Here is a 288,358-nt window from a genome sequence, read left to right as displayed (position 1 = left end):
TACAAAATTAATTTCTAACACTTTTGAAGTCTCCATGAAGTGAAAAATGACTAAGTCCAAAAACTTCACTGGTGCATCAAAGTGGTCAAAAAAGGTCAACATTGGGTTAAAATTAACAAAACATAGTGCTGCAGTGGTCCAATAGCAGGCTAAAGACATAATGAATGACACAGAATGAACAGTTTTACTAAACACTTTGAAAATTCGATTTTCAATTTCAGGGGGACAAGGTCATGGAAGTCATGGAACTCCGAGCTGGGTAAAAGTTCAACTTAAGGGCCCTCCCCATGGAGGTCAAACATTTTATTACATCAAAATCTTTTAAAAACTATATAGGTGTAATTGCAGTGTCCTGAATGCTATGTAACTGCATTTGCACTGTTCTGTGTGCCTCCAAAATGAATTTCTAACACTTTTGAAGTCTCTATGAAGTGAAAAATGACGAAGTACAAAGACATCATTGGTGCATGAAAGTGTTTAAAAACGGTCACAAATGCATAAAAATGAAAAAAACAAAGTGCTACACTGGCCCAATAGCAAGCTAAACACACAATGAATGACCCAGAATGAATATATTTACAAATTACTTGGAAAATGCTATTTTAAATTTCAGGGGGACGAGGTCACAGAAGTCATGGAACTCCGAGCGGGGTAAAAGTTCAAACTTTCCACCCCTCATGGAGGTCAAAATTTTTAATTCATCAAAATCATTTAAAAACTATATAGGTGTGATTGGAGTGTCCTGATTGCTATATAGGTGCATTTGCACTGTCCTGTGTGCCTCCAAAGTGACTTTCTAACACTTTTGAAGTCTCCATGAAGCAAAAAGTGACTAAGTCCAAAGACCATTTGGAGCATCAAAGTGTTCAAAAACGGTCAAAAATGCATAAAAACGAAAAAAAACAAGTGCTACAGTGGCCCAATAGCATGCTAAACACACAATGAATGACACAGAATGAATAGTTGTACACATTACTTTGAAAATGCAATTTTAAATTTCAGGGGGACAAGGTCACGAAAGTCATGGAACTCCGAGCGGGGTAAAAGTTCAACCTTTCCCCCCTTAAGGAGGTCAAAATTTTAATACATCAAAATCATTTAAAAACTATATAGGTGTGATTGCAGTGTCTTGGATACATCCCACATGAATTTTAAACACATTAGGAGCATCTCTGATCAAAATAACCATAAAAATCCCAAAGCTGCATCAGTGCTTCAAAGTGCTCCAAAACGGTCAAAAATGGACGAAAATGAAAAATATATTCCATATCTGAGTTTTTATAACATTCCTTAGATAATGTATATCTTGAATTAGTTTTAAATCCTTTTATTAAAAAGTTTCTTTTCTATGCTGCACTGGTGCAACGCCTCAAGTCTGAGAAGCTGCACCAGTGCAGCCGAAGCAGCACTGGTGCAGCCGAAGCAGCACTGGTGCAACAAGAGTCAAGCTGGTAGCCTGACCTTTGACCAATCCGAGAAAAAAAAAGGTGTTTTTTTCCCTGGGCCCCTCCCCCAAACGAAAACACATTGACCTGAAGCCTAAGTGTATTCTGAGTCATAAAAAGTTTATTAGATGAAAAAATATTGTACAGGCACTTTTTTGCACAAAAAAAACACTTTTTGGCACTTTTTTGAGAGAAATAAAATAGTTCGCAGATTTTTTTTAAATCGACCGAATTAAAAAAAAATGCTCTTGTTGGATGGCTTTGGACATAAGGCCGCATAAACAAAAGGAATTTTTCAAATATCTGTTTTTCTCACTTTTTTATTGCTGTTTGAAATTTCTGACTTGACTTTTTGCATCATTGGTGATGCATGTGTTTAACATTGAGCTTGGGAAAATTGAAAAAAAAATAGACTTTGGGGATTGTTTACTAGGGCAAGTGATAAATCAAATTAAGACTCATATTAAACTGAACCTCAAGCTGAAAAAAAAAACAAAATAGCATTTACGATCACTTTTTTATAAGCGACTTTAACAATTGTTTTTTAGCTATATTAAAAACAAGGTAACGCCGTAAATTTTAGAAAAGAGATTTTTTTCAAAGTAAAACATAGGTGTGACCTGCCTTCACATTAGGCTTCATAAACAAAAGAAAAAACATCTCTATGTGTTATATTCACTTTTTAATAACACATTTTCGTTTTAGGCACAAGCAAAAAGCAGCATTGGTGATGCAGGTGTTTTTCAATGGGGTTTTTTAAAGTCTACCAAAATACGGTTTACCAATACATTTTCATTATTTTCTCTTTGGTATCTCATTATGCACATGTTAATAAACAGGTTCATGCATTATTAGCTAAATAGCATAAAAACACACTGAATTATTAACAATAATCTTTGAGATTCGGGTGACCAGATGGCCGGAAATCGAAAATCGCCTCGTATGGATTCAACTTCCATTTCGTGCACTTTCTATGTGGGCCACATGCATAAGAATTGGTACAATAATGCATACGAATCTTAGCTAGAATCTGCAATTGAAATTAAGTCTTTAACTTATATGCTTCAAGAATTATAGGGCACATTCTGCTATGTATAATATCCTATCCATTTCAATGGGACGACCAGATGGCCGCAAATTGAAAATCGCGTCGTATGGATTCATATTGCGTTGTATGTACCTTACGTGTAAGCCACATGCATTTAAAATGACACAATGTAGTAGGGTATGCTTTAGAATGTGTTGCAGTTGGAAATCAAGCTCTATCTAGTATGGATCATGACTGATGACACAATATACGTGACTCATTTTGCAAAAAATTGAGGCAAATTTTATAAAACATGTGTTTAATCACTGAATGATTCTCACCACTTCTAAGCATGGCACAAGCATGACAATGACCACAGGGCAGTGGCATGATGGTAACTGTATGCTGCACTCAGAATTATGGATCCAGATTGTATGGTTTTAGAATTATGGGCCACAACGTAAGGCATATTTTTTCACACATGTGACGTTATTGAAAAACATCATACATTCAACTTCACATTTTGTAGCCAAAAGCATAAAGTGTTCTTCAACACACATGAAAGTGAAAAATAAAAACTTTTCCTGAAGATTACACTTGATTTGTACCTTGTCCCTATAAGCCAAAAATATGAGAGTTACCACTATAAAGTGTAGATGTCTTAGCTACATACTGTGATTGAAATTAGGTCAGTACCTCATATGGTTCAAGATTTATAGTGCACCACATACTATGTAATATATCCTATCCATTTCAATGGGTGACCAGATGGCCGCAAATTAAAAATCGCCTCGTATGGATTCAAATTGCTTTGTATGCACCTTGTGTGTGAGCCACATGCATATAAAATGGCACACTGTAGTAGGCTATGTTATAGAATGTGTTGCAGTTGGAAATCAAGCTCTATCTAATATGGATCTTGACTGATGACATAACATACGTGACACATTTTGCAAAAGCTGGAGGAATTTTTTTTTAAATATGTGTTTAATCGCTGAAAGATTCACACCACTTTGAAGCTTTCCACATGCATGAACATGAACACAGGACAGTGGCATCATGTTAGCTTAATGCTGCACTTCCAATTATGGATCCAAATTGTATGGTTTTAGAAGTATGGGACAAAATGTAAGGCATACTTTTTCGTACATGCGACGGTATTGAAAAACGTCATACATTCAACCTCAAATTTTGACAACTTTACAATACGCCACACACATAATAATTCACATGGGTAAGATGCACATCACTAGGAACAAAGTGCTGTTTAAATTATGTCTCTATAATGTACAGACTATGAATTATAGCCAAAAGTATAAAGTGTTCTACAACACACATGAAAGTGAAAAATAAAAACTTACCTGAAGGTTACACTTGATTTGTACCTTGTCCCTATAAGCCACAACCATGAGAGTTACCACTATGAATTGTAAATGTCTTAGCTACATACTGCAATTGAAATTAAGTCAGTACATCATATGCTTCAAGAAATAGAGTGCACTACATCCTCTGTAGTATATCCTATCCATTTCAAAGGGTGACCAGATGGCCGCAAATTAAAAATTGCCTCGTATGGATTCAAATTGCTTTGTATGACTGTTTTCAGGTCCCTGTAGCCACCAGGACCCCATAATATATCTCAGATGATATAACAAGAGTGGCTAGGGCTCATTTCCAGCCTCCAGGTACATGTCTGACTCCTATTTGTGACATTTCGAGGTGTTTGGGATCAAACTCATTTTTCCCAATATAGGGCATAGAGCTCAGAGTCACATCACATTGAGCTCAGAGTCACATCAAATTTCTAGTTCTGGACCTAAGGACCCCTTAGTATACCTCAGATGACATACCAGGAGTGTCTAAGACCCATTTCTGGCCTCCAGGGATGACTTTTTGAAGTTTTGGGATTTAAGGGGGCATAGTCACTTCTTACATCCAGGCTACGTTGCTCAAAATCGGGTACGATGTCAGGTTCTTCCCTTGGCTGGAAGCTGAAAAAAAAACTTCAGATAATAGCAAAGGTAGATAGATCAAATGAAAGCATCAGATCTGAGCTTTCTAACAAGTATATTTAGGTCATGGGTACTCACAAAGTGACTGTGATATCCATTCTGAGCTATTTGGAAAATTAGCAAATCTTGTCAAAAAAACTTTTTTTGACGATTTTTGCTAATTTTCGGTATCAACCCTCATGACTGTTTTCGGGTCCCTGTAGCCACCAGGACCCCATAATATATCTCAGATGATATAACAAGAGTGGCTAGGACTCATTTCCAGCCTCCAGGTACATGTCTGACTCCTATTTGTGACATTTCGAGGTGTTTGGGGTCAAACTCATTTTTTCCATTATAGGCCATATAGCTCAGAGTCACATCACATTGAGCTCAGAGTCACATCAAATTTCTAGTTCTGGACCTAAGGACCCCTTAGTATACCTCAGATGACATACCAGGAGTGTCTAAGACCCATTTCTGGCCTCCAGGGATGACTTTTTGAAGTTTTGGGGTTTAAGGGGGCAAAGTCACTTCTTCCATCCAGCCTAAGGTGCTCAAAATCGGGTACAATGTCAGGTTTTTCCCATGGCTGGAAGCTGAAAAAAAAACTTCAGATAATAGCAAAGGTAGATAGATCAAATGAAAGCATCAGATCTGAGCTTTCTAACAAGTATATTTAGGTCCTGGGTACTCACAAAGTGACTGTGATATCCATTCTGAGCTATTTGGAAAATTAGCAAATCTTGTCAAAAAAACTTTTATTGACGATTTTTGCTAATTTTCGGTATCAACCCTCATGACTGTTTTCAGGTCCCTGTAGCCACCAGGACCCCATAATATATCTCAGATTATATAACAAGAGTGGCTAGGGCTCATTTCCAGCCTCCAGGTACATGTCTGACTCCTATTTGTGACATTTTGAGGTGTTTGGTGTCAAATTCTTTTTTTTCCATTATAGCTCCTAGATATCAGAGTCACATCAGATTTCTAGTTCTGGACCCAAGAAGACCATAGTATACCTCAGATGACATACCAAGAGTGTCTAAGACCCATTTCTGGCCTCCAGGGGTGACTTTTTGAAGTTTTTGGGTTTAAGGGGGCCAAGTGACTTTTTCCACCCAGCCCAATGTTCTCAAAATCGGGTACGATATCAGGTGTTTCCCTTGGCTGGTAGCGGAAAAAAAACTTTATATAATATCAAAGTTATATATATCACATGAAAGCATCAGAGCTGACCTTTCTAACAAGTGTATTTGTATCTTGCGCACTCAAACAGTGTCTCTGATATCCATTCTGAGCTATTTGGAAAATTAGCAAATCTTGTCAAAAAAAATTTTTGGACGATTTTTGCTAATTTTCAGTATCAACCCACCTGACTGTTTTTGGGTCCCTGTGGCCACCAGGACCCTATATTATATCTCAGGTGATATAGCAAGAGTGTCTAGGGCTCATTTCCAGCCTCCAGGTACATGTCTGAGTCCTATTTCAGACATTTTGAGGTGTTTGGTGTCAAATACATTTTTTCCATTATAGGCCTTAGATATCAGAGTCACATCACATTTCTAGTTCTGGACCCAAGAACACCATAGTATACCTCAGATGACATACCAAGAGTGTCTAAGACCCATTTCTGGCCTCCAGGGGTGACTTTTTGAAGTTTTTGGGTTTAAGGGGGCAAAGTCACTTTTTCCACACGAGGTCGTGGAACTCGGAGCTGGGTAAAAGTTTAGCTTGAGTGCCCTCCCCATGGAGGTCAAAAATGTTATTGCATCAAAATCATTTAAAAACTATATAGGTGTAATTGTAGTGCCCTGAATTCTATATGGCTGCATTTGCACCGTTCTAGGTATTTACAAAATGAATTTCTAACACTTTTGAAGTCTCCATGAAGTGAAAAATGACCAAGTCCAAAAACTTCACTGGTGCATCAAAGTGGTCAAAAAAGGTCAACATTGGGTTAAAATTAACAAAACATAGTGCTGCAGTGGTCCAATAGCAGGCTAAAGACATAATGAATGACACAGAATGAACAGTTTTACTAAACACTTTGAAAATTCGATTTTCAATTTCAGGGGGACAAGGTCATGGAAGTCATGGAACTCCGAGCTGTGTAAAAGTTCAGCTTAAGGGCCCTCCCCATGGAGGTCAAAAATTTTATTACATCAAAATCTTTTAAAAACTATATAGGTGTAATTGCAGTGTCCTGAATGCTATGTAACTGCATTTGCACTGTTCTGCGTGCCTCCAAAATGAATTTCTAACACTTTTGAAGTCTCCATGAAGTGAAAAATGACGAAGTACAAAGACATCATTGGTGCATGAAAGTGTTTAAAAACGGTCACAAATGCATAAAAATGAAAAAAACAAAGTGCTACACTGGCCCAATAGCAAGCTAAACACACAATGAATGACCCAGAATGAATATATTTACAAATTACTTGGAAAATGCTATTTTAAATTTCAGGGGGACGAGGTCACAGAAGTCATGGAACTCCGAGCGGGGTAAAAGTTCAAACTTTCCACCCCTCATGGAGGTCAAAATTTTTAATTCATCAAAATCATTTAAAAACTATATAGGTGTGATTGGAGTGTCCTGATTGCTATATAGGTGCATTTGCACTGTCCTGTGTGCCTCCAAAGTGACTTTCTAACACTTTTGAAGTCTCCATGAAGCAAAAAGTGACTAAGTCCAAAGACCATTTGGAGCATCAAAGTGTTCAAAAACGGTCAAAAATGCACAAAAACGAAAAAAACAAGTGCTACAGTGGCCCAATAGCATGCTAAACACACAATGAATGACACAGAATGAATAGTTGTACACATTACTTTGAAAATGCAATTTTAAATTTCAGGGGGACAAGGTCACGAAAGTCATGGAACTCCGAGGGGGGTAAAAGTTCAACCTTTCCCCCCTTATGGAGGTCAAAATGTTAATACATCAAAATCATTTAAAAACTATATAGGTGTGATTGCAGTGTCTTGGATACATCCCACATGAATTTTAAACACATTAGGAGCATCTCTGATCAAAATAACCATACAAATCCGAAAGCTGCATCAGTGCTTCAAAGTGCTCCAAAACGGTCAAAAATGGACGAAAATGAAAAATATTCTCCATATCTGAGTTTTTATAACATTCCTTAGATAATGTATATCTTGAATTAGTTTTAAATCCTTTTATTAAAAAGTTTCTTTTCTATGCTGCACTGGTGCAACGCCTCAAGTCTGAGAAGCTGCACCAGTGCAGCCGTTTATTAGATGAAAAAATATTGTACGGGCACTTTTTTGCACAAAAAGTCACTTTTTGGCACTTTTTTGAGAGAAATAAAATAGTTCGCAGATTTTTTTTAAATCGACCGAATTAAAAAAAAAATGGTCTTGTTGGATGGCTTTGGACATTAGGCCGCATAAACAAAAGGAATTTTTCAAATATCTGTTTTTCTCACTTTTTTATTGCTGTTTGAAATTTCTGACTTGACTTTTTGCATCATTGGTGATGCATGTGTTTAACATTGAGCTTGGGAAAATTGAAAAAAAATAGACTTTGGGGATTGTTTACTAGGGCAAGTGATACATCAAATTAAGACTCATATTAAACTGAACCTCAAGCTGAAAAAAAAACAAAATAGCATTTACGATCACTTTTTTATAAGCGACGTTAACAATTGTTTGTTTTAGCTATATTAAAAAACAAGGTAACGCCGTAAATTTTAGAAAAGAGATTTTTTCAAAGTAAAACATAGGTGTGACCTGCCTTCACATTAGGCTTCATAAACAAAAGAAAAAACATCTCTATGTGTTATATTCACTTTTTAATAACACATTTTCGTTTTAGGCACAAGCAAAAAGCAGCATTGGTGATGCATGTGTTTTTCAATGGGGTTTTTTAAAGTCTACCAAAATACGGTTTACCAATACATTTTCATTATTTTCTCTTTGGTATCTCATTATGCACATGTTAATAAACAGGTTCATGCATTATTAGCTAAATAGCATAAAAACACACTGAATTATTAACAATAATCTTTGAGATTTGGGTGACCAGATGGCCGGAAATCGAAAATCGCCTCGTATGGATTCAACTTCCATTTCGTGCACTTTCTATGTGGGCCACATGCATAAGAATTGGTACAATAATGCATACGTATCTTAGCTAGAATCTGCAATTGAAATTAAGTCTTTAACTTATATGCTTCAAGAATTATAGGGCACATTCTGCTATGTATAATATCCTATCCATTTCAATGGGACGACCAGATGGCCGCAAATTGAAAATCGCGTCGTATGGATTCATATTGCGTTGTATGTACCTTACGTGTAAGCCACATGCATTTAAAATGACACAATGTAGTAGGGTATGCTATAGAATGTGTTGCAGTTGGAAATCAAGCTCTATCTAGTATGGATCATGACTGATGACACAATATACGTGACTCATTTTGCAAAAAATGGAGGCAAATTTTATAAAACATGCGTTTAATCACTGAATGATTCTCACCACTTCTAAGCATGGCACAGGCATGACAATGACCACAGGGCAGTGGCATGATGGTAACTGTATGCTGCACTCAGAATTATGGATCCAGATTGTATGGTTTTAGAATTATGGGCCACAACGTAAGGCATATTTTTTCACACATGTGACGTTATTGAAAAACATCATACATTCAACTTCACATTTTGTAGCCAAAAGCATAAAGTGTTCTTCAACACACATGAAAGTGAAAAATAAAAACTTTTCCTGAAGATTACACTTGATTTGTACCTTGTCCCTATAAGCCACAAATATGAGAGTTACCACTATAAAGTTTAGATGTCTTAGCTACATACTGTGATTGAAATTAGGTCAGTACCTCATATGGTTCAAGATTTATAGTGCACCACATACTATGTAATATATCCTATCCATTTCAATGGGTGACCAGATGGCCGCAAATTAAAAATCGCCTCGTATGGATTCAAATTGCTTTGTATGCACCTTGTGTGTGAGCCACATGCATATAAAATGGCACACTGTAGTAGGCTATGTTATAGAATGTGTTGCAGTTGGAAATCAAGCTCTATCTAATATGGATCTTGACTGATGACATAACATACGTGACACATTTTGCAAAAGCTGGAGGAATTTTTTTAAAAATATGTGTTTAATCGCTGAAAGATTCACACCACTTTGAAGCTTTCCACATGCATGAAAATGAACACAGGACAGTGGCATCATGTTAGCTTAATGCTGCACTTCCAATTATGGATCCAGATTGTATAGTTTTAGAAGTATGGGACAAAATGTAAGGCATACTTTTTCGTACATGCGACGGTATTGAAAAACGTCATACATTCAACCTCAAATTTTGACAACTTTACAAAAATTCCACACACATAATAATTCACATGGGTAAGATGCACATCACTAGGAACAAAGTGCTGTTTAAATTATGTCTCTATAATGTACAGACTATGAATTATAGCCAAAAGTATAAAGTGTTCTACAACACACATGAAAGTGAAAAATAAAAACTTACCTGAAGGTTACACTTGATTTGTACCTTGTCCCTATAAGCCACAACCATGAGAGTTACCACTATGAATTGTAAATGTCTTAGCTACATACTGCAATTGAAATTAAGTCAGTACATCATATGCTTCAAGAAATAGAGTGCACTACATCCTCTGTAGTATATCCTATCCATTTCTAAGGGTGACCAGATGGCCGCAAATTAAAAATTGCCTCGTATGGATTCAAATTGCTTTGTATGACTGTTTTCAGGTCCCTGTAGCCACCAGGACCCCATAATATATCTCAGATGATATAACAAGAGTGGCTAGGGCTCATTTCCAGCCTCCAGGTACATGTCTGACTCCTTTTTGTGACATTTCGAGGTGTTTGGGATCAAACTCATTTTTTCCATTATAGGCCATATAGCTCAGAGTCACATCACATTGAGCTCAGAGTCACATCAAATTTCTAGTTCTGGACCTAAGGACCCCTTAGTATACCTCAGATGACATACCAGGAGTGTCTAAGACCCATTTCTGGCCTCCAGGGATGACTTTTTGAAGTTTTGGGGTTTAAGGGGGCAAAGTCACTTCTTCCATCCAGCCTAAGGTGCTCAAAATCGGGTACAATGTCAGGTTTTTCCCATGGCTGGAAGCTGAAAAAAAAACTTCAGATAATAGCAAAGGTAGATAGATGAAATGAAAGCATCAGATCTGAGCTTTCTAACAAGTATATTTAGGTCCTGGGTACTCACAAAGTGACTGTGATATCCATTCTGAGCTATTTGGAAAATTAGCAAATCTTGTCAAAAAAACTTTTTTTGACGATTTTTGCTAATTTTCGGTATCAACCCTCATGACTGTTTTCGGGTCCCTGTAGCCACCAGGACCCCATAATATATCTCAGATGATATAACAAGAGTGGCTAGGGCTCATTTCCAGCCTCCAGGTACATGTCTGACTCCTTTTTGTGACATTTCGAGGTGTTTGGGATCAAACTCATTTTTTCCATTATAGGCCATATAGCTCAGAGTCACATCACATTGAGCTCAGAGTCACATCAAATTTCTAGTTCTGGACCTAAGGACCCCTTAGTATACCTCAGATGACATACCAGGAGTGTCTAAGACCCATTTCTGGCCTCCAGGGATGACTTTTTGAAGTTTTGGGGTTTAAGGGGGCAAAGTCACTTCTTCCATCCAGCCTAAGGTGCTCAAAATCGGGTACAATGTCAGGTTTTTCCCATGGCTGGAAGCTGAAAAAAAAACTTCAGATAATAGCAAAGGTAGATAGATGAAATGAAAGCATCAGATCTGAGCTTTCTAACAAGTATATTTAGGTCCTGGGTACTCACAAAGTGACTGTGATATCCATTCTGAGCTATTTGGAAAATTAGCAAATCTTGTCAAAAAAACTTTTTTTGACGATTTTTGCTAATTTTCGGTATCAACCCTCATGACTGTTTTCAGGTCCCTGTAGCCACCAGGACCCCATAATATATCTCAGATTATATAACAAGAGTGGCTAGGGCCCATTTCCAGCCTCCACGTACATGTCTGACTCCTATTTGTGACATTTTGAGGTGTTTGGTGTCAAATTCATTTTTTTCCATTATAGCTCCTAGATATCAGAGTCACATCAGATTTCTAGTTCTGGACCCAAGAAGACCATAGTATACCTCAGATGACATACCAAGAGTGTCTAAGACCCATTTCTGGCCTCCAGGGGTGACTTTTTGAAGTTTTTGGGTTTAAGGGGGCAAAGTGACTTTTTCCACCCAGCCCAATGTTCTCAAAATCGGGTACGATATCAGGTGTTTCCCTTGGCTGGTAGCGGAAAAAAAACTGCATATAATATCAAAGTTATATATATCACATGAAAGCATCAGAGCTGACCTTTCTAACAAGTGTATTCATATCTTGCACACTCAAACAGTGTCTCTGATATCCATTCTGAGCTATTTGGAAAATTAGCAAATCTTGTCAAAAAAAAATTTTGGACGATTTTTGCTAATTTTCAGTATCAACCCACCTTACTGTTTTTGGGTCCCTGTGGCCACCAGGACCCTATATTGTATCTCAGGTGATATAGCAAGAGTGTCTAGGGCTCATTTCCAGCCTCCAGGTACATGTCTGAGTACTATTTCAGACATTTTGAGGTGTTTGGTGTCAAATTCATTTTTTCCATTATAGGCCCTAGATATCAGAGTCACATCACATTTCTAGTTCTGGACCCAAGAACACCATAGTATACCTCAGATGACATACCAAGAGTGTCTAAGACCCATTTCTGGCCTCCAGGGGTGACTTTTTGAAGTTTTTGGGTTTAAGGGGGCAAAGTCACTTTTTCCACCCGAGGTCGTGGAACTCGGAGCTGGGTAAAAGTTTAGCTTGAGTGCCCTCCCCATGGAGGTCAAAAATGTTATTGCATCAAAATCATTTAAAAACTATATAGGTGTAATTGTAGTGCCCTGAATGCTATATGGCTGCATTTGCACCGTTCTAGGTATTTACAAAATGAATTTCTAACACTTTTGAAGTCTCCATGAAGTGAAAAATGACTAAGTCCAAAAACTTCACTGGTGCATCAAAGTGGTCAAAAAAGGTCAACATTGGGTTAAAATTAACAAAACATAGTGCTGCAGTGGTCCAATAGCAGGCTAAAGACATAATGAATGACATAGAATGAACAGTTTTAGTAAACACTTTGAAAATTCGATTTTCAATTTCAGGGGGACAAGGTCATGGAAGTCATGGAACTCCGAGCTGGGTAAAAGTTCAGCTTAAGGGCCCTCCCCATGGAGGTCAAAAATTTTATTACATCAAAATCTTTTAAAAACTATATAGGTGTAATTGCAGTGTCCTGAATGCTATGTAACTGCATTTGCACTGTTCTGTGTGCCTCCAAAATGAATTTCTAACACTTTTGAAGTCTCCATGAAGTGAAAAATGACGAAGTACAAAGACATCATTGGTGCATGAAAGTGTTTAAAAACGGTCAAAAATGCATAAAATTGAAAAAAACAAAGTGCTACACTGGCCCAATAGCAAGCTAAACACACAGTGAATGACCCAGAATGAATATATTTACAAATTACTTGGAAAATGCTATTTTAAATTTCAGGGGGACGAGGTCACAGAAGTCATGGAACTCCGAGCGGGGTAAAAGTTCAAACTTTCCACCCCTCATGGAGGTCAAAATTTTTAATTCATCAAAATCATTTAAAAACTATATAGGTGTGATTGGAGTGTCCTGATTGCTATATAGGTGCATTTGCACTGTCCTGTGTGCCTCCAAAGTGACTTTCTAACACTTTTGAAGTCTCCATGAAGCAAAAAGTGACTAAGTCCAAAGACCATTTGGAGCATCAAAGTGTTCAAAAACGGTCAAAAATGCATAAAAACGAAAAAAAAACAAGTGCTACAGTGGCCCAATAGCATGCTGAACACACAATGAATGACACAGAATGAATAGTTGTACACATTACTTTGAAAATGCAATTTTAAATTTCAGGCGGACAAGGTCACGAAAGTCATGGAACTCCGAGCGGGGTAAAAGTTCAACCTTTCCCCCCTTATGGAGGTCAAAATTGTAATACATCAAAATCATTTAAAAACTATATAGGTGTGATGGCAGTGTCTTGGATACATCCCACATGAATTTTAAACACATTAGGAGCATCTCTGATCAAAATAACCATAAAAATCCCAAAGATGCATCAGTGCTTCAAAGTGCTCCAAAACGGTCAAAAATGGACGAAAATGAAAAATATTCTCCATATCTGAGTTTTTATAACATTCCTTAGATAATGTATATCTTGAATTAGTTTTAAATCCTTTTATTAAAAAGTTTCTTTTCTATGCTGCACTGGTGCACCGCCTCAAGTCTGAGAAGCTGCACCAGTGCAGCCGACGCAGCACTGGTGCAGCCGAAGCAGCACTGGTGACCAATCCGAGAAAAAAAATGTGTTTTTTTCCCTGGGCCCCTCCCCCAAACGAAAACACATTGACCTGAAGCCTAAGTGTATTCTGAGTCATAAAAAGTTTATTAGATGAAAAAATATTGTACGGGCACTTTTTTGCACAAAAAGTCACTTTTTGGCACTTTTTTGAGAGAAATAAAATAGTTCGCAGATTTTTTTTAAATCGACGAATAAAAAAAAAATGCTCTTGTTGGATGGCTTTGGACATAAGGCCGCATAAACAAAAGGAATTTTTCAAATATCTGTTTTTCTCACTTTTTTATTGCTGTTTGAAATTTCTGACTTGACTTTTTGCATCATTGGTGATGCATGTGTTTAACATTGAGCTTTGGAAAAATGAAAAAAAATAGACTTTGGGGATTGTTTACTAGGGCAAGTGATACATCAAATTAAGACTCATATTAAACTGAACCTCAAGCTGAAAAAAAAAACAAAATAGCATTTACGATCACTTTTTATAAGCGACTTTAACAATTGGTTTTTTAGCTATATTAAAAAACAAGGTAACGCCGTAAATTTTAGAAAAGAGATTTTTTCAAAGTAAAACATAGGTGTGACCTGCCTTCACATTAGGCTTCATAAACAAAAGAAAAAACATCTCTATGTGTTATATTCACTTTTTAATAACACATTTTCGTTTTAGGCACAAGCAAAAAGCAGCATTGGTGATGCATGTGTTTTTCAATGGGGTTTTTTAAAGTCTACCAAAATACGGTTTACCAATACATTTTCATTATTTTCTCTTTGGTATCTCATTATGCACATGTTAATAAACAGGTTCATGCATTATTAGCTAAATAGCATAAAAACACACTGAATTATTAACAATAATCTTTGAGATTTGGGTGACCAGATGGCCGGAAATCGAAAATCGCCTCGTATGGATTCAACTTCCATTTCGTGCACTTTCTATGTGGGCCACATGCATAAGAATTGGTACAATAATGCATACGAATCTTAGCTAGAATCTGCAATTGAAATTAAGTCTTTAACTTATATGCTTCAAGAATTATAGGGCACATTCTGCTATGTATAATATCCTATCCATTTCAATGGGTGACCAGATGGCCGCAAATTAAAAATCGCCTCGTATGGATTCAAATTGCTTTGTATGCACCTTGTGTGTGAGCCACATGCATATAAAATGGCACACTGTAGTAGGCTATGTTATAGAATGTGTTGCAGTTGGAAATCAAGCTCTATCTAATATGGATCTTGACTGATGACATAACATACGTGACACATTTTGCAAAAGCTGGAGGAATTTTTTTTTTAAATATGTGTTTAATCGCTGAAAGATTCACACCACTTTGAAGCTTTCCACATGCATGTAAATGAACACAGGACAGTGGCATCATGTTAGCTTAATGCTGCACTTCCAATTATGGATCCAGATTGTATGGTTTTAGAAGTATGGGACAAAATGTAAGGCATACTTTTTCGTACATGCGACGGTATTGAAAAACGTCATACATTCAACCTCAAATTTTGACAACTTTACAATACGCCACACACATAATAATTCACATGGGTAAGATGCACATCACTAGGAACAAAGTGCTGTTTAAATTATGTCTCTATAATGTACAGACTATGAATTATAGCCAAAACTATAAAGTGTTCTACAACACACATGAAAGTGAAAAATAAAAACTTACCTGAAGGTTACACTTGATTTGTACCTTGTCCCTATAAGCCACAACCATGAGAGTTACCACTATGAATTGTAAATGTCTTAGCTACATACTGCAATTGAAATTAAGTCAGTACATCATATGCTTCAAGAAATAGAGTGCACTACATCCTCTGTAGTATATCCTATCCATTTCAAAGGGTGACCAGATGGCCGCAAATTAAAAATTGCCTCGTATGGATTCAAATTGCTTTTTATGACTGTTTTCAGGTCCCTGTAGCCACCAGGACCCCATAATATATCTCAGATGATATAACAAGAGTGGCTAGGGCTCATTTCCAGCCTCCAGGTACATGTCTGACTCCTATTTGTGACATTTCGAGGTGTTTGGGATCAAACTCATTTTTCCCAATATAGGCCATAGAGCTCAGAGTCACATCACTTTGAGCTCAGAGTCACATCAAATTTCTAGTTCTGGACCTAAGGACCCCTTAGTATACCTCAGATGACATACCAGGAGTGTCTAAGACCCATTTCTGGCCTCCAGGGATGACTTTTTGAAGTTTTGGGGTTTAAGGGGGCATAGTCACTTCTTCCATCCAGGCTACGTTGCTCAAAATCGGGTACGATGTCAGGTTCTTCCCTTGGCTGGAAGCTGAAAAAAAAACTTCAGATAATAGCAAAGGTAGATAGATCAAATGAAAGCATCAGATCTGAGCTTTCTAACAAGTATATTTAGGTCATGGGTACTTACAAAGTGACTGTGATATCCATTCTGAGCTATTTGGAAAATTAGCAAATCTTGTCAAAAAAACTTTTTTTGACGATTTTTGCTAATTTTCGGTATCAACCATCATGACTGTTTTCGGGTCCCTGTAGCCACCAGGACCCCATAATATATCTCAGATGATATAACAAGAGTGGCTAGGGCTCATTTCCAGCCTCCAGGTACATGTCTGACTCCTATTTGTGACATTTCGAGGTGTTTGGGGTCAAACTCATTTTTTCCATTATAGGCCATATAGCTCAGAGTCACATCACATTGAGCTCAGAGTCACATCAAATTTCTAGTTCTGGACCTAAGGACCCCTTAGTATACCTCAGATGACATACCAGGAGTGTCTAAGACCCATTTCTGGCCTCCAAGGATGACTTTTTGAAGTTTTGGGGTTTAAGGGGGCAAAGTCACTTCTTCCATCCAGCCTAAGGTGCTCAAAATCGGGTACAATGTCAGGTTTTTCCCATGGCTGGAAGCTGGAAAAAAAACTTCAGATAATAGCAAAGGTAGATAGATCAAATGAAAGCATCAGATCTGAGCTTTCTAACAAGTATATTTAGGTCCTGGGTACTCACAAAGTGACTGTGATATCCATTCTGAGCTATTTGGAAAATTAGCAAATCTTGTCAAAAAAACTTTTTTTGACGATTTTTGCTAATTTTCGGTATCAACCCTCATGACTGTTTTCAGGTCCCTGTTGCCACCAGGACCCCATAATATATCACAGATTATATAACAAGAGTGGCTAGGGCTCATTTCCAGCCTCCAGGTACATGTCTGACTCCTATTTGTGACATTTTGAGGTGTTTGGTGTCAAATTCATTTTTTCCATTATAGCTCCTAGATATCAGAGTCACATCAGATTTCTAGTTCTGGACCCAAGAAGACCATAGTATACCTCAGATGACATACCAAGAGTGTCTAAGACCCATTTCTGGCCTCCAGGGGTGACTTTTTGAAGTTTTTGGGTTTAAGGGGGCAAAGTGACTTTTTCCACCCAGCCCAATGTTCTCAAAATCGGGTACGATATCAGGTGTTTCCCTTGGCTGGTAGCGGAAAAAAAACTTTATATAATATCAAAGTTATATATATCACATGAAAGCATCAGAGCTGACCTTTCTAACAAGTGTATTCATATCTTGCGCACTCAAACAGTGTCTCTGATATCCATTCTGAGCTATTTGGAAAATTAGCACATCTTGTCAAAAAAAAATTTTGGACGATTTTTGCTAATTTTCAGTATCAACCCACCTGACTGTTTTTGGGTCCCTGTGGCCACCAGGACCATATATTATATCTCAGGTGATATAGCAAGAGTGTCTAGGGCTCATTTCCAGCCTCCAGGTACATGTCTGAGTCCTATTTCAGACATTTTGAGGTGTTTGGTGTCAAATTCATTTTTTCCATTATAGTCCCTAGATATCAGAGTCACATCACATTTCTAGTTCTGGACCCAAGAACACCATAGTATACCTCAGATGACATACCAAGAGTGTCTAAGACCCATTTCTGGCCTCCAGGGGTGACTTTTTGAAGTTTTTGGGTTTAAGGGGGCAAAGTCACTTTTTCCACCCGACCATAAAAATCCCAAAGCTGCATCAGTGCTTCAAAGTGCTCCAAAACGGTCAAAAATGGACGAAAATGAAAAATATTCTCCATATCTGAGTTTTTATAACATTCCTTAGATAATGTATATCTTGAATTAGTTTTAAATCCTTTTATTAAAAAGTTTCTTTTCTATGCTGCACTGGTGCAACGCCTCAAGTCTGAGTAGCTGCACCAGTGCAGCCGAAGCAGCACTGGTGCAACAAGAGTCAAGCTGGTAGCCTGAACTTTGACCAATCCGAGAAAAAAAAAGGTGTTTTTTTCCCTGGGCCCCTCCCCCAAACGAAAACACATTGACCTGAAGCCTAAGTGTATTCTGAGTCATAAAAAGTTTATTAGATGAAAAAATATTGTACGGGCACTTTTTTGCACAAAAAGTCACTTTTTGGCACTTTTTTGAGAGAAATAAAATAGTTCGCAGATTTTTTTTAAATCGACCGAATTAAAAAAAAAATGCTCTTGTTGGATGGCTTTGGACATAAGGCCGCATAAACAAAAGGAATTTTTCAAATATCTGTTTTTCTCACTTTTTTGTTGCTGTTTGAAATTTCTGACTTGACTTTTTGCATCATTGGTGATGCATGTGTTTAACATTGAGCTTGGGAAAATTGAAAAAAAATAGACTTTGGGGATTGTTTACTAGGGCAAGTGATACATCAAATTAAGACTCATATTAAACTGAACCTCAAGCTGAAAAAAAAAAAAAAATAGCATTTACGATCACTTTTTTATAAGCGACTTTAACAATTGTTTTTTTAGCTATATTAAAAAACAAGGTAACGCCGTAAATTTTAGAAAAGAGATTTTTTCAAAGTAAAACATAGGTGTGACCTGCCTTCACATTAGGCTTCATAAACAAAAGAAAAAACATCTCTCTATGTGTTATATTCACTTTTTAATAACACATTTTCGTTTTAGGCACAAGCAAAAAGCAGCATTGGTGATGCATGTGTTTTTCAATGGGGTTTTTTAAAGTCTACCAAAATACGGTTTACCAATACATTTTCATTATTTTCTCTTTGGTATCTCATTATGCACATGTTAATAAACAGGTTCATGCATTATTAGCTAAATAGCATAAAAACACACTGAATTATTAACAATAATCTTTGAGATTTGGGTGACCAGATGGCCGGAAATCGAAAATCGCCTCGTATGGATTCAACTTCCATTTCGTGCACTTTCTATGTGGGCCACATGCATAAGAATTGGTACAATAATGCATACGAATCTTAGCTAGAATCTGCAATTGAAATTAAGTCTTTAACTTATATGCTTCAAGAATTATAGGGCACATTCTGCTATGTATAATATCCTATCCTAATCCTGTAATATCAAATGAAAGGACACCAAGTATATATTATAAAAATATATGTGTTTATTACTAAAAACAATCCCCAGTATTCTTTATGAATAAAGGGGCACAAGCGTTAAATCAAAAGCACCGTTTAAACCTACAAAGTTGCACAAATATGGATGAGGGCGAGGGGCCACTCAGACCATATACTAAACAAGTGGTATAAGAGATACCAATCGAACAGTGGTTAGGCCTAGGGCCTAGGGAATCGCTGGGAGCAGTCAGGACAAGCAGTGCTGAAGTCGGGAAAAGCCCGCGGGATTCGGGTGCAGTGCAGAAAGCGCACGCATGCACCAATGTTAACCAATGGTGCGTAAAAGTTGTAAAGTTAAAGTTTAAGGACACTTCCGCTGAACCTAGAGGAACAAAACTTAAGACACAGACCCTAGAGATGTGTACCAGTGTGGGAACACCGGCAGAGCAAAGTTACCTCACCCACAGGAAGCGGGTGCACAGGGTCGAAGTTGAGTCGGGTTTCATCACGCAGGCTCTTGGTGCTTGAAGCTGAAAGGGCTGCAGGCGGGGTGAAAGAGAAGTGTCCGGTGGAGTCCAAGGGTGGACTCAAGTTGAAAAGTACCTGAAAGCAGAGGGGACAGAGTCTGGGTCACTCAGCAGTGACCAGGGTGGAACCAGGACGGAACCAGGCAATGTCGGGCGCAATCAGGTGGTCGTCGAGGAGCTTCTCTCCGCTGTCACGTGGGCTCTGGGGCATCTGCGATGTCCAGGAGCGGGTCAAGATCTGTCCCACAAGGGCTCTCACCGTCGGCGCAGTCGGCTTCAAGTTTGGAGCAAACAACACTTGGCAAGAGCAATCCACGCGGAACCGGGAGATTGCTTCTCACTCGAACCAGGAGGGTCAGAGTGGGGGCTCCTTTTCAGGGGAGCTGGTGCAGATCTGGAGCAACCAGATTCGCAGGTCGAATTTCAAAGTTCGTCGGCACAGGGGCCACTAGCTGGATGGCAAGTGACCGGGCCAACGCGTTGAGCCAAAAGAAGCAGAAGGGCCCCACGCAGCACTCGTCGAGTGTGGAGGGCTGAACTTCGGTGCAAGTGTGGCTCAGGGTTGGGGCTTCTCAAACCCCGGTGCACAGCTTCGAGGGTCACTCATGGGCTGCACGGTCAGCGTCTCGTGGTCTTTCCAAGATGGCGTGCCCCACGCTTCCGGTCGCCTCCATGGGTCTCAGCTCTGCAGGGACTGTGGATCGGGCTGTTGGAGGGCAGGCAAGCTTGATCTCGTCAATCTCTGTCGCTCGAGTTCCGGCGGGAACTGCGACAAAGCAGACGTCGATGGCTGGATGGTGCCTGTTTGCACAGGGTGGTCACTCCTTGACCACAAGGGAGATTCTTCGGGCTTCTACGTCGAGTAGGATGTCGAAGGGTCCAGAGTTTCGTTTCTTATGTTTCATCAGGATAATCTGTAGTGTCTTGGCACTGCTCCCACTCTTATTCGAATCTGGGGGGCTGGATTACCTGCTAGGTCCCCTCCTATGGGTGGGACCCAGGAAGGGGGTGGATACACCCCTTTCCTTTGATCCAGGCCGCCCTGGCACGAGGGCTGGAGTGCCCCAGAACCGGTTTGGCCGGATTATGCAAGGGGCAGCCTTGTGCGCCCCAAGCAGTGTCTGGTTTCTTTCAAACCTCCCTGCTACAATCCACTATCTCCTGTCTGAGGGGGTGTAACACCTCCCTGCGACAGGAAACCCTTTGTCCAGGCCCCATTTGGCTGAGTTTCTGTCAGCTGCAGGGGGTTAGACTCTTGTCTGTGGCAGAGGCATCCATTTTGTGGATCTAAGGTCCTTTTAGAAATTAACCGCATTTAAGTAAAGTAACATGTCTTACCCCTCTAGAGGGGTGGAATGCTATCCCCGTCGCCAGAACTGGCGAGGGGATAGTATTCCAAATCGTATGACACCTTACACGACATGTTTTGATAAAGCCAAACCAAAGTTGCTATATAACCGCGAGGATTCTAAGGCACTTAAGAGTATATGGTATGGCGTTATCCTGAAACAGCTTAGGGAGTTGTTCCCGGCAGCTGCAGACAGGCTCAACTCATGCTAGAGCTCCATCTCACATTAAACCACGCACTCTGCCTCCAGGATTGATGAGGCCTTCCATAGGAGTGGCTCACAGGTTGATATGTGTCCAGATATAGGTTTAGATATAGGTATACTATATCTAAGTAAGGGGTGGTTACACCACCTTACCCCAGCTGAGTGATCAGCCAGTTGTGTCAATTTAAGAACCAGCCAGGGGTGGCAAAAGATATGCTGCAGCCCCTGGTAGGCCTTGGTGGCTCCTATGCCCTGGGCACCTATAGTGCATTATACAGGGGCTGACAAGGAGTCCATTTCCAATTGTGGTATGTACCTAGGGTACATGGAATCCATTTTACAGAGAGAGCAGATGGCCTGGGGCCCTGATTAGCAGGGAACCAGGTCAACTAAGTCAAAAAACCAGCTAAACAGAGGCAAAAAAATCTGGGGTAACCATAGTCAGGTAGCCACCTTCCTACATAACCCCCCCCCCCCCCCAAACGAAAGGAGATAAGGCTATCCTTGGCCAGGTAAGCCTATATTGCCTGAGTGGCCATATAAGGAAGTACCTGCACTAGCATGGGTACCCCCTGTCTCATGGTCCACTAAGCCGTCCCTCACCCTGGGGGTATTAGAGGGTCTCCACCATAGGGAATCACTACCTTGGGTGTGTTTATGCAAAGTTAAAGGCTGGTTTGGATATGGAGTATTGAAGTGAGGCTCCACTAATTTAGGGCTCAGCTTCCTCCAATTATCTTCCACCATGTGTGCCTTTCTTTCTTTAACTGAGTTGCACTGTGCTCTCAGGGTCAACCTCTGGCTACCTAAAGCTGGAGGCTGGGTCCCTCTGTTTGGCTTGCTGGAGGGACAGTTCAGGTTTGGGCCCTTTGGGTCCCAGGTTTGGCTGTGCCCAACAGAATCCATCTGTGGGAGGTCCCTAACTGTATTTAAGGGGGCTCCCTCAGGAGTTTTTAAAGTTTTCACCTCACTAGGGCACTAGTTTTGGTGCCCCTAATCTGTTGATGGGGTGCTTTATTTGACAGGGGGCCCTCTGGGTCTCACTGTCCTTCTTGTCCTCTGCAGCCCTGGGCTGACTAAGGCAAGGTAGAGAGGGGCAGGTTACCTGCTCCAGACTGCGTCCCACCTGAGAAGGGTCCACTGACATCAGAGGCTCTGTCAGGCTAGGCCTAACCACCTCTGGGGCAGTTCCTTCATCAGGGGTAAGATCAGTTCCCTGAGGAGGCTGATCCTTTCCTAAAGTCTGGTGAGGGTGAGATTTCTCGTCCTCCTCTGTGCTCTCAGTTTGTGTGGAGTTATCCATCATCTCAGGCTTCACAACACACATATCAGTTTGAGTTTGGGCTGTGGCCATCATAGCCCCACCAACCTTTTCAGGAGGAGACTCAGTTTGGGTTTCTGCTGTTATCATAACAGCTTTGCTATTCTGTTCAGGAAGAGCTTTCGCTAAAGATGGGGCAGAGAGTTTCTCAGCCCTACCAACCTTTTCAGGAAGGACATCTTGAATTGGGGCTGTAGCCATTACAGCCCCACTAACCTTTCCATTGGAATTCACCATTCTAGAATGGGTTTCCTGTTCAACCTCAGCCCAGGCTGCGATTTCTAAATCATTACCCAGTAGACAGTCCACAGGCAAGTTTGATAACACTGCCACTCTCTTTGGGCCAGTGACACCTCCCCAGCTGAGACTTACTACTGCCATGGGATGATTTGTTTGGATGCCATCAATGTTTATTACCTGGTATGTGGCACCAGGTAAAAGTTGCTTAGAGGGGACTATGCCATCAGCCACCATGGTGATGCTAGCCCCTGTGTCTCTAAAAGCTTCAACTCTCAAACCATTGATGATGGGTTCTTGTCTATATTTGCTCAAAGTATTTGGGCAATCAGAGAAGTTGGCAAACCCCATGCCAGTCTCATAAACAAGATTATTTGGGGATGGGGACCTGGATAGGCCAGGGTCCTCCTGGGCTCCAAAAGTAAACCCACCCAGATTCCTGGGTGTGCTCCCACTTCCTGGGGGATTACTGCTGACAGTAACAGGAGGTGCTGGAGCTGGCTTTGGAGGTATATTCTCTTTATTGCCATTCTTGGGACAACAGTTGTCTGTTTTGTAATGCCCAACCTGCTTACAGACATGGCAATAGGGCTTTTTCTCTGTTGAAGAAGTGTCTGGGGACCCACCCCCATTCTTGGAGTAGTTTTGGGGCCCTGGGGAAGTCTTTTCTTTATTTTTATCCCCACCCTTATCTTGAGGCTTGGTAGACTCCTTCTTCTGGTTACTGTCCTGATTCTTAGGCCTAATCCTGGTTCTGACCCACTTGTCTGCCTTCTTTCCCAATTCTTGGGGAGAGGTCAGATCAGAGTCCACCAGGTGCTGGTGTAAGAGCTGGTTCTGACAATTACTTAGGATCTGCTCCCTCATAATCAAATTATACAATCCTGTAAAGTCATGTACTTTGCTGCCATGTAGCCAACCCTCCAGAGCCTTAGTTGCACAATCAACAAAATCAGTCCAGTCCTGAGTCTGTGTCTTCTGGGTGTCTCTGAACTTCAACCTGTACTGTTCAGTGGTTAAGCCAAACCCATCTATTAGGACACTCTTCAGGACTTTGTAATTGTTTGCATCCTCATGTCTGACAGTGAGGAGCTTATCTCTCCCTTTCTCTGAAAAGGAGTACCATAAGATTGCTGCCCACTGTTTCTCAGGAACCTGCTGTACCATGCAGGCTCTCTCAAGAGCAGTTATCCACTTGTGGATGTCATCCCCTTCCTTGTAGGGGGGCACAATCTTTGTCAGGTTTCTACTATCATAGGACCTGGGTTTTTCTTTAGGAATATTGCTGCCACCAGTGGCATCTAAGCCACACAATTTTTGCTCTCTTGCCAAGGCAAGTCTAGCTTGAGCCAAGGCTACCTCCTCCCTCTCTATTTGGAGTTTGACAGCCCTCATTCTGGCCCTATGCTCTAGCTTTTGAGAAGCAGTCATGCCTCTCTGAGATTCTCTGGAGGCACTAGAAATATGAGAGTCCCCTGAGGGAGATCTCACTCTTCTGTTGCCTGGGAGAATGACATGGTGGGATCTGGGGAGGTGCTGGCCCTCTCCATTCCCCAGTAGGTCTAAGTTGGCCTGGTTAAGCCTGGCAACTTGGACCTGGCTACCCCTCTGATCCTGATCTTCTGGGTCCTCTACATCTGAGTCCTCCTCCTCCTCTTCTTCCTCCTCTTCTCCTTCCTCTTGAGGGGTATCAGTTACAGGGGGGTTCACTCCATCTCCTGATTCTAAGGGAGCTTCATTTCCCTTCTCTAAGTCATCCTGCTCTAGAAAAGCTATCAGGATAGGACAGGTGGGACTTCTGCCCCTTTTTAACCCTCTTGATATGCACAAGGCAATCAAGTCCTTTCCGGTTAACTTGTCATAGCTGGAAGTTGCCTTGGTAAGGTCAACTGTCACAGGAGCAGACCCTGAGGCTTTTCCTGTGTCAGACATGACTGCTAGTGAGGTGTAAGTGGTGCACTTACCTACACTAAGTGTTTTCCTACTGTACCTTGCTAGTGAGTTGTAGTCAGGGTGTGCTAATCCCTTTAATCTACAACTACTAAGTTCAGTAGAACTTAATATGCTAAGCTTTTGATTTATATGTACCTAGAGGTACTTGATGTGATCTTTCAATTTGATAAAAAGATTGCAATGGTAAAACAACAGCAAGCTCAAATCCGCACCGCTGCTCACCAATGTGAGAAGTTGGCCTGATAAGTGATGTTTCCAATTCTGGAACCACCTATTATCAGACCAAAACAATCCCTTATGGTGTCAGGTTGTAAGTCAACCTTGTTAGACAAGCTATCCTAGGGGTAGCATGGACTAAGCAGCCTAAAGGCTTAACTTAAGAGGTCGTGTTAAGCGAGCTGTTTTACCACATACAATCCTGTAATATCAAATGAAAGGACATAGCAAACATGGCTACAGTTGCATGTCTGCAAGTATCATTAAAAATCCCAGCAACGTCAAGGCCTGAAGTTAACTTGTCTTTAACACCTGCAAAAGAGATCCAGTGTGCGGTGATGTACATGTAATCTGTAGCATCGCAACTGCTCCACATGTCTGTTGTCAGGTGGATACAATGGACAACACTCTGTTGTAAGGCTTTCCCAATCAATTCCAGCACGTCGTGGTGTAGTGCTGGAACAGCAACTCTGGCAAAATAGTAGCGACTGGGAATGTTCCATTTTGGGCAGAGGGTTGCCACTAATTCCCGAAATCCCACAGCCTCAACAAATGAAAATGGGAGAGGGTCCAGTGGCAACATTTTTGCAAGTTTCGCAATGTACAAACGTGCTATTGGGTGGTTCCGCTCGTACTTTCCCTCCTGACTAAACATGCTAGTAATGGTACGCTGCTTAGTATTTCTTTCAGTTATGCTAGACGGACCACCTTGCATCGCAGACTTTGCACTCCTTGGTGTCTCCGGCTGACTCTGGTGCCACTGAGAAGTTGCTGATGCGGAGGATGTGGACTTTACCACTCCAGTGCTGGCGACAGGGCTCATTAATCCATCTAGCAACATTGTAAAACCGTCAGTGAGTACACACCAACTACTCTTGACTCAACCAGGAATACAACCATACTTATTAAACACTGCAGGAGCCTATGATAGATTGTTATTGACCTGCCTACGCCTTGGCAGCTTTCACACTAGGGTTGCCTTCCCAAAAACGAATGACTGATCCCGCACCCTATGTTTATGCTCGTGTGATAACATCTCTGCTCAGTCAACAATTCATGTTATGTTTTTTTCTAAGTTTTATTCTATGCCCAGGAACAAATGGATTTCACCAATTTTAATGAGTTATGGCTTGAGACAATGCCGCCCGCCCTTCTAAAGCTGCAATATTTGAATGACCGATCTGTGACTGATCACATTGTTAAATCCTTGAAAGGGATGGTTAGACAACGGCTGACAATGGATGGTCCCACTCCTTCTTAAAATATCATTGGAATTTTTATTTTGTATATATTCATGAAATGCATGTTTTTTTATTATATATTGTGCTTTTATGGTTTAACATCTTCTTAAATCGAATAAAGCGTATTCCGATCTGATCTGATCTCACCTCCTTTGGAGGTAGAAGGTGGGAAGGGTGACAGATCGCCTCAGATGGAAAGAGGTCACCACCTTGGGAAGGAGAGGCGATGTAGTTCTGAGGAATAATTCCTCCAGAAAGAAGCATGTGAAGGGCGTCCGCACGCTCAGTGCTAGTAACTCACTGATGTGCCGCAACGAAGTGATGCTATAAAGACAACAAAGGTATGCCCAAACTGCTAGAGCAGGAACCTGGGGGAACAGCAGATAACAAGTAGCAATGCTTCGCTGTAGACTGATTTCTGAAAAATACCAACTCGATGACTGTGTGGATGTCGCCGCTCTCCATGAGCGGTCCATTAACCAGAAATGTACAGTTTTAACATTTGCTGACATGACTTCGACAATTTGGAAAATACATTTGAAAAACAACGATAGAACAATCACACTTGATTCAATCTATTCACGGAATTTAGCAAAGGAAGTCAGCTATAATAGTGAAATAAAGTGCTCAAGATGTGAACAGCTGCTCATGTGAATGAAGAAGTGAGGGGTGCATTTTTGAGCTCTCCCTGTGTGAGCACTAGGTCTGCGAGCTACTTGGGATCAGTCATACTCACTGCTGCATTTTAAACCTGTTGTTCTTCGTATTTTAAAGCTTTTTACATTTTGTGCTGACAAATCTATTTGGGGGCATTTTATTCTTTTACTTTAACGGGAATTGTAGTTGAGGCACTCTAACACCCCTCCTCACGCTATCAAGCTCTCATTTTCGCCTCGCCTAGCCGCTTTGGTTGACTGTAGGCGGGGCGGGCGCCATCTTGGGTGTGGGCTGGGGCTGCGCTCTAGTCGCGCTGGCCTCCCGCCCTCCCAGACTACTTAGCTTGCTGTGTTCAGACGCTCGCTGCCTTTTTGAGCTCTCCCTGTGTGAGCACTAGGGCTGCAAGCTACTTGGGATCAGTCATACTCACGGCTGCATTTTAAACCTGTTGTTCTTCGTATTTTAAAGCTTTTTACATTTTGTGCTGAAAAATCTATTTGGGGGCATTTTATTCTTTTACTTTAACGGGAATTGTAGTTGAGGCACTCTAACACCCCTCCTCACGCTATCAAGCTCTCTTTTTCGCCTCGCCTAGCCGCTTTGGTTGACTGTAGGCGGCGGCGGGCGCCATCTTGGGTGTGGGCTGGGGCTGCGCTCTAGTCGCGCTGGCCTCCCACCCTCCTCACGGCCAATAAATGAGCACTATGACCAGACGGCGCAGCGGGCTGGCGCAGCGGGCGCGCGCCGAAGCCGCGCCAAAGCCAAGCCCGTCTGCGCCCGTCAGCGGCCGGATACGGCCCAGGGCCACGACCCCTGGTCCTTGACTGCGCTATTCTCCCCCGCAATTAAAAGAGCTGAACTTAGGTAAGCCACATCATGACTGCATTAATGTGTGTCCTACCGTGGCGATGGGCGCTTGTCCCCCCCCGTGTCCGGGGTGTTACTATCAACTCCCACGTTCTTACTGCGAATCCCTGATGAATAGACAACTCTCAGAGTTCGTCGAGGCTCACCAACTCCTCGATGAAACGCAGTTTGGGTTCAGGAAAGGGCATGGAACTGAGACTGCCTTGATAAAGGCTTCTTATGAGATCAGGGCGATTATGGACCAGGGAGGGGCGGCTGTCCTGATCCTTTTGGATCTATCAGAAGCCTTTGACACGGTCGACCATACCATTCTGGTCGACCGTGTCACAGCTCTGGGGATAAACGGTCTGGCCAGGGATCTTATTTCATCTTTCCTGGAAAACCGTACCCAGACAGTTAGGTTGGGAGATTTCTACTCCCCTATCACTGCACTCCCTTGTGGAGTCCCACAGGGCTCCTCGCTAAGTCCCATGCTGTTTAACATTTACGTAGCGGACTTGGCGAGGGTAATAAAGGCCCATGGGGTACGGCTCACATTCTACGCAGATGATACCCAGCTGGTTCTGGCTATCCACAGAGATGGCCCTACTGTGGCAGCCAACTTCCAAAGAGACATGCTTGAGGTCAGCACCTGGATGGCCTCGAATTGTCTAAGGCTTAACTCGGACAAGACCGAGATCATGACCTTTGGCAGGCTCTCCCCTGAATGGTCGTCTATCTGGTGGCCTGAAAAGCTGGGCCCTCCACCTGTCCCAGTGGAAAAGGCCAGAAATCTGGGAGTGATGTTGACAGTAAGCTGTCCTTTGACCTCCACACTAATAAGGTTGTCTCTTCAGCTTTCTTTATTTTGAAAAAAATTAAGAAAATACTGCCTTACCTCCCTACCTCAGCTGGGAAAACTCTGGTCTCCACCTTAGTTTTCTCAAAAATAGACTATGGGAACGCTCTATTGTAACACACTCAGAAGCGTGTCCTAACGAAGTTGCAGTCTATCCAGAATGCGGCTGCAAGGATTCTCCTAAATATCCCTCGCCGCAAGCCCACCACCCCTGCCATCCGCCACCTCCATTGGCTGAGAATCGAGAGCCGCATCAAATTCAAGGCCCTCTGCATTGCCTACAAGGCAGTACATGGCATAGGACCCAGGTTCCTTACTGAAGCTTTCCAGCTCTATACTCCCAAGAGGCAATTAAGATCGGCTAACACCTGTCTCCTCTCTGTACCGCGTACAAGAACTGCCACTTGGGGAGACAGGCGCTTTCTGGTGGCCACTCCAAAACTTTGGAATCTTTTGCCACTGGCCATTAAGACCGCCCCGAACCTGATGAGCTTTCGCAGGCTCTTAAAAACATGGTTGTTCAACCAGTAAGATGATGGTTGATTCTAGTAGCTCCACAGCGCCGAGACACCCCAGGGTATTTGTTGCGCGATAAAAATCTCGAAAATAAATAAATAAATAAATAAATCTAGACAAAGTGAAGACGTATGACTTGACTCCTCGAGTGACTTCCAGGCACTATAGACACTCCATTTCGTTCTAAGGTTTGTAAACTGTCTTAGTTCATAATAAGTCTACAGTGAAGCATTGTTGTTTGTTTTATATCATCAAAATAATAGCAATAAAAAATGGTGTACAGGATCAGTGACCAGACCTGGTATTTGTGGAAGGGCTCAGAAATGTGAAAACAAGTCCATTGACGCATAAGAAAGGGAATAGGTGCAAAGATATGTGCCAGTCCCTTAAAAAATCTGACTATGATTGGAGATTGCATGAGGCATGCTGGACAGGGCAGCAATGAATCCTTCGTCTACTGCACAACTCTGCAAGACCACCAACAGAGCACAATGGAAACCTTCTGAAAGGAGAGCCTTCGAAGGGTCCATGTTATGATTAACAGGTCAGACGAGTTTTACTTTCCAGAATAGACTGACTAGGTGGAGGGGCAACAAGCTGATAAAATTACATCGACCACCTCCATTGGCAGCTGGAAGGAGCTCTGATGCCCCTTTCAATCTGCAGACATGAAGGTGGAGGCTCTGCAGGGGCAGGTGCGGGTCCCGCCCCTCTCAGTCTCCTGACATGAAGGTGGAGGCTCTGGAGAGTGAGGTGCGTATCCTGCCCCTCTTGATCTCCAGCCTTTCCAATCTGCCTCTCAGAGTGGACCTTGAGAAAGAAGGTCCACTCTCAGAGGCAGATGTAGAGGGTGGCACAAAGAGAGGCGCAGATGGTCCACGTACCACAGCCTTTCGACCAGTCATGGGTGGTAAGAATGTTCCTGACAACTGGAGGAAGTAAGGATATAGGAAGAAAGGTGTAGTGAAGTGGAAAACTCTACCTCAACCGAAATGTGTACCCCAACATTTCCCATAGTGTAAACTGGAGGGCACAGAATTGTGAACAATGGGCGTTATCACAAGTTGCAAATCGGTCAACCTGAGGGGGATCCACAGGGCTAACACGTTCTTCACCAGAATCCAAAAGGAGATGCTGCTCATGGTTGGCAAGATGAAGCCAACTCAGGCTGAGATCTGACCAGATGGTTGGCACCTAGCCAGGTCCCGTGCTGGTGCAAGTAGAACCCAGAGACTGGCACGTTTGTGCCGGAAGAACTTCACTTATTTTTTTTATATTTCTTTTTATTAAAAATAAACAAAGAAAACAGCAAGGTATCAATAAATTACACAAAGCATGTAGACTGTACAAGGGCGGACCATCAGTACATAAGCAACAGCATAAAAAAGGATATGGTTGGGGGGAGGGTGGGAGGCAGAAGGAAAAGGAGGCATCAAATATAATATTCAGTCAAGATTAGGGGGAAAGCGGGGGATCAAGTACAACTGCTTCAGGTGGCACACATATATCTCCTCTATAGCGATTCCAGCGGGCCCAGATTTTATGCCACTTTCGGGGACGACCCCGAGCCACATATACAGTCTTTTCCCGGAACATACACCAATCCATGTCATCCATCCAACCCTCAATAGTAGGAGGCCGCTGGGATCCCCACAATTGTGCAATATTGCGTTTAGCAATCATTACTCCCAAGGTCACCCACTGGGTTTGGGCTACATTATGATCAGTGGGCTCCCAAACATTCAACAGGCAACGCCTGGCTTCAGGCAAAAGTGCCACACCCGTAACCTCCTGAAGCACCTTGTGGATCCTGCTCCAATAGTCGGCGACTTTCCCACACTCCCAGAGTATGTGCAGAAACGTGGCCATCTGGCCACAACCCCACCTACACAGACCCTCCTCCGAGACACCCATCTGAATCAAACGGGGGCCCGAGACATATACTCTATGTAGTATTTTGAGTTGGACCAGTCGGAGGCAAGCTGGAATCGCGACCTCCTTTGGGGAGGAGATCGCGGACTTCCACTCTTCGTCATCAAGTTCAAGGCCGTCACGGGTCCACTGATCTCGCAGTTGCAACAGAAGGTCTGCTCTATGGTTAATCAGTTTTTTATACACTAGGGAGATGGTACTATCTGGTATATAACCATCCAGAACACGGTCCTCCAGCGGGGCAGACTCAGGTATCTCCACCCCCCTAGGGAAGACCGAATTGAGCGCATGACGGATCTGAGCGTAACAGAAGTACTCCGTTCCTCCCAGCCTGAACTCGGCCTGCAGGGCCACAAAGGACTTAACTTGCCCCTTAACCCAGAGATCACCCACCCTGGAGATATCAATAAGGTCCCACCTGTCAAATCCCTTCATGTTCCAAAGTTTACCAAGCCGATCCGATCCAAAAAGCAGGGTCGCTAAGGTCAAACGATCTTTCCACCCCAACGCGCTGGTGGCATCCTGCCCAACCCGCACAGCTGTCCGCGTCGGCCCCGTCAGAGACCTCACTACCGATTTAGAGTATAATGCCCTATAGTAATTACAAAAACTGAGGGCACTGACAACCGCAAATTTCTTCTCAGAAGAGAACTCGAATGGATATACCGTCTACAGTCACTTAAACCACATGGACTCAATGATCGTTTTGAATACAGTTGTTATTTATAATGATATCGTAATACAGTATATCCTATGACATTGCTCTTTACACTCATCACCCCATTCTGTTACATTTTTTCTGCACCTCAGCCTAACTTCACTTTCCTTGACCCGTCTTAAGATGGCCACCGCTTTCCACACTTATTCTTGGGAAATCTCATGTAAGTCCTCTCTCTATCTTCACTTCCTCTTATCGACCGTTCACACACGGCACCGATCAGTTCCACTAGGAACGCCAGCACACGTTGATCGTATTGAGCGCAAGCGTGCGCCCGTACCCAGAAGTAAGTTTCTCTTTAACGGAGCAGGTCCTCATTCCGGGACCGCGTTACTTAAGACTTAGTTAACATTAGTCACTTAAACCCCGTCACTTCCTACCCACTCGGTTTCACTCTCTATCACACCACCACACTACCCTTGACCTTTATTTACTTTTTACTCACCCACCCTATTCACCTCGCGGTCCACTGTCACACCCCATATTTATTATGAGTCACGTTACTTATCACCACTGTTTTTAGGCACGTAATTTATCACTTGTTTTTTTCGCTCACTCTGACGCAGGCTCGTCTCTTCTTTTCAGCTCTCCTTGACAAAGGGCTTTCTGCCCGAAATGCATCAGAGTTCTAATGTAATCACCTACGTGCTGATTGAATCTTGAACTTTATTGATATTATGTTAATATCACTAAGAAACTTCTCATGACAAGCATCTAAGAATAAAAGCATTATTCTAATAACTTTGGAATCAATTCATTGACCCACCCCGGAGTGCCTCGTTCAGGGATGTCCACGCATGTCCTTGCGTACACTACTCGTTTCATATATCTATAGGCGTCTGACGGAAACGCCTCCTGTGAGAGCACCCATCCTTTGTTCAAAAAAACTATAAGATCTTCCTCATTCAACCCGTCTGTGCACCCCTCACTTTCCTGTTATAGTCAGCTATAGTAATTACCTCCAGGGAGCAACCACCTATCCATAGCAAAAACTGGATTTGGCCCTGGGCAATACATACCGTAGTTGATGGCCCCCAACTGCGAAGCCCAATAGTACCTTTTAATATCGGGAAGAGCAATACCCCCGTCGCACCAGGGGAGCGTCAATTTGGCGAGTGCAATCCGGGGCCTACCATCCCACAGCAATTTCCTCTGTAGACCCTCAACTATACGGAAGTAGCTACCAGGAACCAAATCAAGGGTATTCTGCAGGGCGTACAAAAAACAGGGAAGGGACATCATCTTAAAAAGGGCCGCACGTCCGAGTAACGAAAGCAGAAGTTTCTGCCAATTCGCCACGTCCCGCCTCAACTGCGCCAAAGGGGGAAGGAGATCTTTCAAGGGGTCAATTGAAATAAAAATACCAAGATATTTAAACCCCTGCTGTGCGATCTGGACAGGACAGCTACGCGGCAAAACCAGAGCATCACCACTGAGTACATAAAGAGAGGATTTCGCCCAGTTAATAATCAGACCAGAATTCTTACCAAAGGAAATCAAAACATCGCATAATACTATCAGGGACTTTCTGGGGGAGGTCAAGTACAACCGGATGTCATCCGCATACAAGGAGATACGATCTTCGTGTTCCGGGGACCAATAAATACCCTTCATGGAGGGTTCCCAATGGATCCACGCAGCTAGGGGTTCAAGCGCCAGCGCAAACAGGAGGGGAGAGAGCGGCAACCCTGACGGGTACCTCGCCCAAGACTAAACGTTGCGGAAATGCGACCATTTACCACTATTTGGGCGAGGGGATCCGCGTAAAGAAGCCGCACCAGGCCAATGAACTCCGAGCAGAAACCAAATTTAGTTAGCACCGCCCATAAATACGGCCATTCCACAGTATCAAACGCCATAGTGGCGTCTAAAGACGCCAGAATGGCCGGCTCAGACAGCGTCGCCTCCCTAGCGATAACACCATGCAGCCGCCGAAGATTCAATGCCGTATTCCTGTGTGGGATAAAACCGGATTGATCCGGATGAACTAGATCACCGATGACCGCGACTAGTCTATTAGCTAACAATTTAGCCAAAATTTGGGCTCTGCATTTAACAATGAAATCGGCCGGTACGAAACACATTTATTCCTTGGCTTCCCTTCTTTATGTATAACAACTATGGTAGCCAAACGCTGATCCCGGGGGAGAGACCCACTGTCGCGGGATTCCATGAACATATCCCTTAAATACGGAGCAATCCTGTCGGGCCGAAGCTTATATAACTCAATTGGTAAACCATTGGGACCCATTGCTTTACCCAAATGCAAGGAACGCATAGCTAACGCTATTTCATCCGCCGTGATCGCCGAGTCCATTAGATCCCTATCTTCCTCAGAAAGACTTGGAAGGGCTATATCTCGAAGCAGTAAACGAGAATCCTCTTCCGGTCTATCGGACACAGAGGAGTACACTGTGTGAAAATGATTGGCAAACAAGCCACTATCTCCTGTGGGTCTGTAACCAGGGTAAGAAACGCGTTACTTGATCCCAAGCTCCACAATCACATGGCACTCAAAAGTTCTCTTCATACAATGTAAAAAATATATTCTTCACATATTATTCATGTTTATGTCTTCTTTAATTTTCATTGTCTTGTTAATTATTTCATCATTAACGTTTCAGTGATTCACATGTTGATTTCACAATTTTTTATATATGCCCAATGCATTTCAAGCAAAAAATGCCCTTCCTCAGGGGACTTCGTTCTGAAAAGGTATAATAATATGTCGGTACATTTTCATGTTGACGTACAAACAAGTATTCACTGATCAATTCAAATCAAACTTAGAACAAATCATTACACTATTTCATCATTTTACACCTTATAACCCTTTTTGTGAAACATGTTGCCTGGTCTAATTCCAAATTTCATGCATGTTAAACCTATGTGTGCTCACTTACATGTATTCTGTCACTGACCTTCGCTTGAGGTTTTTCAATTCTTGCTCATAGCTGTAATCAATAAACAGGGTACTATTTTACTCAAAGTGTCCAAATTCTATTATTCATACCCATGATAGCCATCTCGCTTTCTAATCTTACCGAGTAACTTGTACACGAACGCCTGTAGCGGTTCATCCTCTCTTCCGACTGTTTGTGTATTTTAGCGTGCGTCGCTCTAGCCTAGTTGTACTCTATTGTTCACCCAGTCCGGTCACGTGGTATGTGTTTGAGTAAATGAGCTTGAAAACGGACTCTTATCTAGTACCTGTATGCCTCAATGTGATCGCTTGTAAATGGACACTTGGGGTGGATAAAAGAGCCATGAGGTGGAATCAAAAGTGAAATAAAGTAGCAGAGAGTGTCTGGGGGTGGATTAAAGAGCCATGAGGTGGAATCAAGAGTGAGATAAAGGAGCCGAGAGTGTCTGGGGTGGATTAAAGAGTTCATGAGGTGGAATCAAGAGTGAGATAAAGGAGCCAAGAGTGTCTGGGGGTGCATTAAAGAGTTCATGAGGTGGAATCAAGAGTGGGATAAAGGAGCCAAGAGTGTCTGGCGTGGATTAAAGAGCCATGAGGTAGAATCAAGGGTGAGATAAAGGAGCCGAGAGTGTCTGGGGATGGATTAAAGAGCCACGAGGTGGAATCAAGAGTGAGATAAAGGAGCCAAGAGTGTCTGGGGATGGATTAAAGAGCCACGAGGTGGAATCAAGAGTGAGATAAAGGAGCCGGGAGTGTCTGGGGTGGATTAAAGAGCCATGAGGTAGAATAAAGGGTGAGATAAAGGAGCCAAGATTGTCTGGGGTGGATTAAAGAGCCGTGAGGTGGAATCAAGAGTGAGATAAAGGAGCCAAGAGTGTCTGGGGTGAATTAAAGAGCCATGAGGTGGAATCAAGAGTGAGATAAAGGAGCCGAGAGTGTCTGGGGTGGATTAAAGAGCCATGAGCTAAAATCAAGAGAGAGATAAAGGAGCCAAGAGTGTCTGGGGGTGCATTAAAGAGTCATGAGGTGGAATCAAGAGTGATATAAAGGAGCCGGCAGTGTCTGGGGTGGATTAAAGAGCCATGAGGTGGAATCAAGAGTGAGATAAATGAGCCGAGAGTGTCTGGGGTGGATTAAAGAGCCATGAGGTGGAATCAAGAGTGAGATAAAGGAGCAGAGAGTGGCTGGGGTGGATTAAAGAGCCATGAAACAAGAGTGAGATAATGGAGCGACCCTTGACCCTGATCCAGGCAGGTCACTCCCCATGCGGCACAGATCTACCTGTCTGTGCCCATGTCCCTGCTCCCTGATCTCGCTGCTGCCGCGAATTCGAGGCCCTCCTTCACCCGCAGGCTCCCGCCCGCGCCTCATCCCTGGTGGCCTAGTGATGAGCCGTAAGTATCTGTGTGCTCGCTCTGTTCCTTTTTGCCTGTTATTTGTCTGCTGTTGTATTACTTTTTTGCGGTATCTGTTACCCACTGTTGTATTACTTTTTAGTATTCCACTGCTGTATTATTTTGTGCCCACTGTTGTGTTCCTTTTCTTTGCATTCTGTGCTTCCGCCCGTTTTTCGCTCTGTAGCCCTCCAGCACTCCAGCCTTCTTCTCACTTTTATATCACTCTTGATTCGGGTAGGGGGACTGTGAGAGCGTCTCCCCGAACCGCTGGCGCACTGGCAATCAGAAAGTGACATTGCAGCAAATGATTTTTAATCTTGTTTGATAGCTGATAATTGTGTTTTTAAATGTATGCACTCTACTAACGCTGCATTTTAAAATCCTATCTGTTCTGTTAACATTAAAAAGCGCTACTCGCTATTGGGGCAAAAACGATAAAAACTGTTTTGCATAACCTGGGCTCGATATCGCGTCCTGCCCGCCCCGGTCCGACTCGGCAACCAGTGCCGTTGAGCGGAGGGCGGGTCAGGCAGAGCCAGGTCACTTCCGCATTTGCCTGAGCGGTCAGCGCTCTAGTTGATGTAACCTGAGGGTATTTAGCCCTCTCGTCACTAAAAGCGCGCAGCGGTCGCGCGCAGCGAAGCGCCTGAGACGCGCCAGAGAGAAGCCCGTCTGCGCCCGTCCGCGACAGGACGTGGCTAGGGGCTATGGCAGTCCTACCTGTTGATATTCCGGGTACCAGGCTGGTATATTTCTCTCACACCCTACATTTTTTACGCCCTAAACTGCCTTCACTTAACTGTGGTCCATCTTCTTACTGTTGCCCTGAAGGGCCTTTTTCGTGTAGGTCTTGCCATACACAATTTCTGACACATAGCGTTTCATACCAACAATGCTCTGATAATATCACGACTACTCAGACCCTTGGGGGTAGTAATTTATTATGCAATGTTAGATCTTTAGTTAAGCACTCAACTGAGGTTTGGGACCTTATTTCCACCTACAAGCCAGATATGTGTTTCTTAACTGAAACTTGGCTTAAGCCTCACACTACCCCCGCTATTACCCTTGGTATACCGGTGGGCTATAAAATTGTCAGACAGGACAGACCTAATAAAATTGGTGGAGGGGTAGCAATCGTCTTTAAAGATGATATCTCTGTTTCAGTTTTGGATCAATGTTGCACCCCTGACTTTGAGATGATGACATTTAGGATTGATTCATCCACTAAATGTAGTAGGAAAGGAGCCTTGGTTTACCGCCCGCCTGGCCCTTTGAAAAACACGTCCAAATTGTTAGTGGAAGCGATTGCACCACATATAAGCCCGGATAAAGAGTTTTTACTACTTGGGGATTTTAATATTCATAGTGAGGAAGAAAATAATACTGAGGTACAATCCTTTATGACCGATATCTCTCTTCTGGGATTGAAACAATATAATAGTGGACCTACACATCAAGCGGGACATACTTTGGACATGATTATAACCAACTTTATTGGTATTGAATGTAATGAACAAAAACAATATCCTTGGACAGATCATTTTATGCTTGAGTTTTTCATGCCAATAAATGTTCCGCGATCCTCTGTACATGCCCATCTTCCATCTAAACGAAGGCAGTGGCATAAAATCACCAACATCACTTTTGGGGAAAAATATCTTCCACCCTTAGTCGTATGTACAGACGACATTAATACTGCTCTTTCAAAGTGGGATTCAGTAATTGGTGATGTAGTAGAACAACTTGCCCCGATAAAGACCTTCAAAACAAATCCTACTAAGAAACATGAAGTTTGGTATTCGGAGGATTTGCGTAGTCTTAAGCGGACAGCTAGGAAACTTGAAAAAACATGGAGAACTTCGCACTTGGAAGGAGATAAAGTTAAGTATAAGATGGCTCTTAACACCTATCATAAAGCCATACGATCTGCACGCAAGCATTATATCACTGTTCAGTTAGAGGCAGCTGGTAACGATTCGAAGACCTTGTACCAGATTGTCAATACATTTCTGAAACCAGCTGCGTGCGAGAGCGTAGACATGGCCTCACAACATCTTTGTGACACTATCTCGAGTTTCTTCTCGGACAAAATTGATGCTATTTACAGGAGAATAGAGATGACAAACACTGATAATAGTAATCAAGATCCTTCTGCTTTGGTGCATATGCCATCTACTAAAGCTACCAAATCTCACTCCTTTAATGAATTTCCAGAAATCTCACTGAGTGAGGTCCATAGACTACTTATGGATATTAAAAGCGGAAGTCCGGCAGACCGGCTTCCAGCCAGACTCATGGGTCCATTAGGGAGCACACTGGCCCCTGACGTTCAGAGGCTAGTAAACCTCTCATTAACATCTGGAGTCGTTCCACAATGTTGGAAAAAAGCTCTTGTTAGACCGATCAGGAAGAATTCATCTATTCCTTGGACCAATCTGTCTAACCTTAGACCTATTTCCCTTTTACCATTCTTGGGGAAAATCACCGAAAAGCATTCTAACAAACATCTATCCACCTATTTGGAACAATCTGGCTGCCTCGATCCATCCCAGTCAGGCTTTAGGCCAAAATACAGTACTGAAACGGCCTTGCTGTCGATAACAGACGATCTTCGACTGTACCAGGACAAAGGCTATTCCGTAATCCTGGTGCTGCTAGATTTATCGGCAGCGTTCGATACTATTTCCCATAACATACTTATCGAACGCCTGTCTGAGAGTGGAATCGGTGGTACTGCACTGGAATGGATCAGAAGCTTTCTCTCCAACCGCACCCAATCTGTCACCATGGGTGACTTTAGGTCGGAGGAGGTTAACATCACCAAGGGGGTTCCACAGGGCTCATGTTTGAGCCCAACTTTGTTCAACATCTATGTGGCCCCCTTGGCAGATGTAACCAGAGCTTATGGATTCCACCCAGTGTCATATGCTGATGACACGCAGCTGATCTTCCCTTTTAAACATCTTACATTGGAGATAATACAATCTTTCTCCAATGGAATGAAGGCTGTTGCAAGGTGGATGGCCTCCAATTTCCTTCAATGCAACGTTGGAAAAACGGAGGTGATGCTTTTCGGCGATGTAAAGGTCCAATGGTCTCCTGACTGGTGGCCTCTCGATCTGGGCCCAGTTCCTGAGCCCAAAACAGTGATCAAGAATCTAGGAGTCAGATTAGAACCTGAGTTGACTATGAAACATCATGTCACCATTACGGTAGGAACATGCTTTCACGTAATTGGTCTCCTTCGGAGGATTTTTCCTTTCCTCCCTGATTCTTATAGGAGAACCTTGGTTCAGGCTCTGATTATCAGCCGTCTTGATTACTGCAATGGTCTCCTGGCAGGAGCTAATGAAGAGGTTCTTAACCGCCTACAGGTGGTACAAAATACAGCAGCGAGGCTGGTGCTTAATGCACCTCCTAGGTCTCCCTCCAGACCTTTACTGCATAAACTACACTGGTTGCCTATACGGCAGCGAGTGAAGTTTAAGACCTGCTGTATTATTCACAAAGGCCTTAATGAATTGGGACCAGAGTATTTAGCTACAAAATTTGTTCCATACGTTCCCACTCGTACCCTTAGGTCTGGCGAACAACATTTGCTAAACATTCCTAAAATTATTAAATCCAGGCAAGGAGGTAGGGCTTTGTCTGTGGTAGGCCCCAGTCTCTGGAACTCCCTCCCGCTTTCTCTAAAACAGTGTAGGAATCACCTCGAGTTCAGAAAATGCCTAAAAACTTTTTTGTTTAGTTCATGTTAAATAATTATCCGCTGGTCCATATGAGCTTTAGTTATAAATCATATTCCCTGTGGTTCCTTCTAAGTCTTGATTCCAGGTGTCATAAGCGCGGAGATACTCCTTTGGGAGTCTATTCATAGCGCTATACAAACACGCAAATAAATAAAAAATAAAATTCTCCCCTTCCAGGCGCCATCCGCAGACACCACCAACTCATCCGAACTGCCAAAAGGACTTCCTTCAAGGAACGCATTGACAGCAATGCACACAACAGCAAAGAGCTCTTCAACATCATGAAGGAACTCTCCAACCCCAGCTCCAACTCCAATGACATCCTGCCATCGCAAGACCTCTGCGACTCCCTAGCCACCTTCTTCCACCGCAAGATCGCAGACATTCACAACAGCTTCAACAACCAGAACACCACGGCACCCGACGACACCTCAGACCCCACGACCACCACACACAGCGACCCCCTGCTTGCCTGGACTAACATCAATGACGACAACACCATCAAATTCATGAGCACTATCCACTCCGGCTCACCATCAGACCCCTGCCCGCACCACATCTTCAACAAAGCAAGCTGCACCATCGCACCCTATCTCCGCAAGATCATCAACAACTCCTTTGAGACCGCCACCTTCCCGGAGAGGTGGAAGCACCCAGAGATCAACGCCCTACTCAAGAAACCCAAGGCGAACCCGAAGGACCTCAAGTACTTCCAGCCCATCTCCCCACTCCCGTTCCCAGCGAAAGTCATCGAGAAGATTGTCAACAGGCAACCGACTCTCTTCCTCAAGGAGAACAACATCCTGGACCTGTCCCAGTCCGGGTTGCGCAGCAACCACAGCACCGAAACTGCCCTCATCGCCACCACCGATGACATTGGGACCCTGCTGGACAATGGAGAAACTGCGGCCCTCATCCTCCTGGACCTTTTGGCCCCCTTTGACACTGTCTGCCACCACACCCTATGCACACACCTCCCCAACACAGGGATCCACGACAAAGCCCTGGACTGGACCACCTCCTTCCTCACTGGCAGAACCCAGAGTTCCGCCTCCCTCCGTTCTGATCTACAGCCACCAAGATCATCTGCGGCGTATCCCAAGGATCATCCTTCAGCCCGACACTCACTCTTCAACGTGTACATGGCACCGCTCACCCACATAGCACGATCGCACGAACGCAACATCATATCATATGCCAACGACACCCAGCTGATCCTCTCCCTCACCAAGGCCCCCACCACCGCCAAAACCAACCTCCATGAAGGAATGAAGGCCGTCACCGAACGGATGAAGAACAGCCGCCTGAAACTGAAATCGGACAGGATGGCTGCACCCCGTCTGCCTGGGACGACTCCTGATGGCCTGCCGCACTGGGAGCTGCACCGACTCCCACCAACCACGCACGCAATCTGGAGTCCATCCTGGACTCATCGCTGTCAATGACCCAGCAAGTCAATGCAGTATCCTCCTCCTGCTTCAACACCCTCTGCATGCTCTGCAAGATCTACAGAAGGATCCCCACCGGAACCAGAATTACAGTCACCCAGGCCCTCGTCACCAGCAGGCAGGACTACGGCAACACCCTCTACGCAGGAACCTCGGCCAAACTCCAGAAACGACTACTACGCATACAGATTGCCTCTGCACGCCTCATCCTCGACATCCTCTGCCACAGCAACATCACATCTCACCTGAGAAACCTGCACTCGCTCCCCGTCAACAAGAGGATCACCTTCAAGCTCCTCACTCACGCTCACAAAGCACTCCACAACACCGGCCCAGCATACCTCAATGAATCACTCACCATCTACACCCCGGACCACCAGCTTCGCTCCGTTGACCTCGCCCTCGCCACTGTCCCTGTGTGGGTGAAATACACCATCCGTCCTCAGACCCCATCCACTGAGTAAGAGGCCCCTGTGTGGGTGAAATACACCCTTCGTCCTCAGACCCCATCCCCTGAGTAAGAGGCCCCTGAGTGGGTGTAGGAGAGTAGGGTCTGCTATCCTATGGTCACCCCAAATTTTTGCTTTTTGCTTCACTGGTTTTCGACTACTGAGGCTGTGGGCCTGCTGATCAGACCCCCAGCCTGCTGTTCTCTCACTAAATTAATGACACATGTGCTATAGGCACATACCAATTGGAAATGGACTCCTGGTCAGCCCCTGTAGAATGCACTATAGGTGCACAGGGCACAGGAGCCACTAAGGCCTACCAGGGGCTGCAGCATATCTTTTGCCACCCCTGGCTGGTTCTTAAATTGACACAACTGGCTGATCACTCAGCTGGGGTAAGGTGGTGTACACACCCCTTGCTTAGATATAGTATACCTATGTCTAAACCTATATCTGGACACATGTAAACCTGTGAGCCACTCCTATAGTCAGGCCTCACCAATCCTGGAGGCTGGGTGCATGGTTTTATGTGAGATGGAGCTCTAGCATGAGCTGAGCCTGTCTGCAGCCGTCGGGAACAAATCCCTAAGCTGTTTCAGGATAATGCCATACCATATACTATTAAGTGCCTTATAATCCTCGCGGTTATTTAGCAACTTTGGTTTGGCTTTATCAAAACATGTCGTGTAAGGTGTCATACGCTTTGGAATACCATCCCCTCGCCAGTTCTGGCGACGGGGATGGCATTCCACCCCTCTAGAGGGGTAAGACATGTTACTTCACTTTAATGCGGTTGATTTCTCCAAAGGCCTTAAGATCCACAAAATGGATGCCTCTGCCACAGACAAATGTCTGGACCCCTGGAGCTGACCGAAACCCAGTCAAGGGGGTCCTGGACAAAGGGTTTCCTGTCACAGGAGGGTGTCACCGCCCTCCAGACAGGAGATAGTGTATTGTAGCAGGGAGGTTTGAAAGAAACCAGACACTGCCTGGGGCGCACAAGGCTGCCCCTTGCATAATCCGGCCAAACCGGTTCTGGGGCACTCCAGCCCTCATGCCAGGGCGGCCTGGATCAAAGGAAGGGGGTGTATCCACCCACTTCCTGGGTCCCACCCATAGGAGGGGACCTAGCAGGTAATCACGCCCCCCAGATTCGAATAAGAGTGGGAGCAGTGCCAATGCACATCAGATTTCCTGGAAGAAACATTTGAAACGATATTCTGGACCCTTCGCCCTCCATCTCAACGTGGAAGCCCGAAGAATCTCCCTTGTGGTCAAGGAGTGACCACCCTGCAGCAGCAGGCACCATCCAGCCCTCGACGTCTACTTAGTTGCAGTTCCCGCCGGAACTCGAGCGACTGAGATCGACGAGATTAAGCCTGCCCAGCTTCTAACAGCCCGATCCACAGTCCCTGCAAAGCTGAGACCCGTGGAGGCGACCGGAAGCGTGGGGCACGCCATCTTGAAGTGACCACGAGACGCTGACCGTGCAGCCCACGAGTGACCCTCGAAGCTGTACACCGGGGTTTGAGAAGCCCCCACCCTGAGCTACTCCTGAGCCGAAGTTCAGCCCTCCACACTCGACGAGTGCTGCGTGGGGCCCTTTGGCACGATTTGGCTCAACGCGTTGGCCCGGTCACTTGCCAGCTGGCTTGTGGTCCCTGTGCCGACGAACTACCTAAGAAGACTTGTGATTCTGGTTGCTCCAGATCCACACCAGCTCCCCTGAAAAGGAGCCCCGACTCTGACCTTCCTGGTCCGAGTGAGAAGCAATCTTCCGATCCTGCGTGGATTGCTCTTACCAAGGCTTGTTTGCTCCAAACTTGAAGCCGACTGCACCGACGGTGAGAGCCTGCGTGGGACAGATCGTGACCTGCTCCTGGACGTCGCAGATGCCCCAGAGCCCACGTGACAGCGGAGAGAAGCTCCTCGACGACCACCTGATTGCGCCCGACATTGCCTGGTTCCGTCCTGGTTCCACCCTGGTCACTGCTGAGTGACCCAGACTCTGTCCCCTCTGCTTTCAGGTACTCTACAACTTGAGTCCACCCTTGGACTCCACCGGACACTTCGTCTTCACCCTGCCTGCAGCCCTTTCAGCTTCAAGCACCAAGAGCCTGCGTGTCAAAACCCGACGCCACTTCGACCCTGTGCACCCCCTTCCTGTGGGTGAGGTAACTTTGCTCCGCCGGTGTTCCCACACTGGTGCACACCTCTAGGGTCTGTGTGTTAAGTTTTGTTCCTCTAGGTTCAGCGGAAGTGTCCTTAAACTTTAACTCTTTGACTTTTACGCACCATTGGTTAACATTGGTGCATGCGTGCGCTTTCCGCACATCTCCCGAATCCCGAGGGCCATTCCCGACTTCAGCATTGCTTGTCCTGACTGCTCCCAGCGATTCCCTAGGCCCTAGGCCTAACCACTGCTCGAGTGGCCTTTCTTATACCACTTGTTTAGTATATGGTTTGAGTGGCCACCCGCCCTCATCCATAATTGTGCAACTTGTATGTTTAAACAGTGCTTTTGATTTAACGCTTGTGCCCCTTTATTCATAAAGAATACTGGGGATTGTTTTTAGTAATAAACACATATATTTTTATAATATATACTTGTGTGGTGTCCTTTCATTTGGTATTACAGGATTGTATGTGGTAAAACAGCTCGCTTAACACGACCTCTTAAGTTAAGCCTTTAGGCTGCTTAGTCCATGCTACCCCTAGGATAGCTTGTCTAATAAGGTTGACTTACAACCAGACACCATAAGGGGATTGTTTGGTCAGGTAGTAGGTGGTTCCAGAATTGGAAACATCCCCTACCAGGCCAACTTCTCACATTGGTGAGCAGCGGTGCGGATTTGAGCTTGCTGTTGTTTTACCATTGCAATCTTTATATCAAATTGAAAGATCACATCAAGTACCTCTAGGTACATATAAAATCAAAAGCTTAGCATATTAAGTTCTACTGAACTTAGTAGTTGTAGGTTGAAGGGAGTAGCACACCCCTGACTACAACTCACTAGCAAGGTCCAGTAGGAAAACACTTAGTGTAGGTAAGTGCGCCACTTACACCTCACTAGTAACCATGTCTGACACAGGAAAGGCCTCAGGGTCTAGTCCTGTGACAGTTGACCCTACCCAGGCAACTTTTGGATATGACAAACTAACCCGCAGAGACTTGATTGCCTTGTGCAAAGCAAGAGGGTTAAAAAGGGGCAGAAGCCCCACCTGCCTAATCCTGGTAGAAATCCTAGAACAGGATGACTTAGAGAAGGCAAAAGCAGCTTCCCTAGAAACAGGAACTGGAGGGAACCCCCCTGCAGTTGATCCCCTTGAAGAAGAGGATGATGATGACTTGGATGAGGACTCAGATGCTGAGGACTTAGGAGTACAGTATCAGGGTAGCCAGGTTCCAGTTGGTAGGCTTAGCCAGGCCAACTTGGACCTACTGGGGAATGGAGAGGGCCAGCACCTCCCCAGAACCCAACATATGATTCCCCCAGGCAACAGAAGAGTGAGATCTCCCTCAGGGGACTCTCATCTTTCTAGTGCCTCCAGGGAATCACAGAGAGGCATGAATGCTTCTCAAAAGTTAGAGCATAGGGCCAGAATGAGGGCTGTCAAACTCCAGATAGAGAGGGAGGAGGTAGCCTTGGCTCAAGCTAGACTTGCCTTGGCAAGAGAGCAGAAATTAAGTGGCTTAGATGTCACTGGTGGCAGCAATTTTCCAAGAGAAAAAGACAGGGCCTATGATAATAGAAACCTGACCAAAATTGTGCCCCCCTTTAAAGAAGGGGATGACATCCACAAATGGATGACTGCTCTTGAGAGAGCCTGCATGGTACAGCAGGTTCCTGAGAATCAGTGGGCTGCAATTTTGTGGTACTCCTTTTCTGAGAAAGGGAGGGACAGGCTCCTCACAGTTAGACCTGAGGATGCCAAAAACTACTCTGTTTTGAAGAGTGCTCTCATTGAAGGGTATGGCCTAACCACTGAGCAATACAGGTTGTTGTTCAGAGACACCCAGAAAGCACAGACTCAAGACTGGACTGATTTTGTGGAGTGTGCCACTAAGGCTTTGGAGGGTTGGTTACAGGGAAGTAAAGTTTCAGACTATACAGGATTGTACAATCTTATGATGAGAGAACAGATCCTTAATAACTGTACAAACCAGCTGTTGCATCAATACCTTATTGACTCTGATCTGACCTCTCCCCAAGAATTGGGAAAGAAGGCAGACAAATGGGTCAGAACAAGGATTAAGCAGAAACCCCAGAACCAAGGTGGTGACCAGAAGAAAACAGACCAGAAGGGTGGCAATCAGAATCAGAAAGATAAAGAAAAAGACCAGAAGTCTTCAGGCCCCCAAACTAATAGTAAGGAGGGTGGTTCCCAAACTGGTAACAAGAAGAAGAAGAACAAAGGTCCAAAGACACCTTGGTGCAATACCTGCAAATCAGTTTCACACTGGGGCAGTGAGTGCACCAAGGCAAATCCAGTTCCCACCACTACAGCTCCTAAAGCAACTGCAACCCCAAGTACAGTAAGCAGTGGTGGAACACAGTCCAAGGGTGTAGCTGGGTTGACCCTGGGTATTGAAGTAGGATCTGGCCTAGTCAGAGTCCCTACACAGGCAGTTCTCCTGTATGATGTGGACATTGAGTTGCCCACTGCAGTAAGCCCCACTAACCTGGGCAAATACAGGCAGACTCCCTTAATAAATGAGAAACTTGCTCAAGCTTACAGGGACACATGTGCTAGTGTCACCATGGTGACCCCTGGCTTTGTGGACCCTGGACAGATTGTACTAGGAGAGAGCTACCTAGTAACCAATGCAAGCAACTCCACTACCTCCCATAGTGTGGCAGTTGTGAACTTCTCCTGGGGAGGGGTTGATGGCCTAAAGAAAGTTGTGGTGAGTGCAGACCTACCAGTAGACTGTCTGTTAGGCAATGACCTTGAAAGCTCAGCATGGTCAGAAGTGGAGTACAGGACTCATGCAGAAATGCTAGGGATTTCAGAGCATGTCCTTGCCATGACAAGGGCTCAGGCTAAGAAGTGCCTTCCTGAACCAGTGGTGGATCTTGAGACAATAGACCAGCCACAGCCCAAGAGAAGGAGCAAGAGAGGAAAGGCCTCGCCTTCCACCTTGCCCCAGGTTGAGGATCAGGTTTCAGAGGAAACTGATTCTGCAGTCCAAGAGGAGACTGTCTCTGAGGAGCTTGAACCTGACCAGGTTGAGTTTCTGGGGACAGGGGGACCCTCAAGGGCAGACCTGAGGCAGGCTCAATTAGATTGCCCTTCCCTTGAACCCCTCAGACAGCAGGCTGCTGCTGAGGCTGCTGGGGATGCCCAAGGTACCCATACTGTGTATTGGGATGAGGGACTCCTTTACTCAGAGGCTAGAGCCCCCAAGCCTGGCATGACCAGGAGGTTGGTGATACCTCTGCAGTTTAGGGGATTCCTCCTTACCTTGGCCCATGATATTCCCCTTGCAGGACACTTAGGCCAGAACAAGACGTGGGACAGGCTTGTTCCACACTTTCACTGGCCTCACATGTCAGAGGATGTCAAGGAGTTTTGTCGCTCCTGTGTCACTTGCCAAGCCAGTGGTAAGTCAGGTGGCACAACAAAGGCCCCCCTAATACCACTACCTGTGGTGGGGGTCCCCTTTGAGAGAGTTGGAATTGATATTGTGGGTCCAATGGACCCCCAAACAGCATCTGGGAACAGATTCATACTGGTGGTAGTGGATCATGCCACCAGGTACCCAGAGGCTATTCCCCTAAGGACCACCACAGCACCTGTGGTGGCAAAAGCCCTCATTGCAGTTTTCTCAAGAGTGGGCTTTCCTAAGGAGGTACTATCAGATAGAGGGACAAATTTCATGTCCAGCTATCTAAAAGCAATGTGGAAGGAATGTGGAGTAAACTATAAGTTTACCACCCCATATCATCCACAATGCAATGGGCTTGTGGAGAGATTTAACAAGACCCTTAAAGGCATGATAAAAGGATTACCAGAGAAGCTCAGGCGGAAATGGGACATTCTTTTACCCTGCCTGCTCTTTGCTTACAGAGAGGTCCCACAGAAGGGGGTTGGCTACAGCCCTTTTGAACTTTTGTTTGGCCACCCTGTGAGAGGTCCATTGTGTTTGGTGAAGGAAGGATGGGAGTTACCTCTCAAAAAGCCCAAACTAGACATAGTGGACTATGTACTTGGTCTCCGCTCCAGGATGGCTGAGTACATGGAAAGAGCATCCAAAAACCTGGAGGCCAGCCAAGAATTGCAGAAAGCTTGGCATGACCAAAAGGCTGTGCTGGTAGAGTTCCAACCAGGACAGAAGGTATGGGTACTGGAGCCAGTGGCTCCAGCAGCACTCCAAGACAAGTGGAGTGGACCCTATCCTATTATTGAGAAGAAAGGGGAAGTCACCTACTTGGTAGACTTTGGAACCCCCAGGAGCCCTCACAGGGTAATCCATGTGAATCGCTTGAAAGCATTTGTAGACAGGGAGGACATGAGCTTGCTCATGGCCACAGATGGGGAACAGGAGGAAGAGAGTGACCCTCTCCCAGACCTGCTTTCTCAGAACCCTGATGATGGTTCAGTTGATGGAGTAGCCTTGGCAGGCAGCCTCACTGACCAGCAACAGAGGGACTGCAGACAAGTTTTGCAGGCTCACAGGCAAATGTTTTCACTCACACCCAGCCAAACTGACTGGTGTACCCATGTTGTGGACACTGGTGACAGTCTGCCTGTCAAGAATAAGATCTACAGGCAACCTGATCATGTCAGGGATTGCATCAGGGCTGAGGTGCAAAAGATGTTGGAGCTTGGAGTGATTGAGCCATCAGAGAGCCCATGGGCCAGCCCAGTAGTCCTGGTGCCAAAACCTCATACCCAAGATGGTAAGAGAGAAATGAGGTTTTGCGTGGATTACAGGGGTCTCAATGCTGTCACTAGGACAGATGCTCACCCCATTCCAAGAGCAGATGAGCTCATTGACAGATTGGCTTCTACCAAGTTTCTGAGCACATTTGATCTGACAGCTGGCTACTGGCAAATCAGACTAGCTGAGGAGTCAAAAGCCAAAACAGCATTCTCTACCCCTAGTGGACATTATCAGTTTGTGGTAATGCCCTTTGGGTTGAAGAATGCACCTGCCACTTTCCAAAGGTTGGTGAACCAAGTCCTTACTGGGTTGGATGACTTTTGTGCAGCTTATCTGGATGATATTGCTGTCTTTAGCTCCACCTGGGAGGATCACCTGATCCACCTGAAGAAATTTTTGGAGGCCCTGCAAAAGGCAGGCCTAACTATCAAGGCCACAAAGTGCCAGATAGGGCAGAGTAAGGTTGTATACCTGGGCCACCTAGTAGGTGGAGGCCAGGTTCAGCCACTGGAAAGCAAAATCCAGGCCATACAGGACTGGGCTCCTCCAGTTACCCAGACACAAGTCAGAGCCTTCTTGGGCCTGACTGGGTATTACAGAAAGTTTGTGAAAAACTATGGGTCTATAGTGACACCATTAAATGACTTGACATCCAAGAAGATGCCAAAAAAGGTTCAGTGGACAGTTAGCTGTCAGAAGGCATTTGAAGACCTGAAGAAGGCCATGTGCTCTGCACCTATCCTAAAGAGTCCTGACTACTCCAAACAGTTCATTGTTCAGACAGATGCTTCTGAGTTGGGGGTGGGAGCTGTACTCTCACAACTTAATCAAGATGGTCAAGACCAGCCAATTGCTTTCATTAGCAGGAGGCTAACCCCAAGAGAAAAACGTTGGTCAGCCATTGAGAGGGAGGCCTTTGCTGTGGTTTGGGCATTAAAGAAGTTGAGGTCCTACTTGTTTGGAACTCACTTCCTGGTGCAAACAGACCATAAGCCCCTCTTATGGCTTAATCAGATGAAGGGTGAAAATCCCAAACTGCTCAGGTGGTCCATTTCCCTACAGGGGATGGACTTTACAGTGGAGCACCGCCCAGGGACTGACCATGGTAATGCAGATGGTCTCTCCAGGTACTTCCACTTAGAACATGAAGACTTATCTGGTCAAGGTTAGTTTAATGTCCCTGCGTTTGGGGGGGGGTTGTGTAGGAGAGTAGGGTCTGCTATCCTATGGTCACCCCAAATTTTTGCTTTTTGCTTCAATGGTTTTCGACTACTGAGGCTGTGGGCCTGCTGATCAGACCCCCAGCCTGCTGTTCTCTCACTAAATTAATGACACATGTGCTATAGGCACATACCAATTGGAAATGGACTCCTGGTCAGCCCCTGTAGAATGCACTATAGGTGCACAGGGCACAGGAGCCACTAAGGCCTACCAGGGGCTGCAGCATATCTTTTGCCACCCCTGGCTGGTTCTTAAATTGACACAACTGGCTGATCACTCAGCTGGGGTAAGGTGGTGTACACACCCCTTGCTTAGATATAGTATACCTATGTCTAAACCTATATCTGGACACATGTAAACCTGTGAGCCACTCCTATAGTCAGGCCTCACCAATCCTGGAGGCTGGGTGCATGGTTTTATGTGAGATGGAGCTCTAGCATGAGCTGAGCCTGTCTGCAGCCGTCGGGAACAAATCCCTAAGCTGTTTCAGAATAATGCCATACCATATACTATTAAGTGCCTTATAATCCTCGCGGTTATTTAGCAACTTTGGTTTGGCTTTATCAAAACATGTCATGTAAGGTGTCATACGCTTTGGAATACCATCCCCTCGCCAGTTCTGGCGACGGGGATGGCATTCCACCCCTCTAGAGGGGTAAGACATGTTACTTCACTTTAATGCGGTTGATTTCTCCAAAGGCCTTAAGATCCACAAAATGGATGCCTCTGCCACAGACAAATGTCTGGACCCCTGGAGCTGACCGAAACCCAGTCAAGGGGGTCCTGGACAAAGGGTTTCCTGTCACAGGAGGGTGTCACCGCCCTCCAGACAGGAGATAGTGTATTGTAGCAGGGAGGTTTGAAAGAAACCAGACACTGCCTGGGGCGCACAAGGCTGCACCTTGCATAATCCGGCCAAACCGGTTCTGGGGCACTCCAGCCCTCGTGCCAGGGCGGCCTGGATCAAAGGAAGGGGGTGTATCCACCCACTTCCTGGGTCCCACCCATAGGAGGGGACCTAGCAGGTAATCACGCCCCCCAGATTCGAATAAGAGTGGGAGCAGTGCCAATGCACATCAGATTTCCTGGAAGAAACATTTGAAACGATATTCTGGACCCTTCGCCCTCCATCTCAACGTGGAAGCCCGAAGAATCTCCCTTGTGGTCAAGGAGTGACCACCCTGCAGCAGCAGGCACCATCCAGCCCTCGACATCTACTTAGTTGCAGTTCCCGCCGGAACTCGAGCGACTGAGATCGACGAGATCAAGCCTGCCCAGCTTCTAACAGCCCGATCCACAGTCCCTGCAAAGCTGAGACCCGTGGACGCGACCGGAAGCGTGGGGCACGCCATCTTGAAGTGACCACGAGACGCTGACCGTGCAGCCCACGAGTGACCCTCGAAGCTGTACACCGGGGTTTGAGAAGCCCCCACCCTGAGCTACTCCTGAGCCGAAGTTCAGCCCTCCACACTCGACGAGTGCTGCGTGGGGCCCTTTGGCACGATTTGGCTCAATGCGTTGGCCCGGTCACTTGCCAGCTGGCTTGTGGTCCCTGTGCCGACGAACTACCTAAGAAGACTTGTGATTCTGGTTGCTCCAGATCCACACCAGCTCCCCTGAAAAGGAGCCCCGACTCTGACCTTCCTGGTCCGAGTGAGAAGCAATCTTCCGATCCTGCGTGGATTGCTCTTACCAAGGCTTGTTTGCTCCAAACTTGAAGCCGACTGCACCGACGGTGAGAGCCTGCGTGGGACAGATTGTGACCTGCTCCTGGACGTCGCAGATGCCCCAGAGCCCACGTGACAGCGGAGAGAAGCTCCTCGACGACCACCTGATTGCGCCCGACATTGCCTGGTTCCGTCCTGGTTCCACCCTGGTCACTGCTGAGTGACCCAGACTCTGTCCCCTCTGCTTTCAGGTACTCTACAACTTGAGTCCACCCTTGGACTCCACCGGACACTTCGTCTTCACCCTGCCTGCAGCCCTTTCAGCTTCAAGCACCAAGAGCCTGCGTGTCAAAACCCGACGCCACTTCGACCCTGTGCACCCCCTTCCTGTGGGTGAGGTAACTTTGCTCCGCCGGTGTTCCCACAGTGGTGCACACCTCTAGGGTCTGTGTGTTAAGTTTTGTTCCTCTAGGTTCAGCGGAAGTGTCCTTAAACTTTAACTCTTTGACTTTTACGCACCATTGGTTAACATTGGTGCATGCGTGCGCTTTCCGCACATCTCCCGAATCCCGAGGGCCATTCCCGACTTCAGCATTGCTTGTCCTGACTGCTCCCAGCGATTCCCTAGGCCCTAGGCCTAACCACTGCTCGAGTGGCCTTTCTTATACCACTTGTTTAGTATATGGTTTGAGTGGCCACCCGCCCTCATCCATAATTGTGCAACTTGTATGTTTAAACAGTGCTTTTGATTTAACGCTTGTGCCCCTTTATTCATAAAGAATACTGGGGATTGTTTTTAGTAATAAACACATATATTTTTATAATATATACTTGTGTGGTGTCCTTTCATTTGGTATTACAGGATTGTATGTGGTAAAACAGCTCGCTTAACACGACCTCTTAAGTTAAGCCTTTAGGCTGCTTAGTCCATGCTACCCCTAGGATAGCTTGTCTAATAAGGTTGACTTACAACCAGACACCATAAGGGGATTGTTTGGTCAGGTAGTAGGTGGTTCCAGAATTGGAAACATCCCCTACCAGGCCAACTTCTCACAGTGGGCGAAAGACCCCCTCTGTCAGACCCCATCCACTGAGTGAGAGACCCCTGTGTGGTGAAATACCCCCTCCATCCTCAGACCCCATCCACTGAGTGAAAGACCCCTGTGTGGGGGAAATACCCCATCCATCAGACCCCGTCCACTGTGTGAAAGACCCCTGTGTGGGTGAAATACCCCCTCTGTCCTCAGACCCCATTCACTGAGTGAGAGACCCCTGTGTGGGTGAAATACCCCCTCCGTCCACAAACCCCAACCACAGCATGAGAGACACCTGTGTGGGGGAAATACCCCATCCATCAGACCCCGTCCACTGAGTGAGAGACCCCTGTGTGGGTGAAATACCCCCTCCATCCTCAGACCCCATCCACTGAGTCAGAGACCCCTGTGCGGGTTAAATACCCACTCTGTCATCAGACCCCATCCCCTAAGTGAGAGACCCCTGTGTGGCTGAAATACCCCCCCCTCATCAGACCCCATCCACTGAGTGAGAGACCCCTGTGTGGGTGAAATACCCCCTCTGTCCTCAGACCCTATCCACTGAGTCAGAGACCCCTGTGCGGGTTAAATACCCACTCTGTCATCAGACCCCATCCCCTGAGTGAGAGACCCCTGTGTGGGTGAAATACCCCCTCCATCAGACCCCATCCACTGAGTGAGAGACCCCTGTGCGCGTCACACCTGATGGTTCTGTGTTATTACTTTTTTGTGACTACAACCTGCTTCTTTCCTTGTTTTGTGTGTGAACCCTTGAAGGGGTGGTGGACAGGAAAGCAGCAGAGAAAGGCAAACTCTGATGTGAAGCAAAGCAACGGGAGAGTGTTGATTGTCACTCCTCCAGTTCTCCTGGTAAAACAGGCCTGGAATGGTCAAGAGCCAGTTTGAATTCTAGAGGGTCGGTTTTCCCAAAAGCAGGTTTCTGGTAAGAATGGACCCGTGGAACTACACTAGATAACATCCAGGAAAAATAGGATATAAAATGGTCGGACCAGGGCACGGGGCAGGGATCCCCTATGGAAAGGGGGAAATTGGAGCAGATTGGATCTAATAGATGGCCAGCCTGATGAGTCGGAAGGCGGACGTGCTGGGTAAGTTGAGCCATTTGGAAAATGTCCAGTAGGTCAGCCGCCTCCCCAGTATCAGGAGAACCCAAATGAATATTAAAGTCCCCCAGAATCATATAATGCGAAAACCTTACCGCCCTAGAGACAATTGCATCCCCACAGCTCAAGAGAAATGGGCCCGCGGGACCAGGTGGCCTAGAGATCAAAGAGGCCCCCAGAGTAAAGTGTGCTGAGAAGCGGACGCTAAAGTCAAGCACCTCACAGCCTGCCCAAGCTGAAGGATCCCCCTGACGGAGTTCCCAAATATCTTTATAAACGATGGCCACACCGCCACCTCTACCCCCCTGGCGGTCGGCTCTCAGAATCTTATAGCCTGATGGAATGGCAAAGGAAACAATAGGGTCGGAGGAAGAATCAAGCCATGTCTCTGTGTGGAACAGCATGTCTAAAGAATTATCCTCCAAAAGATCATGAACATCTGCGTGGTGTTTCCTAAGGGACCGGGCACTGATCATAGCTGCCCTAATGTGAACATCCTTTACCCGCTGAGCCGAAGGGAGGCCCTCGGTAGCTGGGGGGGCAGGCTCGCCCTTCAAATGGATGCCGCAATCTGAACAGGGGGCAAATGGAAACATCGCCACATCCCAGGTCTGGGAGTGGCAGCGAGCCAAGCAATCCAGTGCTCTAAGAGACGCTCCACAATAGCTTCTCCTTGACTCATTACCTGGGGACTTCGGGCAGCATGGCTGGCGCTGGCCGCATCCGGGACGCTGACAGGCGCAGACTGGCTTGCCTTGGGCGCGCCCGCTTCGCGCCCGTTCAACGCGCATTTAAATGAGCCCGGGCGCCAGAGAGCCGGAACGCCAACTACCACAAAATGGCGTCTCTCGGCGGCACCACGGGACGAGCAGGAAGTAAATAGAAGCCCTCGCCCTGAGAGCAGCAGCAATAGGGAAGTGTGCAAAATGAGTCAAAGACTCGAATATTTAATGTGCAAGTATGCGGGCCGGTTCAAAAATTACAGTTTTGAAAACAAAGTGGTAGGATGAACAGGCACACGATCAGAATACGCAGCCAGACGTAAAAATGCAGGGAGAACACCTCAAGAAAGGGAACTATATCTTCAATTTGTAGCATTCCTTAAAAAGTAAACATGTATTTAATTGCAAATTGTCCTTCATTTATGTGTGGTACGACGTTCCCGTTGTGCGCTCTCTTTCATAATGTAACTAGCGTGTGTGGCAGAGCTTTTCTTTTTTTCACAAGACATGCGAATACATTGTAGGTGTCTTATTCCATTGTTGTAAAGACAGAGGCCTCATTTGTCACAATTGTCTAAGCTATTCAGCTAAGTTGTTCCAATGTAGCGTTGTTTTTAGACTGAATTAATCTATTTAGTAAACGGGTTCTTTTGGTTTCTTCTAGCGAACTTAATTCAGCACAGCTCACGTGCTCAATATCTATGTTGTAGCTCTCCGTGACTGCAACTTCTGAAAAACAAATGTGTGCAGGGCCCTTCTGTTCATCTGGGCAGTGTGCGGGCCCTGCATTCACATCATAATGTTATGCAATTATTTCATAACCTGTTGCAGAGGCCTGCTTGGGAATTGTTTAGCAGTGATACGAGTGTATTTAATACCGAACCTCTCTTGTTTTGCTCATACTCCGGTTCTTAGCTACATGACTGCGTTTTTGTCTAAACGACTGCATTTTATTTTCCATGGGCTGTTTCTTTAGTACATTGTGGCGTCTTGAGGTCACCTAAAAGCGATCATGGGAGTTCTGTACTTTGTTTTCATGTTACACCTGACCTAGTCCTGTCATCCGTACTGGAGTGTGCACGTGCCTTGCTCTCCACATGCGGCCTAAGCAGAATATTGCTTGTAAGACCTGAACTCTTCTGTTTTTATAAATGACAAAACAAAAACCTTTTTTGAAAAGCAGTATGAAGATGGAAAAGAGAGAAATGGTCCCTTAAAAAAAAAATGCTTGGACGAGTTCCAGTTCACCTTTAATGGTTCTAAAAATGATTTCTTAATTACCATGATTGATCATCTGTGTGCAATTTATATCCCAAGAAATTTTAAAACACATGCCTTCTGCTAGCAGGCCCCTTCCAGTAACATTCATCTTAGAAAGGGGCTGTAGGTTAGTAAGTTTGCAATTCAGGGGCTATGCAGAAGCTTCAACGTCTTTCCAAAGCTTATTACTGTTTTAAAGGGCGTATTTCTGATATTTAGCTTTTTTAATGGATTTACGTGTTTGGTTTTATTTCAGGGGGAAAATGTCTCTGTCACTGAGAGCTGCAGTTATGTTATGTTATGTTAATTTCGATTTATATAGCGCCAAATCACCGACAGGTCTCTTAGCGCTTGCTTTGGGAACCCGTCCTGGCTTTCCCTGCGAGATCACCCATACTGGGCATCCCCAAGGTGAAGACCAGGCATCCCGCCGCGGGGGGGGCGTAGTGGAGATTAAGCAAGCTATTGCCCAGTGCTGCAGAGTGTGAACCCATGATTCGAGTAGGCACCGAGGCGAGAATTATCAAGTCCGTGGACATTTGGGCTCAAGACCCTGCCGCGTCGGGAATTGAACCCTGGTCCCGGGTCGGACCTCTGCATCAGGGTCTGCCGCCTCTAACCAGTGAGCCACACTGCTGTCTCCGGTTAGTGCCCTTCCTTCCATTTCTGGTTCTTTGCTGTAGTTGTAAGACCTTGTTAGAGTTTATTGTTGCTCAAATGAGGTAATTTCTAATATTTATCTGTTTCCCGAATCTTCATTACTTGATTTTGCCTTCCACAAGACAGTGTCACTCATAGTCATTGAAATGTCACTCATAATTTCACTGAAATGCTGAAAATGTCACTCATAACAACCTGAAACCTTGGCAGCTATGGATTGAGGATTCACAGCGCTGTCAAATATAAAGAATCACCCCCAGGAACAGGAATGTTAGAAGACGCTGCCCAGTGTCATTGCAGCAGCTGTGTCTACATTTCACACATTGATTGAAATACAAGTCCTCATTTAAATTCACTCCTGAATGTCATGTCTGTTCCTTTGCAGAAGTTTAAAAAAGGACTCTTGAACCGACCTACGGAACCGACGCCTGTGGACGCCGTTCTTTCGGAAGCTCAAGAGAGGTCGCTGACGCCCTGCATTTCTTAAAGGTAGTTGACCTGCAACGCCGCGGTCAGCCAGAACTATTTGGATTTGGTTGTTCCCAACGCCGCGATAGCCCCGGGCGGAGCTATAGACTTCAAGGAACTGTTTTTCATGGTTATTTTGATATTGAAGATTTCTAAGTACTGTAATGTGGATTTGTATCGTTTTTGGTCTATATTGGATATTTTTCTAAACTGGTGTGGTGTCCTTTTGTAGTACTTACACTTTATTACTGTTGGTTATGTGTAAATGCTTTACACACTGCCTCATATATATATAGAATACGTCTAACTGCTCGTGCCAAGCTACCAAGGGGGTGAGTAGGGTTTATTTTAGGAGTGTAACTCCCTTATCCTGACTAGGAAGAAGGGTCCCTACTTGGACAAAGGTGCAAGCACTTGCCAACTAGAGACCCCATTTCTAACAGTGATCCTTTCATTAAACTAATCTACATAGTTGTCGATGCTACCAGGAGGGTCAGGCACAGTATGCTCTAAGCAGGGGATCAATTTAAGAGGGTTCAATTTAGACCATGGGTGATAAGCAATGCTGTACGGCTCATTGGCTTATGTTTTGTTCTCTCTCCTTGATTGACAACAATATTGCTTTGTAGTCCATCTACGTCAGTTCTAAAGTAGAAAGAGTGTTGACGAAAGCTTGTAGTACGAGATAAGAATATTGCCTGCTCAGTGAGTTGGTCCTTTTGCAAGTTACAACAAATCAAAGGCTGAATAAATAGCAACTTTATTAGTTCCTTGTCAGACTCCCTGTCCACATGGAGATTAAAATCTTAAAGCAAGATAAAAGTGTTAGTTTCTTGACTAGAGAGATCGACTCCAGTATTGATGAAATAACGTTCTTCACAGGGCCAGGGAGCCTGTACCATTTTATTGGATTCATTTATATTAAATGACATTTTGAATGAGAAATATTGAGAATATATTCTGTAAATAAAAATGCCTCAATAGTGAATGAGGAGACTAAACATTTATTTTTGTAAATAATCATATGGGTCCTTTGGCTAATTTGAAACAATAACCAGGAAGAATGTAAGATCAGGGTCCGAGCCCGCTTTAAGCCGGTTTCTGCTATTCATGCAGAATCAAAATGCGTCGTCCAGGCTCCTCCCCTCAGGCACAGGTTTAACCATCAGACATTGATTAGAATTGATGTTATATTGAGATTCTGACAGGTATGATATACAGGATGATATGATATATATATATATATATATATATATTACCTACTGGCGGTCGCCAGTAGGTATATATAGTTAGGATTTTTTCTCTATGGGTTTTTTGAAAATTCTATGTCTAATAACTTTGGCGTTTGTGGACGGAATTGGCTGAAATTGTCAGGAAAATGGCACATTTTGTTTCTGAGCAGCCCCTGAAAATTTTGGGGGGGTTCGTCAAGGGGGGGCCGAGAAAAAAGGGGGGTCCCAAAACGTGTTTTTAACATTGAGTTTTCCATAGGGCGGTTGGCCTCACTTTTAGCCCGAACGGCTGAATGGATTTGCACGAAACTTGGCAAAATTGTAGGGACTGGTAGCCCGATGTGCCTTTTGTAGGTCTCAATATATGTGCTCCAGTGGATTTTGAGAAATTAACGTTTAAAAAAATATATATATCTGTAACAGCGGACCGGGCAGCGGTCTGGTTCGCGGACTTTTCGCGCAACGGAGCTTTGTGAAGCGAAGCTGATTGGTTCTCCGGCGTCTGTCAACATTCCAAACAGTCCGTAGCGGCCGCCATCTTGTCTCTCGGTAGGATCGAGAGACAAGAGGAGGTCAAAACAAAGGGGGAAATAACTATAAGGGGGCATAGTAGATCCTCGCTGACCCCCTAGGTTTGATGTGGAGGTTTTAAAAGGGCCCCGCGGGGCAAAAAAAAATAATAATAATAATAATCGAACGGCTGAATGGATTTGCACGAAACTTGGCAAAATATTAGGGACTGGTAGCCCGATGTGCCTTTGCTAGGTCTCAATATATGTGCTCCAGTGGATTTTGAGAAATTAACGTTCAAAAAAAGATATATATCTGTAACAGCGCTCCGCTTCGCGTAACGGAGGTTTGCGAAGCTGATTGGTCATTCTGTCACTGGGCTATAGTTGGGCTACATCTGGCTGATATTTGGGCTACATTTGTTTTTTTGTGTGTCTGGCGGCCATCTTTGGGCTACATTGGGCTACATTGGGCTTCATTGGGCTACATTCGGCTAATTAGCAAATAGCTCATCGCAAACTAGGAATGGTAAAGAATCGCTATTTATTCCTATTTAGGAAATGCAAAAAACTTTGATGATACATATGGCGGTTCATCTCTAACAAGATAAGAAGCATAGGGATACATTTATGATGACTGGCGCATCACCAGGGATGTGTTAGTCATTCTGTGCCGCTGTTCCGTCACCTATGGTGTGCTGCATTTACAATGCGGCGCATCATGGGGCAAAAACAGCACAGATGCGTGATGTATCTGTGCCGTAAAGGTGGCGCATTGCTGGAGTTGTATCGCAAGTGTGATGAAGCTCCAGCAAGGGTCGGGGGTGCCCCTGTCGCAGGGTTTCTGTTCTCACACAGAACTGTGGACAGAGGATTGGAACCTCGGCGAATGCATTGCTGGAGTTGTATCGCAAGTGTGATGAAGCTCCAGCAAGGGTCGGGGGTGCCCCTGTCGCAGGGTTTCTGTTCTCACACAGAACTGTGGACAGAGGATTGGAACCTCGGCGAATTAGGGTGTCCCAAAACTCACGTTAGTAATCAAAAACTCCTTAGCAAGCTAGGTACAGTGTCACATTGGATATAACAAACTCTCAATGTTTAGACAATCCAGAATATGAACTTATAGTACCTCAGGATACGTGGAACTCATGAACAGTCGGTCGTTATAGATTTCTTAGAAACCAGAACATGGAGTTAAGAAGAACAGATGTGTATTTGAAATGTTTATTTACTAATGCCGTCTTCTCAGGCGTAGTACCTTAGATAATAAAAGTACACATATTATCAGTAGCAAAATTACCAGCATAGTTACTAGTACATAAAAAGCGAATGGTGACAGTATGTTAACATGCTGTAAATGAATAAGAGTTAGCAACACTTATAAGCAGCCGCGGGCCGTGGAGGGAGTTACGGTGGGGCAGGGAGGCGGGGAGGGGGAGGGGCAAGGTAGAGAGGGCTCCACCCTGCTTCTCCCCCTCCCCGCCTCCCTGCCCCATCGTAACTCCCTCCACGGCCCGCGGCTGCTTATATCTCACCCTCCCTAATACACATATTATATTATTTGCTAAGAAGGTCTCTTTGTGTTGGTTTAGGGCGTGCCCATACTTTAGTGTCTTAGATTTGAAGGAATCACATCAGCATACACCAGCTCTCTCTTCATGTGAACCGCATCAACTGTTGTGTATGTGTGTTCGGCAAAGCAATATAAAACCCGCCTCATGCCCAGAATTGGCAGAAGTTGCACTTATGTTATGAGTATGAAGTCGTGGAGATCAGACCTCATAACAATTCTGTATCGTGTTGTTCTTGAAACTTTAGCACTCGCTGTACAGATATAGTTTAACAAGTAAAGGAGATAGTAGACCAATAACATATTATTCTCATGTAAACCACGATGAACTACTAGGTGGAAAGCTAAAGCAACAACTAAGTGTCGTGTGCAGAAGTTGCAAAAAAGGAAAAATGGCGTTTAAACCGGTAATGAGCCCATGCTAACTTAACACGGTGTAAAGATATCCAGGACCTAGATGACACCTCCTCATGATCCGGAAACAAACTGAATAAGATAATAGAAGTGCCATCTCATGAGAGCAGATTGCAAGTTTATATGTGGACGGTCCGCAAGGTAAAGCATTAAAAACTAGGAAAATTTAATGCTAAAGAAAAATAAAACAGCCAAGTACTTTATCGAGTCTTAAGCCAACAGGCAAGGTAAATAATAAAACCTTGACAAATAAGTCAATGAATTGTCAATGAAATGCTAGTACTCAGCATATCAAACATGAAAAAGGTCTATGACATAACTGTGTATGCAAAATAAGCTGCAACAGCCTCCAATAGGAAGTCACCGTCTTCATCCGAAAACAGTTCAGCCATCCAATTTAAAAGCGGAAAAGAACATACGTGCTCTCCCAGCACCGGATCCTCTATCACCATCAGAGGACAGCTCGGTGGGTTTTCAAGAAAGCTCTGTTCCAAGAAAGACTGTGCTGCCGCCAGTAAATTCCAGGGACCAAGTAGTCCATGCATCAATGCCACAGCCATAATCCTTTCGCCAGGACAAACCAACTCGTGAGTAATGATAGGAGTCATCAGCTGATTAAAGTCGACGTCAGGAGAAACCGGTCCGCAGAGACACAAATCAATGGCCCAATCGAAATCACAGGTCAGGCAGTGAAATACAGGCTGGACACAGGTGAAGTAGGAGAATCGAAAAGATAATCCATATGCCGTGTTTAATATCGCCAACGGCATTGTGCCATAATATTCTAGCATGCGATTTCGGAACAGTATCAGCAGCTGCAGGGTGGGAGGTTGCATAGGAGGGACATCCATATTTAAAAATGTAAAAAAGCACAAGAGCGTCCGCTGGTAATGCAAGTAAAAATGCCAATCCACGAACCAGAGTGCAGAAAATAGAATGAAAGGAAGCAGGGATGACTCCAAAGATTTTCTCAAATGAAGTCACGAGACCACTGGTAACAACTTTAAAAAAGTGCGCCAGGGACTTTGTGGAGGATGCGTTAAAGATAGTCGGAAACATGTTGCTGAAATTGAAAGGCAAATGTTAATTGAAAAAGGTTTTGCACCTCTGTATGGGTGTTCGCTATGTGAAGTACGAAAGTTTCACGGGCCGAACTCAAGGCCACCTCTCTCTGAGACAAAAGAGCTCTTATTCTTGCCATGCCGTTGAAACGTGTCTCAAGGTTGGTATTTGTGGCCAGATTGAAAACTCCCTATGTTCATGTGTGGGAGGAAATAGAACATTTCTGCAGCAAATAACCCGTTCACTTACTGTTACGATAAAAGGAATACTTTTAATTAACTCAGAACAATCTTCATTATTGAGCATCAAATAACTACCATTTTCCAACAACTTGAACGTGGGGATGATAGCAGGAACTGGCGTGCCTTGCAACACGCAATCCATATTTGGTCGGTGTTTGTTGCATGAACCGTGTAACTGTATGTGCCTACACATTAGTGAATGATCTGGCGTCTCAGTGCATTCCTCTCCATTCAGATAAACTTCTTGATCATCTTTGAAACATCTGTATGTGTATGGAAGCGACCAGACCTCATGAAGAAAAGCACTACTACTTTTTGGCACTTTTTTGAGAGAAATAAAATAGTTCGCAGATTTTTTTTAAATCGACCGAATTAAAAAAAAATGCTCTTGTTGGATGGCTTTGGACATAAGGCCGCATAAACAAAAGGAATTTTTCAAATATCTGTTTTTCTCACTTTTTTATTGCTGTTTGAAATTTCTGACTTGACTTTTTGCATCATTGGTGATGCATGTGTTTAACATTGAGCTTGGGAAAATTGAAAAAAAAATAGACTTTGGGGATTGTTTACTAGGGCAAGTGATACATCAAATTAAGACTCATATTAAACTGAACCTCAAGCTGAAAAAAAAAACAAAATAGCATTTACGATCACTTTTTTATAAGCGACTTTAACAATTGTTTTTTTAGCTATATTAAAAAACAAGGTAACGCCGTAAATTTTAGAAAAGAGATTTTTTCAAAGTAAAACATAGGTGTGACCTGCCTTCACATTAGGCTTCATAAACAAAAGAAAAAACATCTCTATGTGTTATATTCACTTTTTAATAACACATTTTCGTTTTAGGCACAAGCAAAAAGCAGCATTGGTGATGCATGTGTTTTTCAATGGGGTTTTTTAAAGTCTACCAAAATACGGTTTACCAATACATTTTCATTATTTTCTCTTTGGTATCTCATTATGCACATGTTAATAAACAGGTTCATGCATTATTAGCTAAATAGCATAAAAACACACTGAATTATTAACAATAATCTTTGAGATTCGGGTGACCAGATGGCCGGAAATCGAAAATCGCCTCGTATGGATTCAACTTCCATTTCGTGCACTTTCTATGTGGGCCACATGCATAAGAATTGGTACAATAATGCATACGAATCTTAGCTAGAATCTGCAATTGAAATTAAGTCTTTAACTTATATGCTTCAAGAATTATAGGGCACATTCTGCTATGTATAATATCCTATCCATTTCAATGGGACGACCAGATGGCCGCAAATTGAAAATCGCGTCGTATGGAAAGAAAATTTAGCTTGAAACAACCTGGAAAGAAAGGAATGGGAAACGAAATCAGTAAGCCACTGATGAACACAAACTTTTAATTAACATAACAAGCAAGGAACAATAACGCTAGAAACAAGAACGGTAAACTGTAGAAAATGAAAGTCAACAGAACATTCCTCCCACCCCCCCCCCCACATTCTGGAACCTTCCAAAGTAGGGCAGGGTTACGGCTACGCCCAACTGGCGGCAACCCATATAAGGCGGGCCCTGCTGCCAACACTTGGTCAGGAAATCTTAACATATGGGGGAGCCGGAGGAGAGGCAGGGGCCAGCGGAGTCCAGCCGCAGCAGCCCTGGGTAGTTGCAGGTAGTCCCGCCACATGTCCACCCGGTCCGACCACCCATGGCCAGGGACCGACGGGGGGCCAACTGAGGCCGGCTGCAGCCGATAACCTAAGGAAGCCCGGTCCAGAGAAGAACGAGACACCTCTTCCTTTTCCCCTCCGTGACAGCCGCAGCAGCTCTGGGCGGCGGGATGTCCTGTCCATACCTCTGCAGAAATTTGTCCAAGTTGGGCTGGGAGGGAGAGGCGACGCGGACGAGCCTCTCCCACCTCCACGGATAGGAGGTCTCCCAGCCCCCGGCCCAACGCCGAACTCCCCCAGCCAGGCGGTGGTGCCATATTTTCGTAGCACCGAACATACCATGGTGGTGCCCCAGTACTTGCGCAGCACCGAACGTGCAACGGTGCCCATATTTTCGGAGCACCGAATATGCAATGACTGCACCGATACTTGCGCAGCACCGAACGTGCGCCGCAGGTGGCCATACCTCCGTAGCACTGGGCATGGGCCTTGTGGAGCACAGGGTGTGGAGAGACCATCGTGCATGCCCATGAAAGAGAACGGCCTAGAGTGCACCGGGAGAAGGAGACGGCGCGAACGAGTCTCCCTTGCCCCCCCCAGGCGGGGGCATCACAGCCGCACCCCAGCCGAATGTCCCGCTTCCACAACACAGAGTTCCACTCCCTATTTTGTCCTCAGAAAGGTCTCTTCCACTCTTGCAGACTCGATGAGAGGGGACTGCTGCAGGGCCTCAAAATGGTGTCTGGGTCCGCTGGAAGGCGGGTCTCGGCCGCTAGAGTAACTTTGAACAGCAATGTAACTCGGTCGCATGCCCACCGGGACACGAGCCCCCACCTCCGACAACATCTCCACAGCCTTGAAGAGTCTGCAAAGGTACCCGGCGGAGCCCTCGGCCCCTGCAGGCTTCCGGTAAGGGACAACTGCCTTGATCGCCAACAAAATAAACATGACATTGCCACTCCTTCTGTTAGCATGAATTCTTGAACTGCCGAAAAGGACTCTGGTCCAACTGCCGGTTGTAGGAAACTTTTTCCTGATGCTACTTCCGGACTGACCCGGCCCCGCCCAAAATGGCGCCGGTATCAATAGGAACTTACGAACACCTCGTGGTGTTTCTTTTTGCTAAATAAAAAAAAACTTGATGTTCTGAGACATGTATATGATCCTTTGTACACTTGACAAGAAGAAAGGAGAGCTCACTCGACGAACATGTAAAAAGGATCCCGTTAAAAATGATGATTACAAATGTACAATGTATTATATTTTTTATATATATATTGCTGATGTATAACCTCGCTTATGACGCACGCACACGGTATGCATATAGGAAATCTGATTGCAACTAGTCTGACTATGCTTCTAAATTATGAAATAAATGCCCCCGAACCCCCCCAGCCAGTTGATAGACGTTTTAGTTTGCTACAAATGAATTGATAAAACTTTCTAATGTTTTTTATTGCTGCAAAACAACACCCCCCACTGTACGCACTTTAGCCATTGCCGTGTCCGGCCAAATACGACTGCACCCTCATAAATCCACGTACTATGATTTTGCAAAAATAAAGGTTTTCGAAATTATGAACGGGTATTGCATGCTTTATTTGAAATATGGGATCGGCGGGAGAGTTCTTTTCTGTGCACCCTACCCTGCTCTCTCTTTAAGGTTATTAGAAGATGGTTGCCCAGCCCCGGAGGAAGGATCGGATCTACGACACGATACTCTGCCTTCAAGGTACGCGACTGACTCATGAACTCTCGCGTGGAGAAAAGACCTCGACTTCTGAGGATGGGTAAAACGAAACGGTATAAATAATGGAATGTAAAAGAAGGGTAAAATAAAACGATGTAAATGTTATAAAGTACGACGCTCAAAGGTATTAGGGAACAGAGCTGACCAAAGAACTGAAGAACCTTAGAACGTCACAGCATTGAAGGAGATTTAAGGATCCCGATAGTGAGATACATCTACTAACTAGATACCTCGCACTAGGTACCTCTGGTTTCCTTTTTACGTTTCCCTGCACACGACCTATAAGGACACACTGCCCCCCCCCCGACTCCAGAAACCATACCCCAGGGATTCTACCCCGAGGAGGAAAGACGAGTATGAGGTAAGTAAAGGACTCTCGAATCCATGTATTTGATATGCGCGAATGTTGTCCCCCTCCCTTCCCCTCTTTTCCCTCCCTCTACAGGTTACATCAGGGGCCGCAACCGAGGTATGGCGAAGATCTGAAGCCTTGCCCCGTCTGATACGCGAAGCGGACCAACGCTGCAAGGTGGCGCCTAAGCACGCCCACAAACTACTCACGTAGCAAACGAGCCCATAAATTTAGTATGATCTGATGAAAAATTATCACCCTTAACCCATGCTGCACGAATGAACCCATGTCACGTATGATTCGAAACTATGAGAGAATGTGTGTGTGTGACTGAAGCGTTGACTCAACTGGTCGAAGGACCAAGAATGCAAGAAAGTGCGACACAGTGGTACCCGTTTTCCTTTTTCTCAAAGCATGTCCCCTCTACCCTGTCTAATGCTCGTCCACCTCAAACTGCATGCTTTCAAGATTCTAACGCAGACCCGTAAATGTCCTTTGCTGTGTAATGCACTAAATAGCCTTTCTTAAATACACTGCCACTCTCCATGTCGCACGTGTACTATTTAGCCTGCTGTTGCTCTCTCTCTCTCTCTCTCTCTCTCTCTCTCTCTCTCTCTCTCTCTCTCTCTCTCTCTCTCCTTCACACTCCCACTCTTCCGAGCGATTAGCTCCGAAATTGGCAGACTGCCACCCCTAGCGCACCACCCAATTGGCTCCAAATACCGCCAGTTTTTGCACAAAACTTGTCTTTAATAAAATCACCATGAGACCGTGTCACTACCTCTCCTTTCTGCTAAATTGACGAAACCGAGAATTGGCCATAAGGGAAAGGACAGGTAAGACGACTGAGGTTCCCTAATCTGACCCGTAATGAGGGAACTACATGTCAGCGGCTCCTATTATGAGATAAAATGCCTCAGATGACGCGACCTTCCCCGTTCCGAATTGTCGCAATACCCAAACCGTAAAGGTAATCGAAACCTCCCCATCTTCCCAGGACGCACCCAGTATTGCGTTCAGTTGCCCCCGATAAGAGTTTTTAACTATCCTTCACCCCCCGATCGTAAGAGATGGGTCGACTTGCGACTAACGCAGGCCAGCTGTGGTCCCTAGAAATGATTTTTTCGATAGGCAAATTTCAGAGTTTGGAATTCGAGAAATGCCACTGAACGCTCATCAACTGAACTGTGGCCTTCTGCCGATAGTACCCTTATAACCCAAAGTAAGATGATGCCCCCCCATCACAGTTTTCTATGTCCCTAGTTATTTTCCCATGAGACCCCTGTCTTTTCTAATTTAGTAATCAGGCCGCGAGAGGCTGCATAGGAACCAGAATGATGTTTTACAAAGTTAAAGATTAGACTGAAGCGAAGAAAACCATTACAATGAACCTTGTCGAAAGCGAAAATGTTTAGTTAAAAGGCAGGATGCATTGATAAAATGAAAGATGTTTAGCCTATGTTCGTCCCTCAGCGAGATACCTATTAGTACCATGTTGATAGCTCACAACACCCTTTTGTAAATATAAACCCCTAGAGAACGGTATAGCTTTGTCAGGCTTGTATTACGAAGGTGGGTCTCCATCAGATGAACTGTCGTGACTATAGTAAACAGTTGTGAAGGAAAGTCATAGTAAATCCAGCAGGCCCACCATCGATCATTTATATGTCAGTTGTGAACCCTAATATAACGGACGTTTCTATTGTCATTTACCTGGAGCTGGGAGAGAAATAGACTTGTGTGATTACCTTCCTCTGCCCATTCTCTAAAGACTGTCTTTTCAAACTCCTTCAAGGGTACAGCTGTCGGAGGAAAGAAGGACCGGATGTGGGAGCACGTGGCCTGACTACAGACTATGGAACGTCTGCGGCATGGGCCAAGGCGAGACCGCGACAGAACGGAGCTGCAGGACGAGGCACTATTTCCGACAAAACAAGAGGAGAGGGCTGACCTGATGCCCCTGTCCAATGTTCAAATGTGTGTCGAAAGGTCCCCGCTCCCTAAACTCGGTCATAAGCCCGCCTACCTGAAATCTCTCGTTCCCCTAGTTTGTTCCCGACCTGGCCATTGCTCCACCCCCCTTTTTCTCCGACCTACCCTATGGACTATTTGTACACTCTTCTTCCACCTGAACTTTTTGACTATCGACTCCGAAAGACACAGGGCGAAAAAGACCTTTTCGACCAGAAACGCGAGGAAAAGGTCGTGCCCTGCAACACGGGACCTAGAATAGAGCTGGACCCTTAGCTCCACCGCCGGTGCTCCACAGCGCCAACAAAGGACTGAGAACTCAGTAACTTCGAACATTGACACCCTCAATCATCGTTTCTGCTACGTCTCGTTTCTCTCCCAGCCACCATTGTATTGATTATGCTCCAACCAAATATATACGGAGCCTGTATATAATAACCTGTATGCAATGTACTGACTGCTCGCTACAGAATCATTTTTTGTATTACCTTACTATGACTTTCCTGCTAACAAGTTTATCAAAGTTTATCAATAGGCCCGCCTCCTAAAACTAGAGATCTTAAATGTAGTGTTTACGACTCCTTCACCTGGGGTCCTACTGCTTTTTCTTATGCCCACCATAATAGACTTGAATAGGAAATAGATCAGCAAGATGTCTTAAATATGTTAAAGGGAGGACTGTGGAAAATTAGTACGGTTTGGTAAACATTATCTGCGCCATCTTGCCTTTTCCCCTGATGCCACACTTTTGTCGTGCGCGCCCGCCATTTTTTTAGGTGCCTCGATCAGGACCATCCCTTTTGCACGCCACTGGCCCCCAACATAGCCCTTCGCCCTCGCCAAGCCTGCACGCTGACCAACCCCCCCTCGCTCGCACATGCTTTGAGTCATAAACCCCTCTTCAGCGCAGTTCTGCCTCAAAGCCCCATCCTGTTCCCAGCGCGACCCCTCCCTTCATTCTTTTCATAGTCCCCGGCCCTTTGATACAAAAAAAACCCCTTTTCCTGTGCCCGTTTGTCTTCCTTGTTCCCAGGCCGACACCTAGCTCTGCCGATACTATTCCTTGCCCCTCCCCGTACAGTTGAAAGCTTCCCTCATCAAAGGACCCCCGAGTTGATCAGAGCCCCCACCCCACGAGATCCGATCGAACCCCCCACACTCCATGAATCGGCGGAATATCCAGCTGCGCGATAACCATCACCTGTTGTGACCGGGGTGGGGACTTCTACTGTAAATGTGTGTGGGAACGGGCCCGAAGGGGAGATTCCGGGAATGTCTTTCCGTACATCAAAGCATTGCCATGAATATGTAAACTGTAATAAAGCCACAAAAACCTGTATATAAGGGGCCAGGCCTCAGAAATAAGTTAGAGCACCTCATGACGATACCTGCTGTCTGATTTGTCGTGTTCTCCTCCGGAGAGAATAAACCTTGTTTCCTGCCTTCCAGTCTCCAGCGCCTGCCTCTTCATTGATTAATGTTTCGTGGGTTAAAGAGGCGATACCGCCGGGCAAATACCGATTGTCCCCGACCCTAGTTTCTACACTAGCACCATTGGTTTTGCAAATGCTTGCTTGATCTTGTTATTAGCTACTGTTGGTAAGAACTCCTGCAGCAAGCTAGAGCCTCGAAGGGCGGCATGAATCGAGGGATTTGTTATTTGTAGACGTGCAATGAAGTCTGTGCTGGCCAGCCTGTGGCATGTTTATGCAGACTCGAGGTGGCGCTTTTCCTATAGTCCCCACTTTGTTTCTGGAACTCAGAGTTTGTTGCTTCGGCCTGCATGGGGGGGCTCTCAGGGGGCACTGTGGATGGTAATCCCCACCCCAGGTGACCCCTAAATGTACATCATTCAAGGTGATCAGTAAAAGGCGATGTTGATGAGATGATGTCTGAAGGGTGTGATCGTAACCTTGGCTTCCCCACTTGACCACGATTGCATGAACCTGTGACACGAATGTCTCGTCCTGCACCTCTCGCTCTCTACCTGGCGAGCACCGGCAGCAGACTGAACCTCAACATCAAGAGTATCTGTTTGGGACCAGCCATGCCTAGAAGTGTCTCCCTTGCCTTATATTGTACTAGTCTCACTATTCACCATCTGGTGAAGTGAGACCACGAGAGCTGTCTCGTCTGCTACAATAATAACCTTTATGAAGTGCTACGCCGGCGTCTAGGCGCTGTTCATCGGGTGAGGTGCATGCTATGTGGAGGCCACGATCATGAAAGGCTTCTGCTGTGTCTTAAGAGGTTGGCGAGATGCTGCTTGCTTGCGCTGCCGCAGTCCACAGGTGACCGGTCACTTCGACATGTACAGTGGAGTTGTAGTCCGTGTGTGCTGTGCGGTGCATCCTGCTTTTTCCTTCCACACCGGCTGTTTTTGAGTGGAGTTGGAGTTGTAGTCCGTGTTTGCTGTGCGGTGCATCCTGCTTTTTCCTTCCACACCGGCTGTTTTTGAGTGGAGTGGGAGTTGTAGTCCATGTGTGCTGTGCGGTGCATCCTGCTTTTTCCTTTCACACTGGCTGTTTTTGAAAGGAGTGGGAGTTGTAGGCCGTGCGTGCTGTACGGTGCATCCTGCTTTTTCCTTCCCCACCGGCTGTTTTTGAGTGGAGTGGGAGTTGTAGGCCGTGTGTGCTGTGCGGTGCATCCTGCTTTTTCCTTCCCCACTGGCTGTTTTGAGTGGAGTGGGAGTTGTAGGCCGTGTGTGCTGTGCAGTGCATCCTGCTTTTTCCTTCCACACCGGCTCTTTTTGAGTGGATTGGGAGTTGTAGTCTGTGTGTATTGTACGGTGCATCCTGCTTTGTCCTTCCACACCCGCTGCTTTTCAGTGGAGTGGGAGTTGTAGTCCGTGTGTGCTGTGCAGTGCATCCTGCTTTTTCCTTCCACACCGGCTGTTTTTGAGTGGAGTGGGAGTTGTAGTCCGTGTGTGCTGTGCAGTGCATCCTGCTTTTTCCTTCCACACCGGCTGCTTTTGAGTAGAGGGGGAGTTGTAGTCCGTGTGTACTGTGCAGTGCATCCTGCTTTTTCCTTCCACACCGGCTGCTTTTGAGTGGAGTGGGAGTTGTAGTCCGTGTGTGCTGTGCGGTGCATCCTGCTTTTTCCTTCACACCGGCTGCTTTTGAGTGGAGTGGGAGTTGTAGTCCGTGTGTGCTGTGCATCCTGCTTTTTCCTTCACACCGGCTGCTTTTGAGTGGAGTGGGAGTTGTAGTCCGTGTGTGCTGTGCGGTGCATCCTGCTTTTTCCTTCCACACCGGCTGTTTTTGAGTGGAGTGGGTGTTGAAGGCCTTGTAGCTACCTGCTGGTGTCCCTTCTATCCACCTGGCCCACCCCCTCCCATGCATACTGTTTGCACTACGCGCCTGCACCACTGAAATCCTTGCACTGCCCCTACCTGCCCGCCACTGCCAGGGCGTTGAGCTCTGGTGTCTGTTGAATGGCAGAAAGGCAAATTCCTCTTCTTGCCATTACATCTTCGCTGGATGGGGCTTGGAATAAAGCAGATCCTTCTCTGCACCCCTCTTCCAAGTCAGTCATCTATTAAACTTTACTCCTCCCAGAGCAGGGTCTGCTATCCACCCCTGCTAGGGGAGCTCCTGTTGCTCCGGGGTGGACCTTACAAAGCATGTTAACAAATTGCTGTATTTTGTGCATGCCTTCGGGTCCCTCACCTCTGTCCTGAGTAGACTCGGCCTTGGATGCTGTATCCTGTCCTTGCCGTTGGGTGGACAGAGTAGAGAATTTTACCGTCTGTAGCCTGTCCCTGTAGAGGGTGCTTCACCGTCACGCCGGTGTGGCCCCGGTACAGCTTTACTAGCTGTCTGTAGTTAGTGTATGACATGGGTTAGTGGAGTTGTTGTTTTTTCTTTACTCCTGGGTGGAGTAAACCGGAGCAATGAAATTCTGACATTCCCATTTCACTTATAATTGGTGATCATAACTAACTCACTCTCAATAACTCACTCGCTAACTCTCTCACTCTCACTAACTAAATCTCACTCACTCTCACTAACTCAATAACTCTCTCTCACTAACTAACTCACTCGCTAACTCTCTCACTCTCACTAACTCTCTCACTAATTTCATCACTCTTACTAACTCTCTCAATCTCTCACTAACTATCTCCCACTAATTAACTCACTAAATCTATCACTCTCACTAACAAAGTAAGTAACCTTCACTCTCCTGTTATTTATACCCACCCCTTTGTGGAAAAGTAAATTTTGCCATGTTGTATGTGCCTACGTGTTCCCTATGTTATGTTATATGTGCATGATCGATATGCATGTATTCCCCTATGATCGATTAAAGACGCAATTATAGTTGTGTCCATCTCTAGTATGCCATTTTCCAGTTTTCGTGAATACAACGAATATCGGGCCTATGTAAAGCTACGTTGCCACGTTTTACAGTGTGCACGTTAATTCATTGAATTATCCCCGTTTCTAGGCCTCAAAAGGGCCCGGACTTAGATTCAGCGCCTGTTTTCTGAACCCTCTCCAAGGAGCGATACAGCCCCCACCTGTATCCCTGACTCTTAGCTTACTTTCATGCCTCGCAGTGCCCGGCTCGGCCTGGCTCTGCCTCCCAGTCTGCCAAGAATATGTTATGTTTCTAGTTATCAGTCCAGCCCTCCTTCTCTGCATTCCTAAGCTACTGAATCGCATCAATAGTTTCCGTCATGGTCTAGCCTTTATGTCTCCATGTAAGAGAAATACTGTATTAATATTTATAGAATATTCCCCGCACACGCACTACATGTAGAATTATGCATGCACCAGTCTTAATGTCTGTTAGCCTTTACTCTGATAACTTTTGGATTCTATCAACATGTACTCTAAACACCAGATACTAGATATGCCTGGGTACATGTCGCTCTGACACTCCAGACTTTAGTCTCCTCTTCTAGCGCAGAAGTCATAGCCCCCCAGTTCTCCCTGGTAACACGTCATTGTCAGTTTGCGCGCACCACTAGGTTAGAGGTCCCAGCTGCTCAGGTAGCCCCCTCCATGTTTCCGCCCCGTTTATGACATATTCTGTTACGTTTACATCACATGTCTGTGTATACGCCCTGTACACGCCTTCTTGTTACCTCATTTTGCCCTTATCTTTCGCGACTGCTACAAACTCCGCCTACTGCTACGCCTACTGTATTGAATGCAATGTATTTTGTTTAACTATATATACTAATGTTCTGTTATTAAAAGTTATGCGCATCATTCCCAGATCCTGCCCCCGGCAGCTGTCGGGCCCTGCCATCCCATTCCCATGCAGGCTGTCCTGTTCCTGTCCTTTTATGCCTGATTAAAGCCTGTACACTCTAGCTACCTCGAATCTTGACTCTTATTTATTGAGCTATCTGTTTGTATGAGTATCCCGAAAAATAGAACCGGTAATTAATTATTTATTTACCACATAATGGCGCCCGAATAGGGACTTGCCCTTTCCCCACGCGCCGGAGAAGCCACGCAGGCCCCCTGATCCTCTGCAGCCGTGACGGAACCATACCGTGCACGTGCAGATATTTCTGCTTCAAGTATCCCTCAGGCCCACGGAGGAGACGGAGGTTGCGGTCCAGCGTCCAGACGAGGTGGTGGAGGAACGCGGCGAGTCCCGACCAGAGCCCAAGCCGAGAGTCCAAGGTCCGAGGTATCCGGAGGCCCACCTGTAACTAAAGTCCGAGGTTCGTCCGTCCGTCGTCGTAGCAGTCCAGTCCAGTCCGAGGCCTTCCGTTCTTGCTGCCCGGTGAGTACCATTGCTGGGGTAGTATCTAGACAGGGTCAATTGATTTGTCTCTGGTCCGTGGGTTTGGGTACACAGATCCAACACGAAGTGTCCACTTAGGTGGATGCGGGTCCTGACATGTCTCTTTATGGGACCGGTAAGTTTCGTACTGTTTTAGCAGTGCATCTAGTCATTCTAGTAAGTTTCTGTTCCAGTAAGTTCTGTTTTTGAGAAATTCATGTATTCTGTTTTCAGTATTTCAGGTAATATTCTGTCCAAAATGTTATTTCATGTGTTTTCAATGTCGTGGTATGAATGATTCGTTTTTCAGTTATTATTGTGTTTATCGTGTATTGTATTGTGTCCAGACTCCAGCCTAGTTATGCCTCTGTTCTCAAAGTTACGTCAGTTAAAAACTAGAAAAGGTCTGCTCGAGGAAGCAGTTCCTGTCCCGCCTAGGGACAGTCCAGGTCATTTTATGTATCAAAAGCATGGCATAAGTGCCATATTATATCTAGATTTATGGGTGGAGTACACCAAGGAATTAGAGGAAAAGTATAGATGGCCCGTATCAGGTACGTGGGATGCCGAGTGCATCATGCGAGTAGAAGAAGCATTATGGAAAAAGAAAGCCAGACAGTCCCAGAGAGACGCCATCGAGTTATGGCGCAAAGAATCTCATAAAAGAACAGAAAAATAAATCATAAAGTCTGAATTAAGTAGAGAATCCTCAGAAAGAGCCCAAGAAAGGGAATTAATTGAAGTAGGTGAACGAGTTAAAGCCGAACAGTCAGACAGACAGAGAAATGCCCTCATTAAGGGTATGTATCCTCTTCTTGCCGAGGGTTTGCCAAAAGCAACCCCGGAAGCACCATGTAATTTTCCGCCGCCATTAGTTCCGATTAAGCTACGTCACAAACCGACCGCAGCTGATATTTTTCTCTCGTCCTATTTGGACGACACAGTCCCAGAATATGCGAATCCTGCTCCGCCAGCTCCGGTAAATAATGTAATTCCTGTTCCTCCAGCCACCGGGGCACCTGTTACAGCACCTGTTACGGTACCCCCGGTCCAGTCCATAGTACAAGTTCCCGCTACATCGGTCACTCTGCCAGCACGAAGAGTATCAGTCGACGATTCCAGTTTAGGGGCCGCGGGAGGAGGTCCTCCGGGTACCCCGCCGCCACACAAACGTATAACGTTAGTCGAGTTACATGAACGTGCGTTACAGCGTACGCCCAAACATCAGTCCGTTGCAGATATCAGGCGAGCTCTCACCGAATGCCGTTATGATCCAGTCCCAGGCGATGATAATATGGTTATATATTCATTGCGCGCAAGACGGGTGACCGAGTATTTGGACACCCTACCGAATATGAAAGAAGATCTAGACAGAATATATCGTTTCATCCGTACAGGAGAAGATCCAGAAAGTATTGGCGAAATCATGTCTCTAAGGAAAGCTGAGACTCAGCTCATGCTATTAAAGTTTCTAATCAATTGTTTAATAAGGGAACAAGATTATCCAGACAAAGATCCAATCGAAATGAAAGTCCTGACAAAGTGGAGTGATCATATAGCCGAGGGAAGACACAAGACACTCAGTAGTATAGACAGTATGTACAAGAAAATTCGTAAGGAAATAATAAGGTTACACGAGAAACGCAAAACAGCACAAGTAAGCGAGAAAGAAGATAACTCTGATACTGAAGAAGTAGAAGACGAGAATACCGCCAGAATAGCGTATGTAGGTAAATCTAGATTTCCAGACCGACATTCACGCCTAGAACACAAGAAAGTCTTTCATCTTCCAGCACCAGAACAATATTCTCTAGAACAAGTATTTCAAGCTACCGATCACATTCTGAAATCACGAATCGGTTATAGTGAACTTAGTACCATGCATGAACAAGAACTAGCCCGATCAGCAGTCCGATGGATTACTGATTCTACCACTTTTCCAGACGAAATAGTGGCACAAATGTTTCTGAAACTGCCCCCAGCCGAGCAACGACTGGTGGGTATGTATATGATCCAGCACCTCATTACACTATATGAAGGACAACATTCTGATCCAGATCCGTTACATGATATTCTGAACGAGTTACTCCAGTATAAATGGAAAGGTTTAGGTACCGATTTAAGTAGTGTCATTCTAGAACAGCGCCACAAATATAGAACGTTTCTGAACCCGCATTTTGTTCACGTCTCACCTCCAGAAAGTAAACCATTTTACATAGATAGACAGCATCCGTTACGAGAAGTACACCCAGTTAGGACACCGGGTGGTGAAATGCAACGAGTATTTGTTTACACCCCTATCACATAGATGGAACTCTTAGAGATGAAGAAATTAATTCCCTGTCACGACAAAGATCCAGCAGGGTTCCATCGAGAATTAAAAGACATGCTCCGTATGGGAGAATACACGTATCCAGATATCATTAAAATGTTAAAGGTCCTGTTGCCCGCAGGGGTATATGAAAAACTCAAGGAAAAGGAATGGGAGGTGGGAGAGAAAAAGATTAATTGGACAGCTCTAGAAGCTGAAGATAAAATACGAGTACCAGGTACCGGTCTTGGGGACAAATGTAAAGAATTGCCCGAGTTATTGATACAAGTTTTGCCAAGGTTATTAGCCACGAAAAAGGAAGATTGGGATGCAATCTCAGCATGTAAACAGAAACAGGATGAAGATACTAGTGATTTTTATTCTAGATTTGAAAAATGTTTTATTATTAACAGTGGTTTGAAGACAGGTAGCGAGTCATACCCTCATCTTTTTGTTACTAAACTAGTCGAGAATTCAAGCCCACAAGTTAAAAATCGAGTTTTGAAAGTCGAAAGTACCTGGCAAGCTAGTACCCCGTCACAAATGTTACAGATGCTCCAGTATCACCAGAATAGAATCAGGGAAGAGCAAGAACACGAAAGGAGACGTATGAAAGACACGAAAATGAAAGTACTAGTTGCACAATCTGTTCCACAAGACAGTCAGAAGAGGGGTCCGAATCAAGCCAGTCATCCTGCAGCTCCCGTTAAAGGGACATGCAATTATTGTAAACAACCAGGTCATTTTATAAACGAGTGTGCAGTTCTGAGACACAACATAGCAACTGGTAAGACTAAAGAAAGACCACGTCCGCCTAGACAAGAACAAGTTTCACAGACTTCCCAGACACCACAGAATGCACAACAGACAGTTCCAGCACAGCAGCCTATTGCTGCAACACAGCATGTTACACAGCAGATGTACCAGTATGCCCAGACAGAGTATCCAGAGTATCAACCGTATTCATGAAACAGCCTAGAGAGGGAGGTAGGCTTGCCTCTCATCGAGATACCTGTAGATCAAGAGGGTCCCTATGTACATAGTCAAGTATTGGGGAAAGACAGAAAGTTTTTGATTGATACAGGGGCAAGTAGGACTACTATCAGTCATGACGAGGTTCCAGGGGCTCCGCTCTCAGGCTCTAGAAATGTTTCCCTTGGATTTTCAGGAAAGCCTATTGTTAACGAGATTTCAAAGCCAGTTACTCTAGAAGTTGGTCCATTGTCCCGAACTACTGATTTGTTACTTACGAAGTCATGTCCAGAAAATTTGTTAGGCATTAAAACATTAAAAGAATTAGGTGCAGTTATTTGCTGCTCTCCAGAAGGAATACGATTGTTTTTAAGAGACTTTAAAGGTCATTATGTATTACGTGATTTTGATCCAAGATTGTCCAATGTTCCACAGCATTTATGGGCGCAAGGTCCAACTGTGGTAAATAAATAAATAATACCCTATTTTTGACTAGGCATATATCATAACAGATAGCTCAATAAAATAAGAGTCAAGATTCGAGGTAGTAGGAGTTGTTGCAGGTTTATTACAGCATAAGGACAGGAACAGGACGACAGGGCCCGGCAGCTGCCGGGGCTGGGTCTGGGATGAGCGCGCAAACTTTTAATAACAATACATGAACTTATATACATAACGCAAACACATAGCATTACATTGCAGTAGGCGTAACAGTGGGTGGAGCAGAAGGCGTGACGCGTAGCAGTCGCGAAAGATAAGAGTAAAAGTAGGTGTAACTGGGCGTATACATAGACATGTGGTGCAGACGTAACAGAATATGTCATGAATGGGGCGGAAACATTGGAGGGGGCTACCTAAGGAGCCGGGACCTCTAATCTGGTGGTGCGCGCAAACTGACAATGACGTATTACTAGGAGAAGCTGGGGGCTATGAACTCTGGGCTAGGAGCAGAGACTAAAGTCTGGAGGGTCGGAGCGACATGTACCTAAACCCTATCTAGTATCTGATGTTTAGGGAACATGTTGATATAAACTAGAAGTCAAGAGGGGAAAGGCTAACTCGATTCTGAGACTGAACCATGCATTATTCTACATGTAGTGCGTGATGAGGAATATTAAATGACCGTTAAATGCAGTATTTCTCTTAACATGGAGACGAGAAGGCTAGACAATGACGGAAACTTATTGATGCAGTTCAGTAGCTTAGGAATGCAAAGAAGGAGGACTGAACTGATAACTGGAACTATAACATACTTTTGGCAGACTCAGAGGCAGAGCCAAGCTGCACCGGGCACTGCGAGGCAGGAAGTAAGTGAAAGGTCGAGGATACAGGTGGGGGCTGTATCGCTCCTCAGCGAGGCTTCAGGAGACAGGAGCTGAATCTGATGTCCAGGCCCTTTTGAGGCCTAGAAACGGGGACTTTATAATGGAATAACGTGCACACTGAGAAACGTGGCAACGTAGCTTTACATAGGCCTGATATTCGTATTATTCACGAGGACTGGAAACTGGCATACTAGAGATGGACACAACTGTAATTGCGTCATTAATCAGACATGGGGAGTACATATGCATATTTAGTCATGCACACATAACATACGATGGATGAGGCGTAGGGACACAGAACATGACAAAACTTACTTTTCCACATTCCCTCCTTGTCACTACGTTTCCATCAGGAAACATCAATATTCATGATACCATCTATCATTTCATACAGTACCATTTGCTCGTCTCGAATTGTCTTGGAACGGGATTTAGAACGGGGCTTGGGACTGGGAATACAAGAGGTAGCACAAATGCCGCAAATCGCAGGGCCACATTGTATACAGAGGCAGCAGCTGAATATGATCGCTACTGCAATACCTAGAAAGGACAGGACTTTCCATCCCCATGCGGAAATTATATTCCATAACCAACCGGACCATGTCCAGGTGCCTGGATCTTGGTGTAACAGATGGGCAATTTTATGGAGTCTGGTTATAGCTGAATAAACAGACGGCGCGTTATTAGGAATGAAAATGCAGCAACTAGATCCGATGGCTCTACAGGCCCCGCCCCTATCGGCCAGTATGACGTCAAGGACGAGACGATTCTGTAAAACGACAATTCTCATAAAGGATTGCTCTTCGGTTAAGTTACCTAGAGCGGAGGCAGTCTCATCTACTACAGCTTCAAGGGTTCTTGTTAATCTACGAATTAGCTTACTATTTACAACTGTACCTAAATAAGGGAACACACCTTTATCTATATCAATGAATTGTTCTGCGGCAGTTTCAGTATAATCGACAATCGGGAGATTTCTCTTGTGTCTAGGATGTACTAGACGTGTGTTTCTGTGATAATCAGATGGAGCTAGGAAAACAGGTGGCAGTAGGAAGGCAATGTAACAGGTTCCCTCCCAATCGAGGGGCAGACGAACATATGCAGTTTGACCACAAACAAAATAAGAATGACGTGAAGCTTTGAAAATAGATTTCCCACTGTCACTATACTTGACAATAGTAGTACAATCACTATGTCCTACGTGTACGGAACCCTTATTTCGGACACATAATTCGCCTTTGACTGGTAGTACTGAAATAGCAGGTAAGTCTGGAGTAGTATCAGACTGAACATTCAGGACCATAAAATTCGACGAATAATTACCTAAATTATATACTTCATTTTCTAGATCTAAACCTGTTCTGTGGGGAAGACCTTGCTTGTCTGGGAAACATGTACTGTTAAGAAAAGACATATCTGGTGAGGATGACGTTAACGTGGACCATGCTCCACACGAACCATTATGTGAAAACGGATAAGGAAAAAGTGGCAGAACTCCCTTCGGGGTCTGGAAAGGGGGGAGTCGACCACACACCCAACAATTAGTGGCATTGCTGGTCTGGTGTGAGTAATGTAACATGCGGATAAATGAATTGTTACGCATAGCGAGGCGGTATGAATATTCGTGAGGAGGCAGATCACTAAACGTGTGCTCTACTGTAACATTAGCAGACTTATTTACATGAAGAACTGGAAAATACAGGAAAAATGCGTAACTAGTGCAGGAAATCATTATGCTGATGAATAATATGAAACTTAGAAAAATGATACATCGGTTTGAGTTTTGACTGACTCTCTCACTATGGGGGTCTATTTTATACATGTCAGAAACAGTCTAACCGTTTCACCTAGGGGAGGACTTATACAATCAAACTGACTGACTTATTTTACTAAACCGTAGTTTTTGCTTATACTCCTGCTGCGGAGTTTTCTCTACCAAGGGAGGGGTTGTATCAATGTCATTTGCGGGACAGTCCTTAGGAACAATGTTTTGGCAGTCCTTAAAATCCTGGGAAATGTTCTTGAAAACGGGTTTCAGTCCTTTAAAAAGTTTAACGTGAGAAAGGTGTATCCATCCTTTTCGGCCTTCCAACTTCACGGCTGTACGGGTGGTGAGGAGGACCTGTCGGGGCTCCTTCCAACGTGGCTCCAGCGGACTTGATCTGTCAAAATTTCGGACCATCACCATAGAACCTGGAACGATCTCGTGCGGTGCCACCTCGGTATTGTCTGGAAATGCGGCCGCAACCTGTGAACGACATGAGTTGAGGGCAGACATCAAGGAAGCTAGGTAATCTGTCAGCATATTACATGAAACATCAGTAATACTTCGGGGTCTAGGAGTACCCCACATGTTAGGGGGGCGGCCGAATACGACCTCATACGGGGACAGACCTGATCTGGAATGTGCGACCATGCGCATATAGAATAAAGCGACTGGCAGAGCTACTAACCAGTCCACACCTTTTTCCTTACAGACTTTTGCAATACGAATTTTCAGAGTCTGATTATGTCTCTCGACTAGACCGGCTGCTTCAGGATGGCGTACACAATGGAACTTCCACTGGTACCCTAACAACAGGGAAACGTGCTTCATGAGTTCAGATGAGAATGGCTGACCGTTATCAGAATATACGACTCTAGGGAGTCCATATCGAGGGAAGAATTCACGAACCAACTGCTTGGCAGTGGTCGCGGCTGTGTAATCTGGGACTAGATATGCTTCTGTCCACCTGGACAAAGCGCATACAACTACAAGGACATACTTAAAACCTCGACATCGCTCCATCTGAATATAATCCATCTGGAGGACTTCAAAAGGGTGGTCAGGAGGCTGGAAACCACCTTGTTCCACCGGGACACTTTTACCTGGATTAAACTGACAACATATCATACAGGTACGGACTTTCTGCTTGGCTGCAGCTCGTAAATGCTTGTTGAACCAAATGTTCTGGATACTGTCTAACATAGCTTTTTCTCCTAAATGTGCTGGACTATGTGCGGTATTAATAATGACTTGAACCATAGAGTCGGGGAGAAACCATGTGGCTCTACCCTTTGTTAACCATCCTTGATCTGTCTGGACCCCTCCTTGTTCAGACCATTTCTTGATTTCTTCGGGAGTAGCATGTAACTGGATATCTATGACATCTTGAGTAGGGTCCTTAACTGTCATACATGTAATCGGATCTGGAGTATGTGTCATGTTAACTGGAATGTCTAGAGTCTGTGCTGTAAGCTTGGCTGTGCGATCTGCTAGATCGTTACCTTGGGAAATAATGTCAGTAACTTTCGTATGTGCTTTGCATTTCATGATGGCTATGGATGCCGGTAAATGTATTGCATCTAACAGAGCTTGAATGAGGAGACCATGCTGAATCTTGGTTCCATGAGAGGTCATGAAACCTCTCTCCTGCCAGAGCACTCCGAAGTCGTGTACAACTCCAAATGCGTAACGTGAATCTGTGTAAACATTAACTTTCAGGTTCTTGGCGTGTATACAGGCTTGTGTCAGAGCAACTAGCTCTGCTGCTTGAGCGGACAGGGTATCAATACGGTGTGTTTCAATAACTTCGGTGTCAGTAGTCACTGCATACGCGGCGACTAGTTCTCCTGTACTAGTTCTCATACATGAACCGTCCACATAAAGTGTCAGGTCAGGATCTGGTAACGGAATGTCTGTCAGGTCTTGTCTTGGCTTTGTCGTAATGTTAACTATTTCCACACAGTCGTGTGTGGCAGAATTTGAACTAACTGATGGTAATAGTGTAGCAGGATTCAGGACGTTGCAGCGTCTAATTTCTATGTGTGGCTGGAACAGTGTCAATTCATAACCTGTTAAACGTGCAATTGTCAAGTGCTGAGTTTGTGTTCGGTTTAAAAGAACTTCTACTGAATGTGGGACTTGTACTGTCAGGGAGTGTCCTAAAACTATGGAATCACTTTGTCTGATAGCTAGTGCTGTGGCTGCAACTGACTTGAGGCACGCAGGCAACGCCTGGGCGACTGGATCTAGTGTGCTCGAAAAATAAGCACAGGGCTTGTATTGTCCTGCTTGATCTTGTGTGAGAACAGATAATGCTGTACCTTCACGTTCAGTAACGAAAAGTGTAAAAGGCTTACTGTAGTTCGGTGTAGCTAGAACTGGAGCTTGACATAAAGCTTTCTTTAACTCGTTGAAACTAAGTGTATGTTCAGACGTCCAAGGGAGAACAGTCGATACGGCTGCCTCCTGTGTCGTTAACTGTATCAGTGGCTTGGCTAGAAATGCATACTGGGGAATCCATTGTCTACAATAAGAAGTAAGGCCGATAAAGGCACGTACCTCCTTCTGGGTTCTGGGCTGGGGAAGACTCGCTATTAACTGGATACGGTCTGGTGTCAACTGCCTACCCCTCTTGGACAGCAAGTGTCCTAAGTATACCACTTGCTGGACACAGAATTGAAGCTTCGAAGGGGACACCTTGTGCCCCATCTCGGCTAGAAAATACAAAACTGTAAGTGATGCTCGCTCGCAAGCACGTTCAGAACGGGCTGTGATCAGTAGATCATCGACATACTGGAGCAGGGCAGTGTCAGTTGGCATGTGAATGTTGTCTAGTTGTCTCTTAAGTGCTTGACTGTAAATACTAGGGCTTTCTGTGAAACCTTGAGGAGCGCGTGTGAACATATAGCTCCTTCCATTTAAACAAAATCCGAAAAGAAACTGGCTGTCTGGATGAATTGGAACACTAAAAAATGCATTCTTGAGGTCTATGACAGTGAAGAACATGGCTTCGGAATCAATGGCTGTTAACAGGGAAGAGATGTCTGGGACAACTGGGTACTGCGGAATAATACATTTATTAAGTTCTCGTAAATCAATCACTAATCGATATACTGGGGGTGCATTAGGATCAGTACGTTTCATGACTGGAATGATCGGAGAATTACATACATTGGAGTCAGTTTCTACAACTACTCCTTGAGCGATGAGCTCGTCAATAATTTTGGATAAGGCTGCTACAGCCTCGGGTGGCAATCTGTACTGTCTGATTCGTGGTAACACTACACCTGGTTTGAGAGTCACACGATAGGGTGTGATTTGCATATAACCTACATCAGTTGGACCTTGCGCCCATAAATGCTGCGGGACTTGAGACAATCTTGAATCAAAATCTCGTAATACATAGTGACCCTTAAAGTCACGTAGGAACAGACGTATTCCCTCTGGGGAGCAGCATATGACTGCACCTAACTCTTTCAGTGTCTTAATGCCTAATAGGTTTTCTGGACATGATTTAGTAAGTAACAGATCAGTAGTACGGGACAATGGACCTACTTCTAAAGTAACTGGCTTGGAAATCTCGTTAACTATTGGCTTTCCTGAAAATCCAAGGGAAACATTTCTTGAGCCTGAGAGCGGAGCCCCTGGAACTTCGGCATGACTAATTGTGGTCCTACTTGCCCCTGTATCGATCAAAAACTTTCTGTCTTTCCCTAATACTTGACTGTGAACATAGGGACCTTCTTGATCTACAGGTATCTCGATGAGAGGCAAGCCTACCTCCCTCTCTAGGCTGTTTCATGAATATGGCTGGTACTCTGGATACTCAGACTGTGCATACTGGTACATCTGCGATGTAACGTGCTGTGTTGCAGCGATAGGCTGCGGTACTGTAACTGTCTGTTGTGCATTCTGTGGCTGAGAAGTCTGTGAAATTTGTTCTTGTCTAGGCGGACGTGGTCTTTCTTTTGTCTTACCAGTAGCTATGTTATGTTTCAGAACTGCACACTCATTTATAAAATGACCTGGCTGTTTACAATAATTGCAATTCCCTTTAACGGGTGCTGCAGGATGACTGGCTTGATTCGGACCCCTCTTCTGACTGTCTTGAGGAACAGATTGTGCAACTAGCACTTTCATTTTCGTGTCTTTCATACGTTTTCTCTCGTGTTCTTGCTCTTCCCTGATTCTATTCTGGTGGTACTGGAGCATCTGGAGCATCTGGGACGGAGTATTAGCTTGCCAGGTGCTTTCGACTTTCAAAACTCGGTTTTTAATTGGTGGACTTGAATTCTCGACTAATTTAGTAACAAAAAGGTGAGGGTATGACTCACTACTTGTCTTGAGACCACTGTTGATACTGAAACATTTTTCAAATCTAGAATAAAAATCACTAATATCTTCATCTTGTTTCTGTTTACAGGCTGAGATTGCATCCCAGTCTTCCTTTCTCGTTGTCAATAATCTGGGTAAAACTTGAATTAATAATTCTGGTAATTCTTTACATTTATCTCCAAGACCGGTACCTGGTACTCGTGCCTTGTCTTCAGCTTCTAGAGCTGTCCAATCGATCTTTTTCTCTCCCACCTCCCATTCTTTTTCCTTTAGCTTTTCATACACCCCTGCGGGCAACAGGACCTTTAACATTTTAATGATATCTGGGTAAGTATATTCTCCCATACGGAGCATGTCTTTTAATTCTCTATGGAACCCTGCTGGATCTTTGTCATGACAGGGAATTAATTTCTTCATTTCAAGGAGTTCCATCTTTGTGATTGGAGTGTATACAAACACTCGTTGCATTTCGCCACCCGTTCCTTTGACTGGGTGGACTTCTCGTAACGGATTCTGTCTGTCTATGTAGAATGGTTTACTTGCTGGAGGTGAGACATGAACAAAATGCGGGTTCAAGAATGTTCTATATTTGTGACGTTGTTCTAGAATGACACTAATTAAATCGGTACCTAGACCTCTCCATTTGTACTGGAGTAACTCGTTCAGGATATCATGTAACGGACCTGGATCAGAGTGTTGACCCTCATACAGAGTAATGAGGTGCTGAATCATATACATACCCACCAGTCGCTGCTCGGCTGGGGGCATTTTTAGAAACATTTGTGCCACTATTTCGTCTGGAAAAGTGGTAGAATCAGTAATCCATCGGACTGCTGATCGGACTAGTTCTTGTTCGTGCATAGTACTTAATTCACTGTAACCGATTCGTGATTTCAGAATGTGATCGGTAGCTTGAAATACTTGTTCTAGGGAACCTTGTTCTGGTGCTGGATGATGGAAAGTAGACTTGGGTTCTAGACGTAAATGGCGATCTGGAAATCTAGGTTTTCCTACATACGCTATTCTGGCAGTATTCTCGTCGTCTTCCTCTTCAGGATCAGAGGTACTTTCTTTCTCGCTTACTTGTGCTGCTTTACGCTGTTCGTGTATCTTTATTATCTCTCTACGGATTTTCTTGTACATACTTTCCATGGCACTAATGGTATTGTGATTTCCTTCGGCTATATTATCACTCCACTTTGTCAGGATTTTCATTTCGGCTGGATCTTTAGACGGGTAATCTTGTTCTCTTATTAGACAATTAATTAAGAACTTTAATATCATACGCTGAATCTCGGCTTTCCTTTGAGACATGGCATCACTAATACTTTCTGGATCATCCCCTGTACGGATGAAACGGTATATTCTGTCTAGATCTTCTTTCATATTCGGCAGGGTGACTAGATACTCGGTCACCCTCCTTACGCGTACTGAGTATAAAACCATATTAAACTCGCCTGGAACTGGGTCATAGGCACATTCGCCAAGGGTTTGCCTGATTTCTGTAACAGACTTATTACTTTTAGGAGTACGCTGTGATGCTTGAGCATGTAATTCGAGTGCTGATAAACGCTTGTATGGCGGCGGGGTTTGAGGAAGACCTCCTCCTGCGGCCCCTAAACTGGAATCATCAACTGATGCTTTCCGACCTGGCAGGGTCGGTAATTGTAACGTGGGCTGGACTTGTATGGCGGGCTGACCCGGGGGAGCTGTTAAGGGCACCCCGGTATCTGGGGGAGCAGGAATTACCTGATTTACAGGGACTGGCGGAGCGTGAACAGGATTTGCATATTCGGGGACTGTGTCGTCCAGATAGGACGAAATAAAAATATCAGCTGCGGTCGGTTTGTGACGTAGATTGGTCGGAACTAATGGTGGCGGGAAATTACTGGATGCCTCTGGGGTCGCTTTTGGCAAGCCTTCGGCAAGAAGAGGATACATACCCTTAATGAGGGCATGCCTCTGTCTATCTGACTGTTCGGCTTTGACTCGTTCACCTATCTCGATTAATTCTCTTTCTTGGGCTCGTTCTTGGGATTCTCTACTTAACTCTGACTTTCTGATTTCTTTTTCGGTTCTTTTATGAGCTTCTTTGCGCCATAACTCGATGGCGTCTTTCTGTGACTGTCTGGCTTTCTTTTTCCATAATGCTTCTTCTACTCGCATGATGCATTCGGGATCCCATGTACCCGATACGGGCCATCTATACTTTTCTTCTAACTGTTTGGTATAATCTACCCATAAATCTAGATATAATATGGCGCTTATGCCATGTTTCTGATACATAAAATGACCTGGACTGTCCCTAGGCGGAACAGGAACTGCTTCTTCTAACAAACCCTTTCTAGTTTTTAACTGACGTAATCTCGAAAAGAGAGACATTGTAAACTTGAATCGGAACACAATACAATACACGAAAAACAATAACAATTGGGAAAACAATTCAGGCATACCACGACATTGGAAATACATTGAACAACATCAGAACATAACAGTTCGGACAGAATATTACCTGGAATACTAAGAACAGAAACAGAACAGAATTTCTCGAGAACGGAACAGACTAGAGTTACTGGATGCACTGCTGAAACAGTACGGAACATACCGGTCCCATAAAAGGACGCATCAAGACCCGTATCCACCTAGGTGAACACTTCGTTAGTGGGCTTGGGTACCACCAACCCACGGACCAGGAGTCAATTTAGACTGACCCTGTCTAGATACTACCCCAGTAATGGTACTCACCGGGCAGCAAGAACGGGAGGCCTCGGACTGGACCGGACGGACGACGAACTTCGGACTTCAGTTACGGGTGGGCCTCCGGATACCTCGGACCTTGGACTCTTGGCTTGGGCTCTGGTCGGGACTCGCCGCGTTCCTCCACCGTCTCGTTTGGATGCTGGACCGCCTCCTCCGTTTCCTCCGTGGGCCTGAGGGATACTTGAAGCAGAAATATCTGCACGTGGCCGGTATGGTTCCGTCACGGCTGCAGAGGGTCAGGGGGTCGGCGTGGCTTCACCGACGCGTGGGGAAAGGGCAAGTCCCTATTCGGGCGCCATTATGTGGTAAATAAATAAATAATACCCTATTTTTGACTAGGCATATATCATAACAGATAGCTCAATAAAATAAGAGTCAAGATTCGAGGTAGTAGGAGTTGTTGCAGGTTTATTACAGCATAAGGACAGGAACAGGACGACAGGGCCCGGCAGCTGCCGGGGCTGGGTCTGGGATGAGCGCGCTAACTTTTAATAACAATACATGAACTTATATACATAACGCAAACACATAGCATTACATTGCAGTAGGCGTAACAGTGGGTGGAGCAGAAGGCGTGACGCGTAGCAGTCGCGAAAGATAAGAGTAAAAGTAGGTGTAACTGGGCGTATACATAGACATGTGGTGCAGACGTAACAGAATATGTCATGAATGGGGCGGAAACATTGGAGGGGGCTACCTAAGGAGCCGGGACCTCTAATCTGGTGGTGCGCGCAAACTGACAATGACGTATTACTAGGAGAAGCTGGGGGCTATGAACTCTGGGCTAGGAGCAGAGACTAAAGTCTGGAGGGTCGGAGCGACATGTACCTAAACCCTATCTAGTATCTGATGTTTAGGGAACATGTTGATATAAACTAGAAGTCAAGAGGGGAAAGGCTAACTCGATTCTGAGACTGGACCATGCATTATTCTACATGTAGTGCGTGATGAGGAATATTAAATGACCGTTAAATGCAGTATTTCTCTTAACATGGAGACGAGAAGGCTAGACAATGACGGAAACTTATTGATGCAGTTCAGTAGCTTAGGAATGCAAAGAAGGAGGACTGAACTGATAACTGGAACTATAACATACTTTTGGCAGACTCAGAGGCAGAGCCAAGCTGCACCGGGCACTGCGAGGCAGGAAGTAAGTGAAAGGTCGAGGATACAGGTGGGGGCTGTATCGCTCCTCAGCGAGGCTTCAGGAGACAGGAGCTGAATCTGATGTCCAGGCCCTTTTGAGGCCTAGAAACGGGGACTTTATAATGGAATAACGTGCACACTGAGAAACGTGGCAACGTAGCTTTACATAGGCCTGATATTCGTATTATTCACGAGGACTGGAAACTGGCATACTAGAGATGGACACAACTGTAATTGCGTCATTAATCAGACATGGGGAGTACATATGCATATTTAGTCATGCACACATAACATACGATGGATGAGGCGTAGGGACACAGAACATGACAAAACTTACTTTTCCACACAACTGATGTAGGTTTTATGCGAATCACACCCCATCGTGTGACCCTCAAGCAAGGTATAGTCTTGCCACGGATCAGACAGTACAGATTGCCACCTGAGGCTGTAGCAGCCTTATCCAAAATTATTGACGAGCTCATTGCTCAAGGAGTAGTCGTAGAAACTGACTCCAATGTATGTAATTATCCTATCATTCCAGTCATGAAACGTACTGATCCAAATGCACCTCCAGTATATCGATTAGTGATTGACCTTCGAGAACTTAATAAATGTATCATACCCCAGTATCCAGTAGTCCCAGATATTTCATCTCTATTGACAGCTATTGATTCTGAAGCTACATTTTTTACTGTTATAGACCTCAAGAATGCATTTTTCAGTGTCCCGATTCATCCAGACAGCCAGTACCTTTTCGGTTTTTGTTTAAATGGAAGGAGCTATAAATTCACACGAGCTCCTCAAGGTTTCACAGAAAGCCCTAGTATTTACAGTCAAGCACTTAAAAGACAACTAGACAATATTCACATGCCAACTGACACTGCCCTGCTCCAGTATGTAGATGATCTACTGATCACAGCCCGTTCTGAACGTGACTGCGAGCGAGCGTCACTTACAGTTCTGTATTTCCTAGCCGAGATGGGGCACAAGGTGTCCCCTTCGAAGCTTCAATTCTGTGTCCAGCAAGTGATCTACTTAGGCCACTTACTGTCCACTTTTCAGCTTGAGGTTCAGTTTAATATGAGTCTTAATTTGATGTATCACTTGCCCTAGTAAACAATCCCCAAAGTCTATTTTTTTTTCAATTTTCCCAAGCTCAATGTTAAACACATGCATCACCAATGATGCAAAAAGTCAAGTCAGAAATTTCAAACAGCAATAAAAAAGTGAGAAAAACAGATATTTGAAAAATTCCTTTTGTTTATGCGGCCTTATGTCCAAAGCCATCCAACAAGAGCATATTTTTTTAATTCGGTCGATTTAAAAAAAATCTGCGAACTATTTTATTTCTCTCAAAAAAGTGCCAAAAAGTGACTTTTTGTGCAAAAAAGTGCCCGTACAATATTTTTTCATCTAATAAACTTTTTATGACTCAGAATACACTTAGGCTTCAGGTCAATGTGTTTTCGTTTGGGGGAGGGGCCCAGGGAAAAAAACACCTTTTTTTTTCTCGGATTGGTCAAAGGTCAGGCTACCAGCTTGACTCTTGTTGCACCAGTGCTGCTTCGGCTGCACCAGTGCTGCTTCGGCTGCACTGGTGCAGCTTCTCAGACTTGAGGCGTTGCACCAGTGCAGCATAGAAAAGAAACTTTTTAATAAAAGGATTTAAAACTAATTCAAGATATACATTATCTAAGGAATGTTATAAAAACTCAGATATGGAGAATATTTTTCATTTTCGTCCATTTTTGACCGTTTTGGAGCACTTTGAAGCACTGATGCAGCTTTGGGATTTTTATGGTTATTTTGATCAGAGATGCTCCTAATGTGTTTAAAATTCATGTGGGATGTATCCAAGACACTGCCATCACACCTATATAGTTTTTAAATGATTTTGATGTATTAAAATTTTGACCTCCATAAGGGGGGAAAGGTTGAACTTTTACCCCGCTCGGAGTTCCATGACTTTCGTGACCTTGTCCCCCTGAAATTTAAAATTGCATTTTCAAAGTAATGTGTACAACTATTCATTCTGTGTCATTCATTATGTGTTTAGCATGCTATTGGGCCACTGTAGCACTTGTTTTTTTTCGTTTTTATGCATTTTTGACCGTTTTTGAACACTTTGATGCTCCAAATGGTCTTTGGACTTAGTCACTTTTTGCTTCATGGAGATTTCAAAAGTGTTAGAAAGTCACTTTGGAGGCACACAGGACAGTGCAAATGCACCTATATAGCAATCAGGACACTCCAATCACACCTATATAGTTTTTAAATGATTTTGATGAATTAAAAATTTTGACCTCCATGAGGGGTGGAAAGTTTGAACTTTTACCCCGCTCGGAGTTCCATGACTTCTGTGACCTCGTCCCCCTGAAATTTAAAATAGCATTTTCCAAGTAATTTGTAAATATATTCATTCTGGGTCATTCATTGTGTGTTTAGCTTGCTATTGGGCCAGTGTAGCACTTTGTTTTTTTCATTTTTATGCATTTGTGACCGTTTTTAAACACTTTCATGCACCAATGATGTCTTTGTACTTCGTCATTTTTCACTTCATGGGGACTTCAAAAGTGTTAGAAATTCATTTTGGAGGCACACAGAACAGTGCAAATGCAGTTACATAGCATTCAGGACACTGCAATTACACCTATATAGTTTTTAAAAGATTTTGATGTAATAACATTTTTGACCTCCATGGGGAGGGCCCTTAAGCTGAACTTTTACCCAGCTCGGAGTTCCATGACCTTGTCCCCCTGAAATTGAAAATCGAATTTTCAAAGTGTTTAGTAAAACTGTTCATTCTGTGTCATTCATTATGTCTTTAGCCTGCTATTGGACCACTGCAGCACTATGTTTTGTTAATTTTAACCCAATGTTGACCTTTTTTGACCACGTTGATGCACCAGTGAAGTTTTTGGACTTAGTCATTTTTCACTTCATGGAGACTTCAAAAGTGTTAGAAATTCATTTTGTAAATACCTAGAACGGTGCAAATGCAGCCATATAGCATTCAGGGCACTACAATTACACCTATGTAGTTTTTAAATGATTTTGATGCAATAACATTTTTGACCTCCATGGGGAGGGCACTCAAGCTGAACTTTTACCCAGCTCCGAGTTCCACGACCTCGGGTGGAAAAAGTGACTTTGCCCCCTTAAACCCAAAAACTTCAAAAAGTCACCCCTGGAGGCCAGAAATGGGTCTTAGACACTCTTGGTATGTCATCTGAGGTATACTATGGTGTTCTTGGGTCCAGAACTAGAAATGTGATGTGACTCTGATATCTAGGGCCTATAATGGAAAAAATGAATTTGACACCAAACACCTCAAAATGTCTGAAATAGGACTCAGACATGTACCTGGAGGCTGGAAATGAGCCCTAGACACTCTTGCTATATCACCTGAGATATAATATAGGGTCCTGGTGGCCACAGGGACCCAAAAACAGTCAGGTGGGTTGATACTGAAAATTAGCAAAAATCGTCCCCAATTTTTTTTTTACAAGATTTGCTAATTTTCCAAATAGCTCAGAATGGATATCAGAGACACTGTTTGAGTGCGCAAGATATGAATACACTTGTTAGAAAGGTCAGCTCTGATGCTTTCATGTGATATATATAACTTTGATATTATATAAAGTTTTTTTTCCGCTACCAACCAAGGGAAACACCTGATATCGTACCCGATTTTGAGAACATTGGGCTGGGTGGAAAAAGTCACTTTGCCCCCTTAAACCCAAAAACTTCAAAAAGTCACCCCTGGAGGCCAGAAATGGGTCTTAGACACTCTTGGTATGTCATCTGAGGTATACTATGGTCTTCTTGGGTCCAGAACTAGAAATCTGATGTGACTCTGATATCTAGGAGCTATAATGGAAAAAAATGAATTTGACACCAAACACCTCAAAATGTCACAAATAGGAGTCAGACATGTACCTGGAGGCTGGAAATGAGCCCTAGCCACTCTTGTTATATAATCTGAGATATATTATGGGGTCCTGGTGGCTACAGGGACCTGAAAACAGTCATGAGGGTTGATACCGAAAATTAGCAAAAATCGTCAAAAAAAGTTTTTTTGACAAGATTTGCTAATTTTCCAAATAGCTCAGAATGGACATCACAGTCACTTTGTGAGTACCCAGGACCTAAATATACTTGTTAGAAAGCTCAGATCTGATGCTTTCATTTGATCTATCTACCTTTGCTATTATCTGAAGTTTTTTTTTCAGCTTCCAGCCATGGGAAAAACCTGACATTGTACCCGATTTTGAGCACCTTAGGCTGGATGGAAGAAGTGACTTTGCCCCCTTAAACCCCAAAACTTCAAAAAGTCATCCCTGGAGGCCAGAAATGGGTCTTAGACACTCCTGGTATGTCATCTGAGGTATACTAAGGGGTCCTTAGGTCCAGAACTAGAAATTTGATGTGACTCTGAGCTCAATGTGATGTGACTCTGAGCTATATGGCCTATAATGGAAAAAATGAGTTTGACCCCAAACACCTCGAAATGTCACAAATAGGAGTCAGACATGTACCTGGAGGCTGGAAATGAGCCCTAGCCACTCTTGTTATATAATCTGAGATATATTATGGGGTCCTGGTGGCTACAGGGACCCGAAAACAGTCATGAGGGTTGATACCGAAAATTAGCAAAAATCGTCCAAAAAAGTTTTTTTGACAAGACTTGCTAATTTTCCAAATAGCTCAGAATGGATATCACAGTCACTTTGTGAGTACCCAGGACCTAAATATACTTGTTAGAAAGCTCAGATCTGATGCTTTCATTTGATCTATCTACCTTTGCTATTATCTGAAGTTTTTTTTTCAGCTTCCAGCCATGGGAAAAACCTGACATTGTACACGATTTTGAGCACCTTAGGCTGGATGGAAGAAGTGACTTTGCCCCCTTAAACCCCAAAACTTCAAAAAGTCATCCCTGGAGGCCAGAAATGGGTCTTAGACACTCCTGGTATGTCATCTGAGGTATACTAAGGGGTCCTTAGGTCCAGAACTAGAAATTTGATGTGACTCTGAGCTCAATGTGATGTGACTCTGAGCTATATGGCCTATAATGGAAAAAATGAGTTTGACCCCAAACACCTCGAAATGTCACAAATAGGAGTCAGACATGTACCTGGAGGCTGGAAATGAGCCCTAGCCACTCTTGTTATATCATCTGAGATATATTATGGGGTCCTGGTGGCTACAGGGACCCGAAAACAGTCATGAGGGTTGATACCGAAAATTAGCAAAAATCGTCAAAAAAAGTTTTTTTGACAAGATTTGCTAATTTTCCAAATAGCTCAGAATGGATATCACAGTCACTTTGTGAGTACCCATGACCTAAATATACTGGTTAGAAAGCTCAGATCTGATGCTTTCATTTGATCTATCTACCTTTGCTATTATCTGAAGTTTTTTTTTCAGCTTCCAGCCAAGGGAAGAACCTGACATAGTACCCGATTTTGAGCAATGTAGCCTGGATGGAAGAAGTGACTATGCCCCCTTAAACCCCAAAACTTCAAAAAGTCATCCCTGGAGGCCAGAAATGGGTCTTAGACACTCCTGGTATGTCATCTGAGGTATACTAAGGGGTCCTTAAGTCCAGAACTAGAAATTTGATGTGACTCTGAGCTCAATGTGATGTGACTCTGAGCTCTATGGCCTATATTGGGAAAAATGAGTTTGATCCCAAACACCTCGAAATGTCACAAATAAGAGTCAGACATGTACCTGGAGGCTGGAAATGAGCCCTAGCCACTCTTGTTATATCATCTGAGATATATTATGGGGTCCTGGTGGCTACAGGGACCTGAAAACAGTCATACAAAGCAATTTGAATCCATACGAGGCAATTTTTAATTTGCGGCCATCTGGTCACCCTTTGAAATGGATAGGATATACTACAGAGGATGTAGTGCACTCTATTTCTTGAAGCATATGATGTACTGACTTAATTTCAATTGCAGTATGTAGCTAAGACATTTACAATTCATAGTGGTAACTCTCATGGTTGTGGCTTATAGGGACAAGGTACAAATCAAGTGTAACCTTAAGGTAAGTTTTTATTTCTCACTTTCATGTGTGTTGTAGAACACTTTATACTTTTGGCTATAATTCATAGTCTGTACATTATAGAGACATAATTTAAACAGCACTTTGTTCCTAGTGATGTGCATCTTACCCATGTGAATTATTATGTGTGTGGCGTATTGTAAAGTTGTCAAAATTTGAGGTTGAATGTATGACGTTTTTCAATACCGTCGCATGTATGAAAAAATATGCCTTACATTTTGTCCCATACTTCTAAAACCATACAATCTGGATCCATAATTGGAAGTGCAGCATTAAGCTAACATGATGCCACTGTCCTGTGTTCATTTTCATGCAGTTGGAAGCTTCAAAGTGGTGTGAATCTTTCAGCGATTAAACACATATTTTTAAAAAAATTCCTTCAGCTTTTGCAAAATGTGTCACGTATGTTATGTCATCAGTCAAGATCCATATTAGATAGAGCTTGATTTCCAACTGCAACACATTCTATAACATAGCCTACTACAGTGTTCCATTTTATATGCATGTGGCTCACACACAAGGTGCATACAAAGCAATTTAAATCCATACGAGGCGATTTTTAATTTGCGGCCATCTGGTCACCCATTGAAATGGATAGGATATATTACATAGTATGTGGTGCACTATAAATCTTGAACCATATGAGGTACCGACCTAATTTCAATCACAGTATGTAGCTAAGACATCTACACTTTATAGTGGTAACTCTCATATTTGTGGCTTATAGGGACAAGGTACAAATCAAGTGTAATCTTTAGGAAAAGTTTTTATTTTTCACTTTCATGTGTGTTGAAGAACACTTTATGCTTTTGGCTACAAAATGTGAAGTTGAATGTATGATGTTTTTCAATAACGTCACATGTGTGAAAAAATATGCCTTACGTTGTGGCCCATAATTCTAAAACCATACAATCTGGATCCATAATTCTGAGTGCAGCATACAGTTACCATCATGCCACTGCCCTGTGGTCATTGTCATGCCTGTGCCATGCTTAGAAGTGGTGAGAATCATTCAGTGATTAAACGCATGTTTTATAAAATTTGCCTCCATTTTTTGCAAAATGAGTCACGTATATTGTGTCATCAGTCATGATCCATACTAGATAGAGCTTGATTTCCAACTGCAACACATTCTATAGCATACCCTACTACATTGTGTCATTTTAAATGCATGTGGCTTACACGTAAGGTACATACAACGCAATATGAATCCATACGACGCGATTTTCAATTTGCGGCCATCTGGTCGTCCCATTGAAATGGATAAACACATGCATCACCAATGATGCAAAAAGTCAAGTCAGAAATTTCAAACAGCAATAAAAAAGTGAGAAAAACAGATATTTGAAAAATTCCTTTTGTTTATGCGGCCTTATGTCCAAAGCCATCCAACAAGAGCATTTTTTTTTAATTCGGTCGATTTAAAAAAAATCTGCGAACTATTTTATTTCTCTCAAAAAAGTGCCAAAAAGTGACTTTTTGTGCAAAAAAGTGCCCGTACAATATTTTTTCATCTAATAAACTTTTTATGACTCAGAATACACTTAGGCTTCAGGTCAATGTGTTTTCGTTTGGGGGAGGGGCCCAGGGAAAAAAACACCTTTTTTTTTCTCGGATTGGTCAAAGGTCAGGCTACCAGCTTGACTCTTATAGCATACCCTACTACATTGTGTCATTTTAAATGCATGTGGCTTACACGTAAGGTACATACAACGCAATATGAATCCATACGACGCGATTTTCAATTTGTGGCCATCTGGTCGTCCCATTGAAATGGATAGGATATTATACATAGCAGAATGTGCCCTATAATTCTTGAAGCATATAAGTTAAAGACTTAATTTCAATTGCAGATTCTAGCTAAGATTCGTATGCATTATTGTACCAATTCTTATGCATGTGGCCCACATAGAAAGTGCACGAAATGGAAGTTGAATCCATACGAGGCGATTTTCGATTTCCGGCCATCTGGTCACCCAAATCTCAAAGATTATTGTTAATAATTCAGTGTGTTTTTATGCTATTTAGCTAATAATGCATGAACCTGTTTATTAACATGTGCATAATGAGATACCAAAGAGAAAATAATGAAAATGTATTGGTAAACCGTATTTTGGTAGACTTTAAAAAACCCCATTGAAAAACACATGCATCACCAATGCTGCTTTTTGCTTGTGCCTAAAACGAAAATGTGTTATTAAAAAGTGAATATAACACATAGAGATGTTTTTTCTTTTGTTTATGAAGCCTAATGTGAAGGCAGGTCACACCTATGTTTTACTTTGAAAAAATCTCTTTTCTAAAATTTACGGCGTTACCTTGTTTTTTAATATAGCTAAAAAAACAATTGTTAAAGTCGCTTATAAAAAAGTGATCGTAAATGCTATTTTGTTTTTTTTTTCAGCTTGAGGTTCAGTTTAATATGAGTCTTAATTTGATGTATCACTTGCCCTAGTAAACAATCCCCAAAGTCTATTTTTTTTCAATTTTCCCAAGCTCAATGTTAAACACATGCATCACCAATGATGCAAAAAGTCAAGTCAGAAATTTCAAACAGCAATAAAAAAGTGAGAAAAACAGATATTTGAAAAATTCCTTTTGTTTATGCGGCCTTATGTCCAAAGCCATCCAACAAGAGCATTTTTTTTTTATTCGGTCGATTTAAAAAAAATCTGCGAACTATTTTATTTCTCTCAAAAAAGTGCCAAAAAGTGACTTTTTGTGCAAAAAAGTGCCCGTACAATATTTTTTCATCTAATAAACTTTTTATGACTCAGAATACACTTAGGCTTCAGGTCAATGTGTTTTCGTTTGGGGGAGGGGCCCAGGGAAAAAAAGACCTTTTTTTTTCTCGGATTGGTCAAAGGTCAGGCTACCAGCTTGACTCTTATAGCATACCCTACTACATTGTGTCATTTTAAATGCATGTGGCTTACACGTAAGGTACATACAACGCAATATGAATTCATACGACGCGATTTTCAATTTGCGGCCATCTGCTCGTCCCATTGAAATGGATAGGATATTATACATAGCAGAATGTGCCCTATAATTCTTGAAGCATATAAGTTAAAGACTTAATTTCAATTGCAGATTCTAGCTAAGATTCGTATGCATTATTGTACCAATTCTTATGCATGTGGCCCACATAGAAAGTGCACGAAATGGAAGTTGAATCCATACGAGGCGAGTTTCGATTTCCGGCCATCTGGTCACCCAAATCTCAAAGATTATTGTTAATAATTCAGTGTGTTTTTATGCTATTTAGCTAATAATGCATGAACCTGTTTATTAACATGTGCATAATGAGATACCAAAGAGAAAATAATGAAAATGTATTGGTAAACCGTATTTTGGTAGACTTTAAAAAACCCCATTGAAAAACACATGCATCACCAATGCTGCTTTTTGCTTGTGCCTAAAACGAAAATGTGTTATTAAAAAGTGAATATAACACATAGAGATGTTTTTTCTTTTGTTTATGAAGCCTAATGTGAAGGCAGGTCACACCTATGTTTTACTTTGAAAAAATCTCTTTTCTAAAATTTACGGCGTTACCTTGTTTTTTAATATAGCTAAAAAAACAATTGTTAAAGTCGCTTATAAAAAAGTGATCGTAAATGCTATTTTGTTTTTTTTTTCAGCTTGAGGTTCAGTTTAATATGAGTCTTAATTTGATGTATCACTTGCCCTAGTAAACAATCCCCAAAGTCTATTTTTTTTTCAATTTTCCCAAGCTCAATGTTAAACACATGCATCACCAATGATGCAAAAAGTCAAGTCAGAAATTTCAAAGAGCAATAAAAAAGTGAGAAAAACAGATATTTGAAAAATTCCTTTTGTTTATGCGGCCTTATGTCCAAGGCCATCCAACAAGAGCATTTTTTTTTTTATTCGGTCGATTTAAAAAAAATGTGGGTCTTAGACACTCTTGGTATGTCATCTGAGGTATACTATGGTGTTCTTGGGTCCAGAACTAGAAATGTGATGTGACTCTGATATCTAGGGCCTATAATGGAAAAAATGAATTTGACACCAAACACCTCAAAATGTCTGAAATAGGACTCAGACATGTACCTGGAGGCTGGAAATGAGCCCTAGACACTCTTGCTATATCACCTGAGATATAATATAGGGTCCTGGTGGCCACAGGGACCCAAAAACAGTCAGGTGGGTTGATACTGAAAATTAGCAAAAATCGTCCCAAAATTTTTTTTTACAAGATTTGCTAATTTTCCAAATAGCTCAGAATGGATATCAGAGACACTGTTTGAGTGCGCAAGATATGAATACACTTGTTAGAAAGGTCAGCTCTGATGCTTTCATGTGATATATATAACTTTGATATTATATAAAGTTTTTTTTCCGCTACCAACCAAGGGAAACACCTGATATCGTACCCGATTTTGAGAACATTGGGCTGGGTGGAAAAAGTCACTTTGCCCCCTTAAACCCAAAAACTTCAAAAAGACACCCCTGGAGGCCAGAAATGGGTCTTAGACACTCTTGGTATGTCATCTGAGGTATACTATGGTCTTCTTGGGTCCAGAACTAGAAATCTGATGTGACTCTGATATCTAGGAGCTATAATGGAAAAAAATGAATTTGACACCAAACACCTCAAAATGTCACAAATAGGAGTCAGACATGTACCTGGAGGCTGGAAATGAGCCCTAGCCACTCTTGTTATATCATCTGAGATATATTATGGGGTCCTGGTGGCTACAGGGACCCGAAAACAGTCATGAGGGTTGCTATTATCTGAAGTTTTTTTTTCAGCTTCCAGCCATGGGAAAAACCTGACATTGTACCCGATTTTGAGCACCTTAGGCTGGATGGAAGAAGTGACTTTGCCCCCTTAAACCCCAAAACTTCAAAAAGTCATCCCTGGAGGCCAGAAATGGGTCTTAGACACTCCTGGTATGTCATCTGAGGTATACTAAGGGGTCCTTAGGTCCAGAACTAGAAATTTTATGTGACTCTGAGCTCAATGTGATGTGACTCTGAGCTATATGGCCTATAATGGAAAAAATGAGTTTGACCCCAAACACCTCGAAATGTCACAAATAGGAGTCAGACATGTACCTGGAGGCTGGAAATGAGCCCTAGCCACTCTTGTTATATCATCTGAGATATATTATGGGGTCCTGGTGGCTACAGGGACCCGAAAACAGTCATGAGGGTTGATACCGAAAATTAGCAAAAATCGTCAAAAAAAGTTTTTTTGACAAGATTTGCTAATTTTCCAAATAGCTCAGAATGGATATCACAGTCACTTTGTGAGTACCCATGACCTAAATATACTGGTTAGAAAGCTCAGATCTGATGCTTTCATTTGATCTATCTACCTTTGCTATTATCTGAAGTTTTTTTTTCAGCTTCCAGCCAAGGGAAGAACCTGACATCGTACCCGATTTTGAGCAACGTAGCCTGGATGGAAGAAGTGACTATGCCCCCTTAAACCCCAAAACTTCAAAAAGTCATCCCTGGAGGCCAGAAATGGGTCTTAGACACTCCTGGTATGTCATCTGAGGTATACTAAGGGGTCCTTAGGTCCAGAACTAGAAATTTGATGTGACTCTGAGCTCAATGTGATGTGACTCTGAGCTCTATGGCCTATATTGGGAAAAATGAGTTTGATCCCAAACACCTCGAAATGTCACAAATAAGAGTCAGACATGTACCTGGAGGCTGGAAATGAGCCCTAGCCACTCTTGTTATATCATCTGAGATATATTATGGGGTCCTGGTGGCTACAGGGACCTGAAAACAGTCATACAAAGCAATTTGAATCCATACGAGGCAATTTTTAATTTGCGGCCATCTGGTCACCCTTTGAAATGGATAGGATATACTACAGAGGATGTAGTGCACTCTATTTCTTGAAGCATATGATGTACTGACTTAATTTCAGTTGCAGTATGTAGCTAAGACATTTACAATTCATAGTGGTAACTCTCATGGTTGTGGCTTATAGGGACAAGGTACAAATCAAGTGTAACCTTCAGGTAAGTTTTTATTTTTCACTTTCATGTGTGTTGTAGAACACTTTATACTTTTGGCTATAATTCATAGTCTGTACATTATAGAGACATAATTTAAACAGCTTTTTGTTCCTAGTGATGTGCATCTTACCCATGTGAATTATTATGTGTGTGGCGTATTGTAAAGTTGTCAAAATTTGAGGTTGAATGTATGACGTTTTTCAATACCGTCGCATGTATGAAAAAGTATGCCTTACATTTTGTCCCATACTTCTAAAACCATACAATCTGGATCCATAATTGGAAGTGCAGCATTAAGCTAACATGATGCCACTGTCCTGTGTTCATTTTCATGCATGTGGAAAGCTTCAAAGTGGTGTGAATCTTTCAGCGATTAAACACATATTTTTAAAAAAATTCCTTCAGCTTTTGCAAAATGTGTCACGTATGTTATGTCTATGCTAATCAATTGGAGGGGGGGAGAAGGAAAGTACTGATCCCTCAGTTTCCTTGGATAATTACAATTAATCAAGAGGGAGGGATCACTTGTCCTGCGTGAACCAGGGTATGCAGGAGATCGAACAACGGTGTCTCCAAAATTAAACCCTCATGCACGTGTAGGGTAGCGTGGTAAGCGGTATATCTTGATTCTCCGCTTTTCTGACACGTGTGTGCATAATCATCGGGTTTTTCGGTATGCAGCCTCCACCAGGAGGATCTTACCCTCGGTAAAAACAGTAGTGACCCAGTGATGTGGAGGGAGTGTAGGACAATAAAAATCCCCCGGAGACCCAGTAAACGGACTTTTATTAAATCTGGGTTCGGGTGGATCCCATTAGGGGAATGCTCCAATTATGTGCGCTCTGTTGAAAAAGTTACGTTTTCAGGACGCACTAGCATTCAAAAAATGGTTTAAAAATGGCCAACATGTTTCAGCCCTCTATGCCGTGAGTCGGACTTTAGGGCTTTCTTCAGGACCCGTGGTGAAAGGTGATAGTGATGCTAAACTATTAAATTTATAGCAAGCAGGTGTGTAGAAAAAGGGAAATTTTCAACCTGTTTCTTGGTTCTCGAGGTCGCGATGTACCTATAGTTCAGACATAATGATAAGGGACATACACAGACATACACAAATACACAAAAAAGGGTAAGGGAGACACATAATGTAGTGAATTCACTACTAGTCAATGCAGATTGTTGCAACTTAAAATAGCAATACTTCATAACCCCCAGTAATTGGCAGTGTCAACTCTCTCTTTCTCCAGCAGGCTAATGCATGCAAAAAGTGGTTCATAGATAATAAATCATACTCATATGCCAGTTTTTTGGGTCAATGAAACCCCACCACTTAGAGGACTATCGTGATAAGTCACAAGTGGTAATTGTTTGTCATGTGGCATGCAGTCAATACTCATTCATAAGTGCAGTTTCTAATATCTTTAGTATGAAAAATGGATTGCCCCGCGTAGTGAAAATCTTTCATACCGCCGTGCTCTGTGCGTCAAATTAATACCTGGAATAAACAATAGTTACACCTCCTTCCGTTGTAACCAGGGCATATATATACTTATATGCAAATGCTATGCCAGTAAAAATAATACCTGTCCACTAGGACGACTTAGGTGATGAATCGTGATATGTGGCCATTGTATTTCAAACATCACATGCAGGATTCCTCATTCGGGAAAGAAATCTCTAATACATTACTATGTTGGAACTAATGATGGTTGCTTAACGTGGTGAGGAAAACGATCATGCCGATGTGCTTTGTGCGCCCTACGCGCCAAAATCATACCTGAGATATATATTAGTTACACCTCCTTCGGGTGTGGCAAGGGCTTCGAGGGGGCTAAACGGAAGGAATAACGCACTGTTAGCGTGAGGCCTGGCTCAGTATACTTGCGGTTTTGGTTGCTGAAGGGTCTCGAGGAGATACCTAACGCTCCTGTCCTCGCGCTTCGCGTTGCGCTTCTGCTGCCTCTTGCGACCCGGAAGTAGCAGTGGTGAGCTTCCGGGTCGGTATTTCTGGTATTTTCATGAAAATAGAAAGCGGACTTCGCCTTCCTGCGTGTTTTCAATGTTGTGACTCTAAGAGTCTTGTTCTTCATGCCGCTTTGTATTAATGCAAACTTACTGGTCCCAAAAGAGATATTTTGAAAAATCTTGGAATGTCAATACATACAAAGAATTTACAAAGGGGCTAAGTAATTTTAAAAAAATTATTATTATATCTTTCAAAAACGGGGTAATCAGTTTATTGGTGAAGTAGGTAGTGAAAGGCACAGAATTCGTCTAAGATGTTCCTCAAAAAAACAGCTTACGTTATTCGTATTAGAGATATAGTTAGTATTGTTCTGAGAGGCGCTCTTCTTGGGGTCACGCTTCTTATTTCAAAACTTGGAGAATGAAAAAAGGAATGAATGAAAACTGCGAAATGGACCAAAATTTGGTGATCAGTTGTACAGTTTTTGATAGATTAGTGAATTCTTGTGGACATAAAGTGCACAGATCATATTAGGTATTTTTACACAGAGCAGGTTTGGGGTTGTCTCTCATTCTGAATGTGTTCACATTTGGTACATAGTTCATCAACAACAACGAGGAAAGAACCGAGGTGTAACCTGGTCGGACCAGACCCGACAGGTCCAAACGAGGAGCGTGACAAAAGCCAACACTGTTCCCTCATCGTAAATCTGACCGACAAAGTCTTAACCAAAGAACAGGAGGATGTCCTTAATAAAGGTCTGGGATTTGTCCCTACCCCGAAAACAGACGTCTTCAAAATAAAATGCGAACTGGCAGAATTCTGCCGAACCTTAAAACTAAAAGCCTTTTTTAAGGATCAACCTAAGTACGTCCCCGAGAGAGATACCTCATTGAGGAACAAGTCCACGTTCTGCCCTTTGCCCTCTCAAGTTCCGATAGAAATCGCAACCTTTGAGCAGGCCATCATGAGAGAAGTAGATGATTTATCATCCGACCAAAGGAAACCGTTTCACAATATAACGAGAGCTGAACAAACAGCGTTGGACGAATTAAAGAACGACGGCCAAATCATTATCAAACCAGCCGACAAAGGAGGAGGGGTAGTCCTCTTGTCTGCAGAAGGTTATGACAAGCAGTGTCTTGATCTCCTCTCAGATGAGAAATTCTACAAAAAACTATCCATCGATCCCACCCCGAGGCTACAGAGAGAAATACAAATGATGATCGAAGAAGCAGAAGCTCATGACTGGCTTTCCAAAAAAGAAGCTGATTTTCTAGTAGCAAAAAAACCCAAAACTCCTTACTTCTACTCATTGCCAAAAATTCACAAGGCCCGAATTCCACCCCCGGGACGACCTATAGTGTCAGGCATTGGGTCAGTTTTAGAGCCTCTCTCACAGTTTGCTGATCATTATCTCAAACCATTGGTCCAGAGTACACCCACCTACTTGAAAGATACGCGACATCTTCTGAACCTACTGAAAGATGTAGAATACTCACCAGACACCATGATGCTTGTAGGACTTGATGTGGAAAGTCTTTACACAAGTCTACCACAACGAGAGACCTTAGAAATGCTTGAACAAATTCTCTTTAAGAAGGATTGGATATACAAAACCCCTAGACACTTCGTCCTGGAATGCTGCCGCATGGCGTTGACAGAGAATCACTTTCTATACAAAGAGACACTATACCTACAACGCCATGGGACATCAATGGGCAGTACCTTTGCCCCGAGCGTGGCCGGGCTATATGTAAGCACCTTTGAGGGCATTCATATACACACAGAAACAAACCCTTACATCCGTCATATACTGCTTTGGAAGCGGTATATTGACGACATCCTGCTAATCTGGGCAGGCAGTGAGGAGGACCTAAAAGACTTCCACGAATGGCTGAACACAAAAGACAACTGTCTGAAGTTCACTTACAGTGCAGATAGAAAAAGCCTTGACTTCCTGGACATTACAATATATGCAGAAGAAGGGCATCTGCAAACACGCACCTTTTTCAAACAAACAGCAAAGAATAGTCTCCTCTCCTTCAAGAGCTTTCATCCGCGCCCTTTGAGGGAAAATCTTCCCTACAGCCAGTTCCTCAGATTGCGGAGGAACTGCAGCAAGAACACTGAATACCGGGCGCAAGCAGAAGATCTTTGCACCAAACTCCAACATCGAGACTACCCAAGACGAGTGGTAAATAAATGCAAAAAAAGAGCCCAACACCAGAACAGAGAAGGCCTCCTAGAGACCTTTCCAAAAACAGAACCTGAAGATCTCACTACCTGTGTCACGACCTACAGTCCGGTAACTGACAAAGTCAAGAAAATTGTGAATAAGAATTGGAGAATCCTCACCTCTGGCGCTCTTTCTTGGCCAAAACCGAGATTCGCCAACAGGCGTTGTAGAAACCTAAAAGACATCCTGGTACACACGAGACCACCTGTAACAAAACGAGGACAACAATCCAACCTGTGGGGAAACCCCCCCATTATTGGACATTATCCCTGCGGTTCCTGTTCAGTGTGTAAACTGACCCAACCAACAAAGGAGTTACAACTACTTCCAAATCTTAAATGGAGAATGCTCAGACACACAAACTGCAACACGAGTCATGTAATTTACATGATCACCTGCCCTTGCCAACTGCACTATATTGGCATGACTTGCAGAAAAGCCAAACAAAGGATCGTTGAGCACAAAAGCAATGTCAAATGCAAAAAAAACACAACCAAGATGGCTAGTCATTTTTTGGAAAAAAACCATACAGTGGACGACCTCAGTTGGGTCATCCTAGAAACACTGGATACTAAGGACAGCAACGCAGAAAGAATCCTCTTTGAAAAAGAGCAACGTTGGGTCCACCGTCTGGGGACAGATACCAGGGGGCTCAATGACAATATCCCGTGGCTGAGTGTGCTAAAATAAGACTGCCTACCATGAGGCTTACTCCATAATGTAAGATACCACCAGGCCGTGCTGTGAAAGAAAAAAACATCAGAGATGAACTATGTACCAAATGTGAACACATTCGGAATGAGAGACAACCCCAAACCTGCTCTGTGTAAAAATACCTAATATGATCTGTGCACTTTATGTCCACAAGAATTCACTAATCTATCAAAAACTGTACAACTGATCACCAAATTTTGGTCCATTTCGCAGTTTTCATTCATTCCTTTTTTCATTCTCCAAGTTTTGAAATAAGAAGCGTGACCCCAAGAAGAGCGCCTCTCAGAACAATACTAACTATATCTCTAATACGAATAACGTAAGCTGTTTTTTTGAGGAACATCTTAGACGAATTCTGTGCCTTTCACTACCTACTTCACCAATAAACTGATTACCCTGTTTTTGAAAGATATAATAATAATTTTTTTAAAATTACTTAGCCCCTTTGTAAATTCTTTGTATGTATTGACATTCCAAGATTTTTCAAAATATCTCTTTTGGGACCAGTAAGTTTGCATTAATACAAAGCGGCATGAAGAACAAGACTCTTAGAGTCACAACATTGAAAACACGCAGGAAGGCGAAGTCCGCTTTCTATTTTCATGAAAATACCAGAAATACCGACCCGGAAGCTCACCACTGCTACTTCCGGGTCGCAAGAGGCAGCAGAAGCGCAACGCGAAGCGCGAGGACAGGAGCGTTAGGTATCTCCTCGAGACCCTTCAGCAACCAAAACCGCAAGTATACTGAGCCAGGCCTCACGCTAACAGTGCGTTATTCCTTCCGTTTAGCCCCCTCGAAGCCCTTGCCACACCCGAAGGAGGTGTAACTAATATATATCTCAGGTATGATTTTGGCGCGTAGGGCGCACAAAGCACATCGGCATGATCGTTTTCCTCACCACGTTAAGCAACCATCATTAGTTCCAACATAGTAATGTATTAGAGATTTCTTTCCCGAATGAGGAATCCTGCATGTGATGTTTGAAATACAATGGCCACATATCACGATTCATCACCTAAGTCGTCCTAGTGGACAGGTATTATTTTTACTGGCATAGCATTTGCATATAAGTATATATATGCCCTGGTTACAACGGAAGGAGGTGTAACTATTGTTTATTCCAGGTATTAATTTGACGCACAGAGCACGGCGGTATGAAAGATTTTCACTACGCGGGGCAATCCATTTTTCATACTAAAGATATTAGAAACTGCACTTATGAATGAGTATTGACTGCATGCCACATGACAAACAATTACCACTTGTGACTTATCACGATAGTCCTCTAAGTGGTGGGGTTTCATTGACCCAAAAAACTGGCATATGAGTATGATTTATTATCTATGAACCACTTTTTGCATGCATTAGCCTGCTGGAGAAAGAGAGAGTTGACACTGCCAATTACTGGGGGTTATGAAGTATTGCTATTTTAAGTTGCAACAATCTGCATTGACTAGTAGTGAATTCACTACATTATGTGTCTCCCTTACCCTTTTTTGTGTATTTGTGTATGTCTGTGTATGTCCCTTATCATTATGTCTGAACTATAGGTACATCGCGACCTCGAGAACCAAGAAACAGGTTGAAAATTTCCCTTTTTCTACACACCTGCTTGCTATAAATTTAATAGTTTAGCATCACTATCACCTTTCACCACGGGTCCTGAAGAAAGCCCTAAAGTCCGACTCACGGCATAGAGGGCTGAAACATGTTGGCCATTTTTAAACCATTGTTTGAATGCTAGTGCGTCCTGAAAACGTAACTTTTTCAACAGAGCGCACATAATTGGAGCATTCCCCTAATGGGATCCACCCGAACCCAGATTTAATAAAAGTCCGTTTACTGGGTCTCCGGGGGATTTTTATTGTCCTACACTCCCTCCACATCACTGGGTCACTACTGTTTTTACCGAGGGTAAGATCCTCCTGGTGGAGGCTGCATACCGAAAAACCCGATGATTATGCACACACGTGTCAGAAAAGCGGAGAATCAAGATATACCGCTTACCACGCTACCCTACACGTGCATGAGGGTTTAATTTTGGAGACACCGTTGTTCGATCTCCGACGTATGTTATGTCATCAGTCAAGATCCATATTAGATAGAGCTTGATTTCCAACTGCAACACATTCTATAACATAGCCTACTACAGTGTGCCATTTTATATGCATGTGGCTCACACACAAGGTGCATACAAAGCAATTTGAATACATACGAGGCGATTTTTAATTTGCGGCCATCTGGTCACCCATTGAAATGGATAGGATATATTACATAGTATGTGGTGCACTATAAATCTTGAACCATATGAGGTACCGACCTAATTTCAATCACAGTATGTAGCTAAGACATCTACACTTTATAGTGGTAACTCTCATATTTGTGGCTTATAGGGACAAGGTACAAATCAAGTGTAATCTTCAGGAAAAGTTTTTATTTTTCACTTTCATGTGTGTTGAAGAACACTTTATGCTTTTGGCTACAAAATGTGAAGTTGAATGTATGATGTTTTTCAATAACGTCACATGTGTGAAAAAATATGCCTTACGTTGTGGCCCATAATTCTAAAACCATACAATCTGGATCCATAATTCTGAGTGCAGCATACAGTTACCATCATGCCACTGCCCTGTGGTCATTGTCATGCCTGTGCCATGCTTAGAAGTGGTGAGAATCATTCAGTGATTAAACGCATGTTTTATAAAATTTGCCTCCATTTTTTGCAAAATGAGTCACGTATATTGTGTCATCAGTCATGATCCATACTAGATAGAGCTTGATTTCCAACTGCAACACATTCTATAGCATACCCTACTACATTGTGTCATTTTAAATGCATGTGGCTTACACGTAAGGTACATACAACGCAATATGAATCCATACGACGCGATTTTCAATTTGCGGCCATCTGAAATGGATAGGATATTATACATAGCAGAATGTGCCCTATAATTCTTGAAGCATATAAGTTAAAGACTTAATTTCAATTGCAGATTCTAGCTAAGATTTGTATGCATTATTGTACCAATTCTTATGCATGTGGTCCACATAGAAAGTGCACGAAATGGAAGTTGAATCCATACGAGGCGATTTTCGATTTCCGGCCATCTGGTCACCCAAATCTCAAAGATTATTGTTAATAATTCAGTGTGTTTTTATGCTATTTAGCTAATAATGCATGAACCTGTTTATTAACATGTGCATAATGAGATACCAAAGAGAAAATAATGAAAATGTATTGGTAAACCATATTTTGGTAGACTTTAAAAAACCCCATTGAAAAACACATGCATCACCAATGCTGCTTTTTGCTTGTGCCTAAAACGAAAATGTGTTATTAAAAAGTGAATATAACACATAGAGATGTTTTTTCTTTTGTTTATGAAGCCTAATGTGAAGGCAGGTCACACCTATGTTTTACTTTGAAAAAATCTCTTTTCTAAAATTTACGGTGTTACCTTGTTTTTTAATATAGCTAAAAAAGCAATTGTTAAAGTCGCTTATAAAAAAGTGATCGTAAATGCTATTTTGTTTTTTTTTTCAGCTTGAGGTTCAGTTTAATATGAGTCTTAATTTGATGTATCACTTGCCCTAGTAAACAATCCCCAAAGTCTATTTTTTTTCAATTTTCCCAAGCTCAATGTTAAACACATGCATCACCAATGATGCAAAAAGTCAAGTCAGAAATTTCAAACAGCAATAAAAAAGTGAGAAAAACAGATATTTGAAAAATTCCTTTTGTTTATGCGGCCTTATGTCCAAAGCCATCCAACAAGAGCATTTTTTTTTAATTCGGTCGATTTAAAAAAAATCTGCGAACTATTTTATTTCTCTCAAAAAAGTGCCAAAAAGTGACTTTTTGTGCAAAAAAGTGCCCGTACAATATTTTTTCATCTAATAAACTTTTTATGACTCAGAATACACTTAGGCTTCAGGTCAATGTGTTTTCGTTTGGGGGAGGGGCCCAGGGAAAAAAACACCTTTTTTTTTCTCGGATTGGTCAAAGGTCAGGCTACCAGCTTGACTCTTGTTGCACCAGTGCTGCTTCGGCTGCACCAGTGCTGCTTCGGCTGCACTGGTGCAGCTTCTCAGACTTGAGGCGTTGCACCAGTGCAGCATAGAAAAGAAACTTTTTAATAAAAGGATTTAAAACTAATTCAAGATATACATTATCTAAGGAATGTTATAAAAACTCAGATATGGAGAATATTTTTCATTTTCGTCCATTTTTGACCGTTTTGGAGCACTTTGAAGCACTGATGCAGCTTTGGGATTTTTATGGTTATTTTGATCAGAGATGCTCCTAATGTGTTTAAAATTCATGTGGGATGTATCCAAGACACTGCCATCACACCTATATAGTTTTTAAATGATTTTGATGTATTAAAATTTTGACCTCCATAAGGGGGGAAAGGTTGAACTTTTACCCCGCTCGGAGTTCCATGACTTTCGTGACCTTGTCCCCCTGAAATTTAAAATTGCATTTTCAAAGTAATGTGTACAACTATTCATTCTGTGTCATTCATTGTGTGTTTAGCATGCTATTGGGCCACTGTAGCACTTGTTTTTTTTCGTTTTTATGCATTTTTGACCGTTTTTGAACACTTTGATGCTCCAAATGGTCTTTGGACTTAGTCACTTTTTGCTTCATGGAGATTTCAAAAGTGTTAGAAAGTCACTTTGGAGGCACACAGGACAGTGCAAATGCACCTATATAGCAATCAGGACACTCCAATCACACCTATATAGTTTTTAAATGATTTTGATGAATTAAAAAGTTTGACCTCCATGAGGGGTGGAAAGTTTGAACTTTTACCACGCTCGGAGTTCCATGACTTCTGTGACCTCGTCCCCCTGAAATTTAAAATAGCATTTTCCAAGTAATTTGTAAATATATTCATTCTGGGTCATTCATTGTGTGTTTAGCTTGCTATTGGGCCAGTGTAGCACTTTGTTTTTTTCATTTTTATGCATTTGTGACCGTTTTTAAACACTTTCATGCACCAATGATGTCTTTGTACTTCGTCATTTTTCACTTCATGGGGACTTCAAAAGTGTTAGAAATTCATTTTGGAGGCACACAGAACAGTGCAAATGCAGTTACATAGCATTCAGGACACTGCAATTACACCTATATAGTTTTTAAAAGATTTTGATGTAATAACATTTTTGACCTCCATGGGGAGGGCCCTTAAGCTGAACTTTTACCCAGCTCGGAGTTCCATAACCTTGTCCCCCTGAAATTGAAAATCGAATTTTCAAAGTGTTTAGTAAAACTGTTCATTCTGTGTCATTCATTATGTCTTTAGCCTGCTATTGGACCACTGCAGCACTATGTTTTGTTAATTTTAACCCAATGTTGACCTTTTTTGACCACTTTGATGCACCAGTGAAGTTTTTGGACTTAGTCATTTTTCACTTCATGGAGACTTCAAAAGTGTTAGAAATTCATTTTGTAAATACCTAGAACGGTGCAAATGCAGCCATATAGCATTCAGGGCACTACAATTACACCTATGTAGTTTTTAAATGATTTTGATGCAATAACATTTTTGACCTCCATGGGGAGGGCACTCAAGCTGAACTTTTACCCAGCTCCGAGTTCCACGACCTCGGGTGGAAAAAGTGACTTTGCCCCCTTAAACCCAAAAACTTCAAAAAGTCACCCCTGGAGGCCAGAAATGGGTCTTAGACACTCTTGGTATGTCATCTGAGGTATACTATGGTGTTCTTGGGTCCAGAACTAGAAATGTGATGTGACTCTGATATCTAGGGCCTATAATGGAAAAAATGAATTTGACACCAAACACCTCAAAATGTCTGAAATAGGACTCAGACATGTACCTGGAGGCTGGAAATGAGCCCTAGACACTCTTGCTATATCACCTGAGATATAATATAGGGTCCTGGTGGCCACAGGGACCCAAAAACAGTCAGGTGGGTTGATACTGAAAATTAGCAAAAATCGTCCCAAATTTTTTTTTTACAAGATTTGCTAATTTTCCAAATAGCTCAGAATGGATATCAGAGACACTGTTTGAGTGCGCAAGATATGAATACACTTGTTAGAAAGGTCAGCTCTGATGCTTTCATGTGATATATATAACTTTGATATTATATAAAGTTTTTTTTCCGCTACCAACCAAGGGAAACACCTGATATCGTACCCGATTTTGAGAACATTGGGCTGGGTGGAAAAAGTCACTTTGCCCCCTTAAACCCAAAAACTTCAAAAAGTCACCCCTGGAGGCCAGAAATGGGTCTTAGACACTCTTGGTATGTCATCTGAGGTATACTATGGTCTTCTTGGGTCCAGAACTAGAAATCTGATGTGACTCTGATATCTAGGAGTTATAATGGAAAAAAATGAATTTGACACCAAACACCTCAAAATGTCACAAATAGGAGTCAGACATGTACCTGGAGGCTGGAAATGAGCCCTAGCCACTCTTGTTATATAATCTGAGATATATTATGGGGTCCTGGTGGCTACAGGGACCTGAAAACAGTCATGAGGGTTGATACCGAAAATTAGCAAAAATCGTCAAAAAAAGTTTTTTTGACAAGATTTGCTAATTTTCCAAATAGCTCAGAATGGATATCACAGTCACTTTGTGAGTACCCAGGACCTAAATATACTTGTTAGAAAGCTCAGATCTGATGCTTTCATTTGATCTATCTACCTTTGCTATTATCTGAAGGTTTTTTTTCAGCTTCCAGCCATGGGAAAAACCTGACATTGTACCCGATTTTGAGCACCTTAGGCTGGATGGAAGAAGTGACTTTGCCCCCTTAAACCCCAAAACTTCAAAAAGTCATCCCTGGAGGCCAGAAATGGGTCTTAGACACTCCTGGTATGTCATCTGAGGTATACTAAGGGGTCCTTAGGTCCAGAACTAGAAATTTGATGTGACTCTGAGCTCAATGTGATGTGACTCTGAGCTATATGGCCTATAATGGAAAAAATGAGTTTGACCCCAAACACCTCGAAATGTCACAAATAGGAGTCAGACATGTACCTGGAGGCTGGAAATGAGCCCTAGCCACTCTTGTTATATCATCTGAGATATATTATGGGGTCCTGGTGGCTACAGGGACCCGAAAACAGTCATGAGGGTTGATACCGAAAATTAGCAAAAATCGTCAAAAAAAGTTTTTTTGACAAGATTTGCTAATTTTCCAAATAGCTCAGAATGGATATCACAGTCACTTTGTGAGTACCCAGGACCTAAATATACTTGTTAGAAAGCTCAGATCTGATGCTTTCATTTGATCTATCTACCTTTGCTATTATCTGAAGTTTTTTTTTCAGCTTCCAGCCATGGGAAAAACCTGACATTGTACCCGATTTTGAGCACCTTAGGCTGGATGGAAGAAGTGACTTTGCCCCCTTAAACCCCAAAACTTCAAAAAGTCATCCCTGGAGGCCAGAAATGGGTCTTAGACACTCCTGGTATGTCATCTGAGGTATACTAAGGGGTCCTTAGGTCCAGAACTAGAAATTTGATGTGACTCTGAGCTCAATGTGATGTGACTCTGAGCTATATGGCCTATAATGGAAAAAATGAGTTTGACCCCAAACACCTCGAAATGTCACAAATAGGAGTCAGACATGTACCTGGAGGCTGGAAATGAGCCCTAGCCACTCTTGTTATATCATCTGAGATATATTATGGGGTCCTGGTGGCTACAGGGACCCGAAAACAGTCATGAGGGTTGATACCGAAAATTAGCAAAAATCGTCAAAAAAAGTTTTTTTGACAAGATTTGCTAATTTTCCAAATAGCTAAGAATGGATATCACAGTCACTTTGTGAGTACCCAGGACCTAAATATACTTGTTAGAAAGCTCAGATCTGATGCTTTCATTTGATCTATCTACCTTTGCTATTATCTGAAGTTTTTTTTTCAGCTTCCAGCCATGGGAAAAACCTGACATTGTACCCGATTTTGAGCACCTTAGGCTGGATGGAAGAAGTGACTTTGCCCCCTTAAACCCCAAAACTTCAAAAAGTCATCCCTGGAGGCCAGAAATGGGTCTTAGACACTCCTGGTATGTCATCTGAGGTATACTAAGGGGTCCTTAGGTCCAGAACTAGAAATTTGATGTGACTCTGAGCTCAATGTGATGTGACTCTGAGCTATATGGCCTATAACGGAAAAAATGAGTTTGACCCCAAACACCTCGAAATGTCACAAATAGGAGTCAGACATGTACCTGGAGGCTGGAAATGAGCCCTAGCCACTCTTGTTATATCATCTGAGATATATTATGGGGTCCTGGTGGCTACAGGGACCTGAAAACAGTCATGAGGGTTGATACCGAAAATTAGCAAAAATCGTCAAAAAAAGTTTTTTTGACAAGATTTGCTAATTTTCCAAATAGCTCAGAATGGATATCACAGTCACTTTGTGAGTACCCATGACCTAAATATACTGGTTAGAAAGCTCAGATCTGATGCTTTCATTTGATCTATCTACCTTTGCTATTATCTGAAGTTTTTTTTTCAGCTTCCAGCCAAGGGAAGAACCTGACATCGTACCCGATTTTGAGCAACGTAGCCTGGATGGAAGAAGTGACTATGCCCCCTTAAACCCCAAAACTTCAAAAAGTCATCCCTGGAGGCCAGAAATGGGTCTTAGACACTCCTGGTATGTCATCTGAGGTATACTAAGGGGTCCTTAGGTCCAGAACTAGACATTTGATGTGACTCTGAGCTCAATGTGATGTGACTCTGAGCTCTATGGCCTATATTGGGAAAAATGAGTTTGATCCCAAACACCTCGAAATGTCACAAATAAGAGTCAGACATGTACCTGGAGGCTGGAAATGAGCCCTAGCCACTCTTGTTATATCATCTGAGATATATTATGGGGTCCTGGTGGCTACAGGGACCTGAAAACAGTCATACAAAGCAATTTGAATCCATACGAGGCAATTTTTAATTTGCGGCCATCTGGTCACCCTTTGAAATGGATAGGATATACTACAGAGGATGTAGTGCACTCTATTTCTTGAAGCATATGATGTACTGACTTAATTTCAATTGCAGTATGTAGCTAAGACATTTACAATTCATAGTGGTAACTCTCATGGTTGTGGCTTATAGGGACAAGGTACAAATCAAGTGTAACCTTCAGGTAAGTTTTTATTTTTCACTTTCATGTGTGTTGTAGAACACTTTATACTTTTGGCTATAATTCATAGTCTGTACATTATAGAGACATAATTTAAACAGCACTTTGTTCCTAGTGATGTGCATCTTACCCATGTGAATTATTATGTGTGTGGCGTATTGTAAAGTTGTCAAAATTTGAGGTTGAATGTATGACGTTTTTCAATACCGTCGCATGTATGAAAAAGTATGCCTTACATTTTGTCCCATACTTCTAAAACCATACAATCTGGATCCATAATTGGAAGTGCAGCATTAAGCTAACATGATGCCACTGTCCTGTGTTCATTTTCATGCATGTGGAAAGCTTCAAAGTGGTGTGAATCTTTCAGCGATTAAACACATATTTTTTAAAAAATTCCTTCAGCTTTTGCAAAATGTGTCACGTATGTTATGTCATCAGTCAAGATCCATATTAGATAGAGCTTGATTTCCAACTGCAACACATTCTATAACATAGCCTACTACAGTGTGCCATTTTATATGCATGTGGCTCACACACAAGGTGCATACAAAGCAATTTGAATCCATATGAGGCGATTTTTAATTTGCGGCCATCTGGTCACCCATTGAAATGGATAGGATATATTACATAGTATGTGGTGCACTATAAATCTTGAACCATATGAGGTACCGACCTAATTTCAATCACAGTATGTAGCTAAGACATCTACACTTTATAGTGGTAACTCTCATATTTGTGGCTTATAGGGACAAGGTACAAATCAAGTGTAATCTTCAGGAAAAGTTTTTATTTTTCACTTTCATGTGTGTTGAAGAACACTTTATGCTTTTGGCTACAAAATGTGAAGTTGAATGTATGATGTTTTTCAATAACGTCACATGTGTGAAAAAATATGCCTTACGTTGTGGCCCATAATTCTAAAACCATACAATCTGGATCCATAATTCTGAGTGCAGCATACAGTTACCATCATGCCACTGCCCTGTGGTCATTGTCATGCCTGTGCCATGCTTAGAAGTGGTGAGAATCATTCAGTGATTAAACGCATGTTTTATAAAATTTGCCTCCATTTTTTGCAAAATGAGTCACGTATATTGTGTCATCAGTCATGATCCATACTAGATAGAGCTTGATTTCCAACTGCAACACATTCTATAGCATACCCTACTACATTGTGTCATTTTAAATGCATGTGGCTTACACGTAAGGTACATACAACGCAATATGAATCCATACGACGCGATTTTCAATTTGCGGCCATCTGGTCGTCCCATTGAAATGGATAGGATATTATACATAGCAGAATGTGCCCTATAATTCTTGAAGCATATAAGTTAAAGACTTAATTTAAATTGCAGATTCTAGCTAAGATTCGTATGCATTATTGTACCAATTCTTATGCATGTGGCCCACATAGAAAGTGCACGAAATGGAAGTTGAATCCCTACGAGGCGATTTTCGATTTCCGGCCATCTGGTCACCCAAATCTCAAAGATTATTGTTAATAATTCAGTGTGTTTTTATGCTATTTAGCTAATAATGCATGAACCTGTTTATTAACATGTGCATAATGAGATATCAAAGAGAAAATAATGAAAATGTATTGGTAAACCGTATTTTGGTAGACTTTAAAAAACCCCATTGAAAAACACATGCATCACCAATGCTGCTTTTTGCTTGTGCCTAAAACGAAAATGTGTTATTAAAAAGTGAATATAACACATAGAGATGTTTTTTCTTTTGTTTATGAAGCCTAATGTGAAGGCAGGTCACACCTATGTTTTACTTTGAAAAAATCTCTTTTCTAAAATTTACGGCGTTACCTTGTTTTTTAATATAGCTAAAAAAACAATTGTTAAAGTCGCTTATAAAAAAGTGATCGTAAATGCTATTTTGTTTTTTTTTTCAGCTTGAGGTTCAGTTTAATATGAGTCTTAATTTGATGTATCACTTGCCCTAGTAAACAATCCCCAAAGTCTATTTTTTTTCAATTTTCCCAAGCTCAATGTTAAACACATGCATCACCAATGATGCAAAAAGTCAAGTCAGAAATTTCAAACAGCAATAAAAAAGTGAGAAAAACAGATATTTGAAAAATTCCTTTTGTTTATGCGGCCTTATGTCCAAAGCCATCCAACAAGAGCATTTTTTTTTAATTCGGTCGATTTAAAAAAAATCTGCGAACTATTTTATTTCTCTCAAAAAAGTGCCAAAAAGTGACTTTTTGTGCAAAAAAGTGCCCGTACAATATTTTTTCATCTAATAAACTTTTTATGACTCAGAATACACTTAGGCTTCAGGTCAATGTGTTTTCGTTTGGGGGAGGGGCCCAGGGAAAAAAACACCTTTTTTTTTCTCGGATTGGTCAAAGGTCAGGCTACCAGCTTGACTCTTGTTGCACCAGTGCTGCTTCGGCTGCACCAGTGCTGCTTCGGCTGCACTGGTGCAGCTTCTCAGACTTGAGGCGTTGCACCAGTGCAGCATAGAAAAGAAACTTTTTAATAAAAGGATTTAAAACTAATTCAAGATATACATTATCTAAGGAATGTTATAAAAACTCAGATATGGAGAATATTTTTCATTTTCGTCCATTTTTGACCGTTTTGGAGCACTTTGAAGCACTGATGCAGCTTAGGGATTTTTATGGTTATTTTGATCAGAGATGCTCCTAATGTGTTTAAAATTCATGTGGGATGTATCCAAGACACTGCCATCACACCTATATAGTTTTTAAATGATTTTGATGTATTAAAATTTTGACCTCCATAAGGGGGGAAAGGTTGAACTTTTACCACGCTCGGAGTTCCATGACTTTCGTGACCTTGTCCCCCTGAAATTTAAAATTGCATTTTCAAAGTAATGTGTACAACTATTCATTCTGTGTCATTCATTGTGTGTTTAGCATGCTATTAGGCCACTGTAGCACTTGTTTTTTTTCGTTTTTATGCATTTTTGACCGTTTTTGAACACTTTGATGCTCCAAATGGTCTTTGGACTTAGTCACTTTTTGCTTCATGGAGATTTCAAAAGTGTTAGAAAGTCACTTTGGAGGCACACAGGACAGTGCAAATGCACCTATATCGCAATCAGGACACTCCAATCACACCTATATAGTTTTTAAAGGATTTTGATGAATTAAAAATTTTGACCTCCATGAGGGGTGGAAAGTTTGAACTTTTACCCCGCTCGGAGTTCCATGACTTCTGTGACCTCGTCCCCCTGAAATTTAAAATAGCATTTTCCAAGTAATTTGTAAATATATTCATTCTGGGTCATTCATTGTGTGTTTAGCTTGCTATTGGGCCAGTGTAGCACTTTGTTTTTTTTCATTTTTATGCATTTGTGACCGTTTTTAAACACTTTCATGCACCAATGATGTCTTTGTACTTCGTCATTTTTCACTTCATGGGGACTTCAAAAGTGCAAATGCAGTTACATAGCATTCAGGACACTGCAATTACACCTATATAGTTTTTAAAAGATTTTGATGTAATAACATTTTTGACCTCCATGGGGAGGGCCCTTAAGCTGAACTTTTACCCAGCTCGGAGTTCCATGACCTTGTCCCCCTGAAATTGAAAATCGAATTTTCAAAGTGTTTAGTAAAACTGTTCATTCTGTGTCATTCATTATGTCTTTAGCCTGCTATTGGACCACTGCAGCACTATGTTTTGTTAATTTTAACCCAATGTTGACCTTTTTTGACCACTTTGATGTACCAGTGAAGTTTTTGGACTTAGTCATTTTTCACTTCATGGAGACTTCAAAAGTGTTAGAAATTCATTTTGTAAATACCTAGAACGGTGCAAATGCAGCCATATAGCATTCAGGGCACTACAATTACACCTATATAGTTTTTAAATGATTTTGATGCAATAACATTTTTGACCTCCATGGGGAGGGCACTCAAGCTAAACTTTTACCCAGCTCCGAGTTCCACGACCTCGGGTGGAAAAAGTGACTTTGCCCCCTTAAACCCAAAAACTTCAAAAAGTCACCCCTGGAGGCCAGAAATGGGTCTTAGACACTCTTGGTATGTCATCTGAGGTATACTATGGTGTTCTTGGGTCCAGAACTAGAAATGTGATGTGACTCTGATATCTAGGGCCTATAATGGAAAAAATGAATTTGACACCAAAAACCTCAAAATGTCTGAAATAGGACTCAGACATGTACCTGGAGGCTGGAAATGAGCCCTAGACACTCTTGCTATATCACCTGAGATATAATATAGGGTCCTGGTGGCCACAGGGACCCAAAAACAGTCAGGTGGGTTGATACTGAAAATTAGCAAAAATCGTCCCAAAATTTTTTTTTACAAGATTTGCTAATTTTCCAAATAGCTCAGAATGGATATCAGAGACACTGTTTGAGTGCGCAAGATATGAATACACTTGTTAGAAAGGTCAGCTCTGATGCTTTCATGTGATATATATAACTTTGATATTATATAAAGTTTTTTTTCCGCTACCAACCAAGGGAAACACCTGATATCGTACCCGATTTTGAGAACATTGGGCTGGGTGGAAAAAGTCACTTTGCCCCCTTAAACCCAAAAACTTCAAAAAGTCACCCCTGGAGGCCAGAAATGGGTCTTAGACACTCTTGGTATGTCATCTGAGGTATACTATGGTCTTCTTGGGTCCAGAACTAGAAATCTGATGTGACTCTGATATCTAGGAGCTATAATGGAAAAAAATGAATTTGACACCAAACACCTCAAAATGTCACAAATAGGAGTCAGACATGTACCTGGAGGCTGGAAATGAGCCCTAGCCACTCTTGTTATATAATCTGAGATATATTATGGGGTCCTGGTGGCTACAGGGACCTGAAAACAGTCATGAGGGTTGATACCGAAAATTAGCAAAAATCGTCAAAAAAAGTTTTTTTGACAAGATTTGCTAATTTTCCAAATAGCTCAGAATGGATATCACAGTCACTTTGTGAGTACCCAGGACCTAAATATACTTGTTAGAAAGCTCAGATCTGATGCTTTCATTTGATCTATCTACCTTTGCTATTATCTGAAGGTTTTTTTTCAGCTTCCAGCCATGGGAAAAACCTGACATTGTACCCGATTTTGAGCACCTTAGGCTGGATGGAAGAAGTGACTTTGCCCCCTTAAACCCCAAAACTTCAAAAAGTCATCCCTGGAGGCCAGAAATGGGTCTTAGACACTCCTGGTATGTCATCTGAGGTATACTAAGGGGTCCTTAGGTCCAGAACTAGAAATTTGATGTGACTCTGAGCTCAATGTGATGTGACTCTGAGCTATATGGCCTATAATGGAAAAAATGAGTTTGACCCCAAACACCTCGAAATGTCACAAATAGGAGTCAGACATGTACCTGGAGGCTGGAAATGAGCCCTAGCCACTCTTGTTATATCATCTGAGATATATTATGGGGTCCTGGTGGCTACAGGGACCCGAAAACAGTCATGAGGGTTGATACCGAAAATTAGCAAAAATCGTCAAAAAAAGTTTTTTTGACAAGATTTGCTAATTTTCCAAATAGCTCAGAATGGATATCACAGTCACTTTGTGAGTACCCAGGACCTAAATATACTTGTTAGAAAGCTCAGATCTGATGCTTTCATTTGATCTATCTACCTTTGCTATTATCTGAAGTTTTTTTTCCAGCTTCCAGCCATGGGAAAAACCTGACATTGTACCCGATTTTGAGCACCTTAGGCTGGATGGAAGAAGTGACTTTGCCCCCTTAAACCCCAAAACTTCAAAAAGTCATCCCTGGAGGCCAGAAATGGGTCTTAGACACTCCTGGTATGTAATCTGAGGTATACTAAGGGGTCCTTAGGTCCAGAACTAGAAATTTGATGTGACTCTGAGCTCAATGTGATGTGACTCTGAGCTCTATGGCCTATATTGGGAAAAATGAGTTTGATCCCAAACACCTCGAAATGTCACAAATAAGAGTCAGACATGTACCTGGAGGCTGGAAATGAGCCCTAGCCACTCTTGTTATATCATCTGAGATATATTATGGGGTCCTGGTGGCTACAGGGACCTGAAAACAGTCATACAAAGCAATTTGAATCCATACGAGGCAATTTTTAATTTGCGGCCATCTGGTCACCCTTTGAAATGGATAGGATATACTACAGAGGATGTAGTGCACTCTATTTCTTGAAGCATATGATGTACTGACTTAATTTCAATTGCAGTATGTAGCTAAGACATTTACAATTCATAGTGGTAACTCTCATGGTTGTGGCTTATAGGACAAGGTACAAATCAAGTGTAACCTTCAGGTAAGTTTTTATTTTTCACTTTCATGTGTGTTGTAGAACACTTTATACTTTTGGCTATAATTCATAGTCTGTACATTATAGAGACATAATTTAAACTGCACTTTGTTCCTAGTGATGTGCATCTTACCCATGTGAATTATTATGTGTGTGGCGTATTGTAAAGTTGTCAAAATCTGAGGTTGAATGTATGACGTTTTTCAATACCGTCGCATGTATGAAAAAGTATGCCTTACATTTTGTCCCATACTTCTAAAACCATACAATCTGGATCCATAATTGGAAGTGCAGCATTAAGCTAACATGATGCCACTGTCCTGTGTTCATTTTCATGCATGTGGAAAGCTTCAAAGTGGTGTGAATCTTTCAGCGATTAAACACATATTTTTAAAAAAATTCCTTCAGCTTTTGCAAAATGTGTCACGTATGTTATGTCATCAGTCAAGATCCATATTAGATAGAGCTTGATTTCCAACTGCAACACATTCTATAACATAGCCTACTACAGTGTGCCATTTTATATGCATGTGGCTCACACACAAGGTGCATACAAAGCAATTTGAATCCATACGAGGCGATTTTTAATTTGCGGCCATCTGGTCACCCATTGAAATGGATAGGATATATTACATAGTATGTGGTGCACTATAAATCTTGAACCATATGAGGTACCGACCTAATTTCAATCACAGTATGTAGCTAAGACATCTACACTTTATAGTGGTAACTCTCATATTTGTGGCTTATAGGGACAAGGTACAAATCAAGTGTAATCTTCAGGAAAAGTTTTTATTTTTCACTTTCATGTGTGTTGAAGAACACTTTATGCTTTTGGCTACAAAATGTGAAGTTGAATGTATGATGTTTTTCAATAACGTCACATGTGTGAAAAAATATGCCTTACGTTGTGGCCCATAATTCTAAAACCATACAATCTGGATCCATAATTCTGAGTGCAGCATATGTTAAAAGTTAGGCTGAAAACCGTCAACATTATCGGCGCCCTCTTGCTCTCCTTAAACCTTTTGTGCGCGTAAAACAGCCGCCATTTTTTTGACACCATGGCTTCCCTGCTCTCGCCGAGTGCCAGCGCGTCTCTCTCTCTCTCTCCTAACTTCGCTGGCAACCCCCCCTGCTTGCACCTGCCTTGAGTCATAAACCCCTCTTCGGCGCTGCTCTGCCCCAGGCCCTCATCCTGTTCCCAGCGCGACACCTCCCTGCTTCCCCGTCATGACCTCCGGCCCTTTTTGATGCAAACCCCTTTTCCCCGTGTGCCCGTTTGTCTTCCCCGTTCCCAGGCCGACACCTAGCTCTGCCGATACCAATCTCTTGCCCCTCCCCCTACAATAGGAAGCTTCCCTCCTCAAAGGACCCCCGAGATGATCAAAGCCCCCCCCCATCCCATGAGATCCGATCGAAACCCGCACACTCCGTGAATCGGCGGAATACCCAGCTGCGCAATGATCATCACCTGTTGTGAACGGGGCGGGGACTTCCACTGTAGCCTTGCATGGGAACGGGCTGGGAAGGGGGGATTCTGAGGATGTCTTTCCGTACATCAAAGTATCAACGAGAATGTGTTACATGTAATAAAGAGATAAACTTGTGTATAAGAGGCCAGGCCTCCGGGATGCAGTTAGAGCACCTCAGAACGATACCTTCTGTCCGTTTTCGTTGTGTTCTCCTCCGGAGCGAATAAAAACCTTGTTTCCTGCCTTCCAGTCTCCAGCGCCTGCCTCTTCAATAGTTTAACTTCTTTGTGGGTTCAAGAGGCGACATCGCCGGGCAATAATTAAGGATCTTATATTCTGGTTGGTAGTGCCCCCCAGTTTGTATTTTTCCACAATTGGCGTCCCAAGCGTGGGGCCCATCAGCGACCCATGGATCCAGTGGGAGAGGTCCTGACGACAAAGTGAACGACTGCAACGATCGGGAACGCGTCTGTCCGATAGACCCTCGTCTGACAGCCGATCATCCGAACTTCACTGGTTCCGAACAGACCTCTCTCGAGTGATCTACGGTCCTGACTGGGAACCATCAGGAGTGCCGCGAGGATAACGAAGAAGAGAGGACGATCGGGCGCTGGATTCGGAAGTCAGGAAACTGTCCATGCGGTCCGGGTAAGGTCGTGTTACCACGACAAATTGCGAAAAAAATTGCTTGATTGCTTGTTTGTTAAATACTAGTATTGCTCTTTTTGTTTATTTGGAGATTCACTGTCTGCAAACAGAGAAACAACAGGCTCTCTCTTTGCAAGCAGTGGAGGATAGGTAGGGCAGACAACCGTGCTTATTTTTCTCCCCCACTCAATAATCACCTGAAACTGAGCTGTTGTTCACAAACTATTGTTTCCTGGAGATTCCCTGTCTGCAAAAAGGGAAGAGACCACCCTTTTTGCAGATAGTGAAAAGGGTAGGTAACGCAGATCTTTGCGGACCTACTCATTCTCCCCATTGTTATTTATCGGTCTTTTGTTATCTTGATCTATGAGGGATTCACTGTCTGCAAACGGAGAAACAAAGGTCTCTCTCTTTGCAAGCAGTGGAGGATAGGTAGGGTAGCAGCCGTGCTTATTTTTTTCTCCCCCACCCTATAATTGCTTGAAACTGAACTGTTGTTCGCAAAATTATTGTTTCCTGGAGATTCCCTGTCTGCAAACAGGGAAGAGACCACCCTTTTTGCAGATAGTGAAAAAGGTAGGTAACGCAGATCTTTGCGGACCTACTCATTCTCCCCATTGTTATTTATTGGTCTTTGGTTATTGTGATCCATGAGGTATTCACTGCCTGCAAACAACGTAGAATAGAAATATTCTGTCTAGTCTTTGCACCTAGTGATAAGATAGGCAGTGCTGACTTTTTAGTCCCTCGTTACGAGCCGTCATGTCTGTCTTCTCCCCACTGATTAGTAGCCTGTTTAGCCCGGACCGCTTATTAGAGATGGACCATCCAGCCCCACTGGAAGGCACCCCTAATAAGGACATGTTCATGAAGCATGGATTGACCGCTATTGCCTATAGTAAACTATGGCATAAATATACAAAACAGGGTCAAGAAAGTCAATGGCCCCTGATAGGATCCTTCGATGATGATAAAATAAAAATGCTAGAAACTGCCCTAGGTAAAAACAAGACAACACCTACTATGCTTGATAGCTTCGGCATGTGGCGAAAAGAAACTGAACAGCGTAAAAAGAAAACTGAGAGTAGGTTGGAAAAAGAGCTGCAAAAAGCAGCCCACCTAGCTGCTCAGAAACTAAAAAAGGAGATAGAGGAAAGAGAGAAAGCTAAACAGAAACTAGAAAGGGAAACGCCAAGCCAGTGTCCGGTTAGAACCCCCTCCATGCTCTACCCTGATTTACCCTCGAAACGACAAGCCAATGAGGACCTGCTGTTAGGTCCTCCTATCATCTACATGCCCCCTCCATACGCCCCTTCTCGGCCCTTGGCGCAGCACGCGCCACCCCCAGGTACAAACGAAGGTACCGCCGCAGCGTCGGCCCCAATGGCCTCTGTGCCAGCCGAACCCCTTGTATTAAAACCCGCATCAACGACAACGTTAGACGAGCATGAGACTCGAGGGGCTGGCCTTGCAAGAACAAACAGGCTAGACAAAGATGAGCGAGCGGGGATCGACAAAATAGCAAGGACACTGGTAGAAAGGAAGGATGATGAAGAGTACATCACAGATATGTTCGGCTCGTATACAGGGAGTCACAGACGACATTTTACCGTACGACTGTGATATCATGTCTTGAATACATACGAGGACCGATATCGAGACAAAGGTCCCGAGAGCCTAAGGGCTCTGTACCGGAAGGTCGATATCGGGGATGAGGGCGAGTGTGATGTGTCGGACCTCCTTACGCGTACGCTTGAGGTTTTCCGCCACCTCACTGAACGAAAGCCGGGAGCTAAATCCGCGGCCCCCGTAGTGACCGAACCACCAACCGAGCAATCTAACACCATGATGCCGATACGTGAGGCTGCCCCTTACTGGGTTCCTCCTCGGGGTACAGGGACTCACGATGATGCAAACAACCAAGATGCGAAGGGAAGGGTAGTATACAACTGGGTCTACCAGCCATGGGACCGGCAAGAGATACTGACATTCCGGAAATCTCTACCCGACCTACGTAAAAACCCCACTGCCTTCTATACTGAATTGGGTACAGCCCTGGGTTCAACTATCATGACCCTGGCTGACATCGACTTGTTCTTCGGGTTATGTCTACCAGCTGATGTGTGGAAGCAAATCCGGAAAGTCGACCACCTTGAGCTGTTCGGACATACCTGGTCACAACTCGATGACTTGGACAAACAACGGGGACCAGGACAAAAACCGTTGAAATCCATTCTAGACCTCCCAGATAAAATTGTAGAGAAATTAAAAACCCTAATCCCAGAAAAGAAAGTGGACTGGTCGATAGTAACAGCCTGTCGCCAAAAACCCCAGGAGGATGTATCGGAATACTTCTCCCGGTTTGAAACGGTGTTCTCCGATTACAGCGGCCAGGACATGACCACTGCAACCGGACACCATCTGTTTGTCCAGAATTATGTTAAGGGCCTATCATTGGACATCTCCCAGAAACTACAGGCCAGCGAGAGTAGTTGGGCAGCCTCCAAACCTACAGCGATTCTCCAAATGGCCCAATATTATGAGCATCAGAAAAATGAAAACGATAGGGCGACAGAGAAAAAGAAGAAAGACTTAAAAGAGAGGGTGATGATTGCTAAACTGCAAGGGGTGACTATAGGACGAGACCAATACCGGGGAAACTACCAGACAAACGTCCCTAAGACTGCATTTCCCCAGGACCGCACTCTGACTCCCTACAGTGGACGCACAGACCTTAGAGATGACCAGTGCGCTTTCTGCAAAGGGACTGGCCATTGGAAATCCCAGTGCCCAGTTCTCCTGGAAATGATCAGGAACAGAGACCCCAGGGATGTAGCAAACGGACCGAGACCTAAGGGACCACAACGAGGGCCCCCAAATGACGCGACTAATGACAGATCAAGCAGACCGAATACGTTCGATCGACCCAGACAGAACCAATATCAACAATCTGACTATGACGACACTCACACCTTTGCATAGGACAGCCAAGGGCGAGGGAGGGATCCAGTCGAGCTCTATGTTGACCAGCAGGGCCCTTATGTCACTGCTAAGGTCCTGGGTACCAAGTCTCCATTTCTGGTAGACACTGGCGCAACACGTAGTGCGTTATCTAAACGACTGATTCCAAGGGCACCCTTGTCTGGCTCACTCATAACATCGACAGGTTTCGATGGAACGCCCTCCACCAACCCTTTGTCTGCCCCGATTCTCTTTGACGTAGAAAACAACACCACCGACACCACGTTCTTGCTTTCCTCCAATAGCCCTGACGCCATTATGGGACTTGACTTACTGAAACACTTCCGAGCGACGATTAGGTGTTCTCAAGATGGAGTTCGAGTGTTTCTTTACGACAACCCCGTTCTGCTTAAACATTGTTCCCCCCGACACATGTTTTCCATCACCGACGTCGACGCGTCCCTGCTTGACACCCTACCTCCGTATCTGTGGGCCAAAGCGGATTCGGACGTAGGGCGTATGTTAATTGACCCAGTGCACATTACTGTCCGACCAGACGCAACACTCCCAAAACTCCCACAATATCGGATATCGCCAGAGGGCGAGAAGGCATTGGTAATGATTATCCAGTCACTGATAGACGCAGGAGTGGTAGAGGAAGTGGTTAGCAACGTTTGCAACAGCCCTATCTTGCCCATTATCAAGAAGCAGGGAGAGGGAGATGAGAAAGCATACCGTTTCATCATCGACCTCCGAGAGATCAACAAAGTGGTGGTACCCCAGTACCCTGTGGTCTCAGACATCACCACCATCCTGACCTTGATTCCATCCACTGCCACCACCTTTTCCGTCATCGACCTCAAGAACGCATTCTTCTCCATCCCCATCCACCCAGACAGCCGATATCTCTTCGGCTTTACCCTAAAATCCCGCTCATATAGGTTTTGCCGAGCCCCTCAAGGCTACACGGAGAGCCCTAGCATCTACAGCCAGGCCCTCAAAAGGCAACTAGACCAAGTCCGGTTACCCGACGGGGTGGTGTTGGTACAATATGTCGATGACATCCTTTTGGCAGCCGACACCACCCCTCTAGCGGTTACCGCCACCATTCAACTCTTGCACTTCCTTGCGGAAAATGGCCACAAGGTCTCCAAGAAGAAGTTGCAATTCTGCCTACCCCAGGTCACTTACCTAGGCCACCTTCTGTCCAAAGATGGAAGGAAACTCACCCCTGATCGAATCCAGACCATTCTAGACACCCCTGTCCCTAAAACCCAGAAGCAGGTTCGCTCCCTATTAGGCCTCACCTCCTTCTGCCGACAATGGTTGCCAAACTTCAGCCTCGTTGTAAAACCACTGCTCTCTCTCCTAAACAAAGACGTCCCTTTCCCACTCCCTTGGACTCCTGAGTGTCAAACCTCCTTCACAGAACTACGAGATGCCCTTTGCTCAGCCCCTGTCCTGGGTACCCCTGATTACGGAAAGCCCTTCTCCCTTTACACTCACGAAAGGGAGGGGTGCGCTTTATCTGTCCTGACCCAGGCCATCGGTCCTAAGCAACGACCGTGCGCTTACTTCTCTGCCACTCTTGACCCTGTCGCCAGAGCCTTGCCTGCCTGCCTTCGAGCTGTAGCTGCTGCTGCAGTCTCTATCCGACAGAGTGAGGGGATTGTACTCTCGAATTCCCTCACGGTACTGGTACCCCATGCAGTCGACACCCTCCTGAACCAAACCAAGACGCAACATCTGACGAGTGCACGACTGACTGGATACGAACTAACCTTGCTTGCCCCCCATATCACCCTGAAAAGATGCACCACACTGAACCCAGCAACTCTGTTACCCTTGCCAGAGAACGACCCCAATGTGCACCCCGTACATGACTGCGTGACTCTTACGGACGAACAGACCAGGAGTAGGGTCGATCTCAGAGACACAGCTTTCCCTGACCCCGACGGGGAGTTGTGGGTGGACGGTTCTTGCATCAAACTCTCCGATGGTACCACTTCCGCTGCCTATGCAGTCACCACGGCTCGAACTGTAGTAGAAACAGCCCGCATCACCCAGCGATCTGCCCAGGCAGCGGAACTGATTGCTTTGACGAGAGCCTGCATCCTGGCAACAGGAACCACGGCGAACATTTACACCGACAGCCAGTATGCCTTCGGGGTGGTTCACCATTTTGGGCTCCTCTGGAGGGAGAGAGGATACTTGACCTCACACGGCACACCCATTCTGCACGGGGATTTAGTCTCCGCCTTAATCGAAGCTGTCCTCCTCCCCAACAAACTTGCCGTTATCAAATGCCAGGCACACAAGAAGGTGACAGACATTATTGGACAGGGAAATGCACTAGCCGACATCACCGCCCGAACGACAGCTGAAAATAGAACGACAACACGTATGTACGTGACCAGGTCACAAGCAGAAAACTGGACTGACGCCAAGGACACAATTAGAGACATACAAATGGCTAGCACACAACACGAATTGACTGAATGGGCACGGGTGGGATTGAAAGACGATGAAGGCTGCTGGCGGACAAAAGACACGAACAGATGGTTGCTACCTGATTCATACTTGATTCCCATATTATCCATGGCACACTCCCCAGCCCACATAGGATCAGCCCCCATGATCGAACTTGTCTCCAGGGTTTGGCACAATGACAAGATCCCAGATTCCGCCAAACGCCTGGTCCAACAATGCTTAATATGCCTGCAACACAACCCCGGGAAGGGAACTGTAGTACCCCGGGGGGGATTTGGGGTCCCAAACCACCCATTTGAAGTCCTGCAGATGGACTACATCCAGCTAGACAGATGCCAAGGCCTGAAATATGTACTTGTCGTGGTGTGCGCATTTAGCAAATGGGTGGAAGCATATCCAACCCGTGACAACACCGCTATGGCCACTGCAAAGGTCCTGTTAAAGGAGTTTTTCCCCCGTTATGGCCTCTGTCGTGTTTTATGGAGTGATAATGGCCCCCACTTCGTAGCCAACGTTATCCAGCTCATCCTAAATGGGCTGGGTATCAAACAGAAATTCCACGCAGTCTTCCACCCTCAATCTGCTGGGCTTGTCGAACGACACAACGCCACACTAAAGCTTAAACTGGCCAAAATAGTGGCTACGACGGGCCTGAAATGGCCAGACGCCCTCCCATTGGCATTGCTATCGATGCGCTCTACCCCCACCCGACATCACTTAACCCCTTATGAAGTTGTCTTCGGTCGACCCATGAGCGTCTGGTCTGCCCCGAAACCAACGTCCATTCATGACGTTCCGGATGTCCTAATGTCTGATTATCTGTACAAATTGACTGAAACTTTGTCTGTCCTTCATCAGCAGGTGCGGCAGGCCATCCCCGATGCTTCCAGGGGTCCGGGTCACGCCATCCAGCCGGGGGACTTCGTGCTGATCCGAAACTTTCAGCGATCAAAGAGTTTGGAACCCCGGTGGACGGGCCCCTGGCAAGTGCTGATCACCACTCGGACCGCACTTCGAGTGGAGGGGAAGAAACACTGGCTGCACGCTCATCACTGCAAAAAGGTCTCTCCAGCCCTGGCCACGACAGACACCGTCAACACCCAAGAAGAGCTCCTGAACCGGGACCGACCATCGTTGAACTGCTACCCTGATACAGAGACACTTGAACTTTCAAAACATCCTGACCCCACTGTGCCATCTCGAGAAGGGTATTTCCTGCGTCGAAAGGAGGGAGCTTCGGCTAAGTAGGCCACGGACTAGGTTAAAGAATCTCAGAACGGTGACCCAAACTACCAAGGGTTACCTGGAGAGAAGCTAAAACTGAGTCTGTGGTCCTGCCCACTACCGAGCACCTTGAAGACGAAGATGATGGAAGCGCCAGATAAGAAGATGATGGAAGCGCCAAACAAGAAGCCGACTGAGACAACAGGAAATACCCACTACAGAAATCCGAGAACAGACAGACTCCATAGCTCAAAGACAATTGCACTCTTCACCGTAATCCTCCTCTGTTTTCTCCTCATGACTACGCTCTGGATTATGGAAGAACACGCACCTGCTCACGAAACATTCCTAACCACTGCTCAGCCTACCACCATGAAGGAACATTATCTAATTTCGCTCTCTCCTCAACTAAGAGAGAGGCGAAAGGAGTTTTGGAACAACTCTTTCGTGCAGCTACTTCACCAGCACAATCTTGCCACCAACGCCACCAACTGCTGGATCTGTGGGTTGCTACCCCATGCCACTGGACATTCAATACCATTCATCCCTTCACCCTTCTCCGTCCACGGCTCCTGCCTTGCCTGGCTGATCCTCCTGCAAGAGAGCTATACGGGAAATGCCACCTCCAGCAGAGCTGCAGCACATTCTTCTCATGGGGCCGGGCGAAACAAGACAAAGACACACTTCTGCCCGCTGACCCCCAGCGACTCAATCCAAATGGACATTCCGGCCAAAGAACGAATCGAAATGCAGGTGTTCAACAATCCAACCAGACCCACCTTCTCCTATCTGCGGAAACGAACGGCTGCCACTCTGACTGTGGCCCTGACGGTCATCAACGTCACAGGCCACATGTGTGTAGAAGGACTTGGGACACAGCTGGTGGGTCACAGCGCTTGCCGCTTTACCAGAACTTTGGACTCCACGGATCCACCTTCCTTTGTGTCATCCCCAAACATGTATTTCATCTGTGGCACGAAGGCCTACACCTGGCTCCCCAAAGGCTGGGGGGGCACTTGCTACATCTCCTTCGTCCTTCCTCCAACTTATGTGGCCCCAGCGAATCACCACAGACAAAAACGAGCCAAAGACGTTGAGCAAGCCGACTCAACAGGGGCACAGTTCCTCGATGCTATGAAAGGACTCGTCCCCCTCTGGGGCCCGATGGCAAACAGCCGTGCCATCCGACATTTGACTCAGGCAGTCGAGACAACCATGAACATCACAGCGGGCATCTTTGCCAACAACACTGCCGAGCTCCAAGCGGTCCGTTTGGTGGCTCTTCAGAACCGCCTCGTTCTAGATGTAGTTCTGGCGGACCGTGGAGGAGCATGCCGCATTATTGGGGCCAGCTGTTGTACATACATACCGGACAACTCACCCTCAGTGTACAAAGCCATCGAACATCTTCACAGACTCTCTTCGGAAGTTCACCAAGAGCAAGAAGAATGGTCGCTTGGTGGTTGGTTCTGGGACACCGTCAAAAACTGGGGCTGGAGACTGCTCACCATTATCCTGATTCCCGTAGTTGTAATATGTGGCCTATGCTTAGGAATTCAATGTTTGCCACCAATGTGTTCTTTATGTGCGAGTTGTATTTTTCCCAAAACTGTGGACATTGGAAGCGAACATATGAGGGCATTATATGATACCGAAGTTAGGAATTTGATGAAAATTGACATCGAGTAAGCAAGTTGGCTAGATATGTTGAAAAGGGAGGACTGTTAAAAGTTAGGCTGAAAACCGTCAACATTATCGGCGCCCTCTTGCTCTCCTTAAACCTTTTGTGCGCGTAAAACAGCCGCCATTTTTTTGGACACCATGGCTTCCCTGCTCTCGCCGAGAGCCAGCGCGTCTCTCTCTCTCTCTCCTAACTTCGCTGGCAACCCCCCCTGCTTGCACCTGCCTTGAGTCATAAACCCCTCTTCGGCGCTGCTCTGCCCCAGGCCCTCATCCTGTTCCCAGCGCGACACCTCCCTGCTTCCCCGTCATGACCTCCGGCCCTTTTTGATGCAAACCCCTTTTCCCCGTGTGCCCGTTTGTCTTCCCCGTTCCCAGGCCGACACCTAGCTCTGCCGATACCAATCTCTTGCCCCTCCCCCTACAATAGGAAGCTTCCCTCCTCAAAGGACCCCCGAGATGATCAAAGCCCCCCCCATCCCATGAGATCCGATCGAAACCCGCACACTCCGTGAATCGGCGGAATACCCAGCTGCGCAATGATCATCACCTGTTGTGAACGGGGCGGGGACTTCCACTGTAGCCTTGCATGGGAACGGGCTGGGAAGGGGGGATTCTGAGGATGTCTTTCCGTACATCAAAGTATCAACGAGAATGTGTTACATGTAATAAAGAGATAAACTTGTGTATAAGAGGCCAGGCCTCCGGGATGCAGTTAGAGCACCTCAGAACGATACCTTCTGTCCGTTTTCGTTGTGTTCTCCTCCGGAGCGAATAAAAACCTTGTTTCCTGCCTTCCAGTCTCCAGCGCCTGCCTCTTCAATAGTTTAACTTCTTTGTGGGTTCAAGAGGCGACATCGCCGGGCAATAATTAAGGATCTTATATTCTGGTTGGTAGTGCCCCCCAGTTTGTATTTTTCCACACATACAGTTACCATCATGCCACTGCCCTGTGGTCATTGTCATGCCTGTGCCATGCTTAGAAGTGGTGAGAATCATTCAGTGATTAAACGCATGTTTTATAAAATTTGCCTCCATTTTTTGCAAAATGAGTCACGTATATTGTGTCATCAGTCATGATCCATACTAGATAGAGCTTGATTTCCAACTGCAACACATTCTATAGCATACCCTACTACATTGTGTCATTTTAAATGCATGTGGCTTACACGTAAGGTACATACAACGCAATATGAATCCATACGACGCGATTTTCAATTTGCGGCCATCTGGTCGTCCCATTGAAATGGATAGGATATAATACATAGCAGAATGTGCCCTATAATTCTTGAAACATATAAGTTAAAGACTTAATTTCAATTGCAGATTCTAGCTAAGATTCGTATGCATTATTGTACCAATTCTTATGCATGTGGCCCACATAGAAAGTGCACGAAATGGAAGTTGAATCCCTACGAGGCGATTTTCGATTTCCGGCCATCTGGTCACCCAAATCTCAAAGATTATTGTTAATAATTCAGTGTGTTTTTATGCTATTTAGCTAATAATGCATGAACCTGTTTATTAACATGTGCATAATGAGATACCAAAGAGAAAATAATGAAAATGTATTGGTGAACCGTATTTTGGTAGACTTTAAAAAACCCCATTGAAAAACACATGCATCACCAATGCTGCTTTTTGCTTGTGCCTAAAACGAAAATGTGTTATTAAAAAGTGAATATAACACATAGAGATGTTTTTTCTTTTGTTTATGAAGCCTAATGTGAAGGCAGGTCACACCTATGTTTTACTTTGAAAAAATCTCTTTTCTAAAATTTACGGCGTTACCTTGTTTTTTAATATAGCTAAAAAAACAATTGTTAAAGTCGCTTATAAAAAAGTGATCGTAAATGCTATTTTGTTTTTTTTTTCAGCTTGAGGTTCAGTTTAATATGAGTCTTAATTTGATGTATCACTTGCCCTAGTAAACAATCCCCAAAGTCTATTTTTTTTCAATTTTCCCAAGCTCAATGTTAAACACATGCATCACCAATGATGCAAAAAGTCAAGTCAGAAATTTCAAACAGCAATAAAAAAGTGAGAAAAACAGATATTTGAAAAATTCCTTTTGTTTATGCGGCCTTATGTCCAAAGCCATCCAACAAGAGCATTTTTTTTTAATTCGGTCGATTTAAAAAAAATCTGCGAACTATTTTATTTCTCTCAAAAAAGTGCCAAAAAGTGACTTTTTGTGCAAAAAAGTGCCCGTACAATATTTTTTCATCTAATAAACTTTTTATGACTCAGAATACACTTAGGCTTCAGGTCAATGTGTTTTCGTTTGGGGGAGGGGCCCAGGGAAAAAAACACCTTTTTTTTTCTCGGATTGGTCAAAGGTCAGGCTACCAGCTTGACTCTTGTTGCACCAGTGCTGCTTCGGCTGCACCAGTGCTGCTTCGGCTGCACTGGTGCAGCTTCTCAGACTTGAGGCGTTGCACCAGTGCAGCATAGAAAAGAAACTTTTTAATAAAAGGATTTAAAACTAATTCAAGATATACATTATCTAAGGAATGTTATAAAAACTCAGATATGGAGAATATTTTTCATTTTCGTCCATTTTTGACCGTTTTGGAGCACTTTGAAGCACTGATGCAGCTTTGGGATTTTTATGGTTATTTTGATCAGAGATGCTCCTAATGTGTTTAAAATTCATGTGGGATGTATCCAAGACACTGCCATCACACCTATATAGTTTTTAAATGATTTTGATGTATTAAAATTTTGACCTCCATAAGGGGGGAAAGGTTGAACTTTTACCCCGCTCGGAGTTCCATGACTTTCGTGACCTTGTCCCCCTGAAATTTAAAATTGCATTTTCAAAGTAATGTGTACAACTATTCATTCTGTGTCATCATTGTGTGTTTAGCATGCTATTGGGCCACTGTAGCACTTGTTTTTTTTCGTTTTTATGCATTTTTGACCGTTTTTGAACACTTTGATGCTCCAAATGGTCTTTGGACTTTGTCACTTTTTGCTTCATGGAGATTTCAAAAGTGTTAGAAAGTCACTTTGGAGGCACACAGGACAGTGCAAATGCACCTATATAGCAATCAGGACACTCCAATCACACCTATATAGTTTTTAAATGATTTTGATGAATTAAAAATTGTGACCTCCATGAGGGGTGGAAAGTTTGAACTTTTACCCCGCTCGGAGTTCCATGACTTCTGTGACCTCGTCCCCCTGAAATTTAAAATAGCATTTTCCAAGTAATTTGTAAATATATTCATTCTGGGTCATTCATTGTGTGTTTAGCTTGCTATTGGGCCAGTGTAGCACTTTGTTTTTTTCATTTTTATGCATTTGTGACCGTTTTTAAACACTTTCATGCACCAATGATGTCTTTGTACTTCGTCATTTTTCACTTCATGGGGACTTCAAAAGTGTTAGAAATTCATTTTGGAGGCACACAGAACAGTGCAAATGCAGTTACATAGCATTCAGGACACTGCAATTACACCTATATAGTTTTTAAAAGATTTTGATGTAATAACATTTTTGACCTCCATGGGGAGGGCCCTTAAGCTGAACTTTTACCCAGCTCGGAGTTCCATGACCTTGTCCCCCTGAAATTGAAAATCGAATTTTCAAAGTGTTTAGTAAAACTGTTCATTCTGTGTCATTCATTATGTCTTTAGCCTGCTATTGGACCACTGCAGCACTATGTTTTGTTAATTTTAACCCAATGTTGACCTTTTTTGACCACTTTGATGCACCAGTGAAGTTTTTGGACTTAGTCATTTTTCACTTCATGGAGACTTCAAAAGTGTTAGAAATTCATTTTGTAAATACCTAGAACGGTGCAAATGCAGCCATATAGCATTCAGGGCACTACAATTACACCTATGTAGTTTTTAAATGATTTTGATGCAATAACATTTTTGACCTCCATGGGGAGGGCACTCAAGCTAAACTTTTACCCAGCTCCGAGTTCCACGACCTCGGGTGGAAAAAGTGACTTTGCCCCCTTAAACCCAAAAACTTCAAAAAGTCACCCCTGGAGGCCAGAAATGGGTCTTAGACACTCTTGGTATGTCATCTGAGGTATACTATGGTGTTCTTGGGTCCAGAACTAGAAATGTGATGTGACTCTGATATCTAGGGCCTATAATGGAAAAAATGAATTTGACACCAAACACCTCAAAATGTCTGAAATAGGACTCAGACATGTACCTGGAGGCTGGAAATGAGCCCTAGACACTCTTGCTATATCACCTGAGATATAATATAGGGTCCTGGTGGCCACAGGGACCCAAAAACAGTCAGGTGGGTTGATACTGAAAATTAGCAAAAATCGTCCCAAAATTTTTTTTTACAAGATTTGCTAATTTTCCAAATAGCTCAGAATGGATATCAGAGACACTGTTTGAGTGCGCAAGATATGAATACACTTGTTAGAAAGGTCAGCTCTGATGCTTTCATGTGATATATATAACTTTGATATTATATAAAGTTTTTTTTCCGCTACCAACCAAGGGAAACACCTGATATCGCACCCGATTTCGAGAACATTGGGCTGGGTGGAAAAAGTCACTTTGCCCCCTTAAACCCAAAAACTTCAAAAAGTCACCCCTGGAGGCCAGAAATGGGTCTTAGACACTCTTGGTATGTCATCTGAGGTATACTATGGTCTTCTTGGGTCCAGAACTAGAAATCTGATGTGACTCTGATATCTAGGAGCTATAATGGAAAAAAATGAATTTGACACCAAACACCTAAAAATGTCACAAATAGGAGTCAGACATGTACCTGGAGGCTGGAAATGAGCCCTAGCCACTCTTGTTATATAATCTGAGATATATTATGGGGTCCTGGTGGCTACAGGGACCTGAAAACAGTCATGAGGGTTGATACCGAAAATTAGCAAAAATCGTCAAAAAAAGTTTTTTTGACAAGATTTGCTAATTTTCCAAATAGCTCAGAATGGATATCACAGTCACTTTGTGAGTACCCAGGACCTAAATATACTTGTTAGAAAGCTCAGATCTGATGCTTTCATTTGATCTATCTACCTTTGCTATTATCTGAAGTTTTTTTTTCAGCTTCCAGCCATGGGAAAAACCTGACATTGTACCCGATTTTGAGCACCTTAGGCTGGATGGAAGAAGTGACTTTGCCCCCTTAAACCCCAAAACTTCAAAAAGTCATCCCTGGAGGCCAGAAATGGGTCTTAGACACTCCTGGTATGTCATCTGAGGTATACTAAGGGGTCCTTAGGTCCAGAACTAGAAATTTGATGTGACTCTGAGCTCAATGTGATGTGACTCTGAGCTATATGGCCTATAATGGAAAAAATGAGTTTGACCCCAAACACCTCGAAATGTCACAAATAGGAGTCAGACATGTACCTGGAGGCTGGAAATGAGCCCTAGCCACTCTTGTTATATCATCTGAGATATATTATGGGGTCCTGGTGGCTACAGGGACCCGAAAACAGTCATGAGGGTTGATACCGAAAATTAGCAAAAATCGCCCAAAAAAGTTTTTTTGACAAGATTTGCTAATTTTCCAAATAGCTCAGAATGGATATCACAGTCACTTTGTGAGTACCCAGGACCTAAATATACTTGTTAGAAAGCTCAGATCTGATGCTTTCATTTGATCTATCCACCTTTGCTATTATCTGAAGGTTTTTTTTCAGCTTCCAGCCATGGGAAAAACCTGACATTGTACCCGATTTTGAGCACCTTAGGCTGGATGGAAGAAGTGACTTTGCCCCCTTAAACCCCAAAACTTCAAAAAGTCATCCCTGGAGGCCAGAAATGGGTCTTAGACACTCCTGGTATGTCATCTGAGGTATACTAAGGGGTCCTTAGGTCCAGAACTAGAAATTTGATGTGACTCTGAGCTCAATGTGATGTGACTCTGAGCTATAATGCCTATAATGGAAAAAATGAGTTTGACCCCAAACACCTCGAAATGTCACAAATAGGAGTCAGACATGTACCTGGAGGCTGGAAATGAGCCCTAGCCACTCTTGTTATATCATCTGAGATATATTATGGGGTCCTGGTGGCTACAGGGACCCGAAAACAGTCATGAGGGTTGATACCGAAAATTAGCAAAAATCGTCAAAAAAAGTTTTTTTGACAAGATTTGCTAATTTTCCAAATAGCTCAGAATGGATATCACAGTCACTTTGTGAGTACCCAGGACCTAAATATACTTGTTAGAAAGCTCAGATCTGATGCTTTCATTTGATCTATCTACCTTTGCTATTATCTGAAGTTTTTTTTTCAGCTTCCAGCCATGGGAAAAACCTGACATTGTACCCGATTTTGAGCACCTTAGGCTGGATGGAAGAAGTGACTTTGCCCCCTTAAACCCAAAATCTTCAAAAAGTCATCCCTGGAGGCCAGAAATGGGTCTTAGACACTCCTGGTATGTCATCTGAGGTATAATAAGGGGTCCTTAGGTCCAGAACTAGAAATTTGATGTGACTCTGAGCTCAATGTGATGTGACTCTGAGCTATATGGCCTATAATGGAAAAAATGAGTTTGACCCCAAACACCTCGAAATGTCACAAATAGGAGTCAGACATGTACCTGGAGGCTGGAAATGAGCCCTAGCCACTCTTGTTATATCATCTGAGATATATTATGGGGTCCTGGTGGCTACAGGGACCCGAAAACAGTCATGAGGGTTGATACCGAAAATTAGCAAAAATCGTCAAAAAAAGTTTTGGGGACAAGATTTGCTAATTTTCCAAATAGCTCAGAATGGATATCACAGTCACTTTGTGAGTACCCATGACCTAAATATACTGGTTAGAAAGCTCAGATCTGATGCTTTCATTTGATCTATCTACCTTTGCTATTATCTGAAGTTTTTTTTTCAGCTTCCAGCCAAGGGAAGAACCTGACATCGTACCCGATTTTGAGTAACGTAGCCTGGATGGAAGAAGTGACTATGCCCCCTTAAACCCCAAAACTTCAAAAAGTCATCCCTGGAGGCCAGAAATGGGTCTTAGACACTCCTGGTATGTCATCTGAGGTATACTAAGGGGTCCTTAGGTCCAGAACTAGAAATTTGATGTGACTCTGAGCTCAATGTGATGTGACTCTGAGCTCTATGGCCTATATTGGGAAAAATGAGTTTGATCCCAAACACCTCGAAATGTCACAAATAAGAGTCAGACATGTACCTGGAGGCTGGAAATGAGCCCTAGCCACTCTTGTTATATCATCTGAGATATATTATGGGGTCCTGGTGGCTACAGGGACCTGAAAACAGTCATACAAAGCAATTTGAATCCATACGAGGCAATTTTTAATTTGCGGCCATCTGGACACCCTTTGAAATGGATAGGATATACTACAGAGGATGTAGTGCACTCTATTTCTTGAAGCATATGATGTACTGACTTAATTTCAATTGCAGTATGTAGCTAAGACATTTACAATTCATAGTGGTAACTCTCATGGTTGTGGCTTATAGGGACAAGGTACAAATCAAGTGTAACCTTCAGGTAAGTTTTTATTTTTCACTTTCATGTGTGTTGTAGAACACTTTATACTTTTGGCTATAATTCATAGTCTGTACATTATAGAGACATAATTTAAACAGCACTTTGTTCCTAGTGATGTGCATCTTACCCATGTGAATTATTATGTGTGTGGCGTATTGTAAAGTTGTCAAAATTTGAGGTTGAATGTATGACGTTTTTCAATACCGTCGCATGTACGAAAAAGTATGCCTTACATTTTGTCCCATACTTCTAAAACCATACAATCTGGATCCATAATTGGAAGTGCAGCATTAAGCTAACATGATGCCACTGTCCTGTGTTCATTTTCATGCATGTGGAAAGCTTCAAAGTGGTGTGAATCTTTCAGCGATTAAACACATATTTTTAAAAAAATTCCATCAGCTTTTGCAAAATGTGTCACGTATGTTATGTCATCAGTCAAGATCCATATTAGATAGAGCTTGATTTCCAACTGCAACACATTCTATAACATAGCCTACTACAGTGTGCCATTTTATATGCATGTGGCTCACACACAAGGTGCATACAAAGCAATTTGAATCCATACGAGGCGATTTTTAATTTGCGGCCATCTGGTCACCCATTGAAATGGATAGGATATATTACATAGTATGTGGTGCACTATAAATCTTGAACCATATGAGGTACCGACCTAATTTCAATCACAGTATGTAGCTAAGACATCTACACTTTATAGTGGTAACTCTCATATTTGTGGCTTATAGGGACAAGGTACAAATCAAGTGTAATCTTCAGGAAAAGTTTTTATTTTTCACTTTCATGTGTGTTGAAGAACACTTTATGCTTTTGGCTACAAAATGTGAAGTTGAATGTATGATGTTTTTCAATAACGTCACATGTGTGAAAAAATATGCCTTACGTTGTGGCCCATAATTCTAAAACCATACAATCTGGATCCATAATTCTGAGTGCAGCATACAGTTACCATCATGCCACTGCCCTGTGGTCATTGTCATGCCTGTGCCATGCTTAGAAGTGGTGAGAATCATTCAGTGATTAAACGCATGTTTTATAAAATTTGCCTCCATTTTTTGCAAAATGAGTCACGTATATTGTGTCATCAGTCATGATCCATACTAGATAGAGCTTGATTTCCAACTGCAACACATTCTATAGCATACCCTACTACATTGTGTCATTTTAAATGCATGTGGCTTACACGTAAGGTACATACAACGCAATATGAATCCATACGACGCGATTTTCAATTTGCGGCCATCTGGTCGTCCCATTGAAATGGATAGGATATTATACATAGCAGAATGTGCCCTATAATTCTTGAAGCATATAAGTTAAAGACTTAATTTCAATTGCAGATTCTAGCTAAGATTCGTATGCATTATTGTACCAATTCTTGTGCATGTGGCCCACATAGAAAGTGCACGAAATGGAAGTTGAATCCATACGAGGCGATTTTCGATTTCCGGCCATCTGGTCACCCAAATCTCAAAGATTATTGTTAATAATTCAGTGTGTTTTTATGCTATTTAGCTAATAATGCATGAACCTGTTTATTAACATGTGCATAATGAGATACCAAAGAGAAAATAATGAAAATGTATTGGTAAACCGTATTTTGGTAGACTTTAAAAAACCCCATTGAAAAACACATGCATCACCAATGCTGCTTTTTGCTTGTGCCTAAAACGAAAATGTGTTATTAAAAAGTGAATATAACACATAGAGATGTTTTTTCTTTTGTTTATGAAGCCTAATGTGAAGGCAGGTCACACCTATGTTTTACTTTGAAAAAATCTCTTTTCTAAAATTTACGGCGTTACCTTGTTTTTTAATATAGCTAAAAAAGCAATTGTTAAAGTCGCTTATAAAAAAGTGATCGTAAATGCTATTTTGGTTTTTTTTTCAGCTTGAGGTTCAGTTTAATATGAGTCTTAATTTGATGTATCACTTGCCCTAGTAAACAATCCCCAAAGTCTATTTTTTTCAATTTTCCCAAGCTCAATGTTAAACACATGCATCACCAATGATGCAAAAAGTCAAGTCAGAAATTTCAAACAGCAATAAAAAAGTGAGAAAAACAGATATTTGAAAAATTCCTTTTGTTTATGCGGCCTTATGTCCAAAGCCATCCAACAAGAGCATTTTTTTTTAATTCGGTCGATTTAAAAAAAATCTGCGAACTATTTTATTTCTCTCAAAAAAGTGCCAAAAAGTGACTCTTTGTGCAAAAAAGTGCCCGTACAATATTTTTTCATCTAATAAACTTTTTATGACTCAGAATACACTTAGGCTTCAGGTCAATGTGTTTTCGTTTGGGGGAGGGGCCCAGGGAAAAAAACACCTTTTTTTTTCTCGGATTGGTCAAAGGTCAGGCTACCAGCTTGACTCTTGTTGCACCAGTGCTGCTTCGGCTGCACCAGTGCTGCTTCGGCTGCACTGGTGCAGCTTCTCAGACTTGAGGCGTTGCACCAGTGCAGCAGCCTAAAACGAAAATGTGTTATTAAAAAGTGAATATAACACATAGAGATGTTTTTTCTTTTGTTTATGAAGCCTAATGTGAAGGCAGGTCACACCTATGTTTTACTTTGAAAAAATCTCTTTTCTAAAATTTACGGCGTTACCTTGTTTTTTAATATAGCTAAAAAAACAATTGTTAAAGTCGCTTATAAAAAAGTGATCGTAAATGCTATTTTGTTTTTTTTTTCAGCTTGAGGTTCAGTTTAATATGAGTCTTAATTTGATGTATCACTTGCCCTAGTAAACAATCCCCAAAGTCTATTTTTTTTTCAATTTTCCCAAGCTCAATGTTAAACACATGCATCACCAATGATGCAAAAAGTCAAGTCAGAAATTTCAAACAGCAATAAAAAAGTGAGAAAAACAGATATTTGAAAAATTCCTTTTGTTTATGCGGCCTTATGTCCAAAGCCATCCAACAAGAGCATATTTTTTTAATTCGGTCGATTTAAAAAAAATCTGCGAACTATTTTATTTCTCTCAAAAAAGTGCCAAAAAGTGACTTTTTGTGCAAAAAAGTGCCCGTACAATATTTTTTCATCTAATAAACTTTTTATGACTCAGAATACACTTAGGCTTCAGGTCAATGTGTTTTCGTTTGGGGGAGGGGCCCAGGGAAAAAAACACCTTTTTTTTTCTCGGATTGGTCAAAGGTCAGGCTACCAGCTTGACTCTTGTTGCACCAGTGCTGCTTCGGCTGCACCAGTGCTGCTTCGGCTGCACTGGTGCAGCTTCTCAGACTTGAGGCGTTGCACCAGTGCAGCATAGAAAAGAAACTTTTTAATAAAAGGATTTAAAACTAATTCAAGATATACATTATCTAAGGAATGTTATAAAAACTCAGATATGGAGAATATTTTTCATTTTCGTCCATTTTTGACCGTTTTGGAGCACTTTGAAGCACTGATGCAGCTTTGGGATTTTTATGGTTATTTTGATCAGAGATGCTCCTAATGTGTTTAAAATTCATGTGGGATGTATCCAAGACACTGCCATCACACCTATATAGTTTTTAAATGATTTTGATGTATTAAAATTTTGACCTCCATAAGGGGGGAAAGGTTGAACTTTTACCCCGCTCGGAGTTCCATGACTTTCGTGACCTTGTCCCCCTGAAATTTAAAATTGCATTTTCAAAGTAATGTGTACAACTATTCATTCTGTGTCATTCATTGTGTGTTTAGCATGCTATTGGGCCACTGTAGCACTTGTTTTTTTTCGTTTTTATGCATTTTTGACCGTTTTTGAACACTTTGATGCTCCAAATGGTCTTTGGACTTAGTCACTTTTTGCTTCATGGAGATTTCAAAAGTGTTAGAAAGTCACTTTGGAGGCACACAGGACAGTGCAAATGCACCTATATAGCAATCAGGACACTCCAATCACACCTATATAGTTTTTAAATGATTTTGATGAATTAAAAATTGTGACCTCCATGAGGGGTGGAAAGTTTGAACTTTTACCCCGCTCGGAGTTCCATGACTTCTGTGACCTCGTCCCCCTGAAATTTAAAATAGCATTTTCCAAGTAATTTGTAAATATATTCATTCTGGGTCATTCATTGTGTGTTTAGCTTGCTATTGGGCCAGTGTAGCACTTTGTTTTTTTCATTTTTATGCATTTGTGACCGTTTTTAAACACTTTCATGCACCAATGATGTCTTTGTACTTCGTCATTTTTCACTTCATGGGGACTTCAAAAGTGTTAGAAATTCATTTTGGAGGCACACAGAACAGTGCAAATGCAGTTACATAGCATTCAGGACACTGCAATTACACCTATATAGTTTTTAAAAGATTTTGATGTAATAACATTTTTGACCTCCATGGGGAGGGCCCTTAAGCTGAACTTTTACCCAGCTCGGAGTTCAATGACCTTGTCCCCCTGAAATTGAAAATCGAATTTTCAAAGTGTTTAGTAAAACTGTTCATTCTGTGTCATTCATTATGTCTTTAGCCTGCTATTGGACCACTGCAGCACTATGTTTTGTTAATTTTAACCCAATGTTGACCTTTTTTGACCACTTTGATGCACCATTGAAGTTTTTGGACTTAGTCATTTTTCACTTCATGGAGACTTCAAAAGTGTTAGAAATTCATTTTGTAAATACCTAGAACGGTGCAAATGCAGCCATATAGCATTCAGGGCACTACAATTACACCTATATAGTTTTTAAATGATTTTGATGCAATAACATTTTTGACCTCCATGGGAAGGGCACTCAAGCTAAACTTTTACACAGCTCCGAGTTCCACGACCTCGGGTGGAAAAAGTGACTTTGCCCCCTTAAACCCAAAAACTTCAAAAAGTCACCCCTGGAGGCCAGAAATGGGTCTTAGACACTCTTGGTATGTCATCTGAGGTATACTATGGTGTTCTTGGGTCCAGAACTAGAAATGTGATGTGACTCTGATATCTAGGGCCTATAATGGAAAAAATGAATTTTACACCAAACACCTCAAAATGTCTGAAATAGGACTCAGACATGTACCTGGAGGCTGGAAATGAGCCCTAGACACTCTTGCTATATCACCTGAGATATAATATAGGGTCCTGGTGGCCACAGGGACCCAAAAACAGTCAGGTGGGTTGATACTGAAAATTAGCAAAAATCGTCCCAAAATTTTTTTTTACAAGATTTGCTAATTTTCCAAATAGCTCAGAATGGATATCAGAGACACTGTTTGAGTGCGCAAGATATGAATACACTTGTTAGAAAGGTCAGCTCTGATGCTTTCATGTGATATATATAACTTTGATATTATATAAAGTTTTTTTTCCGCTACCAACCAAGGGAAACACCTGATATCGTACCCGATTTTGAGAACATTGGGCTGGGTGGAAAAAGTCACTTTGCCCCCTTAAACCCAAAAACTTCAAAAAGTCACCCCTGGAGGCCAGAAATGGGTCTTAGACACTCTTGGTATGTCATCTGAGGTATACTATGGTCTTCTTGGGTCCAGAACTAGAAATCTGATGTGACTCTGATATCTAGGAGCTATAATGGAAAAAAATGAATTTGACACCAAACACCTCAAAATGTCACAAATAGGAGTCAGACATGTACCTGGAGGCTGGAAATGAGCCCTAGCCACTCTTGTTATATAATCTGAGATATATTATGGGGTCCTGGTGGCTACAGGGACCTGAAAACAGTCATGAGGGTTGATACCGAAAATTAGCAAAAATCGTCAAAAAAAGGTTTTTTGACAAGATTTGCTAATTTTCCAAATAGCTCAGAATGGATATCACAGTCACTTTGTGAGTACCCAGGACCTAAATATACTTGTTAGAAAGCTCAGATCTGATGCTTTCATTTGATCTATCTACCTTTGCTATTATCTGAAGTTTTTTTTTCAGCTTCCAGCCATGGGAAAAACCTGACATTGTACCCGATTTTGAGCACCTTAGGCTGGATGGAAGAAGTGACTTTGCCCCCTTAAACCCCAAAACTTCAAAAAGTCATCCCTGGAGGCCAGAAATGGGTCTTAGACACTCCTGGTATGTCATCTGAGGTATACTAAGGGGTCCTTAGGTCCAGAACTAGAAATTTGATGTGACTCTGAGCTCAATGTGATGTGACTCTGAGCTATATGGCCTATAATGGAAAAAATGAGTTTGACCCCAAACACCTCGAAATGTCACAAATAGGAGTCAGACATGTACCTGGAGGCTGGAAATGAGCCCTAGCCACTCTTGTTATATCATCTGAGATATATTATGGGGTCCTGGTGGCTACAGGGACCCGAAAACAGTCATGAGGGTTGATACCGAAAATTAGCAAAAATCGTCAAAAAAAGTTTTTTTGACAAGATTTGCTAATTTTACAAATAGCTCAGAATGGATATCACAGTCACTTTGTGAGTACCCATGACCTAAATATACTGGTTAGAAAGCTCAGATCTGATGCTTTCATTTGATCTATCTACCTTTGCTATTATCTGAAGTTTTTTTTTCAGCTTCCAGCCAAGGGAAGAACCTGACATCGTACCCGATTTTGAGCAACGTAGCCTGGATGGAAGCAGTGACTATGCCCCCTTAAACCCCAAAACTTCAAAAAGTCATCCCTGGAGGCCAGAAATGGGTCCTAGACACTCCTGGTATGTCATCTGAGGTATACTAAGGGGTCCTTAGGTCCAGAACTAGAAATTTGATGTGACTCTGAGCTCAATGTGATGTGACTCTGAGCTCTATGGCCTATATTGGGAAAAATTAGTTTGATCCCAAACACCTCGAAATGTCACAAATAAGAGTCAGACATGTACCTGGAGGCTGGAAATGAGCCCTAGCCACTCTTGTTATATCATCTGAGATATATTATGGGGTCCTGGTGGCTACAGGGACCTGAAAACAGTCATACAAAGCAATTTGAATCCATACGAGGCAATTTTTAATTTGCGGCCATCTGGTCACCCTTTGAAATGGATAGGATATACTACAGAGGATGTAGTGCACTCTATTTCTTGAAGCATATGATGTACTGACTTAATTTCAATTGCAGTATGTAGCTAAGACATTTACAATTCATAGTGGTAACTCTCATGGTTGTGGCTTATAGGGACAAGGTACAAATCAAGTGTAACCTTCAGGTAAGTTTTTATTTTTCACTTTCATGTGTGTTGTAGAACACTTTATACTTTTGGCTATAATTCATAGTCTGTACATTATAGAGACATAATTTAAACAGCACTTTGTTCCTAGTGATGTGCATCTTACCCATGTGAATTATTATGTGTGTGGCGTATTGTAAAGTTGTCAAAATTTGAGGTTGAATGTATGACGTTTTTCAATACTGTCGCATGTACGAAAAAGTATGCCTTACATTTTGTCCCATACTTCTAAAACCATACAATCTGGATCCATAATTGGAAGTGTAGCATTAAGCTAACATGATGCCACTGTCCTGTGTTCATTTTCATGCATGTGGAAAGCTTCAAAGTGGTGTGAATCTTTCAGCGATTAAACACATATTTTTAAAAAAATTCCTTCAGCTTTTGCAAAATGTGTCACGTATGTTATGTCATCAGTCAAGATCCATATTAGATAGAGCTTGATTTCCAACTGCAACACATTCTATAACATAGCCTACTACAGTGTGCCATTTTATATGCATGTGGCTCACACACAAGGTGCATACAAAGCAATTTGAATCCATACGAGGCGATTTTTAATTTGCGGCCATCTGGTCACCCATTGAAATGGATAGGATATATTACATAGTATGTGGTGCACTATAAATCTTGAACCATATGAGGTACCGACCTAATTTCAATCACAGTATGTAGCTAAGACATCTACACTTTATAGTGGTAACTCTCATATTTGTGGCTTATAGGGACAAGGTACAAATCAAGTGTAATCTTCAGGAAAAGTTTTTATTTTTCACTTTCATGTGTGTTGAAGAACACTTTATGCTTTTGGCTACAAAATGTGAAGTTGAATGTATGATGTTTTTCAATAACGTCACATGTGTGAAAAAATATGCCTTACGTTGTGGCCCATAATTCTAAAACCATACAATCTGGATCCATAATTCTGAGTGCAGCATACAGTTACCATCATGCCACTGCCCTGTGGTCATTGTCATGCCTGTGCCATGCTTAGAAGTGGTGAGAATCATTCAGTGATTAAACGCATGTTTTATAAAATTTGCCTCCATTTTTTGCAAAATGAGTCACGTATATTGTGTCATCAGTCATGATCCATACTAGATAGAGCTTGATTTCCAACTGCAACACATTCTATAGCATACCCTACTACATTGTGTCATTTTAAATGCATGTGGATTACGCGTAAGGTACATACAACGCAATATGAATCCATACGACGCGATTTTCAATTTGCGGCCATCTGGTCGTCCCATTGAAATGGATAGGATATTATACATAGCAGAATGTGCCCTATAATTCTTGAAGCATATAAGTTAAAGACTTAATTTCAATTGCAGATTCTAGCTAAGATTCGTATGCATTATTGTACCAATTCTTATGCATGTGGCCCACATAGAAAGTGCACGAAATGGAAGTTGAATCCATACGAGGCGATTTTCGATTTCCGGCCATCTGGTCACCCAAATCTCAAAGATTATTGTTAATAATTCAGTGTGTTTTTATGCTATTTAGCTAATAATGCATGAACCTGTTTATTAACATGTGCATAATGAGATACCAAAGAGAAAATAATGAAAATGTATTGGTAAACCGTATTTTGGTAGACTTTAAAAAACACCATTGAAAAACACATGCATCACCAATGCTGCTTTTTGCTTGTGCCTAAAACGAAAATGTGTTATTAAAAAGTGAATATAACACATAGAGATGTTTTTTCTTTTGTTTATGAAGCCTAATGTGAAGGCAGGTCACACCTCTGTTTTACTTTGAAAAAATCTCTTTTCTAAAATTTACGGCGTTACCTTGTTTTTTAATATAGCTAAAAAACACAATTGTTAAAGTCGCTTATAAAAAGTGATCGTAAATGCTATTTTGGTTTTTTTTTCAGCTTGAGGTTCAGTTTAATATGAGTCTTAATTTGATGTATCACTTGCCCTAGTAAACAATCCCCAAAGTCTATTTTTTTTCAATTTTCCCAAGCTCAATGTTAAACACATGCATCACCAATGATGCAAAAAGTCAAGTCAGAAATTTCAAACAGCAATAAAAAAGTGAGAAAAACAGATATTTGAAAAATTCCTTTTGTTTATGCGGCCTTATGTCCAAAGCCATCCAACAAGAGCATTTTTTTTTTAATTCGGTCGATTTAAAAAAAATCTGCGAACTATTTTATTTCTCTCAAAAAAGTGCCAAAAAAGTGACTTTTTGTGCAAAAAAGTGCCCGTACAATATTTTTTCATCTAATAAACTTTTTATGACTCAGAATACACTTAGGCTTCAGGTCAATGTGTTTTCGTTTGGGGGAGTTTTTGAAACTAATTTTAAGGGTTTTCCATCATTTTGCGTACTCGTGTTGTCAGTCTCAAACAAGCACTGGCCTTGCCAGTAGGTCTCGTAGAATGCAGAGTGGCCGGAGGGAAGCCGGATGGGGGCAGGAGAGCTGAGATAGCGTGTTAGGGGAGGAGAAGCCGCAGAGCGCACGCTGGGCGAAGCCCTTTGATGTGCTGTGCGGCCGTGAATGCCAGCGTGTTAGGGGAGGAGAAGCCGCAGAGCGCACGCTGGGCGAAGCCCTTTGATGTGCTGTGCGGCCGTGAATGCGCGTGCTTGTTTGCTCACGTGATTCACGTGAACTTAAAGAAAACCGCACGAACGAAACCCTTGGTTTCACGATTGTTTTCAGCACTTGAATTCTCGCTCCCTCAATGCGCTTGCGCGCATTGATAGGTCACGAGACCTAAAAAGTGCTAGTGCGTAGAATTAATTCATCTGAATCCAGGGAAACCATCAATAGGTAAGACTCCCCCAACGAGAGGGGGTCTATGTTTCCTAAAATATGGGGTTAAAAGCCAGTTGATATATTTTAAATAAAATTTACAGAAGAATAGGAAGTGCAAATCATCTTGTGTGCTAACACCATCACAAGGACATGGGTTATAATCTGTGCTATGTTGGTAGCCCAGAGGGAAGGCCAACAGATATTTCACAGAACCCGCTCTTAGGCGAAACAAAAGTGATCTCTCCCAGTTGGTCATAGGTAGGGTAAGATAGTGCGGGAGTGGTTGCCTACATAGATCGTTCCCCATGTATTTTACAACAGTTGATTTTGATTATTCTCTTCCCATTCGTTCAGAATTATAAAGTGCGTACAGTGCATGTTTAACCTCGATTTTATCCTTTGGCTCGATCCTAGTAGGGTCGGAAAAGAGGCTGCCTCTGTCCATGGCGCTCAATGTTTTCGACACTCCAGAAAGCCATGGAATCGCCATGCCATGGTCACATTTTAAACAATCCTTTATAATATTTTGTGTAAGAGTGGCTGAGTTATTCCTCCAAATCCTGACCCAGAATAGAGCTGGTCTAGATCTGATAAAATCACATACAAAGGGGAGGTTTAATTCATCATGGCAGATAAATTCAGAAGATGAGATTGGGGCGCCCAATATTTTCCTGCAAAATCGGCTTTCTTCTCGCTGGATACTTGGGCTTCTTCCCAACCCCCAGACCTCTGCTCCATATGTGGCTACCGGTAGGCACTGTAATCTAAACATTTTTAAAATAGCTCTAGTGGCACCTATTTTCTTTGGGCAAGGCAAGCTAAAGACTGAATTGGTGGCTTTCCAGAACTTGCCCATGGCATGGGCCAAGTGCCCACCCCATGAGCCGTTCGCAGTGAAAACCAAACCTAAATATGGAAATGTAGGCACAGATTCAAGTTTATCTGTCCCTATGTGTATTGTATTGAGCTTCCGTTTCCCAGGGCCACCAGACATGATAAAAGATTTTTTTAAATTTACGCGCAAATCTAATCCCTCCATGTATTGAACAAAGCTATGGACAAGTAGGCGGAGGGCATTTGGCGTGCGGCCCATAAGCACCGCTTCGTCAGCCTATAATAACACTGGTAATGGTTGCCCCAGAATTGTTGGTACATCACTAGTCACTTCTTTCAGGCTTCTTGCAAGGCCATTGATGTAAATGATGAACAACAGGGGTGCTAAAACGCACCCCTGTCTCACCCCCCTGCCGATGTTAATAGCTCCAGAGACTTCTCCACCCATCCAATCCTGATCTACCCATCCAAGGCCAGACCTGTGCTTTAAGATCCGTGTGAAGAGTCAGAATTAACAAGATAGCCCAGAGTTTGGATCTATTCACTAGATCAAAGGCCCAGAGTTTGGATCTATTCACTAGATCAAAGGCGGATGAAAGATCCATAAATGCAAGGTAAATAGGAGACAATCGAGCAACGCTGTACTTATCGATTATCAATTTTAGATTCAGACATTGCTCCACCGTCCCTACCCTGCTCCTAAATCCCATCTGACACGGGTCCAATAGGTCTATGTCATCAGTACATTCTAGCACCCTATTATAAATAATTCGCGCCAGAATTTTTAAAGTGTTATCCAGAATTTATTTATTTATTTTTATTTATGGTATTTGTAAAGCGCTCTGCAACCCTACGGGCATCCTGGCGCTGTGTACATATGGCTGAAAAACACTGTGCATCAGAGGAGGAATAATAGCGTTAAATACTGGTAGGTTACATTTTTGGGAAGAGCCATGTTTTCACCTTTTTACGAAAGGCCATCAGTTCATTTGTTTTTCTGATGTCAATAGGTAAACTGTTCCACAGATGAGCTGCAGCTATGCTAAAGGCTCTGCCACCAAAGGTGGTTTTCTTGATCCTGGGTATACTTATGAAATTTGAAGAAGGGGATTGAAGAGACCGGGTAGGCTCATACCAATTAAATTTGTTTTGAAGTGGTCGGGGGCCTAGCCCATGTACTGCCCTAAAGACAATACATAGGGATTTAAAGCGGACCCTCTGGTGTGTAGGTAACCAGTGAAGGTCAGCCAGGGCAAGGGTGGTAGAGGATCTTCGCTCTCGAGAAAGTGCCAGTTTTGCTGCAGCCGCCTGGATACTCTGAAGTCTGGAAATCAGGTAGGCAGGGGATTCCAGTAATAGGGCATTACAGTAGTCCAGGCGGCTGAGAATGGTGCTCCTAACTATGGTGGCTCTAACCTGTGAAGGTAGAAGGGGTAGCAGCTTTCGCAGTCCTCGCATTAGAGCAAAGCAGCTACTAGCCTGCTTGTTGACATTGGTCTCTAAGCTCAGACTGTTATTAAAAGTGACTCCAAGGTTTCTTACGGATTTTACTGGGATTAGTGAGTCCCCTAGCGCCGGAGGCCAGAAATCTGTGGGTAGACTTTTGGGGATTCTTCCTACCGTACAGTGCATTATTTCAGTCTTGTCACTGTTGAATTGTAGTGAATTCTGATTCAGCCAGAGTGTCATTTCCAACAAGCAGGTGTGGAAGGTCTCAAGCGAGTCTGCATGAGCACCATCAAGAGAGATCATCAGCTGCGTGTCATCCGCATAGTTGATCACGCTAATGCCGTGAGCCTTGATGATGCTCATCAGGGGTTGCATATATATGTTGAAGAGTATAGGACTAATTGCAGACCCCTGTGGGACCCCATGTGGAACTTTAACAAACTCTGACTGATATGGAGGGATAGCTACTGCCTGCCATCTGTCCATCAGGTATGATCGAAACCAATCAAGCACAGCTCCCCCGACTCCGATGTTCCTCAGCCTTGTCAGCAGGATGTCATGACTCACCGTATCGAATGCGGCGGACAGGTCCAGCAAGATTAATATTGCTGATTCTCCCCTGTACACCCTCATTCGTAAGTCGTCCAGAACTGTCAGCAAAGCAGTCTCAGTTCCGTGAGCTGGTCTGAATCCAAATTGCTCCTCTTCCAGGATGTTGTTAGTTTCAAGGAAGAGGGCTAAAGATCTGGTGACCCACCGTTCTATGATCTTAATAGGGTATGGCAGGAGCGAAATAGGTCGGTAGTTCTTTTGGCAATTTGGGTACAGATTTGTTTTTTTTAATAGTGGGGTAACAACCGCCAGTTTCCAGTCTTTTGGTACGGTGCCTGTGTGGAGAGATTGGTTGCACAGCTGATGCAACACTGGGAGGATTTCATCCCCGAACTCCTTTATTATTTTGTGAGGTAGAGGGTCCAAAGGGGACCCTGATGACATGTTAAGGGCTATTCTTAAGAATTCTTGCTCTGTAGGGATCTCAAAATTTTCCAATGTGGCCTTTTGTGAGAAGTTGGCCTGGTAGGGGATGTTTCCAATTCTGGAACCACCTACTACCTGACCAAACAATCCCTTATGGTGTCTGGTTGTAAGTCAACCTTATTAGACAAGCTATCCTAGGGGTAGCATGGACTAAGCAGCCTAAAGGCTTAACTTAAGAGGTCGTGTTAAGCGAGCTGTTTTACCACATACAATCCTGTAATACGAAATGAAAGGACACCACACAAGTATATATTATAAAAATATATGTGTTTATTACTAAAAACAATCCCCAGTATTCTTTATGAATAAAGGGGCATAAGCGTTAAATCAAAAGCACTGTTTAAACATACAAAGTTGCACAATTATGGATGAGGGCAGGGGGCCACTCGAACCATATACTAAACAAGTGGTATAAGAGAGGCCACTCGAACAGTGGTTAGGCCTAGGGCCTAGGGAATCGCTGGGAGCAGTCAGGACAAGCAATGCTGAAGTCGGGAATGGCCCTCGGGATTCGGGAGATGTGCGGAAAGCGCACAAACGCACCAATGTTAACCAATGGTGCATAAAAGTTGTAAAGTTAAAGTTAAAGGACACTTCCGCTGAACCTAGAGGAACAAAACTTAACACACAGACCCTAGAGGTGTGCACCAGTGTGGGAACACCGGCGGAGCAAAGTTACCTCACCCACAGGAAGTGGGTGCACAGGGTCGAAGTGACGTCGGGTTTTGACTCGCAGGCTCTTGGTGCTTGAAGCTGAAAGGGCTGCAGGCGGGTTAAAGATGAAGTGTCCGGTGGAGTCCAAGGGTGGACTCAAGTTGTAGAGTACCTGAAAGCAGAGGGGACAGAGTCTGGGTCACTCAGCAGTGACCAGGGTGGAACCAGGACGGAACCAGGCAATGTCGGGCGCAATCAGGTGGTCGTTGAGGAGCTTCTCTCCGCTGTCACGTGGGCTCTGGGGCATCTGCGATGTCCAGGAGCAGGTCACGATCTGTCCCACGCAGGCTCTCACCGTCGGTGCAGTCAGCTTCAAGTTTGGAGCAAACAAGCCTTGGCAAGAGCAATCCACGCGGGATCAGAAGATTGCTTCTCACTCGGACCAGGAAGGTCAGAGTCGGGGCTCCTTTTCAGGGGAGCTGGTGTGGATCTGGAGCAACCAGATTCACGAGTCTTCTTAGGTAGTTCGTCGGCACAGGGACCACTAGCCAGCGGGCAAGTGACCGGGCCAACGCATTGAGCCAAATAGTGCCAAAGGGCCCCACGCAGCACTCGTCGAGTGTGGAGGGCTGAACTTCGGCTCAGGAGTAGCTCAGGGTGGGTGCTTCTCAAACCCCGGTGCACAGCTTCGAGGATCACTCGTGGGCTGCACGGTCAGCGTCTCGTGGTCAATTCAAGATGGCGTGCCCCACGCTTCCGGTCGCCTCCACGGGTCTCAGCTTTGCAGGGACTGTGGATCGGGCTGTTAGAAGGCAGGCAGGCTTGATCTCGTCGATCTCAGTCACTCGAGTTTTGGCGGGAACTGCAACTAAGTAGACGTCGAGGGCTGGATGGTGCCTGCTGCTGCAGGGTGGTCACTCCTTGACCACAAGGGAGATCATTCGGGCTTCCACGTTGAGATGGAGGGCGAAGGGTCCAGAATATCGTTTCAAATGTTTCTTCCAGGAAATCTGATGTGCATTGGCACTGCTCCCACTCTTATTCGAATCTGGGGGGCGTGATTACCTGCTAGGTCCCCTCCTATGGGTGGGACCCAGGAAGTGGGTGGATACACCCCCTTCCTTTGATCCAGGCCACCCTGGCACGAGGGCTGGAGTGCCCCAGAACCGGTTTGGCCGGATTATGCAAGGGGCAGCCTTGTGCGCCCCAAGCAGTGTCTGGTTTCTTTCAAACCTCCCTGCTACAATACACTATCTCCTGTCTGGAGGGTGGTGACACCCTCCTGTGACAGGAAACCCTTTGTCCAGGACCCATTTGGTTGAGTTTCAGTCAACTACAGGGGTCCAGACATTTGTCTGTGGCAGAGGCATCCATTTTGTGGATCTTAAGGCCTTTGGAGAAATCAACCGCATTAAAGTAAAGTAACATGTCTTACCCCTCTAGAGGGGTGGAATGCCATCCCCGTCGCCAGAAATGGCGAGGGGATGGTATTCCAAAGCGTATGACACCTTACACGACATGTTTTGATAAAGCCAAACCAAAGTTGCTAAATAACCGCGAGGATTATAAGGCACTTAATAGTATATGGTATGGCATTATCCTGAAACAGCTTAGGGATTTGTTCCCGACGGCTGCAGACAGGCTCAGCTCATGCTAGAGCTCCATCTCACATAAAACCACGCACTCAGCCTCCAGGATTGATGAGGCCTACTATAGGAGTGGCTCACAGGTTTACATGTGTCCAGATATAGGTTTAGATATAGATATACTATACCTAAGCAAGGGGTGTTTACACCACCTTACCCCAGCTGAGTGATCAGCCAGTTGTGTCAATTTAAGAACCAGCCAGGGGTGGCAAAAGATATGCTGCAGCCCCTGGTAGGCCTTAGTGGCCCCTATGCCCTGTGCACCTATAGTGCATTCTACAGGGGCTGACAAGGAGTCCATTTCCAATTGGTATGTGCCTATAGCACATGTGTCAGTAATTTAGTGAGAGAACAGCAGGCTGGGGGTCTGATCAGCAGGCCCACAGCCTCAGTAGTCGAAAACCAGTGAAGCAAAAAGCAAACATTTGGGGTGACCATAGGATAGCAGACCCTACTCTCCTACACAACCCCCCCCCAAACGCAGGGACATTAAACTAACCTTGACCAGATAAGTCTTCATGTTCTAAGTGGAAGTACCTGGAGAGACCATCTGCATTACCATGGTCAGTCCCTGGGCGGTGCTCCACTGTAAAGTCCATCCCCTGTAGGGAAATGGACCACCTGAGCAGTTTGGGATTTTCACCCTTCATCTGATTAAGCCACAAGAGGGGCTTATGGTCTGTTTGCACCAAGAAGTGAGTTCCAAACAAGTAGGACCTCAACTTCTTTAATGCCCAAACCACAGCAAATGGTTAAAAAGAACAATGGTCATGGGTGGCCTAATAAGGTCCTGGTTGAAACAATTATTTCTAGGTGGCCTAGAAAGGTCCAGATAAGAGAAATTATTTCTGGTAGATAAGTTAGACTTGGGAGACAGTTTTGTAAGGTTACAAACAAAGGACTTTTTCGAATGTTTCAGGTGCTCACACATGTGACAAAAGTGCTTATAGTGACTGAGTGAAATATTAAAAAGCTATATACAAGGTGTCACAAGCAAGGGTATTCCCCGAAAAAATATATATACACAGTAGGGAAGGGGAGTTTTCCTTGCAAGGGTCGACGGCGTTTCGATCTAACATGACTTTAGATCATCATCAGGACGTGAGCTTTCCTGAAACGATTAAATTAGAATTTTACTACTATATCCTTACAAAAACATAGCTTCAAACAATGGAGTGAAGGGTGCTCCCAGTGGCATATAATTCATGCACATTTCTATACATATAGAAATAGGGCCAACCGTGAATGTAGCGCGCTTTTATTTTTATTCAAGGAAAGCTTTTGGTGGGAGTTTATTTTACGCGCTTTTTTTGTATTTAAGCAAATTGTCTTACTTTGCACGTTGTGATAGATGTATTATCTGACTCAACGGTCAATTGTTGTAGAATTCTGCTCCTGTGTTGCGAAATCCTAGTTTTTATCTGTTGGGTAGTTTGGCCAATATACCCAACAGATAAAAACTAGGATTTCGCAACACAGGAGCAGAATTCGTTGCAAAGTTTTATCTGCACCCTTGGTGGAACACTATGTTGAAAAAGGACATTCAGAAAACGATCTACAATGGCAAGTGGTGGACCAGCTTTTGCCTAATACCAGAGGAGGAAACCAACAGACAATCTTGAATCGCCTTGAGTGTAAATGGATCTTTCTTTGCAAAAGTATTGAGAAAGGACTCAACACTCTGGATGAGTGGAATAGCTATACCTAACTACAGACTTTTATTATTAGGAGTATGGAACACAAATGTTTTTTATAACGCGAAGCTCCTATAATTCAAAATGTATAGCATTTTATGTTAAGGGCAACCGCAATCACCCATGTATACTCTGCAAGCAATTCCCCATTGAGCAAGCGCGTAAAAGACACTGTACCCTCAGGCATGCGCGTTGGCTACTCGAATTAGGGTGACGCAGGCAACAATGAGCCTGCGCATGCGTTAAAAACATAACCAGGAAGTAACTGCTGCAGCGCTCGCATTCACCGTAGCACTGGATCAGAGGTAGTCGCGCCACGGACCGCGGCGATCAAGTAAGTGAATGCGCCCTCCAGATCGGTATCCCTTGCCTACGCACTACGTTTGGCATATGATGGGACCATTAATCTACAGCTAAAATGCCTCCCGCTTTTTGTTTCTTGCAGTTCCCGCCGGAACGTAGGACACCAAATGATACCGGGTATTGTAAAAACTTCCTTCTAAAACCCAGACAGGATCAGCATGTACAAACTGAATTCGTAATTGTAATCTTTACCCCTTAATTGTTTACAGATAAATAAACCCGCTCCCATTGAATATCCCTACCTCTGCAATACGAGTAAATGGACCATTACTGGTAACGTTTTTTACCTTTTTAATTGCTTTAACTTAACCCAGTTAAAAAAGTGTTAAAGCAGGCCAAAAAACCTGAATTTTTTCTCACTTCCAGACTCTGAAGAAACCCCCTTTCTTGAGCTAGAACTAGCCTAGAAGTATGAATAACTAATATTTCTTGGCATAATAAAACCTAAGTAAGTTTCATAAAATACAGCCCACTATAGCCACAAGTATTGAATATTTGAATATACGTTATATTAATTTTTTCTGATCCTCCTGCTTTATACAGTTGGACCATATACCCCAAAGTACCTCAAAGTATCTACAACTTGACCGTTGAGTCAGATAATACATCTATCACAACGTGCAAAGTAAGACAATTTGCTTAAATACAAAAAAAGCGCGTAAAATAAACTCCCACCAAAAGCTTTCCTTGAATAAAAATAAAAGCGCGCTACATTCACGGTTGGCCCTATTTCTATATGTATAGAAATGTGCATGAATTATATGCCACTGGGAGCACCCTTCACTCCATTGTTTGAAGCTATGTTTTTGTAAGGATATAGTAGTAAAATTCTAATTTAATCGTTTCAGGAAAGCTCACGTCCTGATGATGATCTAAAGTCATGTTAGATCGAAACGCCGTCGACCCTTGCAAGGAAAACTCCCCTTCCCTACTGTGTATATATATTTTTTCGGGGAATACCCTTGCTTGTGACACCTTGTATATAGCTTTTTAATATTTCACTCAGTCACTATAAGCACTTTTGTCACATGTGTGAGCACCTGAAACATTCGAAAAAACTTAACTGTGTAAGCATTAATAAAGTCCTTTGTTTGTAACCTTACAAAACTGTCTCCCAAGTCTAACTTATCTACCAGAAATAATTTCTCTTATCTGGACCTTTCTAGGCCACCTAGAAATAATTGTTTCAACCAGGACCTTATTAGGCCACCCATGACCATTGTTCTTTTTAACCATACGTTGACCCCAGGTTTTGACTAAAGGGGTACCCTTGTTTCTCATAACCAAACCACAGCAAAGGCCTCCCTCTCAATGGCTGACCAACGTTTCTCTCTGGGAGTCAGCCTCCTGCTAATGAAAGCAATTGGCTGGTCTTGACCATCTTGATTAAGTTGTGAGAGCACAGCTCCCACCCCCAACTCAGAAGCATCTGTCTGAACAATGAACTGTTTGGAGTAGTCAGGACTCTTTAGGATAGGTGCAGAGCACATGGCCTTCTTCAGGTCTTCAAATGCCTTCTGACAGCTAACTGTCCACTGAACCTTTTTTGGCATCTTCTTGGATGTCAAGTCATTTAATGGTGTCACTATAGACCCATAGTTCTTCACAAACTTCCTGTAATACCCAGTCAGGCCCAAGAAGGCTCTGACTTGTGTCTGGGTAACTGGAGGAGCCCAGTCCTGTATGGCCTGGATTTTGCTCTCCAGTGGCTGAACCTGGCCTCCACCAACTAGGTGGCCCAGGTATACAACCTTACTCTGCCCTATCTGGCACTTAGTGGCCTTGATAGTTAGGCCTGCCTTTTGCAGGGCCTCCAAAACTCTCTTCAGGTGGATCAGGTGATCCTCCCAGGTGGAGCTAAAGACAGCAATATCATCCAGATAAGCTGCACAAAAGTCATCCAACCCAGTAAGGACTTGGTTCACCAACCTTTGGAAAGTGGCAGGTGCATTCTTCAAACCAAAGGGCATTACCACAAACTGATAATGTCCACTAGGGGTAGAGAATGCTGTCTTGGCCTTTGACTCCTCAGCTAGTCTGATTTGCCAGTAGCCAGCTGTCAGATCGAATGTGCTCAGAAACTTGGCAGAAGCCAATCTGTCAATGAGCTCATCTGCTCTTGCAATGGGGTGAGCATCTGTCCTAGTGACAGCATTGAGACCCCTGTAATCCACGCAAAACCTAATTTCTCTCTTTCCATCTTGGGTATGAGGTTTTGGCACCAGGACTACTGGGCTGGCCCATGGGCTCTCTGATGGCTCAATCACTCCAAGCTCTAACATCTTTTGCACCTCAGCCTTGATGCAGTCTCTGACATGGTCAGGTTGCCTGTAGATCTTATTCTTGACAGGCAGACTGTCACCAGTGTCCACAACATGGGTACACCAGTCAGTCTGGCTGGGTGTGAGTGAAAACAAATGCCTGTGGGCCTGCAAAACTTGTCTGCAGTCCATCTGTTGCTGGTCAGTGAGGCTGCCTGCCAAGGCTACTCCATCAACTGAACCATCATCAGGGTTCTGAGAAAGCAGGTCTGGGAGAGGGTCACTCTCTTCCTCCTGTTCCCCATCTGTGGCCATGAGCAAGCTCATGTCCTCCCTGTCCACAAATGCTTTCAAGCGATTCACATGGATTACCCTGTGAGGGCTCCTGGGTGTTCCAAAGTCTACCAAGTAGGTGACTTCCCCTTTCTTCTCAATAATAGGATAGGGTCCACTCCATTTGTCTTGGAGTGCTGCTGGAGCCACTGGCTCCAGTACCCATACCTTCTGTCCTGGTTGGAACTCTACCAGCACAGCCTTTTGGTCATGCCAAGCTTTCTGTAATTCTTGGCTGGCCTCCAGGTTTTTGGATGCTCTTTCCATGTACTCAGCCATCCTGGAGCGGAGACCAAGTACATAGTCCACTATGTCTAGTTTGGGCTTTTTGAGAGGTAGCTCTCATCCTTCCTTCACCAAACACAATGGACCCCTCACAGGGTGGCCAAACAAAAGTTCAAAAGGGCTGTAGCCAACCCCCTTCTGTGGGACCTCTCTGTAAGCAAAGAGCAGGCAGGGTAAAAGAATGTCCCATTTCCGCCTGAGCTTCTCTGGTAATCCTTTTATCATGCCTTTAAGGGTCTTGTTAAATCTCTCCACAAGCCCATTGCACTGTGGATGATATGGGGTGGTAAACTTATAGTTTACTCCACATTCCTTCCACATTGCTTTCAGATAGCTGGACATAAAATTGGTGCCCCTATCTGATAGTACCTCCTTAGGAAAGCCCACTCTTGAGAAAACTGCAATGAGGGCCTTTGCCACCACAGGTGCTGTGGTGGTCCTTAGGGGAATAGCCTCTGGATACCTGGTGGCATGATCCACTACCACCAGTATGAATCTGTTCCCAGATGCTGTTTGGGGGTCCATTGGACCCACAATATCAATTCCAACTCTCTCAAAGGGGACCCCCACCACAGGTAGTGGTATTAGGGGGGCCTTTGTTGTGCCACCTGACTTACCACTGGCTTGGCAAGTGACACAGGAGCGACAAAACTCCTTGACATCCTCTGACATGTGAGGCCAGTGAAAGTGTGGAACAAGCCTGTCCCACGTCTTGTTCTGGCCTAAGTGTCCTGCAAGGGGAATATCATGGGCCAAGGTAAGGAGGAATCCCCTAAACTGCAGAGGTATAACCAACCTCCTGGTCATGCCAGGCTTGGGGGCTCTAGCCTCTGAGTAAAGGAGTCCCTCATCCCAATACACAGTATGGGTACCTTGGGCATCCCCAGCAGCCTCAGCAGCAGCCTGCTGTCTGAGGGGTTCAAGGGAAGGGCAATCTACTTGAGCCTGCCTCAGGTCTGCCCTAGAGGGTCCCCCTGTCCCTAGAAACTCAACCTGATCAGGTTCAAGCTCCTCAGAGACAGTCTCCTCTTGGACTGCAGAATCAGTTTCCTCTGAAACTTGATCCTCAACCTGGGGCAAGGTGGAAGGCTGGGCCTTTCCTCTCTTGCTCCTTCTCTTGGGTTGTGGCTGGTCTATTGTTTCAAGATCCACCACTGGTTCAGGAAGGCACTTCTTAGCCTGAGCCCTTGTCATGGCAAGGACATGCTCTGAAATCCCTAGCATTTCTGCATGAGTCCTGTACTCCACTTCTGACCATGCTGAGCTTTCAAGGTCATTGCCTAACAGACAGTCTACTGGTAGGTCTGCACTCACCACAACCTTCTTTAGGCCATCAACCCCTCCCCAGGAGAAGTTCACAACTGCCACACTATGGGAGGTAGTGGAGTTGCTGGCGTTGGTCACTAGGTAGCTCTCACCTAGTACAATCTGTCCAGGGTCCACAAAGTCAGGTGTCACCATGGTGACACTGGCACATGTGTCCCTGTATGCTTGAGCCAGTTTCTCATTAATTAAGGGAGTCTGCCTGTATTTGCCCAGGTTAGTGGGGCTTACTGCAGTGGGCAACTCAATGTCCACATCATACAGGAGAACTGCCTGTGTAGGGATTCTGACTAGGCCAGATCCTACTTCAATACCCAGGGTCAACCCAGCTACACCCTTGGACTGTGTTCCACCACTGCTTACTGTACTTGGGGTTGCAGTTGCTTTAGGAGCTGTAGTGGTGGGAACTGGATTTGCCTTGGTGCACTCACTGCCCCAGTGTGAAACTGATTTGCAGGTATTACACCAAGGTGTCTTTGGACCTTTGTTCTTCTTCTTCTTGTTACCATTTTGGGAACCACCCTCCTTACTATTAGTTTGGGGGCCTGAAGACTTCTGGTCTTTTTCTTTATCTTTCTGATTCTGGTTACCACCCTTCTGGTCTGTTTTCTTCTGGTCACCACCTTGGTTCTGGGGTTTCTGCTTAATCCTTGTTCTGACCCATTTGTCTGCCTTCTTTCCCAATTCTTGGGGAGAGGTCAGATCAGAGTCAATAAGGTATTGATGCAACAGCTGGTTTGTACAGTTATTAAGGATCTGTTCTCTCATCATAAGATCGTACAATCCTGTATAGTCTGAAACTTTACTTCCCTGCAACCAACCCTCCAAAGCCTTAGTGGCACACTCCACAAAATCAGTCCAGTCTTGAGTCTGTGCTTTTTGGGTGTCTCTGAACAACAACCTGTATTGCTCAGTGGTTAGGCCATACCCTTCAATAAGAGCACTCTTCAAAACAGAGTAGTTTTTGGCATCCTCAGGTCTAACTGTGAGGAGCCTGTCCCTCCCTTTCTCAGAAAAGGAGTACCACAAAATTGCAGCCCACTGTTCCTCAGGAACCTGCTGTACCATGCAGGCTCTCTCAAGAGCAGTCATCCATTTGTGGATGTCATCCCCTTCTTTGAAGGGGGCCACAATTTTAGTCAGGTTTCTATTGTCATAGGCCCTGTCTTTTTCTCTTGGAAAATTGCTGCCACCAGTGACATCTAAGCCACTTAATTTCTGCTCTCTTGCCAAGGCAAGTTTAGCTTGAGCTAAGGTAAGCTTAGCTTGACTCAGGGCTACCTCCTCTCTCTCTATCTGGAGTCTGACAGTCCTCATCCTAGCCCTATGCTCAGCTTTCTGAGAAGCAGTCATGCCTCTCTCTGATTCCCTGGAGGCACTAGAAATATGAGAGTCCCCTGAGGGAGATCTCACTCTTCTGTTGCCTGGGAGAATCCCATGTGGGGTTCTGGGGAGGTGCTGGCCCTCTCCATTCCCCAGTAGGTCCAAGTTGGCCTGGCTAAGCCTGCCAACTGGAACCTGGCTACCCTGTTCCTGAACTTCTAAGTCCTCAACATCTGAGTCCTCATCTAAGTCATCATCATCCTCCTCTTCAGGGGGATCAGTTACAGGGGGGTTCCCTCCATTTCCTGTGTCTAGGGAAGCTGCTTTTGCCTTCTCTAAGTCATCCTGTTCTAGGATTTCTACCAGGATTAGGCAGGTGGGGCTTCTGCCCCTTTTTAACCCTCTTGCTTTGCACAAGGCAATCAAGTCTCTGCGGGTTAACTTGTCATATCCAAAAGTTGCCTGGGTAGGGTCAACTGTCGCAGGACTAGACCCTGAGGCCTTTCCTGTGTCAGACATGGTTACTAGTGAGGTGTAAGTGGTGCACTTACCTACACTAAGTGTTTTCCTACTGTACCTTGCTAGTGAGTTGTAGTCAGGGTGTGCTAATCCCTTTAATCTACAACTACTAAGTTCAGTAGAACTTAATATGCTAAGCTTTTGATTTATATGTACCTAGAGGTACTTGATGTGATCTTTCAATTTGATATAAAGATTGCAATGGTAAAACAGCAAGCTCAAATCCGCACCGCTGCTCACCAATGTGAGAAGTTGGCCTGGTAGGGGATGTTTCCAATTCTGGAACCACCTACTACCTGACCAAACAATCCCTTATGGTGTCTGGTTGTAAGTCAACCTTATTAGACAAGCTATCCTAGGGGTAGCATGGACTAAGCAGCCTAAAGGCTTAACTTAAGAGGTCGTGTTAAGCGAGCTGTTTTACCACATACAATCCTGTAATACCAAATGAAAGGACACCACACAAGTATATATTATAAAAATATATGTGTTTATTACTAAAAACAATCCCCAGTATTCTTTATGAATAAAGGGGCACAAGCGTTAAATCAAAAGCACTGTTTAAACATACAAAGTTGCACAATTATGGATGAGGGCAGGGGGCCACTCGAACCATATACTAAACAAGTGGTATAAGAGAGGCCACTCGAACAGTGGTTAGGCCTAGGGCCTAGGGAATCGCTGGGAGCAGTCAGAACAAGCAATGCTGAAGTCGGGAATGGCCCTCGGGATTCGGGAGATGTGCGGAAAGCGCACGCACGCACCAATGTTAACCAATGGTGCGTAAAAGTTGTAAAGTTAAAGTTAAAGGACACTGTTGAACCTGGCAAAGGGTCGGGGACAATCGGTATTTGCCCGGCGGTATTGCCTCTGTGACCCTCTAGTTATTTAATCAATGAAAAGGCAGGCGCTGGAGACTGGAAGGCAGGAAACAAGGTTTTTATTCTCTCCGGAGGAGAACACAACAAAACGGGCAGAAGGTATCGTTCTGAGGTGCTCTAACTGCATCCCTGAGGCCTGGCCTCTTATACACAAGTTTATCTCTTTATTGCATGTAACACATTCTCGTCGATACTTTGATGTACGGAAAGACATCCTCAGAATCCCCCCTTCCCAGCCCGTTCCCACGCAAGGTTACAGTGGAAGTCCCCGCCCCGTTCACAACAGGTGATGATCATCGCGCAGCTGGATATTCCGCCGATTCACGGAGTGTGTAGGGTTCGATCGGATCTCGTAGGGCGGGGGGCTTTGATCAACCCGGGGATCCCTTGCTGGGGGGAAACTTTCTATTGTACGGGGAGGGGCAAGGAACAGTATCGGCAGAGCTGGGTGTCGGCCTGGGAACGAGGAAGACGAACGGGCACACGGGGAAAAGGGGGTTTGCATCAAAGGGCCGGAGATCATGAAAGGGAAGAAGGGAGGTGTCGCGCTGGGAACAGGATGAGGGCCTGGGGCAGAGCAGTGCCGAAGAGGGGTTTATGATTCTAGGCAGGTGCAAGCAGGGGGTTGGTCAGCGTGCAGGTTTAGTGAAGGCGAAGGGCTATGCCAGGGGCCGGCGGCATGCAAAAGGGTTCGTTCTGATCGGGGCATCTTAAAATGGCGGGTGTGCACGACAAAAGTGTGGCATCAGGGAAAGAGGCAAGATGGCGCAGATAATGTTCACCAAACCGTACTAATTTTCAACAGTCCTCCCTTTAACATATTCAAGACATCTTGCTGGTTCATTTCCTACTCGGTTCTATTGTGGTGGGCATGAGAAAGAAAACGGTAGGAACCCTAGATGAAAAAGAGTTGTAAACAATACATTTTTAACATTTCTAGTTTTTAGGAGGTGGACCTATTTGATAAACTTTGATCAATTTGTTTAGCAGGAAAGTCATAAAAATGTAATACAAAAAATGATTCTGTAGCGAGAGCAGCGAATACATTTCATAACGTGAACTGGTAAGTTACTACATATATCAGATTCGGATTGGAGCATGATCAATACAATGGCGGCTGGGAGAGAAATGAGGCATAGCAGAAACGGTGATTGAGGATGTCAAATGTTCGAAGTTAACGAGTTCTCATTATTCTTTGTTGTCTTTCGTTGGCGCTGAGGAGCACCGGCGGTGGAGCTACAAGTCCAGCTCTATTCTAAGTTCTGCGTTGCAGGGCACGACCCTTTCCTCGCGTTTCTGGTCGGAAAGGTCCTTTTCGCCCTGTGTCCTTTGAGGTGATTGTCAGAAAGTTCAGATGGAAGAAGAGCGTACAAAACAGTCCATAGGGTAGGTCGGAGGAAAAGGGGGATGGAGCAAGGCCAAATTAGGAACAAACTAGGGGAACGAGAGACTTCAGATAGGCGGGCGTGCGACCGAATTCAGAGAGCGGGGACTTGTCGGCAAACACTGGACATCGAGCAGGGGCATCAGGTCGGCCCTTTCTTCTCATGTTGTCGAAAACAGTGCCTCGTCCTGCAGCTCTTTTCTGTCGTGGTCTCGCCTTGGCTAATGTCGCAGGTGTTCCTTAGTCTGCGGTCAGGCCTCGTGCTCCCACATCCGGTCCTTCTCTCCTCCAACAGCAGTGCCCTTAAACAAGTTTGAAAAGACAGTCTTTAGAGAATTTGCAGATGAAGATAATCAAAAAGTCTATTTCTCTCCCAGCTCCAGGCAAAGAATGAAAATGTCCGTTATATTAATGTTCACAACTGGCATATAAATGACCGGTGACGAGCCTGTTGGATTTACTATGACTTTCCTTCACAATTATTTATTACGGTCACGACAGTTCATCTGATGGTGACCCACCTTCGTAAGACGGGTTTTGACAAAGATGTGCCGTTCTCTAGGGCTTTATATTTACCAAGGGTACTGTGTGCTATCGACATGGTACTAAACAGATATTTTGCTGATGGACGAACATAGGCTAAACATTTATTTTCTATCAATGCCTCCTGCTTCCCAACTAAACATTTTCGCTTTCGGCATGGTACAGTGTAATGGTTTTCTTTGCTCCAGTCTAATCTTAACTTTGCAAAACATCATTCTGGTCCCTATGCAGCCTCTCGCGGCCGGATTACTAAATTAGAGAAGACAGGGGTCTCATCGGAAGACACCTAGGGACATAGAAAACTTATGGTAAGGGCGTAAATCGACCCATCTCTCATAACCGGGAATGAGGGGTAGTTTCATAACTCCTATTTGGAGTGGCTGATACAGGGGATGTAACAGGGGTGATCATTTTTACTGTCTGGGTATTGCGACAATTCGGGGCGGGGAGGGTCGCGTATTCTGAGGTCCTTGTTTTATACCATAGGAGCCGTTGACATGTAGTTCCCTTATTTCGGGCCAGATTAGGGAACCTCTGTCGTCTTACCTGTCCTTTCCCTTACGGCCCAACCTCGGTTCATTGGCTTCTAGCGGAAAAGGAGAGGTAATGACACGGTCTCAGGGTGATTGTATTAAAGACAAGTTTTTGTGCAAATACTGACGGTATTTGAAGCCAATTAGGTGGTGCGCTAGGGGTGGCAGTCTGCCAATTTCGGGGCTAATCACTCGGAAGAGTGGGAGTGCAAAAATAGAGGGAGAGAGAGAGAGAGAGAGAGAGAGAGAGAGAGAGAGAGAGAGAGAGAGAGAGAGAGAGAGAGAGAGAGAGAGCGCAACGGCAGGCTAAATAGTACACGTGCAACAGAGAGGGTGGCAGTGTATTCAAGAAAGGCTATTTAGTGCATTACACAGTAAAGGACATTCGCGGGTCTGCGTTAGAATCTTGTAATCATGCAGTTTGAGCATTAGACAGGGTAGAGGGGACGTGCCTTGAGAAAAGGAAAGAAGAAAGGAGGTACCATTTTGTCGCACTTTCTCGCACTCTCGGTCCTTCGACCAGTTGGGTCAGCGCCTCGGTCACACACACACATTCTCTCATAGTTTCGCATCATACGTGACATGGGTTCATTCGTCCGGTCTGGTTTAAGGGTGATCACTTTTTATCAGGTCGTGCTAATTTCTCGGGTTTGTTCGATACGTGAGTAGATTGCAGGCGTGCTTAGGCACCACCTGCGGCGCTGGTCTGCTTCGTGTATTAGACATGGCAAGGCTTCAGATCTTTGCCACACCTCGGCCGTAATCTCTGATGTAACCTGCAGAGGGAGGAAAAAAGGGGGGGTGGGGGAGACAGCATTCGCGCATATTCAAATACATGGATTCATAAGTCCTTTACTTACCTCTTACTCGTCTTTCCTCCTCGGGGCAGGGTCCCCGGGGATATGGTTTCTGGAGTCGAGGGGGGTAGTGTGTCCATATAGGTCATGTGCGGGGAAACGTGAAAAGGAAACCAGAGGTGCTTAGTGCGAGGTATCTAGTCAAAGGATGTATCTCACTATCGGGATCCTTAAACCTCTTTCAACGCTGTGGCGTTCTAAGGTTCTTCGGTTCTTGGGTCAGCTCCGTTCCCTGATACCTTGGAACGTTGTACTTTATAACATTTACATTATTTCATTTCACCCTCCTTTTACATTCCCTCATTTACACCGTTCGTTTTACCCATCCTTGGAAGTCAAGGTCTTCCTCTACGCGAGAGTTCATGGGTCAGTCGCGTACTTTGAAGGCGGAGTGTCGTGTTGTCGATCCGATCCGTCCTCCAGGGCTGGGCAACCATCTTCTTTTAACCTTAAAGAGAGAGCAGAGTAGGGTGCACAGAAAATAACTTTCCCACCGATCCCACATTTTTTAAAATAAAGCATGCGATACCCGTCCATAGTTTCAAAAAAACTTTATTTTGCAAAATCATTTCAGCACGTGGATTATGAGGGTGCGGTCGTATTTGGCCGGTCGTGGCAATGGCTAAAGTGCGTACAGTGGGAGGTGTCGTTTGCAGCAATAAAAACATCGGAAAGTTTTATTCATTCATTTGTAAGAAACTAAAACGTCTATTAATTGGCTGGGGGTTCGGGGGGGCATTTATTTTCATAATTTAGAAGCATAATCATAATAGTTGCAATCAGATTTCCTATATGTATACCGTATGTGTGCGTCGCAGATGAGGTTATACATCAGCTATAAAAAAATATAATACATTGTACATTTGTGATCAACATTTGTAACGGGATCCTTTCATACTGTTCGTCGAGTGAACTCTCCTTGTCTTTTCTAGCCAAGTGTACAAAGGATCATATAAAGTCTCAGAACATCAAGTTTATATTAGTGCGAAGGAACACCACGAGGTGTTCTAAGTTCCGATTGATACCAGCGCCATCTTGGGCGGGGCCGGCTCAGTCCGGAAGCAGCATCAGGGGGAAATGTTTCCCATTACTGGCAGTTGGACCAGAGTCCTTTTCGGCAGTTCTAGAATTCATGCTAACAGAGGGAGTGGCAATGTCACGTTTATTTCGTTGGCGATCAAGGCAGCCGTCCCTTACCGGAAACCTGCAGAGGCCGAAGGTTCCGCCGGGGACCTTTGTAGGATCTTCAAGGCTGCGGAGATGCTGTCGGAGATGGGGGCTCGTGCCCCAGTGGGCAAATGTTCGAGTTACATTGCTGGTCAAAGTTACTCTAGTGGTCGGGGCCCGCCTTCCAGCGGACCCGGACGCCATTTTGAGGCCCTACAGAGGCCACTCTCGTCGAGTTTGCAAGAGTGGGAGAGATCCTTCGGAGTGAAAGGAAGAGGTCCCTGTTGTGTGAAAGCGGGACGTTCGGCTGGGGTGCAGCTGTGATGCCCCCACCTGGGGGGGGGGGGGGGGGGCGAGGGAGACTCGTTCGCGCCGTCTCCTTCTCCCGGTGCACTCCATGCTGTTCTTTTTCATCGCCCCGCATGAAGGTCTCTCCACATCCGGTGTTCCCCAAGTCTTGTGCTCAGTGCTGTGGGAGTATGGCCACCTGTGGCGCGCATTCGGCGCGGCACGAGTATCAGTGCAGTCATTGCAGGTTCGGTGTTCCGAAAATATGGCCACCATTGCACGTTCGGTGCTGCGCAAGTACTGGGGTGCCACCATGGTGTGTTCGGTGCTGTGGAAGTATTGGCACCATCGCCTGACTGGGGGTGTTCGGCGTCGGGGGCTGGGAGACCTCCTATCGGTGGAGGTGGGAGAGGCTCGTCCGCGTCGCCTCTCCCTCCCAGCCCAACTTGGACAAATTGTTGTGGAGGTGCGTGCAGGACATCCCGCCGTCCAGAGCTGCTGCGGCTGTTACGGAAGGGAAAAGAAAGAGGTGCCTCGTTCTTCTCTGGACATGTGGCGGGACTACTTAAGTCTATCCAGGCCCGTTGCGGCTGGCCGAGGAGACATGTGGCGGGACTACCTACAACTGCCCAGGCTGCTGGCTCCTGCCTCTCCTCCGGCTCCCCCATACGTTAAGATTTCCTGACCAAGAGTTGGCGGCCGGGCCCGCCTTATATGGGTTGCCGTTGGTTGGGCGTAGCCGTAACCCTGCCCTACTTTGGAAGGTTCCAGAATGGGGGGGGGCGAATGTTCTGTTTGACTTTCATTTTCTACAGTTTATCGTTATTATTCCTTGTTTGTTGTGCTAAATTAAAAGTTCAAGTTCATCAATGGTCTACGGATTTTGTTTTACCATTTCTTTCTTTCAAGGTTGCTTTTATGCTAAGTTTCTGCTAACAGAGGTTGAGTAACACGGAAACACGTGTAGAGGGATGACGCAGATTCGTACATTACATACACACAAACTCAGACGGGGGACAGTACAAGTACGACATAGAAAGACCCAAGACGAATATAAAACAGTTATTGGTCATGATTATCTCTTTCCGTCTGTGAATTTTAAAGCGAGGCTGGGTTCCCGTCTTGACGTTGCCCGACCTAGGAGAACTTGAGCGTGCCGCTGAAATTGTCCTGGCGAAATCTGTGCCATCGGGCATAATCAAACGTGGTGGTTCTATCTGGTCTGTCTATGTAAGTCGGGTTCTTCTTTGTCTCGCGCTTTTTCTCGTACTGCCGGTCTGTCGTTCCTGTCGGCCCTTTGCCTTTACTCACGCTCAGTAGAGTCGGGCATTGGGCTTTCCAGTGTCCGACATACCTACAAAAAGCGCATTGGTCTGGCCCTAAGTCTGGTCGTCTTTTGCATAGTGTCGGGGGATAAGTTGTGGGTAGCGGTGTCCTGGGGTTGTCCTGTCGGTATATTTCTCTACTTGGTTTGTCCTCGTCTTTTCTCTGTCGTTGCATAGCCTCTCTGCGCCACATACCGAGACTGTCGAGCATAATTGGCGTTGTCTTATTATTTCGAAGGGCTATTTCTAACGTTTCTATTTTATCAAGGTCAAAGGATCCTGCCAGTGGCCACTGTTTGTCTTGACTTTCTTCGGTATACCTGTGCCACAATTTATTATAGGCTATGGTGACTAATCCATAGTTTATGAACATGTCCTTATTAGGGGTGCCTTCTAGTGGAGCTATATGGTCCACCTCTAATACACGGTCCGGGCTAAACAGGCTATTAATCAGTGGGGAGAAGACAGACATGACGGCTCGTAACGAGGGACTAAAAAGTCAGCACTGCCTATCTTATCACTAGGTGCAAAGACTGGACAGAATATTTCTATTCTACGTTGTTTGCAGGCAGTGAATACCTCATGGATCAAAAATAACAAAAAAAGACCAATAAATAACAATGGGGAGAATGAGTAGGTCCGCAAAGATCTGCGTTACCTACCCTTTTCACTATCTGCAAAAAGGGTGGTCTCTTCCCTGTTTGCAGACAGGGAATCTCCAGGAAACAATAGTTTTGCGAACAACAGTTCAGTTTCAAGTAATTATTGAGTGGGGGAGAAAAAATAAGCACGGCTGCTGCCCTACCTATCCTCCACTGCTTGCAAAGAGAGAGCCCGTTGTTTCTCCGTTTGTAGACAGTGAATCTCCAAATAAATAAAGAGCAATACTAGTATTTTTAAACAATCAAGCAATCAAACAATCAAGCAATCATTTCGCAACTTGTCGTGATTACACGACCTTACCCGGACCATGTGGACAGTTTCTTGTCTTCCGAATCCAGCGCCCGATCGTCCTCTTTTTCTCGTATTTCTCACGGCACTCCTAATGGTCCCCAGTCAGGACCGTAGATCACTCGAGAGAGGTCTGTTCGGAACTAGTGAAGTTCGGATGATCGGCTGCCAGACGAGGGTCTATTGGGCAAGAGCTCTCCCGATCGTTGCAGTCGTTCACTCTGTCGTCGGGACCTCTCCCACTGGATCCACGAGTCGCTGATGGGCCCCACGCTTGGGACGCCAATTGTTGAACCTGGCAAAGGGTCGGGGATAATCGGTATTTGCCCGGCGGTATTGCCTCTGTGACCCTCTAGTTATTTAATCAATGAAAAGGCAGGCGCTGGAGACTGGAAGGCAGGAAACAAGGTTTTTATTCTCTCCGGAGGAGAACACAACAAAACGGGCAGAAGGTATCGTTCTGAGGTGCTCTAACTGCATCCCTGAGGCCTGGCCTCTTATACACAAGTTTATCTCTTTATTGCATGTAACACATTCTCGTCGATACTTTGATGTACGGAAAGACATCCTCAGAATCCCCCCTTCCCAGCCCGTTCCCACGCAAGGTTACAGTGGAAGTCCCCGCCCCGTTCACAACAGGTGATGATCATCGCGCAGCTGGATATTCCGCCGATTCACGGAGTGTGTAGGGTTCGATCGGATCTCGTAGGGCGGGGGGCTTTGATCAACCCGGGGATCCCTTGCTGGGGGGAAACTTTCTATTGTACGGGGAGGGGCAAGGAACAGTATCGGCAGAGCTGGGTGTCGGCCTGGGAACGAGGAAGACGAACGGGCACACGGGGAAAAGGGGGTTTGCATCAAAGGGCCGGAGATCATGAAAGGGAAGAAGGGAGGTGTCGCGCTGGGAACAGGATGAGGGCCTGGGGCAGAGCAGTGCCGAAGAGGGGTTTATGATTCTAGGCAGGTGCAAGCAGGGGGTTGGTCAGCGTGCAGGTTTAGTGAAGGCGAAGGGCTATGCCAGGGGCCGGCGGCATGCAAAAGGGTTCGTTCTGATCGGGGCATCTTAAAATGGCGGGTGTGCACGACAAAAGTGTGGCATCAGGGAAAGAGGCAAGATGGCGCAGATAATGTTCACCAAACCGTACTAATTTTCAACAACACTTCCGCTGAACCTAGAGGAACAAAACTTAACACACAGACCCTAGAGGTGTGCACCAGTGTGGGAACACCGGCGGAGCAAAGTTACCTCACCCACAGGAAGTGGGTGCACAGGGTCGAAGTGACATCGGGTTTTGACTCGCAGGCTCTTGGTGCTTGAAGCTGAAAGGGCTGCAGGCGGGTTAAAGATGAAGTGTCCGGTGGAGTCCAAGGGTGGACTCAAGTTGTAGAGTACCTGAAAGCAGAGGGGACAGAGTCTGGGTCACTCAGCAGTGACCAGGGTGGAACCAGGACGGAACCAGGCAATGTCGGGCGCAATCAGGTGGTCGTCGAGGAGCTTCTCTCCGCTGTCACGTGGGCTCTGGGGCATCTGCGACATCCAGGAGCAGGTCACGATCTGTCCCACGCAGGCTCTCACCGTCGGTGCAGTCGGCTTCAAGTTTGGAGCAAACAAGCCTTGGAAAGAGCAATCCACGCGGGATCGGAAGATTGCTTCTCACTCGGACCAGGAAGGTCAGAGTCGGGGCTCCTTTTCAGGGGAGCTGGTGTGGATCTGGAGCAACCAGATTCACGAGTCTTCTTAGGTAGTTCGTCGGCACAGGGACCACTAGCCAGCGGGCAAGTGACCGGGCCAACGCGTTGAGCCAAATAGTGCCAAAGGGCCCCACGCAGCACTCGTCGAGTGTGGAGGGCTGAACTTCGGCTCAGGAGTAGCTCAGGGTGGGGGCTTCTCAAACCCCGGTGCACAGCTTCGAGGATCACTCGTGGGCTGCACGGTCAGCGTCTCGTGGTCAATTCAAGATGGCGTGCCCCACGCTTCCGGTCGCCTCCACGGGTCTCAGCTTTGCAGGGACTGTGGATCGGGCTGTTAGAAGGCAGGCAGGCTTGATCTCGTCGATCTCAGTCGCTCGAGTTCCATGCGGGAACTGCAACTAAGTAGACGTCGAGGGCTGGATGGTGCCTGCTGCTGCAGGGTGGTCACTCCTTGACCACAAGGGAGATTCTTCGGACTTCCACGTTGAGATTGAGGGCGAAGGGTCCAGAATATCGTTTCAAATGTTTCTTCCAGGAAATCTGATGTGCATTGGCACTGCTCCCACTCTTATTCGAATCTGGGGGGCGTGATTACCTGCTAGGTCCCCTCCTATGGGTGGGACCCAGGAAGTGGGTGGATACACCCCCTTCCTTTGATCCAGGCCACCCTGGCACGAGGGCTGGAGTGCCCCAGAACCGGTTTGGCCGGATTATGCAAGGGGCAGCCTTGTGCGCCCCAAGCAGTGTCTGGTTTCATTCAAACCTCCCTGCTACAATACACTATCTCCTGTCTGGAGGGCGGTGACACCCTCCTGTGACAGGAAACCCTTTGTCCAGGACCCATTTGGTTGAGTTTCAGTCAACTGCAGGGGTCCAGACATTTGTCTGTGGCAGAGGCATCCATTTTGTGGATCTTAAGGCCTTTGGAGAAATCAACCGCATTAAAGTAAAGTAACATGTCTTACCCCTCTAGAGGGGTGGAATGCCATCCCCGTCGCCAGAAATGGCGAGGGGATGGTATTCCAAAGCGTATGACACCTTACACGACATGTTTTGATAAAGCCAAACCAAAGTTGCTAAATAACCGCGAGGATTATAAGGCACTTAATAGTATATGGTATGGCATTATCCTGAAACAGCTTAGGGATTTGTTCCCGACGGCTGCAGACAGGCTCAGCTCATGCTAGAGCCCCATCTCACATAAAACCACGCACTCAGCCTCCAGGATTGATGAGGCCTACTATAGGAGTGGCTCACAGGTTTACATGTGTCCAGATATAGGTTTAGATATAGATATACTATACCTAAGCAAGGGGTGTTTACACCACCTTACCCCAGCTGAGTGATCAGCCAGTTGTGTCAATTTACGAACCAGCCAGGGGTGGCAAAAGATATGCTGCAGCCCCTGGTAGGCCTTAGTGGCCCCTATGCCCTGTGCACCTATAGTGCATTCTACAGGGGCTGACAAGGAGTCCATTTCCAATTGGTATGTGCCTATAGCACATGTGTCAGTAATTTAGTGAGAGAACAGCAGGCTGGGGGTCTGATCAGCAGGCCCACAGCCTCAGTAGTCGAAAACCAGTGAAGCAAAAAGCAAAAATTTGGGGTGACCATAGGATAGCAGACCCTACTCTCCTACACCTTTGGAGCGGGACATCTTACATTTTCCACATTCTTCTCCCTATTCTCTGGATTGCTATTATCCTGCACCGGCGGAATAGAAACACATTTCATTCCCTCAACAATTTTACAGATTTTCTCTTGAAAGAATAATGCTAAACCGTCACATAGCTCTCTGATTATCCTGAAGGTGTCACGAGATTTATTGGTACTATTAAGTATTAGGTCTGCGAAGTGGCTTGCTTTGGCTATAGTGATTTCTTTCTTATATTGTACAATTGTAAGCCTCCATGTCAATTTCTCCTGTTCCGAATAATTTTTCCTCCAGAGTTTCTGCGCCTTTTTACAGGCGCTTTTCAGTTCTTTTAGTTTATCCGTATACCAAGGCGCGGAGGGTTTTCCTCTTTTCCTGATTGTATTAAGGTGGCTACCTGACTATGGTTACCCCAGATTTTTTGCCTGTGTTTAGCTGGTTTTTTGACTTAGTTGACCTGGTTCCCTGCTAATCAGGGCCCCAGGCCATCTGCTCTCTCTGTAAAATGGATTCCATGTACCCTAGGTACATACCACAATTGGAAATGGACTCCTTGTCAGCCCCTGTATAATGCACTATAGGTGCCCAGGGCATAGGGGCCACCAAGGCCTACCAGGGGCTGCAGCATATCTTTTGCCACCCCTGGCTGGTTCTTAAATTGACACAACTGGCTGATCACTCAGCTGGGGTAAGGTGGTGTAATCACCCCTTGCTTAGATATAGTATACCTATATCTAAACCTATATCTGGACACATATTAACCTGTGAGCCACTCCTATGGAAGGCCTCATCAATCCTGGAGGCAGAGTGCGTGGTTTCATGTGAGATGGAGCTCTAGCATGAGCTGAGCCTGTCTGCAGCTGTCGGGAACAACTCCCTAAGCTGTTTCAGGATAACGCCATACCATATACTCTTAAGTGCCTTATAATCCTCGCGGTTATATAGCAACTCTGGTTTGGCTTTATCAAAACATGTCGTGTAAGGTGTCATACGATTTGGAATACTATCCCCTCGCCAGTTCTGGCGACGGGGATAGCATTCCACCCCTCTAGAGGGGTAAGACATGTTACTTTACTTAAATGCGGTTAATTTCTAAAAGGACCTTAGATCCACAAAATGGATGCCTCTGCCACAGACAAGAGTCTGACCCCCTGAAGCTGACCGAAACTCAGCCAAATGGGGCCTGGACAAAGGGTTTCCTGTTGCAGGGAGGTGTTACACCCCCTCAGACAGGAGATAGTGGATTGTAGCAGGGAGGTTTGAAAGAAACCAGACACTGCATGGGGAGCACAAGGCTGCCCCTTGCATAATCCGGCCAAACCGGTTCTGGGGCACTCCAGCCCTCGTGCCAGGGCGGCCTGGATCAAAGGAAGGGGGTGTATCCACCCACTTCCTGGGTCCCACCCATAGGAGGGGACCTAGCAGGTAATCCAGCCCCCAAAATTAGTATAAGAGTGGGAGCAGTGCCAATGCACATCAGATTTCCTGGAAGAAACATTTGAAACGAAATTCTGGACCCTTCGCCCTCCATCTCAACGTGGAAGCCCGAAGAATCTCCCTTGTGGTCAAGGAGTGACCACCCTGCAGCAGCAGGCACCATCCAGCCCTCGACGTCTACTTAGTTGCAGTTCCCGCCGGAACTCGAGCGACTGAGATCGACGAGATCAAGCTTGCCTGCCTTCCAACAGCCCGATCCACAGTCCCTGCAAAGCTGAGACCCGTGGAGGCGACCGGAAGTGTGGGGCACGCCATCTTGAATTGACCACGAGATGCTGACCGTGCAGCCCACGAGTGACCCTCGAAGCTGTGCACCGGGGTTTGAGAAGCCCCTCCCCTGAGCTACTCCTGAGAAAAAGTTCAGCCCTCCACACTCGACGAGTGCTGCGTGGGGCCCTTTTGCTCTATTTGGCTCAACGCGTTGGCCCGGTCACTTGCCAGCTGGCTAGTGGTCCCTGTGCCGACGAAACTACTAAGAAGACTCGTGAAACTGGTTGCTCCAGATCCACACCAGCTCCCCTGAAAAGGAGCCCCGACTCTGACCTTCTTGGTCCGAGTGAGAAGCAATCTTCCGATCCCGCGTGGATTGCTCTTTCCAAGGCTTGTTTGCTCCAAACTTGAAGCCGACTGCACCGACGGTGAGAGCCTGCGTGGGACAGATCGTGACCTGCTCCTGGATGTCGCAGATGCCCCAGAGCCCACGTGACAGCGGAGAGAAGCTCCTCGACGACCACCTGATTGCGCCCGACATTGCCTGGTTCCGTCCTGGTTCCACCCTGGTCACTGCTGAGTGACCCAGACTCTGTCCCCTCTGCTTTCAGGTACCTTTCGACTTGAGTCCACCCTTGGACTCCACCGGACACTTCATCTTTAACCCGCCTGCAGCCCTTTCAGCTTCAAGCACCAAGAGCCTGCGTGTCAGAACCCGACGCCACTTCGACCCTGTGCACCCACTTCCTGTGGGTGAGGTAACTTTGCTCCGCCGGTGTTCCCACACTGGTGCACACCTCTAGGGTCTGTGTGTTAAGTTTTGTTCCTCTAGGTTCAGCGGAAGTGTCCTTTAACTTTAACTTTACAACTTTTACGCACCATTGGTTAACATTGGTGCGTGCGTGCGCTTTCCGCACATCTCCCGAATCCCGAGGGCCATTCCCGACTTCAGCATTGCTTGTCCTGACTGCTTGATATCAAAATCAAGGAGTAGAGGGCAATTACTGTTCTACAGAGGACAGAAGGTCCAGACACGACGTGCCCTAAACATAATTTCAAATAAAGGATTGACGTGTTGTTCCTAACGAAGGGGAGGATTGATACAGACAGTGATGTAAGTGGATTATGAGAGGGTGGTCAGAAGTTCACCCTGGGAATCCATTGTGTTGGATTTAATGCCCTCACACACCCTTTCAGGTGTCATGCTTCATCATCTGGGCTTGCTCCTCGTTGGGTCGGCGGTGCAATACCCAACGGGCAACACCTCAAAGAGGGGCTCTTTGGCGGAGATCTTTTTCCAACTGCCGTATTGATGAAGTGCGGGTGTGGGGCCAGATATGGATGGTAGACGTGGGTTAGTTAGTTGTGAGTTTAAAATAAAGCTAGTGGTACCTAGGGTACTTTATTCAGAGGGCCACTGCTTTGGTTAAAAAAGATGACGCTGGGGAAGAGTAATGGAAAATAATGTTTCCAACTCTAATCCAGAGTTTGTTCTAGTCAGGTCCTGACTAGAACAAACTCTGGATTAGAGTATTTTAAACTCACAACTAACTAACCCACGTCTACCATCCATATCTGGCCCCACACCCGCACTTCATCAATACGGCAGTTGGAAAAAGATCTCCGCCAAAGAGCCCCTCTTTGAGGTGTTGCCCGTTGGGTATTGCACCGCCGACCCAACGAGGAGCAAGCCCAGATGATGAAGCATGACACCTGAAAGGGTGTGTGAGGGCATTAAATCCAACACAATGGATTCCCAGGGTGAACTTCTGACCACCCTCTCATAATCCACTTACATCACTGTCTGTATCAATCCTCCCCTTCGTTAGGAACAACACGTCAATCCTTTATTTGAAATTTTGTCCTGACTGCTCCCAGCGATTCCCTAGGCCCTAGGCCTAACCACTGCTCGAGTGGCATCTCTTATACCACTTGTTTAGTATATGGTTTGAGTGGCCCCCTGCCCTCATCCATAATTGTGCAACTTTGTATGTTTAAACCGTGCTTTTGAGTTAACGCTTGTGCCCCTTTATTCATAAAGAATACTGGGGATTGTTTTTAGTAATAAATACATATATTTTTATAATATATACTTGTGTGGTGTCCTTTCATTTGGTATTACAGGATTGTATGTGGTAAAACAGCTCGCTTAACACGACCTCTTAAGTTAAGCCTTTAGGCTGCTTAGTCCATGCTACCCCTAGGATAGCTTGTCTAATAAGGTTGACTTACAACCAGACACCATAAGGGATTGTTTGGTCAGGTAGTAGGTGGTTCCAGAATTGGAAACATCCCCTACCAGGCCAACTTCTCACATTGGTGAGCAGCGGTGCGGATTTGAGCTTGCTGTTGTTTTACCATTGCAATCTTTATATCAAATTGAAAGATCACATCAAGTACCTCTAGGTACATATAAATCAAAAGCTTAGCATATTAAGTTCTACTGAACTTAGTAGTTGTAGATTAAAGGGATTAGCACACCCTGACTACAACTCACTAGCAAGGTACAGTAGGAAAACACTTAGTGTAGGTAAGTGCACCACTTACACCTCACTAGCAGCCATGTCTGACACAGGAGAAGCCTCAGGGTCTACTCCTGTGACAGTTGACCTTACCCAGGCAACTTTTGGATATGACAAACAAACCCGTAGAGACTTGATTGCCTTGTGCAAAGCAAGAGGGTTAAAAAGGGGCAGAAGCCCCACCTGCCAAATCCTGGTAGAAATCCTAGAGCAGGATGACTTAGAAAGGGCAAAGGAAGCTTCCCTAGAAACAGGAAATGGAGGGAACCCCCCTGTAACTGACCCCCCTCAGGAGGAAGAAGATGAGGAAGAAGAAGAGGAGGAGGAGGACTCAGAAGTTGAGGACTTAGAAGATCAGGATCAGAGGGGTAGCCAGGTCCCAGTTGCCAGGCTTAGCCAGGCCAACTTGGATCTACTAGGGAATGGAGAGGGCAAGCACCTCCCCAGAACCCACCATGGGATTCTCCCAGGCAACAGAAGAGTGAGATCTCCCTCAGGGGACTCTCATATTTCTAGTGCCTCCAGAGAATCACAGAGAGGCATGACTGCTTCTCAAAAGCTAGAGCATAGGGCCAGAATGAGGGCTGTCAAACTCCAGATAGAGAGGGAGGAGGTAGCCTTGGCTCAAGCTAGACTTGCCTTGGCAAGAGAGCAAAAATTGTGTGGCTTAGATGCCACTGGTGGCAGCAATATTCCTAAAGAGAAACCCAGGTCCTATGATAGTAGAAACCTGACAAAGATTGTGCCCCCCTACAAGGAAGGGGATGACATCCACAAGTGGATAACTGCTCTTGAGAGAGCCTGCATGGTACAGCAGGTTCCTGAGGAACAGTGGGCAGCAATCTTATGGTACTCCTTTTCAGAGAAAGGGAGAGATAAGCTCCTCACTGTTAGACATGAGGATGCAAACAATTACAAAGTCCTGAAGAGTGTCCTAATAGATGGGTTTGGCTTAACCACTGAACAGTACAGGTTGAAGTTCAGAGACACCCAGAAGACACAGACTCAGGACTGGACTGATTTTGTTGATTGTGCAACTAAGGCTCTGGAGGATTGGCTACATGGCAGCAAAGTACATGACTTTACAGGATTGTATAATTTGATTATGAGGGAGCAGATTCTAAGTAATTGTCAGAACCAGCTCTTACACCAGCACCTGGTGGACTCTGATCTGACCTCTCCCCAAGAATTGGGAAAGAAGGCAGACAAGTGGGTCAGAACCAGGATTAGGCCTAAGAATCAGGACAGTAACCAGAAGAAGGAGTCTACCAAGCCTCAAGATAAGGGTGGGGATAAAAATAAAGAAAAGACTTCCCCAGGGCCCCAAAACTCCAAGAATGGGGGTGGGTCCCAAGACACTTCTTCAACAGAGAAAAAGCCTTATTGTTATGCCTGTAAACAGGTTGGGCATTACAAAACAGACAACTGTTGTCCCAAGAATAACAATAAAGAGAATATACCTCCAAAGCCAGCTCCAACACCTCCTGTTACTGTCAGCAGTAATCCCCCAGGAAGTGGGAGCACACCCAGGAATCTGGGTGGGTTTACTTTTGGAGCACAGGAGGACCCTGGCCTATCCAGGTCCCCCTCCCCAAATGATCTTGTTTATGAGACTGGCAGGGGGTTTGCCAACTTCTCTGATTGCCCAAATACTTTAAGCAAATATAGACAAGAACCCATCATCAATGGTTTGAAAGTTGAAGCTTTTAGAGACACAGGGGCTAGCATCACCATGGTGGCTGACTGTATAGTCCCCTCTAAGCAACTTTTACCTGGTGCCACATACCAGGTAACAAACATTGATGGCATCAAAACAAATCATCCCATGGCAGTAGTAAGTCTCAGCTGGGGAGGTGTCATTGGCCCAAAGAGAGTGGCAGTGTCATCAAACTTGCCTGTGGACTGTCTATTTGGTAATGATTTGGAAATCTCAGCCTGGGCTGAGGTTGAACAGGAAATCCATTCTAGAATGGTAAATTCCAATGGAAAGGTTAGTGGGGCTGTAATGGCTACAGCCCCAATTCAAGATGTCCTTCCTGAAAAGGTTGGTAGGGCTGAGAAACTCTCTGCCCCATCTTTAGCAAAAGCTCTTCCTGAACAAAATAGCAAAGCTGTTATGATAACAGCAGAAACCCAAACTGAGTCTCCTCCTGAAAAGGTTGGTGGGGCTGTGAGGGCCACAGCCCAAACTCAAACTGATATGTGTGTTGTGAAACCTGAAATGATGGAGAACTCCACACAAACTGAGAGCATGGAGGAGGAAGAGGATTCTCCCCCTCACCAGACTTTAGGACAGGATCAGCCTCCTCAGGGAACTGATCTTACCCCTGATGAAGGAACTGCCCCAGAGGTGGTTGGGCCTAGGCTGACAGAACCTCTGATGTCAGTGGACCCTTCTCAGGTGGCACCCAGTCTGGAGCAGGTAACCTGCCCCTCTCTACCTTGCCTTAGCCAGCCCAGGGCTGCAGAGGACAAGAAGGACAGTGAGACCCAGAGGGCCCCCTGTCAAATAAAGCACCCCCATCAACAGATTAGGGGCACCAAAACTAGTAGCCCTAGTGAGGTGAAAACTTTAAAAACTCCTGAGGGAGCCCCCTTAAAAACAGTTAGGGACCTCCCACAGATGGATTCTGTTGGGCACAGCCAAACCTGGGACCCAAAGGGCCCAAACCTGAACTGTCCCTCCAGCAAGCCAAACAGAGGGACCCAGCCTCCAGCTTTAGGTAGCCAGAGGTTGACCCTGAGAGCACAGTGCAACTCAGTTGAAGAAAGAAAGGCACACATGGTGGAAGATAATTGGAGGAAGCTAAGCCCTAAATTAGTAGAGCCTCACTTCAATACTCCATATCCAAACCAGCCTTTAACTTTGCATAAACACACCCAAGGTAGTGATTCCCTATGGTGGAGACCCTCTAATACCCCAAGGGTGAGGGACTGCTTAGTGGACCATGAGACAGGGGGTACCCATGCTAGTGCAGGTACTTCCTTATATGGCCACTCAGGCAATATAGGCTTACCTGGCCAAGGATAGCCTTATCTCCTTTCGTTTGGGGGGGGGGGGGGTTGTGTAGGAAGGTGGCTACCTGACTATGGTTACCCCAGATTTTTTGCCTGTGTTTAGCTGGTTTTTTGACTTAGTTGACCTGGTTCCCTGCTAATCAGGGCCCCAGGCCATCTGCTCTCTCTGTAAAATGGATTCCATGTACCCTAGGTACATACCACAATTGGAAATGGACTCCTTGTCAGCCCCTGTATAATGCACTATAGGTGCCCAGGGCATAGGGGCCACCAAGGCCTACCAGGGGCTTCAGCATATCTTTTGCCACCCCTGGCTGGTTCTTAAATTGACACAACTGGCTGATCACTCAGCTGGGGTAAGGTGGTGTAATCACCCCTTGCTTAGATATAGTATACCTATATCTAAACCTATATCTGGACACATATTAACCTGTGAGCCACTCCTATGGAAGGCCTCATCAATCCTGGAGGCAGAGTGCGTGGTTTCATGTGAGATGGAGCTCTAGCATGAGCTGAGCCTGTCTGCAGCTGTCGGGAACAACTCCCTAAGCTGTTTCAGGATAACGCCATACCATATACTCTTAAGTGCCTTATAATCCTCGCGGTTATATAGCAACTCTGGTTTGGCTTTATCAAAACATGTCGTGTAAGGTGTCATACGATTTGGAATACTATCCCCTCGCCAGTTCTGGCGACGGGGATAGCATTCCACCCCTCTAGAGGGGTAAGACATGTTACTTTACTTAAATGCGGTTAATTTCTAAAAGGACCTTAGATCCACAAAATGGATGCCTCTGCCACAGACAAGAGTCTGACCCCCTGAAGCTGACCGAAACTCAGCCAAATGGGGCCTGGACAAAGGGTTTCCTGTTGCAGGGAGGTGTTACACCCCCTCAGACAGGAGATAGTGGATTGTAGCAGGGAGGTTTGAAAGAAACCAGACACTGCATGGGGAGCACAAGGCTGCCCCTTGCATAATCCGGCCAAACCGGTTCTGGGGCACTCCAGCCCTCGTGCCAGGGCGGCCTGGATCAAAGGAAGGGGGTGTATCCACCCACTTCCTGGGTCCCACCCATAGGAGGGGACCTAGCAGGTAATCCAGCCCCCAAAATTAGTATAAGAGTGGGAGCAGTGCCAATGCACATCAGATTTCCTGGAAGAAACATTTGAAACGAAATTCTGGACCCTTCGCCCTCCATCTCAACGTGGAAGCCCGAAGAATCTCCCTTGTGGTCAAGGAGTGACCACCCTGCAGCAGCAGGCACCATCCAGCCCTCGACGTCTACTTAGTTGCAGTTCCCGCCGGAACTCGAGCGACTGAGATCGACGAGATCAAGCTTGCCTGCCTTCCAACAGCCCGATCCACAGTCCCTGCAAAGCTGAGACCCGTGGAGGCGACCGGAAGCGTGGGGCACGCCATCTTGAAGTGACCACGAGACGCTGACCGTGCAGCCCACGAGTGACCCTCGAAGCTGTGCACCGGGGTTTGAGAAGCCCCCACCCTGAGCTACTCCTGAGCCGAAGTTCAGCCCTCCACACTCGACGAGTGCTGCGTGGGGCCCTTTTGCTCTATTTGGCTCAACGCGTTGGCCCGGTCACTTGCCAGCTGGCTAGTGGTCCCTGTGCCGACGAAACTACTAAGAAGACTCGTGAAACTGGTTGCTCCAGATCCACACCAGCTCCCCTGAAAAGGAGCCCCGACTCTGACCTTCTTGGTCCGAGTGAGAAGCAATCTTCCGATCCCGCGTGGATTGCTCTTTCCAAGGCTTGTTTGCTCCAAACTTGAAGCCGACTGCACCGACGGTGAGAGCCTGCGTGGGACAGATCGTGACCTGCTCCTGGACGTCGCAGATGCCCCAGAGCCCACGTGACAGCGGAGAGAAACTCCTCGACGACCACCTGATTGCGCCCGACATTGCCTGGTTCCGTCCTGGTTCCACCCTGGTCACTGCTGAGTGACCCAGACTCTGTCCCCTCTGCTTTCAGGTACCTTTCGACTTGAGTCCACCCTTGGACTCCACCGGACACTTCATCTTTAACCCGCCTGCAGCCCTTTCAGCTTCAAGCACCAAGAGCCTGCGTGTCAGAACCCGACGCCACTTCGACCCTGTGCACCCACTTCCTGTGGGTGAGGTAACTTTGCTCCGCCGGTGTTCCCACACTGGTGCACACCTCTAGGGTCTGTGTGTTAAGTTTTGTTCCTCTAGGTTCAGCGGAAGTGTCCTTTAACTTTAACTTTACAACTTTTACGCACCATTGGTTAACATTGGTGCGTGCGTGCGCTTTCCGCACATCTCCCGAATCCCGAGGGCCATTCCCGACTTCAGCATTGCTTGTCCTGACTGCTCCCAGCGATTCCCTAGGCCCTAGGCCTAACCACTGCTCGAGTGGCATCTCTTATACCACTTGTTTAGTATATGGTTTGAGTGGCCCCCTGCCCTCATCCATAATTGTGCAACTTTGTATGTTTAAACCGTGCTTTTGAGTTAATGCTTGTGCCCCTTTATTCATAAAGAATACTGGGGATTGTTTTTAGTAATAAATACATATATTTTTATGATATATACTTGTGTGGTGTCCTTTCATTTGGTATTACAGGATTGTATGTGGTAAAACAGCTCGCTTAACACGACCTCTTAAGTTAAGCCTTTAGGCTGCTTAGTCCATGCTACCCCTAGGATAGCTTGTCTAATAAGGTTGACTTACAACCAGACACCATAAGGGATTGTTTGGTCAGGTAGTAGGTGGTTCCAGAATTGGAAACATCCCCTACCAGGCCAACTTCTCACATTGGTGAGCAGCGGTGCGGATTTGAGCTTGCTGTTGTTTTACCATTGCAATCTTTATATCAAATTGAAAGATCACATCAAGTACCTCTAGGTACATATAAATCAAAAGCTTAGCATATTAAGTTCTACTGAACTTAGTAGTTGTAGATTAAAGGGATTAGCACACCCTGACTACAACTCACTAGCAAGGTACAGTAGGAAAACACTTAGTGTAGGTAAGTGCACCACTTACACCTCACTAGCAGCCATGTCTGACACAGGAAAAGCCTCAGGGTCTACTCCTGTGACAGTTGACCTTACCCAGGCAACTTTTGGATATGACAAACAAACCCGTAGAGACTTGATTGCCTTGTGCAAAGCAAGAGGGTTAAAAAGGGGCAGAAGCCCCACCTGCCAAATCCTGGTAGAAATCCTAGAGCAGGATGACTTAGAAAGGGCAAAGGAAGCTTCCCTAGAAACAGGAAATGGAGGGAACCCCCCTGTAACTGACCCCCCTCAGGAGGAAGAAGATGAGGAAGAAGAAGAGGAGGAGGAGGACTCAGAAGTTGAGGACTTAGAAGATCAGGATCAGAGGGGTAGCCAGGTCCCAGTTGCCAGGCTTAGCCAGGCCAACTTGGATCTACTAGGGAATGGAGAGGGCAAGCACCTCCCCAGAACCCACCATGGGATTCTCCCAAGCAACAGAAGAGTGAGATCTCCCTCAGGGGACTCTCATATTTCTAGTGCCTCCAGAGAATCACAGAGAGGCATGACTGCTTCTCAAAAGCTAGAGCATAGGGCCAGAATGAGGGCTGTCAAACTCCAGATAGAGAGGGAGGAGGTAGCCTTGGCTCAAGCTAGACTTGCCTTGGCAAGAGAGCAAAAATTGTGTGGCTTAGATGCCACTGGTGGCAGCAATATTCCTAAAGAGAAACCCAGGTCCTATGATAGTAGAAACCTGACAAAGATTGTGCCCCCCTACAAGGAAGGGGATGACATCCACAAGTGGATAACTGCTCTTGAGAGAGCCTGCATGGTACAGCAGGTTCCTGAGGAACAGTGGGCAGCAATCTTATGGTACTCCTTTTCAGAGAAAGGGAGAGATAAGCTCCTCACTGTTAGACATGAGGATGCAAACAATTACAAAGTCCTGAAGAGTGTCCTAATAGATGGGTTTGGCTTAACCACTGAACAGTACAGGTTGAAGTTCAGAGACACCCAGAAGACACAGACTCAGGACTGGACTGATTTTGTTGATTGTGCAACTAAGGCTCTGGAGGATTGGCTACATGGCAGCAAAGTACATGACTTTACAGGATTGTATAATTTGATTATGAGGGAGCAGATCCTAAGTAATTGTCAGAACCAGCTCTTACACCAGCACCTGGTGGACTCTGATCTGACCTCTCCCCAAGAATTGGGAAAGAAGGCAGACAAGTGGGTCAGAACCAGGATTAGGCCTAAGAATCAGGACAGTAACCAGAAGAAGGAGTCTACCAAGCCTCAAGATAAGGGTGGGGATAAAAATAAAGAAAAGACTTCCCCAGGGCCCCAAAACTCCAAGAATGGGGGTGGGTCCCAAGACACTTCTTCAACAGAGAAAAAGCCTTATTGTTATGCCTGTAAACAGGTTGGGCATTACAAAACAGACAACTGTTGTCCCAAGAATAACAATAAAGAGAATATACCTCCAAAGCCAGCTCCAACACCTCCTGTTACTGTCAGCAGTAATCCCCCAGGAAGTGGGAGCACACCCAGGAATCTGGGTGGGTTTACTTTTGGAGCACAGGAGGACCCTGGCCTATCCAGGTCCCCCTCCCCAAATGATCTTGTTTATGAGACTGGCAGGGGGTTTGCCAACTTCTCTGATTGCCCAAATACTTTGAGCAAATATAGACAAGAACCCATCATCAATGGTTTGAAAGTTGAAGCTTTTAGAGACACAGGGGCTAGCATCACCATGGTGGCTGACTGTATAGTCCCCTCTAAGCAACTTTTACCTGGTGCCACATACCAGGTAACAAACATTGATGGCATCAAAACAAATCATCCCATGGCAGTAGTAAGTCTCAGCTGGGGAGGTGTCATTGGCCCAAAGAGAGTGGCAGTGTCATCAAACTTGCCTGTGGACTGTCTACTTGGTAATGATTTGGAAATCTCAGCCTGGGCTGAGGTTGAACAGGAAATCCATTCTAGAATGGTAAATTCCAATGGAAAGGTTAGTGGGGCTGTAATGGCTACAGCCCCAATTCAAGATGTCCTTCCTGAAAAGGTTGGTAGGGCTGAGAAACTCTCTGCCCCATCTTTAGCAAAAGCTCTTCCTGAACAGAATAGCAAAGCTGTTATGATAACAGCAGAAACCCAAACTGAGTCTCCTCCTGAAAAGGTTGGTGGGGCTGTGAGGGCCACAGCCCAAACTCAAACTGATATGTGTGTTGTGAAACCTGAAATGATGGAGAACTCCACACAAACTGAGAGCATGGAGGAGGAAGAGGATTCTCCCCCTCACCAGACTTTAGGACAGGATCAGCCTCCTCAGGGAACTGATCTTACCCCTGATGAAGGAACTGCCCCAGAGGTGGTTGGGCCTAGGCTGACAGAACCTCTGATGTCAGTGGACCCTTCTCAGGTGGCACCCAGTCTGGAGCAGGTAACCTGCCCCTCTCTACCTTGCCTTAGCCAGCCCAGGGCTGCAGAGGACAAGAAGGACAGTGAGACCCAGAGGGCCCCCTGTCAAATAAAGCACCCCCATCAACAGATTAGGGGCACCAAAACTAGTAGCCCTAGTGAGGTGAAAACTTTAAAAACTCCTGAGGGAGCCCCCTTAAAAACAGTTAGGGACCTCTCACAGATGGATTCTGTTGGGCACAGCCAAACCTGGGACCCAAAGGGCCCAAACCTGAACTGTCCCTCCAGCAAGCCAAACAGAGGGACCCAGCCTCCAGCTTTAGGGAGCCAGAGGTTGACCCTGAGAGCACAGTGCAACTCAGTTGAAGAAAGAAAGGCACACATGGTGGAAGATAATTGGAGGAAGCTAAGCCCTAAATTAGTAGAGCCTCACTTCAATACTCCATATCCAAACCAGCCTTTAACTTTGCATAAACACACCCAAGGTAGTGATTCCCTATGGTGGAGACCCTCTAATACCCCAAGGGTGAGGGACTGCTTAGTGGACCATGAGACAGGGGGTACCCATGCTAGTGCAGGTACTTCCTTATATGGCCACTCAGGCAATATAGGCTTACCTGGCCAAGGATAGCCTTATCTCCTTTCGTTTGGGGGGGGGGTTGTGTAGGAAGGTGGCTACCTGACTATGGTTACCCCAGATTTTTTGCCTGTGTTTAGCTGGTTTTTTGACTTAGTTGACCTGGTTCCCTGCTAATCAGGGCCCCAGGCCATCTGCTCTCTCTGTAAAATGGATTCCATGTACCCTAGGTACATACCACAATTGGAAATGGACTCCTTGTCAGCCCCTGTTTAATGCACTATAGGTGCCCAGGGCATAGGGGCCACCAAGGCCTACCAGGGGCTTCAGCATATCTTTTGCCACCCCTGGCTGGTTCTTAAATTGACACAACTGGCTGATCACTCAGCTGGGGTAAGGTGGTGTAATCACCCCTTGCTTAGATATAGTATACCTATATCTAAACCTATATCTGGACACATATTAACCTGTGAGCCACTCCTATGGAAGGCCTCATCAATCCTGGAGGCAGAGTGCGTGGTTTCATGTGAGATGGAGCTCTAGCATGAGCTGAGCCTGTCTGCAGCTGTCGGGAACAACTCCCTAAGCTGTTTCAGGATAATGCCATACCATATACTCTTAAGTGCCTTATAATCCTCGCGGTTATATAGCAACTCTGGTTTGGCTTTATCAAAACATGTCGTGTAAGGTGTCATACGATTTGGAATACTATCCCCTCGCCAGTTCTGGCGACGGGGATAGCATTCCACCCCTCTAGAGGGGTAAGACATGTTACTTTACTTAAATGCGGTTAATTTCTAAAAGGACCTTAGATCCACAAAATGGATGCCTCTGCCACAGACAAGAGTCTGACCCCCTGAAGCTGACCGAAACTCATCCAAATGGGGCCTGGACAAAGGGTTTCCTGTTGCAGGGAGGTGTTACACCCCCTCAGACAGGAGATAGTGGATTGTAGCAGGGAGGTTTGAAAGAAACCAGACACTGCATGGGGAGCACAAGGCTGCCCCTTGCATAATCCGGCCAAACCGGTTCTGGGGCACTCCAGCCCTCGTGCCAGGGCGGCCTGGATCAAAGGAAGGGGGTGTATCCACCCACTTCCTGGGTCCCACCCATAAGAGGGGACCTAGCAGGTAATCCAGCCCCCAAAATTAGTATAAGAGTGGGAGCAGTGCCAATGCACATCAGATTTCCTGGAAGAAACATTTGAAACGAAATTCTGGACCCTTCGCCCTCCATCTCAACGTGGAAGCCCGAAGAATCTCCCTTGTGGTCAAGGAGTGACCACCCTGCAGCAGCAGGCACCATCCAGCCCTCGACGTCTACTTAGTTGCAGTTCCCGCCGGAACTCGAGCAACTGAGATCGACGAGATCAAGCTTGCCTGCCTTCCAACAGCCCGATCCACAGTCCCTGCAAAGCTGAGACCCGTGGAGGCGACCGGAAGTGTGGGGCACGCCATCTTGAATTGACCACGAGACGCTGACCGTGCAGCCCACGAGTGACCCTCGAAGCTGTGCACCGGGGTTTGAGAAGCCCCCACCCTGAGCTACTCCTGAGCCGAAGTTCAGCCCTCCACACTCGACGAGTGCTGCGTGGGGCCCTTTTGCTCTTTTTGGCTCAACGCGTTGGCCCGGTCACTTGCCAGCTGGCTAGTGGTCCCTGTGCCGACGAAACTACTAAGAAGACTCGTGAATCTGGTTGCTCCAGATCCACACCAGCTCCCCTGAAAAGGAGCCCCGACTCTGACCTTCCTGGTCCGAGTAAGAAGCAATCTTCCGATCCCGCATGGATTGCTCTTGCCCAGGCTTGTTTGCTCCAAACTTGAAGCCGACTGCACCGACGGTGAGAGCCTGCGTGGGGCAGATCGTGACCTGCTCCTGGACGTCGCAGATGCCCCAGAGCCCACGTGACAGCGGAGAGAAGCTCCTCGACGACCACCTGATTGCGCCCGACATTGCCTGGTTCCGTCCTGGTTCCACCCTGGTCACTGCTGAGTGACCCAGACTCTGTCCCCTCTGCTTTCAGGTACCTTTCGACTTGAGTCCAACCTTGGACTCCACCGGACACTTCATCTTTAACCCGCCTGCAGCCCTTTCAGCTTCAAGCACCAAGAGCCTGCGTGTCAGAACCCGACGCCACTTCGACCCTGTGCACCCACTTCCTGTGGGTGAGGTAACTTTGCTCCGCCGGTGTTCCCACACTGGTGCACACCTCTAGGGTCTGTGTGTTAAGTTTTGTTCCTCTAGGTTCAGCGGAAGTGTCCTTTAACTTTAACTTTACAACTTTTACGCACCATTGGTTAACATTGGTGCGTGCGTGCACTTTCCGCACATCTCCCGAATCCCGAGGGCCATTCCCGACTTCAGCATTGCTTGTCCTGACTGCTCCCAGCGATTCCCTAGGCCCTAGGCCTAACCACTGCTCGAGTGGCATCTCTTATACCACTTGTTTAGTATATGGTTTGAGTGGCCCCCTGCCCTCATCCATAATTGTGCAACTTTGTATGTTTAAACCGTGCTTTTGAGTTAACGCTTGTGCCCCTTTATTCATAAAGAATACTGGGGATTGTTTTTAGTAATAAATACATATATTTTTATAATATATACTTGTGTGGTGTCCTTTCATTTGGTATTACAGGATTGTATGTGGTAAAACAGCTCGCTTAACACGACCTCTTAAGTTAAGCCTTTAGGCTGCTTAGTCCATGCTACCCCTAGGATAGCTTGTCTAATAAGGTTGACTTACAACCAGACACCATAAGGGATTGTTTGGTCAGGTAGTAGGTGGTTCCAGAATTGGAAACATCCCCTACCAGGCCAACTTCTCACACTGATTGTTTTCAGAGGTATAGTATCATCAAGTTTCCTAGTTATCTCTTTACAAAATGAAAGATAATTTGTAGTGACATCACTCTCAGGGTTGAGCGAGATCCAAACTTGACGAAAGTCAAACTTTCCTTCCTCTTTCCTTTTTAACAGGCCCCTCCAATCACGACCAATGAAGGTCTTAGTCTGCACGTTTGTAGGTCCTGTGTTAATCAGGGTGTGGATGTTAAATAGAAGGAGGTGGTGGTCTGACCAATCTACTGGGAGAATTGTACCCATAGTAATTAAATCCTCCGCAGCAAATATTAAGTCCAGTATATTTCCTTGTTTATGCGTAGGGGTAGTTATCCATTGTTTCAGCCCCAAATTATTACAAGATTGAGTAATGTTATAGAAGGCCGTATGTAGTTGGTCATTGTCCCATAAGTTAAAATCTCCCAGTACCAACAGTCTGCTATGAGAAATTGAAATATTATTAATAACAGCAATCAATTCCTGCTGTTGAGTAGCATTGATATGCCCGGCGTCCTGTAGCAGATTAGGCCCGTGAGGCAATGGCCAGAATCATGTTTAATCGAAACCCCAAGGATTTCAGCACACGAGATTGTATCAACATCCAAGGTTGCAATGTTTAGCTCCTCCTTGAAAATGATTCCTATTCCTCCTCCTCGTCCTATGTTCCTAGGTTTATGAATAATCTTATATCCTGCTGGACATGCTGGCCCTAGCTCTGGTTCCATTCCCGCGGCCATCCATGTCTCGGTTAGAAATAAAATGTCTAAGTTGTTGGACTCAATCAGTAACTGTATTTCAGTGGCGTGTTTCGGGAGGGATCTGACATTTAGTAATCCACTAATTAATTTTCCCTTAATGGTATGCTTAGATCCAGCATGAGTTAACGGGATATGTCTGTTAGCAGAGATCAGATTGGGTTTTAATAGAGGTTTAGGAGGGAGGGGATTAATAATTGGCAGACACCCTCGGCAGTAAGGACATGGATTCTTGTTTTATCACAAAGGGGGCGTGGCTATAGTTGGTGGGCGTGCCTCTGGAATCCGGCCAATAGCGTCGGTTCACAGCCAAATACCCGCCCGCATCAGCGTTCTATCCGCTGTGCAGAGGAGATAGTGCAAATTACGCTATTAAAAACACAGAATATCACACAAGTAAGTTTTAAAAGCAATCTAGTCCCTGCTCCCGGCTGTGACTCAGGAGATTCAGCTATTAGACGCTGCGCTTGTAGTCAGCGCGCGTTTTATCACAAAGGGGGCGTGGCTATAGTTGGTGGGCGTGCCTCTGGAATCCGGCCAATAGCGTCGGTTCACAGCCAAGTACCCGCCCGCATCAGCATTCTATTCGCTGTGCAGAGGAGATAGTGCATATTACGCTATTAAAAACACAGAATATCACACAAGTAAGTTTTAAAAGCAATCTAGTCCCTGCTCCCGGCTGTGCCTCAGGAGATTCAGCTATTAGACGCTGCGCTTGTAGTCAGCGCGCGTTTTATCACAAAGGGGGCGTGGCTATAGTTGGTGGGCGTGCCTCTGAAATTCGGCCAATAGCGTCGGTTCACAGCCAAGTACCCGCCCGCATCAGCGTTCTATCCGATGTGCAGAGGAGATAGTGCAAATTACGCTATTAAAAACACAGAATATCACACAAGTAAGTTTTAAAAGCCATCTAGTCCCTGCTCCCGGCTGTGCCTCAGGAGATTCAGCTATTAGACGCTGCGCTTGTAGTCAGCGCGCGTTTTATCACAAAGGGGGCGTGGCTATAGTTGGTGGGCGTGCCTCTGGAATCCGGCCAATAGCGTCGGTTCACAGCTAAGTACCCGCCCGCATCAGCGTTCTATCCGCTGTGCAGAGGTGATAGTGCAAATTACGCTATTAAAAACACAGAATATCACACAAGTAAGTTTTAAAAGCAATCTAGTGCCTCAGGAGATTCATCTATTAGCAAGGGAGATCGGACGATAATTAACTGGGTCCGACCTATCACCCTTTTTAAAAATTGGGACAATAGTGCTGGTTGCCCAGGTAATGGGCATAGGCACTGTTGGCAAGCTGTTGAAGACGTTAAGAAGGATTGGTGCCCATAGATCCGGGTTATGCTTAATAATATCGATGGGCAATCCATCGGGGCCTGGTGCCTTGTATCCAAGGCTCTCTTTTATGGCTATTTTCACCTCGTGGAGATCAATCTGAAGACCGCACGTCTGTCCTGGAGTAAAGGTCACCAAGTCCTTGGTTGGTGCGGCAGAAATTTTAGAGAAGTGAGCCTCCCAAACGCTGCTAGTTATGTTACAACTAATTGGTGTTAACTGTTTCCCCATTTCCCGCGTTTTCCTGACCGCAGACCAGAAGGGGCCGCTGCCCCCCATATTGGCACTGGCGACCAGCGACTCCCGCTGCTCAGTCAGTAGTGCGGACTTTCTTCTAGCTATTTCAGATTTGTAGAATTTCCTGGCTGTCTGAACCGCCATTATACACCTGGGTTTGGTGGTTAGTGCCCTGCGTAATTCCCTATTTGCCAGTAAAACAGGCGGAATCAAACCACCTTGGTTCTCTCCCTTCCTTTGGTAATGGTACTGACAAAAGAGTTTTTATAATAAGACACAATTCACCAAAATCAGCAATTATTCTGTGGTAGTTCCCATCCATGGATAAACAGGAATTAATTAGATGTGGGTGTTTCATTTTTACACTTTCCAAAATTGCCCCACCATCCACCCCCCTCCATTTTAATCGCAAGCCATCAACTGAAGGTGTGATGTCCCTTGCACCTTTTAAATTGGTATAAACCGGGGTGGGGGCTAAGTGCAGAGTTACTACAAGTGGGTTGTGATCTCCAAACGATGTCTCCATCACTGTGGACTTTATAACACAATCTATTAGATGTGGGGACATAAAGATAAAATCAATGGTGGAACTGCAGTCCCTGCCTCTAAACGTAGGGGCATGGGGAGCACTAGGGATGAGACTAGTTTCCATGGCATCGCCAAGATTGAACTCGGTTAGTATATTAACGAGTTCAATACCCCTTCGTTCGGCTTGGTCTAAGCAGTTCCTAACCTTGATCCCTTGATTCTTTAATATTTTTGCGTTGAAGTCACCCCCAACTAAGATCCCTGTCCCATCGTCAGCCTGTAGACTGGTTTCCAGATTATGTAAAGTTTTGGAAAGTGCCTCAAAGTTCTTATTAGGTACACAGTAAGAATCATTATTATAAAAATTTATTAAATAAATCCGGGTCTTTCGCTTGAATTCGAGAATTTGTATATTCGGGTTCCCTCTGGATAGGTCTCTGATGGTACCACCAGCCAGTATCTTAACCCCGATGAATAGACCTCCGACAGGGCGGCCAGAATTTGGTTTCAGTGCGGTCACACTAAAACAATGGTAACCCTCTATATGAGAATTCCCAACAGCCCAGGTCTCTTGAAACATTAAAATGTCTATACCATCCAAAGTCTTTGCCCATTGGGGGTCTGAGAGCCTTGACTCTAACCCTGCCACATTCCAACTAAGGATTGACAAGTCACAGCGGGTGGAGTGACTGGTTAGCTTGTTCCTTGTACTCATCACTACATTCGTATTAGTTTTAGATGATGTGGGGATTATATGGTCATGTATGGCCATAAGTGTGACAGTACAATCAAGCATTACTGTTCCCTGTGTAGCATTGACTTGTAATGATGGTAGATATTCCTCAGTAATATTGATTGAAGCTGAGCGAACACTATTACCTTCCCTGTCATCAGCTAATGTTCCCTGAGTAATACTTGCTTCTACTGGTACTGGATATTCCGCGTTATCATTACTTATATCTTCACATCCATTGATGTTGTCTTCCCTGTTGCCCAGTCAATCCTGCTCGTCTAGACTTGAGAAGGCATATTCAAACCGATTATAGGTCGGAATGTTGTATATAGAGCTTACCTCATTCTGAGGCAAATACCGATTTGGGTTAATCATTGGGTGTGACCTCTCCATATGGTCGTACTGTTTCATTATGGGGGGGTCTGGGTAATGCAATGGATTTGCTAAGGATGATACCTGATGGTACTATGCAGGTCCCTTCGGGTAAGTAAGCCCATGATCCTGGTGAAAGAATGGAAACTTAATCCCTGTACCCAAATTTGGGTCCTGATAACACACAACAGAGTTATTCACCATATTAGCATTGGGGGAAATCAGATGTCTATAAAAATAGCCCAATGAGAGCAAAGTAGTATTGAATTCCCGAGGTGAGGGAGGTGGGGCACTAGCCAAAGTTTTTTGGGCCCATTGTGGGGACTTAAAATGTATTATTATGCAGTCCCCCTCAAACTTTTTCCTCAGTGGGCCTACCCATCCTACTCTTTGGGTGTGAATAATCTCCCTTGCTCCTGCCATTGGAAAGTTGCAATTTGCAATTAACCAGTGGAAGGTCCTGTTCTTAAGGGATGTAGAATGTTCCTCTTGATCCTTCCTTAGTTTTGTTACATTAACTAGGACCAGCACATACGCCCCGCATTCAGGCGGTAAGCTGATGCGGGGAGGTATCTGTCTCCCATTAATTGCCATATTTCGATCGGGCTGGGCCCCTAACGCGTTCTGAGCGTTATTATTATTAGTTGGTCTAATTTGGGTCTCCTTGCTTTTATCAACATTTTGCACCTTGCCTTCATGTGTGGCGTCCTTAATCGTGTTATGAATTGCAGTGGTTTTTGTTAATGGTTGATTGGCAGCTATTCCTTTGCCAGGCACTTGTGGGGTTTTGGGCTTTGTAGTTAAGATTGTGACAGTGGGATTCTTAGCTTTAGTGCATGTAGATTTAGAATAGCTCGGTTTGAGTCCCACAGTTACAGCAGAACCCTAACTGGCGATATTTGTAATGGGAGAACTCAATTCAGCTAGTTTTTCAATTCGGGTAAGTCTAGATTCTATCGGGGACAAATAGATGCTAAGTAGTTCGCCCATTCTTTCCAGAAGTTGGTCATAAGCTGCAAGATTATCCCCTTTAGCCGTCGGGATCCAATGTGACTCCTCACTTTCTATGTCTATAGGTGCATTTGTCTCATCTACATTTGGGTTTGGATTGGTATCCTTCCTATGCTTTCGCTTAGGCATGCTATGCTTTATTACCTTAGGCTTGCTCAACTGTCTTGTGTGTGTTTTATGTTTCCGTATAGCACCCTCCCGCCTACCCCTTAATTGCCTTGTGCTAGCTTCGACTACCTCATCTGGTGTGTGCTTGATGAGCAGTTCTGGGGTCCTTTCTAGTTCCATGCTAGACTCTAGATCCGAATCTATCAAGGGATTAGATGCTGATAAGTTGACCTCATTCGGTATGCTGTGAATTTCGGCGTGGACATCAATTATAGGACCAGTATTGATGTTTCTAGCCTGACCTGGAGTTCTATCTAATGCAATAAGTCCAAGGGATGAGCGTTTTGCTAGGGCTAGGTCTTGTAAAACCCTGCGCTCCAAGAGTGTAATTTCCTGGTTTATAGCATCATTGGCACTAGTTATGAAGTTATCTATTGGGCCTATCAGTGGAGCCCCACGTGCTGCCGTTTTACTTCTACTACCTCTGGTAGTCATAATATTAGATAAGAAGTATATATTTTGTCACAGCCTAGCTTGTGCACAAAATCTACGGGGTGAGGATGCAGGGAAGCAGCAAATAAGGTGCTAAGGGGTGGGATTGGATCGATCAACACCCGACACACTTCTACTATACAGTTCAATTCCCAGCAGAGGCGTTATAATAGTCTTAATCCCTCCCCCTGCTGAATAGAGGTAGTAACAGTTAAACAGATAAATGCCTCGTAATACAACTGCGGTTAACAAATGCAAAAAATAAAAGAACAACCCGGTGCAAAATCAGGCTCTACAAGTGCAATACAGTAAGTATAGCTCACGCATTAGTAGCATTCAGTTTTATATGAGGAGATGCAAAGAGCCATGCAGTAAAGTTCACTTGGGAAGGAACGATGTTCATAGGTCCTCATAAGGCCCAAAAATTCCCTCAAATGATGAATTAGAGGGTATAACTGCCCAACAAAGAACCCAAATACACTGCTCAGTCAGTTTGTAGCTATGATGACGTTCCTTATGACAGTTAACAAAGTCAATGTTAGGGGGGTCTCCTTGACCGGACTCCTTGACCTCTGAGGGCCTCAGAGGGCCCGCCCTTTGCCCGGGCTTAGCCCCGGGCGCTCCCCCGCGCGTCCCCCTCCGCGGTAGAAACGAGTGAGTTATAAGAGCATGTGATGGAGGCGGGGCTAGCAGGGGGCGCAGGCCGGGTCACTCAGGCCACGCAGGGACTCCTGGGTCAGTGAGTCCCTGCAGCGCTCAACCCCTGCAGCAGCTGTTCTTCTCCATGCCACAACCGGGGGTCCTTACGGGAATCCAAACGCCGCGAAGCGGCACCCACGAAGCGGGTGTAGCAAGGCACTGAGGAAGAGGGAAACTCCAACACCCTCCAACAAAATCACGGCGTTCACAGGTAGGCAACCCTTTTCGGCCCTTGCAATGTGCTGTACATTATGGACGAAATACCATATTTAATATACATATCCCTATTAGGCGTCCCCTCCGGGAGGGCAGGTTGTGCTTCATCAATTCTCAAATTGGTACCACTACAAAAGCATCACATCTTACGAAGTGTGCTGGAAACAGGCATGCTGAAAATAGTGCAAAATATGCAGTATTATAAAAAAGTAGCACTTAAAGTACTCTTCGTACGTTGCGCCGTTCAAATATTCTTAGGAGCAGAGAAAAATCTCCTCATTACCTGCCTATATGTGTTGCAACACATATATAATTTTCATAATCATAGGACTAACTCAATATTTGGCCAATACATATCAAAAATGCCACAGTAAGTGTTTTCTAAAACTACCTTACCAATCCAAGGCATCAATCTTAGAACAAGTGCCGCAAAACTGCTCTTACCAATCAAATGGTGTCCAGGTTCATACTGCCAAGTTCACAAATCGACCAAACGGTCACTGCACGGCGAATCAACAGAAGAGATCTCAGTCGAGGACCGACGCCACCTGGATGGTTAGATCAGAAAGAAAGGGAAAACGCAGTGGATGCCAAGACTCAGGTCTCCTCCGGCAGTGATCACGTCCAAAGCGAGATTCCAACCCTTCGTATCGACCAGTCTTTCAGGCATCCGAGTCGCCGATGAGCCCCACGTTGGATGCGCCAATTTGTAGTAGCAAGCCCCAGCCAGGCCTACTAGTGCAAGGGATTCGCCCTTTTCTGCTCAGAGTCCTTAGACCAATAGTAAGAAGTTGGCACAGAAACTGGAGTAGAAAAGACAGAGTTTATTAAACCTCATGAGGTGGAACTACATTCACACAACACCCTTCAGTATAGTATGAGGTAGCAGACTGACTGGAAGGAGCTGGGTCCTTTTATACCCACACAGGGTCTCAAAAGCAGGCGGTACAAGTGCAAGCTGCTGTTCTTAGGCACATACAAGGTCATACAGAAAATGCACGGTTGCACAGCTAACAGTTAGCTAGTTGAAATAAAAACACATTCTGACAGTTACATGCTAGGGACAGCTGCATGCTCAACTGAGCATGCGTGGAGTGGCAGAAGCTAAATATAATCTGTCTCCACTGGTGCAACGCCTCAAGTCTAGGTAGCCTGACCTTTGACCAATCCAAGAAAAAAAAAGGTGTTTTTTTCCCTGGGCCCCTCCCCCAAACGAAAACACATTGACCTGAAGCCTAAGTGTATTCTGAGTCATAAAAAGTTTATTAGATGAAAAAATATTGTACGGGCACTTTTTTGCACAAAAAGTCACTTTTTGGCACTTTTTTGAGAGAAATAAAATAGTTCGCAGATTTTTTTTAAATCAACCGAATAAAGAAAAAAATGCTCTTGTTGGATGGCTTTGGACATAAGGCCGCATAAACAAAAGGAATTTTTCAAATATCTGTTTTTCTCACTTTTTTATTGCTGTTTGAAATTTCTGACTTGACTTTTTGCATCATTGGTGATGCATGTGTTTAACATTGAGCTTGGGAAAATTGAAAAAAAATAGACTTTGGGGATTGTTTACTAGGGCAAGTGATACATCAAATTAAGACTCATATTAAACTGAACCTCAAGCTGAAAAAAAAGCCAAAATAGCATTTACGATCACTTTTTATAAGCGACTTTAACAATTGTTTTTTTAGCTATATTAAAAAACAAGGTAACGCCGTAAATTTTAGAAAAGAGATTTTTTCAAAGTAAAACATAGGTGTGACCTGCCTTCACATTAGGCTTCATAAACAAAAGAAAAAACATCTCTATGTGTTATATTCACTTTTTAATAACACATTTTCGTTTTAGGCACAAGCAAAAAGCAGCATTGGTGATGCATGTGTTTTTCAATGGGGTTTTTTAAAGTCTACCAAAATACGGTTTACCAATACATTTTCATTATTTTCTCTTTGGTATCTCATTATGCACATGTTAATAAACAGGTTCATGCATTATTAGCTAAATAGCATAAAAACACACTGAATTATTAACAATAATCTTTGAGATTTGGGTGACCAGATGGCCGGAAATCGAAAATCGCCTCGTATGGATTCAACTTCCATTTCGTGCACTTTCTATGTGGGCCACATGCATAAGAATTGGTACAATAATGCATACGAATCTTAGCTAGAATCTGCAATTGGAATTAAGTCTTTAACTTATATGCTTCAAGAATTATAGGGCACATTCTGCTATGTATAATATCCTATCCATTTCAATGGGACGACCAGATGGCCGCAAATTGAAAATCACGTCGTATGGATTCATATTGCGTTGTATGTACCTTACGTGTAAGCCACTTGCATTTAAAATGACACAATGTAGTAGGGTATGCTATAGAATGTGTTGCAGTTGGAAATCAAGCTCTATCTAGTATGGATAATGACTGATGACACAATATACGTGACTCATTTTGCAAAAAATGGAGGCAAATTTTATAAAACATGCGTTTAATCACTGAATGATTCTCACCACTTCTAAGCATGGCACAGGCATGACAATGACCACAGGGCAGTGGCATGATGGTAACTGTATGCTGCACTCAGAATTATGGATCCAGATTGTATGGTTTTAGAATTTTGGGCCACAACGTAAGGCATATTTTTTCACACATGTGACGTTATTGAAAAACATCATACATTCAACTTCACATTTTGTAGCCAAAAGCATAAAGTGTTCTTCAACACACATGAAAGTGAAAAATAAAAACTTTTCCTGAAGATTACACTTGATTTGTACCTTGTCCCTATAAGCCACAAATATGAGACTTTGGGTGTGAATAATCTCCCTTGCTCCTGCCATTGGAAAGTTGCAATTTGCAATTAACCAGTGGAAGGTCCTGTTCTTAAGGGATGTAGAATGTTCCTCTTGATCCTTCCTTAGTTTTGTTACATTAACTAGGACCAGCACATACGCCCCGCATTCAGGCGGTAAGCTGATGCGGGGAGGTATCTGTCTCCCATTAATTGCCATATTTCGATCGGGCTGGGCCCCTAACGCGTTCTGAGCGTTATTATTATTAGTTGGTCTAATTTGGGTCTCCTTGCTTTTATCAACATTTTGCACCTTGCCTTCCTGTGTGGCGTCCTTAATCGTGTTATGAATTGCAGTGGTTTTTGTTAATGGTTGATTGGCAGCTATTCCTTTGCCAGGCACTTGTGGGGTTTTGGGCTTTGTAGTTAAGATTGTGACAGTGGGATTCTTAGCTTTAGTGCATGTAGATTTAGAATAGCTCGGTTTGAGTCCCAGCGTTACAGCAGAACCCTAACTGGCGATATTTGTAATGGGAGAACTCAATTCAGCTAGTTTTTCAATTCGGGTAAGTCTAGATTCTATCGGGGACAAATAGATGCTAAGTAGTTCGCCCATTCTTTCCAGAAGTTGGTCATAAGCTGCAAGATTATCCCCTTTAGCCGTCGGGATCCAATGTGACTCCTCACTTTCTATGTCTATAGGTGCATTTGTCTCATCTACATTTGGGTTTGGATTGGTATCCTTCCTATGCTTTCGCTTAGGCATGCTATGCTTTATTACCTTAGGCTTGCTCAACTGTCTTGTGTGTGTTTTATGTTTCCGTATAGCACCCTCCCGCCTACCCCTTAATTGCCTTGTGCTAGCTTCGACTACCTCATCTGGTGTGTGCTTGATGAGCAGTTCTGGGGTCCTTTCTAGTTCCATGCTAGACTCTAGATCCGAATCTATCAAGGGATTAGATGCTGATAAGTTGACCTCATTCGGTATGCTGTGAATTTCGGCGTGGACATCAATTATAGGACCAGTATTGATGTTTCTAGCCTGACCTGGAGTTCTATCTAATGCAATAAGTCCAAGGGATGAGCGTTTTGCTAGGGCTAGGTCTTGTAAAACCCTGCGCTCCAAGAGTGTAATTTCCTGGTTTATAGCATCATTGGCACTAGTTATGAAGTTATCTATTGGGCCTATCAGTGGAGCCCCACGTGCTGCCGTTTTACTTCTACTACCTCTGGTAGTCATAATATTAGATAAGAAGTATATATTTTGTCACAGCCTAGCTTGTGCACAAAATCTACGGGGTGAGGATGCAGGGAAGCAGCAAATAAGGTGCTAAGGGGTGGGATTGGATCGATCAACACCCGACACACTTCTACTATACAGTTCAATTCCCAGCAGAGGCGTTATAATAGTCTTAATCCCTCCCCCTGCTGAATAGAGGTAGTAACAGTTAAACAGATAAATGCCTCGTAATACAACTGCGGTTAACAAATGCAAAAAATAAAAGAACAACCCGGTGCAAAATCAGGCTCTACAAGTGCAATACAGTAAGTATAGCTCACGCATTAGTAGCATTCAGTTTTATATGAGGAGATGCAAAGAGCCATGCAGTAAAGTTCACTTGGGAGGGAGCGATGTTCATAGGTCCTCATAAGGCCCAAAAATTCCCTCAAATGATGAATTAGAGGGTATAACTGCCCAACAAAGAACCCAAATACACTGCTCAGTCAGTTTGTAGCTATGATGACGTTCCTTATGACAGTTAACAAAGTCAATGTTAGGGGGGTCTCCTTGACCGGACTCCTTGACCTCTGAGGGCCTCAGGGGGCCCGCCCTTTGCCCGGGCTTAGCCCCGGGCGCTCCCCCGCGCGTCCCGCTCCGCGGTAGAAACGAGTGAGTTATAAGAGCATGTGATGGAGGCGGGGCTAGCAGGGGGCGCAGGCCGGGTCACTCAGGCCACGCAGGGACTCCTGGGTCAGTGAGTCCCTGCAGCGCTCAACCCCTGCAGCAGCTGTTCTTCTCCATGCCACAACCGGGGGTCCTTACGGGAATCCAAACGCCGCGAAGCGGCACCCACGAAGCGGGTGTAGCAAGGCACTGAGGAAGAGGGAAACTCCAACACCCTCCAACAAAATCACGGCGTTCACAGGTAGGCAACCCTTTTCGGCCCTTGCAATGTGCTGTACATTATGGACGAAATACCATATTTAATATACATATCCCTATTAGGCGTCCCCTCCGGGAGGGCAGGTTGTGCTTCATCAATTCTCAAATTGGTACCACTACAAAAGCATCACATCTTACGAAGTGTGCTGGAAACAGGCATGCTGAAAATAGTGCAAAATATGCAGTATTATAAAAAAGTAGCACTTAAAGTACTCTTCGTACGTTGCGCCGTTCAAATATTCTTAGGAGCAGAGAAAAATCTCCTCATTACCTGCCTATATGTGTTGCAACACATATATAATTTTCATAATCATAGGACTAACTCAATATTTGGCCAATACATATCAAAAATGCCACAGTAAGTGTTTTCTAAAACTACCTTACCAATCCAAGGCATCAATCTTAGAACAAGTGCCGCAAAACTGCTCTTACCAATCAAATGGTGTCCAGGTTCATACTGCCAAGTTCACAAATCGACCAAACGGTCACTGCACGGCGAATCAACAGAAGAGATCTCAGTCGAGGACCGACGCCACCTGGATGGTTAGATCAGAAAGAAAGGGAAAACGCAGTGGATGCCAAGACTCAGGTCTCCTCCGGCAGTGATCACGTCCAAAGCGAGATTCCAACCCTTCGTATCGACCAGTCTTTCAGGCATCCGAGTCGCCGATGAGCCCCACGTTGGACGCGCCAATTTGTAGTAGCAAGCCCCAGCCAGGCCTACTAGTGCAAGGGATTCGCCCTTTTCTGCTCAGAGTCCTTAGACCAATAGTAAGAAGTTGGCACAGAAACTGGAATAGAAAAGACAGAGTTTATTAAACCTCATGAGGTGGAACTACATTCACACAACACCCTTCAGTATAGTATGAGGTAGCAGACTGACTGGAAGGAGCTGGGTCCTTTTATACCAACACAGGGTCTCAAAAGCAGGCGGTACAAGTGCAAGCTGCTGTTCTTAGGCACATACAAGGTCATACAGAAAATGCACGGTTGCACAGCTAACAGTTAGCTAGTTGAAATAAAAACACATTCTGACAGTTACATGCTAGGGACAGCTGCATGCTCAACTGAGCATGCGTGGAGTGGCAGAAGCTAAATATAATCTGTCTCCACTGGTGCAACGCCTCAAGTCTAGGTAGCCTGACCTTTGACCAATCCAAGAAAAAAAAAGGTGTTTTTTTCCCTGGGCCCCTCCCCCAAATGAAAACACATTGACCTGAAGCCTAAGTGTATTCTGAGTCATAAAAAGTTTATTAGATGAAAAAATATTGTACGGGCACTTTTTTGCACAAAAAGTCACTTTTTGGCACTTTTTTGAGAGAAATAAAATAGTTCGCAGATTTTTTTTAAATCGACCGAATTAAAAAAAAAATGCTCTTGTTGGATGGCTTTGGACATAAGGCCGCATAAACAAAAGGAATTTTTCAAATATCTGTTTTTCTCACTTTTTTATTGCTGTTTGAAATTTCTGACTTGACTTTTTGCATCATTGGTGATGCATGTGTTTAACATTGAGCTTGGGAAAATTGAAAAAAAATAGACTTTGGGGATTGTTTACTAGGGCAAGTGATACATCAAATTAAGACTCATATTAAACTGAACCTCAAGCTGAAAAAAAAACCAAAATAGCATTTACGATCACTTTTTATAAGCGACTTTAACAATTGTTTTTTTAGCTATATTAAAAAACAAGGTAACGCCGTAAATTTTAGAAAAGAGATTTTTTCAAAGTAAAACATAGGTGTGACCTGCCTTCACATTAGGCTTCATAAACAAAAGAAAAAACATCTCTATGTGTTATATTCACTTTTTAATAACACATTTTCGTTTTAGGCACAAGCAAAAAGCAGCATTGGTGATGCATGTGTTTTTCAATGGGGTTTTTTAAAGTCTACCAAAATACGGTTTACCAATACATTTTCATTATTTTCTCTTTGGTATCTCATTATGCACATGTTAATAAACAGGTTCATGCATTATTAGCTAAATAGCATAAAAACACACTGAATTATTAACAATAATCTTTGAGATTTGGGTGACCAGATGGCCGGAAATCGAAAATCGCCTCGTATGGATTCAACTTCCATTTCGTGCACTTTCTATGTGGGCCACATGCATAAGAATTGGTACAATAATGCATACGAATCTTAGCTAGAATCTGCAATTGAAATTAAGTATTTAACTTATATGCTTCAAGAATTATAGGGCACATTCTGCTATGTATAATATCCTATCCATTTCAATGGGACGACCAGATGGCCGCAAATTGAAAATCGCGTCGTATGGATTCATATTGCGTTGTATGTACCTTACGTGTAAGCCACATGCATTTAAAATGACACAATGTAGTAGGGTATGCTATAGAATGTGTTGCAGTTGGAAATCAAGCTCTATCTAGTATGGATCATGACTGATGACACAATATACGTGACTCATTTTGCAAAAAATGGAGGCACATTTTATAAAACATGCGTTTAATCACTGAATGATTCTCACCACTTCTAAGCATGGCACAGGCATGACAATGACCACAGGGCAGTGGCATGATGGTAACTGTATGCTGCACTCAGAATTATGGATCCAGATTGTATGGTTTTAGAATTATGGGCCACAACGTAAGGCATATTTTTTCACACATGTGACGTTATTGAAAAACATCATACATTCAACTTCACATTTTGTAGCCAAAAGCATAAAGTGTTCTTCAACACACATGAAAGTGAAAAATAAAAACTTTTCCTGAAGATTACACTTGATTTGTACCTTGTCCCTATAAGCCACAAATATGAGAGTTACCACTATAAAGTGTAGATGTCTTAGCTACATACTGTGATTGAAATTAGGTCAGTACCTCATATGGTTCAAGATTTATAGTGCACCACATACTATGTAATATATCCTATCCATTTCAATGGGTGACCAGATGGCCGCAAATTAAAAATCGCCTCGTATGGATTTAAATTGCTTTGTATGCACCTTGTGTGTGAGCCACATGCATATAAAATGGCACACTGTAGTAGGCTGTGTTATAGAATGTGTTGCAGTTGGAAATCAAGCTCTATCTAATATGGATCTTGACTGATGACATAACATACGTGACACATTTTGCAAAAGCTGGAGGAATTCCAATTATGGATCCAGATTGTATGGTTTTAGAAGTATGGGACAAAATGTAAGGCATACTTTTTCGTACATGCGACGGTATTGAAAAACGTCATACATTCAACCTCAAATTTTGACAACTTTACAATACGCCACACACATAATAATTCACATGGGTAAGATGCACATCACTAGGAACAAAGTGCTGTTTAAATTATGTCTCTATAATGTACAGACTATGAATTATAGCCAAAATTATGAAGTGTTCTACAACACACATGAAAGTGAAAAATAAAAACTTACCTGAAGGTTACACTTGATTTGTACCTTGTCCCTATAAGCCACAACCATGAGAGTTATCACTATGATTTGTAAATGTCTTAGCTACATACTGCAATTGAAATTAAGTCAGTACATCATATGCTTCAAGAAATAGAGTGCACTACATCCTCTGTAGTATATCCTATCCATTTCAAAGGGTGACCAGATGGCCGCAAATTAAAAATTGCCTCGTATGGATTCAAATTGCTTTGTATGACTGTTTTCAGGTCCCTGTAGCCACCAGGACCCCATAATATATCTCAGATGATATAACAAGAGTGGCTAGGGCTCATTTCCAGCCTCCAGGTACATGTCTGACTCCTATTTGTGACATTTCGAGGTGTTTGGGGTCAAACTCATTTTTTCCATTATAGGCCATATAGCTCAGAGTCACATCACATTGAGCTCAGAGTCACATCAAATTTCTAGTTCTGGACCTAAGGACCCCTTAGTATACCTCAGATGACATACCAGGAGTGTCTAAGACCCATTTCTGGCCTCCAGGGATGACTTTTTGAAGTTTTGGGGTTTAAGGGGGCAAAGTCACTTCTTCCATCCAGCCGCAGGTGCTCAAAATCGGGTACAATGTCAGGTTTTTCCCATGGCTGGAAGCTGAAAAAAAAACTTCAGATAATAGCAAAGGTAGATAGATCAAATGAAAGCATCAGATCTGAGCTTTCTAACAAGTATATTTAGGTCCTGGGTACTCACAAAGTGACTGTGATATCCATTCTGAGCTATTTGGAAAATTAGCAAATCTTGTCAAAAAAACTTTTTGGGACGATTTTTGCTAATTTTCGGTATCAACCCTCATGACTGTATTCAGGTCCCTGTAGGCACCAGGACCCCATAATATATCTCAGATTATATAACAAGAGTGGCTAGGGCTCATTTCCAGCCTCCAGGTACATGTCTGACTCCTATTTGTGACATTTTGAGGTGTTTGGTGTCAAATTCATTTTTTTCCATTATAGCTCCTAGATATCAGAGTCACATCAGATTTCTAGTTCTGGACCCAAGAAGACCATAGTATACCTCAGATGACATACCAAGAGTGTCTAAGACCCATTTCTGGCCTCCAGGGGTGACTTTTTGAAGTTTTTGGGTTTAAGGGGGCAAAGTGACTTTTTCCACCCAGCCCAATGTTCTCAAAATCGGGTACGATATCAGGTGTTTCCCTTGGCTGGTAGCGGAAAAAAAACTTTATATAATATCAAAGTTATATATATCACATGAAAGCATCAGAGCTGACCTTTCTAACAAGTGTATTCATATCTTGCGCACTCAAACAGTGTCTCTGATATCCATTCTGAGCTATTTGGAAAATTAGCAAATCTTGTCCCAAAAAAATTTTGGACGATTTTTGCTAATTTTCAGTATCAACCCACCTGACTGTTTTTGGGTCCCTGTGGCCACCAGGACCCTATATTATTTCTCAGGTGATATAGCAAGAGTGTCTAGGGCTCATTTCCAGCCTCCAGGTACATGTCTGAGTACTATTTCAGACATTTTGAGGTGTTTGGTGTCAAATTCATTTTTTCCATTATAGGCCCTAGATATCAGAGTCACATCACATTTCTAGTTCTGGACCCAAGAACACCATAGTATACCTCAGATGACATACCAAGAGTGTCTAAGACCCATTTCTGGCCTCCAGGGGTGACTTTTTGGAAGTTTTTGGGTTTAAGGGGGCAAAGTCACTTTTTCCACCCGAGGTCGTGGAACTCGGAGCTGGGTAAAAGTTTAGCTTGAGTGCCCTCCCCATGGAGGTCAAAAATGTTATTGCATCAAAATCATTTAAAAACTATATAGGTGTAATTGTAGTGCCCTGAATGCTATATGGCTGCATTTGCACCGTTCTAGGTATTTACAAAATGAATTTCTAACACTTTTGAAGTCTCCATGAAGTGAAAAATGACTAAGTCCAAAAACTTCACTGGTGCATCAAAGTGGTCAAAAAAGGTCAACATTGGGTTAAAATTAACAAAACATAGTGCTGCAGTTGTCTAATAGCAGGCTAAAGACATAATGAATGACACAGAATGAACAGTTTTACTAAACACTTTCAAAATTCGATTTTCAATTTCAGGGGGACAAGGTCATGGAAGTCATGGAACTCCGAGCTGGGTAAAAGTTCAGCTTAAGGGCCCTCCCCATGGAGGTCAAAAATGTTATTACATCAAAATCTTTAAAAAACTATATAGGTGTAATTGCAGTGTCCTGAATGCTATGTAACTGCATTTGCACTGTTCTGTGTGCCTCCAAAATGAATTTCTAACACTTTTGAAGTCTCCATGAAGTGAAAAATGACGAAGTACAAAGACATCATTGGTGCATGAAAGTGTTTAAAAACGGTCACAAATGCATAAAAATGAAAAAAACTAAGTGCTACACTGGCCCAATAGCAAGCTAAACACACAATGAATGACCCAGAATGAATATATTTACAAATTACTTGGAAAATGCTGTTTTAAATTTCAGGGGGACGAGGTCACAGAAGTCATGGAACTCCGAGCGGGGTAAAAGTTCAAACTTTCCACCCCTCATCGAGGTCAAAATTTTTAATTCATCAAAATCATTTAAAAACTATATAGGTGTGATTGGAGTGTCCTGGTTGCTATATAGGTGCATTTGCACTGTCCTGTGTGCCTCCAAAGTGACTTTCTAACACTTTTGAAGTCTCCATGAAGCAAAAAGTGACTAAGTCCAAAGACCATTTGGAGCATCAAAGTGTTCAAAAACGGTCAAAAATGCATAAAAACGAAAATAAAAGAAGTGCTACAGTGGCCCAATAGCATGCTAAACACACAATGAATGACACAGAATGAATAGTTGTACACATTACTTTGAAAATGCAATTTTAAATTTCAGGGGGACAAGGTCACGAAAGTCATGGAACTCCGAGCGGGGTAAAAGTTCAACCTTTCCCCCCTTATGGAGGTCAAAATTTTAATACATCAAAATCATTTAAAAACTATATAGGTGTGATGGCAGTGTCTTGGATACATCCCACATGAATTTTAAACACATTAGGAGCATCTCTGATCAAAATAACCATAAAAATCCCAAAGCTGCATCAGTGCTTCAAAGTGCTCCAAAACGGTCAAAAATGGACGAAAATGAAAAATATTCTCCATATCTGAGTTTTTATAACATTCCTTAGATAATGTATATCTTGAATTAGTTTTAAATCCTTTTATTAAAAAGTTTCTTTTCTATGCTGCACTGGTGCAACGCCTCAAGTCTGAGAAGCTGCACCAGTGCAGCCGAAGCAGCACTGGTGCAGCCGAAGCAAAACGCAAAACCTCATTTCTCTCTTACCATCTTGGGTATGAGGTTTTGGCACCAGGACTACTGGGCTGGCCCATGGGCTCTCTGATGGCTCAATCACTCCAAGCTCTAACATCTTTTGCACCTCAGCCTTGATGCAGTCTCTGACATGGTCAGGTTGCCTGTAGATCTTATTCTTGACAGGTAGACTGTCACCAGTGTCCACAACATGGGTACACCAGTCAGTCTGGCTGGGTGTGAGTGAAAACAAATGCCTGTGGGCCTGCAAAACTTGTCTGCAGTCCATCTGTTGCTGGTCAGTGAGGCTGCCTGCCAAGGCTACTCCATCAACTGAACCATCATCAGGGTTCTGAGAAAGCAGGTCTGGGAGAGGGTCACTCTCTTCCTCCTGTTCCCCATCTGTGGCCATGAGCAAGCTCATGTCCTCCCTGTCCACAAATGCTTTCAAGCGATTCACATGGATTACCCTGTGAGGGCTCCTGGGTGTTCCAAAGTCTACCAAGTAGGTGACTTCCCCCTTCTTCTCAATAATAGGATAGGGTCCACTCCATTTGTCTTGGAGTGCTGCTGGAGCCACTGGCTCCAGTACCCATACCTTCTGTCCTGGTTGGAACTCTACCAGCACAGCCTTTTGGTCATGCCAAGCTTTCTGTAATTCTTGGCTGGCCTCCAGGTTTTTGGATGCTCTTTCCATGTACTCAGCCATCCTGGAGCGGAGACCAAGTACATAGTCCACTATGTCTAGTTTGGGCTTTTTGAGAGGTAACTCCCATCCTTCCTTCACCAAACACAATGGACCTCTCACAGGGTGGCCAAACAAAAGTTCAAAAGGGCTGTAGCCAACCCCCTTCTGTGGGACCTCCCTGTAAGCAAAGAGCAGGCAGGGTAAAAGAATGTCCCATTTCCGCCTGAGCTTCTCTGGTAATCCTTTTATCATGCCTTTAAGGGTCTTGTTAAACCTCTCCACAAGCCCATTGCACTGTGGATGATATGGGGTGGTAAACTTATAGTTTACTCCACATTCCTTCCACATTGCTTTCAGATAGCTGGACATAAAATTCGTCCCTCTATCTGATAGTACCTCCTTAGGAAAGCCCACTCTTGAGAAAACTGCAATGAGGGCCTTTGCCACCACAGGTGCTGTGGTGGTCCTTAGGGGAATAGCCTCTGGATACCTGGTGGCATGATCCACTACCACCAGTATGAATCTGTTCCCAGATGCTGTTTGGGGGTCCATTGGACCCACAATATCAATTCCAACTCTCTCAAAGGGGACCCCCACCACAGGTAGTGGTATTAGGGGGGCCTTTGTTGTGCCACCTGACTTACCACTGGCTTGGCAAGTGACACAGGAGCGACAAAACTCCTTGACATCCTCTGACATGTGAGGCCAGTGAAAGTGTGGAACAAGCCTGTCCCACGTCTTGTTCTGGCCTAAGTGTCCTGCAAGGGGAATATCATGGGCCAAGGTAAGGAGGAATCCCCTAAACTGCAGAGGTATCACCAACCTCCTGGTCATGCCAGGCTTGGGGGCTCTAGCCTCTGAGTAAAGGAGTCCCTCATCCCAATACACAGTATGGGTACCTTGGGCATCCCCAGCAGCCTCAGCAGCAGCCTGCTGTCTGAGGGGTTCAAGGGAAGGGCAATCTAATTGAGCCTGCCTCAGGTCTGCCCTTGAGGGTCCCCCTGTCCCCAGAAACTCAACCTGGTCAGGTTCAAGCTCCTCAGAGACAGTCTCCTCTTGGACTGCAGAATCAGTTTCCTCTGAAACCTGATCCTCAACCTGGGGCAAGGTGGAAGGCGAGGCCTTTCCTCTCTTGCTCCTTCTCTTGGGTTGTGGCTGGTCTATTGTCTCAAGATCCACCACTGGTTCAGGGAGGCACTTCTTAGCCTGAGCCCTTGTCATGGCAAGGACATGCTCTGAAATCCCTAGCATTTCTGCATGAGTCCTGTACTCCACTTCTGACCATGCTGAGCTTTCAAGGTCATTGCCTAACAGACAGTCTACTGGTAGGTATGCACTCACCACAACCTTCTTTAGGCCATCAACCCCTCCCCAGGAGAAGTTCACAACTGCCACACTATGGGAGGTAGTGGAGTTGCTGGCGTTGGTTACTAGGTAGCTCTCTCCTAGTACAATCTGTCCAGGGTCCACAAAGTCAGGTGTCACCATTGTGACACTGGCACATGTGTCCCTGTATGCTTGAGCCAGTTTCTCATTAATTAAGGGAGTCTGCCTGTATTTGCCCAGGTTAGTGGGGCTTACTGCAGTGGGCAACTCAATGTCCACATCATACATGAGAACTGCCTGTGTAGGGACTCTGACTAGGCCAGATCCTACTTCAATACCCAGGGTCAACCCAGCTACACCCTTGGACTGTGTTCCACCACTGCTTACTGTACTTGGGGCTGCAGTTGCTTTAGGAGCTGTAGTGGTGGGAACTGGATTTGCCTTGGTGCACTCACTGCCCTAGTGTGAAACTGATTTGCAGGTATTACACCAAGGTGTCTTTGGACCTTTGTTCTTCTTCTTCTTGTTACCATTTTGGGAACCACCCTCCTTACTATTAGTTTGGGGGCCTGAAGACTTCTGGTCTTTTTCTTTATCTTTCTGATTCTGATTACCACCCTTCTGGTCTGTTTTCTTCTGGTCACCACCTTGGTTCTGGGGTTTCTGCTTAATCCTTGTTCTGACCCATTTGTCTGCCTTCTTTCCCAATTCTTGGGGAGAGGTCAGATCAGAGTCAATAAGGTATTGATGCAACAGCTGGTTTGTACAGTTATTAAGGATCTGTTCTCTCATCATAAGATTGTACAATCCTGTATAGTCTGAAACTTTACTTCCCTGCAACCAACCCTCCAAAGCCTTAGTGGCACACTCAACGAAATCAGTCCAGTCTTGAGTCTGTGCTTTCTGGGTGTCTCTGAACAACAACCTGTATTGCTCAGTGGTTAGGCCATACCCTTCAATGAGAGCACTCTTCAAAACAGAGTAGTTTTTGGCATCCTCAGGTCTAACTGTGAGGAGCCTGTCCCTCCCTTTCTCAGAAAAGGAGTACCACAAAATTGTAGCCCACTGTTCCTCAGGAACCTGCTGTACCATGCAGGCTCTCTCAAGAGCAGTCATCCATTTGTGGATGTCATCCCCTTCTTTGAAGGGGGCCACAATTTTAGTCAGGTTTCTATTGTCATAGGCCCTGTCTTTTTCTCTTGGAAAATTGCTGCCACCAGTGACATCTAAGCCACTTAATTTCTGCTCTCTTGCCAAGGCAAGTCTAGCTTGAGCCAAGGCTACCTCCTCCCTCTCTATCTGGAGTTTGACAGCCCTCATTCTGGCCCTATGCTCTAGCTTTTGAGAAGCATTCATGCCTCTCTGTGATTCTCTGGAGGCACTAGAAATATGAGAGTCCCCTGAGGGGGATCTCACTCTTCTGTTGCCTGGGAGAATAACATGTTGGGTTCTGGGGAGGTGCTGGCCCTCTCCATTCCCCAGTAGGTCCAAGTTGGCCTGGCTAAGCCTACCAACTGGAACCTGGCTACCCTGATCCTGTACTTCTAAGTCCTCAACCTCTGAGTTCTCATCCAAGTCATCATCATCCTCCTCTTCAGGGGCATCAACTACAGGGGGGTTCCCTCCAGTTCCTGTGTCTAGGGAAGCTGCTTTTGCCTTCTCTAAGTCATCCTGTTCTAGGATTTCTACCAGGATTAGGCAGGTGGGGCTTCTGCCCCTTTTTAACCCTCTTGCTTTGCACAAGGCAATCAAGTCTCTGCGGGTTAACTTGTCATATCCAAAAGTTGCCTGGGTAAGGTCAACTGTCACAGGAGTAGACCCTGAGGCTTTTCCTGTGTCAGACATGGTTACTAGTGAGGTGTAAGTGGTGCACTTACCTACACTAAGTGTTTTCCTACTGGACCTTGCTAGTGAGTTGTAGTCAGGGGTGTGCTACTCCCTTCAACCTACAACTACTAAGTTCAGTAGAACTTAATATGCTAAGCTTTTGATTTTATATGTACCTAGAGGTACTTGATGTGATCTTTCAATTTGATATAAAGATTGCAATGGTAAACAACAGCAAGCTCAAATCCGCACCGCTGCTCACCAATGTGAGAAGTTGGCCTGGTAGGGGATGTTTCCAATTCTGGAACCACCTACTACCTGACCAAACAATCCCTTATGGTGTCTGGTTGTAAGTCAACCTTATTAGACAAGCTATCCTAGGGGTAGCATGGACTAAGCAGCCTAAAGGCTTAACTTAAGAGGTCGTGTTAAGCGAGCTGTTTTACCACATACAATCCTGTAATACCAAATGAAAGGACTCCACACAAGTATATATTATAAAAATATATGTGTTTATTACTAAAAACAATCCCCAGTATTCTTTATGAATAAAGGGGCACAAGCGTTAAATCAAAAGCACTGTTTAAACATACAAAGTTGCACTTTTATGGATGAGGGCAGGGGGCCACTCAAACCATATACTAAACAAGTGGTATAAGAGATGCCACTCGAGCAGTGGTTAGGCCTAGGGCCTAGGGAATCGCTGGGAGCAGTCAGGACAAGCAATGCTGAAGTCGGGAATGGCCCTCGGGATTCGGGAGATGTGCGGAAAGCGCACGCACGCACCAATGTTAACCAATGGTGCGTAAAAGTTGTAAAGTTAAAGTTAAAGGACACTTCCGCTGAACCTAGAGGAACAAAACTTAACACACAGACCCTAGAGGTGTGCACCAGTGTGGGAACACCGGCGGAGCAAAGTTACCTCACCCACAGGAAGTGGGTGCACAGGGTCGAAGTGGCGTCGGGTTTTGACTCGCAGGCTCTTGGTGCTTGAAGCTGAAAGGGCTGCAGGCGGGTTAAAGATGAAGTGTCCGGTGGAGTCCAAGGGTGGACTCAAGTTGTAGAGTACCTGAAAGCAGAGGGGACAGAGTCTGGGTCACTCAGCAGTGACCAGGGTGGAACCAGGACGGAACCAGGCAATGTCGGGCGCAATCAGGTGGTCGTCGAGGAGCTTCTCTCCGCTGTCACGTGGGCTCTGGGGCATCTGCGACGTCCAGGAGCAGGTCACAATCTGTCCCACGCAGGCTCTCACCGTCGGTGCAGTCGGCTTCAAGTTTGGAGCAAACAAGCCTTGGCAAAAGCAATCCACGCGGGATCGGAAGATTGCTTCTCACTCGGACCAGGAAGGTCAGAGTCGGGGCTCCTTTTCAGGGGAGCTGTTGTGGATCTGGAGCAACCAGATTCACGAGTCTTCTTAGGTAGTTCGTCGGCACAGGGACCACAAGCCAGCTGGCAAGTGACCGGGCCAACGCGTTGAGCCAAATAGTGCCAAAGGGCCCCACGCAGCACTCGTCGAGTGTGGAGGGCTGAACTTCGGCTCAGGAGTAGCTCAGGGTGGGGGATTCTCAAACCCCGGTGCACAGCTTCAAGGGTCACTCGTGGGCTGCACGGTCAGCGTCTCATGGTCAATTCAAGATGGCGTGCCCCACGCTTCCGGTCGCCTCCACGGGTCTCAGCTTTGCAGGGATTGTGGATCGGGCTGTTAGAAGCTGGGCAGGCTTGATCTCGTCGATCTCAGTCGCTCGAGTTCCGGCGGGAACTGCAACTAAGTAGACGTCGAGGGCTGGATGGTGCCTGCTGCTGCAGGGTGGTCACTCCTTGACCACAAGGGAGATTCTTCGGGCTTCCACGTTGAAATGGAGGGCGAAGGGTCCAGAATATCGTTTCAAATGTTTCTTCCAGGAAATCTGATGTGCATTGGCACTGCTCCCACTCTTATTCGAATCTGGTGGGCGTGATTACCTGCTGGGTCCCCTCCTATGGGTGGGACCCAGGAAGTGGGTGGATACACCCCCTTCCTTTGATCCAGGCCGCCCTGGCACGAGGGCTGGAGTGCCCCAGAACCGGTTTGGCCGGATTATGCAAGGGGCAGCCTTGTGCGCCCCAAGCAGTGTCTGGTTTCTTTCAAACCTCCCTGCTACAATACACTATCTCCTGTCTGGAGTGCGGTGACACCCTCCTGTGACAGGAAACCCTTTGTCCAGGACCCCCTTGACTGAGTTTCGGTCAGCTCCAGGGGTCCAGACATTTGTCTGTGGCAGAGGCATCCATTTTGTGGATCTTAAGGCCTTTGGAGAAATCAACCGCATTAAAGTAAAGTAACATGTCTTACCCCTCTAGAGGGGTGGAATGCCATCCCCGTCGCCAGAACTGGCGAGGGGATGGTATTCCAAAGCGTATGACACCTTACACGACATGTTTTGATAAAGCCAAACCAAAGTTGCTAAATAACCGCGAGGATTATAAGGCACTTAATAGTATATGGTATGGCATTATCCTGAAACAGCTTAGGGATTTGTTCCCGACGGCTGCAGACAGGCTCAGCTCATGCTAGAGCTCCATCTCACATAAAACCACGCACTCAGCCTCCAGGATTGATGAGGCCTTTCTATAGGAGTGGCTCACAGGCTTACATGTGTTCAGATATAGGTTTAGACATAGGTATACTATATCTAAGCAAGGGGTGTGTACACCACCTTACCCCAGCTGAGTGATCAGCCAGTTGTGTCAATTTAAGAACCAGCCAGGGGTGGCAAATGATATGCTGCAGCCCCTGGTAGGCCTTAGTGGCTCCTATGCCCTGTGCACCTATAGTGCATTATACAGGGGCTGACAAGGAGTCCATTTCCAATTGGTATGTGCCTATAGCACATGTGTCATTAATTTAGTGAGAGAACAGCAGGCTGGGGGTCTGATCAGCAGGCCCACAGCCTCAGTAGTCGAAAACCAGTGAAGCAAAAAGCAAAAATTTGGGGTGACCATAGGATAGCAGACCCTACTCTCCTACACAACCCCCCCCCAAACGCAGGGACATTAAACTAACCTTGACCAGATAAGTCTTCATGTTCTAAGTGGAAGTACCTGGAGAGACCATCTGCATTACCATGGTCAGTCCCTGGGCGGTGCTCCACTGTAAAGTCCATCCCCTGTAGGGAAATGGACCACCTGAGCAGTTTGGGATTTTCACCCTTCATCTGATTAAGCCACAAGAGGGGCTTATGGTCTGTTTGCACCAGGAAGTGAGTTCCAAACAAGTAGGACCTCAACTTCTTTAATGCCCAAACCACAGCAAAGGCCTCCCTCTCAATGGCTGACCAACGTTTTTCTCTTGGGGTCAGCCTCCTGCTAATGAAAGCAATTGGCTGGTCTTGACCATCTTGATTAAGTTGTGAGAGCACAGCTCCCACCCCCAACTCAGAAGCATCTGTCTGAACAATGAACTGTTTGGAGTAGTCAGGACTCTTTAGGATAGGTGCAGAGCACATGGCCTTCTTCAGGTCTTCAAATGCCTTCTGACAGCTAACTGTCCACTGAACCTTTTTTGGCATCTTCTTGGATGTCAAGTCATTTAAGGGTGTCACTATAGACCCATAGTTCTTCACAAACTTCCTGTAATACCCAGTCAGGCCCAAGAAGGCTCTGACTTGTGTCTGGGTAACTGGAGGAGCCCAGTCCTGTATGGCCTGGATTTTGCTCTCCAGTGGCTGAACCTGGCCTCCACCAACTAGGTGGCCCAGGTATACAACCTTACTCTGCCCTATCTGGCACTTAGTGGCCTTGATAGTTAGGCCTGCCTTTTGCAGGGCCTCCAAAACTCTCTTCAGGTGGATCAGGTGATCCTCCCAGGTGGAGCTAAAGACAGCAATATCATCCAGATAAGCTGCACAAAAGTCATCCAACCCAGTAAGGACTTGGTTCACCAACCTTTGGAAAGTGGCAGGTGCATTCTTCAAACCAAAGGGCATTACCACAAACTGATAATGTCCACTAGGGGTAGAGAATGCTGTCTTGGCCTTTGACTCCTCAGCTAGTCTGATTTGCCAGTAGCCAGCTGTCAGATCGAATGTGCTCAGAAACTTGGCAGAAGCCAATCTGTCAATGAGCTCATCTGCTCTTGGAATGGGGTGAGCATCTGTCCTAGTGACAGCATTGAGACCCCTGTAATCCACGCAAAACCTCATTTCTCTCTTACCATCTTGGGTATGAGGTTTTGGCACCAGGACTACTGGGCTGGCCCATGGGCTCTCTGATGGCTCAATCACTCCAAGCTCTAACATCTTTTGCACCTCAGCCTTGATGCAGTCTCTGACATGGTCAGGTTGCCTGTAGATCTTATTCTTGACAGGCAGACTGTCACCAGTGTCCACAACATGGGTACACCAGTCAGTCTGGCTGGGTGTGAGTGAAAACAAATGCCTGTGGGCCTGCAAAACTTGTCTGCAGTCCATCTGTTGCTGGTCAGTGAGGCTGCCTGCCAAGGCTACTCCATCAACTGAACCATCATCAGGGTTCTGAGAAAGCAGGTCTGGGAGAGGGTCACTCTCTTCCTCCTGTTCCCCATCTGTGGCCATGAGCAAGCTCATGTCCTCCCTGTCCACAAATGCTTTCAAGCGATTCACATGGATTACCCTGTGAGGGCTCCTGGGTGTTCCAAAGTCTACCAAGTAGGTGACTTCCCCCTTCTTCTCAATAATAGGATAGGGTCCACTCCATTTGTCTTGGAGTGCTGCTGGAGCCACTGGCTCCAGTACCCACACCTTCTGTCCTGGTTGGAACTCTACCAGCACAGCCTTTTGGTCATGCCAAGCTTTCTGCAATTCTTGGCTGGCCTCCAGGTTTTTGGATGCTCTTTCCATGTACTCAGCCATCCTGGAGCGGAGACCAAGTACATAGTCCACTATGTCTAGTTTGGGCTTTTTGAGAGGTAGCTCCCATCCTTCCTTCACCAAACACAATGGACCTCTCACAGGGTGGCCAAACAAAAGTTCAAAAGGGCTGTAGCCAACCCCCTTCTGTGGGACCTCTCTGTAAGCAAAGAGCAGGCAGGGTAAAAGAATGTCCCATTTCCGCCTGAGCTTCTCTGGTAATCCTTTTATCATGCCTTTAAGGGTCTTGTTAAATCTCTCCACAAGCCCATTGCACTGTGGATGATATGGGGTGGTAAACTTATAGTTTACTCCACATTCCTTCCACATTGCTTTCAGATAGCTGGACATAAAATTCGTCCCTCTATCTGATAGTACCTCCTTAGGAAAGCCCACTCTTGAGAAAACTGCAATGAGGGCCTTTGCCACCACAGGTGCTGTGGTGGTCCTTAGGGGAATAGGCTCTGGATACCTGGTGGCATGATCCACTACCACCAGTATGAATCTGTTCCCAGATGCTGTTTGGGGGTCCATTGGACCCACAATATCAATTCCAACTCTCTCAAAGGGGACCCCCACCACAGGTAGTGGTATTAGGGGGGCCTTTGTTGTGCCACCTGACTTACCACTGGCTTGGCAAGTGACACAGGAGCGACAAAACTCCTTGACATCCTCTGACATGTGAGGCCAGTGAAAGTGTGGAACAAGCCTGTCCCACGTCTTGTTCTGGCCTAAGTGTCCTGCAAGGGGAATATCATGGGCCAAGGTAAGGAGGAATCCCCTAAACTGCAGAGGTATCACCAACCTCCTGGTCATGCCAGGCTTGGGGGCTCTAGCCTCTGAGTAAAGGAGTCCCTCATCCCAATACACAGTATGGGTACCTTGGGCATCCCCAGCAGCCTCAGCAGCAGCCTGCTGCCTGAGGGGTTCAAGGGAAGGGCAATCTAATTGAGCCTGCCTCACGTCTGCCCTTGAGGGTCCCCCTGTCCCCAGAAACTCAACCTGGTCAGGTTCAAGCTCCTCAGAGACAGTCTCCTCTTGGACTGCAGAATCAGTTTCCTCTGAAACCTGATCCTCAACCTGGGGCAAGGTGGAAGGCGAGGCCTTTCCTCTCTTGCTCCTTCTCTTGGGTTGTGGCTGGTCTATTGTCTCAAGATCCACCACTGGTTCAGGAAGGCACTTCTTAGCCTGAGCCCTTGTCATGGCAAGGACATGCTCTGAAATCCCTAGCATTTCTGCATGAGTCCTGTACTCCACTTCTGACCATGCTGAGCTTTCAAGGTCATTGCCTAACAGACAGTCTACTGGTAGGTCTGCACTCACCACAACTTTCTTTAGGCCATCAACCCCTCCCCAGGAGAAGTTCACAACTGCCACACTATGGGAGGTAGTGGAGTTGCTTGCATTGGTTACTAGGTAGCTCTCTCCTAGTACAATCTGTCCAGGGTCCACAAAGCCAGGGGTCACCATGGTGACACTGTGTGAGAAGTTGGCCTGGTAGGGGATGTTTCCAATTCTGGAACCACCTACTACCTGACCAAACAATCCCTTATGGTGTCTGGTTGTAAGTCAACCTTATTAGACAAGCTATCCTAGGGGTAGCATGGACTAAGCAGCCTAAAGGCTTAACTTAAGAGGTCGTGTTAAGCGAGCTGTTTTACCACATACAATCCTGTAATACCAAATGAAAGGACACCACACAAGTATATATTATAAAAATATATGTGTTTATTACTAAAAACAATCCCCAGTATTCTTTATGAATAAAGGGGCACAAGCGTTAAATCAAAAGCACTGTTTAAACATACAAAGTTGCACAATTATGGATGAGGGCAGGGGGCCACTCAAACCATATACTAAACAAGTGGTATAAGAGAGGCCACTCGAGCAGTGGTTAGGCCTAGGGCCTAGGGAATCGCTGGGAGCAGTCAGGACAAGCAATGCTGAAGTCGGGAACGGCCCTCGGGATTCGGGAGATGTGCGGAAAGCGCACGCATGCACCAATGTTAACCAATGGTGCGTAAAAGTTGTAAAGTTAAAGTTTAAGGACACTTCCGCTGAACCTAGAGGAACAAAACTTAACACACAGACCCTAGAGATGTGCACCAGTGTGGGAACACCGGCGGAGCAAAGTTACCTCACCCACAGGAAGCGGGTGCACAGGGTCGAAGTGGCGTCGGGTTTTGACACGCAGGTTCTTGGCGCTTGAAGCTGAAGACGCTGCAGGCGATGTGAAGGAGAAGTGTCCGGTGGATCCAAGGGTGGATCTGAAGTGGTGAAGACCTGAAAGCAGAGGGGACAGTGTTCAAAGTCACTGGCCAGTGACCACCGTGGAACCAGATTGGAACCAGGTAAAGTCGGGTGCAAACAGGTGATGAGGGGTTGCTTCTCTCTGCAGCCACGTGGACACGAAGAGGTCAAGGACGTCCAGGAGTCGATCACGAGCTGTCCCTCGAAGGCTCTAGCTGATGGCGGTGTCGGCAACTCCATTGAAGCAAACAAGCCTTGGCTATTGCAAGCCACGGGGAAAGTGAAAAAGGCTTATTACTCGGACCATCAAGGTCAGAGCGGGTACTCCTTTCTACAGGAGCGAGGGCAGGTCTGGAGCAACCAGACCCACAGTGTAAATTGTAGGTTTCGTCGCCAAGATGGCCGCTGACCACGTGACAAACGGCCGGGATGGCGAGTCGAGTGGCACAAAGCAAAAGGGCCCCACGCAGATCGTGGAGATGCTGGAGGGCTGATCTTTGGGGTAAAGGCTGCTCGATTGTGGGGCTTCTCAAACCCCAAAGCACAGAGTCAAGGGTGCCTCGGGTGCTGCGCAGTCAGCGTCTCGGGGGTCTTTCAAGATGTCCGCTCCCACGTCTCTCGGTGCCTCCACGGGTCCCTTCTTTGTAGGGACTGTGGATCGGGCTAGGAGAAGTCTGGAAAGCTGGGACTTGTCAGGCTCTGCACTCAGGCTCCGGCGGGAGGCGGCGGCAAAGCAGACGTCGAGGTGCTGGGTGGTGCCTGTGTTCACAGGGTGGCCCCTCCTAGGCCACAAGGGAGATTCTCTTCAGTCTTCTATCATCAGAATGTCGAAGTCCAGTCGTCTTCTTAGTTTAAAGGTGATTTCAGGATGATCTGCTGTGCTAGGGCACTGCTCCCACTCTTATTCCAATCTGAGGGGTGGATCTCCTGCTAGGTCCCTCCCTATGGGTGGGACCAGGAAGGGGGGTGGTTACACCCCCTTTCCTTTGTCCAGGTCTCACTGGAGCTGGGGCTGGGCTGCCCCAGAACCGGTTTGACCGGATTATGCAAGGGGAAGCCTTGTGCTCCCCAGGCACTGTCTGGTTTCTTTCAAACCTCCCTGCTACAATACACTATCTCCGGTCTGGAGGGCGGTGACACCCTCCTGTGACAGGAAACCCTTTGTCCAGGACCCATTTGGTCGAGTTTCGGTCAACTGCAGGGGTCCAGACATTTGTCTGTGGCAGAGGCATCCATTTTGTGGATCTTAAGGTCTTTGGAGAAATTAACCGCATTTAGTAAAGGAACATGTCTTACCCCTCTAGAGGGGTGGAATGCCATCCCTGTCGCCAGAACTGGCGAGGGGATGGTATTCCAAATCGTATGACACCTTACACGACATGTTTTGATATGTATGTATGTATGTATGTATTGCGACTTATATAGCGCACGTATCACCCGAAGGCATCAAGGCGCTTGCTTAGGGAACCCGTCCTGGTATTCCCCTGTGAGATACCCCGGCAGGGTATCCACAAGGTGAGAGCCAGGCATCCCGCCGCGAGGGGCCGTAGTGGAGATTAAGCAAGCTATTGCCCAGAGTCGCAGAGTGTGACCCCGTGAGTCGAGTAGGCACCGGAGCGAGAATTGTCGAGTCCGTGGAATTGTTTAGCCCGAGTCCCGCCGAGGCGGGGAATCGAACCCTGGTCCACGGCCGATCTCAGCTTCCGGGTCTGCCGCCTCTAACCACTGAGCCAAACCAAAGTTGCTATTTAACCGCGAGGATTATAAGGCACTTTAGAGTATATGGTATGGCATTATCCTGAAACAGCCTAGGGAGTTGTTCCCGACAGCTGCAGACAGGCTCAGCTCATGCTAGAGCTCCATCTCACATAAAACCACGCACTCAGCCTCCAGGATTGATGAGGCCTTTCCATAGGAGTGGCTCACAGGTTAATATGTGTCCAGATATAGGTTTAGATATAGGTATACTATATCTAAGCAAGGGGTGATTACACCACCTTACCCCAGCTGAGTGATCAGCCAGTTGTGTCAATTTAAGAACCAGCCAGGGGTGGCAAAAGATATGCTGCAGCCCCTGGTAGGCCTTGGTGGCTCCTATGCCCTGCGCACCTATAGTGCATTATACAGGGGCTGACAAGGAGTCCATTTCCAATTGTGGTATGTACCTAGGGTACATGGAATCCATTTTACAGAGAGAGCAGATGGCCTGGGGCCCTGATTAGCAGGGAACCAGGTCAACTAAGTCAAAAAAACCAGCTAAACACAGGCAAAAAATCTGGGGTAACCATAGTCAGGTAGCCACCTTCCTACACACTGGCACATGTGTCCCTGTATGCTTGAGCCAGTTTCTCATTAATTAAGGGAGTCTGCCTGTATTTGCCCAGGTTAGTGGGGCTTACTGCAGTGGGCAACTCAATGTCCACATCATACAGGAGAACTGCCTGTGTAGGGACTCTGACTAGGCCAGATCCTACTTCAATACCCAGGGTCAACCCAGCTACACCCTTGGACTGTGTTCCACCACTGCTTACTGTACTTGGGGTTGCAGTTGCTTTAGGAGCTGTAGTGGTGGGAACTGGATTTGCCTTGGTGCACTCACTGCCCCAGTGTGAAACTGATTTGCAGGTATTACACCAAGGTGTCTTTGGACCTTTGTTCTTCTTCTTCTTGTTACCATTTTGGGAACCACCCTCCTTACTATTAGTTTGGGGGCCTGAAGACTTCTGGTCTTTTTCTTTATCTTTCTGATTCTGATTACCACCCTTCTGGTCTGTTTTCTTCTGGTCACCACCTTGGTTCTGGGGTTTCTGCTTAATCCTTGTTCTGACCCATTTGTCTGCCTTCTTTCCCAATTCTTGGGGAGAGGTCAGATCAGAGTCAATAAGGTATTGATGCAACAGCTGGTTTGTACAGTTATTAAGGATCTGTTCTCTCATCATAAGATTGTACAATCCTGTATAGTCTGAAACTTTACTTCCCTGCAACCAACCCTCCAAAGCCTTAGTGGCACACTCAACGAAATCAGTCCAGTCTTGAGTCTGTGCTTTCTGGGTGTCTCTGAACAACAACCTGTATTGCTCAGTGGTTAGGCCATACCCTTCAATGAGAGCACTCTTCAAAACAGAGTAGTTTTTGGCATCCTCAGGTCTAACTGTGAGGAGCCTGTCCCTCCCTTTCTCAGAAAAGGAGTACCACAAAATTGCAGCCCACTGTTCCTCAGGAACCTGCTGTACCATGCAGGCTCTCTCAAGAGCAGTCATCCATTTGTGGATGTCATCCCCTTCTTTGAAGGGGGCCACAATTTTAGTCAGGTTTCTATTGTCATAGGCCCTGTCTTTTTCTCTTGGAAAATTGCTGCCACCAGTGACATCTAAGCCACTTAATTTCTGCTCTCTTGCCAAGGCAAGTTTAGCTTGAGCTAAGGTAAGCTTAGCTTGACTCAGGGCTACCTCCTCTCTCTCTATCTGGAGTCTGACAGCCCTCATTCTAGCCCTATGCTCAGCTTTCTGAGAAGCACTCATGCCTCTCTCTGATTCTCTGGAGGCACTAGAAAGATGAGAGTCCCCTGAGGGAGATCTCACTCTTCTGTTGCCTGGGAGAATCACATGTTGGGTTCTGGGGAGGTGCTGGCCCTCTCCATTCCCCAGTAGGTCCAAGTTGGCCTGGCTAAGCCTACCAACTGGAACCTGGCTACCCTGATCCTGTACTTCTAAGTCCTCAACCTCTGAGTCCTCATCCAAGTCATCATCATCCTCCTCTTCAGGGGGATCAACTACAGGGGGGTTCCCTGTGTCTAGGGAAGCTGCTTTTGCCTTCTCTAAGTCATCCTGTTCTAGGATTTCTACCAGGATTAGGCAGGTGGGGCTTCTGCCCCTTTTTAACCCTCTTGCTTTGCACAAGGCAATCAAGTCTCTGCGGGTTAACTTGTCATATCCAAAAGTTGCCTGGGTAGGGTCAACTGTCACAGGACTAGACCCTGAGGCCTTTCCTGTGTCAGACATGGTTACTAGTGAGGTGTAAGTGGTGCACTTACCTACACTAAGTGTTTTCCTACTGGACCTTGCTAGTGAGTTGTAGTCAGGGGTGTGCTACTCCCTTCAACCTACAACTACTAAGTTCAGTAGAACTTAATATGCTAAGCTTTTGATTTTATATGTACCTAGAGGTACTTGATGTGATCTTTCAATTTGATATAAAGATTGCAATGGTAAAACAACAGCAAGCTCAAATCCGCACCGCTGCTCACCAATGTGAGAAGTTGGCCTGGTAGGGGATGTTTCCAATTCTGGAACCACCTACTACCTGACCAAACAATCCCTTATGGTGTCTGGTTGTAAGTCAACCTTATTAGACAAGCTATCCTAGGGGTAGCATGGACTAAGCAGCCTAAAGGCTTAACTTAAGAGGTCGTGTTAAGCGAGCTGTTTTACCACATACAATCCTGTAATATCAAATGAAAGGACACCACACAAGTATATATTATAAAAATATATGTATGTATTACTAAAAACAATCCCCAGTATTCTTTATGAATAAAGGGGCACAAGCGTTAAAATCAAAAGCACTGTTTGAACATACAAAGTTGCACAATTATGGATGAGGGCAGGGGGCCACTCGAACCATATACTAAACAAGTGGTATAAGAGAGGCCACTCGAACAGTGGTTAGGCCTAGGGCCTAGGGAATCACTGGGAGCAGTCAGGACAAGCAATGCTGAAGTCGGGAATGGCCCTCGGGATTCGGGAGGTGTGCGGAAAGCGCACGCACGCACCAATGTTAACCAATGGTGCGTAAAAGTTGTAAAGTTAAAGTTAAAGGACACTTCCGCTGAACCTAGAGGAACAAAACTTAACACACAGACCCTAGAGTTGTGCACCAGTGTGGGAACACTGGCGGAGCAAAGTTATCTCACCCACAGGAAGTGGGTGCACAGGGTCGAAGTGGCGTCGGGTTTTGACTCGCAGGCTCTTGGTGCTTGAAGCTGAAAGGGCTGCAGGCGGGTTAAAGATGAAGTGTCCGGTGGAGTCCAAGGGTGGACTCAAGTTGTAGAGTACCTGAAAGCAGAGGGGACAGAGTCTGGGTCACTCAGCAGTGACCAGGGTGGAACCAGGACGTAACCAGGCAATGTCGGGCGCAATCAGGTGGTCGTCGAGGAGCTTCTCTCCGCTGTCACGTGGGCTCTGGGGCATCTGCGACGTCCAGGAGCAGGTCACAATCTGTCCCACGCAGGCTCTCACCGTCGGTGCAGTCGGCTTCAAGTTTGGAGCAAACAAGCCTTGGCAAGAGCAATCCACGCGGGATCGGAAGATTGCTTCTCACTCGGACCAGGAAGGTCAGAGTCGGGGATCCTTTTCAGGGGAGCTGGTGTGGATCTGGAGCAACCAGATTCACGAGTCTTCTTAGGTAGTTCGTCGGCACAGGGACCACAAGCCAGCTGGCAAGTGACCGGGCCAACGCGTTGAGCCAAATCGTGCCAAAGGGCCCCACGCAGCACTCGTCGAGTGTGGAGGGCTGAACTTCGGCTCAGGAGTAGCTCAGGGTGGGGGCTTCTCAAACCCCGGTGCACAGCTTCGAGGGTCACTCGTGGGCTGCACGGTCAGCGTCTCGTGGTCAATTCAAGATGGCGTGCCCCACACTTCCGGTCGCCTCCACGGGTCTCAGCTTTGCAGGGACTGTGGATCGGGCTGTTAGAGGCTGGGCAGGCTTGATCTCGTCGATCTCAGTTGCTCGAGTTCCGGCGAGAACTGCAACTAAGTAGATGTCGAGGGCTGGATGGTGCCTGCTGCTGCAGGGTGGTCACTCCTTGACCACAAGGGAGATTCTTCGGGCTTCCACGTTGAAATGGAGGGCGAAGGGTCCAGAATATCGTTTCAAATGTTTCTTCCAGGAAATCTGATGTGCCTTGGCACTGCTCCCACTCTTATTCGAATCTGGTGGGCGTGATTACCTGCTAGGTCCCCTCCTATGGGTGGGACCCAGGAAGTGGGTGGATACACCCCCTTCCTTTGATCCAGGCCGCCCTGGCACGAGGGCTGGAGTGCCCCAGAACCGGTTTGGCCGGATTATGCAAGGGGCAGCCTTGTGCGCCCCAAGCAGTGTCTGGTTTCTTTCAAACCTCCCTGCTACAATACACTATCTCCTGTCTGGAGGGCGGTGACACCCTCCTGTGACAGGAAACCCTTTGTCCAGGACCCCCTTGACTGAGTTTCGGTCAGCTCCAGGGGTCCAGACATTTGTCTGTGGCAGAGGCATCCATTTTGTGGATCTTAAGGTCTTTGGAGAAATCAACCGCATTAAAGTAAAGTAACATGTCTTACCCCTCTAGAGGGGTGGAATGCCATCCCCGTCGCCAGAACTGGCGAGGGGATGGTATTCCAAAGCGTATGACACCTTACACGACATGTTTTGATAAAGCCAAACCAAAGTTGCTAAATAACCGCGAGGATTATAAGGCACTTAATAGTATATGGTATGGCATTATCCTGAAACAGCTTAGGGATTTGTTCCCGACGGCTGCAGACAGGCTCAGCTCATGCTAGAGCTCCATCTCACATAAAACCACGCACTCAGCCTCCAGGATTGATGAGGCCTTTCTATAGGAGTGGCTCACAGGCTTACATGTGTTCAGATATAGGTTTAGACATAGGTATACTATATCTAAGCAAGGGGTGTGTACACCACCTTACCCCAGCTGAGTGATCAGCCAGTTGTGTCAATTTAAGAACCAGCCAGGGGTGGCAAAAGATATGCTGCAGCCCCTGGTAGGCCTTAGTGGCTCCTATGCCCTGTGCACCTATAGTGCATTATACAGGGGCTGACAAGGAGTCCATTTCCAATTGGTATGTGCCTATAGCACATGTGTCATTAATTTAGTGAGAGAACAGCAGGCTGGGGGTCTGATCAGCAGGCCCACAGCCTCAGTAGTCGAAAACCAGTGAAGCAAAAAGCAAAAATTTGGGGTGACCATAGGATAGCAGACCCTACTCTCCTACACCATCTGATTGCGCCCGACATTGCCTGGTTCCCGTCCTGGTTCCACCCTGGTCACTGCTGAGTGACCCAGACTCTGTCCCCTCTGCTTTCAGGTACCCTTCGACTTGAGTCCACCCTTGGACTCCACCGGACACTTCATCTTTAACCCGCCTGCAGCCCTTTCAGCTTCAAGCACCAAGAGCCTGCGTGTCAAAACCCGACGCCACTTCGACCCTGTGCACCCACTTCCTGTGGGTGAGGTAACTTTGCTCCGCCGGTGTTCCCACACTGGTGCACATCTCTAGGGTCTGTGTGTTAAGTTTTGTTCCTCTAGGTCCAGCGGAAGTGTCCTTAAACTTTAACATTATGACTTTTACGCACCATTGGTTAACATTGGTGCATGCGTGCGCTTTCCGCACATCTCCCGAATCCCGAGGGCCATTCCCGACTTCAGCATTGCTTGTCCTGACTGCTCCCAGCGATTCCCTAGGCCCTAGGCCTAACCACTGCTCGAGTGGCATCTCTTATACCACTTGTTTAGTATATGGTTTGAGTGGCCACCCGCCCTCATCCATAATTGTGCAACTTGTATGTTTAAACAGTGCTTTTGATTTAACGCTTGTGCCCCTTTATTCATAAAGAATACTGGGGATTGTCTTTAGTAATAAACACATATATTTTTATAATATATACTTGTGTGGTGTCCTTTCATTTGATATTACAGGATTGTATGTGGTAAAACAGCTCGCTTAACACGACCTCTTAAGTTAAGCCTTTAGGCTGCTTAGTCCATGCTACCCCTAGGATAGCTTGTCTAATAAGGTTGACTTACAACCAGACACCATAAGGGATTGTTTGGTCTGATAATAGGTGGTTCCAGAATTGGAAACATCACCTATCAGGCCAACTTCTCACATTAGGCCTTCCATAGGAGTGGCTCACAGGTTGATATGTGTCCAGATATAGGTTTAGATATAGGTATATGTAGGAAGGTGGCTACCTGACTATGGTTACCCCAGATTTTTTTGCCTGTGTTTAGCTGGTTTTTTGACTTAGTTGACCTGGTTCCCTGCTAATCAGGGCCCCAGGCCATCTGCTCTCTCTGTAAAATGGATTCCATGTACCCTAGGTACATACCACAATTGGAAATGGACTCCTTGTCAGCCCCTGTATAATGCACTATAGGTGCCCAGGGCATAGGAGCCACCAAGGCCTACCAGGGGCTGCAGCATATCTTTTGCCACCCCTGGCTGGTTCTTAAATTGACACAACTGGCTGATCACTCAGCTGGGGTAAGGTGGTGTAAGCACCCCTTGCTTAGATATAGTATACCTATATCTAAACCTATATCTGGACACATATTAACCTGTGAGCCACTCCTATGGAAGGCCTCATCAATCCTGGAGGCAGAGTGCGTGGTTTAATGTGAGATGGAGCTCTAGCATGAGCTGAGCCTGTCTGCAGCTGTCGGGAACAACTCCCTAAGCTGTTTCAGGATAAGGCCATACCATATACTCTTAAGTGCCTTATAATCCTCGCGGTTATATAGCAACTTTGGTTTGGCTTTATCAAAACATGTCGTGTAAGGTGTCATACGATTTGGAATACTATCCCCTCGCCAGTTCTGGCGACGGGGATAGCATTCCACCCCTCTAGAGGGGTAAGACATGTTACTTTGCTTAAATGCGGTTAATTTCAAAAAGGACCTTAGATCCACAAAATGGATGCCTCTGCCACAGACAAATGTCTGGACCCCTGCAGTTGACCGAAACTCAGCAGATGGGGCCTGGACAAAGGGTTTCCTGTCACAGGAGGGTGTCACCGCCCTCCAGACAGGAGATAGTGTATTGTAGCAGGGAGGTTTGAAAGAAACCAGACAGTGCCTGGGGAGCACAAGGCTTCCCCTTGCATAATCCGGTCAAACCGGTTCTGGGGCAGCCCAGCCCCAGCTCCAGTGAGACCTGGACAAAGGAAAGGGGGTGTAACCACCCCCCTTCCTGGTCCCACCCATAGGGAGGGACCTAGCAGGAGATCCACCCCTCAGATTGGAATAAGAGTGGGAGCAGTGCCCTTGCACAGCAGATCATCCTGAAATCACCTTTAAACTAAGAAGACGACTGGACTTCGACATTCTGATGAACAGAAGACTGAAGAGAATCTCCCTTGTGGCCTAGGAGGGGCCACCCTGTGAACACAGGCACCACCCAGCACCTCGACGTCTGCTTTGCCGCCGCCTCCCGCCGGAGCCCGAGTGCGGAGCCTGACAAGACCCAGCTTCCCAGTTTTCTCCCAGCCCGATCCACAGTCCCTGCAAAGAAGGGACCCGTGGAGGCACCGAGAGACGTGGGAGCGGACATCTTGAAAGACCCCCGAGACGCTGACTGCGCAGCACCCGAGGAACTCTCGACTCTGTGCTTTGGGGTTTGAGAAGCCCCACAATCGAGCAGCATTTGCACCAAAGATCAGCCCTCCAGAATCTCCACGATCTGCGTGGGGCCCTTTTGCTTTGTGCCACTTGACTCGCCATCCCGGCCGCTTGTCACGTGGTCAGTGGCCATCTTGGCGACGAAACCTACGATTTACACTGTGGGTCTGGTTGCTCCAGACCTGCCCTCGCTCCTGTAGAAAGGAGTACCCGCTCTGACCTTGCTGGTCCGAGTAATAAGCCTTTTTTACTTTCCCCGTGGCTTGCATTAGCTAAGGCTTGTTTGCTTCAATCGAGTTGCCGACACCGCCATCAGCTAGAACCTTCGAGGGACAGCTCGTGAACGACTCCTGGACGTCCTTGACCTCTTCGTGTCCACGTGGCTGCAGAGAGAAGCAACCCCTCATCACCTGTTTGCACCCGACTTTGCCTGGTTCCAATCTGGTTCCACGGTGGTCACAGGCCAGTGACTTTGAACACTGTCCCCTCTGCTTTCAGGTCTTCACCACTTCAGATCCACCCTTGGATCCACCGGACACTTCTCCTTCACATCGCCTGCAGCGTCTTCAGCTTCAAGCGCCAAGAACCTGCGTGTCAAAACCCGACGCCACTTCGACCCTGTGCACCCGCTTCCTGTGGGTGAGGTAACTTTGCTCCGCCGGTGTTCCCACACTGGTACACATCTCTAGGGTCTGTGTGTTAAGTTTTGTTCCTCTAGGTTCAGCGGAAGTGTCCTTTAACTTTAACTTTACAACTTTTACGCACCATTGGTTAACATTGGTGCGTGCGTGCGCTTTCCGCACATCTCCCGAATCCCGAGGACCATTCCCGACTTCAGCATTGCTTGTCCTGACTGCTCCCAGCGATTCCCTAGGCCCTAGGCCTAACCACTGCTCGAGTGGCATCTCTTATACCACTTGTTTAGTATATGGTTTGAGTGGCCCCCTGCCCTCATCCATAATTGTGCAACTTTGTATGTTTAAACAGTGCTTTTGATTTAACGCTTGTGCCCCTTTATTCATAAAGAATACTGGGGATTGTTTTTAGTAATAAACACATATATTTTTATAATATATACTTGTGTGGTGTCCTTTCATTTGGTATTACAGGATTGTATGTGGTAAAACAGCTCGCTTAACACGACCTCTTAAGTTAAGCCTTTAGGCTGCTTAGTCCATGCTACCCCTAGGATAGCTTGTCTAATAAGGTTGACTTACAACCAGACACCATAAGGGATTGTTTGGTCAGGTAGTAGGTGGTTCCAGAATTGGAAACATCCCCTACCAGGCCAACTTCTCACATTGGTGAGCAGCGGTGCGGATTTGAGCTTGCTGTTGTTTTACCATTGCAATCTTTATATCAAATTGAAAGATCACATCAAGTACCTCTAGGTACATATAAAATCAAAAGCTTAGCATATTAAGTTCTACTGAACTTAGTAGTTGTAGGTTGAAGGGAGTAGCACACCCCTGACTACAACTCACTAGCAAGGTCCAGTAGGAAAACACTTAGTGTAGGTAAGTGCACCACTTACACCTCACTAGTAACCATGTCTGACACAGGAAAGGCCTCAGGGTCTAGTCCTGTGACAGTTGACCCTACCCAGGCAACTTTTGGATATGACAAACTAACCCGCAGAGACTTGATTGCCTTGTGCAAAGCAAGAGGGTTAAAAAGGGGCAGAAGCCCCACCTGCCTAATCCTGGTAGAAATCCTAGAACAGGATGACTTAGAGAAGGCAAAAGCAGCTTCCCTAGATACAGGAACTGGAGGGAACCCCCCTGCAGTTGATCCCCTTGAAGAGGAGGATGATGATGACTTGGATGAGGACTCAGATGTTGAGGACTTAGAAGTACAGGATCAGGGTAGCCAGGTTCCAGTTGGTAGGCTTAGCCAGGCCAACTTGGACCTACTGGGGAATGGAGAGGGCCAGCACCTCCCCAGAACCCAACATGTTATTCTCCCAGGCAACAGAAGAGTGAGATCTCCCTCAGGGGACTCTCATGTTTCTAGTGCCTCCAGAGAATCACAGAGAGGCATGAGTGCTTCTCAAAAGCTAGAGCATAGGGCCAGAATGAGGGCTGTCAAACTCCAGATAGAGAGGGAGGAGGTAGCCTTGGCTCAAGCTAGACTTGCCTTGGCAAGAGAGCAAAAATTGTGTGGCTTAGATGCCACTGGTGGCAGCAATATTCCTAAAGAGAAACCCAGGTCCTATGATAGTAGAAACCTGACAAAGATTGTGCCCCCCTACAAGGAAGGGGATGACATCCACAAGTGGATAACTGCTCTTGAGAGAGCCTGCATGGTACAGCAGGTTCCTGAGGAACAGTGGGCAGCAATCTTATGGTACTCCTTTTCAGAGAAAGGGAGAGATAAGCTCCTCACTGTTAGACATGAGGATGCAAACAATTACAAAGTCCTGAAGAGTGTTCTGATAGATGGGTTTGGCTTAACCACTGAACAGTACAGGTTGAAGTTCAGAGATACCCAGAAGACACAGACTCAGGACTGGACTGATTTTGTAGATTGTGCTACTAAGGCTCTGGAGGGTTGGCTACATGGCAGCAAAGTACATGACTTTACAGGATTGTATAATTTGATTATGAGGGAGCAGATCCTAAGTAATTGTCAGAACCAGCTCTTACACCAGCACCTGGTGGACTCTGATCTGACCTCTCCCCAAGAATTGGGAAAGAAGGCAGACAAGTGGGTCAGAACCAGGATTAGGCCTAAGAATCAGGACAGTAACCAGAAGAAGGAGTCTACCAAGCCTCAAGATAAGGGTGGGGATAAAAATAAAGAAAAGACTTCCCCAGGGCCCCAAAACTCCAAGAATGGGGGTGGGTCCCAAGACACTTCTTCAACTGAGAAAAAGCCTTATTGTTATCCCTGTAAACAGGTTGGGCATTACAAAACAGACAACTGTTGTCCCAAGAATAACAATAAAGAAAATATACCTCCAAAGCCAGCTTCAACACCTCCTGTTACTGTCAGCAGTAATCCCCCAGGAAGTGGAAGCACACCCAGGAATCTGGGTGGGTTTACTGTTGGAGCTCAGGTGGACCCTGGCCTATCCAGGTCCCCATCACCCAATGATCTTGTTTATGAGACTGGCATGGGGTTTGCCAACTTCTCTGCTTGCCCAAATACTTTGAGCAAGTATAGACAAGAACCCATCATCAATGGTTTGAAAGTTGAAGCTTTTAGAGACACAGGGGCTAGCATCACCATGGTGGCTGATGGCATAGTCCCCTCTAAGCAACTTTTACCTGGTGCCACATACCAGGTTACAAACATTGATGGAATCCAAACAAATCATCCCATGGCAGTAGTAAGTCTCAGCTGGGGAGGTGTCATTGGCCCAAAGAGAGTGGCAGTGTCACCAAACTTGCCTGTAGACTGCCTACTTGGTAATGATTTGGAGATCTCAGCCTGGGCTGAGGTTGAACAGGAAACCCATTCTAGAATGGTGAATTCCAATGGAAAGGTTAGTGGGGCTGTAATGGCTACAGCCCCAATTCAAGATGTCCTTCCTGAAAAGGTTGGTAGGGCTGAGAAACTCTCTGCCCCATCTTTAGCAAAAGCTCTTCCTGAACAGAATAGCAAAGCTGTTATGATAACAGCAGAAACCCAAACTGAGTCTCCTCCTGAAAAGGTTGGTGGGGCTGTGATGGCCACAGCCCAAACTCAAACTGATATGTGTGTTGTGAAGCCTGAAATGATGGATAACTCCACACAAACTGAGAGCATGGAGGAGGAAGAGAAATCTCCCCCTCACCAGACTTTAGGACAGGATCAGCCTCCTCAGGGAACTGATCTTACCCCTGATGAAGGAGCTGCCCCAGAGGTGGTTGGGCCTAGCCTGACAGAACCTCTGATGTCAGTGGACCCTTCTCAGGTGGGACCAATCTGGAGCAGGTAACCTGCCCCTCTCTACCTTGCCTTAGCCAGCCCAGGGCTGCAGAGGACAAGAAGGACAGTGAGACCCAGAGGGCCCCCTGTCAAATAAAGCACCCCCATCAAAAGATTAGGTGCACCAAAACTAGTAGCCCTAGTAAGGTGAAAACTTTAAAAACTCCTGAGGGAGCCCCCTTAAAAACAGTTAGGGACCTCCCACAGATGGATTCTGTTGGGCACAGCCAAACCTGGGACCCAAGGGGCCCAAACCTGAACTGTCCCTCCAGCAAGCCAAACAGAGGGACCCAGCCTCCAGCGTTAGGTAGCCAGAGGTTGACCCTGAGAGCACAGTGCAACTCAGTTAAAGAAAGAAAGGCACACATGGTGGAAGATAATTGGAGGAAGCTAAGCCCTAAATTAGTAGAGCCTCACTTCAATACTCCATATCCAAACCAGCCTTTAACTTTGCATAAACACACCCAAGGTAGTGATTCCCTATGGTGGAGACCCTCTAATACCCAAAGGGTGAGGGACTGCTTAGTGGACCATGAGACAGGGGGTACCCATGCTAGTGCAGTGTAGGAGAGTAGGGTCTGCTATCCTATGGTCACCCCAAATTTTTGCTTTTTGCTTCACTGGTTTTCGACTACTGAGGCTGTGGGCCTGCTGATCAGACCCCCAGCCTGCTGTTCTCTCACTAAATTAATGACACATGTGCTATAGGCACATACCAATTGGAAATGGACTCCTTGTCAGCCCCTGTAGAATGCACTATAGGTGCACAGGGCACAGGAGCCACTAAGGCCTGCCAGGGGCTGCAGCATATCTTTTGCCACCCCTGGCTGGTTCTTAAATTGACACAACTGGCTGATCACTCAGCTGGGGTAAGGTGGTGTACACACCCCTTGCTTAGATATAGTATACCTATGTCTAAACCTATATCTGGACACATGTAAACCTGTGAGCCACTCCTATAGACAGGCCTCACCAATCCTGGAGGCTGGGTGCATGGTTTTTATGTGAGATGGAGCTCTAGCATGAGCTGAGCCTGTCTGCAGCCGTCGGGAACAAATCCCTAAGCTGTTTCAGGATAATGCCATACCATATACTATTAAGTGCCTTATAATCCTCGCGGTTATTTAGCAACTCTGGTTTGGCTTTATCAAAACATGTCGTGTAAGGTGTCATACGCTTTGGAATACCATCCCCTCGCCAGTTCTGGCGACGGGGATGGCATTCCACCCCTCTAGAGGGGTAAGACATGTTACTTCACTTTAATGCGGTTGATTTCTCCAAAGGCCTTAAGATCCACAAAATGGATGCCTCTGCCACAGACAAATGTCTGGACCCCTGGAGCTGACCGAAACCCAGTCAAGGGGGTCCTGGACAAAGGGTTTCCTGTCACAGGAGGGTGTCACCGCCCTCCAGACAGGAGATAGTGTATTGTAGCAGGGAGGTTTGAAAGAAACCAGACACTGCCTGGGGCGCACAAGGCTGCCCCTTGCATAATCCGGCCAAACCGGTTCTGGGGCACTCCAGCCCTCGTGCCAGGGCGGCCTGGATCAAAGGAAGGGGGTGTATCCACCCACTTCCTGGGTCCCACCCATAGGAGGGGACCTAGCAGGTAATCACGCCCCCCAGATTGGAATAAGAGTGGGAGCAGTGCCAATGCACATCAGATTTCCTGGAAGAAACATTTGAAACGATATTCTGGACCCTTCGCCCTCCATCTCAACGTGGAAGCCCGAAGAATCTCCCTTGTGGTCAAGGAGTGACCACCCTGCAGCAGCAGGCACCATCCAGCCCTCGACGTCTACTTAGTTGCAGTTCCCGCCGGAACTCGAGCGACTGAGATCGACGAGATCAAGCCTGCCCAGCTTCTAACAGCCCGATCCACAGTCCATGCAAAGCTGAGACCCGTGGAGGCGACCGGAAGCGTGGGGCACGCCATCTTGAAGTGACCACGAGACGCTGACCGTGCAGCCCACGAGTGACCCTCGAAGTTGTACACCGGGGTTTGAGAAGCCCCCACTCTGAGCTACTCCTGAGCCGAAGTTCAGCCCTCCACACTCGACGAGTGCTGCGTGGGGCCCTTTGGCACGATTTGGCTCAACGCGTTGGCCCGGTCACTTGCCAGCTGGCTTGTGGTCCCTGTGCCGACGAACTACCAAAGAAGACTCGTGAATCTGGTTGCTCCAGATCCACACCAGCTCCCCTGAAAAGGAGCCCCGACTCTGACCTTCCTGGTCCGAGTGAGAAGCAATCTTCCGATCCTGCGTGGATTGCTCTTACCAAGGCTTGTTTGCTCCAAACCTGAAGCCGACTGCACCGACGGTGAGAGCCTGCGTGGGACAGATCGTGACCTGCTCCTGGACGTCGCAGATGCCCCAGAGCCCACGTGACAGCGGAGAGAAGCTCCTCGACGACCACCTGATTGCGCCCGACATTGCCTGGTTCCGTCCTGGTTCCACCCTGGTCACTGCTGAGTGACCCAGACTCTGTCCCCTCTGCTTTCAGGTACTCTACAACTTGAGTCCACCCTTGGACTCCACCGGACACTTCGTCTTCACCCTGCCTGCAGCCCTTTCAGCTTCAAGCACCAAGAGCCTGCGTGTCAAAACCCGACGCCACTTCGACCCTGTGCACCCACTTCCTGTGGGTGAGGTAACTTTGCTCCGCCGGTGTTCCCACACTGGTGCACACCTCTAGGGTCTGTGTGTTAAGTTTTGTTCCTCTAGGTTTAGGGGAAGTGTCCTTAAACTTTAACTCTTTGACTTTTACGCACCATTGGTTAACATTGGTGCATGCGTGCGCTTTCCGCACATCTCCCGAATCCCGAGGGCCATTCCCGACTTCAGCATTGCTTGTCCTGACTGCCCCCAGCGATTCCCTAGGCCCTAGGCCTAACCACTGTTCGAGTGGCCTCTCTTATACCACTTGTTTAGTATATGGTTTGAGTGGCCCCCCGCCCTCATCCATAATTGTGCAACTTGTATGTTTAAACAGTGCTTTTGATTTAACGCTTGTGCCCCTTTATTCATAAAGAATACTGGGGATTGTTTTTAGTAATAAACACATATATTTTTATAATATATACTTGTGTGGTGTCCTTTCATTTGGTATTACAGGATTGTATGTGGTAAAACAGCTCGCTTAACACGACCTCTTAAGTTAAGCCTTTAGGCTGCTTAGTCCATGCTACCCCTAGGATAGCTTGTCTAATAAGGTTGACTTACAACCAGACACCATAAGGGATTGTTTGGTCAGGTAGTAGGTGGTTCCAGAATTGGAAACATCCCCTACCAGGCCAACTTCTCACATTGGTGAGCAGCGGTGCGGATTTGAGCTTGCTGTTGTTTTACCATTGCAATCTTTATATCAAATTGAAAGATCACATCAAGTACCTCTAGGTACATATAAAATCAAAAGCTTAGCATATTAAGTTCTACTGAACTTAGTAGTTGTAGGTTGAAGGGAGTAGCACACCCCTGACTACAACTCACTAGCAAGGTCCAGTAGGAAAACACTTAGTGTAGGTAAGTGCACCACTTACACCTCACTAGTAACCATGTCTGACACAGGAAAGGCCTCAGGGTCTAGTCCTGTGACAGTTGACCCTACCCAGGCAACTTTTGGATATGACAAACTAACCCGCAGAGACTTGATTGCCTTGTGCAAAGCAAGAGGGTTAAAAAGGGGCAGAAGCCCCACCTGCCTAATCCTGGTAGAAATCCTAGAACAGGATGACTTAGAGAAGGCAAAAGCAGCTTCCCTAGATACAGGAACTGGAGGGAACCCCCCTGCAGTTGATCCCCTTGAAGAGGAGGATGATGATGACTTGGATGAGGACTCAGATGTTGAGGACTTAGGAGTACAGGATCAGGGTAGCCAGGTTCCAGTTGGTAGGCTTAGCCAGGCCAACTTGGACCTACTGGGGAATGGAGAGGGCCAGCACCTCCCCAGAACCCAACATATGATTCCCCCAGGCAACAGAAGAGTGAGATCTCCCTCAGGGGACTCTCATCTTTCTAGTGCCTCCAGAGAATCAGAGAGAGGCATGAGTGCTTCTCAGAAAGCTGAGCATAGGGCTAGAATGAGGGCTGTCAGACTCCAGATAGAGAGAGAGGAGGTAGCCCTGAGTCAAGCTAAGCTTACCTTAGCTCAAGCTAAACTTGCCTTGGCAAGAGAGCAGAAATTAAGTGGCTTAGATGTCACTGGTGGCAGCAATTTTCCAAGAGAAAAAGACAGGGCCTATGATAATAGAAACCTGACCAAAATTGTGCCCCCCTTTAAAGAAGGGGATGACATCCACAAATGGATGACTGCTCTTGAGAGAGCCTGCATGGTACAGCAGGTTCCTGAGAATCAGTGGGCTGCGATTTTGTGGTACTCCTTTTCTGAGAAAGGGAGGGACAGGCTCCTCACAGTTAGACCTGAGGATGCCAAAAACTACTCTGTTTTGAAGAGTGCTCTCATTGAAGGGTATGGCCTAACCACTGAGCAATACAGGTTGTTGTTCAGAGACACCCAGAAAGCACAGACTCAAGACTGGACTGATTTTGTGGAGTGTGCCACTAAGGCTTTGGAGGGTTGGTTACAGGGAAGTAAAGTTTCAGACTATACAGGATTGTACAATCTTATGATGAGAGAACAGATCCTTAATAACTGTACAAACCAGCTGTTGCATCAATACCTTATTGACTCTGATCTGACCTCTCCCCAAGAATTGGGAAAGAAGGCAGACAAATGGGTCAGAACAAGGATTAAGCAGAAACCCCAGAACCAAGGTGGTGACCAGAAGAAAACAGACCAGAAGGGTGGTAATCAGAATCAGAAAGATAAAGAAAAAGACCAGAAGTCTTCAGGCCCCCAAACTAATAGTAAGGAGGGTGGTTCCCAAACTGGTAACAAGAAGAAGAAGAACAAAGGTCCAAAGACACCTTGGTGCAATACCTGCAAATCAGTTTCACACTGGGGCAGTGAGTGCACCAAGGCAAATCCAGTTCCCACCACTACAGCTCCTAAAGCAACTGCAGCCCCAAGTACAGTAAGCAGTGGTGGAACACAGTCCAAGGGTGTAGCTGGGTTGACCCTGGGTATTGAAGTAGGATCTGGCCTAGTCAGAGTCCCTACACAGGCAGTTCTCCTGTATGATGTGGACATTGAGTTGCCCACTGCAGTAAGCCCCACTAACCTGGGCAAATACAGGCAGACTCCCTTAATAAATGAGAAACTGGCTCAAGCTTACAGGGACACATGTGCTAGTGTCACCATGGTGACCCCTGGCTTTGTGGACCCTGGACAGATTGTACTAGGAGAGAGCTACCTAGTAACCAATGCAAGCAACTCCACTACCTCCCATAGTGTGGCAGTTGTGAACTTCTCCTGGGGAGGGGTTGATGGCCTAAAGAAAGTTGTGGTGAGTGCAGACCTACCAGTAGACTGTCTGTTAGGCAATGACCTTGAAAGCTCAGCATGGTCAGAAGTGGAGTACAGGACTCATGCAGAAATGCTAGGGATTTCAGAGCATGTCCTTGCCATGACAAGGGCTCAGGCTAAGAAGTGCCTTCCTGAACCAGTGGTGGATCTTGAGACAATAGACCAGCCACAACCCAAGAGAAGGAGCAAGAGAGGAAAGGCCTCGCCTTCCACCTTGCCCCAGGTTGAGGATCAGCTTTCAGAGGAAACTGATTCTGCAGCCCAAGAGGAGACTGTCTCTGAGGAGCTTGAACCTGACCAGGTTGAGTTTCTGGGGACAGGGGGACCCTCAAGGGCAGACCTGAGGCAGGCTCAATTAGATTGCCCTTCCCTTGAACCCCTCAGACAGCAGGCTGCTGCTGAGGCTGCTGGGGATGCCCAAGGTACCCATACTGTGTATTGGGATGAGGGACTCCTTTACTCAGAGGCTAGAACCCCCAAGCCTGGCATGACCAGGAGGTTGGTGATACCTCTGCAGTTTAGGGGATTCCTCCTTACCTTGGCCCATGATATTCCCCTTGCAGGACACTTAGGCCAGAACAAGACGTGGGACAGGCTTGTTCCACACTTTCACTGGCCTCACATGTCAGAGGATGTCAAGGAGTTTTGTCGCTCCTGTGTCACTTGCCAAGCCAGTGGTAAGTCAGGTGGCACAACAAAGGCCCCCCTAATACCACTACCTGTGGTGGGGGTCCCCTTTGAGAGAGTTGGAATTGATATTGTGGGTCCAATGGACCCCCAAACAGCATCTGGGAACAAATTCATACTGGTGGTAGTGGATCATGCCACCAGGTACCCAGAGGCTATTCCCCTAAGGACCACCACAGCACCTGTGGTGGCAAAAGCCCTCATTGCAGTTTTCTCAAGAGTGGGCTTTCCTAAGGAGGTACTATCAGATAGAGGGACAAATTTTATGTCCAGCTATCTAAAAGCAATGTGGAAGGAATGTGGAGTAAACTATAAGTTTACCACCCCATATCATCCACAATGCAATGGGCTTGTGGAGAGATTTAACAAGACCCTTAAAGGCATGATACAAGGATTACCAGAGAAGCTCAGGCGGAAATGGGACATTCTTTTACCCTGCCTGCTCTTTGCTTACAGAGAGGTCCCACAGAAGGGGGTTGGCTACAGCCCTTTTGAACTTTTGTTTGGCCACCCTGTGAGAGGTCCATTGTGTTTGGCGAAGGAAGGATGGGAGTTACCTCTCAAAAAGCCCAAACTAGACATAGTGGACTATGTACTTGGTCTCCGCTCCAGGATGGCTGAGTACATGGAAAGAGCATCCAAAAACCTGGAGGCCAGCCAAGAATTGCAGAAAGCTTGGCATGACCAAAAGGCTGTGCTGGTAGAGTTCCAACCAGGACAGAAGGTATGGGTACTGGAGCCAGTGGCTCCAGCAGCACTCCAAGACAAATGGAGTGGACCCTATCCTATTATTGAGAAGAAAGGGGAAGTCACCTACTTGGTAGACTTTGGAACACCCAGGAGCCCTCACAGGGTAATCCATGTGAATCGCTTGAAAGCATTTGTAGACAGGGAGGACATGAGCTTGCTCATGGCCACAGATGGGGAACAGGAGGAAGAGAGTGACCCTCTCCCAGACCTGCTTTCCCAGAACCCTGATGATGGTTCAGTTGATGGAGTAGCCTTGGCAGGCAGCCTCACTGACCAGCAACAGAGGGACTGCAGACAAGTTTTGCAGGCTCACAGGCAAATGTTTTCACTCACACCCAGCCAAACTGACTGGTGTACCCATGTTGTGGACACTGGTGACAGTCTGCCTGTCAAGAATAAGATCTACAGGCAACCTGATCATGTCAGGGATTGCATCAGGGCTGAGGTGCAAAAGATGTTGGAGCTTGGAGTGATTGAGCCATCAGAGAGCCCATGGGCCAGCCCAGTAGTCCTGGTGCCAAAACCTCATACCCAAGATGGTAAGAGAGAAATGAGGTTTTGCGTGGATTACAGGGGCCTCAATGCTGTCACTAGGACAGATGCTCACCCCATTCCAAGAGCAGATGAGCTCATTGACAGATTGGCTTCTGCCAAGTTTCTGAGCACATTTGATCTGACAGCTGGCTACTGGCAAATCAGACTAGCTGAGGAGTCAAAAGCCAAAACAGCATTCTCTACCCCTAGTGGACATTATCAGTTTGTGGTAATGCCCTTTGGTTTGAAGAATGCACCTGCCACTTTCCAAAGGTTGGTGAACCAAGTCCTTACTGGGTTGGATGACTTTTGTGCAGCTTATCTGGATGATATTGCTGTCTTTAGCTCCACCTGGGAGGATCACCTGATCCACCTGAAGAAAGTTTTGGAGGCCCTGCAAAAGGCAGGCCTAACTATCAAGGCCACAAAGTGCCAGATAGGGCAGAGTAAGGTTGTATACCTGGGCCACCTAGTAGGTGGAGGCCAGGTTCAGCCACTGGAAAGCAAAATCCAGGCCATACAGGACTGGGCTCCTCCAGTTACCCAGACACAAGTCAGAGCCTTCTTGGGCCTGACCGGGTATTACAGAAAGTTTGTGAAAAACTATGGGTCTATAGTGACACCATTAAATGACTTGACATCCAAGAAGATGCCAAAAAAGGTTCAGTGGACAGTTAGCTGTCAGAAGGCATTTGAAGACCTGAAGAAGGCCATGTGCTCTGCACCTATCCTAAAGAGTCCTGACTACTCCAAACAGTTCATTGTTCAGACAGATGCTTCTGAGTTGGGGGTGGGAGCTGTACTCTCACAACTTAATCAAGATGGTCAAGACCAGCCAATTGCTTTCATTAGCAGGAGGCTAACCCCAAGAGAAAAACGTTGGTCAGCCATTGAGAGGGAGGCCTTTGCTGTGGTTTGGGCATTAAAGAAGTTGAGGTCCTACTTGTTTGGAACTCACTTCCTGGTGCAAACAGACCATAAGCCCCTCTTATGGCTTAATCAGATGAAGGGTGAAAATCCCAAACTGCTCAGGTGGTCCATTTCCCTACAGGGGATGGACTTTACAGTGGAGCACCGCCCAGGGACTGACCATGGTAATGCAGATGGTCTCTCCAGGTACTTCCACTTAGAACATGAAGACTTATCTGGTCAAGGTTAGTTTAATGTCCCTGCGTTTGGGGGGGGGGGTTGTGTAGGAGAGTAGGGTCTGCTATCCTATGGTCACCCCAAATTTTTGCTTTTTGCTTCACTGGTTTTCGACTACTGAGGCTGTGGGCCTGCTGATCAGACCCCCAGCCTGCTGTTCTCTCACTAAATTAATGACACATGTGCTATAGGCACATACCAATTGGAAATGGACTCCTTGTCAGCCCCTGTAGAATGCACTATAGGTGCACAGGGCACAGGAGCCACTAAGGCCTGCCAGGGGCTGCAGCATATCTTTTGCCACCCCTGGCTGGTTCTTAAATTGACACAACTGGCTGATCACTCAGCTGGGGTAAGGTGGTGTACACACCCCTTGCTTAGATATAGTATACCTATGTCTAAACCTATATCTGGACACATGTAAACCTGTGAGCCACTCCTATAGACAGGCCTCACCAATCCTGGAGGCTGGGTGCATGGTTTTTATGTGAGATGGAGCTCTAGCATGAGCTGAGCCTGTCTGCAGCCGTCGGGAACAAATCCCTAAGCTGTTTCAGGATAATGCCATACCATATACTATTAAGTGCCTTATAATCCTCGCGGTTATTTAGCAACTCTGGTTTGGCTTTATCAAAACATGTCGTGTAAGGTGTCATACGCTTTGGAATACCATCCCCTCGCCAGTTCTGGCGACGGGGATGGCATTCCACCCCTCTAGAGGGGTAAGACATGTTACTTCACTTTAATGCGGTTGATTTCTCCAAAGGCCTTAAGATCCACAAAATGGATGCCTCTGCCACAGACAAATGTCTGGACCCCTGGAGCTGACCGAAACCCAGTCAAGGGGGTCCTGGACAAAGGGTTTCCTGTCACAGGAGGGTGTCACCGCCCTCCAGACAGGAGATAGTGTATTGTAGCAGGGAGGTTTGAAAGAAACCAGACACTGCCTGGGGCGCACAAGGCTGCCCCTTGCATAATCCGGCCAAACCGGTTCTGGGGCACTCCAGCCCTCGTGCCAGGGCGGCCTGGATCAAAGGAAGGGGGTGTATCCACCCACTTCCTGGGTCCCACCCATAGGAGGGGACCTAGCAGGTAATCACGCCCCCCAGATTGGAATAAGAGTGGGAGCAGTGCCAATGCACATCAGATTTCCTGGAAGAAACATTTGAAACGATATTCTGGACCCTTCGCCCTCCATCTCAACGTGGAAGCCCAAAGAATCTCCCTTGTGGTCAAGGAGTGACCACCCTGCAGCAGCAGGCACCATCCAGCCCTCGACGTCTACTTAGTTGCAGTTCCCGCCGGAACTCGAGCGACTGAGATCGACGAGATCAAGCCTGCCCAGCTTCTAACAGCCCGATCCACAGTCCATGCAAAGCTGAGACCCGTGGAGGCGACCGGAAGCGTGGGGCACGCCATCTTGAAGTGACCACGAGACGCTGACCGTGCAGCCCACGAGTGACCCTCGAAGTTGTACACCGGGGTTTGAGAAGCCCCCACCCTGAGCTACTCCTGAGCCGAAGTTCAGCCCTCCACACTCGACGAGTGCTGCGTGGGGCCCTTTGGCACGATTTGGCTCAACGTGTTGGCCCGGTCACTTGCCAGCTGGCTTGTGGTCCCTGTGCCGACGAACTACCAAAGAAGACTCGTGAATCTGGTTGCTCCAGATCCACACCAGCTCCCCTGAAAAGGAGCCCCGACTCTGACCTTCCTGGTCCGAGTGAGAAGCAATCTTCCGATCCTGCGTGGATTGCTCTTACCAAGGCTTGTTTGCTCCAAACCTGAAGCCGACTGCACCGACGGTGAGAGCCTGCGTGGGACAGATCGTGACCTGCTCCTGGTCGTCGCAGATGCCCCAGAGCCCACGTGACAGCGGAGAGAAGCTCCTCAACGACCACCTGATTGCGCCCGACATTGCCTGGTTCCGTCCTGGTTCCACCCTGGTCACTGCTGAGTGACCCAGACTCTGTCCCCTCTGCTTTCAGGTACTCTACAACTTGAGTCCACCCTTGGACTCCACCGGACACTTCGTCTTCACCCTGCCTGCAGCCCTTTCAGCTTCAAGCACCAAGAGCCTGCGTGTCAAAACCCGACGCCACTTCGACCCTGTGCACCCACTTCCTGTGGGTGAGGTAACTTTGCTCCGCCGGTGTTCCCACACTGGTGCACACCTCTAGGGTCTGTGTGTTAAGTTTTGTTCCTCTAGGTTCAGCGGAAGTGTCCTTAAACTTTAACTCTTTGACTTTTACGCACCATTGGTTAACATTGGTGCATGCGTGCGCTTTCCGCACATCTCCCGAATCCCGAGGGCCATTCCCGACTTCAGCATTGCTTGTCCTGACTGCTCCCAGCGATTCCCTAGGCCCTAGGCCTAACCACTGCTCGAGTGGCATCTCTTATACCACTTGTTTAGTATATGGTTTGAGTGGCCCCCCGCCCTCATCCATAATTGTGCAACTTGTATGTTTAAACAGTGCTTTTGATTTAACGCTTGTGCCCCTTTATTCATAAAGAATACTGGGGATTGTTTTTAGTAATAAACACATATATTTTTATAATATATACTTGTGTGGTGTCCTTTCATTTGGTATTACAGGATTGTATGTGGTAAAACAGCTCGCTTAACACGACCTCTTAAGTTAAGCCTTTAGGCTGCTTAGTCCATGCTACCCCTAGGATAGCTTGTCTAATAAGGTTGACTTACAACCAGACACCATAAGGGATTGTTTGGTCAGGTAGTAGGTGGTTCCAGAATTGGAAACATCCCCTACCAGGCCAACTTCTCACATTGGTGAGCAGCGGTGCGGATTTGAGCTTGCTGTTGTTTTACCATTGCAATCTTTATATCAAATTGAAAGATCACATCAAGTACCTCTAGGTACATATAAAATCAAAAGCTTAGCATATTAAGTTCTACTGAACTTAGTAGTTGTAGGTTGAAGGGAGTAGCACACCCCTGACTACAACTCACTAGCAAGGTCCAGTAGGAAAACACTTAGTGTAGGTAAGTGCACCACTTACACCTCACTAGTAACCATGTCTGACACAGGAAAGGCCTCAGGGTCTAGTCCTGTGACAGTTGACCCTACCCAGGCAACTTTTGGATATGACAAGTTAACCCGCAGAGACTTGATTGCCTTGTGCAAAGCAAGAGGGTTAAAAAGGGGCAGAAGCCCCACCTGCCTAATCCTGGTAGAAATCCTAGAACAGGATGACTTAGAGAAGGCAAAAGCAGCTTCCCTAGACACAGGAACTGGAGGGAACCCCCCTGCAGTTGATCCCCCTGAAGAGGAGGATGATGATGACTTGGATGAGGACTCAGAGGTTGAGGACTTAGAAGTACAGGATCAGGGTAGCCAGGTTCCAGTTGGTAGGCTTAGCCAGGCCAACTTGGACCTACTGGGGAATGGAGAGGGCCAGCACCTCCCCAGAACCCAACATGGGATTCTCCCAGGCAACAGAAGAGTGAGATCTCCCTCAGGGGACTCTCATATTTCTAGTGCCTCAAGAGAATCAGAGAGAGGCATGACTGCTTCTCAGAAAGCTGAGCATAGGGCCAGAATGAGGGCTGTCCAACTCCAAATAGAGAGGGAGGAGGTAGCCTTGGCTCAAGCTAAACTTAGCATGGCCCAAGCTAAACTTGCCTTGGCAAGAGAGCAAAAATTGTGTGGCTTAGATGCCACTGGTGGCAGCAATATTCCTAAAGAGAAACCCAGGTCCTATGATAGTAGAAACCTGACAAAGATTGTGCCCCCCTTCAAAGAAGGGGATGACATCCACAAATGGATGACTGCTCTTGAGAGAGCCTGCATGGTACAGCAGGTTCCTGAGGAACAGTGGGCAGCAATCTTATGGTACTCCTTTTCAGAGAAAGGGAGAGATAAGCTCCTCACTGTTAGACATGAGGATGCAAACAATTACAAAGTCCTGAAGAGTGTTCTGATAGATGGGTTTGGCTTAACCACTGAACAGTACAGGTTGAAGTTCAGAGACACCCAGAAGACACAGACTCAGGACTGGACTGATTTTGTTGATTGTGCAACTAAGGCTCTGGAGGGTTGGCTACATGGCAGCAAAGTACATGACTTTACAGGATTGTATAATTTGATTATGAGGGAGCAGATCCTAAGTAATTGTCAGAACCAGCTCTTACACCAGCACCTGGTAGACTCTGATCTGACCTCTCCCCAAGAATTGGGAAAGAAGGCAGACAAATGGGTCAGAACCAGGATTAGGCCTAAGAATCAGGACAGTAACCAGAAGAAGGAGTCTACCAAGCCTCAAGATAAGGGTGGGGATAAAAATAAAGAAAATACTTCCCCAGGGCCCCAAAACTCCAAGAATGGGGGTGGGTCCCAAGACACTTCTTCAACTGAGAAAAAGCCTTATTGTTATGCCTGTAAACAGGTTGGGCATTACAAAACAGACAACTGTTGTCCCAAGAATAACAATAAAGAAAACATACCTCCAAAGCCAGCTTCAACACCTCCTGTTACTGTCAGCAGTAATCCCCCAGGAAGTGGAAGCACACCCAGGAATCTGGGTGGGTTTACTGTTGGAGCTCAGGTGGACCCTGGCCTATCCAGGTCCCCATCACCCAATGATCTTGTTTATGAAACTGGCATGGGGTTTGCCAACTTCTCTGCTTGCCCAAATACTTTGAGCAAGTATAGACAAGAACCCATCATCAATGGTTTGAAAGTTGAGGCTTTTAGAGACACAGGGGCTAGCATCACCATGGTGGCTGATGGCATAGTCCCCTCTAAGCAACTTTTACCTGGTGCCACATACCAGGTTACAAACATTGATGGAATCCAAACAAATCATCCCATGGCAGTAGTAAGTCTCAGCTGGGGAGGTGTCATTGGCCCAAAGAGAGTGGCAGTGTCACCAAACTTGCCTGTAGACTGCCTACTTGGTAATGATTTGGAGATCTCAGCCTGGGCTGAGGTTGAACAGGAAACCCATTCTAGAATGGTGAATTCCAATGGAAAGGTTAGTGGGGCTGTAATGGCTACAGCCCCAATTCAAGATGTCCTTCCTGAAAAGGTTGGTAGGGCAGAGAAACTCTCTGCCCCATCTTTAGCAAAAGCCCTTCCTGAACAGAATAGCAAAGCTGTTATGATAACAGCAGAAACCCAAACTGAGTCTCCTCCTGAAAAGGTTGGTGGGGCTGTGATGGCCACAGCCCAAACTCAAACTGATATGTGTGTTGTGAAGCCTGAAATGATGGATAACTCCACACAAACTGAGAGCATGGAGGAGGAAGAGAAATCTCCCCCTCACCAGACTTTAGGACAGGATCAGCCTCCTCAGGGAACTGATCTTACCCCTGATGAAGGAACTGCCCCAGAGGTTGTTAGGCCTGGCCTGACAGAGCCTCTGATGGCGGTGGACCCTTCTCAGGTGGGACCCAGTCTGGAGCAGATAACCTGCCCCTCTCTCCCTTGCCTTAGCCAGCCCAGGGCTGCAGAGGACAAGAAGGACAGTGAGACCCAGAGGGCCCCCTGTCAAATAAAGCACCCCCATCAAAAGATTAGGTGCACCAAAACTAGTAGCCCTAGTGAGGTGAAAACTTTAAAAACTCCTGAGGGAGCCCCCTTAAAAACAGTTAGGGACCTCCCACAGATGGATTCTGTTGGGCACAGCCAAACCTGGGACCCAAAGGGCCCAAACCTGAACTGTCCCTCCAGCAAGCCAAACAGAGGGACCCAGCCTCCAGCTTTAGGTAGCCGGAGGTTGACCCTGAGAGCACAGTGCAACTCAGTTAAAGAGAGAAAGGCACCCATGGTGGAAGACAATTGGAGGAAGCTAAGCCCTAAATTAGTAGAGCCTCGCTTCAGTACTCCATATCCAAACCAGCCTTTAACTTTGCAGAAACACACCCAAGGTAGTGATTCCCTATGGTGGAGACCCTCTGATACCCCAAGGGTGAGGGACTGCTTAGTGGACCATGAGACAGGGGGTACCCATGCTAGTGCAGGTACTTCCTTATATGGCCACTCAGGCAATATAGGCTTACCTGGCCAAGGATAGCCTTATCTCCTTTCGTTTGGGGGGGGGTTATGTAGGAAGGTGGCTACCTGACTATGGTTACCCCGGATTTTTTGCCTGTGTTTAGCTGGTTTTTTGACTTAGTTGACCTGGTTCCCTGCTAATCAGGGCCCCAGGCCATCTGCTCTCTCTGTAAAATGGATTCCATGTACCCTAGGTACATACCAATTGGAAATGGACTCCTTGTCAGCCCCTGTAGAATGCACTATAGGTGCACAGGGCATAGGAGCCACTAAGGCCTACCAGGGGCTGCAGCATATCTTTTGCCACCCCTGGCTGGTTCTTAAATTGACACAACTGGCTGATCACTCAGCTGGGGTAAGGTGGTGTACACACCCCTTGCTTAGATATAGTATACCTATGTCTAAACCTATATCTGGACACATGTAAACCTGTGAGCCACTCCTATAGAAAGGCCTCATCAATCCTGGAGGCTGAGTGCGTGGTTTTATGTGAGATGGAGCTCTAGCATGAGCTGAGCCTGTCTGCAGCCGTCGGGAACAAATCCCTAAGCTGTTTCAGGATAATGCCATACCATATACTATTAAGTGCCTTATAATCCTCGCGGTTATTTAGCAACTTTGGTTTGGCTTTATCAAAACATGTCGTGTAAGGTGTCATACGCTTTGGAATACCATCCCCTCGCCAGTTCTGGCGACGGGGATGGCATTCCACCCCTCTAGAGGGGTAAGACATGTTACTTTGCTTTAATGCGGTTGATTTCTCCAAAGACCTTAAGATCCACAAAATGGATGCCTCTGCCACAGACAAATGTCTGGACCCCTGGAGCTGACCGAAACTCAGTCAAGGGGGTCCTGGACAAAGGGTTTCCTGTCACAGGAGGGTGTCACCGCCCTCCAGACAGGAGATAGTGTATTGTAGCAGGGAGGTTTGAAAGAAACCAGACACTGCCTGGGGCGCACAAGGCTGCCCCTTGCATAATCCGGCCAAACCGGTTCTGGGGCACTCCAGCCCTCGTGCCAGGGCGGCCTGGATCAAAGGAAGGGGGTGTATCCACCCACTTCCTGGGTCCCACCCATAGGAGGGGACCTAGCAGGTAATCACGCCCCCCAGATTGGAATAAGAGTGGGAGCAGTTCCAATGCACATCAGATTTCCTGGAAGAAACATTTGAAACGATATTCTGGACCCTTCGCCCTCCATCTCAACGTGGAAGCCCGAAGAATCTCCCTTGTGGTCAAGGAGTGACCACCCTGCAGCAGCAGGCACCATCCAGCCCTCGACGTCTACTTAGTTGCAGTTCCCGCCGGAACTCGAGCGACTGAGATCGACGAGATCAAGCCTGCCCAGCTTCTAACAGCCCGATCCACAGTCCATGCAAAGCTGAGACCCGTGGAGGCGACCGGAAGCGTGGGGCACGCCATCTTGAAGTGACCACGAGACGCTGACCGTGCAGCCCACGAGTGACCCTCGAAGCTGTACACCGGTGTAGGAAGGTGGCTACCTGACTATGGTTACCCCAGATTTTTTGCCTGTGTTTAGCTGGTTTTTTGACTTAGTTGACCTGGTTCCCTGCTAATCAGGGCCCCAGGCCATCTGCTCTCTCTGTAAAATGGATTCCATGTACCCTAGGTACATACCACAATTGGAAATGGACTCCTTGTCAGCCCCTGTATAATGCACTATAGGTGCCCAGGGCATAGGAGCCACCAAGGCCTACCAGGGGCTGCAGCATATCTTTTGCCACCCCTGGCTGGTTCTTAAATTGACACAACTGGCTGATCACTCAGCTGGGGTAAGGTGGTGTAAGCACCCCTTGCTTAGATATAGTATACCTATATCTAAACCTATATCTGGACACATATTAACCTGTGAGCCACTCCTATGGAAGGCCTCATCAATCCTGGAGGCAGAGTGCGTGGTTTAATGTGAGATGGAGCTCTAGCATGAGCTGAGCCTGTCTGCAGCTGTCGGGAACAACTCCCTAAGCTGTTTCAGGATAAGGCCATACCATATACTATTAAGTGCCTTATAATCCTCGCGGTTATTTAGCAACTCTGGTTTGGCTTTATCAAAACATGTCGTGTAAGGTGTCATACGCTTTGGAATACCATCCCCTCGCCAGTTCTGGCGACGGGGATGGCATTCCACCCCTCTAGAGGGGTAAGACATGTTACTTCACTTTAATGCGGTTGATTTCTCCAAAGGCCTTAAGATCCACAAAATGGATGCCTCTGCCACAGACAAATGTCTGGACCCCTGGAGCTGACCGAAACCCAGTCAAGGGGGTCCTGGACAAAGGGTTTCCTGTCACAGGAGGGTGTCACCGCCCTCCAGACAGGAGATAGTGTATTGTAGCAGGGAGGTTTGAAAGAAACCAGACACTGCCTGGGGCGCACAAGGCTGCCCCTTGCATAATCCGGCCAAACCGGTTCTGGGGCACTCCAGCCCTCGTGCCAGGGCGGCCTGGATCAAAGGAAGGGGGTGTAACCACCCACTTCCTGGGTCCCACCCATAGGAGGGGACCTAGCAGGTAATCACGCCCACCAGATTCGAATAAGAGTGGGAGCAGTGCCAATGCACATCAGATTTCCTGGAAGAAACATTTGAAACGATATTCTGGACCCTTCGCCCTCCATCTCAACGTGGAAGCCCGAAGAATCTCCCTTGTGGTCAAGGAGTGACCACCCTGCAGCAGCAGGCACCATCCAGCCCTCGACGTCTACTTAGTTGCAGTTCCCGCCGGAACTCGAGCGACTGAGATCGACGAGATCAAGCCTGCCCAGCTTCTAACAGCCCGATCCACAGTCCCTGCAAAGCTGAGACCCGTGGAGGTGACCGGAAGCGTGGGGCACGCCATCTTGAAGTGACCACGAGACGCTGACCGTGCAGCCCACGAGTGACCCTCGAAGCTGTACACCGGGGTTTGAGAAGCCCCCACCCTGAGCTACTCCTGAGCCGAAGTTCAGCCCTCCACACTCGACGAGTGCTGCGTGGGGCCCTTTGGCACGATTTGGCTCAACGCGTTGGCCCGGTCACTTGCCAGCTGGCTTGTGGTCCCTGTGCCGACGAACTACAAAAGAAGACTCGTGATTCTGGTTGCTCCAGATCCACACCAGCTCCCCTGAAAGGGAGCCCCAACTCTGACCTTCCTGGTCCGAGTGAGACGCCATCTTCCAATCCCGCGTGGATTGCTCTTACCAAGGCTTGTTTGCTCCAAACCGGAAGCCGACTGCACCGACGGTGAGAGCCTGCGTGGGACAGATCGTGACCTGCTCCTGGACGTCGCAGATGCCCCAGAGCCCACGTGACAGCGAAGAGAAGCGCCTCGACGACCACCTGATTGCGCCCGACATTGCCTGGTTCCGTCCTGGTTCCACCCTGGTCACTGCTGAGTGACCCAGACTCTGTCCCCTCTGCTTTCAGGTACTCTACAACTTGAGTCCACCCTTGGACTCCACCGGACACTTCGTCTTCACCCTGCCTGCAGCCCTTTCAGCTTCAAGCACCAAGAGCCTGCGTGTCAAAACCCGACGCCACTTCGACCCTGTGCACCCACTTCCTGTGGGTGAGGTAACTTTGCTCCGCCGGTGTTCCCACACTGGTGCACACCTCTAGGGTCTGTGTGTTAAGTTTTGTTCCTCTAGGTTCAGCGGAAGTGTCCTTAAACTTTAACTATTTGACTTTTACGCACCATTGGTTAACATTGGTGCATGCGTGCGCTTTCCGCACATCTCCCGAATCCCGAGGGCCATTCCCGACTTCAGCATTGCTTGTCCTGACTGCTCCCAGCGATTCCCTAGGCCCTAGGCCTAACCACTGTTCGAGTGGCCTCTCTTATACCACTTGTTTAGTATATGGTTTGAGTGGCCCCCTGCCCTCATCCATAATTGTGCAACTTGTATGTTTAAACAGTGCTTTTGATTTAACGCTTGTGCCCCTTTATTCATAAAGAATACTGGGGATTGTTTTTAGTAATAAACACATATATTTTTATAATATATACTTGTGTGGTGTCCTTTCATTTGGTATTACAGGATTGTATGTGGTAAAACAGCTCGCTTAACACGACCTCTTAAGTTAAGCCTTTAGGCTGCTTAGTCCATGCTACCCCTAGGATAGCTTGTCTAATAAGGTTGACTTACAACCAGACACCATAAGGGGATTGTTTGGTCAGGTAGTAGGTGGTTCCAGAATTGGAAACATCCCCTACCAGGCCAACTTCTCACATTGGTGAGCAGCGGTGCGGATTTGAGCTTGCTGTTGTTTTACCATTGCAATCTTTATATCAAATTGAAAGATCACATCAAGTACCTCTAGGTACATATAAAATCAAAAGCTTAGCATATTAAGTTCTACTGAACTTAGTAGTTGTAGGTTGAAGGGAGTAGCACACCCTGACTACAACTAACTAGCAAGGTACAGTAGGAAAACACTTAGTGTAGGTAAGTGCACCACTTACACCTCACTAGTAACCATGTCTGACACAGGAAAGGCCTCAGGGTCTAGTCCTGTGACAGTTGACCCTACCCAGGCAACTTTTGGATATGACAAACTAACCCGCAGAGACTTGATTGCCTTGTGCAAAGCAAGAGGGTTAAAAAGGGGCAGAAGCCCCACCTGCCTAATCCTGGTAGAAATCCTAGAACAGGATGACTTAGAGAAGGCAAAAGCAGCTTCCCTAGATACAGGAACTGGAGGGAACCCCCCTGTAGTTGATCCCCCTGAAGAGGAGGATGATGATGACTTGGATGAGGACTCAGATGGTGGGGACTCACAAGTACAGGATCAGGGTAGCCAGGTTCCAGTTGGTAGGCTTAGCCAGGCCAACTTGGACCTACTGGGGAATGGAGAGGGCCAGCACCTCCCCAGAACCCAACATGTGATTCTCCCAGGCAACAGAAGAGTGAGATCTCCCTCAGGGGACTCTCATCTTTCTAGTGCCTCCAGAGAATCAGAGAGAGGCATGAGTGCTTCTCAGAAAGCTGAGCATAGGGCTAGAATGAGGGCTGTCAGACTCCAGATAGAGAGAGAGGAGGTAGCCCTGAGTCAAGCTAAGCTTACCTTAGCTCAAGCTAAACTTGCCTTGGCAAGAGAGCAGAAATTGTGTGGCTTAGATGCCACTGGTGGCAGCAATATTCCTAAAGAGAAACCCAGGTCCTATGATAGTAGAAACCTGACAAAGATTGTGCCCCCCTACAAGGAAGGGGATGACATCCACAAGTGGATAACTGCTCTTGAGAGAGCCTGCATGGTACAGCAGGTTCCTGAGGAACAGTGGGCAGCAATCTTATGGTACTCCTTTTCAGAGAAAGGGAGAGATAAGCTCCTCACTGTTAGACATGAGGATGCAAACAATTACAAAGTCCTGAAGAGTGTTCTGATAGATGGGTTTGGCTTAACCACTGAACAGTACAGGTTGAAGTTCAGAGATACCCAGAAGACACAGACTCAGGACTGGACTGATTTTGTAGATTGTGCTACTAAGGCTCTGGAGGGTTGGCTACATGGCAGCAAAGTACATGACTTTACAGGATTGTATAATTTGATTATGAGGGAGCAGATCCTAAGTAATTGTCAGAACCAGCTCTTACACCAGCACCTGGTGGACTCTGATCTGACCTCTCCCCAAGAATTGGGAAAGAAGGCAGACAAGTGGGTCAGAACCAGGATTAGGCCTAAGAATCAGGACAGTAACCAGAAGAAGGAGTCTACCAAGCCTCAAGATAAGGGTGGGGATAAAAATAAAGAAAAGACTTCCCCAGGGCCCCAAAACTCCAAGAATGGGGGTGGGTCCCAAGACACTTCTTCAACTGAGAAAAAGCCTTATTGTTATGCCTGTAAACAGGTTGGGCATTACAAAACAGACAACTGTTGTCCCAAGAATAACAATAAAGAAAATATACCTCCAAAGCCAGCTTCAACACCTCCTGTTACTGTCAGCAGTAATCCCCCAGGAAGTGGAAGCACACCCAGGAATCTGGGTGGGTTTACTGTTGGAGCTCAGGTGGACCCTGGCCTATCCAGGTCCCCATCACCCAATGATCTTGTTTATGAGACTGGCATGGGGTTTGCCAATTTCTCTGCTTGCCCAAATACTTTGAGCAAGTATAGACAAGAACCCATCATCAATGGTTTGAAAGTTGAAGCTTTTAGAGACACAGGGGCTAGCATCACCATGGTGGCTGATGGCATAGTCCCCTCTAAGCAACTTTTACCTGGTGCCACATACCAGGTTACAAACATTGATGGAATCCAAACAAATCATCCCATGGCAGTAGTAAGTCTCAGCTGGGGAGGTGTCATTGGCCCAAAGAGAGTGGCAGTGTCACCAAACTTGCCTGTAGACTGCCTACTTGGTAATGATTTGGAGATCTCAGCCTGGGCTGAGGTTGAACAGGAAACCCATTCTAGAATGGTGAATTCCAATGGAAAGGTTAGTGGGGCTGTAATGGCTACAGCCCCAATTCAAGATGTCCTTCCTGAAAAGGTTGGTAGGGCTGAGAAACTCTCTGCCCCATCTTTAGCAAAAGCTCTTCCTGAACAGAATAGCAAAGCTGTTATGATAACAGCAGAAACCCAAACTGAGTCTCCTCCTGAAAAGGTTGGTGGGGCTGTGATGGCCACAGCCCAAACTCAAACTGATATGTGTGTTGTGAAACCTGAAATGATGGATAACTCCACACAAACTGAGAGCATGGAGGAGGAAGAGAAATCTCCCCCTCACCAGACTTTAGGACAGGATCAGCCTCCTCAGGGAACTGATCTTACCCCTGATGAAGGAACTGCCCCAGAGGTTGTTAGGCCTGGCCTGACAGAGCCTCTGATGGCGCTGGACCCTTCTCAGGTGGGACCCAGTCTGGAGCAGGTAACCTGCCCCTCTCTACCTTGCCTTAGCCAGCCCAGGGCTGCAGAGGACAAGAAGGACAGTGAGACCCAGAGGGCCCCCTGTCAAATAAAGCACCCCCATCAAAAGATTAGGTGCACCAAAACTAGTAGCCCTAGTAAGGTGAAAACTTTAAATACTCCTGAGGGAGCCCCCTTAAAAACAGTTAGGGACCTCCCACAGATGGATTCTGTTGGGCACAGCCAAACCTGGGACCCAAGGGGCCCAAACCTGAACTGTCCCTCCAGCAAGCCAAACAGAGGGACCCAGCCTCCAGCTTTAGGTAGCCAGAGGTTGACCCTGAGAGCACAGTGCAACTCAGTTAAAGAAAGAAAGGCACACATGGTGGAAGATAATTGGAGGAAGCTAAGCCCTAAATTAGTAGAGCCTCACTTCAATACTCCATATCCAAACCAGCCTTTAACTTTGCATAAACACACCCAAGGTAGTGATTCCCTATGGTGGAGACCCTCTAATACCCAAAGGGTGAGGGACTGCTTAGTGGACCATGAGACAGGGGGTACCCATGCTAGTGCAGGTACTTCCTTATATGGCCACTCAGGCAATATAGGCTTACCTGGCCAAGGATAGCCTTATCTCCTTTCGTTTGGGGGGGGGTTATGTAGGAAGGTGGCTACCTGACTATGGTTACCCCAGATTTTTTGCCTGTGTTTAGCTGGTTTTTTGACTTAGTTGACCTGGTTCCCTGCTAATCAGGGCCCCAGGCCATCTGCTCTCTCTGTAAAATGGATTCCATGTACCCTAGGTACATACCACAATTGGAAATGGACTCCTTGTCAGCCCCTGTATAATGCACTGTAGGAAGGTGGCTACCTGACTATGGTTACCCCAGATTTTTTGCCTGTGTTTAGCTGGTTTTTTGACTTAGTTGACCTGGTTCCCTGCTAATCAGGGCCCCAGGCCATCTGCTCTCTCTGTAAAATGGATTCCATGTACCCTAGGTACATACCAATTGGAAATGGACTCCTTGTCAGCCCCTGTAGAATGCACTATAGGTGCACAGGGCACAGGAGCCACTAAGGCCTACCAGGGGCTGCAGCATATCTTTTGCCACCCCTGGCTGGTTCTTAAATTGACACAACTGGCTGATCACTCAGCTGGGGTAAGGTGGTGTACACACCCCTTGCTTAGATATAGTATACCTATGTCTAAACCTATATCTGGACACATGTAAACCTGTGAGCCACTCCTATAGACAGGCCTCACCAATCCTGGAGGCTGGGTGCATGGTTTTTATGTGAGATGGAGCTCTAGCATGAGCTGAGCCTGTCTGCAGCCGTCGGGAACAAATCCCTAAGCTGTTTCAGGATAATGCCATACCATATACTATTAAGTGCCTTATAATCCTCGCGGTTATTTAGCAACTCTGGTTTGGCTTTATCAAAACATGTCGTGTAAGGTGTCATACGCTTTGGAATACCATCCCCTCGCCAGTTCTGGCGACGGGGATGGCATTCCACCCCTCTAGAGGGGTAAGACATGTTACTTCACTTTAATGCGGTTGATTTCTCCAAAGGCCTTAAGATCCACAAAATGGATGCCTCTGCCACAGACAAATGTCTGGACCCCTGGAGCTGACCGAAACCCAGTCAAGGGGGTCCTGGACAAAGGGTTTCCTGTCACAGGAGGGTGTCACCGCCCTCCAGACAGGAGATAGTGTATTGTAGCAGGGAGGTTTGAAAGAAACCAGACACTGCCTGGGGCGCACAAGGCTGCCCCTTGCATAATCCGGCCAAACCGGTTCTGGGGCACTCCAGCCCTCGTGCCAGGGCGGCCTGGATCAAAGGAAGGGGGTGTATCCACCCACTTCCTGGGTCCCACCCATAGGAGGGGACCTAGCAGGTAATCACGCCCCCCAGATTGGAATAAGAGGGGGAGCAGTGCCAATGCACATCAGATTTCCTGGAAGAAACATTTGAAACGATATTCTGGACCCTTCGCCCTCCATCTCAACGTGGAAGCCCGAAGAATCTCCCTTGTGGTCAAGGAGTGACCACCCTGCAGCAGCAGGCACCATCCAGCCCTCGACGTCTACTTAGTTGCAGTTCCCGCCGGAACTCGAGCGACTGAGATCGACGAGATCAAGCCTGCCCAGCTTCTAACAGCCCGATCCACAGTCCCTGCAAAGCTGAGACCCGTGGAGGCGACCGGAAGCGTGGGGCACGCCATCTTGAAGTGACCACGAGACGCTGACCGTGCAGCCCACGAGTGACCCTCGAAGCTGTACACCGGGGTTTGAGAAGCCCCCACCCTGAGCTACTCCTGAGCCGAAGTTCAGCCCTCCACACTCGACGAGTGCTGCGTGGGGCCCTTTGGCACGATTTGGCTCAACGCGTTGGCCCGGTCACTTGACAGCTGGCTTGTGGTCCCTGTGCCGACGAACTACAAAAGAAGACTCGTGATTCTGGTTGCTCCAGATCCACACCAGCTCCCCTGAAAGGGAGCCCCGACTCTGACCTTCCTGGTCCGAGTGAGACGCCATCTTCCAATCCCGCGTGGATTGCTCTTACCAAGGCTTGTTTGCTCCAAACCGGAAGCCGACTGCACCGACGGTGAGAGCCTGCGTGGGACAGATCGTGACCTGCTCCTGGACGTCGCAGATGCCCCAGAGCCCACGTGACAGCGAAGAGAAGCGCCTTGACGACCACCTGATTGCGCCCGACATTGCCTGGTTCCGTCCTGGTTCCACCCTGGTCACTGCTGAGTGACCCAGACTCTGTCCCCTCTGCTTTCAGGTACTCTACAACTTGAGTCCACCCTTGGACTCCACCGGACACTTCGTCTTCACCCTGCCTGCAGCCCTTTCAGCTCCAAGCACCAAGAGCCTGCGTGTCAAAACCCGACGCCACTTCGACCCTGTGCACCCACTTCCTGTGGGTGAGGTAACTTTGCTCCGCCGGTGTTCCCACACTGGTGCACACCTCTAGGGTCTGTGTGTTAAGTTTTGTTCCTCTAGGTTCAGCGGAAGTGTCCTTAAACTTTAACTATTTGACTTTTACGCACCATTGGTTAACATTGGTGCATGCGTGCGCTTTCCGCACATCTCCCGAATCCCGAGGGCCATTCCCGACTTCAGCATTGCTTGTCCTGACTGCTCCCAGCGATTCCCTAGGCCCTAGGCCTAACCACTGTTCGAGTGGCCTCTCTTATACCACTTGTTTAGTATATGGTTTGAGTGGCCCCCCGCCCTCATCCATAATTGTGCAACTTTGTATGTTTAAACAGTGCTTTTGATTTAACGCTTGTGCCCCTTTATTCATAAAGAATACTGGGGATTGTTTTTAGTAATAAACACATATATTTTTATAATATATACTTGTGTGGTGTCCTTTCATTTGGTATTACAGGATTGTATGTGGTAAAACAGCTCGCTTAACACGACCTCTTAAGTTAAGCCTTTAGGCTGCTTAGTCCATGCTACCCCTAGGATAGCTTGTCTAATAAGGTTGACTTACAACCAGACACCATAAGGAGTGTTTTTTTTTTCAGGTAGTAGGTGGTTCCAGAATTGGAAACATCCCCTACCAGGCCAACTTCTCACATTGGTGAGCAGCGGTGCGGATTTGAGCTTGCTGTTGTTTTACCATTGCAATCTTTATATCAAATTGAAAGATCACATCAAGTACCTCTAGGTACATATAAAATCAAAAGCTTAGCATATTAAGTTCTACTGAACTTAGTAGTTGTAGGTTGAAGGGAGTAGCACACCCCTGACTACAACTCACTAGCAAGGTCCAGTAGGAAAACACTTAGTGTAGGTAAGTGCACCACTTACACCTCACTAGTAACCATGTCTGACACAGGAAAAGCCTCAGGGTCTACTCCTGTGACAGTTGACCCTACCCAGGCAACTTTTGGATATGACAAACTAACCCGCAGAGACTTGATTGCCTTGTGCAAAGCAAGAGGGTTAAAAAGGGGCAGAAGCCCCACCTGCCTAATCCTGGTAGAAATCCTAGAACAGGATGACTTAGAGAAGGCAAAAGCAGCTTCCCTAGATACAGGAACTGGAGGGAACCCCCCTGTAGTTGATCCCCCTGAAGAGGAGGATGATGATGACTCAGATGGTGGGGACTCACAAGTACAGGATCAGGGTAGCCAGGTTCCAGTTGGTAGGCTTAGCCAGGCCAACTTGGACCTACTGGGGAATGGAGAGGGCCAGCACCTCCCCAGAACCCAACATGTGATTCTCCCAGGCAACAGAAGAGTGAGATCTCCCTCAGGGGACTCTCATCTTTCTAGTGCCTCCAGAGAATCAGAGAGAGGCATGAGTGCTTCTCAGAAAGCTGAGCATAGGGCTAGAATGAGGGCTGTCAGACTCCAGATAGAGAGAGAGGAGGTAGCCCTGAGTCAAGCTAAGCTTACCTTAGCCCAAGCTAAACTTGCCTTGGCAAGAGAGCAGAAATTGTGTGGCTTAGATGCCACTGGTGGCAGCAATATTCCTAAAGAGAAACCCAGGTCCTATGATAGTAGAAACCTGACAAAGATTGTGCCCCCCTACAAGGAAGGGGATGATATCCACAAATGGATAACTGCTCTTGAGAGAGCCTGCATGGTACAGCAGGTTCCTGAGGAACAGTGGGCAGCAATCTTATGGTACTCCTTTTCAGAGAAAGGGAGAGATAAGCTCCTCACTGTCAGACATGAGGATGCAAACAATTACAAAGTCCTGAAGAGTGTTCTGATAGATGGGTTTGGCTTAACCACTGAACAGTACAGGTTGAAGTTCAGAGACACCCAGAAGACACAGACTCAGGACTGGACTGATTTTGTTGATTGTGCAACTAAGGCTCTGGAGGGTTGGCTACATGGCAGCAAGGTACATGACTTTACAGGATTGTATAATTTGATTATGAGGGAGCAGATCCTAAGTAATTGTCAGAACCAGCTCTTACACCAGCACCTGGTAGACTCTGATCTGACCTCTCCCCAAGAATTGGGAAAGAAGGCAGACAAATGGGTCAGAACCAGGATTAGGCCTAAGAATCAGGACAGTAACCAGAAGAAGGAGTCTACCAAGCCTCAAGATAAGGGTGGGGATAAAAGTAAAGAAAAGACTTCCCCAGGGCCCCAAAACTCCAAGGATGGGGGTGGGTCCCAAGACACTTCTTCAACTGAGAAAAAACCCTATTGTTATCCCTGTAAACAGGTGGGGCATTACAAAACAGACAGCTGTTGTCCCAAGAATAACAATAAAGAAAATATACCTCCAAAGCCAGCTTCAACACCTCCTGTTACTGTCAGCAGTAATCCCCCAGGAAGTGGAAGCACACCCAGGAATCTGGGTGGGTTTACTTTTGGAAATCAGGTGGACCCTGGCCTATCCAGGTCCCCATCACCCAATGATCTTGTTTATGAGGCTGGCATGGGGTTTGCCAACTTCTCTGCTTGCCCAAATACTTTGAGCAAGTATAGACAAGAACCCATCATCAATGGTTTAAGAGTTGAAGCTTTTAGAGACACAGGGGCTAGCATCACCATGGTGGCTGATGGCATAGTCCCCTCTAAGCAACTTTTACCTGGTGCCACATACCAGGTAATAAACATTGATGGCATCCAAACAAATCATCCCATGGCAGTAGTAAGTCTCAGCTGGGGAGGTGTCACTGGCCCAAAGAGAGTGGCAGTGTCCCCAAACTTGCCTGTAGACTGTCTACTGGGTAATGATTTAGAAATCTCAGCCTGGGCTGGGGTTGAACAGGAAATCCATTCTAGAATGGTAAATTCCAATGGAAAGGTTAGTGGGGCTGTAATGGCTACAGCCCCAATTCAAGATGTCCTTCCTGAAAAGGTTGGTAGGGCGGAGATACTCCCTGCCCCATCTTTAGCAAAAGCTCTTCCTGAACAGAATAGCAAAGCTGTTATGATAACAGCAGAAACCCAAACTGAGTCTCCTCCTGAAAAGGTTGGTGGGGCTGTGATGGCCACAGCCCAAACTCAAACTGACACGTGTGTTGTGAAACCTGAAATGATGGATAACTCCACACAAACTGAGAGCATGGAGGAGGAAGAGAAATCTCCCCCTCACCAGACTTTAGGACAGGATCAGCCTCCTCAGGGAACTGATCTTACCCCTGATGAAGGAACTGCCCCAGAGGTGGTTGGGCCTAGCCTGACAGAACCTCTGATGTCAGTGGACCCTTCTCAGGTGGGACCCAGTCTGGAGCAGGTAACCTGCCCCTCTCTCCCTTGCCTTAGCCAGCCCAGGGCTGCAGAGGACAAGAAGGACAGTGAGACCCAGAGGGCCCCCTGTCAAATAAAGCACCCCCATCAAAAGATTAGGTGCACCAAAACTAGTAGCCCTAGTAAGGTGAAAACTTTAAAAACTCCTGAGGGAGCCCCCTTAAAAACAGTTAGGGACCTCCCCCAGATGGATTCTGTTGGGCACAGCCAAACCTGGGACCCAAAGGGCCCAAACCTGAACTGTCCCTCCAGCAAGCCAAACAGAGGGACCCAGCCTCCAGCTTTAGGTAGCCAGAGGTTGACCCTGAGAGCACAGTGCAACTCAGTTAAAGAAAGAAAGGCACACATGGTGGAAGATAATTGGAGGAAGCTAAGCCCTAAATTAGTAGAGCCTCACTTCAATACTCCATATCCAAACCAGCCTTTAACTTTGCATAAACACACCCAAGGTAGTGATTCCCTATGGTGGAGACCTTCTAATACCCAAAGGGTGAGGGACTGCTTAGTGGACCATGAGACAGGGGGTACCCATGCTAGTGCAGGTACTTCCTTATATGGCCACTCAGGCAATATAGGCTTACCTGGCCAAGGATAGCCTTATCTCCTTTCGTTTGGGGGGGGGTTATGTAGGAAGGTGGCTACCTGACTATGGTTACCCCAGATTTTTTGCCTGTGTTTAGCTGGTTTTTTGACTTAGTTGACCTGGTTCCCTGCTAATCAGGGCCCCAGGCCATCTGCTCTCTCTGTAAAATGGATTCCATGTACCCTAGGTACATACCAATTGGAAATGGACTCCTTGTCAGCCCCTGTAGAATGCACTATAGGTGCACAGGGCACAGGAGCCACTAAGGCCTACCAGGGGCTGCAGCATATCTTTTGCCACCCCTGGCTGGTTCTTAAATTGACACAACTGGCTGATCACTCAGCTGGGGTAAGGTGGTGTACACACCCCTTGCTTAGATATAGTATACCTATGTCTAAACCTATATCTGGACACATGTAAACCTGTGAGCCACTCCTATAGACAGGCCTCACCAATCCTGGAGGCTGGGTGCATGGTTTTTATGTGAGATGGAGCTCTAGCATGAGCTGAGCCTGTCTGCAGCCGTCGGGAACAAATCCCTAAGCTGTTTCAGGATAATGCCATACCATATACTATTAAGTGCCTTATAATCCTCGCGGTTATTTAGCAACTCTGGTTTGGCTTTATCAAAACATGTCGTGTAAGGTGTCATACGCTTTGGAATACCATCCCCTCGCCAGTTCTGGCGACGGGGATGGCATTCCACCCCTCTAGAGGGGTAAGACATGTTACTTCACTTTAATGCGGTTGATTTCTCCAAAGGCCTTAAGATCCACAAAATGGATGCCTCTGCCACAGACAAATGTCTGGACCCCTGGAGCTGACCGAAACCCAGTCAAGGGGGTCCTGGACAAAGGGTTTCCTGTCACAGGAGGGTGTCACCGCCCTCCAGACAGGAGATAGTGTATTGTAGCAGGGAGGTTTGAAAGAAACCAGACACTGCCTGGGGCGCACAAGGCTGCCCCTTGCATAATCCGGCCAAACCGGTTCTGGGGCACTCCAGCCCTCGTGCCAGGGCGGCCTGGATCAAAGGAAGGGGGTGTATCCACCCACTTCCTGGGTCCCACCCATAGGAGGGGACCTAGCAGGTAATCACGCCCCCCAGATTGGAATAAGAGGGGGAGCAGTGCCAATGCACATCAGATTTCCTGGAAGAAACATTTGAAACGATATTCTGGACCCTTCGCCCTCCATCTCAACGTGGAAGCCCGAAGAATCTCCCTTGTGGTCAAGGAGTGACCACCCTGCAGCAGCAGGCACCATCCAGCCCTCGACGTCTACTTAGTTGCAGTTCCCGCCGGAACTCGAGCGACTGAGATCGACGAGATCAAGCCTGCCCAGCTTCTAACAGCCCGATCCACAGTCCCTGCAAAGCTGAGACCCGTGGAGGCGACCGGAAGCGTGGGGCACGCCATCTTGAAGTGACCACGAGACGCTGACCGTGCAGCCCACGAGTGACCCTCGAAGCTGTACACCGGGGTTTGAGAAGCCCCCACCCTGAGCTACTCCTGAGCCGAAGTTCAGCCCTCCACACTCGACGAGTGCTGCGTGGGGCCCTTTGGCACGATTTGGCTCAACGCGTTGGCCCGGTCACTTGCCAGCTGGCTTGTGGTCCCTGTGCCGACGAACTACAAAAGAAGACTCGTGATTCTGGTTGCTCCAGATCCACACCAGCTCCCCTGAAAGGGAGCCCCGACTCTGACCTTCCTGGTCCGAGTGAGACGCCATCTTCCAATCCCACGTGGATTGCTCTTACCAAGGCTTGTTTGCTCCAAACCGGAAGCCGACTGCACCGACGGTGAGAGCCTGCGTGGGACAGATCGTGACCTGCTCCTGGACGTCGCAGATGCCCCAGAGCCCACGTGACAGCGAAGAGAAGCGCCTCGACGACCACCTGATTGCGCCCGACATTGCCTGGTTCCGTCCTGGTTCCACCCTGGTCACTGCTGAGTGACCCAGACTCTGTCCCCTCTGCTTTCAGGTACTCTACAACTTGAGTCCACCCTTGGACTCCACCGGACACTTCGTCTTCACCCTGCCTGCAGCCCTTTCAGCTCCAAGCACCAAGAGCCTGCGTGTCAAAACCCGACGCCACTTCGACCCTGTGCACCCACTTCCTGTGGGTGAGGTAACTTTGCTCCGCCGGTGTTCCCACACTGGTGCACACCTCTAGGGTCTGTGTGTTAAGTTTTGTTCCTCTAGGTTCAGCGGAAGTGTCCTTAAACTTTAACTATTTGACTTTTACGCACCATTGGTTAACATTGGTGCATGCGTGCGCTTTCCGCACATCTCCCGAATCCCGAGGGCCATTCCCGACTTCAGCATTGCTTGTCCTGACTGCTCCCAGCGATTCCCTAGGCCCTAGGCCTAACCACTGTTCGAGTGGCCTCTCTTATACCACTTGTTTAGTATATGGTTTGAGTGGCCCCCCGCCCTCATCCATAATTGTGCAACTTTGTATGTTTAAACAGTGCTTTTGATTTAACGCTTGTGCCCCTTTATTCATAAAGAATACTGGGGATTGTTTTTAGTAATAAACACATATATTTTTATAATATATACTTGTGTGGTGTCCTTTCATTTGGTATTACAGGATTGTATGTGGTAAAACAGCTCGCTTAACACGACCTCTTAAGTTAAGCCTTTAGGCTGCTTAGTCCATGCTACCCCTAGGATAGCTTGTCTAATAAGGTTGACTTACAACCAGACACCATAAGGGGATTGTTTGGTCAGGTAGTAGGTGGTTCCAGAATTGGAAACATCCCCTACCAGGCCAACTTCTCACATGCACTATAGGTGCCCAGGGCATAGGAGCCACCAAGGCCTACCAGGGGCTGCAGCATATCTTTTGCCACCCCTGGCTGGTTCTTAAATTGACACAACTGGCTGATCACTCAGCTGGGGTAAGGTGGTGTAAGCACCCCTTGCTTAGATATAGTATACCTATATCTAAACCTATATCTGGACACATATTAACCTGTGAGCCACTCCTATGGAAGGCCTCATCAATCCTGGAGGCAGAGTGCGTGGTTTAATGTGAGATGGAGCTTTAGCATGAGCTGAGCCTGTCTGCAGCTGTCGGGAACAACTCCCTAAGCTGTTTCAGGATAAGGCCATACCATATACTATTAAGTGCCTTATAATCCTCGCGGTTATTTAGCAACTCTGGTTTGGCTTTATCAAAACATGTCGTGTAAGGTGTCATACGCTTTGGAATACCATCCCCTCGCCAGTTCTGGCGACGGGGATGGCATTCCACCCCTCTAGAGGGGTAAGACATGTTACTTCACTTTAATGCGGTTGATTTCTCCAAAGGCCTTAAGATCCACAAAATGGATGCCTCTGCCACAGACAAATGTCTGGACCCCTGGAGCTGACCGAAACCCAGTCAAGGGGGTCCTGGACAAAGGGTTTCCTGTCACAGGAGGGTGTCACCGCCCTCCAGACAGGAGATAGTGTATTGTAGCAGGGAGGTTTGAAAGAAACCAGACACTGCCTGGGGCGCACAAGGCTGCCCCTTGCATAATCCGGCCAAACCGGTTCTGGGGCACTCCAGCCCTCGTGCCAGGGCGGCCTGGATCAAAGGAAGGGGGTGTAACCACCCACTTCCTGGGTCCCACCCATAGGAGGGGACCTAGCAGGTAATCACGCCCACCAGATTCGAATAAGAGTGGGAGCAGTGCCAATGCACATCAGATTTCCTGGAAGAAACATTTGAAACGATATTCTGGACCCTTCGCCCTCCATCTCAACGTGGAAGCCCGAAGAATCTCCCTTGTGGTCAAGGAGTGACCACCCTGCAGCAGCAGGCACCATCCAGCCCTCGACGTCTACTTAGTTGCAGTTCCCGCCGGAACTCGAGCGACTGAGATCGACGAGATCAAGCCTGCCCAGCTTCTAACAGCCCGATCCACAGTCCCTGCAAAGCTGAGACCCGTGGAGGCGACCGGAAGCGTGGGGCACGCCATCTTGAAGTGACCACGAGACGCTGACCGTGCAGCCCACGAGTGACCCTCGAAGCTGTACACCGGGATTTGAGAAGCCCCCACCCTGAGCTACTCCTGAGCCGAAGTTCAGCCCTCCACACTCGACGAGTGCTGCGTGGGGCCCTTTGGCACGATTTGGCTCAACGCGTTGGCCCGGTCACTTGCCAGCTGGCTTGTGGTCCCTGTGCCGACGAACTACAAAAGAAGACTCGTGATTCTGGTTGCTCCAGATCCACACCAGCTCCCCTGAAAGGGAGCCCCGACTCTGACCTTCCTGGTCCGAGTGAGACGCCATCTTCCAATCCCGCGTGGATTGCTCTTACCAAGGCTTGTTTGCTCCAAACCGGAAGCCGACTGCACCGACGGTGAGAGCCTGCGTGGGACAGATCGTGACCTGCTCCTGGACGTCGCAGATGCCCCAGAGCCCACGTGACAGCGAAGAGAAGCGCCTCGACGACCACCTGATTGCGCCCGACATTGCCTGGTTCCGTCCTGGTTCCACCCTGGTCACTGCTGAGTGACCCAGACTCTGTCCCCTCTGCTTTCAGGTACTCTACAACTTGAGTCCACCCTTGGACTCCACCGGACACTTCGTCTTCACCCTGCCTGCAGCCCTTTCAGCTTCAAGCACCAAGAGCCTGCGTGTCAAAACCCGACGCCACTTCGACCCTGTGCACCCACTTCCTGTGGGTGAGGTAACTTTGCTCCGCCGGTGTTCCCACACTGGTGCACACCTCTAGGGTCTGTGTGTTAAGTTTTGTTCCTCTAGGTTCAGCGGAAGTGTCCTTAAACTTTAACTATTTGACTTTTACGCACCATTGGTTAACATTGGTGCATGCGTGCGCTTTCCGCACATCTCCCGAATCCCGAGGGCCATTCCCGACTTCAGCATTGCTTGTCCTGACTGCTCCCAGCGATTCCCTAGGCCCTAGGCCTAACCACTGTTCGAGTGGCCTCTCTTATACCACTTGTTTAGTATATGGTTTGAGTGGCCCCCTGCCCTCATCCATAATTGTGCAACTTGTATGTTTAAACAGTGCTTTTGATTTAACGCTTGTGCCCCTTTATTCATAAAGAATACTGGGGATTGTTTTTAGTAATAAACACATATATTTTTATAATATATACTTGTGTGGTGTCCTTTCATTTGGTATTACAGGATTGTATGTGGTAAAACAGCTCGCTTAACACGACCTCTTAAGTTAAGCCTTTAGGCTGCTTAGTCCATGCTACCCCTAGGATAGCTTGTCTAATAAGGTTGACTTACAACCAGACACCATAAGGGATTGTTTGGTCAGGTAGTAGGTGGTTCCAGAATTGGAAACATCCCCTACCAGGCCAACTTCTCACAGATTGCAATGGTAAAACAACAGCAAGCTCAAATCCGCACCGCTGCTCACCAATGTGAGAAGTTGGCCTGGTAGGGGATGTTTCCAATTCTGGAACCACCTACTACCTGACCAAACAATCCCTTATGGTGTCTGGTTGTAAGTCAACCTTATTAGACAAGCTATCCTAGGGGTAGCATGGACTAAGCAGCCTAAAGGCTTAACTTAAGAGGTCATGTTAAGCGAGCTGTTTTACCACATACAATCCTGTAATACCAAATGAAAGGACACCACACAAGTATATATTATAAAAATATATGTGTTTATTACTAAAAACAATCCCCAGTAGTCTTTATGAATAAAGGGGCACAAGCGTTAAATCAAAAGCACTGTTTAAACATACAAAGTTGCACAATTATGGATGAGGGCAGGGGGCCACTTAAACCATATACTAAACAAGTGGTATAAGAGATGCCACTCGAGCAGTGGTTAGGCCTAGGGCCTAGGGAATCGCTGGGAGCAGTCAGGACAAGCAATGCTGAAGTCGGGAATGGCCCTCGGGATTCGGGAGATGTGCGGAAAGCGCACGCACGCACCAATGTTAATCAATGGTGCGTAAAAGTTGTAAAGTTAGAGTTTAAGGACACTTCCGCTGAACCTAGAGGAACAAAACTTAACACACAGACCCTAGAGGTGTGCACCAGTGTGGGAACACCGGCGGAGCAAAGTTACCTCACCCACAGGAAGCGGGTGCACAGGGTCGAAGTGGCGTCGGGTTTTGACACGCAGGTTCTTGGCGCTTGAAGCTGAAGACGCTGCAGGCGATGTGAAGGAGAAGTGTCCGGTGGATCCAAGGGTGGATCTGAAGTGGTGAAGACCTGAAAGCAGAGGGGACAGTGTTCAAAGTCACTGGCCAGTGACCACCGTGGAACCAGATTGGAACCAGGTAAAGTCGGGTGCAAACAGGTGATGAGGTGTTGCTTCTCTCTGCAGCCACGTGGACACGAAGAGGTCAAGGATGTCCAGGAGTCGATCACGAGCTGTCCCTCGAAGGCTCTAGCTGATGGCGGTGTCAGCAACTCGATTGAAGCAAACAAGCCTTGGCTAATGCAAGCCACGGGGAAAGTGAAAAAGGCTTATTACTCGGACCAGCAAGGTCAGAGCGGGTACTCCTTTCTACAGGAACGAGGGCAGGTCTGGAGCAACCAGACCCACAGTGTAAATTGTAGGTTTCGTCGCCAAGATGGCCGCTGACCACGTGACAAGCGGCCGGGATGGCGAGTCAAGTGGCACAAAGCAAAAGGGCCCCACGCAGATCGTGGAGATGCTGGAGGGCTGATCTTTGGTGAAAATGCTGCTCGATTGTGGGGCTTCTCAAACCCCAAAGCACAGAGTCGAGGGTGCCTCGGGTGCTGCGCAGTCAGCGTCTCGGGGGTCTTTCAAGATGTCCGCTCCCACGTCTCTCGGTGCCTCCACGGGTCCCTTCTTTGTAGGGACTGTGGATCGGGCTGGGAGAAGTCTGGGAAGCTGGGTCTCGTCAGGCTCTGCACTCGGGCTCCGGCGGGAGGCGGCGGCAAAGCAGACGTCGAGGTGCTGGGTGGTGCCTGTGTTCACAGGGTGGCCCCTCCTAGGCCACAAGGGAGATTCTCTTCAGTCTTCTATCATCAGAATGTCGAAGTACAGTCGTCTTCTTAGTTTAAAGGTGATTTTAGGATGATCTGCTGTGCTAGGGCACTGCTCCCACTCTTATTCCAATCTGAGGGGTGGATCTCCTGCTAGGTCCCTCCCTATGGGTGGGACCAGGAAGGGGGGTGGTTACACCCCCTTTCCTTTGTCCAGGTCTCACTGGAGCTGGGGCTGGGCTGCCCCAGAACCGGTTTGACCGGATTATGCAAGGGGAAGCCTTGTGCTCCCCAGGCACTGTCTGGTTTCTTTCAAACCTCCCTGCTACAATACACTATCTCCTGTCTGGAGGGCGGTGACACCCTCCTGTGACAGGAAACCCTTTGTCCAGGACCCATTTGGTCGAGTTTCAGTCAACTGCAGGGGTCCAGACATTTGTCTGTGGCAGAGGCATCCATTTTGTGGATCTTAAGGTCTTTGGAGAAATCAACCGCATCAAAGCAAAGTAACATGTCTTACCCCTCTAGAGGGGTGGAATGCCATCCCCGTCGCCAGAACTGGCGAGGGGATGGTATTCCAAAGCGTATGACACCTTACACGACATGTTTTGATAAAGCCAAACCAAAGTTGCTAAATAACCGCGAGGATTATAAGGCACTTAATAGTATATGGTATGGCATTATCCTGAAACAGCTTAGGGATTTGTTCCCGATGGCTGCAGACAGGCTCAGCTCATGCTAGAGCTCCATCTCACATAAAACCACGCACTCAGCCTCCAGGATTGATGAGGCCTGACTATAGGAGTGGCTCACAGGTTTACATGTGTCCAGATATAGGTTTAGACATAGGTATACTATATCTAAGCAAGGGGTGTGTACACCACCTTACCCCAGCTGAGTGATCAGCCAGTTGTGTCAATTTAAGAACTAGCCAGGGGTGGCAAAAGATATGCTGCAGCCCCTGGTAGGCCTTAGTGGCTCCTATGCCCTGTGCACCTATAGTGCATTCTACAGGGGCTGACAAGGAGTCCATTTCCAATTGTGGTATGTACCTAGGGTACATGGAATCCATTTTACAGAGAGAGCAGATGGCCTGGGGCCCTGATTAGCAGGGAACCAGGTCAACTAAGTCAAAAAACCAGCTAAACACAGGCAAAAAATCTGGGGTAACCATAGTCAGGTAGCCACCTTCCTACATTGGTCCCCCAGGCTGTGCTTGGTACCCCAGGCTGTGCTTGGTCCTCCTGGTTGCTCTTGGTCCCCCAGGCTGTGCTTGGTCCCCCAGGCTGTTCTTGGTCCCCCAGGCTGTGCTTGGTCCCCCAGGCTGTGCTTGGTCCCCCAGGCTGTGCTTGGTCCCTCCAGTTGCTCTTGGTCCCCCAGGCTGTGCTTGGTCCCCCAGGCTGTGCTTGGTCCCCCAGGCTGTGCTTGGTCCCCCAGGCTGTGCTTGGTCCCCCTGGTTGCTCTTGGTCCCCCAGGCTGTGCTTGGTCCCCCTGGTTGCTCTTGGTCCCCCTGGCTGTGCTTGGTACCCCTGGCTGTGCTTGGTCCCCCTGGTTGCTCTTGGTACCCCCGGCTGTGCTTGGTCCCCCAGGCTGTGCTTGGTCCCCCTGGTTGCTCTTGGTCCCCCAGGCTGTGCTTGGTACCCCAGGCTGTGCTTGGTCCCCCAGGCTCTGCTTGGTCCCCCAGGCTCTGCTTGGTCCCCCTGGTTGCTCTTGGTCCCTCAGGCTGTGCTTGGTCCCCCAGGCTGTGCTTGGTCCCCCGGGCTGTGCTTGGTCCCCCAGGCTGTGCTTGGTCCCCCTGGTTGCTCTTGGTCCCCCTGGCTGTGCATGGTACCCCTGGCTGTGCTTGGTCCCCCTGGTTGCTCTTGGTCCACCAGGCTGTGCTTGGTCCCCCAGGCTGTGCTTGGTCCCCCTGGTTGCTCTTGGTCCCCCAGGCTGTGTGTGAGAAGTTGGCCTGATAGGTGATGTTTCCAATTCTGGAACCACCTATTATCAGACCAAACAATCCCTTATGGTGTCTGGTTGTAAGTCAACCTTATTAGACAAGCTATCCTAGGGGTAGCATGGACTAAGCAGCCTAAAGGCTTAACTTAAGAGGTCGTGTTAAGCGAGCTGTTTTACCACATACAATCCTGTAATATCAAATGAAAGGACACCACACAAGTATATATTATAAAAATATATGTGTTTATTACTAAAAACAATCCCCAGTATTCTTTATGAATAAAGGGGCACAAGCGTTAAATCAAAAGCACTGTTTAAACATACAAGTTGCACAATTATGGATGAGGGCGGGTGGCCACTCAAACCATATACTAAACAAGTGGTATAAGAGATGCCACTCGAGCAGTGGTTAGGCCTAGGGCCTAGGGAATCGCTGGGAGCAGTCAGGACAAGCAATGCTACACAGGCAGTTCTCCTGTATGATGTGGACATTGAGTTGCCCACTGCAGTAAGCCCCAGTAACCTGTGCAAATACAGACAGACTCCCTTAATTAATGAGAAACTGGCTCAAGCTTACAGGGACACATGTGCCAGTGTCACAATGGTGACACCTGACTTTGTGGACCCTGGACAGATTGTACTAGGTGAGAGCTACTGTAGGAGAGTAGGGTCTGCTATCCTATGGTCACCCCAAATTTTTGCTTTTTGCTTCACTGGTTTTCGACTACTGAGGCTGTGGGCCTGCTGATCAGACCCCTGCTGTTCTCTCACTAAATTAATGACACATGTGCTATAGGCACATACCAATTGGAAATGGACTCCTTGTCAGCCCCTGTAGAATGCACTATAGGTGCACAGGGCACAGGAGCCACTAAGGCCTACCAGGGGCTGCAGCATATCTTTTGCCACCCCTGGCTGGTTCTTAAATTGACACACCTGGCTGATCACTCAGCTGGGGTAAGGTGGTGTACACACCCCTTGCTTAGATATAGTATACCTATGTCTAAACCTATATCTGGACACATGTAAACCTGTGAGCCACTCCTATAGACAGGCCTCACCAATCCTGGAGGCTGGGTGCATGGTTTTTATGTGAGATGGAGCTCTAGCATGAGCTGAGCCTGTCTGCAGCCGTCGGGAACAAATCCCTAAGCTGTTTCAGGATAATGCCATACCATATACTATTAAGTGCTGTGAGAAGTTGGCCTGGTAGGGGATGTTTCCAATTCTGGAACCACCTACTACCTGACCAAACAATCCCTTATGGTGTCTGGTTGTAAGTCAACCTTATTAGACAAGCTATCCTAGGGGTAGCATGGACTAAGCAGCCTAAAGGCTTAACTTAAGAGGTCGTGTTAAGCGAGCTGTTTTACCACATACAATCCTGTAATACCAAATGAAAGGACACCACACAAGTATATATTATAAAAATATATGTGTTTATTACTAAAAACAATCCCCAGTATTCTTTATGAATAAAGGGGCACAAGCGTTAAATCAAAAGCACTGTTTAAACATACAAGTTGCACAATTATGGATGAGGGCGGGGGGCCACTCAAACCATATACTAAACAAGTGGTATAAGAGAGGCCACTCGAACAGTGGTTAGGCCTAGGGCCTAGGGAATCGCTGGGAGCAGTCAGGACAAGCAATGCTGAAGTCGGGAATGGCCCTCGGGATTCGGGAGATGTGCGGAAAGCGCACGCATGCACCAATGTTAACCAATGGTGCGTAAAAGTCAAATAGTTAAAGTTTAAGGACACTTCCGCTGAACCTAGAGGAACAAAACTTAACACACAGACCCTAGAGGTGTGCACCAGTGTGGGAACACCGGCGGAGCAAAGTTACCTCACCCACAGGAAGTGGGTGCACAGGGTCGAAGTGGCGTCGGGTTTTGACACGCAGGCTCTTGGTGCTTGGAGCTGAAAGGGCTGCAGGCAGGGTGAAGACGAAGTGTCCGGTGGAGTCCAAGGGTGGACTCAAGTTGTAGAGTACCTGAAAGCAGAGGGGACAGAGTCTGGGTCACTCAGCAGTGACCAGGGTGGAACCAGGACGGAACCAGGCAATGTCGGGCGCAATCAGGTGGTCGTCGAGGAGCTTCTCTCCGCTGTCACGTGGGCTCTGGGGCATCTGCGACGTCCAGGAGCAGGTCACGATCTGTCCCACGCAGGCTCTCACCGTCGGTGCAGTCGGCTTCAGGTTCGGAGCAAACAAGCCTTGGTAAGAGCAATCCACGCAGGATCGGAAGATTGCTTCTCACTCGGACCAGGAAGGTCAGAGTCGGGGCTCCTTTTCAGGGGAGCTGGTGTGGATCTGGAGCAACCAGATTCACGAGTCTTCTTCGGTAGTTCGTCGGCACAGGGACCACACGCCAGCTGGCAAGTGACCGGGCCAACGCGTTGAGCCAAATCGTGCCAAAGGGACCCACGCAGCACTCGTCGAGTGTGGAGGGCTGAACTTCGGCTCAGGAGTAGCTCAGGGTGGGGGCTTCTCAAACCCCGGTGTACAGCTTCAAGGGTCACTCGTGGGCTGCACGGTCAGCGTCTCGTGGTCACTTCAAGATGGCGTGCCCCACGCTTCCGGTCGCCTCCACGGGTCTCAGCTTTGCATGGACTGTGGATCGGGCTGTTAGAAGCTGGGCAGGCTTGATCTCGTCGATCTCAGTCGCTCGAGTTCCGGCGGGAACTGCAACTAAGTAGACGTCGAGGGCTGGATGGTGCCTGCTGCTGCAGGGTGGTCACTCCTTGACCACAAGGGAGATTCTTCGGGCTTCCACGTTGAGATGGAGGGCGAAGGGTCCAGAATATCGTTTCAAATGTTTCTTCCAGGAAATCTGATGTGCCTTGGCACTGCTCCCACTCTTATTCGAATCTGGTGGGCGTGATTACCTGCTAGGTCCCCTCCTATGGGTGGGACCCAGGAAGTGGGTGGATACACCCCCTTCCTTTGATCCAGGCCGCCCTGGCACGAGGGCTGGAGTGCCCCAGAACCGGTTTGGCCGGATTATGCAAGGGGCAGCCTTGTGCGCCCCAGGCAGTGTCTGGTTTCTTTCAAACCTCCCTGCTACAATACACTATCTCCTGTCTGGAGGGCGGTGACACCCTCCTGTGACAGGAAACCCTTTGTCCAGGACCCCCTTGACTGGGTTTCGGTCAGCTCCAGGGGTCCAGACATTTGTCTGTGGCAGAGGCATCCATTTTGTGGATCTTAAGGCCTTTGGAGAAATCAACCGCATTAAAGTGAAGTAACATGTCTTACCCCTCTAGAGGGGTGGAATGCCATCCCCGTCGCCAGAACTGGCGAGGGGATGGTATTCCAAAGCGTATGACACCTTACACGACATGTTTTGATAAAGCCAAACCAGAGTTGCTAAATAACCGCGAGGATTATAAGGCACTTAATAGTATATGGTATGGCATTATCCTGAAACAGCTTAGGGATTTGTTCCCGACGGCTGCAGACAGGCTCAGCTCATGCTAGAGCTCCATCTCACATAAAAACCATGCACCCAGCCTCCAGGATTGGTGAGGCCTGTCTATAGGAGTGGCTCACAGGTTTACATGTGTCCAGATATAGGTTTAGACATAGGTATACTATATCTAAGCAAGGGGTGTGTACACCACCTTACCCCAGCTGAGTGATCAGCCAGTTGTGTCAATTTAAGAACCAGCCAGGGGTGGCAAAAGATATGCTGCAGCCCCTGGTAGGCCTTAGTGGCTCCTGTGCCCTGTGCACCTATAGTGCATTCTACAGGGGCTGACAAGGAGTCCATTTCCAATTGGTATGTGCCTATAGCACATGTGTCATTAATTTAGTGAGAGAACAGCAGGCTGGGGGTCTGATCAGCAGGCCCACAGCCTCAGTAGTCGAAAACCAGTGAAGCAAAAAGCAAAAATTTGGGGTGACCATAGGATAGCAGACCCTACTCTCCTACACAACCCCCCCCCAAACGCAGGGACATTAAACTAACCTTGACCAGATAAGTCTTCATGTTCTAAGTGGAAGTACCTGGAGAGACCATCTGCATTACCATGGTCAGTCCCTGGGCGGTGCTCCACTGTAAAGTCCATCCCCTGTAGGGAAATGGACCACCTGAGCAGTTTGGGATTTTCACCCTTCATCTGATTAAGCCATAAGAGGGGCTTATGGTCTGTTTGCACCAGGAAGTGAGTTCCAAACAAGTAGGACCTCAACTTCTTTAATGCCCAAACCACAGCAAAGGCCTCCCTCTCAATGGCTGACCAACGTTTTTCTCTTGGGGTTAGCCTCCTGCTAATGAAAGCAATTGGCTGGTCTTGACCATCTTGATTAAGTTGTGAGAGTACAGCTCCCACCCCCAACTCAGAAGCATCTGTCTGAACAATGAACTGTTTGGAGTAGTCAGGACTCTTTAGGATAGGTGCAGAGCACATGGCCTTTTTCAGGTCTTCAAATGCCTTCTGACAGCTAACTGTCCACTGAACCTTTTTTGGCATCTTCTTGGATGTCAAGTCATTTAATGGTGTCACTATAGACCCATAGTTTTTCACAAACTTTCTGTAATACCCAGTCAGGCCCAAGAAGGCTCTGACTTGTGTCTGGGTAACTGGAGGAGCCCAGTCCTGTATGGCCTGGATTTTGCTTTCCAGTGGCTGAACCTGGCCTCCACCTACTAGGTGGCCCAGGTATACAACCTTACTCTGCCCTATCTGGCACTTTGTGGCCTTGATAGTTAGGCCTGCCTTTTGCAGGGCCTCCAAAACTTTCTTCAGGTGGATCAGGTGATCCTCCCAGGTGGAGCTAAAGACAGCAATATCATCTAGATAAGCTGCACAAAAGTCATCCAACCCAGTAAGGACTTGGTTCACCAACCTTTGGAAAGTGGCAGGTGCATTCTTCAAACCAAAGGGCATTACCACAAACTGATAATGTCCACTAGGGGTAGAGAATGCTGTTTTGGCTTTTGACTCCTCAGCTAGTCTGATTTGCCAGTAGCCAGCTGTCAGATCAAATGTGCTCAGAAACTTGGCAGAAGCCAATCTGTCAATGAGCTCATCTGCTCTTGGAATGGGGTGAGCATCTGTCCTAGTGACAGCATTGAGACCCCTGTAATCCACGCAAAACCTCATTTCTCTCTTACCATCTTGGGTATGAGGTTTTGGCACCAGGACTACTGGGCTGGCCCATGGGCTCTCTGATGGCTCAATCACTCCAAGCTCCAACATCTTTTGCACCTCAGCCTTGATGCAATCCCTGACATGATCAGGTTGCCTGTAGATCTTATTCTTGACAGGCAGACTGTCACCAGTGTCCACAACATGGGTACACCAGTCAGTTTGGCTGGGTGTGAGTGAAAACATTTGCCTGTGAGCCTGCAAAACTTGTCTGCAGTCCCTCTGTTGCTGGTCAGTGAGGCTGCCTGCCAAGGCTACTCCATCAACTGAACCATCATCAGGGTTCTGAGAAAGCAGGTCTGGGAGAGGGTCACTCTCTTCCTCCTGTTCCCCATCTGTGGCCATGAGCAAGCTCATGTCCTCCCTGTCCACAAATGCTTTCAAGCGGTTCACATGGATTACCCTGTGAGGGCTCCTGGGTGTTCCAAAGTCTACCAAGTAGGTGACTTCCCCTTTCTTCTCAATAATAGGATAGGGTCCACTCCATTTGTCTTGGAGTGCTGCTGGAGCCACTGGCTCCAGTACCCATACCTTCTGTCCTGGTTGGAACTCTACCAGCACAGCCTTTTGGTCATGCCAAGCTTTCTGCAATTCTTGGCTGGCCTCCAGGTTTTTGGATGCTCTTTCCATGTACTCAGCCATCCTGGAGCGGAGACCAAGTACATAGTCCACTATGTCTAGTTTGGGCTTTTTGAGAGGTAACTCCCATCCTTCCTTCACCAAACACAATGGACCTCTCACAGGGTGGCCAAACAAAAGTTCAAAAGGGCTGTAGCCAACCCCCTTCTGTGGGACCTCTCTGTAAGCAAAGAGCAGGCAGGGTAAAAGAATGTCCCATTTCCGCCTGAGCTTCTCTGGTAATCCCTTTATCATGCCTTTAAGGGTCTTGTTAAATCTCTCCACAAGCCCATTGCATTGTGGATGATATGGGGTGGTAAACTTATAGTTTACTCCACATTCCTTCCACATTGCTTTTAGATAGCTGGACATAAAATTTGTCCCTCTATCTGATAGTACCTCCTTAGGAAAGCCCACTCTTGAGAAAACTGCAATGAGGGCTTTTGCCACCACAGGTGCTGTGGTGGTCCTTAGGGGAATAGCCTCTGGGTACCTGGTGGCATGATCCACTACCACCAGTATGAATCTGTTCCCAGATGCTGTTTGGGGGTCCATTGGACCCACAATATCAATTCCAACTCTCTCAAAGGGGACCCCCACCACAGGTAGTGGTATTAGGGGGGCCTTTGTTGTGCCACCTGACTTACCACTGGCTTGGCAAGTGACACAGGAGCGACAAAACTCCTTGACATCCTCTGACATGTGAGGCCAGTGAAAGTGTGGAACAAGCCTGTCCCACATCTTGTTCTGGCCTAAGTGTCCTGCAAGGGGAATATCATGGGCCAAGGTAAGGAGGAATCCCCTAAACTGCAGAGGTATCACCAACCTCCTGGTCATGCCAGGCTTGGGGGCTCTAGCCTCTGAGTAAAGGAGTCCCTCATCCCAATACACAGTATGGGTACCTTGGGCATCCCCAGCAGCCTCAGCAGCAGCCTGCTGTCTGAGGGGTTCAAGGGAAGGGCAATCTAATTGAGCCTGCCTCAGGTCTGCCCTTGAGGGTCCCCCTGTCCCCAGAAACTCAACCTGGTCAGGTTCAAGCTCCTCAGAGACAGTCTCCTCTTGGGCTGCAGAATCAGTTTCCTCTGAAAGCTGATCCTCAACCTGGGGCAAGGTGGAAGGCGAGGCCTTTCCTCTCTTGCTCCTTCTCTTGGGTTGTGGCTGGTCTATTGTCTCAAGATCCACCACTGGTTCAGGAAGGCACTTCTTAGCCTGAGCCCTTGTCATGGCAAGGACATGCTCTGAAATCCCTAGCATTTCTGCATGAGTCCTGTACTCCACTTCTGACCATGCTGAGCTTTCAAGGTCATTGCCTAACAGACAGTCTACTGGTAGGTCTGCACTCACCACAACTTTCTTTAGGCCATCAACCCCTCCCCAGGAGAAGTTCACAACTGCCACACTATGGGAGGTAGTGGAGTTGCTTGCATTGGTTACTAGGTAGCTCTCTCCTAGTACAATCTGTCCAGGGTCCACAAAGCCAGGGGTCACCATGGTGGCACTAGCACATGTGTCCCTGTAAGCTTGAGCCAGTTTCTCATTTATTAAGGGAGTCTGCCTGTATTTGCCCAGGTTAGTGGGGCTTACTGCAGTGGGCAACTCAATGTCCACATCATACAGGAGAACTGCCTGTGTAGGGACTCTGACTAGGCCAGATCCTACTTCAATACCCAGGGTCAACCCAGCTACACCCTTGGACTGTGTTCCACCACTGCTTACTGTACTTGGGGTTGCAGTTGCTTTAGGAGCTGTAGTGGTGGGAACTGGATTTGCCTTGGTGCACTCACTGCCCCAGTGTGAAACTGATTTGCAGGTATTACACCAAGGTGTCTTTGGACCTTTGTTCTTCTTCTTCTTGTTACCATTTTGGGAACCACCCTCCTTACTATTAGTTTGGGGGTGTAGGAAGGTGGCTACCTGACTATGGTTACCCCAGATTTTTTGCCTGTGTTTAGCTGGTTTTTTGACTTAGTTGACCTGGTTCCCTGCTAATCAGGGCCCCAGGCCATCTGCTCTCTCTGTAAAATGGATTCCATGTACCCTAGGTACATACCAATTGGAAATGGACTCCTTGTCAGCCCCTGTAGAATGCACTATAGGTGCACAGGGCACAGGAGCCACTAAGGCCTACCAGGGGCTGCAGCATATCTTTTGCCACCCCTGGCTGGTTCTTAAATTGACACAACTGGCTGATCACTCAGCTGGGGTAAGGTGGTGTACACACCCCTTGCTTAGATATAGTATACCTATGTCTAAACCTATATCTGGACACATGTAAACCTGTGAGCCACTCCTATAGACAGGCCTCACCAATCCTGGAGGCTGGGTGCATGGTTTTTATGTGAGATGGAGCTCTAGCATGAGCTGAGCCTGTCTGCAGCCGTCGGGAACAAATCCCTAAGCTGTTTCAGGATAATGCCATACCATATACTATTAAGTGCCTTATAATCCTCGCGGTTATTTAGCAACTTTGGTTTGGCTTTATCAAAACATGTCGTGTAAGGTGTCATACGCTTTGGAATACCATCCCCTCGCCAGTTCTGGCGACGGGGATGGCATTCCACCCCTCTAGAGGGGTAAGACATGTTACTTTGCTTTAATGCGGTTGATTTCTCCAAAGGCCTTAAGATCCACAAAATGGATGCCTCTGCCACAGACAAATGTCTGGACCCCTGGAGCTGACCGAAACCCAGTCAAGGGGGTCCAGGACAAAGGGTTTCCTGTCACAGGAGGGTGTCACCGCCCTCCAGACAGGAGATAGTGTATTGTAGCAGGGAGGTTTGAAAGAAACCAGACACTGCCTGGGGCGCACAAGGCTGCCCCTTGCATAATCCGGCCAAACCGGTTCTGGGGCACTCCAGCCCTCGTGCCAGGGCGGCCTGGATCAAAGGAAGGGGGTGTATCCACCCACTTCCTGGGTCCCACCCATAGGGGGGGACCTAGCAGGTAATCACGCCCACCAGATTCGAATAAGAGTGGGAGCAGTGCCAATGCACATCAGATTTCCTGGAAGAAACATTTGAAACGATATCCTGGACCCTTCGCCCTCCATCTCAACGTGGAAGCCCGAAGAATCTCCCTTGTGGTCAAGGAGTGACCACCCTGCAGCAGCAGGCACCATCCAGCCCTCGACGTCTACTTGGTTGCAGTTCCCGCCGGAACTCGAGCGACTGAGATCGACGAGATCAAGCCTGCCCAGCTTCTAACAGCCCGATCCACAGTCCCTGCAAAGCTGAGACCCGTGGAGGCGACCGGAAGCGTGGGGCACGCCATCTTGAAGTGACCACGAGACGCTGACCGTGCAGCCCACGAGTGACCCTCGAAGCTGTACACCGGGGTTTGAGAAGCCCCCACCCTGAGCTACTCCTGAGCCGAAGTTCAGCCCTCCACACTCGACGAGTGCTGCGTGGGGCCCTTTGGCACGATTTGGCTCAACACGTTGGCCCGGTCACTTGCCAGCTGGCTTGTGGTCCCTGTGCCGACGAACTACAAAAGAAGACTCGTGATTCTGGTTGCTCCAGATCCACACCAGCTCCCCTGAAAGGGAGCCCCGACTCTGACCTTCCTGGTCCGAGTGAGACGCCATCTTCCAATCCCGCGTGGATTGCTCTTACCAAGGCTTGTGTGCTCCAAACCGGAAGCCGACTGCACCGACGGTGAGAGCCTGCGTGGGACAGATCGTGACCTGCTCCTGGACGTCGCAGATGCCCCAGAGCCCACGTGACAGCGAAGAGAAGCGCCTCAACGACCACCTGATTGCGCCCGACATTGCCTGGTTCCGTCCTGGTTCCACCCTGGTCACTGCTGAGTGACCCAGACTCTGTCCCCTCTGCTTTCAGGTACTCTACAGCTTGAGTCCACCCTTGGACTCCACCGGACACTTCGTCTTCACCCTGCCTGCAGCCCTTTCAGCTTCAAGCACCAAGAGCCTGCGTGTCAAAACCCGACGTCACTTCGACCCTGTGCACCCACTTCCTGTGGGTGAGGTAACTTTGCTCCGCCGGTGTTCCCACACTGGTGCACACCTCTAGGGTCTGTGTGTTAAGTTTTGTTCCTCTAGGTTCAGCGGAAGTGTCCTTAAACTTTAACTATTTGACTTTTACGCACCATTGGTTAACATTGGTGCATGCGTGCGCTTTCCGCACATCTCCCGAATCCCGAGGGCCATTCCCGACTTCAGCATTGCTTGTCCTGACTGCTCCCAGCGATTCCCTAGGCCCTAGGCCTAACCACTGTTCGAGTGGCCTCTCTTATACCACTTGTTTAGTATATGGTTTGAGTGGCCCCCTGCCATCATCCATAATTGTGCAACTTTGTATGTTTAAACAGTGCTTTTGATTTAACGCTTGTGCCCCTTTATTCATAAAGAATACTGGGGATTGTTTTTAGTAATAAACACATATATTTTTATAATATATACTTGTGTGGTGTCCTTTCATTTGGTATTACAGGATTGTATGTGGTAAAACAGCTCGCTTAACACGACCTCTTAAGTTAAGCCTTTAGGCTGCTTAGTCCATGCTACCCCTAGGATAGCTTGTCTAATAAGGTTGACTTACAACCAGACACCATAAGGGGATTGTTTGGTCAGGTAGTAGGTGGTTCCAGAATTGGAAACATCCCCTACCAGGCCAACTTCGCACATTGGTGAGCAGCGGTGCGGATTTGAGCTTGCTGTTGTTTTACCATTGCAATCTTTATATCAAATTGAAGGATCACATCAAGTACCTCTAGGTACATATAAAATCAAAAGCTTAGCATATTAAGTTCTACTGAACTTAGTAGTTGTAGGTTGAAGGGATTAGCACACCCTGACTACAACTAACTAGCAAGGTACAGTAGGAAAACACTTAGTGTAGGTAAGTGCACCACTTACACCTCACTAGTAACCATGTCTGACACAGGAAAGGCCTCAGGGTCTAGTCCTGTGACAGTTGACCCTACCCAGGCAACTTTTGGATATGACAAACTAACCCGCAGAGACTTGATTGCCTTGTGCAAAGCAAGAGGGTTAAAAAGGGGCAGAAGCCCCACCTGCCTAACCCTGGTAGAAATCCTAGAACAGGATGACTTAGAGAAGGCTAAAGCAGCTTCCCTAGACACAGGAAATGGAGAGAACCCCCCTGTAGTTGATCCCCCTGAAGAGGAGGATGATGATGACTTGGATGAGGACTCAGATGTTGGGGACTTAGAAGTACAGGATCAGGGTAGCCAGGTTCCAGTTGGTAGGCTTAGCCAGGCCAACTTGGACCTACTGGGGAATGGAGAGGGCCAGCACCTCCCCAGAACCCAACATGTGATTCTCCCAGGCAACAGAAGAGTGAGATCTCCCTCAGGGGACTCTCATCTTTCTAGTGCCTCCAGAGAATCAGAGAGAGGCATGAGTGCTTCTCAGAAAGCTGAGCATAGGGCTAGAATGAGGGCTGTCAGACTCCAGATAGAGAGAGAGGAGGTAGCCCTGAGTCAAGCTAAGCTTACCTTAGCTCAAGCTAAACTTGCCTTGGCAAGAGAGAAAAAATTGTGTGGCTTAGATGCCACTGGTGGCAGCAATATTCCTAAAGAGAAACCCAGGTCCTATGATAGTAGAAACCTGACAAAGATTGTGCCCCCCTTCAAAGAAGGGGATGACATCCACAAATGGATGACTGCTCTTGAGAGAGCCTGCATGGTACAGCAGGTTCCTGAGGAACAGTGGGCAGCAATCTTATGGTACTCCTTTTCAGAGAAAGGGAGAGACAAGCTCCTCACTGTTAGACATGAGGATGCAAACAATTACAAAGTCCTGAAGAGTGTTCTGATAGATGGGTTTGGCTTAACCACTGAACAGTACAGGTTGAAGTTCAGAGATACCCAGAAGACACAGACTCAGGATTGGACTGATTTTGTAGATTGTGCTACTAAGGCTCTGGAGGGTTGGCTACATGGCAGCAAAGTACATGACTTTACAGGATTGTATAATTTGATTATGAGGGAGCAGATCCTAAGTAATTGTCAGAACCAGCTCTTACACCAGCACCTGGTAGACTCTGATCTGACCTCTCCCCAAGAATTGGGAAAGAAGGCAGACAAATGGGTCAGAACCAGGATAAGGCCTAAGAATCAGGACAGTAACCAGAAGAAGGAGTCTACCAAGCCTCAAGATAAGGGTGGGGATAAAAATAAAGAAAAGACTTCCCCAGGGCCCCAAAACTCCAAGGATGGGGGTGGGTCCCAAGACACTTCTTCAACTGAGAAAAAGCCTTATTGTTATGCCTGTAAACAGGTGGGGCATTACAAAACAGACAACTGTTGTCCCAAGAATAACAATAAAGAAAATATACCTCCAAAACCAGCTTCAACACCTCCTGTTACTGTCAGCAGTAATCCCCCAGGAAGTGGAAGCACACCCAGGAATCTGGGTGGGTTTACTTTTGGAACTCAGGTGGACCCTGGCCTATCCAGGTCCCCATCACCCACTAATCTTGTTTATGAGGCTGGCATGGGGTTTGCCAACTTCTCTGCTTGCCCAAATACTTTGAGCAAGTATAGACAAGAACCCATCATCAATGGTTTAAGAGTTGAAGCTTTTAGAGACACAGGGGCTAGCATCACCATGGTGGCTGATGGCATAGTCCCCTCTAAGCAACTTTTACCTGGTGCCACATACCAGGTAATAAACATTGATGGCATCCAAACAAATCATCCCATGGCAGTAGTAAGTCTCAGCTGGGGAGGTGTCACTGGCCCAAAGAGAGTGGCAGTGTCCCCAAACTTGCCTGTAGACTGTCTACTGGGTAATGATTTAGAAATCTCAGCCTGGGCTGGGGTTGAACAGGAAATCCATTCTAGAATGGTAAATTCCAATGGAGAGGTTAGTGGGGCTGTAATGGCTACAGCCCCAATTCAAGATGTCCTTCCTGAAAAGGTTGGTAGGGCGGAGATACTCCCTGCCCCATCTTTAGCAAAAGCTCTTCCTGAACAGAATAGCAAAGCTGTTATGATAACAGCAGAAACCCAAACTGAGTCTCCTCCTGAAAAGGTTGGTGGGGCTGTGATGGCCACAGCCCAAACTCAAACTGACACGTGTGTTGTGAAACCTGAAATGATGGATAACTCCACACGAACTGAGAGCATGGAGGAGGAAGAGAAATCTCCCCCTCACCAGACTTTAGGACAGGATCAGCCTCCTCAGGGAACTGATCTTACCCCTGATGAAGGAACTGCCCCAGAGGTGGTTGGGCCTAGCCTGACAGAACCTCTGATGTCAGTGGACCCTTGTGAGAAGTTGGCCTGGTAGGGGATGTTTCCAATTCTGGAACCACCTACTACCTGACCAAACAATCCCCTTATGGTGTCTGGTTGTAAGTCAACCTTATTAGACAAGCTATCCTAGGGGTAGCATGGACTAAGCAGCCTAAAGGCTTAACTTAAGAGGTCGTGTTAAGCGAGCTGTTTTACCACATACAATCCTGTAATACCAAATGAAAGGACACCACACAAGTATATATTATAAAAATATATGTGTTTATTACTAAAAACAATCCCCAGTATTCTTTATGAATAAAGGGGCACAAGCGTTAAATCAAAAGCACTGTTTAAACATACAAAGTTGCACAATTATGGATGAGGGCAGGGGGCCACTCAAACCATATACTAAACAAGTGGTATAAGAGAGGCCACTCGAACAGTGGTTAGGCCTAGGGCCTAGGGAATCGCTGGGAGCAGTCAGGACAAGCAATGCTGAAGTCGGGAATGGCCCTCGGGATTCGGGAGAGGTGCGGAAAGCGCACGCATGCACCAATGTTAACCAATGGTGCGTAAAAGTCAAATAGTTAAAGTTTAAGGACACTTCCGCTGAACCTAGAGGAACAAAACTTAACACACAGACCCTAGAGGTGTGCACCAGTGTGGGAACACCGGCGGAGCAAAGTTACCTCACCCACAGGAAGTGGGTGCACAGGGTCGAAGTGGCGTCGGGTTTTGACACGCAGGCTCTTGGTGCTTGAAGCTGAAAGGGCTGCAGGCAGGGTGAAGACGAAGTGTCCGGTGGAGTCCAAGGGTGGACTCAAGTTGTAGAGTACCTGAAAGCAGAGGGGACAGAGTCTGGGTCACTCAGCAGTGACCAGGGTGGAACCAGGACGGAACCAGGCAATGTCGGGCGCAATCAGGTGGTCGTCGAGGCGCTTCTCTTCGCTGTTACGTGGGCTCTGGGGCATCTGCGACGTCCAGGAGCAGGTCACGATCTGTCCCACGCAGGCTCTCACCGTCGGTGCAGTCGGCTTCCGGTTTGGAGCAAACAAGCCTTGGTAAGAGCAATCCACGCGGGATTGGAAGATGGCGTCTCACTCGGACCAGGAAGGTCAGAGTCGGGGCTCCCTTTCAGGGGAGCTGGTGTGGATCTGGAGCAACCAGAATCACGAGTCTTCTTTTGTAGTTCGTCGGCACAGGGACCACAAGCCAGCTGGCAAGTGACCGGGCCAACGCGTTGAGCCAAATCGTGCCAAAGGGCCCCACGCAGCACTCGTCGAGTGTGGAGGGCTGAACTTCGGCTCAGGAGTAGCTCAGGGTGGGGGCTTCTCAAACCCCGGTGTACAGCTTCGAGGGTCACTCGTGGGCTGCACGGTCAGCGTCTCGTGGTCACTTCAAGATGGCGTGCCCCACGCTTCCGGTCGCCTCCACGGGTCTCAGCTTTGCAGGGACTGTGGATCGGGCTGTTAGAAGCTGGGCAGGCTTGATCTCGTCGATCTCAGTCGCTCGAGTTCCGGCGGGAACTGCAACCAAGTAGACGTCGAGGGCTGGATGGTGCCTGCTGCTGCAGGGTGGTCACTCCTTGACCACAAGGGAGATTCTTCGGGCTTCCACGTTGAGATGGAGGGCGAAGGGTCCAGAATATCGTTTCAAATGTTTCTTCCAGGAAATCTGATGTGCATTGGCACTGCTCCCACTCTTATTCGAATCTGGTGGGCGTGATTACCTGCTAGGTCCCCTCCTATGGGTGGGACCCAGGAAGTGGGTGGATACACCCCCTTCCTTTGATCCAGGCCGCCCTGGCACGAGGGCTGGAGTGCCCCAGAACCGGTTTGGCCGGATTATGCAAGGGGCAGCCTTGTGCGCCCCAGGCAGTGTCTGGTTTCTTTCAAACCTCCCTGCTACAATACACTATCTCCTGTCTGGAGGGCGGTGACACCCTCCTGTGACAGGAAACCCTTTGTCCAGGACCCCCTTGACTGGGTTTCGGTCAGCTCCAGGGGTCCAGACATTTGTCTGTGGCAGAGGCATCCATTTTGGGGATCTTAAGGTCTTTGGAGAAATCAACCGCATTAAAGTAAAGTAACATGTCTTACCCCTCTAGAGGGGTGGAATGCCATCCCCGTCGCCAGAACTGGCGAGGGGATGATATTCCAAAGCGTATGACACCTTACACGACATGTTTTGATAAAGCCAAACCAGAGTTGCTAAATAACCGCGAGGATTATAAGGCACTTAATAGTATATGGTATGGCATTATCCTGAAACAGCTTAGGGATTTGTTCCCGACGGCTGCAGACAGGCTCAGCTCATGCTAGAGCTCCATCTCACATAAAAACCAAGCACCCAGCCTCCAGGATTGGTGAGGCCTGTCTATAGGAGTGGCTCACAGGTTTACATGTGTCCAGATATAGGTTTAGACATAGGTATACTATATCTAAGCAAGGGGTGTGTACACCACCTTACCCCAGCTGAGTGATCAGCCAGTTGTGTCAATTTAAGAACCAGCCAGGGGTGGCAAAAGATATGCTGCAGCCCCTGGTAGGCCTTAGTGGCTCCTGTGCCCTGTGCACCTATAGTGCATTCTACAGGGGCTGACAAGGAGTCCATTTCCAATTGGTATGTGCCTATAGCACATGTGTCATTAATTTAGTGAGAGAACAGCAGGCTGGGGGTCTGATCAGCAGGCCCACAGCCTCAGTAGTCGAAAACCAGTGAAGCAAAAAGCAAAAATTTGGGGTGACCATAGGATAGCAGACCCTACTCTCCTACACAACCCCCCCCCAAACGCAGGGACATTAAACTAACCTTGACCAGATAAGTCTTCATGTTCTAAGTGGAAGTACCTGGAGAGACCATCTGCATTACCATGGTCAGTCCCTGGGCGGTGCTCCACTGTAAAGTCCATCCCCTGTAGGGAAATGGACCACCTGAGCAGTTTGGGATTTTCACCCTTCATCTGATTAAGCCATAAGAGGGGCTTATGGTCTGTTTGCACTAGGAAGTGAGTTCCAAACAAGTAGGACCTCAACTTCTTTAATGCCCAAACCACAGCAAAGGCCTCCCTCTCAATGGCTGACCAACGTTTTTCTCTTGGGGTTAGCCTCCTGCTAATGAAAGCAATTGGCTGGTCTTGACCATCTTGATTAAGTTGTGAGAGTACAGCTCCCACCCCCAACTCAGAAGCATCTGTCTGAACAATGAACTGTCTGGAGTAGTCAGGACTCTTTAGGATAGGTGCAGAGCACATGGCCTTCTTCAGGTTTTCAAATGCCTTCTGACAGCTAACTGTCCACTGAACCTTTTTTGGCATCTTCTTGGATGTCAAGTCATTTAATGGTGTCACTATAGACCCATAGTTTTTCACAAACTTTCTGTAATACCCAGTCAGGCCCAAGAAGGCTCTGACTTGTGTCTGGGTAACTGGAGGAGCCCAGTCCTGTATGGCCTGGATTTTGCTTTCCAGTGGCTGAACCTGGCCTCCACCTACTAGGTGGCCCAGGTATACAACCTTACTCTGCCCTATCTGGCACTTTGTGGCCTTGATAGTTAGGCCTGCCTTTTGCAGGGCCTCCAAAACTTTCTTCAGGTGGATCAGGTGATCCTCCCAGGTGGAGCTAAAGACAGCAATATCATCCAGATAAGCTGCACAAAAGTCATCCAACCCAGTAAGGACTTGGTTCACCAACCTTTGAAAAGTGGCAGGTGCATTCTTCAAACCAAAGGGCATTACCACAAACTGATAATGTCCACTAGGGGTAGAGAATGCTGTTTTGGCTTTTGACTCCTCAGCTAGTCTGATTTGCCAGTAGCCAGCTGTCAGATCAAATGTGCTCAGAAACTTGGCAGAAGCCAATCTGTCAATGAGCTCATCTGCTCTTGGAATGGGGTGAGCATCTGTCCTAGTGACAGCATTGAGGCCCCTGTAATCCACGCAAAACCTCATTTCTCTCTTACCATCTTGGGTATGAGGTTTTGGCACCAGGACTACTGGGCTGGCCCATGGGCTCTCTGATGGCTCAATCACTCCAAGCTCCAACATCTTTTGCACCTCAGCCTTGATGCAATCCCTGACATGATCAGGTTGCCTGTAGATCTTATTCTTGACAGGCAGACTGTCACCAGTGTCCACAACATGGGTACACCAGTCAGTTTGGCTGGGTGTGAGTGAAAACATTTGCCTGTGAGCCTGCAAAACTTGTCTGCAGTCCCTCTGTTGCTGGTCAGTGAGGCTGCCTGCCAAGGCTACTCCATCAACTGAACCATCATCAGGGTTCCGGGAAAGCAGGTCTGGGAGAGGGTCACTCTCTTCCTCCTGTTCCCCATCTGTGGCCATGAGCAAGCTCATGTCCTCCCTGTCTACAAATGCTTTCAAGCGATTCACATGGATTACCCTGTGAGGGCTCCTGGGTGTTCCAAAGTCTACCAAGTAGGTGACTTCCCCTTTCTTCTCAATAATAGGATAGGGTCCACTCCATTTGTCTTGGAGTGCTGCTGGAGCCACTGGCTCCAGTACCCATACCTTCTGTCCTGGTTGGAACTCTACCAGTACAGCCTTTTGGTCATGCCAAGCTTTCTGCAATTCTTGGCTGGCCTCCAGGTTTTTGGATGCTCTTTCCATGTACTCAGCCATCCTGGAGCGGAGACCAAGTACATAGTCCACTATGTCTAGTTTGGGCTTTTTGAGAGGTAACTCCCATCCTTCCTTCACCAAACACAATGGACCTCTCACAGGGTGGCCAAACAAAAGTTCAAAAGGGCTGTAGCCAACCCCCTTCTGTGGGACCTCTCTGTAAGCAAAGAGCAGGCAGGGTAAAAGAATGTCCCATTTCCGCCTGAGCTTCTCTGGTAATCCTTTTATCATGCCTTTACGGGTCTTGTTAAATCTCTCCACAAGCCCATTGCATTGTGGATGATATGGGGTGGTAAACTTGTAGTTTACTCCACATTCCTTCCACATTGCTTTTAGATAGCTGGACATAAAATTTGTCCCCCTATCTGATAGTACCTCCTTAGGAAAGCCCACTCTTGAGAAAACTGCAATGAGGGCTTTTGCCACCACAGGTGCTGTGGTGGTCCTTAGGGGAATAGCCTCTGGGTACCTGGTGGCATGATCCACTACCACCAGTATGAATCTGTTCCCAGATGCTGTTTGGGGGTCCATTGGACCCACAATATCAATTCCAACTCTCTCAAAGGGGACCCCCACCACAGGTAGTGGTATTAGGGGGGCCTTTGTTGTGCCACCTGACTTACCACTGGCTTGGCAAGTGACACAGGAGCGACAAAACTCCTTGACATCCTCTGACATGTGAGGCCAGTGAAAGTGTGGAACAAGCCTGTCCCACGTCTTGTTCTGGCCTAAGTGTCCTGCAAGGGGAATATCATGGGCCAAGGTAAGGAGGAATCCCCTAAACTGCAGAGGTATCACCAACCTCCTGGTCATGCCAGGCTTGGGGGCTCTAGCCTCTGAGTAAAGGAGTCCCTCATCCCAATACACAGTATGGGTACCTTGGGCATCCCCAGCAGCCTCAGCAGCAGCCTGCTGTCTGAGGGGTTCAAGGGAAGGGCAATCTAATTGAGCCTGCCTCAGGTCTGCCCTTGAGGGTCCCCCTGTCCCCAGAAACTCAACCTGGTCAGGTTCAAGCTCCTCAGAGACAGTCTCCTCTTGGACTGCAGAATCAGTTTCCTCTGAAACCTGATCCTCAACCTGGGGCAAGGTGGAAGGCGAGGCCTTTCCTCTCTTGCTCCTTCTCTTGGGTTGTGGCTGGTCTATTGTCTCAAGATCCACCACTGGTTCAGGAAGGCACTTCTTAGCCTGAGCCCTTGTCATGGCAAGGACATGCTCTGAAATCCCTAGCATTTCTGCATGAGTCCTGTACTCCACTTCTGACCATGCTGAGCTTTCAAGGTCATTGCCTAACAGACAGTCTACTGGTAGGTCTGCACTCACCACAACTTTCTTTAGGCCATCAACCCCTCCCCAGGAGAAGTTCACAACTGCCACACTATGGGAGGTAGTGGAGTTGCTTGCATTGGTTACTAGGTAGCTCTCTCCTAGTACAATCTGTCCAGGGTCCACAAAGCCAGGGGTCACCATGGTGACACTAGCACATGTGTCCCTGTAAGCTTGAGCCAGTTTCTCATTTATTAAGGGAGTCTGCCTGTATTTGCCCAGGTTAGTGGGGCTTACTGCAGTGGGCAACTCAATGTCCACATCATACAGGAGAACTGCCTGTGTAGGGATTCTGACTAGGCCAGATCCTACTTCAATACCCAGGGTCAACCCAGCTACACCCTTGGACTGTGTTCCACCACTGCTTACTGTACTTGGGGTTGCAGTTGCTTTAGGAGCTGTAGTGGTGGGAACTGGATTTGCCTTGGTGCACTCACTGCCCCAGTGTGAAACTGATTTGCAGGTATTACACCAAGGTGTCTTTGGACCTTTGTTCTTCTTCTTCTTGTTACCATTTTGGGAACCACCCTCCTTACTATTAGTTTGGGGGCCTGAAGACTTCTGGTCTTTTTCTTTATCTTTCTGA

The sequence above is a fragment of the Lissotriton helveticus genome (genome assembly GCF_964261635.1).
Source record: "Lissotriton helveticus chromosome 1_1 unlocalized genomic scaffold, aLisHel1.1 SUPER_1_unloc_13, whole genome shotgun sequence".
Taxonomy (NCBI): Eukaryota; Metazoa; Chordata; class Amphibia; order Caudata; family Salamandridae; genus Lissotriton; species Lissotriton helveticus.
Note: the sequence above shows the minus strand (reverse complement) of the source record.